Source organism: Alexandromys fortis, unplaced genomic scaffold (assembly GCF_014885135.2).
Source record: "Alexandromys fortis isolate MF-2015 unplaced genomic scaffold, M_Fortis_MF-2015_v1.1 scaffold_27, whole genome shotgun sequence".
Lineage (NCBI taxonomy): Eukaryota > Metazoa > Chordata > Mammalia > Rodentia > Cricetidae > Alexandromys > Alexandromys fortis.
Genome location: NW_026067952.1, coordinates 4031770 through 4315596, shown reverse-complemented (window position 1 = coordinate 4315596; position 283827 = coordinate 4031770). Strand labels below are relative to the sequence as shown.

General features: G+C 47.8%; 8 protein-coding genes and 3 long non-coding RNA genes across 27 annotated transcripts in view; 5 read left to right on the top strand and 6 right to left on the bottom strand.

Moving 5' to 3' along the window:
* The window catches only part of Fitm2 (fat storage inducing transmembrane protein 2), a 5997-nt gene extending 619 nt beyond the window's left edge, over window positions 1-5378 (bottom strand). The window contains exons 1-2 of the mRNA XM_050150957.1: window positions 5119-5378; window positions 1-3058 (exon numbers count right to left, since the gene is read on the bottom strand). The exon at window positions 1-3058 is cut by the window's left edge and continues 619 nt beyond it. Of these exons, the coding sequence (XP_050006914.1) occupies window positions 2443-3058; window positions 5119-5291 (789 nt within the window). The 5' untranslated portion in view covers window positions 5292-5378 and the 3' untranslated portion in view covers window positions 1-2442. The remainder of the gene's footprint in view (window positions 3059-5118) is intronic.
* A 4753-nt stretch (window positions 5379-10131) lies between these two features.
* LOC126506956 (uncharacterized) lies at window positions 10132-15113 on the bottom strand. The gene is made up of 5 exons (XM_050150974.1): window positions 15096-15113; window positions 12335-12469; window positions 12004-12252; window positions 11694-11803; window positions 10132-11082 (listed from the first exon to the last, which is right to left on the bottom strand). Exons 1-5 carry the CDS (start codon window positions 15111-15113, stop codon window positions 10512-10514), a joined length of 1083 nt encoding a protein of 360 aa, XP_050006931.1. The 3' UTR covers window positions 10132-10511.
* R3hdml (R3H domain containing like) lies at window positions 12735-37495 on the top strand. The gene is made up of 7 exons (XM_050150941.1): window positions 12735-12828; window positions 19976-20413; window positions 20997-21304; window positions 24536-24654; window positions 26860-26992; window positions 34039-34154; window positions 37190-37495. The coding sequence occupies exons 2-7, from the start codon at window positions 20014-20016 to the stop codon at window positions 37320-37322; spliced, it is 1209 nt and encodes a 402-aa protein (XP_050006898.1). The 5' UTR covers window positions 12735-12828; window positions 19976-20013; the 3' UTR covers window positions 37323-37495.
* On the bottom strand, window positions 25454-26945 carry LOC126506944 (uncharacterized). Its single transcript, XR_007593376.1, has 2 exons — window positions 26800-26945; window positions 25454-25877 (listed from the first exon to the last, which is right to left on the bottom strand). It is a non-coding gene; the product is annotated as an uncharacterized lncRNA (long non-coding RNA).
* Window positions 37496-41515: 4020 nt separating the features above from the next.
* On the top strand, window positions 41516-103289 carry Hnf4a (hepatocyte nuclear factor 4 alpha). 4 transcript variants are annotated; one of them, XM_050150935.1, is made up of 10 exons: window positions 41516-41671; window positions 82652-82826; window positions 83723-83817; window positions 89365-89471; window positions 90086-90241; window positions 93512-93599; window positions 94538-94693; window positions 96529-96765; window positions 99321-99503; window positions 100401-103289. In XM_050150935.1, exons 1-10 carry the CDS (start codon window positions 41623-41625, stop codon window positions 100541-100543), a joined length of 1389 nt encoding a protein of 462 aa, XP_050006892.1. In that variant the 5' UTR covers window positions 41516-41622; the 3' UTR covers window positions 100544-103289. The 4 variants fall into 4 exon arrangements, with proteins under 4 accessions (XP_050006892.1, XP_050006891.1, XP_050006888.1 ...); XM_050150934.1 differs by lacking the exon at window positions 41516-41671 and adding an exon at window positions 78512-78764 and having other exon boundaries at window positions 99321-99443; XM_050150931.1 differs by lacking the exon at window positions 41516-41671 and adding an exon at window positions 78512-78764.
* LOC126506945 (uncharacterized) lies at window positions 58238-73056 on the bottom strand. 4 transcript variants are annotated; one of them, XR_007593378.1, is made up of 4 exons: window positions 72865-73056; window positions 72552-72783; window positions 63688-63819; window positions 58238-61162 (listed from the first exon to the last, which is right to left on the bottom strand). It is a non-coding gene; the product is annotated as an uncharacterized lncRNA (long non-coding RNA). The 4 variants fall into 4 exon arrangements; XR_007593380.1 differs by having other exon boundaries at window positions 63688-63785; XR_007593379.1 differs by having other exon boundaries at window positions 63688-63782.
* On the top strand, window positions 63826-75833 carry LOC126506948 (uncharacterized). The gene is made up of 3 exons (XR_007593383.1): window positions 63826-72045; window positions 73797-73873; window positions 75710-75833. It is a non-coding gene; the product is annotated as an uncharacterized lncRNA (long non-coding RNA).
* Window positions 103290-132282: 28993 nt separating the features above from the next.
* Ttpal (alpha tocopherol transfer protein like) lies at window positions 132283-151330 on the top strand. 4 transcript variants are annotated; one of them, XR_007593375.1, is made up of 6 exons: window positions 132290-132385; window positions 136532-136997; window positions 141732-141925; window positions 144221-144331; window positions 147425-148408; window positions 150796-151330. XR_007593375.1 is itself a non-coding variant. In XM_050150951.1 (5 exons), exons 2-5 carry the CDS (start codon window positions 136550-136552, stop codon window positions 147701-147703), a joined length of 1032 nt encoding a protein of 343 aa, XP_050006908.1. In that variant the 5' UTR covers window positions 132283-132385; window positions 136535-136549; the 3' UTR covers window positions 147704-151330. The 4 variants fall into 4 exon arrangements, 3 of the variants coding, with proteins under 3 accessions (XP_050006908.1, XP_050006907.1, XP_050006909.1); XM_050150951.1 differs by having other exon boundaries at window positions 132283-132385; window positions 136535-136997; window positions 147425-151330; XM_050150950.1 differs by having other exon boundaries at window positions 147425-151330.
* A 5275-nt stretch (window positions 151331-156605) lies between these two features.
* On the bottom strand, window positions 156606-178091 carry Serinc3 (serine incorporator 3). Its single transcript, XM_050150936.1, has 10 exons — window positions 177925-178091; window positions 174443-174604; window positions 171970-172166; window positions 168888-168967; window positions 166589-166726; window positions 165681-165850; window positions 162743-162833; window positions 161967-162150; window positions 158234-158458; window positions 156606-157525 (listed from the first exon to the last, which is right to left on the bottom strand). Exons 1-10 carry the CDS (start codon window positions 177961-177963, stop codon window positions 157387-157389), a joined length of 1425 nt encoding a protein of 474 aa, XP_050006893.1. The 5' UTR covers window positions 177964-178091; the 3' UTR covers window positions 156606-157386.
* A 9799-nt stretch (window positions 178092-187890) lies between these two features.
* Pkig (cAMP-dependent protein kinase inhibitor gamma) lies at window positions 187891-250316 on the top strand. 7 transcript variants are annotated; one of them, XM_050150963.1, is made up of 5 exons: window positions 187903-188070; window positions 221719-221749; window positions 229450-229518; window positions 244788-244960; window positions 249618-250316. In XM_050150963.1, exons 4-5 carry the CDS (start codon window positions 244813-244815, stop codon window positions 249695-249697), a joined length of 228 nt encoding a protein of 75 aa, XP_050006920.1. In that variant the 5' UTR covers window positions 187903-188070; window positions 221719-221749; window positions 229450-229518; window positions 244788-244812; the 3' UTR covers window positions 249698-250316. The 7 variants fall into 7 exon arrangements, with proteins under 7 accessions (XP_050006922.1, XP_050006920.1, XP_050006919.1 ...); XM_050150962.1 differs by having other exon boundaries at window positions 221719-221803; XM_050150960.1 differs by having other exon boundaries at window positions 221631-221749.
* Window positions 250317-250956: 640 nt separating this feature from the next.
* Window positions 250957-273668, bottom strand: Ada (adenosine deaminase). Of its 2 annotated transcripts, none has more exons than XM_050150948.1 (12): window positions 273487-273668; window positions 263058-263119; window positions 259805-259927; window positions 257018-257161; window positions 256308-256423; window positions 255222-255349; window positions 254589-254660; window positions 254406-254507; window positions 254117-254181; window positions 252139-252268; window positions 251575-251674; window positions 250957-251196 (listed from the first exon to the last, which is right to left on the bottom strand). In XM_050150948.1, exons 1-12 carry the CDS (start codon window positions 273517-273519, stop codon window positions 251180-251182), a joined length of 1092 nt encoding a protein of 363 aa, XP_050006905.1. In that variant the 5' UTR covers window positions 273520-273668; the 3' UTR covers window positions 250957-251179. The 2 variants fall into 2 exon arrangements, with proteins under 2 accessions (XP_050006905.1, XP_050006906.1); XM_050150949.1 differs by having other exon boundaries at window positions 250957-251193.
* Window positions 273669-283827: the final 10159 nt, after the last annotated feature.

Sequence of the window (283827 nt, the reverse complement as noted above, 5' to 3'; positions counted from 1 at the left end):
CATGCACGAAACCCTGGGTTCCCAGCCCTGGCATTGAAAGAGGAGAGAGAGGAGTACCACGAATATGTACATGTAATATAATCCATTAATATGTAGAGAACGCGGTGCACCTAAGAGTTCCCACATATAGTCAGGTTAAGGTTAAACCTGGTCAGACGCTGTGAGAAAACTGTCTGGGGCCTTGACGTGACAATGAACTTCTGGGTGCACTATGGCTGTTCCCTTCTGTGGTCACATGACGCCTGAGGGACTTTGCCCGGACCAGCTCTACCATCTTCCCCAGGCCCATTCTCACCTGGGGGATGGGTGGAAACTCCCAGAAGGTGAAACACGTTTTCAGTCCTTACCAACTCACCACAGCCCCTCGCTGACACCTCACTGCCTGCCTTCCTTCCCCTTCGGTAACACCATCTTACATCATAAATCATCATTGGTCAAATTGATCTGTAGCTCAACAGGTTATGAAATACATATTACAAATATATCCTTATATTAAAAAAAATTACTTAGTAGCCAGGTATGGTGGCTTTAATATCAGTGTATTTTTAATCTCAGCACTAAGGAGGCAGAGGCAGGCAGATCTCTGTGAGTCGAAGAACAGCCTGGTCCACGTAGTGAGTTTCAGGAAAGTTGGGGCTGCATAATGAGACCCTGACTCAAAAAAACAAACAAAACAAAACAAAACAAAATTAAATTTTAAAAAATTAAATTAAAAGTAAGAAAGAAATTACTCTTAACTTAACTAAGCACCTAACAGCCTGAGCTCGAGTCAGGACAGGCAGGCCAAAGCTTATCAGGCAGTGCCGTTACCCAGCTCTGCTGGGTATGAGGCGTCAAAGCAGCTACAAGGGTGATCATCCAAAAGGCCAGGACTCAGTGTGACGGTCTTAAGAGATCACCTGGGAGAGGACAGGGATCCTCTTATCGGAGACTGGAAGCTTGCCGTGTGGGACATGCATGATGAGACTTCTAACCCTAGCAGTTTCAGAGAAGGCCATATAATGACATGGCTGAAAACCAGGAAGTGCTGCAGAGAAAATGTCACTCCTATTGAATGTTCTCCTTTTCGGGTGGTTCTGTTGATGGGACAAGGAAAAGGAGGCGGGGCCAAAGTCATGCCGCTATGTAACATGGATAACTTTGCATGGTGGCGGTATGTAATATGGGTGGCTCGTTTCTTGCATCAGAGGGAGACCTTTTATTTCACTTCTGAATTATCATAATCTTCTCCAAAGGTAAAACTTCCTTGCCTGTGGTACTTGTCCTATGACCCTATGACCCTATGACCTTATTCCATCTCGACCAACAGTAGGTGGGCAGGAAGGCTCAGTACCAACAAGGACTTCACAGAATTACTCTCTCGGCTCAAAATCCATTAAATAATGAAATGCCTGCTTTCCAGTTTGACTCTTGTTGTTTGTTTTTTATTTTATTTTATTTTATTTTTGAGACAGGATCTCGAACTCTACAGCCCTGGCTGGTCTAGAACTCACTATATAGACCAACCCGGCTGGCCTTAAACTCACAGAGATCCGCCTGCCTCTGCCTCCCTAGTGCAGCACCATGCCCCCTGGTTCCAGTTTTATTCTTAACAGAGGGAACAACCCTATGAGGTGGGATTTAATACAATATGCCGAGAGTTTTGTTTATAAAAAGTTAAATTAGTGTTCTAAAAAACAAAACAACAATAAAAAAAACCCTCAAAACAATTTTCACACACCAAAGTGCAGTACTGAAGCTTTGTCATCAAAGAACAAATGCCACGGTGATGATTAAACCATAAGCCCTCATGCAGGGGGGAAGAGGGGGAAATGCGGTTCTCGGTTTCTGCTCTAAAAACCAACACCTAACAATAGCGCAGACAGAAAGATCTTACCACTGTTCATACATAAATATCATCCAGGCACTGCAGGGCTGTGGCCCCCGCTGGGTACTGGTCAAAGCCAGGTACAAATGTCAGTACTCCAAAGAGGAGGTGGATTACGATAGCCGGAGAGTGTGCTTTAGGCATCGGGGTGTTTAATAAAGAACCTGCCAGAGATAAATGCTCATCTTAGGATCGGCCGTGGGGAAACACTGTTAAAAGGATCAGAGCCAGGGAGACCACAGCAGAGGGAGTCCTGCAGCTCTGGTTCCCCTTGACCCACATCATGAGGCTGTCTGTCTGCCGTCCCTCTGCTGAGCCTTAGCTCTCCCTCAGGGAACAGATCAAGGTCATGTCTTGCCAGAGAAGAGAAGTATCGGGCAGGAATGGTGGTGCGGCCAGCACGGATGGCATCACCAGCAGAGTCTGAGGCCCGAACGTTTCCCAGACTCCACCCTACCACAAAAGTGCCTAGTAAGCATGGTCTCTGAAGTGGGACCAATAGTTCAGCCAGTCACCGGACAAAGTAGGTGGAAAATCTATCAGCTATTGTCCTCCTGTCCTCACTTGTTTCTCTTTTACTTCTTGTAAGTTTCTCGCTTCAAAGTCAAACTAGAGCTCTGGGGAGGAAGCCCGGGAGAGAAGGACTTCAGGTACCAGTACCCATATGTCCCGTACCAGCCCAGCAAACCAAAAAAGGTGCCAAACACCTTCTGGATCAGGTCGTGGAAATAAACAGCTGTGCACAAAAACATCCATACCCAGATGAAGGTCAGAAAGCCTAGGGCGACAACCAGGGTGGTGATGGCAGTGTGGAGGCGGTGGCTGCGATCCGTCTTCACCTCGTCCAAAACGGCCATCTCCTCCACGATCATGAGTGCACAGAAGGTCAGTAGGAAGGAGTGGCCTGAGATGTCAAAGCCATGCCAGAAGCCCCCTTCCCGGTGGCACTGCTGCTTGCTCCGATGCTCCTGTCTGATGCCCTCCAGGGCTGGGGACTGGTAGCAGCTGCCTGTGTAGTGTTCAATGTTAGAGAAGAGGGCTGTGCAGACATACCAGATGGCCGTGCCCACGAGCAGCGTGCTCAACCGCCGCAGGACCAGGCCGGCCTTGCCCGTCAGGTGGTAGTTGGTGAGGGCAATGAAAGGCAGGAGGAGACAGACTGTCCAGGCCCAGGCCACTTTAACAAAATACCTGACAGAAGAGGAAAGAGCAGGTGAAGAGGAGACATGGCAGACAGGAAATGGTGTCATCATGCTTTGGGTATCTAAGCTCCCAAAGGAAGTTACATGAAACCAATCAAAGTTGTCCACCCAAATAGCTACTGTGTTTGAATTCCTACAACATGCTCACCCAAGCTTTATTTCCTAAGTAGTGAAATTAGTTCATCCATAACTGAGCCACACAGATGTGTCATAACAGAGAGGAGTTCGTAAGTAGTGGACTGGGGTTCAAATCCAGGGCCTGCAATTTTCCAGTTGTGCTACTTGCTCAGGAAAGCAAGACCTGAGCTTCTATCAAAAGTCAGATATGTTTACACAATTCACTTCCACAGAAAAATTCACAATCAGCTGAGGAGAAAGGGGTCATTTGTCTTTAAGTATAGCCCAGGCTGGCATCACACTGCCTATATAGCTGAGGATGGTCTTGAACATGGATGGATCCTCCTGCTTCCACCACCCTAGTAGCACCATTGCAGGTATATGCAACCATACCCAGTTTTACATGGTGCTGGGGATCAAACCTGGGGTACATGCTAGGGCAGCACTCTCTCCACCAAGGTGTACCCCTGGCCCTCATTTGTCCCATTTTACAGATTCTGGGGGCTCATAAAACCGAATACTTTGCCAGCGCCACATGTCAGCAAACACAGACTAAGCTACCCTTTGCCCAGCCCCAAAGCCCTTTTCTACCACACTAGTGGTAATAAGTAAGGCTAGCAAGTCTTAGAGAGAGAGAGTGTGTGTGTTTTCCTTCAAGCCACAGGACCAGGGTTCCAATCCTGACTCTGACTCTATTTGTGTATCTTCAGGCCTCAGCTGGTGAAGCGGAGAGCGCCAAGCAGTTCTCAAAACCTCTCCCAGGTTCAGATTCAGTGAGTCTGTCAGTTCCCTCCCATCAATCAGCACCACGTCTTGAAACAAAACATTAGACTCCATGGCTACCCCTAAGCAACAGACTAGCGTGCCAGCCTGCTGGGCTCCTGGTTCATCAGGCCAGATAAGACAAGAGCTGCCAGGTCTGCCTGCCGGGTGCTCATGAAAGGTGGCCGACCTGGGAGTGAGCTGCAGAAAACCTATGAAGCGATCTCAGGCAGCGATCACCATCACTCTCTATTCTTAGCCCGGCCACTCAGTGGGTAAGGATGAAGGGGGGCCAAGGACAGAATGCCTCGTCCCTAGGTTCCAGTGGTTTCTCAGATACCACCAAGGAGAAGGACACTAAAACCGTCACCAGCATTGATAAGGAAAGCCTTGCCAAAGCTAAGGGCTGCCAGAAACCCGACCCAGCTGCCAAAAAAAGAAAACAGTTTTAAGCAGATAACAAGAGTTAGGCAGACTCTCAGCTTGCTGGAAACTCTGGTCTTAAGTTCACAGAGAAGGCGCAATTTCAGCTTCCAGACTCCCTGTACTTGCTGCAACGGGGTTTTGTGCAAGAAACGTTCGATAAGGGTGTTTTTAAAAGACTAGGAAAGAAGTGGGAGGAGTTAGAGAGATGTCCCAAAGAAGTCCGCCGGGGTTGCTTTCCTGGGCAACTGCCATGCACTTTAAACGACTGCGAAAAGTCCAAGGAGATCCAGGAGAAAGGTCACCGGCGCGGGAGGCTTCACTCTTCTACCAATACACGGCCGGGAGGGAAAAACTTTGTAGGGTGGCGGGTGGGTCTAGAGGTGGTCTTTAAGACAACGGTGGGGATTTCTGTTACAGGGGTTAGGAGAGGGGTGCCTGACAAGCCGTTAGAAGGGAGGTGACATCTCCCCAAACAGGACAGGGGCCAGAGCCTAACTGGGAGGGAGGGGACGGTGAGCAGCAGCTTCAGAGCACCTCAGACACACTGCCATCTCCAACCCAGCCTGTCACCGGCCCGCCCGTCAACTCGGTCCTCCTATCGGAATCCTTAAACGTAAGGCGCGAGTGTCACTCGCTTTCCCAGGGTCCCCGCGTCGCCGCCAGCGCGCGGACGCGGCTGTCAAGGCAGGTATCCCTCCCGATGGCTCGCCCACCCAGGCAGCGCCCGGAACCTGGTGCACTCACACGTTGAGGACGTTGCGCTTGTTGCTGAGGTAGCACTCGGGCAGCGGGGACAGCTCCTTGAGGGTCGAGCCCGCCAGCATGGCGGCCACCAGCGCCCAGGGCAGGTAGCGCCGCACCGCCGCCCTCACCAGCGTCCCGCGGAGAAACCACGCGCAGCGCTCCAGGTGCTCCATGCCGGACCTTCTCGGCCACCGTCCGCCTCCCGGAACTCTCTCGGCCACCGTCTTGCCCTTCTCCCGGGCTGGTGCCACCGACAGCCTCCGGGCGCATGCGTGCTTCCCGCAAGCTCCGCCCCCCCAGGGGAGCGCTTACTCCCTCTAGTGGCCGTGAGTGGACTTTGCGGAGCGCAGGTCTGAAACTACCTTGGCCGCTCTTCCTTCTCTAACCTGAGCGCCTCCAGGCGACATGCTGCCAACACTGCAGGTTTCGTTTGCCTTGCGCAACTTTCTGCTCCTGTTTGTGCAGGTTTTCCTGGAGGCTGAGGAAGAATAATTGTAGCTCAGTAGGAATTAGATCAGGGGTCAGGCATCATTTGGTTCCTCGCAGAGACACCTCCGTGGGATACTTGCTTTTCTGATCTGCAAACAACAATAAGAGGGTCACTCTTCTTAAGAGCTAGTTTGTGGACTTAGGAGTTCCTTATGGCGGTTCAGATACAGGGTTTGGGGATTTTATTTTGATAAATTTTACCGGAAAGTAATTCCACAAAATAATTACTAAATTTTATTTACTTTTGTTTTGTTTTGTAGAGACAAGGATTCTCTGTGTAGCCTTGGCTGTCCTGGAACTCACTGCCGACCAGGGTGGCTTCCAACTCAGAGACCGTCAGACTTTGACTCCCGAGTGCTGGGATTAAATGCATGTGCCACCATGCCCAGCCTTACTTTGTTTTTTTTGAGGCAGGGTTTTACTCTGTCGTTTCGAAAATCCTCTTGCCTCAGCCTCTCAAATGAACTAAACTTAAAATTTAAATTGATAAATGTATTTTTATTTAAAATGTGGATGTCTTTGTTACTTTTCTATTGCTGTGGTAGAATACCATGACCAAGGCAGCTTATAGATGAAAGAGTTTATCTGGGGCTATGGTAGTCATTTTTCTATTGCTGCGAAGAGACAGCATGATCAAGGCAACTCATAAAAGAAAACATTTCATTGTGGGCTTGCTTTCGGGTTCAGAAGTTTAGTCCACTGTCATCACGGTGCCCGGCTTGGCAGCAGGCATGGTAGGCACTAAGCTGGAGAAGTAGTGGAGAGCTACATCCTGATCCACAGGCAAAAAGAGAGAGAGTCACTGGGCCTGGCGTGGGCTTTCGAAACCTCAAAACCTACTCTTAGTGACACACTTCCTTCCACAAGGCCACACCTCCTAATCCTTCCAATTCTATCACAGGTTACATTCTTTTGTGACTAAGCATTCAAATGTATGAGCGTATGGGGGTCATTACTACACAAATATCGCAGGGGCTTTACAGTTTCAGTGGGTGGGTCCATGACCATCACGGCTAGGAACATGGCAACAGGCATGGTACTGGAGTAGTACCTGAGAGCCCACATCTTGAGACACAACCTCTGGGGGAGAAGGAGGGAGAGAGCTAGCAAGAGAGAGGTAACTGGAAATGGGTGGGCTTTTGAAACATCATACCTCCTCCACCGAAGCCACACTTTCTAATCTTGACCAAATAATTATATCAGCTGGGGGCCAAGCATTCAAATATATGCACCTTTTGGAGGCCATGTTCATTCAAACCACCATAGTGATTCTGGAGAGGTGGCTCAGCATGTGTGGTAGTTTGAATGTAATTGACTCCATAAGCTCAAAGAGAGTGGCACTATTAGGAGGTGTGGCTTTGTTAGAGTAGGTATGATCTTGCTGGAGTAGGTATAGCTTTGATGGAGTGGTGGGGATGGCAGGATTTGAGGTTTCATATATGCTCAAGCCACGCCCAGTGTTTCAGACCACTTCCTGTTGCCTGCACAAGATGTAGAGCTCTCAGCTACCTCTCCAACACCATGTCTGCCTGCATACTGTCATGTCCCACAATGGTGACAATGGACACCTCTGAACTGTAAACCAACCAATTAAATGTTTTCCTTTATAAGAGCTACCGTGCTCATGGTGTCTCTTCACAGCAATTGAAACCCTAACTAAGAGAGCATGTAACAGCACTTGCTGCCAAGCCAAACAACCTGGGTTTAGTCCTTGGGGCCCACACTGTGGAAGGCAAGAACTAACTCCTATAATGTTCACACACACACAAATAAACAAATGTAATAATAAAGCGACTATTTTGTTGACTGAAAATCCTGGGGACTGGGAGTTAGTGGAGTTCACATGAGGTGTTGGTGACTCACTCACTTGGTTTTGTGCCATAGCTAAGCTCTTAGCCTGTGAAGCTGGGTGTCAACAGGGATTCCCAGCCACGAGTCCTTCCTTAGCTACCATGTTATAGAATCTAACACTTAAAATCAAGATAAAAACTCAAACCCATCACTTTCTAATTATTTTCCTATGTTTTATTATTATTTCTATTCTTGTTTGTCTATTTAGAGTCAGGATCTCATTATGTGGCCCTGGCTGGCCTGGAACTCACTATGTAGAAAGGGCTGGTTTTGAACCTGTGGCCACCTTCCTGTCTCTGCCTCCTTCTTGGGTGCGGGGATTATGGATATAGGTCATCACACCCAGCTTATCTGTGTTCTTGAACTACTTGCATCTGTTGTGCGTGCCTGCTATGCCTCTGTGCTCTCTTCCCAGCTCCGTGATATCACACAGAAAGCTTGAAAGCAGCCCCAAGTGTTACACTAAAGAAGTTGGCAAATGCTCCAAAGCAGGGCTTCATTTCATCATCGACTGTCTTCACTGGGACTTGACTTCATTGGCCAATATGTAGTTGAATTGAAATCATAGGTGGACAATGGAAACAAATGTCCGGCAAAATCAATAAAATTGCAAGCAGAGTTTTCATGTCCTGACTGCCCACTCCCAAATAACCACTCAGAGTCTTGATATTAACTGTAAACACTTGGCTGATAGTTCAGGTTTGTTATTAGCTAACTCTTACATTTAAATTAACCCATATTTCTTATTCTTTTTTTTTTTTTTTTTTTTTTTTTTTTTTTTTCGAGACAGGGTTTCTCCGTAGCTTTTGGTTGCTGTCCTGGAACTAGCTCTTCTAGACTAGGCCGGCCTCGAACTCCCAGAGATCCACCTGCCTCTGCTTCCCGAGTGCTGGGATTAAAGGCGTGCACCACCACCGCCCGGCCATATTTCTTATTCTTATCTATGCTTTGCCATGTGGCTTAGTACCTTTTCTCGGTATGGCATGCCCATCTTGCTTCTCTCTGCATCTACTGGCGACTCCTCTGACTCTGTCCTTCTTCATCCCAGCATCCTTAGTTTGGCTGTCCCACCTATACTTCCTGCTGGCTACTGGCCAATCAGCTTTTTATTAAATCAATCTGAGTAACAAATCTTCATAGTGTACAAATGGATTATTCTACAGCAAGTCATATTTACAATAAAGAATACATGCTGTATGAACTAGACATGCAGGACCTACAGAGAAATAACTGCTGAACTTGTCTAAAGGTGAGATGGCCCTTCAGGGTTCCTGCTTCATGAAAGAGTCTGCCAGACATTCTGCAGGACTTAGAAAATTGTGACTGACAAACTGCCAATATAGGCATAACTATCTTTGAAATTTCCTGCTTCATGAAAAAGTCTGCCGGATACTATGGGCCTGTGGGCTGAAGATTGGATGCTCCGATGGTACAAAGAACTTTGGGTGACTGTCCAAGCAGGGCAATGTCTCTGTCAGTTCTAGAGTTTTGGAAATTCCTTACAATGCACTTTCTGTTTACTTAGGTAATATTATATCCTTCTGGAGTCTTTGACAGAGTTGAAGACTAGATAGTTTAATTATACTTTTTCTTAGTTAAAGATAAAATAGATATAAGTATTGTGACTATAATTCTTGCTTGATACCTGTTTTGTTATATGTAAGTTTACTTTGTTAAAGTTAAAACCTCCCCCCCCCTTTTTTTTTTTGTTTAACCAGAAAAGGGAGGTGATGTGAGATTCCCCTCTGTATGCTGTGAATACCATTGGTTAATAAAGAAACTGACTTGGCCTGATAGGACAGAACTTAGCTAGGCAGGAAAAACAAAACTGAATGCTGGGAGAAAGAAGGTGGAGTCAGGAGAGAAGCCATGGAGCCACTACCAGAGACAGACATGCTGAAACCTTGCCGGTAGGCCACAAACCTCATAGTAAAATATAAAATAACGAAGATGGGTTAATTCTAGATGTAAGAGCTGGCTAGCAATATGCTTAAGTAATTGGCCAAGCAGTGATTTAAAAAATATAGTTTCTGTGTGATTATTTCAGGAGTGTGGGCAGCCGGGAAACCAACAAGCAGCCTTTTACAACAGAAGAATGACTTTGAAATCCAGATCCCCCTGCCTCTGCCTCCTGAGTACTGGCATTATAGGTTGGTCCTGCCATATTTGTCTCCCAAGCTATAATTTATTTATTCATGTGTTTATTTTCTGTCTTCCCCCAACTGAGATGCCAGTTCCAGAGAGCATGGGATGTGTGCTTTTTCCTTCTCTGATGGACAATGTCTATAGCGGAATGTGGCCTTTACAAAGCAGCCAAACAATTGTGTTGATGGATTAATCAGTGAATTATTACTGTTGGTGTGAGGTTTTGTTCATGTTAAGTAAACATGCTCCCCCAAGCTGTATCCAGAGTAAAGACTCATTTCTAGGGCTAGAAACACTTGCTTAGCAGTTTAGAGCACTGGCTGCTCTTTCAGGGAACACAGGATGTATTCCCCACACCTGCACAGCAGCTCATTATCCCCTGTAACTCCAGTGCTAGGGGATCCAACATCCTCTTATGGCCTCTATGGGCACCAGGCATGCACATGGTATACAGGCATACATGCAGACAAAATGCTCATATACGTACATTCATAGGTTAAATTTCTTAAAGAATCATTACTAAAGCAGTGAGCAAAAGGAAATTATTTATGTTCTTTAAATAGACTCTTTGTGAATAGAAAATATATAATGACAAATAACAGATATGAAATGATTATGTCTTTGATCTTGAGGAGTTCCCACCATTACAAATGGCTGTGAAAGCTGCCTTGTGGTCCCTAGAGTCTGGACAATGCTGAGATGAAACGATGAGTTTGGCAGAAGTCAGTTTAGGCCCTGGAGGAGAGGGAAGAAGAGTCAGGGACAGCTCCTGGAACAGCTGAATTCTCCCCACACCGAGGTCTGATGGCTTGGCCAGTGGTCAGCCAAAGGAATGGTGAGAAGAAGCTATTCCCAGAAGAGTGACCAGCTGTGCCCTTTTGTTGGTTGGTCCCTGTGAAATAATTCATTCAGATTGGGAGAGAGACTCTCCCAGTAGGAGGCTCTCTCATCTTCAGTTCCTGGCCAACAAGTTGGATGCTCACCCCAGCACCAAATCCTTCCTCCTGAACTCTTTCTGCAAAGTTTTGCTCATTCGTCACCTCTGGCTGCTGCTCTATCTGACCCCAGGGAGTAACCAGCCTCTCCTGGAGCAGCTGAGTAAGGCTGGTGTCTACCAAAGGCCAGATCTCGGGCCTTTCTAGCAGGAAAGGGTCGTACCCGCTATCTGTGCCTCCAACACACACAGACTTAGGTGAAGGGACAGCAGGGGTCGTGCTACTGGGAGCACCCGCCTTTACCCACCAGCAGCTGCGGAAAGAAGAGCAAGGCTCTTGCTTGGGACCCTCGCTAACCCCAAGCAACTTTGTGATCCACTCCTCCCCAACTCCCAGCTTCCTCCTCTGGATATGCCTCTTACAGACCTCAGCCTTTCTTATCTCGGGCAGTGGAGGGTCCAGGCTTTGGAAGAGGTAACTGTCATTGATGAAAGAGAAACCAGAAAGAGAGGCAAGGACAACCTCATGCCAGGATGATGGCTGTCTGCAGAGTAAAAGGGGGGGGGGGGGTAATAGGGGTCGAACAGTTAGACATTCTCTGTTTCTTCACCTGGGTTTTAAAAAAATACTCGTTAAATCTACACTGACTTCTCATGACTCTCAAATATATATTATATTTCACAACGCTCCATTAAAGCAAATACATAAGCAAGCAATGAAACCACAGCAAAATAAGAAATAGGTAGAGTATGCCAGGCACTGGGCTCTGAATTAAAATCCTCTCGACTGCTCTCTTTCCCACAAGGATGCCCCTCCCCCAGGTAGGTACTGTTATATTCCTTTCTACAAAAGCAAACACTGAGGCACAGACAGGCTAAGACACATAGTCAAAGTCACACAGCCGGCAGAGCTGGAACTCGAAGTAAGAGTTACGTACGCCCCACTGGACAAAGTGCTTCATTCCTGATCCTTACTCGACTCCTGGGCCTAGAGAATGCGGCTCTAACACACCCTGCTTTGGGATAATCCAGCACCCACAGCACTTTGCCAAGCTTACCAAGTGACAAGCTAACAGGGTATAAACATCATCTATTGCTTTTGTTAAAAACACAGATGTGAATTCAAGTCTAGCTGTGTGTTCATTACCCGCCCTACCTCTGACAAGTTCCTTGTTCATCTGTTTCCTTGCTGGAAAAGCCAGAAACCTTGTCAACTGCGTTGCCTGCGTAAGTATGTGAAGTCTTATTTTGTTCGGGGTCAAGAATCTAGTTAAGGGTACAATAAACGACACTTCTGAAATAAAGATGGTCTTTGGGAGACATTTAGAGCCATTGGCGAGACAGAGAAGGCAGTGTAACCACCCCCATTTAACAGATGGACAGTGGCCCAGAGGGTCCCACGGTCCCTTTCCACCCCGCCCTGTCGAATTCTTAGGGTCCAGCTGGGCGGTGGCTGTGGGCCTTGCAGGAATGCGCGGCTGGGTGCTCAGACAGGGGGTTCTGACGCCCGGGCTTTTCCGCTCCAGCTGCGCGGGCAGGCGACACAGCAAATTCCGCAGCCACACCTGGCGGGTGCAGCTGTCCTGGACCAGGAGGAGGATTTTCCTAGTCCTGCGGCCGCCAGCCCCACGGGCATGGCTTTGACCCGGGACTACAGGGCCTTGGCGCAGCAGCGGGACCACAGAGCACCCTCGGGGCTTGACGGCCAGCTCGCTCTACGCGACGACACCAGTCACCCTCGGGCATCCGTGACTAGCAGCTCAAGCACGCCATCTCTGCTCTCCTGCTCCTCTCTGCGCCACCTCGGGAGGGCGAGCGGCTCTCTGGCTTGGCTTCTGCAAACACCAGGCTGATGTCCGCTGTTGGCCTCTCAGCAGAGCTGTCCTTGATAAGGGGACATCTCCGGGCACTTCTCCGGAGGGTTCCAGGGGACTGTGGGAGATCAGGCCTTGGCTGTGGTGTAGGGTGAAGGGCTCAGAGCTGCTCTTACACATACTCCTTCCTCCGGTGCTATCTCCCATCCTCAGCCTTGTGCTTCCTGTAGACTGGCAAAGCGCCAAGGTCCCCTGCTGAACAGTTCTGCTGACCTCCTGGTGCCTCCCTGCTCTCCCATTCCCGGTTAGTCTCCGTACCCTCAAATGCTCCCCTAGGCGGGCCTTTTGGGCTTCCGTACTCTCGGCACCTGGCCAAGAGGCTGTTCTCCCTGCCTGAGTCCTCACTCTTTCCAGCCGACCCAGCTCCTCAAGATTAATGGAGGGTTTTGAAAATCCCTTGGCAGCGCGTCGGGGAAGGTATTCGTGTGTGGTTATGAATTGTATGTTAGGAGGATAAGATGTCTCCCCATCCCCGCATCGTCAGGGTTTCCCAGTTACTCTCTGCACCTGGCTAACAGGTAGCCAGCAACTATGTAGTCTAGGCTGGCATAGAACTCACAGGGATCCTCTTGCTTTGGATTCCTAGATGCTGGGATTAAAGGTCTGCACCACCATCTCTCTTTTAAAAAGATTGTGTGTGTGTGTGTGTGTGTGTGTGTGTGTGTGTGTGTGTGTGTGTGATCTCCTGGAGGTGGAGTTACAGGTGACTGGGAGCTGCCGACATGTGTGCTTGCAACCAAATTCCCGTCGTCTGTCTGCAAGAGCAGTAAACACTCCTAACTACTGAACCATTATCTTCCCAGCTCTAGCGTATGTTTCTCCTTAGGATTTTAAATTGCATTCTTATTGACAGAGTACTTTATTAGTTTTTTAACATTAATTTATTTGCTGAAGGAAAGGGCACATATCATGGCATGCATGTGGAGGTCAGAATGTGTGATGGAAACTGAGACCTCAGCCCCTATATTCAAGGAGTCTGGGATGTTTGGTTCAAAGCATCGCCTCAGCCCCTGGCGCCCACCCTTGGAGCGCCAATGGAGCAGGGATGGAGCAGGAAGCTCCATTACAAGCCCCCTCCCTGGAAGTTGCCTTGGTCCGGACTCAGCCTCCAGGAAAGTTGGCCAAACAGTGACCCCCTCCCCAGGAGGGTCAGGATCACTCCCACAGGCTATTTAGGCTGCTCCCCAGAAAAGGAACACGTGGGTCTCTGGGTTTTGCGTAGTCTCCCCTTTTCTCTCTCTCTCTTTCCCTCGCCATGTTTTCCTGGGCCACCCTGGAGCGCTGCAGTAAACATGGGCATCTTTTATTCGGTCTAATTTGGTCTGATTGAAATTATTTGCGTGGGCGGAGAGGCTCGTTCTTAAGAAATATTCCTAACACAGAGGGCAACCTTCAGGAGTTACTTCTCTTTCATGGGTTTTGAGGAGAGAACTCAGATGGACAGGCTTGTCGGCAAGTGCCTTTACCAACTGAGCCATCTTGTCAATGCAAGAGAAAATTCTTCTAAACAGATTTTTAAAAACCTTGCAGAATCCTTAAAATTGTACTGAGGTGTAACAATTTTAACCCAATCTTGTATACAAGTAGGTATATTTTTACATACAGTCACCAGCACAAATGTTACCCGGATCCTGACATAAACTACATACAGTCATTGTATGAAGAGCTAGAGAAGGATTGAGGATATGGGTCAGTAGTAGACAGAGCGTTCGCCTAGTATGTATCATGAAGTTCTGTGTCCAATCTCCAGCAAGCATGAGAACCTGAGCTGGGACTCCAAGTACCCATGGAGGAAGCTGGTCATGGCTATTCTTGCCTATGATCCTATCACTGAGGAGGCAGAGACAGGAGAATTTGGGGCTTCCTGGCTAGACAATCTAGCTGAATGATTAGCTCCAGGTTCAATGAGAGACACCTACCTCAAAGAAAAGTGGAGCCAGGCAGAGTAGCTTATGTCCTTAACTTCAGCATTGGGGAAACAGAGGCTGGTGATCTCTGTGAGTTCAAGGCCAGCCTTGTCTACAATGGTGAGTTTCAGGCCAAGCAAAGCTATACAGTGTTGTGGGAGCTCCATTCAATTAACCAATGGCATTTGGATAAAATAAAAGACACAACACAGTCTCAAAAACAAACACACAAAAGGGTGAGAGTAATCAAGAAAGAAGCCCACTCCCTGTCAACCTCTGGCCTCCACGCATACACTTGTACCCCCCCCCCCCACATACACACATACGCATACAGCAGGACAGCTCTCAAGGCAAGAATTAATAATCAAGGATATGGAGATGCTAATTACCATGATTTGATCACTGTATTTTACATAATTATATCAAATCATCACACCACATTTTTCCAAAATAAAAGATCACATCATCCAGATTTAGGCATCTGGTCAATTAAAATAGGTTTGTGGTTCCCCCTCCTGCTTCTCTGCACCAGCACTCCAATCAGCTGATCAGTCACCCTGGATCAAAGAACCTTTTTCTTTCCCAGCACTGAACGTAGGGCCTTTCACATACTAGACAAGTGCTCTACCGCCGAGCTACATCTCCACCCTATATTCATCGAATATATTTATATATACTAGCATATATCATTAAATATATAGTATATATGTATTACATTTACCTATTTAGTGTGTTATGGGAGGAGGTAGGGCAAAAGACAACTTAGTTCCCTCCTACTTTCGTGTAGATCTCCATTGGGCTCAAACTCAGGTTATTAGGCTGGCGGCAAGCCCCTGTACCCACTTAGCCATATTACAGACCCCTCTTTTCACTTTTGTGAGATAGGCTCCGTCTAAGTTCAAGGTTAACTTTGAACATACCACCTTCCAGCCTTGCTATCCGGAGTATCTAGGGTGATAAGACTTTCGCCACCATGCCCCAGCTCGGAAGCACCTATTTCTTATTCCCATTTTAGAGACAAGAAAGAGTTCCAGAGACGGCCTAGGCCTTGGTGTGGGTCATATGGAGTTCTAGACTCCGAAATGCTGGCCCTCACCCGCTACATCATCCTGCTTCCCTCTGAGTGATCCACAAAAGAGCCAGTGCAGAATGGGGCGCAGAGAGAACAAAGTACAAGGCCTTGGGGCCCAGAGGTATTTTATGTATACTTATTTGCAAAGCTACCAGATACTCTGAGCCATTGTGAGACTCTCCAGGCCCCCTCCCTAGGTCAGGGACAGTCACCCGCAGCCTCTCCATTCTGCTCTTCTGGGGACACAGGCCTGGCTACAGGTCAAATCTTGGTGTCCTGATGTACTCGCTGCTATGTGCTTCAGGCAGTGGCCTCCCTCTTTGAAGCTATGTTCTCAACTGTTAAAAGAAGATTAAAATTCCTGTACATAACTAAGGTGGGAACTGGGGCTGGGAACTGTGATTGTCAATGTTCAGCTTTCGGAATTATAAAACAACACAAACCCAAAACGTGAACTATGACCTGGGCATTCAGCTCACTGGCTCGTTGGTAGAGTGTTTGTTTACATAGCATGCACAAATGTCCGGGTCCCACCCTCAGCACTGACTAGATGCTGGGAATGATGGCCCATGACTAGAAGCAGAAGGATCAAAAGTTTAAAGTTGGGGCTGGCTCATTGGTGAAGTGCGCTGGCTGCTCTTCCAGAAGTCCTGAGTTCAATACCCGCATGGCAGCTCGCATATCTGTAACTCAAGTTCAGAGCTTCTGACACCCTCACACAGAGATACATGCAGGCAAAACATAATACACATTTTAAAAAAAAGTTCAAGGTCATCCTTGACTACATATTGAGTTCATAGGAAGCCTAAGCTACCTGAGACTGTCTCAAAATAAAACATAAAAGTCAACTGTGGGGCTAGCAGGTTGTGTCTGTGTACCAAGCACCTACGATTCATTACCCCTCATAGCCTGAGTTCAACTCCTTGGACCCACATGGTGAAAAGAAGAACCTCACAAGTTGTCTCCTGACTGGACACACACACGCAATAAATAAATATTAAAAAATTAAACCAAGCCGGGCGGTGGTGGCGCACGCCTTTAATCCCAGCACTTGGGAGGCAGAGGCAGGCGGATCTCTGTGAGTTCGAGACCAGCCTGGTCTACAAGAGCTAGTTCCAGGACAGGCTCCAAAACCACAGAGAAACCCTGTCTCGAAAAAAAAAAAAATTAAACCAATTGTGGAGCCTGTAGCCTAAGGTGTATTGTGGGGTGAGCCAGTCTATAAGCACGAATCCAGTCAAGCACTAGAAACCCCTTCAAATGTCCCACCCCAGTAATTTTAGACTCCTTTCTACTATTGACAGTATTTTTGGTGTGTTTTTCTTTGTAATTTTGTTGCTTTAGGTATATCTCTAGTCAGCAGTGTCTCTTTTTTGTTGTTGTTTCTTAAAACAGCGTCTCATGAAGTCAAGGCTGGCCCCAGAGTTTACTATGTGATTGATACTAACCTTGAATTCTTGATCCCTCTGCCTTCGCCTCCAGAATACTAAAGATTACAGGTATGCACCACCATGCCTGGGACGTAGCATATCATCTTATCCATGTAAAAACCCTATAGCATTATGACCCTAATTAAACCAGGCACACACATGGTGTGCTTGCACACATGCAGGCAAACTACTCATACACATAAACATTTTAAATATTTTTTAAAAAAATAAAATTAAAAATTTTTTTTAAAGACTGTGGAAAGGCTTAAGTAGGAGGATTGCAATTTCGAGGCCAGTTTGGGCTATAGAGCAGAACCTTATTTCAAAACAAAGAAAAAACAAGACAAAACAAAAATCCTGTAGCTTTTCTGTTCTTAATGACTGCCCTCCTCCTGCTTGGATTTGGAGTAACAGATCTGGGCTGCAGTCCTGAGCCTGCCAGCTGCTGTGTATTGTCCTTGGACAAGTTGTTTGACCTCTCTGAACCTCTTTTCTCAACTGACAAATGGCCCCAATGATCTCTAAGGGCCTGTCTGCTTCCCACTCCCCTCTGTCCAGCCGCAGTCTCCTGGTCCACACTCTTGGTTCAGCTACCGCCTGTGCGCAGGAATGAGAGAGACCTATCCTAGCATCCTGATTCCCCTGGGGCTGACTATCTGAACTTGGGCAAACTGCTTAGCCTATCTGAGCTTCCACCTTGTCAGCTGGAGATCAGGGGTGCTGGCATCATGATCATGGAATAAGGCTTAACAAGACTACATGTATGAAGCATTTAGAATGTATCATCTTCCACATGCTCCACAAATGTTGCCTGCTGATGTTATTATTAGCTATTATAAACACCCGCAGCTTGTGCTATGACAGGCATTTCATTTATTGCCTTAAGAGAAACCAATGGGGCAAGATGGCTCAGTGGGTAAAGGTGCTTGTGGCCAAGCCTGACGAACTGAGTTTGACCTTGGGACCCACATGGTAGAAAGAGAGAGGACTACAGATTGTGCCGTGATAAATGAGGGTTTTGTTTTGTTTTCAATAGAATGTCACCGTAGGCCCCAACTGGTCTGAAATTCACTAGGTAAACCAGGTTTGCCTTGAATTCACAGTCTGTGTCTGCCTCCTGGGTTTTGGAATTAAAGGTGTGTGCCATCATGCCTGGCCTTGGCCCCATATTTTTATTATTTTTAACTCCCTCCCCTAGTGTGTGTGTGTATGTGTGTGTGTGTACATGCGTGTGTGCATGCGCATGTGTGTGCGCATACGTGTTTCAAGAGTTGTAAGTCACCTAACATTCATGCTGAGACCCAAACTCAGGTCCTCAAGAAGAGTAGAGCACACCCTTCACCATTAAGCCCTCTCTCCAGCCCGGTGGCTCCACTTTATAGACAAAGGTACCAAAGCATAAAACGGTTGACTAGCTTGCTGGTGGCCACTCAGCCAATGATCCTTGGATCTGGTCCAGCAACCCAGGCTGTCTGGATCTAGCCTGTCCCGCAACACACCAATCTACACAGCCTCAATCCCACTCTTTGGGAGAATGCCCTTTCCTTGCCCATGCTCAGAGAAGGCAAGAAACAGGCAGTAACTGAACTGAGCAGGAGTAGACACTAACCCAGAGTTCCTAATTTGGGCCACTCCTAATTATTACCTGCCCTACCCTGGCTATTTTATCTGCTGAAAATCTGCTTCATGGAAAGGGGTCAGTCTTGTCCACAGGGGAGCAGAGTTTGTCTCCATCTGTACAATAGGTGTGTCTCTGCCTCAAAGATGCCCTGTGAACTGGGACCATTAATGCTAAACTCTGAAACAAGGTTTGGGCACCTCACATGGGAGTGGTCCAGGTCAGGCAGCCAGAGGGGTTTGGACTTGACAGTCCCCAGTCCCCAAGAACCAGTGTTATTTGTGTCTGCTTTTCTTACCCTATGGTGGGAAGGCCCTGCTGAGGTCAGGGATCTCAGCCTCCCACAGCCTCCTTTAGTTTCCAGTCGTTGTTTGGCCAAGCGAAGGATGCTGTGGCCAGGGACATTGCTGTAGCAGGAGTGTGTTTTGGCGGCCGTGTTGTCTGGGCTGTGGAGGAGCAGTCTGGGTGGCAGCCTGGAGCTAGGGTTTCAAGTGTCTGGGGAGGAAGACCTGGCCCGAGTGACCCAGCCTGTCTTCAGCCCTGCACCGCTAGCTGAGCAGGGACTCAGTCTTGCCGTGTATGCGTGTTTTGCCTGCATGTATGTCTGTGTACCACATGTGTGCCTCATGCCCTAGGAGGTGGCGAGCCTCCATGTGGATGCTGGGAATTAAACCCAGGTCCTTTGCATCAAGTGCTCTTAATCACTGAGCCAACTCTATAGCCCCAGCCTGGGGGTTTTCAACCTTGTTTCTTTTACACATTTCCTGTAAGTGTGACTCCCCTAGAATTAAAGGAATGTTTGTTATTTGTGCAAAACACAAGCAACCAAAGAGGAGAGACATGAATGCCAAACCCTCAGTTTCAGCATCTCAGAGACCAGCTGGGTTCCAATCACACCCATGCATGTATATGTAGACTCCTGTGTGCTCATGCACGCACCTGGATGTACACGACAGGACACAGAAACCCGCACGCCTATGTACATATAACTGCACTGGCGCGCACATAGCATCTAAGTGTAAACAGCCAAATGAGAGCACATGGGTGTGTGTGAACATGAGTGCACACACCCACAGAAAACACATTGTGTGGCAGCTGCTGTCGTAACTTCACAAACATTGACTCATGTGCTCTCACGAGTGTTTGTTGAGACAGGTACCTTCACTGCTCTCACTTGTACCAGTGAGGGTCAAACGGTTCACCCATCAACTGCTCATGGATGTTTTGCAGTGAATGGATTAAAGGGGTTTGAACCCCTTTGCTGAACACACACACCACGTTGTTTAGTGGCTCAAGCCTTCTCCAGGGTTCACCCCACACATCTGCATTTTGTTGGGGTACAGAGCAGAACATCAATTAATTTCTCTAACTAACAGGGCCCTGGGCACCAAGCAGACTTGGATTTGAACCCAGGCTCTCTTGACTGTGGCCTTCTTTTTCATTCACCTCTGTGGGAAAGTCTTCCTCTACGAAACAGGACAGGTAGCGGTCGTGGCACCAGCCTCTGAATGTTGGCTGTGTTTGCTCTCATCCCAAGGTGTGACACATGGAAGATGTTCATACCTGGATCCCATCATGTCTGCCCATTCAGAGACTGGAGGGCTTCCTAGGGAGAAGTCGGAACTCTCTCCTGCTGCCTTATTCTACAGGGGTCTGGCAAGTAGAGGCCTCCACTGGGTCTGGGATCTCCCTGGGTGCATGTCCTCCCAGGACTCCTACCCCTTTGCTACACCCCCGCTCAGCTGGCAGCTAACCACAGCCCCTGCACACTCCAGACGGCAAAGGGCTGGAGGGGAAAGCCCACAGAAGAGGCAGGCGGAGCCTCTCTCTGAATGTGCTGGCTGGATAAGGAGGGGGCTGCTAGATGGGACGTCAGATGCCGTCGCTCCTCATGGACTGTTAAAAGTGCTGCGCTACCAGGATATCTGCAGAAGTCCCTGCCTTCTCAGCCACCTCCTGGGGCTGCCTGTTCTGGGTATGTGCCCTAGTGAACTTGAAGCCCGGACTACGCTGACCTCTTCTGGCCTCCCTTCTCCTCTCCTCTCCTGCCCTCTCTTGTCTTCACTCCTCTCTTCTCTCCCATTCTATTTCCCTTCTCTGGTCTCTCTTGTCTTTTTCTCTGACCTCCAGAGACCTTCTGCCTCTGCCATCCTCTGCCATCTGTCCGTCCCATGTCACCCCCTCCATCCTGAGGCTGCCGCACCGAGAAAAGGGCCCGTTCTGCTTCTGTGGGCATCAAATGAGCCCAACATTATGGGATTGGTAAAGGGTGTTTGGCCAGAGGAGATGTCTGTCTCCCAGGCAAATGTGACAGAGCCCTGACTTTGAAGTGGTAACACTTTGCCACTCCAGGGTCCAGTCTGGATTAGCCACTGTCTGGGCATTTCTTCTCATCACCTAACCAACTGAGTCCACAGGGGAGGAAGGAGGAAGTATTGAGTATCTGGACCAGAGCTGGGCCAGAGGATCTCTGCCAAGTTCCCGGAGAATATTCTCTGGACTGGCAGTGTCCGAGGAGACCTCTCAGGGTTTGGCATTCTCACACCCACCTCTCCTAGGCAGCAGCTCTGCTCGGCATCAGACAGGTACACGATCCCAGACAGCTATGCCTCTTCTGGCCAGCATCGTGGGCCTGGCAGGCCTTCTCCTCTGGACAGGCCACACAGTGGGGGCCTTAAGGATGCCCAACACCACAGTGGTCCTGGGCCGACCCAAGAACATAGCTGTGTGGCCCCTGTCTGGCTTGGGGGTGCCCCGGTACCGCCGGAAACGCCATATCTCTGCCGGGGACATGAGCGCCTTGCTGGATTATCACAACCACATCCGGGCCAGCGTACACCCGCCTGCTGCCAACATGGAGTATATGGTGAGTCCAAAGCCTTCCCGGTGCACCTCTCAGCCAACACCAGTCTGCTCACTGTGGCTTGCAGTGGCTGGCTGACTTGGAAGTACTGGACCATCTGCCCGCCTAGCCCAAGCAAACGGAGACAATGAGCAATCCATTTGACAGATGCAGAAAGTAAGGTCATGGCATAAATCCTCAGCGAATGGGCGTGTGTGGGGGTGGGGAGAGAAGAATGCTATCTGTAGGACATCTTTGCGCCCTGCCAGGGCCTTCACATAAACCCTCTTTCTTTCAAGACAGTATTTTATCTGTTTTCCAAAATGAAGGGACTGAGAGTCAGAGGATAAGTTTGCCTAAGTTCCCCCAGCCTGGATTGCAAGCCTGGTCTGCCTGATGCTAAGCTGGGAGATTCAATTAACACAATATGAAGCCCAAGACTTTTACCTCCACACTGGGAACCTGCAGGGGGTGGGAGACCAGGGCGCTTTCCAGACCATTGTCTCTCAGCAGAGCCAGTTGCTTAACCCGCAGGGACCATTCATTCCCAGCCCCAGTGGAGGACAGGCAGGCACCAGGGTATCTTGGGTTGAGGAAGGCCAGGAGCCAAATCTCAGTGCAGGTTGGGGTGTCTTCTCCTGTCAGTCATAGTGTCTCTTAGCTTAGTCAGCCCCCAGGGTGGAGGAGAAAAATCCTCCTATCACAACCCCTCCCCAGGACCATTGTCCCCAAAGCCTGGAGAGATAGCCGTCAGCCCATACAGGCGTCTTTAGGAAGAGAGACAGCAGATAGGCCTCCTCCTGCCTAACAAGTGGAAAGGTGGCCCCCTTTCAGCGTTCTCTGAGACCTCCTTTGTGAAGCCAGGCACAGCGCTAAGCCTTTTCTGGATACCATGGAGGACCAGGCTTACTCCCTCAAGAAGACTTGGTTGGGATGGGGGGGGGGGGAAGGCGAGGGGTGGCAAGAAAAACTAAAAGTCACCAACAAGATATAGAGGCCAATATCACAAGTCAGGAGGAAATTGGGAAGGGTCCAGAACTGGATGGCAGGCAGCTGGGGGTGGGGTGGGCGGACTGTCAATTATCTGCTGACTCTTTCACTCATTCATTTATTAACGCCGAAACTGCCACGCAGAAGGCCTCTAGTTCCCAAATAAATGACACATTAATTGAGCACCAGCGGTATGGGTGGCACTAGCCTCAGCAGGTGTTTACTTACTGCCTATGGTATAGAGCACAGGAAGCAAGCCAGCCACTCCCTCCAGGGATGCTGGGAGAAGCAAGCCAGCTACTCCCTCCAGGGATGCTGGGAGAGGCAAGCCAGCCACTCCCTCCAGGGATGCTGGGAGAGGCAAGCCAGCCACTCCCTCCAGGGATGCTGGGAGAGGCAAGCCAGCTACTCCCTCCAGGGATGCTGGGGAGGGTCGCACGGCTTCTCCTTTGTTCCTTCTCTCCCTCTCTGCTTTCCCTAAAAAGCAGGAGGCAGCAATGAGGTGGGGTAGGGTGGGTTGGGGTGGGAGCTTCTTGCGTCCCCATTTCTCTTTTGCTTGGCGGTTTTGCCTGCAGATCAGAGTGAGACCAAACGACCCTCACTCCCGAAACCTTTCTTCCAAGCCCCAAGAAGGTCTGGGTCACGTCTGTCCCACTTTCCCACATGCCCTGGGGTTGCCGTGAGTCATGCTTGTTTGACAGGTCATTTCCTTGCTAGACTGAGGCCTTGGTGCCAAAGACTATTGTTCAATATTTGCTGAGTGAACAAATACTAACACAGAGAATTCCAGGGAGTCACAGTTGGGAGGAAACTGGGTTTGGGGGTGTTGCTTGTTACAATTTTATTTATTTATTTTATGTGTATGGGTGTTTGGCCTGCATGTAAGCCCGTGTACCATGTGTGTGCCTGGTACCCAAGAGGTCAGAGGAGGCTTTGGATCCCCTGGAACTGAAGTTACAAATGATTCTGAACCTTCATGTGGATACAGGGAACTGAACCCTGGTCCTCTGGAAGAGCTCTTAACGACTGAGCCATCTCTCTCCGGCCCTTAGTTTAGCTTTGAGACAAGGTCTTGTCATCAGTGGAAAATGTTATTAGCTGTGCTTGAGTCCTCAAAGCTCAGCTGGTGGGAGACTTTAACCAGGCTCCGGATCATGGGGTAGGGCTCTTCTCTCTTCTCACGTCCCCATAATTTTCCCTGTCTCATGTAGTCCAGGCTTCTCTTAAACAGAAGAGGGTGTCATTCTCTAGAACTGGAGTTACAGGCAATTGTGACCTGCCATGTGGGTGCTGGGAACCAAACCCAGGTCACCAGTAAGTGCTCTTGTTCTCTGAATCATCTCTCCAACCCTAGGAACTAGTATTTTTTCTTAAAGAGATAACCGTGCCCCCCAGCTATAAACTGTGAAGAATTTCCACACTGGATACTTATATAACTACGAAGAAGGTTAAGGAGGAGGTTTAATAGGCACTGCTGTGGAAGAATCCCCAGTCTTGTCAAATGAAGAATTAGCTATAGAACCGAGCATACACAGTCATTTGTGATCTATATGTCTGGGTTACAGGGAGTATTTATGGTTGTAGACTGTTGGGGAAAGGTACAGGCGTGATGAGAGATGTAGAATGTCCCACTTTGCCTTCTGTTGATGTCATATATATATATACATTATATATTATATATAACAGTATCTGTCTGTGATATAGCCTTGACTGACCTGGTACTCACTATGTAGACCAGACTGACCTCAAATTTATAGATATCCACCTGTTTCTGTCTGCTGAATGCCAGGATTAAAGGTGTGCACTTCCATGCCCTGCTTTCATTATTTTTTATCTTAGATTTTTTACATGTTTTTAAGCTTTTAAAAGAGGTCTTGAATTCAATTTTTAAATGAAAATACTGCAAACTTAGAATCAATGATTCTTCTTCATTCTGGGCTCAGTCAGTCACACATAGGAAGTGCTGATAACTATTAAACAAATGCCCCAGGATTCCAAGCAGAGCTGAGGACTTTATCTTTGAGGTCTAGAGAGGAAGAAAGCACGGGGCTCTGGGCCAGAGACCTGAGCATAGGGCTCAGCTATGGATTTGTGCTTGACCGCGGAGTCAAAGTCTTTGAGCCTCTGTTTTCTGATCTCTATGTGGGTGTGTTGATCTCGGGAGACAGAGGAAGCATGGTGCCAGGTAAGTGGGCCTGTTTGCACCCCGCTTCGGTCATGGTGGTTCTTTACCCTGGGGCAAGTTCCTGGTCGTTCTTTCATCAGGTTTGGGATGAGCAGCTGGCCAGGTCTGCTGAAGCCTGGGCCACTCAGTGCATCTGGGCCCATGGACCCTCACAGCTGATGAAATACGTGGGCCAGAACCTCTCGATCCATTCCGGCCGGTGAGTGAATCTCTGCCCTTTCTTCATTCGGTCGTTGGACACATGGACGCCGAGTACTTACTCTGGCCCCGGTGCCATGTGCAGTGGTGGTCACTGGGATGAGCCAGGCAGATGAGCTCTGCACATATAGAAACTAACTCATCCGTAGTTGCAATACGGGGCAGACAAACTGGAGCTCATGATACTTCAGAGAGCAAGAATGGATTGGAAGACTCACGTGCTTAGTAAAGTAGTGAGGGCTGCGGGGAGAAGAACAAGGACAGGGGGTAGGAGGTGAGGACATGGGGCCCAGGAACAGCAATGGAACTGAACTGCCAGCCTGGCTTTTGTCACCTCACCATGCCAGCTTCTGAGTCAGAAAGTGGGCGCCTGAGTTCCGAGGAAGTTTGGCCTATGTTCCAAAACTTGGGGTCTCCTTTGACCTAGATTAGCTATTTCTAGACTTGTGAGTTTCATAAGACAGTAACAAGGGCTGACGAGATGTTCCAGTAGTGAAGTGTTTGTCTGGCAAGCACAAGGGCCTGTGTGCAACCCCCAGAACCCACAAAAAGCCGAGCACAACAGCGCATGCCTGAAATCTTAGCCCTGGGGAAATAGAGGCAGGAAGATCCCTGGGGATCACTGACCAGGCAGATTTTTTGGGGGGGCCAGTGAGAGACCCTACCTCAAAAAACAAGGTAGAGGGCATCTAAGACATGATACCTGGGGTTGACTTCTGGCCTCCACATGTAGACGCATGCCCCACACAAACACATGTGTGTGCACATGTGCACACAGACACACACATAAACATTTAAGAGACGGTCATATGTCAGTTTTATTCAAACAATTGAGGACATTAGGAAAACACGGCGCTCCCCATCCTACCGGTTTGCCATGCCCTCAGACGGATCAGGGTTGGTCCTGACGACTGAGTTTCTGGCCCCTCTGGGCCCCTCTGCACCTTTGCATATCACCAACTGGTTGGAGCCAGTGCCGAGCTTGGGGATTGTGACTGGTGTCTCAGAGCCCTGCAGATCTCATCTCAGTGACCGGGTCATTCCTCAAGCTCACACGTGCTCTCTCCTACGATGAACTTCTTCACACTGCTGCACTCTCCGCGGCCTGATGGCCAGCCGTTCTGAAACTCACCGAGAAAGGGTGTGAAGAGCAGAGGCACAGTCGCACTTCGCCAGTGTGACTACTCCCAGGCCACCCCTGTCTGCTCTTTGGCTCACGCCTGCCTGTTCAACATAAAGATGAAGAGTAAGATAAAATACCAATGGGCAGTCCAGGAAGGAAAGCTGACGATAATATACACATACACAGACACACACACAAAATTTAAAATAAATCTTTTTTAAAAAAGCATTTTATATTTATGTGTATATGTGTTTGTCACACGCACTCTGGTGCCCTGAACTTGGATCTCTGGGAGAGCAACCAGTGCTCTTGACCTCTGTGCCACCTCTCCAGCTCCAACATTTAATCTTTTTTGTTAAAACTGAGACTAAGAGAGATAGGGAGAGCCAGCTGTAGTGGCAACACTTTTAATCCCAGCACTCTGGAGGCAAAGGCAGGCCAGTCTCTGTGAGTTCAAGGCCAGCCTGAGCTACAGAGACAGGCACTGTCTCAAGAAAGGGAGCCTCCGTGAGAGGGATGGTGAAGGGCAGAAGAGAGCCTCCTCAGGGAAGTCATCCGGGAAAAAGCCCAGAGCAAGTCCAAGAACTGAAGGAACATCAGACTTTTGTAAATTTGAGGGGACCAGCAGGAAGTTTCATGTGATTTAATTCAGCACAGCCTCAAGTTCCAGCACAAGACTGCTTCTAAACTCTGTCCCAGAGAGAATTGCTTGGGAGGCCTGATCTCCTCAGGCAGGTATGGAGAAAGTCCTCAGACCCCATCAGGTACTTCAGTCTGCAGAGAGCTTCCTGGGATAGCCTGATGGTCCAGCATGCCTCTCTTTCCCTAAAAACACTGTGTCTGAAGTGCCACCAGAACCTGGCTCTTCACACAGCTCTACTGAGCGCTATGTGCCAAACACAGGTGAGCGCTTTGTCGCCCTCCTCAACCGCTCCTCAGACCATAACCCCTGAGGTAAGTACGACCTGTCTACATCCTACCGTCTTACAGATGGGGAATGTGCCAGAGGATGAGGGCACTCACCAACAAGGTGGTGATTTTCCATCCTCCCTTCACTGCCTTCCATGTTCTCGGCCTCCCCAGGTACCGTTCTGTGGTAGATCTCGTGAAGTCTTGGTCTGAGGAAAAGCGGCATTACTCATTCCCAGCTCCGAAGGACTGTGCCCCACACTGCCCTCGGCTCTGCAGGGGTCCTGTTTGCTCCCACTATACCCAGGTAACCCTCTGCCATCCAAGAGTGCTACTCAACAGACCCTGGCACCTCAGAGAGTAATGGGGGGCGGCAGAATGAGAATGAAAACACAGGCCCATGGGCTTCCTTTTGCTTCTTTCTGTAGACAAGGCCATTGAATATCCCAAGCTGGTCTCTCACTCTGCATTTTCCTGTCTCAGCTTCCTGAGTGTTGGGACTATAGGCCAGCCCACCACTCCCAGTGTGTGCTTTCCTTTATGTAGACATTCCTGGAAAGCTGTGTAGACCACGCACTGAGATTAATTATACTGAAATACAGGCTCTCACAGGCTTGAACTCAGAGACATCCTCTGTGGATTGCGTTGGGTGGGCTACTCAGTCTAGGGGTTAGTAACCCACCCGCAATCCAGTTACTCCAGGGTCTCGGAGGGGCGCTACCTGGAAGGGAGTGAGCTAAGACAGAAGAATGAGACCAAGCAACTTTGTCAAGGCCTCTGTTTATTAGGGACGGGTTACAGTTTATATATGGTAAGGGATGAGGGGCAGGGTACGGGATCTCGCAGGCCGCGTGGTTCCGGTCACGTAGCTCGGTTACATTCAGACAGACAGGCCAGAAGTCACAAGTGGCCACACCTGGTTCCCTGGATAGCTGGAATGTGAGGCGGGTTCCGCTAAGATTAGCAGTTAATTGGGTGAGGGGCAGGTTTTGTCAATAGAACATAACTATGGGTGTGAGGTTCTCTGCAGACTCCCTAGAGTGATGGTTTCTGTAATGATTGTTAGGGGGGAAATGGCTCCTGACATATTCCCCCTCTCTTATATAAAGGCAAACAGTTATTAAGTGGAGGGCACCAAGTCAGAGTCAACCCTGGTGTCAGATTTAAAAGAGAAGGGACTGGGACAAGTAGAAACCCTCCTCTCGAATGGTGAAGCAATTTTACCTCTCATGGGAACAGAGGGGTGCCTTATGATTAGCATTAGTTCCTTGGAGCTTCTCAAATAAAAGGTATCTAGCAGGATTAAAGTAAGCAGACCACAGGGCATCCTGTCTTAGGCTGTGTGGAGAGCTTTCCTCGTACCTGGCACCATGCCATGTTGAGCCGGCCTTTACAGCCTCTGTATGGTGTGCTATTCAGGTGAGGATCCACACTAACTCCCGTCATTGGGTGCCTGAGTCTATCATTAATGAAAAACTGTGAGGAGCTCCTCAAACAAAAGATATAATGATATAATTTTGGGCACCAATAGCTCCATTTTTAGACAAGAAGGAAGGGCACCTTCCAAACCCAGTATTCACCTTTTAGTCTGGCCTAAGGTATCCTCCTTCCTAAATGCCTACTCCACATTAAAATTATGAGTGCTGTTTGCCAAAAATTAGTGCAGTGTAAAGGGATCTAAATCTAAAATTTTTAACATATGCACTAAACCCAAACACTTTACAGCATGTGTCAAACCTTTTTCAACATAAGCAGTTACAAATATCATTAGATCAATTGCAGTAAGAGTACAATGACATACATTGTTGTTACTTAATACCACCAGTTCCAGTCTCTGAGCAACAGTGACAGGAACCCCAATCTTCCCCCTTCTTAAGTGAAGAGGCGTTAATATTTTAATTTAAAATGAGTTTTGTGTCCCAAGAATTAAAACAGTTGTTTAGTCTGCATCTCAGCTTCAAAGCAAACCAGAGTTCAAACTGTAGAGGCAGTTCAGCATTTGTGCTTCAGGGCAGGTGGAATTCCTGGGTGAGGTGAGCTGGATTCAGCTATCTGAAGCACATCCTGGCACTTATCTCAGGCTGGACTCTGGAGACAGGATGACACCCCGCAGAGTGGCGTAGCAGGTTCTGTTATCAGGAACTCTTCTCCTTGGGGGCAGGGAAGGCCGGACCAAGGACCTCTCTGCAATCATCTCTGGAACTCCTCTGTGGGATGTCTGCAGCCACGACTCAGGTCCAGATTTTTTCTTTCTGTGAAAAAACATAAACACATCCTCGACCCCAAATATATATAGGTCGGGTTTTTTCATAATGCATTGCAAGGGCTTTTCCACCTTGCCTTAGCAAAGGTCAGCTTGGTGTTATCAGGCCAGATCCATTTGCATCTGGATCTGCTTGCAACTTCTATGAGTTGCTTTCAAGGAGCCTTGTTATGCTCCACAATTTTTTTTTTTTTATTATTACCATCAACCATATATGCAGTTCCTCCATTGGAAGAGCCATTTGTAAAATTCTAGCATAAAATCCTTTAAGAGATTTTTTTGCCATAACATTAGTAAAATACAGGTGTGTGAATTGTAGCAATGATCTGGGAAAAGATCATCGTTTTTGGCCTTGAATTGAGCAAAGGCAATTGTCCAGGAATCCATCTTAAAATTATCAATGAATCTATTGTTTAGGAAACATTGATTATAGTCAATATTCTATCTAACCATTTTTTTCTAGACGTTATCCTGTCCTTTTGTATCAGACAGGCTACTGTTCTAAATTAAGAGTTTAATATCTTAATTGGCAAAATTGAGAAGGTTTAGCCATAAACAGCATTTTTTATAAAACTGTTGTAGAATAAGTTTTACATTTAATATACATATTTGCCATAGCTGAATTATAATTAATATACTGTATTTGTTGATTATTGTATACTTTACCTGTTTGAGTACCTGCTAGGCAGCTTGTTTTAAGCTCTCTATTGGAAACTGTTTTTTGTAAGAATTTTACCTAGCAGCTCAATATCTCTCATAAGAACATTATAAGTAGGGCTTTAACCATTGGACATCCAAAAGTTTGTAAGCTATCCTCCTCTTAAGTTCCAAGTCTGCCTTGCAGATAGGAAAATGGAAAAATGAAGCATTTTTTAACTAGTAATGCTGGTCTCATTAGACACCAACATGTAGAAGAATGAAAATAGATCTATATCCATCTTCATGAACAAAATTTAAGCCCAAATGAGCCAAAGGCTTCAGCATATAAAAATTTTGTTGAAACTTATAGAGAAAAATTTTTTGAAGCACACCTTGCCACATCGTAAACACAGCCTCAGTGGCACAAACATTGTGAGAAACCATAAATTAGATCTCCTGAATTGAGAACCTTTTGTATAACAAGGCTATGGAGTGGGAAAAGATCTTTATTTATCATAAATCCATTCCAAAAATATGTGAAGAACTCAGGAAATTAGTTATTAAAAATTTAATCCAATAAAAATATTTGTTATAGACCTAAACTGAAAAACTCTTAACAAACGTACTTAAAAATGACTGAGAGACACCTAAAAAATGTTTGAATATAACATCCTTTAGCCGTCAGAGAAAGGCAAATCAAAACTCTGAGATTTACCTTATCCTTGTAAAAATGACCAAGATTAAAAATTATTGTTAACAATCTATGCTTAAGAAAACGTGGGTAGGGAAAAAACTCGCTGGAAGTGAGCTGCAGCCCGTGGCGGCAGCTGCGGCGCTGGGAGCAGTGTTGGAAGTACATACTGGCACAGCCATCCCTGAATCACACACAGCATTGAAAAACCTGGACAAATCCAAACTCTCCCAGCAGGAAGAGAAAAATCAAAAATCCAGGACTAGCCTTGTGAGGGCACCAGACCTCACTCCAGATGGTTGTGAGCCACCACGTGGCCGCCAGGAATTGAACTCAGGACCTTTGGAAGAGCAGGCAATGCTCTTAACCACTGAGCCATCTCTCCAGCCCCCCCAGCAGGAAGAGGAGAATCAAAAATCCAGGGTTAGCCTGTTCAGCAACCCTGCACCAGGAACTAACTCAATACAAAACCAGACTGCAATCCTGATAGCAATCCCCGGGAAACTGCAATCCTGATAGTAATCCCGAGAAACTGCAATCCTGAAAAACTAGTTTTCCCGCTGCAATGATCACAGTACTGTTTTAGGAACTAGCTGATTATGACACTGGGAGTGGTCCCAAGAGGCAGGGAGCCTCCGTAGGTTTTTGAAATTTTTATGACCTTTCTGGACCACCGGGCTGTGGTCTTCTTAAAAATTCTTTTTTCCGGTCACTGGGGGTCGAACTCCTCCCCCACCAACCAAGGCCACGTGTAAGCGACCTCAGCAAGGACGGTCTTTGGCAAGCCATGGGGGGGGGGCGCGCCCTCCCAAGACCTGAGTGAGAGTCTCCCCAGCAGTGAGGGACCTCCATTATGTAAAATTAGGCAGATATCTACCTCAAAACTTAGCAGTAGCCCTTTTGGGCCTAAATATAAGGTTGTTTAACCATACCACAAGGACACGTGCTCTGCCATGCCCAGAGCAGAACTTTATCATAGCCAGAATCTAAAAATAACCCAAAGGTATCTCTTTTACACCTAGGATAAATGAGACATCATCCTTTTAAATATCCATGAATACCACAAAATATCTAGGAGTGACTTTAAGCAAGCAGGACAAAAGTTTTTGGGTCCTGTCATCTCTGCCTGTGAAGGCCGAAATGTTTTTTACTTTTAACCATTATCACTTGCTAAGAGTATAACTCTGGCCCTTGATAAATTTAGTGAGAGGCCTGAAGCAACACCTGGCAGCAGGAAAGAACCTCAAGCTGAAACATTACGATTCCCACCCAAGAGCGGGCCGTACAAACGAAAATTGTCGGATAAGAATTTTAAATCTTGAAAGATCCCCTACTTTCTTGCGAAAGCAGAAGAAACACAGCAAAAATGACAATTTCACTGAAAGCAGTCTACGGATTCAGTGTAAATGTCCATTAAAAATTATAGCAACATTTCTCACAGAACTCACATACAGACTTTATGTAATGTTCATTAAAATTATAGCAAAACTTTTCACAGAACTCAAAAGAACAATACAGAACTCAAAAGAACAATCCCCAACCTTATAATAAAGAAATAAAAACTCAGATAGCCTAAACAATTCTAAAAATCCTCTGAATGCATCACAATCTTTGACCTTAAAACTTTTTCTACAGAAACACAGTACTGAACTTAATCTACCTTAGATATAAACTTTTACACCTACAAACTAAAGATTTTTGACCAAGAAGCAAGATTTTTGAAATGGAAAAGAAGCATATTTACTGTCCTAAATGCAGCTGCAGCTTTTTGAGTCTAGACTCCTTTATAGCAAACCTGCCTGTCAGCTTTCGCTCCATGTGGCAGGGAGTTAAAGACATATACATAAAGCAAACACATAAATCTCTGTTTTTGACTCTTACTCCTCTGTCCCTGAGTGAATGCTTAAATTCCTGCATGAATTTCTCTTCCTTTGAAAGTGATTGTCTCACCCCTTGTGGGACGACGTGAACCTGCGCCTACCTCCCGTTCTGCCATCTGTCCGAGTACTACAGCCGCAGAACCTTCATTTTTCTTCTTGTTGTTGTCCCGGGACTGCGCGTGTCGTCCGATAGCTGACCGTACTCCGAGTCACTGGTTCGGGCGCCACTGTGGATTGCGTTGGGTGGGGTACTCAGTCTAGGGGTTAGTAACCCACCCGCAATCAAGTTATTCCAGGGTCTCGGAGGGGCGCTACCTGGAAGGGAGTGAGCTAAGACAGAAGAACGAGGCCAAGCAACTTTGTCAAGGCCTCAGTTTATTAGGGACGGGTTACAGTTTATATATGGTAAGGGATGAGGGGCAGGGTACGGGATCTCGCAGGCCGCGTGGTTCCGGTCACGTAGCTCGGTTACATTCAGACAGACAGGCCAGAAGTCACAAGTGGCCACACCTGGTTCCCTGGATAGCTGGAATGTGAGGCGGGTTCCGCTAAGATTAGCAGTTAATTGGGTGAGGGGCAGGTTTTGTCAATAGAACATAACTATGGGTGTGAGGTTCTCTGCAGACTCCCTAGAGTGATGGTTTCTGTAATGATTGTTAGGGGGGAAATGGCTCCTGACAATCCTCCTGCTTCACCTTTTGAGATTACAGGCATCATACCCTGCCAATGTTTTGTTTTGAATGTTCTGAGTATTTTCTGTTTCTCCAAACTCCTACTGTCTGCTTTGTTCTACCACTGAGCTATACCCCAGCCCTTTCCAACTATCTTTAAAAAAAAAAAAAGCCATATGTGGTGGTGTGTGCCTCTAGGCTCAGCACTTGGAAGGCACTGTGACTTTAAGGTCAGCCTGGTCTACAGAGCGAGTTCTTCTAGGTCACGCAGAGGTACATAGTGAGGTTCAAAACATAGTGAGTGTCTCAAAACAGCAGCAGCAACAACAACAAACTCATGGGACATCATTACCTCCACCTTCCCAGCAGAGCACAGAGGCACAGAGAGGGTCAGAGACTCAGGGAAACACACACAGCAGGTGATGTTGAGATGCTGATCCAAGCGTGTGTGATTCCAAAGTTTAACCTCTAACACTACAATGGCTTTCAAAGGTTGTCACGAAAAGGAAAATCTTAAAAAGAAAAAAATAAATGAAAGGGTATAGAAAACAATAACGTATCACGCACGATATGGATAAATACTGCTTTATACCATTCTTTGGCATGCTGGGTATACCCAAGGGCTTAGAACCACGAGGCATGAGCTCTACTACTGCGCTGAACCCCTGCTTCTTTCAGCCGACTTCTGTACCTCCTGCACCTATTTCTCCATGTAGCAATATGAAACACATTCCTTACTGCTGATTTCAGTTAAACGTTATTTTTGAAAAACATTCTATTACAGAATAAATGTTTTGTTGTTGTTGTTTTTGGCTTTTTTTGTTTGTTTGGTTGGTTGGTTGGTTGGTTGGTTGGTTGGTTGGTTGGGTTGGTTTTTTGAGACAGGGTTTCTCTGTAGCTTTGGAGCCTGTCCTGGAACTAGCTCTTGTAGACCAGGTTGGCCTCAAACTCACAGAGATCTGCCTGTCTCTGCCTCCCGAGTGCTGGGATTAAAGGCGTGCGCCACCACCGCCCGGCTCATAATAAATGTTTTAAGCCATCCTCCAACCCCTTACGATAGGCAGACATGGTCTCTTCTCCCGTCCTCCAGCTCTGGGCCCCAAGACTTCACCCAGTCCGTACTCCACAGGAGTGGGGTCTAGTGAGCACGTTTCCCAGGGTTCTCGGGCTCCTCTAAGCCTCGGCTTACCTGTCTCTGTGCTTCCGCAGATGGTGTGGGCATCTTCCAGCCGGCTGGGCTGCGCCCTTCACACCTGCAGCAGCATCCATGTATGGGGCAGCACCTGGCAGCAGGCTGTGTACCTGGTCTGCAACTACGCCATTAAGTGAGTACCGCACCAGGGTTCCTCCTGCTCAGTGCTCTACTGGTTTGGGCAATTTAAGAGACTCAATTGACAAAGCCTTTTGTCTGTGTGTTTGTTTTGTGGCACCAGAACTGGGTCTTATACAAGCTAGGCAAGTAGGCTACCTTTTAGCCACAGCCTAAGCCAATAATCCTTCATCTGTGCCCAAGGCGTGGGCATAGGGGACAGACAGAGAAAGGGCTGAAAGGTGGGTGAGGGGGTGGGGATTGTGGCCTGAATTGGCCCAGCTGCCCACCAAGTGGCTAATACTTCACCATAAATCCAGCCTTTCACACCAATGCCAGGCATCGCTGAGCAAATGGGTGTAGTGCTAGCCCTCTGAGCTCACCCCAAGAATCAGACACCTAAGAGCACCTGCTCTTGGGAGGGCGGATTGGATAGAAGAGCAAAGACGAACAGAGAATGCGCAGCTCTCCCAGACTCACCTCGCAGCACATAGGTAGGCAGGAGACCAGGAGCCATTTTTATACAAATCTAATGGAAACACAGGGAAATGGCAAGATAAGTTCCCATCTGGTATCAAAAATGAGCATTACAGACTTTCAGCTCAAAATGAGAATAGAAAACTGGTTTTTGTTGTTGTTTGTTTGTTTGTTTTTTGAGATAGGTTTCACTCTGTTACCTAGACTGGCCTGGAACTCACTTCTTAGCAGAGAGTAGCCTCAAGCCTGCAGGGGATTAGACTCTGCCTCAGTTTCCCCAGAGCTGGGATTAGGACAGAACAACCCAGTTTAGCCATTATCTTTTTTTAAAAAAAGCAGAATTTACCCTCAAGTGGTTAAACAAACAAAAAAACAAAGAACTTCTTTGAGTCTATCATCCAGACCTCCCCACCCCAGCTGTCCTCATTCTAGAGGGTCTATTTAAAAAAAAAAAAGACAAGCTCTTTTGTAGCACAGGCTGTCTTCAGATTCCCAGTGACGATGATTGAGCTTCTGGGTCCTCAGCCTTGACCTTCTGATTATTGGGATTATAGGTATATTTCCCCCCACATGCCTGGCTCCCAAGAGGATCTTTAAAAAAAATACAATTTATTATATCTGGCACTAATCCTAATATCCACGGACATTCTGAAGAGCTCCATGGATGAAGCCTCTTATGAAATCAGAAGCACATCCTTTCCTAAGCACTTGCCACGCCTGGTGGCGCTTGGTGTGATCTCAACACAATGAAGTAGGAGGCAGGAGGGTCAGTAGTAAATGGTCACCTAGGCTGCATAGTGAGGTCCAGCCTGGGCTACAAAACAAAACAAGCAACACATAAAAGCCTTAGGAGTTCTAGATAACTGATAGCAGACAGCAGGGCCAGAGATAAGATGGGGGGGGGGGGGGAGCCTGCGGCAAGAGCAAGGAGGAAGAGAGAATGCCGTGAAGGGTCTCAGCCAGGTGAGGGGAAAGTGAGGTGTATACTAACCAAGCCTGCCGCTAAGGGCACTCTGGAATTGTTAAGATTTGTTTTATTTCATTGCTGCTTGTTGTTGTCATTTTGTTTTGTTTTTTGTTTGTTTGTTTGTTTGAGACAGGGTCTCTTTATATGGTCCAGGCTGGCCTGAAATTTGCCACGTAGCCCAAACTGGCCTTAAACTCATAAATCCCCAGCCTCAGCCTCCCAAGTACTAGGATTACAGATGCGTACCACCTGCCTCCTAGCTAGGGCACAGCTAGTGATGAGATTCTGTAAGGCAGGACTCTGAGAGCTATGGCCCATGGCCAAACCTAGCTTGTGGCCCATTTTAAATAAAGTTTTATTGAAACATGGGGTTACAATTCCTTTATCTCTTCTCTACAGCTGTTTTCATGTCACAGAGACACAATAAATCATACTTAAAGTTTTAGTAAAATATAACATAAAAGATACCATTGAGTCTTTTTTAAGTGAAGAATTCAGTGACAATTATTACTATAACATTGTGCAACCATTGCCATTTTATTTATCTCTATTACAGTCATTTATGTTTGTAGGGGTGGTATCCACACACCACAGTGCACATGTGGAGGCCAGAGGAAAACCTCTTCGAGTTGATTCTCTCCTTCTACCATGTGGGTCCTGGGGATTGAACTCAGGTCACTGGGCTTGGCGGCAACTGCCTTGACCTGCTGAGGCACCTTGCTGGCTCTGTTGTTTCTTTTGAGACACATGTAGCCCCAGTTGGCTTTTACCTCATTAATTAGCAAGTGTTGATCTTGTTCTAATCCCCTCACCTCCAAGTGCTGGAATTATGGACCTGTTACCTGTGGTACTGGAAACTGAACCTGGGGTTTTGTACATGCTAGGCAAGCTCTCTATCAACTATTTATCCATCCCTTCTAAACTTTCCCTTTTCCGTCAGCCCAGAGAAATCTCTATAACCAGTAGGCAATAGTTCCCTATTCTCTTCGGTAAAAGGTAGAGGTCTTTTGAGAGGGTAATTCTACAGCTGAGTACCTAGATTAAGGGTGAAGCCTTGAAGACACGGAGGGTCATGGCCTTAATGAGGCTCCGCGAGGGGCCACTCATGCCTCGTTATCCTCATCAGCTAATTACTCAAGCTCCCATTTGCACAATATACATATAGCAAAGGGTTTTTTTTTCCATGGACCATTTCACATCATTTTCATGGACACTGTTTCATTTATCTTATTCAGAGAATAATATCAGTTTCCAAGAAACGAAGTGGCTCAGTCTGTCACCAGGATGAGAACTCAGGACCAGAGCCCAAATCTGCCCCCTCCAGGGAGACTGGGAGAAGGCGAGAAAGCCAACCCTTATAGGATGTCAGTATTTTCCAAGGATAGTGATGCTGTGCTCATATGCACAGGTTGTATTTGTGCTGATCTCTGCATCCCTATGGAGGAGAGATCTGCTGGGTTTGCAGAGAAAGAAACCAGGGCTTACAGAAGTGCCATGTTCGAGGTCCCATGCGCAGTGGACCCCAGGGTGGAAATGTGGAAATCTGTGAAGGCTATTTCACCTAAACGTTCCCTAATGTTGTTTCCCCTGGGCCTGTTCTTTTGTAGGGGCAACTGGATTGGGGAGGCGCCCTACAAGACTGGGAAGCCATGTTCTGCCTGTCCCGCCAGTTACCAAGGCAACTGCAAAAGCAACATGTGCTTCTCTGGACTCAAATCCAACAGGCTCCCATGGATCTAAACTAACCCAATGTTTTGGTGTCCCTAGTTGGGCCTGTCCACCCCCCAAAGTTGAGAGGGAGACAGGGGTTGGGCAACCCTACAGTTCTTTATAAACTCCTTTTCTTAAATGTCCAGTACATGCCAAAGGTATCTCCTCTCCCTTCCTTAGTAAAGTCTTTCTTTTCTATAATATCTAGGGAAAAATGCTTTCTTTTTTCTTTTTGGTTTTGTTTTGTTTTTGTTTTTCAAGACAGGGTTTCTCTGTGTAGACCTGGCTGTTCTGAAACTCACTCTATAGACCAGGCTGGCCTTGAACTCAGAGATCTGTCTGCTTTTGCCTCTAAGAGTGCTGGGATTAGATTTATACCACTATGCCCAGCAAGACCTGCCTTTTTTATTTGCCTGATTCTCTGGAGCAAGGGCTACTGGGAACAAAATAGGAAGCTTCGTCTGTGACTCTGAAGCTTCTAACCCAAGACTGTCCACCTAGCGAAAGGCTTTTGTCAAACATTCTCAACCTGGGGCTGTAGCTCAATGATACTTGCTTGCCCAGCAAGCACGGGTCCTGGCACTGCACAACCCTGGCATGGTGGTGTGCACCTATGATCCCAGCATTCAGGAACTGGAGTCAAGAGGATTAGATGCTGAAGGCCACCCTCAGCTACACAGCAAGTTAAGGATAACAACCGAAAATGACAACAATGAAACAGCTTTAACCTAAGTCTTGCCTCCAGCCATCTAAATCCAGCCTTTCTGCCAGCCTTCCGGGACTGATGATTTCCTCCTAGGTTGGGCAAATTTCAGGTCCTAACCATTTTTGTTTGTTTGTTTGCGCATATCATATCCCCCCCCCCTTGGTACACTTTCTAGAATGACCATAGGGTCCAGCCTTGTCTCATACATAATTGAGTTTGAATTCATACTTTTTTGACCTTCCTGGAACCTCTCCAACGAAACGACACAACCCCAAGTTGGCCAAGGAACAATTTCTGCCTCTGAAATTTTCTCTGTAGCACTCTGTCTGCCCCGCTGTCTCCCTCTGCCCTGCTCTGTCTCCCTCTGCCCTGCTCTGTCTCCCTCTGCCCTGCTCTGTCTCCCTCTGCCCTGCTCTGTCTCCCTCTGCCCTGCTCTGTCTCCCTCTGCCCTGCTCTGTCTCCCTCTGCCCTGCTCTGTCTCCCTCTGCCCATCACTGCACGGTGTACTGTTCCTTCTTAGGCTCTACAGACCGGTTCTCTCCCTTGCAATGTCATTTTCATTCCAATAAACCATTTCCCCTCTCCCCACCCCATCTCACCCAGAGATCATAAAACACAAAAGTCCTTTTGTCTGTAGAGATAGTAAAATTTCCTCCTTCAGACCTTGCCCTCTTGCTGTGGGGCCCACTCCCTGTGAACTAGAGAGGGCTCCATTCAAAGAAAGAGCTCAGACTGAACAGAAAATCCACCCCTTCACTCAGAGCCTCTGTGGAATCCTGTAACAACTGAGTCTTCTCCCTGATCGTCTCCACCAGGCCTTGACTGGCACGTGTCATTCTTATCCCTTTCCAGGACCAATACAGCCCTATGGTCTCGGGCAGTGGCTCTTAGTGAATCCCCTTTCACTTCCAGGGGTGAGAAAACTAGTGAAGAAAATGGGGTTGGGAGAGAGTGGTTGAGGGTAGCGGGGCTCTGCCAGAAGCAGGGAGGGGGTGGGCACTCCGCAGCAGCACAGGTGTGGGTTTTATTACTCTGCTTGGCAGAAGAGAAAGTGTGACGGTTTCCAAATGCTGGAAGTGAGTAAAAGAAGGCCAAGGATACAGCTGCAAGTTTATTATTCCAGATAAAAGCCTTGTGCTGGGGAGATAGCTCAGCTAGGGGAGTGCTTCCCTGGAAAGCAGGAAGCCCAAGGATCCATCCCTCGTATCAGATAAATCCCCATCCTGTAATCCTAGCACACAGGAGAAGTAGGTGGGAGAATTAGCTCAGGGTCACCCTGGGCTACAGAGAAGTTTCAAGATTTCCTATATATCCCATTCACAGATGTGAATACATTCCCCCATTATCCATGACAACGGGAGTTTTCATTTTAATTAATTTATTTTTATCTGATGTATATGAGTGTTTTGACTGCACACATGTATATAGATATATGCATAACTGTGAGCCTGGTGCCTACAAGAGAGTGTCAGGTCCCCAGGAACTAGAGTTATCAGACAGCTGTGAGCTGCCATGTGCTGGAGCCAAACCTGGGTCCTCTGTGGCATGGGTGCCCTTAACCACGGATCCATCTCTCTGGCCTCTCTCTCCTTTTATGAAGGGATGGTTGTGCCCCAGAAACACGAGGGCTGTGAGCTAGAGGAGAGGGTGCCTGGCACTGACAAGGCTTGAAAGAACACCTCACACGCGTGAGCGTGTGTGCACGCGCATGTCTGTGTGATGGCCCATGTTAGGGAAGTAGGCAGGGGACAAACCATGAAAAGCAGTTTTAGGGCTCCATCAGGGAGTACTAAAGAGGAATATTAAATATTAAATTCCATCCCTGGAGACAGAAACAGGCCGAGCTCGGTAAGTTCAAGGCCAGCCTGGTCCTCACAGCAAATTCTAGGTCTGCGACTTTCTCGGGGGTTTTTGTTTTGTTCCAGCATGAGTGGTTGGCTCAGTGTAGACAGGAAGAAAGCAAGATACTCAAGTCCTTCCTGGCTTCAAGCTTCCTCGGGGAAGGGACTGGGAAGGAAGCAGAGCGGCTAAAGTAACAGTAATCTTAGAGATTTAACCCGGATGAGAACTGAAATGAAGGCAGGAAGGTGCCGGTCTAGGGGGGAGAACTCCGGAGGCTGAGAACAGAGATGAGCAGTGCCCGGCAGTGACAAGTAGGTAGTGGTTTCTTGGAAATGGCTGGAGAAGTGCCCTAGAAGAAGAGGCTGAGGAAGGATTAATCAGCTAGCTGGTTTGGGAGGTGTGGCAACCCACCATGGAGAAATTACCGTAAGGAAACAGAACTTAGCACAAAGAATCACCAAGAAAATGGTGGAGCTGGGATCGCTCATTCCTCTGAGTTTCAAATTTGTCATTTGATAAGTGTTTTAACATGAGATGATCTAGACCAGAGAATCCCAAGGCAGGCTGGGAGCTCCAACACTGAGCCAAATGATATGGGGTGTCAGCAAAAAAAAAAAAAAAAAAAAACCAGGTGGTGGGTTGTCATGTGCGAGAGGTCTCAGACCAGACTGCAGACTTCCACAGCGGGTTGCCTGTGGAATGGGGCCGGAGGCCAGCAGAAGGCTGTACACCAGCTGGTCCATCCCAGACAGCACCTACCTTTGACTATGATGTGATTAAGGTTCATCTCTTCCTTTACTCCACAAATTCCATATTGAGAAGGTGATGTCTGCTTGACCCATTTTTACATCACTGTTTAACACAGAACACCGCTCATGTAGGTACTCAGTTGACCTGTGAGGTGAGTGGCGGACCAGAGCTGTGACCCCAGATCTTCTCTGCACCCAGTGTGAGACTCCAGGCAAGCAACTTCTTGAGGCAAGCCTCACTGTCCTTTATTTATTTACTTTTAGGTTTAATTTATGTGTATGGGTGTTTTGCCTGCATGTATGTCTGTATACCACATGCGTGCCGGTGCCTGTAGAGACCAGAAAAGGGCATTGGGTTTCCTGAACTGTAGTTACAGATAACTGTGAGCTGCCATGAGGGTGCTGGGAATACATTCCGAGACCCTCAGGAAGAGCAGCCGGTGATCTGAACCACTGAGTTATCTCTCTAGCCCCCTCAAACTCCTTTATCTCAAGGTTTAATTAATCCTAGCAATGCCTATGTTCAACTCCCAGCATCCAGTCTGGTGTGCAATAAATGTAATTCTCCACCCTCCTCCCCCATCTACCCCTCCCTCCACTTCCCCTCGTTTTCATGCACTCGTCACCACCCATAGTCCAGAGCCATAAAACTCCACCCATCACAGACTCAACTCCCCAGGCCCCGCTCAACCCCTTCTCCCAAGTTGCAAGGCTGATGCTTCCAACATCTGGCTTCAGGTTCTTCTAACCCCAGAGTCCAGGACTGGGGCCTGAGTGGACCTCAGGTCTAGCCAGGTTGCCGTTGCCATGGCAAAAGCGACAATCCCCAGCCACAGGTTCCCTAAGTGACTGGTTACTCTTTAACGTATCCACCCACCTTGGGTGATTAGAAGAATCAATAAGATAACCGGGCGGTGGCAGCTGGCTGTGCTCACTGCCTTCCTGGTGGACCGGCTCCTGGTAGCCCCTCTGCTGCGGTGTGTGGGCTCCAGCTCCTCCATGCCCCGCAGTGTCCAGCTGGATACTCTTGGTCATGGTCAGTGTGAACGCGCCCCTCGGGGCTCCAGTGGCGAGTCCTTATGGTAAGTAAAGCCAACCTCTGGGGTTGGGGGATGAATGGACAGGGTAGGATCATGGTCAGGCTATGGAGGCTACGGGACAACCCCACATTTCTGATGGGCTCCAAGACCCTAGACCCTTCAGGGGTTCTTTTAGAATAACTAGAATCTCAGAAGAAGCTGGGCCTTGCTCACTAAGGTCTCTTGACAAGACCGTGGCCATGTGGGCTGACCTGGGAGGGGCTGCAGGAGCCTGCGGCCAGGGTTTGGTGCTTTTTGCAAAAGGCTTTTCTGAGAGCCAACACCCAGGGAAACTTTCCGTAATTCTGTAGAAAGCAGGGGTCCCCAGACAGATACTTCAGTGGTGGTTGAAATCCCTTGAAAGTGGTACTGAGCCTGACCATGCAGCCAGCTGGGGTGGGACCTGAAATTCTTTATCGGGGAACCAGCTATCACTTGGCAGATGAACCCCAGGGGACAATTGTTGGTTTCTCTGCCCTCCCTGGGGATAAGGTCGAAATCATAATTCTGCAGAGACCAAGAAAACTGAGTGTGATTTTGCATTGGGCACGGGAAGCTAGGGAAATGTAGTACCCACCGACCTCAGAGGCTTTGGGTGACCAGCAAATGGGGATGGTGTGAATTTATAATGGAATGCGGACCCATTATTGAAGAAAAGGAATGCAGATGTGTGTGCAGACAGAAAGTCTCGGTTGCGGCAAAAACCTGCGGATATTTCTGATAGCAAAACGGATGTGGTCCTATATATGTACACATGGGTTTGTATTTGCATAGAAAATTCCGTGGGAGGACACAAAGGGAGTGGTGACAGTTTTGTTTCTGAGGAGAGAGGGATCCAAGAGAATGTTTTCCTCTTGAGGCACATTCTAGATTAAATAATAATAATAAGTTGGTGTATTTTACGGAGCTAAATTACATGTGCACATATAGAGAGAGCTTGGCCACTGGAATGCTGTGCATCTTGGCTCTGTTACTAGTCGTTGGATGATTGTTTGAGTCATTGAATGTTTCTGTGCCCCCACTGTTTTCTTTGACATGGAGAAAAAGCTAGAGCCATGGATCCATAGGGTCACATGGAGGCAAGATGTAAAGCTCATGACATCGCACAGACTCAGTAAATATTATTTAATATCATTCTTTTAAAAACTATATGCATTTATTTATTTGCCTGCTTATTATTTGTGTGTATACATGCTTGCATCATACTGTGCCAATGGAGGTCAGCATACATCCGTTAGGAGTTGGTCTTCTCCTTCCATCATGTGGGTCCTAGGGATCAAACTCAGGTCATCAGCCTTGCCAGCAAGTACTTTACCCACTGAACTGTGCCATCAGGCTCTCGATGTCATGCTTAGCACAAGCTAGAAGACCAGTGACTTGTCAGGGACTGTCACTTCTGGCTTGTCTCGGATTCTTTGCTTTAACTCACTACTAAGCAGAATATGTCACCATGGAAGTAGCAGAAGCTTAAGAATCAATGGCCTGGGACCCATCCCACATACAATCAGTATGACCTTGGAGAAGTCACTTCCCTCTCTGAACCAGCTTCCTCTTTTGTAAATGGAGCTAATTTCACTAGACTGGAGATTACAGGGGCATAGTTGAAGAGCTAGAGTTACTTTAATTCATAGTTGTAAGATTTGGTTGAACCTATAGCCAGAGGAATTGATTCTGAAAGGGAGCAGTGTTGTAGGAGGACACTGTTGGTTCCCGGCTGCTCAGCCCCAAAATAATCACACAGAAACCATATTATTTAAATCACTGATTGGCTCATTAGCTCTAGCTTCTTATTGGCTAACTCTTACATCTTAATTTAACCCATCTTCATTAATCTGTGCATCACCATGAGGTTGTGGCCTACCAGCAAAGTTTCGGTGTGTCTGTCTCAGGCAGTGGCTCCATGGCTTCTCTCTGACTCCACCTCCTTTCTCCCAGCATTCAGTTTAGTTTTCCCACCTAGCTCTTTCTGCCCTGCTCTGCTATAGGTTCAAAGCAGTTTCTTTATTAACCAATTGTATTCACAGCATACATCAGGGCAACACTCGGCTTTACAAACTATATCTTGTCCATTAGCATTGGCTAAAGGTGAAGGAGAGGCCCCACAGAGTCCTCCTAAAGGATAATGTAGTAAGAGCATCACTCAACAGCATCTCTGTGTCTCCCAGGTCCATACTTCAGAAAATGTTTATATGTCCTTTCTCTTTAGATTCTTTGCAGTGTTCACCATGTGCTGGTATCCAATATAGAGTTGCCAGCATAGATAGATGGGTGGATGGATGTATAGATGGATGTTTGGATAAATGGATAGCTAAATGTATGTATAGATAAAAGGATGGATGGAGAAATGATGGATGGATGAATGGATGATGGATGGTTGCATGAATAGCTATATGTGGATGGTTAGATAGGTAAATAAATGGATATATGAATAAATGGATGTTGGATGGATGGATGGATGGATGGTTGAATGAATGGAAGTGTGGTTGAATTGATGTGTGAATGGCTATATGGACAGTTGGATGGAAGGACGGATGGATAGTTGAATTGATGGATAAGTAAATGGATGGTTGAATGGAGAGTTGGATAGATTCATAGTTGGGTGAATGGCTATATGGACAGTTCAGTGGTTAGGTAGTTAAATATATGGATGCCTGGATAAATGGATGATTGATGGACAGATGGTTGGGTGGATGGGTAGACAGATGGATGGTTGAATGGCTGAATGTATGGTTTGATGACTAGACAAGTGGGTAGTTGAATGGCTATATAGTCAGATACTTGGTTGTATGGTTAGATAGTTAAGTTTATGGATGTATGGATAAGTGAATGGTTGGATAGATGGATGATTGAATGGATGAATGATGGATGATGGATGTATGAGTGGATGAATTGTTGACTGAGTGTATGCATATGTCTGTATATATATATAATATGTATCGATCGATATTCTTTATTGTCTCATTTAATGATTGCAGCAGTTATGTGAAATAAATAATATTGCTGTCTCTGAGAAAAAAACAAAAAACTAAGATTCGAGATTTTTAAAAATAAATCTTATTTGAGATATGATATAATCAGCTGTTGTCAATCCTCTTGGCCAGGCCACAGATGTGATTTCTTAGGGAAAGGGGGCTCCAATGCCCAGAGTCACAGTATACATCACCCACCCCACAACAACAAAACAAACAATTAAAAAAAAAACACCGTTGTCCCAGGATGGTGAATCATTTGCAGTAGCATGTATGTGGGGGTGGGGGTAGCCTAAAACCCCATTTTATGATAAAAAATAATAAATCCAAGTTAGCATCCCAGATCTTCCTTTTTCTTCAAGCTGTGCGGTTAGCTCGCCTGAATTTTAGAGTGCTCATCTATAAAGTGAACTAGGGAAACCTGCTGGGAGACTCTGAGAAGAGTTCTCATTCTGGTAAAAGAAAAAAAAAACTACTTAGAGGAACAAAATATAACTGTCTCCAGGGGACGACCGTTATATTTAGGTTAGCTCGGCAGAGGCAGTGAAGAGCTGGGCCTTGCAGAGCAGCGCAGGACACATGAGTGCTTAGACCCAGGTTGTTTCCTGTTGTGAGCCTTAGCAGGACAGTCTCTTTGGTGGGGCGACAGCAGATGGACTTGGACTTGCGAATCCAGTCCATCCACAGCACATTTGATTTTCCCTCACACCGGTAAGAGACAGTCTCTCTCTGATCAGATAGTTGATGTGGACTGGAGCATCCGTCCCCTGACTAGACCATAAACTTGACGAGGTCAGGGACATCGGCGGTTTGTTTGGCTTTGTGTTGTAAAGTCTCACATGATGACTGGCACAGAGAAGCATTTGTTGGATAAATCCATCAGAAAGGTTTGAACAAAGAGATCCAGAATGGTGACCCTCGGTGTCAACCAGCTCTGGGCACTTCTTGTCCTTTCTGTCAATCTCCCTGTGTTGACTTTTGTATCTTGTATCTGTCCCAATATAGACCCAAAGTGGCTCTCCCAGCATCGGGTATCATGCTGATCTTTCTATGCCTGAGACTGGGGGAGACAGGAAGAGTTTCCCTCAGTACACTTGGGGTTCTCCCCACCCTCCACTATGCTGGGTTTTTTTTTTTCACTAATATTTTTCAATTTAAAAAAATCAAGTTTCAAAAAACAAAAGGCTGGGCATGGTGGCACACACCTTTAATCCCAGCACTTGCGAGGCAGAAGCAGGTAGATCTCTGTGAGTTTGAGGCCATCCTGGTCCACAGTCTTCAGAGCGAGTTCCAGGACAGGTTCCAAAGTTACAGAGAAACCCTGTCTCGGGGAAAAAAAAGTTTCCTTAGAAATCTTTCAGCAGACTTTCCTAGATTAAGAGATTAAGAAAAATTCAAAGTAGAAGTTCCAGGACAGGCTCCAAAGTTACAAAGTTCCAAAGCTATCTTGAAAAACAAACAAACAAACAATCAAACAAACAAAAAAGCTCAAAGTCAAGGTGGGTAGATGTGGGAAAGTCAAGGCTGGTTTATCCCAGCCCTGCTCCTCTGTTACAGCAGGTTTCTGGACCTCAGCACTACCAGGATGTTGGCTGGACAACTGTATAGAAAGCTCTCCTGCAGTTGTAGGATGCTGGGCACCATCCTTGAACTCTACTGTTCTCACCAGAGACCAATAATGTGTCTCCCCATCAGCTGTGGCCACTGAAAGACTCTAGATTCTCAGCATGTGTTCCCCCAGGACATACACTGCATCCATTACATGGGATCGGGGATAGCCACTGCGCAGTGTTGGCTACAGGGAGGATTGGTGTTGGCTGTAGGTGCCAGGGTCTAGCTCCTAACTGACTGTCCAGCTGTCCTGGGCAACTGTGAGGTTAAGAGGCAGTGCTGTGCACATGGTGTAGTAATCTGACCCCTGGCTTTGTTTATTTTCTATCTTTGTTTCCCTTGATTATTGCTTGGTCCCCTTAGTAATATATCATTCCTGTTACAGCTCTGACCTCTCCGAGAACCAGGTCTGAATTATCTGGTTCTTTTCTTCCCCCTGTATTTGCATGCTTTATACAACAGGTTTCTATAGGGCAGGGCTCTGTATAGTCTGAGAGACTAACTGAACAGATGAATCAGTGGGAAGATGGATGGATGGATGGATGGATGGATGGATGGATGGATGGATGGATGGATGGATGGGCTGAAGTGGCCAGAATAGCAACACCTGCAAGTGCTTAGGACAGGAAAGGAGATAGGAGTCATTTAGCCACTAACAACAGGTCTCCATTAAGGTAATAGACCTGTTTCTAAGTGTCAAATGAACCCCGAATTTTTCATGGGATAAAGGCCTCATCCTTTTGGCCAATTGCAGCAGCCTTGGGACAGAGGCCATTCTTAGAGGCACTCTGGGCAAGTGACTCTCTCACTTAAAGCTGTGCAAAGGTGGGCTCCTTCCTTCATCCCTCTGACTGACACTTCCAGAATCTAGTGGGGGATCTTGGCAGGTTCTCATGATGTAGCCCTACTTGGCCTGGACTCAATATGTAGACCAGGCTGGTCTCCAACTCACTGAGATCCACTTGCCTCCTCCTCTGGAGTGCTGAGGTCAAAGCTATGCACCACCACACACAGGTTAGGATTTTACTTTGTAGCCTAGGCTAGCCTAGAATTCACTCTATAAACCAGGCTGGCTTTAAGCATACAGCTGTCCTCCTGCTTCTGCCTTTTGGATCCGAGATAAGATAACAGAGTGTGCCACCAAGTCCAGCTTCAATGTCTTTATTCAGTAAGTAAAACTTGGATACTGTTTGTAAGGATTCCGTGAGCTAATGAAGGATGAAAGGTACAAACTAGAGCACATTTTGTTCCTTTGAGGATGATGGGCTGTAAGTTGAAAAGAACCCCATATGCTAGCCAACGATGGGGTCATGTCCAGTGTCTACGGACGCTCTAAGCCTTCTCTCCCAAAGCGTAGTCTTTTCCCACCACTCTTGCAAACCCCTCCACACATCTTTCCACCCTGCCTCTCAACATGGAAGCCTCTATGATTCAGGTTCGCAAGACTGCCTGGACATGAGAAGCTTCTCAGTTTTGTGTGTGTGTGTGTGTGTGTGCTGTGCAAGTGTATGCATCTGTGCAAATGTGCATGAGTGCGTGCACTTGTGTGTGCATGTATATATGTGTGTGTGCATGTATATGAATGTATACATGCACTCGTGTGTGTGAGTGTGTGTGTCTGTGTGAATATGTGTGTATCTGTGCAAGTGTGCATGAGTGCATGCTTGTGTGTCCCCCCATGTGTGTTTGAGTGTGTGTATGCTCTCATGTGCATTCGTGTGTGTGTGTGTGTTGGGGGGTCCTGGTGTAACACAGAGCACTGTAGGACTCTTTGGGGTCCGTCCTCTCCTTCCACCTTGTTTGAGACCCGGTCTCTTGGGGATTCACCACTTCACACCAGACTAGCTGACCCAGGGCTTCTTGGGAGATTCCTGTCTCTGTCTCCCATTTCCCCTGTGAGCATACTAGAATTACAGTTGCACACTGCTGCATATGGCTTTACATGGGTTCTAGGGATCCAAACCCCAACCCTCACAATTGAGCATCAAGGGCTTTATCCACTGAGCCATCTCCCCAACTCTACATCTGGAGAATGAGAATCTCCTGGAGTGAGTTCCAAGCATCTGTCATTTTTATTGAGGTTTAAATGTGATGTTTGACATCCCAGTCAGCTGGGATTTGGAAGCTATTACCTCCCTTCCTGTCATGTAGCAAAGGGGAATGCATCCCCAGAATGCGCCTTAAAGCCCACTAAACCCCTTACTTCACCATGTTCTTGTTCATTCATGTCTTCAACAACTGTCTACTGGGGCAGTGGGGGTACCAGACACTGTGTTAGGCACTGGGAACACATGGGAGACAAAATATGGTCTCAGAGCTTGGCTCTGTTTGCTGGGATGGTGAACAAGCCAACAGGGACCAAGGAGAGAGCAGCCTGACATGGGCAGCAAACTATGGGAACACAAGGACTCTTAGAGGAGAGGATGAGGGACCTCTTGTCTCTGGGAGGGCTGACTGATATCTTAGCTGGACCAGAAAGGTTTGGCAGAAGTCATCCAGGAGAGAGGAGAAGGGGAGAGTGCCAGCTGGGGTGACATCCTATGCAAAGGTCCAGAGCCTGCCTGCACAGGGCTGACTTTATCGGCACTCGGCAGCAATCAACTCTGTCCTTTAAGTAGAGCGCCCTGGTCCTTTGCTGGCTGTTTTCAGTGGCTGGCTTATCTAGTCTCTAAAAGCAACCTGGGATACTAAAGTGCAGAAGTTGGGCCTATGTTACACACATGATGCTGGACATATTTTGACCTCTTTGATCTTCCAAACAAGGTGTCAAGGTGGGGAGCCTTTTGTTCCTTTGTTTTTGAGACAGGTTTCACATTATAGCCCAGGCTGACCCCAAACTCTTGTCACTGCCCCAGCTTTAGTCTCTCAAGCCCTGGAACTATAGCCATGTGCCACCAAACCCAGTTTTTGCTTTTTTAGGATTCATTTGTATGTGTGTACGTGTGTATGCCATGTGTGTGCAGGTGTCCCAAGAGGCAAGAAGAGGGTGTCAGGTCCCGCAGAACTGGAGTTACAGGCAACTGTGAGCCATCCACTGTGGAGTGCTGGAAACCAAACTCAGTTCCCCTGAAGAACAGTACGCCTGCTAGAGCACTCAGCTAGTTGATTCAGATCCCAAAGCTAGAAGTTTGGAGATTTGAACTCACGTGCAATCCTTCTGCTCCTGAGTACTAAGCTCATAGGAGGAAGCCTCTGGTCTAAGGCTTGTTTATTTGTTAGATACATTTCAAAACAGGGTATAGTGTGTAACGCAGGCTAGCCTTGTACTGGGTAGGTAACTGAGAATAACATCTAACCTCAGATATTCTTGCCCCCCTCTCTCTCTCTCTAATTTAATTTTATTTTATTTTTTTATTTCGAGACAGAGTTTCTCTGTGTAACAGCGCTGACTGTCCTAGAACTTGCTTTGTAGGCCAGGCTGGCCTTGAACTCACAGAGATCTACCTGTCTCTGCCTCCTGAGTGCTGAGATTAAAGGCTTATGCTGCCACTGCCTGGCTTACCCTGCCTAGCTTTAAGATGGGTTCTTTATTCCCACCCTGTACACAGCAATAGACTTGGCATTTCTAAACAAGTTTCCCTGTGCTGCTTAGGGAAAGGTTAGACTGTAGCCTCAAGTCACATCAGGGCTCTAGCTGGGCTGTCAATCCTCACGTTAGCACCTAGAGGCTGTGCCGCATAGCTGCTGTGGCTCCTGTTCCTGCCTGGGTTCAGACGGAAGTCTAGCCGTGTGTCTCGAGGGCGTTCCTGAGTCGTCTGTGTGTCCTCTCCCCCTGATGCCTAGAAGCAGAAGCACAGCTGACATCTCTTTCATGGCCGTGATAAGGGTGGAATACAGTCCACCTATAGTGGATTTTTAAAATGAATTATTAATTTTGTGGTGGTGAAGATTAAATTGAAGGCTCTAGACAAGTGCTCTCTCTACCACTGAGTCACATCCCCAGACTGTATTGTCCCTGGAAGGGGCTATCTGTGTACCCCACATACAATGGTGTATCTCAACCATTGGCGGTATTCCCATAGCTGTAGAGGGTGTGCCTTTCACATGCAAGGAAGAGTGGGCCTACTGTGTACTAAGCATCTCTTTAGCTGTTACAAGAAGTGTAAGTGGAGCAAACAGAAGTGAAGGAGGGAGAGGGGACAGGTTTCAAGAGGCGACTGTCTGGAAGGGCATGTGTGCCTGTACTTGTGACCACAGCAATACTGGTCTAGTGGTATGTAATCCCAATACATGAATGTAACCCCAACACTCCGGAGGATCAGAGTTGAGTTCAAAGCCAGCCTCTGAGACATAGTGAGTTCAAGGCCAGCCTAGAATATTTGAGACTCTGTTTGAAAACACAAAATAAAGACCAATGAGGTCACTTTATATGCATTATTCCTAATTCTCAAAGTGACCCTATGAGGCAAGCAGTGTTATGGCTCATTTTACAGATGAGGAAATGGAGGCACAGATTCTTCAGGTCACTCAGCCAAAGTGACCAAAGGCACTTAGGGGTGACATGGTGCCAGCCCAGGCAGGTGGACCCGGGGCCTGTGCTTTTACTATGCATAGCATATACACAGTGTTGGGGACTGCGGACCACCAGACCCTGAATTTCCTGTAAACAACTTGTTTCCCTCTGCTCTGAGCAGCCTGCAGCTGCCCTGAGCCTGAGACCCTGATGGCAGGGGAGTGGTTTCTGATGAGTCTGCAGCTGAAAGATCCCGAGAGCTGGGGCATGTTCAAAGCCCTAAATAAGCTACCCCTGAGCACAAGAAAGGGGGCATTCTTGTGTCAAGGATGACCCGTGTCCCCTTGTCTCTGTCTGTGTGCGTACGTGTTTAACTATCCAGCCCCTTTCCTGGCTTGCGTGTCCCATAGTTCAGGCTCCACACTACAGGTGTAGTACGGTAATATACATAGTAGCTCAGATGGTGGTATAGTACAGTATACACAGTATGTATATACAACATATACAGTATGTACAGTATATATAGTGTGCATAGTATATACAGTATGCACAACATATACAGTATATGCAGTGTATGCACAGATATGCAGTATGCACAACATATACAGTATATTCAATATACACCATAAATAAGCATACACAGTATATCAGTGTGCACAACATATACAGTATATGCAGTATACACAGATTATACAGTATATGCAGTATGCACAGGTATGCAGGTATGCACAGCACATACAGTATATGCAGTATGCACAACATATACAGTATATGCAGTATGCACAACATATGCAGCATGCACAGCACATACAGTATATGCAGCATGCACAGCACATACAGTATATGCAGCATGCACAGATATGCAGTATGCACAGTATATGCAGCATGCACAGCACATACAGTATATGCAGCATGCACAGATATGCAGTATGCACAGTATATGCAGCATGCACAGCACATACAGTATATGCAGCATGCACAGTATATGCAGCATGCACAGTACATACAGTATATGCAGCATGCACAGCACATACAGTATATGCAGCATGCACAGATATGCAGTATGCACAGCACATACAGTATATGCAGCATGCACAGCAATACAGTATATGCAGCATGCACAGATATGCAGTATGCACAACATATACAGTATATATAGCACAATATGCTCTGAATCAAGGCTGGTGATCAAAAGGTTTAAAGCCACAGGACAGAATGTTCAAGGGTTCATGACCACACTTCCAAGCAGCACGACTTTCATCGTGTCCCACAGGGAACAAGGCTGGCCATATCAGGACATAGACAAACACTTCCAAACCTTTCTGAATTTGTTTTACATTGAATTAGGAAAATGTATAATGGCGTATTGAGGTGTTACTAGAAAAGCTCTAAAACAAACAAACAAAAAAAGGGCCATATTCTTTTTTTTAAAAAAGTTAATGTGTACTTTCAAAGAAAAAAAAAAGCAAGTAAGTGTTTTCATGTAAAGAAAGTACAGCCAGCCGGGCAGTGGTGGCGCACACCTTTAATCCCAGCACTTGGGAGGCAGAGGCAGGCAGACGTCTGTAAGTTCGTGGCCAACCTGGTCTACAGGGCGAGTCCTAGGACAGCCGCCAGGGCTACACAGAGAAACCCTGCTCGACAAACCAAAGAGAAAGTATGGCCAATAGGAATGAAGAGCTGTGGGGAGGACACTGGAAGCGGGAGGCTGCATCCCTGTCCCATCCATTCATTTCTAGCTGCTTCCCTATCTCACGCCTCCTGCAGAACTCCCTACTGTCCAAAGCACTTTGTAAAACTCGGCTCCTTCGCTTCTCCTCGCCGCCCAGTGAGGGAGGTGCTGCAATGATGTTATTTCTCAGGCAAGACAGCAAGGTTCAGAGAGGTTAAATAACCCACCCCAAATCACACAGCCCCTGAATGATGGAACTTGAACCCCACCCAATATGTATGAAAGAGAATGGATCTATCTGGTTTAACAAACAAGCCCGGAGAACATTCCTCCTTTGCACAGTTTTCCAGAGGACACCCCGCCCCTGTCCCATTTCTTAGTTCTTGGAAAATGCCTCTATTTTTTTTTTTAACCCATCACCTCTTTTTTTTTTTAAGCACCCTTTATCACTCCTGGTTCAGAGAATGGGGTGAACAATGCCGGTTCTGCTCCCCATTCTGGTAACCCTGCTGACAGAGGGAATGCTGGGGTTCCCCAGCTTCTTCTGTGACCTGCAGAAGTGTTCTGTGTGGAGAGTATCAGTTTTATATGTGTTGCTGGAGGGAGCACACAGAAGGCCTTGGCGGCCGTTGACAACAGCTATGGATAATAACAGCCCCAGCCATGAGCTCCTTCAGTTGAAGACAATGAGATTGCAGCCGCGCGTGGCAGCACATCTGTAATCCCAACTCCTGGGATGGTGAGGCAGGAAGATGATGAATGTGTGGTTAGCCTGGGTGACAGGGAAACCCCGATTCAAAGCAACGACAAAAACTCCACAAGGGAGGAGAGGTGGAGTCCCTTGCTCTGACGGCACCTGCAGTGCGGTGAAGATGAGGGACAAACAGCTCATATGAGAGCCAATCCAAATTACGAGAAGAAATCAGCTCTGGAAAGCTGAGGAAGGAGGTCCTTTGGCAGAGGAAGCAGCACACACGAAGAGCCTGAGGAAGGGATGAGTCTAGCGCTCAGGGCTAAGGTTGGGAAGGGTGAGGGTTGAGTGTTGATAAGAAGGCCAGTGTAGCAGGAAAGAGGTTAGCACCAGGGGCAAAGAAAGCAGACCCTCAGACAAGCTCAGATCTTGCGTGGTCTTTACGGCCACAGCGAAGAGCCAGGATTTATTATCCACGGAACACCAAGCTCCAGAGCAGTGGTTATTAACCTGTGGGTCTTGACCCCTTTTGGGTGGACGAACCCTTCCACAGGGGTCGCCTGAGACTATCTGAAAACACAGGTATTTATGTTATGATTTATAATGATATCAAAATCACAGTTTATAAGGCAGCACCAAAACAATGTTTCTGGTTGGTGGGTCACCACAACATAGCGACGGCACTGGGGTGGTTGAGACCCACTGCCCTGGAGTACCCAGCAGGAACCTGTTGGCACAGTGATGCCCTAAGCCTCTCTAATGCTGCCCTAACCCCCCACAGCCTTCTGACATCTGTTCCAACTCCCTTCCTCCTTTTCTTCACTCTTTAAATTTTTTCTTCTTAATTTATTTAGGAACAGCATCTCCAGTAGCCCAGGCTAGCCTTCAGTTTGCTATGATGGCTGCAGCTGGTTTTGAACTCTGATCCCCCAACTTCCTTCCACTTTCCAAGCATGGGATTCTAGACTCACACAACCAAGTCTAGCTCTTCTTATTTACCTCCAAGACAGCCTCGTAGAGCCCAGGGAGGCCTTGAAATTCACATCCTCCACTCTCAGCTAGAATTCCAGGCCTGCCCTGCCCTTCCGGCCTTGTGTTTGTGTCCAGATGTCGGTGAAATTTGCAACAGCGTGGACAGCACTCAGTAGGTGCTCCACAGATATTTTCAGACTGTGCAAACAGATGAGGACAGTATCGTCCGCGTATGGAGCAAATGGCTAGGTTTGTGGTGTGGGAAGGAAGCCACAGCCCCTGCCTGGGCCCTGCCCTAGGTAAACATACCTCCCTCTTCCCAGACGGCCGCTGTTTGACAAATGTCTGTTGTTGGATAGGCCAAGGCTGGCCACAGCACTGCCAAGGCCCCAGGATTCTCCAAGACAGGCAGCAGAGGCAGCCACACTTCAGGGAGGACCTGGGAGGACCCGGGAGGACCCCTCCTCCCCCAGAGTTCTTTGAACAGGCCTGAGAAAGGCCAGGAAGATAGAGAGACTCTGGGAGCAGACAGAGGGAGACAGAGCCCAAGGAACTGGGACTACGGGGTTTAGCTGCGGGCACAGGAGGAACCAGGAAACAGTCCTGGGCCTGGACCTCGGCGTCTGCCTTTGTCTGAGGTTCAGTTTTCTCATCTGTACAGTGAAGGGCCGTGTTTGGATTTGTCTATTTGACACAGAGTCTCACTCTGTAGCCCAGGCTGGTTTGGTGGCCTCTAACTCATGGCAATCCTCCTGTCTGAGCCTCCGAACTTCTGGGATATGGGTGTTCATGTAAGACAGGGTCTCGTGTAACCCAGGCTGCTTCTGAACATACTATGTAGACAAGAACGACCTTGTACTTTGTCCTTCTGTGCCTCTACCTCCCTAGAGCTTGGATCACAGGTTGGGGTTCAGTACACCTGACCTCAGCTTCCATTTTTTTTTTCTAAGAAGGTGGAAGGTCGGGCTGGGCAGATGGCTCAGTGGTTAAGACCACTTCTTGCTTTTCCAGAGGACCTGAGTTCAGTTCCCAGAATCCATGTTGGATGCCTCACTGTCGTCTTCAGTTCCAACTCTAGGGGGATCTGATGCCTCTGGTCTTCACCGACACACACACACACACTTAAAAATAAAAAAAATTAACGTTAACTAAGGGATAAGGAATAACATTAATGCTGTTTCCTCCCGCTCTCCCTCCCTTCCTCTCTCCTTCCCTTTCTTCCCTTCCTTCTTCCTATTAAGATTGCACTCCCAGATAGTTAGGGCATGCTAGCCTGGGGCCAGGTCACAAGTCAGTGTCAGAACCCAGTCTAGAATGATGAGCATTGAGGTCACCTCTCATCTGGCCTTTACCATGAGATGTCACAGGAATGACTCTGTTGTCAGGCATGTGAAAAATGTCCCATTGTAGAAGCACAGATTTCAGGATCAGAGAACTCAGAGCCCTTCACACAGAGCCAGGTGTTGGGCAAGCAGTGTGTAGAACCCCAAGTGAGTTTGTTCCCCTCCCACTGAGCTCCTATCAAGCCAGTACAGCTCTCTCTCCCCCTGGCTTTTCCTAGAAGTGCCTTCTCTTAGATGTATTTCCACACACCTGCAACCTGGTTTCTAGATACATCACTTTAGTTTTCTTGTTTGTTTCATTTCTTTGATGGTTTGTTTTTGTTTGAGACAGGGTCCCAAATAACCCAGGGTGGCCTTGAACTCACTGAGTAGCCAAGGATAACCTTTAACCTCTGGTCCCTCTGCCTCCACCTTCCATTGTTAGCACCTGTGCTAAATACAGGTGTATGCTACTGTTAGCAAAGGTCATGGTCTGGGCCTGCTCTTGCCAGGCTCTTGGTCTTTTATCCAAAGAACTGAAAATCAAGGACCACACAGACGTGCAGAAGCAGCAAGATAACTTCATCAGAAGCAAAGCAATACTGCAGGTTATCCAGGGAGACATTATCATGATTGACAGGGGGCTACACAAGTGAGAACACTCAAGAGCCCTGATTGTTGTCCCAGGCTTCCTTTATGGGGTTTAAGAGAGGGAGGAGTGACTTACTAGGTGGTACACTTGGGTGGTTCTCTATTAATTAGACTATATAATCATTCTCTGCTTTGCATGTCCCTTCCCATAATGCACCTGTTTCTAGTCATCTGCCCACCCAATTATGCAGAGACATGAGATGGTAGAGGATTCTCCGTAAGATATTACCAGAGGACAGTGTTTTGCCTTTCTGTCATGCACCCAAAGCCACTTTAGATCAGATCAGCCCTTCTGTCCTTCACACTCAGGTGTGCTGGAAACACACTTGTACAGACCTGTCTAAATCTGAATGTCACCAGGGGTGGGGAAACATATACAGAGTGAAGAGTACATGTAGCCCTATACGGGGGTGTTCAAAGGCTGCAAGATACATTGCTTACAGAAGAGCACATGCACATAGTGGGTACAGGTGAAGGAACCAGACCACCAAGTGTGTTATTGCAGGACAGGGTATGCACAACTCCAAACTTGGGGGGCCCAAGTCAAGCTATTTCCTTTGCTCGCCTGCCTAACCACCATCCCTGGGGGATGGAATGCTGAGAATGGAGCCCATGGCCTAGGCAAACGCTCCACCAACTGAGCTACACTCCCAGCCCAATTTTCTAGACATTCTAAACAGTAGGGCTTTAAAAATTAAGTTAAGAATGATTTCACACTCCTTTAACGCCAGCTGTTGGGAGACTGCGACAGGAGAACCAGGAATTCAAGGCCATCCTTGGGTGTAGAATGAGTCTGAGGCTAGCCTGGGCTATGTGCGACCCTGTCTCAATCAAGAAGACTATATTACTGAATTGTATGTTGCTGATACTCAGGAACACAGTAGGTGAACCATCCCCTAGGTCCCTAAGTCTCTCTCTTTTCTTAAGTAGAAAACATCTCAAATATATAAAAATACCTAGAAGGGTTTTTGTTTTTGTTTTTGTTTTGTGAACAAGGACAGATCCACCTTTCACTATTACCAGATCCTTCCATGTGGTCATATGTGCTTTGAGTTTAGTTGTCCTTGTTTTATTATTTTATTGACTTATTATTAGTAGTGGTATGGTGTGTGTGTGTGTGTGTGTGTGTGTGTGTGTGTGTGTGTGTGTAGGCATGCATGTGCCACAATGCGTACATGGATGTCTTGAAGTAACTGCTGGGTTATCTCACTGGGCATTAATTATCTATTAATGTCGGTTATAATCTAGTCCCATGGATCTGAGACTCTATCCTGACCTTTGTGGGCATCGCATGATGGATAGACATATATGTAGACAAAACATACATACGGAATAGTAAGCTTCCAGGGACTAGAGAGATGACTCAGCAGTTGAGAGCACTTGCTGCACTTCAGAGAATCGGGGCTCAGTTCTTAGGGCCTCTTCTGACCTCCCTGAACACCAAGCACACATGAGGTATACACACATGTGTACACAAAACACATAAAATAAAAACGTAAAAGCCTAAGTAAAGCACATTGATTGATTGATTGATTGATTTTTGTGTGCATAGAGAGAGACACATGCATGCCAAGGTGCATGGGCAGCTCAGTGGACACTTTGTGGGTATTGGTCCTCTCCTTCTCCCATATGGGTACCGGGGACTGAACTCAGGCGGTCAGGCCTGGCAGCAAGCACTTTTACCCCCGAGCTATCTTGCCACTTGCTGCTATCACTGATGTTTTGTTTTGTCTGTCTGTCTGTGTGAGACAAGTCTCCCTAGACAACCCAGGTGGGCTCGAACTTGCATTGCCTCCCAAGTGCTGGGATGTGAGCTACCGGGTCCATCTTGAGAGCTGATGTTCCTGTGGCCCACAGCTCTGAAGTGAGAAGTGTGTGGTGTGGGCACTTCCTGGGAACTTTCGTGGTGTCTAATCTTCATGATGTTATCAAATGCTAACTAACTCTCAGAGGCCCTTCCTCCAAAATATCATTAGCATAGGTATTTGGCGATTAGATTTCCGATATCTGGACGCCTGGGGACCCTTTCACGCCCTCTGCTGATGTCATTATACTTTTGTCATGTGGATGAACACTTGGTCCAACCTTAGATGTAGAACAGGTTATCCGTTATTGACGGGTTTTCAGGGCCATAATTTTTTTCTTTCATTTTCAATTATATGCAGAGCTGTCTGTCTTAGTTAGGTTTCTACTACTGTAAGAGAACACTGTGAGCAAAGCGACTGGGGAGGAAAGGGTTTATTTCATCTTATAATTCACAGATCACACCCCATCACCGAGGGAAGTCAGGGCAGGAACCAAAGGCAGGAACCTGGAGGCAGGAACCAAAGCAGAGGCCATGGAGGAGTGCTGCTTACTGGCTTACTCCTCATGGCTTGCTCAGACTGCTTCTTCTTATACCATTCAGGCAACTGCTCAGGGTTGGTACCACTCACAGTGAGCTGGACTTGCCCACATCAATCCTTAATCAAAGCACTACCCATAAATTTTTCTACAAGCCAATCTCACAGAGGCATTTTCTCAGTTAAGACTCCTTCTTCCCAGACATGTCTAGGTTTGTGCCCAGTGGACGAAAAACAACCAGCACACTATCCTAGGCTGGGTAACCATGTTTAAAACATTCTCGATGAGGGTGAATGAGATTGGACATGGAAGTACTTGTTTGCTGGTGGCAGGAGGACCTGGAGTGCATTCATTAATGAGTCAGGGTTCTCCAGCAGAGCAGAGCTGATAGGAGAAAATAAATGTGTAATTGATTAGATCAGTTGACACTGAAATAATACCGCCCGAGAGGCTGAGGCTCTGGGAGGTGCCTTGTCCTAGAAGTGGGGTGTGTCAGCAGTTGGGGTGCTTCCACAGTGGCTGTCTCACACTAAAGAGGTGCAGGATCCAGAAGTTGCTCAGTTCCTGAGGCTGGGAGCCTCAGCAGTCCCAGTTGAGTGCCAACCGCTGGAGGGTTCCTTCATCACGTGGATGTGCGGAAATGCTGATCCTAAGGTCTGTGGAGGGCTCAGCTTCAACAACAGGGAAAGTTAACTCGGCAAGAGGAAGGCTAAGAGAGCCAGGGGCCAAGTTAGCAAAGGCTCTTTCTTCTGCCATGCCCTTTTTTTCTAGGATGCTACCAGAAAGTGCCACCTACATATGGGATGGATCTTCCCACATCCCTTAAGGCTATAATACAATTCCTCAAGTGAGCAACTTTGAAACCTAATCACACAAAACTCAAAGTCATCCTCATCTATATAGGCAGTTTGATGATAGCCTGGGCTACAGGTGACCATTTAAAATAAAAATCAATCAATAACATACGAGTCTGAAGCCAGGTGGTAGTGGTGCACACCTCTAATCCCAGCACTTGGGAGACAGAGGCAGATGGATCTCTGAGTTTGAGGCCAGCCTGGTCTACAAAGTGAGTTCCTGAGTTCCAGGACAGCCTGGGATGTTACACAGAGAAATCCTGTTTCAAAAAACAAAAACAAACAAAATACACACACACACACACACACACACTCGTCTAGTTCAGCTAACATACATGAAGCCCTAGACTTGATCCCCCATACCATATAAGAATCCACTTATGCTGGGCAGTGTGGCACATTCAGCACTCAGGAAGCAGAGACAGGCAGATCTCTGTGAGTTCAAGGCCTGCCTGGTCTACAAGAGCTAGTTCCAGGATAGGCTTCAAACCTACAGAGAAACCCTGTCTCAAAAAAAAAAAATCTACTTGTAGGTGTAGGAGCTGGAGAGATGGATCACTGATTAAGAGTGCTGATGACCCTTCCAGAGGACCCAAGTTCAATTCCCAGCACCCACATGGCAGTCAACTACTGTCTGTAACTCCGAGACCCGACACCTCACACAAACACCAATGCACACAAAATAAATAATAATAACAGTAGAACCCACTTGTAAAGTCAGGAGATGGAAGCAGGGAAATGGGGAGCCCGAGGTTATCCTTGCCTACTCAGAGAGCTAGAGACCCCGTCTCGAAAGACAAACAAGAGGAAGAGTTCGGAGGTCTCACTTCCCTGTAAGGACATGTTTGAAGTCAAACTGGTTGATGGAGGACAGAGAGGCATTTTCTTCAGGATAGTGTACCCTGGTGAGGTGCTCACACTTCTGTAAACGGCCCTCATGACCTCTGGGGATCTCACACACACACACACACACACACACACACGGTATGAAAGCGGAAAGGGGGGCTAGTTAAGAAGACAGGAAGGGTGAGTAGGAAGAGGAGTGGGGGCAGGAAGTGTGTCGGAGGGGGAGTGATTACGACCAAACTCTAAGAGATGTTTGAATAACGCCACACTGCTTCCCACAGAGGCTACACTAGTTTATATTCTCAACAGTAGAGCACAGGGATTTCCATGTCTCTAACACCTCACAAGCCAGGTAGGCCGGAACTCACTATGTAGACTAAGCTGGCCTCAAACTCATAGAGATCCCTGGCCTCTGCCTCCTGATTGCTGGGATTAAAGGTGTGCGCCACCTATGCCTGGCTTGGGTCGGGTTTTGAGGCAGAGTATGGGTATGTAATCCAGGCTGGTAGTAACTTGAGATCCTCCTGCCTCTGCCTATGAGTTCTGGGATTGTAGGCTTGCACCAGTACACCTGACTTTCTTACTGTTGGTGGGAGTTTTTGGTTCATTTTTGTTTTTATTTTATTGTTTTTGGAGAAAGGATTTCTCTATAACTTTGGGGCCTGTCCTGGAACTCACTCTGTAGACCAGGCTGGCCTCAAACTCACAGAGCTCCACCTGTCTCTGCCTCCTGAGTGCTGGGATTAAAGGCTTATGTCACTATCGCGCGGCTACTTTTGGTGGCTTTTGTTTTGCTTTTCTCCAGTGCCCAGTGATGCTAGTCTTTCCATGGTTGCACTGGTCACTGGATCATTTCTCTGAAGTGTCTGTTCAAGTCCTCGGGTGAAGGTGTCTGTTTTCTGATGTCGGGCTGTTGTATTCTTACCAGCGGCTCAATGATTTATGGTGGGTTGCCTTTCCACTCTGTTGATAGTGTCCTTTTGATGTGGGTTCTTTGAGAGCAATGGAACTTTTCTTGGCTCTTAGTAAGCTTAACCCAGGGATCTAGAGTACTGGATGATCACAGTCATCAAAGCCGTCCTGAGCCAGTGGCTTCTGGGCTCATTGTCTCTGAAGAATAAGAAATGCAGACCAGGAGAGAGTAGAACGAACACACATCTATTAAGAAAAGTGGAAAGGACTCCCAGAGGGAAGAAGACCCCCCCCCCCCGTCGCCTCACTCTGTGGTCTTCCATGGGTCCTATGGTGGGAACTAAAGGCAGACTGAGGTCAGCTTTATTGGGACCGGTCACTTTCAGTATATCATGGCCTGAAACTGTGAGGAGTCCCCATATCCTACACAGCTCTCTGAACCCCACTAGGGAACTTCCCGTGCTCCAGAATGACCTTGAACCCCTGATCTTTCTGCTTCCACCTTTTGAGCGCTGGCACCACCCTGTCCAGCTTATCAACACCCTGTCCTGTTCTTTTACACGAGGGGACCCCACGTGTCTGCACTGTTTGGGTTCAGTCGTATTTCATTTGAGATATTTGACCACTGGAGAGGCAGCTCTGACCAGCTTCCAGGATCCACAATCCATCTTCCCTGACATCATGGTTCCTGGACTTGCATCTGAGAACCTCCCACCCTAGTGACAAGAAGCTAACATCTGGGTCCATCAGCATTGTCCCTGGTAGGACAGTCATACTGGCCCAAGTTTTTCTCCCGTCTGTTGATTCTGGTTTGCTCCCTGGGGTCGTAGGAACCAGAGAATTCTTATTTCCCAGGAAAGTCTTTGTTTTTTGCAGTGCCAGAATGAGACCCAGGAATTTTCACGTGCTGGGTAAGCAGTCTAGGGATCCATTTTGAACCCAAGCATAGCTGCACGCTGGGCACCTGCATGCCAGGTGTGTGAGGCTTATCACAGTCACCCCACAAAGCTCTCTATAAAGAGGCGCTATTGTTGAGTCCTATCTTGTAGGTGAAGCAAATAAGATCTGAAGAGCTTGTAACTTGCCCAGGATCAGACAGTTCAAAGGCCACAGCCACAGCCCTTAGCAGAACTGCCTCTCTCTGCCGCTCCCTAGCGTCCGGCCCACTCCTCTCCACACCTTCAGTCGTTCCCCAAAAGGCACACTATCCTGTCATAAGTGTCCCTCTGAAAATCCCGTGTCCATTTTTGGTCATTTCAGAGCAGTGTGCAGAGGGCATTGGCTCTTCCAACCTGAGCGCCGCATTCTCATGAGTGACACAGGACACTGTAGAGCTGGAGTCGCTGTCTCCAAATAAAACCAAGGGCTCTGTTACATCTGTCACCTGCCACTGAGTGAGCCATTCCCATCCACAGCATCCCTGGGATTTATTTTTAACCAACGAAGAGGAATTTCCCCCCATCCTCTATGGTGTTTACACTCGGGAGGCAGAGGCAGGCGGATCTCTGTGAGTTCGAGACCAGCCTGGTCTACAGAGCTAGTTCCAGGACAGGCTCCAAAACCACAGAGAAACCCTGTCTCGAAAAAAAAAAAAAAAAACAAAAAAACAAAAAAAAAAACATCAAAGACATTTGGGTCATTGTGTTTTGTTTCTTTAAGACAGAGCGTGTAGCCGGTGCTGGCCTCCCGCTGCAGCTCAGGCTGACTTTGAACTCCCGATTCTCTTGCCGCAGCCACCCTGGTGCTGGAGTCACCGAAGTGTGCCACTGGGGCCAGATGGAGCTCGGATCTTAAGCCTTCTTTGTTTCGCAGCTGACATCTTTGCGGCACTCGCAGTGTGCCAGGCACGGCTCCAGCCCTTTGCCCACATCAGTGCCAATGACCCCACGGTAGCCCAGGAGGCTGCAGGTTGCCAGAGATATTCACAAGCGAGGAAACAGACCCGAGGGTCCAGTGCAGTGGTAGAGTGCATACATTCAAGGCCAGGAAGTCAAGGGTCAGAATCTGTTTAACCAGCCCTGACATGGCTCTGGTGCCACACTTTCTAACCATCTCCACTGGGTGGTAGGGGACCCTTGCTTTTTTAACAGAGAGGGGACAGACCAGGGACACCGAGGCAAACTATTTCAAATCAGGAGTTAACAAAATGGTTTATTTCGTTATGATTGCTTCCCATTGCTTTCTAATTAGGGGATGATATTTCACTTGATGGAAATAAGATTTCTTTTGAAAATAAATCTAGGGCTGGAGATGTAGCCCAATCAGTGGGGTGTTTGCCGAGCAAGTGTGAGCACCCCATCTCCAGCGATGCATAAAAACTGGCTTAGAGTCACATTCCTGCAGTTCCAGCACTAGGAAAGTGGAACCAGCTCATTCTCAGCTACCTAGCAAGTTGAGGCCAGCTTGGGCTCCGTGAGACCCTGCCTCAAAAAGTTTAAAAAAAAAAAAGTTATACCATAAAACTCAGTAAAAAGACGTGATCTCGTGCAAGAAAATGTGTGTGTAGGTAGCATTTGAAATGGCTTTCAGATGACAGAAGCAATTCTGGTCTTGGGGAAATCTGTGATACCTTTAGGAAGTTTGTCCCAACTGATCAGGAACGGCTAGTCTGTGACCAAAAGGCCCATGCCTGGCTCCGCTTAGCTGGTTTCTAGCTCTCTTACAGTGCATTTCCCTCCAAGGTCAGAAGGGGGCGCTCCTGACCACGATTACTCAATACCCACCCTGTTGAAGCCGACTAGTCTCAAAGCTTCGGACTGGGGCCGGCACTACTTGTTTCTTCTGCTCACATCTCGCTGGCAAGTGTCACAGTCACGTCCTACTTCAGAGAACAGAAATATGAAGCTACCTCCTGCCTGGAAAGAGCGTAGACCAATGTGAACAGACCAGGGTAGACTAGTCCAGCCCCCTTCAATTAGCCTGTCCTTACTCACTGATGCCCTGCACCTGGCCTTTGAGCCCCTGTTCCTAGGGACCAGAGAAGGTGAGCTTGGCAACCCTTCTATAAACAGATACTTCGTGCCTATTGGTGAGGGTGCTGTCCCTTCACAAACTGGCCAGTCTTTATCTAGTTTCTGGAGCGAGCTGGGCTGCGGCTAGGCTCCGGCACTGTTCTGTTTTGAAAGGACAGAAGAGCAGGCAGCTGGAAAGGGGAGGGAGGCAAGGGGAGACCCACAGCTGAAAGCCTCTCATGGGGCGCAAGGCTTCAGTCCTTGGGAGACCCTGGAGGAGTATTTGAAGGGATTGAATTCAGGTCATCCAGCCAAGAGGCAAGCACCTTTACCCGAGGAGCTCATTGTAAGCATCCTCATCAATTCCTCCTCAGAGGCCTCCTCAGAGAACTCTGTCAAACAAATCTCTATTAGCTGCTTTTTCTTGGTCTCATTCGGAGCTGTTGAAGGTTTGGGGTGTACTATGAGGGAAGCAGTCAGAGGGCATCTCCACAGCAGGGGCTGGAGAAGGGGGAATAGATTGTCAACAAGTAACTGAACGCACGGGCCGTGTCAAGTTGACATGCTAGGAAGGCATAATAGAGAATAAAGGTTGAGGAAGGCGCAGAACTCATACAAAGCGTGGGAAAGGGACGAGTCCAGGGCTGAAGATCCACTCCCTCTCCAGGGCATGAAAGGAGATGCGCAAAGGCCCCGAGACACAAAGGAAAACAGACGGAGGAGTGACAGGAGGTTGGAGACATGGGACACGGTAGTAAAGCCCTTGGGATGGGAGCTCTGTGAGCTGCATGAATGGCACTGTGGAAGCTTAAAGAGTAGGTCGGGGGTAAGGTATGTTTGCGCATGCGCACCCTCAGGTTCGTGTAAAGAGTAGGTGGCACAGGAGCCAGAGTGGGCAAGGAAGAGCTGTATAAAGACTTCTGCTGGTTTCCAGAAAACAAGGCGATTGTGCCAAAGCTGGCTGTATTGGAGCGAAAAAAAAAAAAAAAAAAAAAAAACGAAAATTCTAGCTACCGTGGAGGTGGTGTGGACTGGGGTTTTTGATGACGACTCTGGAAGGACAGGACGGTGGGGGGTTAGGTACGACAGCTTGTTGTGAGGATGAGGATGCTAAGAACCTAGGGATGGAGCAGGCCATCCTGTTGCACAAAGCTTCCAGCGTGTTTAATATGATCCTCGTTAATAACTAGATGTGATTTTCACTCATATCTTCTGCTAACTTAATTTTAGAGTACACAGGTGTGGTGTATATGTATGTTTGTGTGAGTTTATTTGTACCGTGTGTGCAGGAGCAATGGAGGCCAAAAGGGTATCGGAGACCGTGGAAACGGAGGTACAGAAGGCTCTGAGCTGCCACATCGGTGCAAGGGTCCTCTCCAAAGACAGGAAGCACTCCTAAAAGCATTGCGCCATCTCTCCAGCCTCCATGTTAACTTTTGTGATGGGGGAGTGGCATTTAATGTTATGAATGCCATTATAAGTGAGGATGAATGCAAATGAAGGCCTGGGGACTTCCTCAAAGGAAGCACCAGGGGTAGGAAACCGAACGTGGGAAGTTGGAAATGCAGAACAAAAGGCCTTGGGGGTCAGGGTTTTTTTGTTTGTTTGTTTTTACCTTGCATTCTGATTGGTACAGAGTGGCTTGGATTGCACTGAGGCCTCTGAGGAATTTATGTGACATTTCCCATATTGGCCATTAGGAGGAGCTCTGGACGGCTAAATAGCGGTGCCGGGCACAGATTTGCAGACCTGGTTCCAGCTACCCAGTGCCCTGCTGCAATGGGGGAGAGGGATAGGCCAGAAGAGGGTGTCGGGACGCTGAGCTCTGTTAGGTGGCCACGCTTCTCTGCGCAGCTCCTTTGGCCCCTTTCCTCTGGCTCTCAGCCTCGCCAAGAACATTGGCTGACCCGGGAGTGGGGGTGGGAGGGTGGGACCGTGGGTTTGCGGAGGATTGCGAAAGCCGAGATCCAAGGTGCAGAACTGCAGGCTGGCGAGTGACTCAGCAGCCAGCAGCCAGCCCCCTGCCTATCTGTCCTTCCTGAGCAGTGGTTCTCAACCTTCCTAACGCTGCGACCCTTTAATACACTTCCTCGGGTTGTAGTGACCCCACACACACACACACACCATAAAACTATTTTCGTTGTTACTTAATTGTAAATTTTTGCTACTGTTATGAATTGTAATGTAAAATATCTGTCTTAGGCGGGTCTTTCAACTCCCAGAGGAGTCACGGCCCAAAGATTGAGAACCACTGCTCCTGGATCACGGCTTTAAGTTTTCCTAACTCCTCACTGGGATGTAAGATGTCTCCTCACAGGAGAGGGCTGCTAGCTCAGCTCCCCTCTCCAAGGCAAGGGTCACCTGACCACCAGGTGCTGTCCTGGCTCTCAGCTTCCTTGTTCTTGGCCATGGCTCACTATTTAAAATTCACTTCCTTTTTTAGCTACTTCCTTTACTACCTGTTCCCACCCCACCTTCCCACCAAGATACAAGTAGGCCAGGCGGAGCATGGAGTGGCTGGACACAGCCCTGGGTTCTCAGCTCCATTTGGACTTGAGATAAGCCACATCCTTCCTTAAACTTTAAACATATTTTTATGTTTATTTGTGGTGTATGTGAGAGTGAGCAGGTGGCCACAGGCCTCTGTTCCTGTGGAGGTCAGAGACAGCCTGTGATGTGGGATGTCCTTATAGTTTCTGTGTGATTATTCGGATCTGGGCAGCAGGGAAACCAAAGAACAATCTCCACTTACAAACCTGCAAGGATGTCTTCTTCCAGAGACAAGCCGGGAGTCCATACCTTTACCTGCTGAGCCATCTCCCGGGCCCCACCCCATATATATATATACTATGAGTATGTCTAATGTATTGTTTGGGATATACTTATGCTACAAAGTATATGTTGTTTTAATGAAGTTACAATTTCACTGGGTGTTTTTATTTTTACCGCTAACTGCAATCCTCTAAGGGAAGGCCCTTGCCCACCGTCTTCCTTGCTCAATCTCCAGCCTCCACAATAACGGTGCTGATAAAGCTGAATGCTTGGATAGGTGGATTCCTTCAATCCTTCCCTCGTTTCCTCGGCCAACCCATTTATTTTAAGCACCACTGGGTCCCTGAAAAACAGTGATGAGCAGGCAGTACAAAGGAGGAGGGAGTCGCCATCTGATTAGACTGTGGTAAATACTGTGCAAAACTCTGGGGTTGTGAAGGGACAGAGGAGGAGTCCCTAAGCCCACCCAGGTCATCAGGCCTTTTATGGAGAAAGATGACCAAGACAAGTGGGACCCCCAGCCCTGTCAGAGAGTAGGGCAAAGGCCTGGGGCTCTGCAGGTGGCTGAGGAGGGAGTGTCATCCAGCCACTGGGTGTCACTACCTACCAGCGGACTCCCGGGTGATGCCAGGGTGGCTTTACTGTACTCAGCTTACATATGGGGAAACTGAGGACAGGAAGGGATAGACTGGGAAGGGAAAGTGGAGCTTCGAGCTCACGTCTAAGAGACTCAGAAGGGAGCCTGCGCTCTTCTAGAAAAAGCTACTGTGCTGAGGACCAGAGCCCCAAAAGGAGGACAAGGATCCTGGCGCTCAGAGGGGTAAAGGACTCTTTCTACAAATGTGTTGGCTCCCAGTGTAGCAGGAGACGTGAAGAGACAGCAGGAGGTCTTAGTGGGTCCCCAAAGGCAGCTTCTGTGCTTCTCATTTCTATGTAGGTTGGGACTTGAGGTTACTCCCATGGGTTCTGGAAAGGTCTTTGGTCTCCATGGTGACCACTTCCCACCATCCCCGAAATCTCATTGTGACCAGTATTAAGGGATTAACTAGTCCGCAGCCCTCCCAGGGTCTTGGGTGCCAGAGAGGCAGCAGGAAGTGGTTCAAGGATGAGGAGGTTGCCCACCGTTTGTGACCCCATAGGACCAGGAAGAGGATGTCGGACGGGGGCCAGGGCTTTCCCCAGGACCCACCAGGTATGCTCCTGAGTTCACACCTGTCTAGAAGGAAGCTCAGGGTGGTGGGAGAGAGACGAGGAACTCGGGGAGAAGTCCAGAATTCAGGGTATGTGGGAAACTTTAGCCCCAGCTCAGGAAGGCCGAAAGCCCTAATAGGAGATGGACATTTGATCAAAATAGGGTTCAGAGCCCCTCAACAAGAGACTCTTAGGGGATACTCCAAGGCTAATCAACCATGTAATCTTCATTTTTTCAGTTGGGGAAACCGAGACAGAAAGAGAGGAAAGTGAGTTTCTCAAAGTCAGTAAAGTAAAACAGGTGAATAATTCAGAGGAGACCTCAAAGTAGCCTAAACAGAACACTGGTCAAAAAAGAAACTAACAAAGCCCCTGTCACATTGCTCCCTCTGTGCCCAGAAGCCTGAAGCAGCCTGTCTCACAGCCCCGCTTTCTTCCCTTCTTATTGCTTTCCTTTGCTGACTTCCCCAGTCATAAAACCACTCAATTGAAGGCTGGCAGAGAGTTCTAGACAGGCTCCACAGTGCTAGGGGACTTGACCACAAAGCCCTGACCATGCCACCGAAGGGACGGCTAGTCTCCGGGTCCCGATTTTGATGGCTTGTTCACCCTTTAGCCTCTCTGGGGATGTCCTGGCAATCCAGCAACCAGGAAGGAAATGTCAGGCCCAGGGACTCCCCAGGAACTTAGTTGGTGGTGTGCTTGTCTACTGGGAATGAAGCTCTGGGTTCCATCCCCAGCACTGTGTAAACCAGGCGGGATGGTGCACACCCGTAATCCCAGGTACAGGCAGGAGGATGGGAAGTTCAAGGTCATTCTCCACTAGATACCAAGTTTAAGGCCAGACTAAGCTACCTGTATGAAACTGTGAGAAAATAAAAACCAGAGATTCGGCGCCCCAGGAGACTAAGTGTCCTCGGCTGAGCTTCTCCTTGGCCAAGGCTTGCCCTAATGGTGTCAGGTGACCTACAGACCACCACAGAAAGCGAGAAGAGCCCAGTGCGGAGCAGTGCAGGAGGCTGAGTGACAGCGCGGGGTCTGTGCAAGCTCCAGGAAGACAAGGAAAAGTAAGAAACGGCCAGGATGGTGCAGAACCCAGGAGGTGACGAACAGAGCCCAGGGAAGCAAGGCTTCTCAGCAGGGGCCTACTTATATCTGGATTTAGAGCCATAGCAATGTAGCAAGGACTAAAGACTAAAAACTTTAACAAATGGGGTAAAATAGTAAATAATAATAACAACAACAACATGCACCTCCATGACAACGGGTGTGCAGCCAAGATTGCGGTGCACGTCCTAGGAATTAGCTCCTGTCATTTCATCCTTGACCTGGAAGCCAATATGGTGTTGCCAATAATAACAGCAAAAGCCATTGGTACCTGGAATCGGAGCTGTCTGCAAACTGGAGACAGAGCCAGGTGTGGTGTAAACACCACCCATGAGTCAGCGGTTCTGACTTTGTGAGCAGTTATCCCCTGACCCACCTCACAGGTAGAGAAACTGAGCCTCACCATAGGTTTGAGTCATACATCGTCAAACCTGGACCCACATTAAAGCATTTCAAGCTCCCAGTGGCCCCACAGAAGTTCTGAATTATGGCCGCCCACCAGACTTCTCTGGGGATTTCCAACACCTAGCACTGTGCATGTGACGCCAGATTTTTGTTTTGGGATAAGAGTGTGGCTACATAGCTCAGGCTAGCGCCTTCCACTCACCAGGATGTAGCTCAGGTTGGCCCGGAATTTCGGAGCCTCTTGCTGCGATTACAGGTATGTGCTGCCTTGCCTACCTGACTATCCAACCCCAAGATTTGTCTGTCGGTTTGTGATAGGACTTGGGAATCTTTGTTTCATCTTTCTTTTATTCTCCATGCAGTGCTGGGGATGGAACCCAGGGCCTGTCACAGGCTAGACCAGCATGCCACCCCTGAGCACAATCCCTTCAAAACCAGGGTGGGAAACCCTTCTATAGTCTCAGGTGAGCCCCGCAGTGGTGGCACATGCCTTTAAACCCAGCACTTGGGAGGCAGGCAGATCTCTGAGTTCGAGGCCAGCCGGGTCTACAGAGCGAGTTCCAGGACAGCCAGGGCTACACAGAGAAACCCTGTCTCGAAACCAGAACAATCTCAGGTGGTTCCATTTCATTATCTGGACTGAAATTCTGCTAGGTTTCCCAAAGTGAGAAACCAGGGCCAAGGAGAGCAATGGCCTTTTCCCTGAACCACGTACGACTAAAAACAAAGCCGGGACCAGGCAGTCAATGACTTTCATGGAACTTATGTTCAAAGAAGTGGAAACCCCTCCTGCTAAGTCAGGCCCTGGGGCTTTGGAACTAGGGCTTGGTTTCCACCCCTTACCCCATCCCCCACCTCAGCCCTCTTGCCTAGAACATTTGTGCAATGAACAGCCCGTACACAGTGATCCTGGCCTGTCTCAAAATTCCCAAATACTTACTTTACCCTGATAACCTGAGACAAATCCCCGGGACTCCCTCCGGACCAAAGTCAGGGGGATTAAGGGTGACTTCTGAATGGCAGAATCATTTCTCATGCCCCCCAAAACCACGACTTGGGCTATCAGAGGCTCCCCATCACCCCTTAGGCCCTACAAAGGTTAAGGTCACCTCACAGAACACAAACAGGACAGTGACACCCTCAGCCCACATGTCATAAGCCACCTGGCAGTAGGCAAACAGCCCACAGGAAACACCACCCACGGGACCCAATCCTGGCCTCTTTCCTGATCGTTGCTGACCATCCACTTCTCAGACCTCCTAAACCTACCCCATCCGCATCTCCCACAGTGCACTGCTTTCTGCTCACAGCTGCTTCCCCGTCCTTATCCTGCCCGCCTTCCCTGGGTACTTACTATATCCAGGAAAGTCTTCTAAGGATGGGGTGGTTTGGGGACCAGGAATACAGGTTCTGGAGTGAGTATGAATTTGAGTCCTACATTTTATTTCCTATCAACTGTGTGAGCTTGGGCGCATGACTCAACGTCTCTGGGCCAGCTGCTTTACAAACCGCTGATAAAAAAAAAAAACACCCCAGCCCCAGATCAGTGCGAGGATTCATGAACGAAGCCCCCTGATACAAATGTCTGCACATTGGCTCTGTGTGTCTTTGACACTATTTCATCCTCATGGGAGAAAATTAAAATGTAGGCATTTTCTCAATTCAGAAGGGAAGAAACAGAAGCTAAAGGGTCTAGACAGTCAGGGAAGTGTTCTGGGTTCCGTGTCTTTTCTCTAGGGATCTGATGCTTCCAGAGATGAGATACAGTCAAAGCTAGGAGCTGCCTCTACTTCACACACCTGCTGCAGGGACTACTCACAGGCCTGCAGGACACAGATGACATCCCCTGACTTAGCCGCTGGTAGCTCTCAGAGATCAGTCAGCAGAGGGGAAGCCCCTTGCCCTTGAAGTCCTTCAACACAACACTCAGGCCCTAGGAGACCCAGGCTATCAAAAACAGCCTGTTCTTAGAAAGATGCACCCCCTTTCTTTCTCTGTTTCCCTATCTGCTGGGTCTGGGCCAGGGTTTTCTTGGCTTGAAAATGAACTGTTACCATCTCTTCTGATGCCTGGTGGTGGTGGCACAGCCTTTAATCCCAGCCCTTGGGAGGCACAGGCAGATGGATCTCTGTGAGTTCAAGGCCAGTCCGGTCTACGGAGTGTGTTCCAGGACAGCCAGGGCTACACAGAGAAAACCTGTCTCAAAAAACCAAAACAAACCAAAGGATCTCATCTAAGAAGGCACCATCTGGTCCCCTCTGGGCTCCTGGGAACCCCAGGATCCAACTTGAAAGCCTCCTTTGCGTCCCACCGAAGATTCCCTGGCTGGGACATTAGAACCAAAATCTGCTGCTTCACATCCCCCTTCGGATGCTTCCCGCTGCCTTTATCTCCCTGCGGTAACAGAGCAAATATGCTCAGGCCCCAGAGCCGGGGCACATGCACGCTGTTGACTCTTGAGCAAAGCCACCCCTCCGGAGGGCGCAGCGGAGGCTGTTGGAGGTGTGTGGAGAGGCCAGTGGCCTCTTGCATAACCTAGGAGGCCTCCTGCCCACCCCGGGCCTTTTCAGGGTTAGGGATGAGGCAAACCGCAAACTCATGCCCAGTTAATTTTTTAAAGCAAGACCAACAGACTCAGCAATGATTAGCAGACGGGTAAGTTCATCTTAATCACACTGAGGACAGAAAGTGAGGAAGAGGCCACTGGAGGCCCGGGGATGGGGCCCAGTTATCAGTTAACCACATAAGTGTAGTTTCCTTCTAAAACCACGGCCTTCAGCTCCCTCATCGTCCTCTTTGATATATTGTGGTCCCTGAGTGAGCCGGGGGCCATCAGTCATTGTGTAGAAGCAACATGCAGTCATCCACAGTCTGAGTTGGGAAGGCAATGGAGTCCCCTTTATTAAGACAGAATTCATTAGTCACCTCTAATTAGCCTAAAGCAAGTCCCTTCTCCCCTCTGGGCCTGTGGAGGGGCCCCAAGTCTTTAGCCCAACTTCCAACCTGCGGCAAGGTCTTCAGGGTCTCCATCTGACCTCTGGGTGGCTTACAAGATGGTTTTTCCAGTCTGAAGTTCCAGGAAGTCTCAGTGAGACTGAGCCATGGTGGACAGAGCTCAGGAGCTCAAAAAGGAGCAGAAAGGCCCCCAAGAGGACACCTACCTGGTTTCAGTTGTTGACACCAACAAGAATCAGATTCCAGCTTCAGACAGAGGTGGTTCTCTCAGATAGGAACAGAGATTCCTTGGTAGTGAGCTGGGGGCTTCAGGATGGCCTAGTAGGTCCCAGCTGCCTAGGGCTCCTTCCCTTGGGTCTCGCCAAAGGAAAAGGCAAAGCCAGGCCAGTCTCAGGCCAGGTGGCTGCCTGGACTGGAGTTTGGTCAGCAGTTGGGGACCTATATTGTGAGATAGTTAGGACTTTGTCCACAAACTGGAATTTGAAATTTCAAAGGGGCGAAGCTGAAGGCCCTACCTACCCCAGAATAGAGATGGCTCTTGGCTTCTTGCCCCCACGACTTTTGTTCTTTGTCTTGATAAGTGCTAGCTTCCCCTGCCCTGCACCCCGGGTGGCAGGTGGGGGAGGAAGGAGAGGAGATAGAGGTGAGGTGAGCTCAGGAGAGGAGAAGCCAAGGCGCCAGGTGGCCCCAGGTGGCTGGGTGTCTGTAGTGTGCCTCTAGACCTGCATGTGGTCAGAGACAGAGCCCTGGCTACTCAGGTTCAAGACAACGCCCCTTCTGTACTGCGATAGGGAAACCAGCTGGAGCCAGACCCAATCTCCAGGACACTGTAGCTATTCCAGGGCCCCCAGGAGTTGGGGGGCAACACAGACGGGGAGGCCCTTGAGCCCCAGAGTCAGCCTTGATCCAAATGTCAGACTCCTCTGCTGTACGGGTCATGGTCCTTGGGCAAATGTATTTTTATCTTATTGAGTCTCATTTGATCTTATACCGTGAGGACATTCTGGGCCTCAGGAAATGTGAGAAGACTTGGGTTCTTATCTTGAGGCCGGACACATGCGTCCACGACATTTGTTGTCACCACAGTTTGCTCTAGGGGCTAAGGATGCTACTCAGTCAGGAGAGGGCTTAGCTAGCACGAGTGAAGAAGGGCTTCGGTCTGAAGCACTGTATGAACCAGCCACGGTAGCACACGCCTGCCACCCCAGCCCTCAGAAGAAAGAAGCAGGGGGATGGGAAATTAAAGCCATGCCGGGCTACCCAGACAGAGCGAGGGAGAAGGATATGATCCGTTATGGCAGGCCCTTAACCTCCACTCACATCAGAGATGTGATCTCCCAGCTCAGCTCCTGGCCAGCAGCCACCTCTCTGGACCATCCTCTTTCCTGCTCACCCGGCTACAAGGTGAAGAGGTTGGCCCTCCAGGCAAGCTTTGAATTCATCTCTTCCAGAGGCTGCCACTCCTTGAGCTGAGGCCTGGCCGCTCAACAAGAAAGGACAGAGGTGACGAACAAGTCCCACACTGAAGGTATCCAGGCTGAAAAACCTAGGAGTTCCCCAGAGTAGGGGTTCTGAGTCCCAGTGGAGTCAGGAGTCCCCAACCATTGATGACAATCACTACTGTTGTACATTGTATTCCTGGGCATCCATGAGGGAGGTTCCAGAATCCTCCTCAGATATCCAAATCCACACGCACTTGATAACAACACCTGATATCAATGACTGTTGTATTTGCATACAACCAGTACACAGCCCACCGGATTTTTAGCCATCTTCAGGCTGTGTGTGCCACCTTGGGAGTGCTACATAACTAGCTTTTAGTTGTTAAGTTAAATTACTTAAGGAGTAATGACAAGAAAAAAAATATCTGTACAATGGTCAGGCAAGTGGTGCTTGCCTGTGTTCCAACCCCCAGGAGGCAGAGGCAGGGGGATGGCTTGCACCGAGGAGCTCAAGGCCAGGTTGGGTAACACAGTAGACTCCATATCAAATAAATAAATATCTCCTGTTTGTACATGTTGACATAGGTATACGGAAATAGTAATAGCAATGGTAATAATAATTTTGGTATTATGTGTCTTCATGTTTGTGGTTTATTCAGTCACGTGCACATGTATGTGTGGGATGTATATGCATATGTGGTGTGTGTGTGTGTGTGTGTGTGTGTACGTGTGGAACTGACATCAGGTGTTTACTTCTGTCACTTCCCACTTTGTTTCTTGACAAGGTCTCTCATTGAGCCTGGAGCTCACTGATTGGTTAGGCTGGCTGGACAGTAAGCCTTGGGAGCCTCCTGTGTCTGCCTCCTATTACTGAGATCAGAAACACGCAACACCATGCCCGGTTCCCCATGTGGGTGCCGGGGATCTGAACTCAGGTCCTCGTGCTTGTACAACAGGCACATTACCCACTGAGCCATCTCCCCAGAAACCTTTGATTATTTTTAAATAAAAGATATTTAATTTGTGGGAAGAGAGAGATAGGTGAGGTAGGGGTAGAGGCAGAGATAGAGAGGCACAGTGGGGGTGGGCACGATCTCGTCAAGGTCAGACGACTTTGCTTTAGGAGATGGTCCTCTCCTTCTGTGGGCTCCAGGAATCGAACTCAGGCCAACAATTTCATGAGGCAAGCACCTCGTAAACCACCTCTCCAGTCCTTTTGTTACTGCTGTTGATGAGACAAAGCCTCACATATTCCAGGCCGGTCTTAACGCCTCATCTTCTTCGCCTCTACCTTCCAAGTGCTGGGATAGCACACGTGTCCATGATGCCCGGCTCTGACACCCTTTTGCCCCTAGGATTTCCCATCCAAAGTGTCAGTCCCTGAACCTGTGCATCAGGACTGACTTACACCCTGGTCACTTCTTGCCCACAGTGGCCCACCTGTGGCACGGATCCACTTCATTTTCCTGACGGAAGCACAGTCTGAGGCGAGGGTTTTGATCCACGTGGGTTAGACTCCATGACCTATAGAAACAAAGAGCAGGGACAGCCGGGTGACTGACAGATCTCACTTAATCATCCCCAGACAACAGCAACAACAAACTTCACAGGTTAGGCCCGTTTTACAGAGACACTAGATTCAAAATAGCTCATCCCTGACTCCAGGAGGGTATGGGTATGATCGCAGAGCTGGCCTACCTGGTGAAGGAAGGTGGCCGGGAGGGAATTACCCAGAATAAGCTGAAGGTAGAAGGAATTCTGAATGAGACAGTTGTGCAGTTTATGATTGCTGGGTGGGTAGGTTGCTGTGGGTGAGTAGTGACAGGGTGGGACATGGGTGTGGACTGTGTGACACGCCATGTGTGCCATGGTTTGTATACCTAGCAGCTCTTCTCATGCGAGCTCCCTTGTCCTTTCGATAGATCTCCGTCTCTACACGATGTGTCCCGGCCAACCCTAGTTGATCATAGACTGTGTTTAATGGACTCTACATTGTCATCTATAAAAAGACCCATTGTTGGTTTGTTAACCCAATAAAATTCTGACTTGCTAACGATCACATTCCACTTGTAGAAAACGGGAATTGTGTCTCTTCCGGGCGACGAGTCACATGTAGGACAGACATGTTAAATGCCGTGGAATAGCTGTGGGTGGCCCTGTCACAGGTCTTCCCTTCCCTCCCAGGCCAGCCCTGCTCCCAAGATCTCTGCGACCAGATGTTGCCAAGTGGAACTGGAAAGGACCTGAAAGTGTCCGAAGTCAGCATCAGACCTTTTTAGGATCTCAAGGTGTGGGCTGCAGGTTCCGATCTTTCCTCCCCCTTCAACCAAGAAGTGGAGGACAAGACAAGGACCTCCCCCGACTGTAACGAAAGGGAGAGTTGCCCAGAGAAGAGCGGTGAACTAAAAGGCTCCCTGAATAGTGACAGAAAATGTTTCTATTTGTTTCCGATCCTGTGAACATGTACTTGACAGGAACAGGGCGTACCAGGGATCAAATGCAGATCAGCAAGCATGCAAGGCAAGTGTTCTCCCTGCTGAGCTGTCTTACGGGCTGATAGGTATAGCTTCTAAACGTAGGGCACTTCCCCCTCCCCTCCATCCTAATCTCTCTTCCTCACAACTGCCTCCCACACTCTCTTCCACCATCTTGTCTCTAGGGACAAGATGAAAGGGGCATAATGAAGCCAAGCGGTACAGAAAGAAGGCTTCCAGCGGCTGCGCCAATGTGGTGCCAAGGCGCGTGTCCTAGCCCGCTCTCTAACTCACACACCCATTGCCTCGCTCACTTACTCATTGGTCTACCCTTTTGCACACTCATGGATCTCGCTCATTCAATCAACTCAGACATTAATTACCTCGTCTCCTAGTCACTCTCTTTTCTGGCTCACACACTCGCTCTCTGCCTCTCATTCCTGCTCTGTGTTAGTACTGTGCCGTCTGAATGCCTCTTTCAAGCAGGCCCTGAAGCTTTCCGAGCGGCTGTCTTCACTCTCAGCCCTTAGTGACTCTCTCTCCCCAGCTAGAGTGGGAGTCTGAAAAATGTCAGCAGAGGCGGTGGCAGCGGGGGGCCGCGCACGCCTTTGATCTCAGCATTGGGGAGGCAGAGGCAGGTGGATCTCTACGGGTTCAAAGCCAGCCTGATCCACAGAGCAAGTTCCAGGACAGTCAGAGTTATTACACAGAGAAACCCTATCTTGAAAAAAAAGGTCAGCAGAGAAGAACACACAGGGAGATTGCATAATTGTTCAAACCCAAAACAAAACAAGTACAAGGGAGCAGATGCACCAAGCTCATAGTCAAACCCCATAAAGAATGTGGTCAATGAGATGAAAATGTAAAGAAAAAAGGTTTTAAAGGCTTAAAAAAAAGGTGGGGTGGGGATGTAGGACTGAGAAACAGCTCAGCAGTTAAGAGCCTTGGCTGCTCTTCTAGAGGACTGGAGTTCAATTCCCAGCACCCACATGGTGGCTCGCGACTGTCTGTAACTCCAGTTCCTATGGGGTCCAAACAGCCTCTTCTGGCCTCCACGGGCACCAGGCATGCATGCAGTGCACAGACATACATGTTGGCAAAACGTTTATACAGATCATCATTTTTTTTTTCAGATCATCATTTTTAATCTAAAAACAGAAACTTAAAGCCTGGAATGAGTGTTGAGACGTGCAGAGACATTCTGAGCTATCTCCCTGTGACTGTACGGGGGTACATCCATGCAGCTCACCCCAAAGGGAAGAAGAGAGGGACAAGAGAAACAGGGAGGCAGAAAGGGGACACAAAATGAGAAGAGGAATTACTTGGGCATGGTGGCACATTCCTCTTAATTCTGGCTCTTGGGAGGTGAGGTAGGAGTGTCAAGAATTTGAGCACTGCCTTGGCTACATAGCAGAAAATGATGGGTTGGGGGTGAGGCACCGGCTTGTGTACCTTAACAGCTATTTTTAGGTCTCATGTAATGCCCAAACGATCCCTTCAGATTGACTGTGGATTTGATCAAGAGGGAAACCAAGGCTTGGAAGGAGAACCCTTTACCTAGAAGTCATAGTTAGCAGATGGTAGGTATTTGAGCGTAAGCCTAGGTCTGAGGGCCTGATTGTGCCTGGCTTGGGAAGGGTGGGGGCTGTGGAAGCATTCGGTGTGACAGGGGGCCATCCGGGAGCTGTCAGGGATCAGGCAAGGAACTCATATGTGGGTCCAGGTGGCTCCTGGGGCAGGTGAGAACCCAGAAGGGATCACAAAGAGTCTTCTTCAGCAAGGATCCAAAAGATCCAGGGTGGGTCTTGGGGTCCAGATTCCCAGTTCATTGTCCCTGGGACAGCTTTATCTCATTCACAGCACTGAGGATGGAAGTCAATGATTTGGGAAGTGGTTGGATGAGGGCTTTCTGGAGATAGACATGCCAGTGTCTAAGTGTGTCAGCTGGGATATCCAACTTGGAGGGATGTTGGCTTGGGGGCTGCTGAGGTAAGGGTTTGACAAATGTCAGTCCTGTCCAGTTCCTGCCTTGGAAGATTGGTAACTGAATATTAATGACCTGGGGCCCAACAGTTGTAATTAGCACCCCAGGTGTCAGTCAGAAACCAACAAACAGCCAAATCCCCGTGGCTCCACCCAGCCTACCCAGCAACGGGGGTGATTAACCATTAACCCCCACCCCTCCCCACAGAGCCTCCACCCTCTGCAGAGGCTAGGCCAGGACGCCAGGCTGAGTCTCCCAGAGGACAGTTTGAAACAGAGGAAGGCAGAGAAGGGACCTGGGAGGAGGCAGGGAGAGGGCGGGGACGGGGGCTGGGGCTCAGCCCAGGGGCTTGGGTGGCATCCTGGGCAGGGCAGGACAGGGGGCTGAGCCGTGGGTAGGGGAGAATGCGACTCTCTAAAACCCTCGTCGACATGGATATGGCCGACTACAGTGCCGCTCTGGACCCAGCCTACACCACCCTGGAGTTTGAAAATGTGCAGGTGTTGACCATGGCCAACGGTAGGTGGGGGCAGTTGTGCCCAGGTATAGAGTGAATCTTTGGCACTGGACTTTGGGATGGGAGGAGAAATACAGAAAATTGTAGGTTGGTCCTATAGGCTCGTACAGGTATTGCCAGGTGAAGCAAGTGGACCCACGTACTGTGGCCAGAGGCATTCTGGGTGAGGGAGGCCTGCAGAGGTGGATTTCCGACAGAAACATTTCCCAGATCTTCCCTAGTTAGGTCCTGGGATCTCAGGCTGCCTTCCTCACCATGTTACAACAACAGGCCGTGATGGTGAGCTTCCTCAGGAGTGACTGCAGAAATCTCACCCGACATGGTCCACCTTCGGGCCCCTGGGCCTATGAGCAAGCAAAAAAGCCCTGTCCTGTTCCTAGAGATGGGGACAGGAGGCATAGCTATATTTCAGGGAAAGGAGAGTTCAGGGGCGGCCGAGGGAGGGGAATTCTCAGGCTTCCTAGCTAGAAAAGCCGGCACAGCCGTGTGGTCTACATGCATGGCCCTAGGTGTCCATGTAAGTGTGTAGGTAGCGTGGCAAACACAAGAACACAGCAGCGAGTTTGTTCCCCCTTTAAGTTTGTGTCCTGGCTTCATCTGTCCGTGTTTGTTGAGTGGTCTGTGATTGTATCTCCAGGGGCATCCGTTTTTCTTTCTCGCGTACCTGTGTGTGTGTATAGTGTCTGTGAGTGTGTGTCACAGGCCTGTAACATGAATGTGGACTGGTGGGCATACTCTGCTTCCTGCCTGGTGGCCCTGGGTGGCACTTTGCATACGCTCATGTGCACACAGCCCCTGTGCTGCTGAGCAGCATTCTCTGATGTACACAATTGTGTCGCTCCGTTGCATGGGGGTTTGTTGTTTTATTTTATTTTGAGACAGAGTCTTTACGTAGCTCTGGTTGCTCTGAAACTCACTACATGGACCAGGCTGGCCTCAAAAATCATAGAGATCCCACCACCTCTGCCTCACCAGTTCTGGGATTAAACGGTGCGCCGCCATACCGGACTTGGTTTTCTTTTCGTTTTGCTTTGTTGATTTTATGTAGAGTATATGTTCCTGAGCTGGCCTGAAACTTAGAACATATTCCCAGACTGGCCTGGAACTTGGGATCCTATACTCTAGCCTCCCAAAATAGCATGGTTTTGTTGTGAGGGTCTTCATTATTGCTGTGTACCAGACACTGGGAGTCACATCAGCAGCCTGTGTGTTTGTCTCTGAGCCGATTCTGTTGTCAGTGTGTGTCGCTCCAGCTCAAACATCTGTTCCAATATCACTGAGAATATGTCTGGAGGGGGTGATGGTTTTCCTTTGCCAGGGAATGAGAAGGTAGACTTCCTGACTGGGAGTGGGGGCGGAAGGGGGCTGGTAAGCTCCTGGATAGGAGGGAACCAGCTTCTAGACTAGCCCTGGAGAGAAGGCACTTGGCTGGGGCTGGCCTGCTACCACCTTTCATCCATGACTCTGACGCTATAAGGCTCGGCCTGGAAAGCTGTGCTCTCAATCCTCCTGGAAAGAAGAGGCATCGTGTGGGCTCTGTCCATGGTCAGTCCCCCAACTGCCTCCCCTAGTACCTCTTGCCGTGTATGGTGTGACCTTGGGCATACCACCTCCTCCTTTGTCTCTTGTGCAGTATAAAAATGTGTTCCTTTACCCTAGCCTGTTGGCCAAAAGCTTTCAGAAGGATGGATGCTTCTGAGGAGGTGCTCAGGGAGAAACGTACTAAAGTAGTGAATAAGTTGCTTCTGCCCTGAGATAGTATCATGTGACCCTCTCAGGGACAGCACATACCGTCACACTCCTGACCACCACACAGGCCCTTCAGTCTGAACCTGCAGGCAAGCCCTTAAGTGTCTTGAGGACACATCAGTCACCCCCAGCTCTGGAAAAACTCTTCCTCCCCAGCCTCAGTTTCCTTATCTGTAAAATGGAGATGGGTAGCACATAGTATAAATTATACAAGAGCTTCTCTTAGTGTTTGGTCTTGGCCCCAACATGTTTGTCTTCTAGGACTCTGTATACAATGGAAGGGGTCTGTCTATATGCCCTGCCGAAGTTCACAGAGGTCTGGAAGTTGGGGTTATAAGAGGTTGTCTTCCAAAGTCAATGGGCTTCATGCTGAGGGTTAGAAGGTTCTAAGGATAATGGCTCCTACCTTCCATCCTCAATTCAGAAACAGCAGAAGGGTCCTCACAGATACCCAGGCATGGGCAGCATGGCCGAACACAGCACACCACCCCATAAACCCTGTCCCTCTGCCTGGCAGCATTGTAAAGGAAACTGGGCAAGTCCCTTTCCTCTCTGAGCCTCAGTCTTCTTAACTGGGCAATGGAAATAGCCTGCTGACCTCAGAGGAGATGACCCGGCTAATTATGCCCAACCCAGGCTGCCCAGCAAGAGGACACCTTGCCAGCCTCTGCCTGAGTTGCGGGCTCAGCTCTCCCCGGGGGTCGAGGGAGGAGAGGCTGTGGGAGAAAGGGCACCGATGAAGCTTAACAATTATCCCTGCCTTGGGAATAATTCACCAGCTGCAGGGGGCTCCACTCTGGACATTCAGGAGTCCTAGGAAGAGTTCAGCCAGGAGCCAGCAGAAATGAGAAAGGGATGCAAGACGCTTGCTGGGAGCGTTCTCTTCTGCAGAGAAGCACTTAGTTCTAGAACCTACTGAATGCCAAGCACTTCCGGCAGACTCACTGAACCTATAAACAGCTCGGGGAGATGACTATGCTCCATATGACAAGTGGGGGAGGCAACGACAAGAAATAACCCAGTGTGCTACAAGACCAAAAGGGATCCGATCCTATGCTGCAAGGCTGCGGGGTCTATGCTTTGGCACCCCACAGCCCTCTCCCATTTGCAATAGGCCATTCCCTTAGGAATCCGAGGTCATATGCAATCTTTATGGAAAGGCCCCCTCCTGTGTGTGTGTGTGTGTGTGTGTGTGTGTGTGTGTTGTGAACATGCCTGCACGTTTGTTTTGGGAGAATTATTATAGAATTTATCATCTCCTAAGGGTGATTTTTATTTTTTCGGGACAATGTCTCAAGTAGCCCAGACTAAACTTGAACTTACTATGTCGCCAAGGCTGGCCTTGAACTCTTGATCCTCCTGTTTTTACATCTCCAGTGAAGAGATTTCCTAAAGAATTGATCTGTGGTGGAAGATTTGCCTTTAGATAAAGAGAGACCCGTTGACTTTTTTTTTTCTCTTTAATCTAAAACCAACCAAACCAGTTAAACTGATTCCTTTTGTAGTTGGGGAAATTGAGGCTAGGAAAAGGAGCTGGTCTAAGACCAGAAGTTAGCTAGGGGTAGTACTGGTACAAATGCCCAGGATTCTTGGCACACAAACTGAAACCTCCTTTGCCAGAGGTCTTGAGTGCCGTCCTCACACTCTTACGGGGCAATAGCTTCTAATCTGTGGTAAAGATGGCTCCACATCCACCCAGACCCCTGTCAGCACCCAGTCAGAGGCAAAGGATGCTTTCCAGGTATACCTTTCCCCTCCTTGGAAGGGTTCACAGAGTCTGAGGCTAAACTCAGGTTCCCCTGTTCTGTTTCTCCTGATGAGGAAGAGGCTGGGGGAGTCGCTGTCCCTTCCGAAGCTCCCAGCCAGGTGTCTGTAAGTGGCTACATGGTGGTCCAGTTTCACTCCTTCCTGAGGAAGCTCTGTGGAGAGCGAGTCCTTGCAGGTGTCCAGGAGACCAGCAGTACAGGTGGTTCTGGTTTACAGACTGGAAACTGAGACCCCCAAAACCAACTGACTCTGAGAGCAGAAGGATGGAGCTGGAGTAACCCCCCAGCTCTGGAGAGCCCACTCTAAGTCTCAGGCGTTCCCCCCACTTCACTCTCTGTCCCCCCTGGTTCTCACTCACTCTCTCTTGGTGCAGACACATCCCCATCTGAAGGCGCCAACCTCAACTCATCCAACAGTTTGGGCGTCAGCGCCCTCTGTGCCATCTGTGGAGACCGGGCCACAGGCAAACACTACGGAGCCTCGAGCTGTGACGGCTGCAAGGGATTCTTCAGGAGAAGCGTGAGGAAGAACCACATGTACTCCTGCAGGTGAGCAGCCAGCTGAGGCCTCGACTTACTCAGCTGGGATACGGGTGTGTTGGGATTCATGCCCTCCAGGGTCCCTCTTGAGGCACCTGCCCTTCCAGCCCTTCCAGATGGTCTGTTTTCTTAGCATCTGTGGATCCGGGTGGAAGCAGCAACTTTAGCAATCGCCTATCAAACATAGAGAAGATAGGACTGGCCCTCCAACCTGCTGTTTTTTCTAGGTTCCAACAAGGCATTGGCCCTAAGCCTTTCCACTTATCCCTGGGGTTCCCCCAAGATTCTGAAAACTCCCTCTTTCAAAGGCATCTCTCATTTTGGATAGCAACCGTAAAATATTAGCAGTGGTTGCCTGAGCATCCGCTGTCCCATGCCAAGCCTGTAATATCTCATTGTCACCTGTCAATGCCCTTCTGAGGTGGTCACAATTATTATCCTCACTTTGTAGATGAGGAAGCTATGTCTTGGATAGCTAGAAGTTTAGCTGAGGTCATTCAACTTAAATGAGTGGTGGAGTCCATGTTGAAACTCATATCCTCCCCATAACCTTGCCTTTCCCTTTTGTGAGCCAACTGTTGACTCTAAGCCGTAGCCAGCAGCCTGCTATGGGCTATGCACTCTCATAGAATGTGGTGAAAATATCTAGCCTCTGGTATCCAAGAGATTAAAGTTTCCAACTCAGCTCTGCTGGACTTCAGTTTCCTACGTTGAGTGGGACAAACTGGACTTTCAGACAGTCACAGACCCCTCTGGCATCTGATGGGTTAACATTAGAACTCATGGGGTGCAGAGATGGAGCAAGGAGGGAGCTGGGTCGGGGTCAGAAGCAGCTGGGGTCCTCGTTCTGCCCTAAGAGGGGGAGCCTGCATCTTCTCCGTCCCACCATCCGACGCCCTCTCCAGGTTTAGTCGGCAGTGCGTAGTGGACAAAGACAAGAGGAACCAGTGCCGCTACTGCAGACTCAAGAAGTGCTTCCGGGCTGGCATGAAGAAGGAAGGTGAGCCTCCCTCCGCACTCCCTACACCCTGCCCCACCTGCACCCCGGCTCCGACCAACCCGGCATTTACAGCTCCAGCCGTCCTTTATGGCTCTGTGACAGGCCCTGGGATGACTGGCTAATGGCTGAGAGGAGGGAGGGCCTGGAGATCTGACCACAGGGAGTGGCTGGGCTTGGTCTTGAGAAAGATTCAGAGATAAAGCTCCCACTCACTCACTTCAGCTCCCAGCAACTGCCACTGAGTCCTTCCTGTGCCACCATGAGGCGGCTACGATGGGCGCGTTCTCTAATGGATACCACGAGCATTAGGAAAAGCATAGAACACCACATGGCAAACACCCAATCGCTGACTACCAAGACTTCATAAATACGACCAGAGGACCCTACTCTGGGCATCCTGTCCAAGGACAAGCACCCCAGTTCCCTTAGTTCTCATTCCTAGATGTTAGGCAATCTCTAGATTTTTCTCTTCCAAACAGTGGGATGAGGTCCCACACCAAGCCACCTCCTGCCGTCAGACAGGAGCTGGCTCTTCCTCCAATGACTCTTCCTCTTTCTTTCCTGTGACAGTTCTGGGAGGCTGGAATGAACACTGTCCCCCTTTCACAGCAGAGGTAACTGAGGACCACAGCTGTTAGCCACCTTGCTGAAGTCCCCACGGCAGTTACTGGAAGAGCAGAGGCCCCCAACCCCAGCCTCACGCTGTTCGGACACCTCAGTGCTTCCTACATGGTGCCCCACACTGTACCCTACACTGTGCCCCACGCTGTGCCCCACGCTGTGCTCCACGCTGTGCCCTACATTGTGACCCGCACTGTGCTCCACACTGTGACCCACACTGTGACCCACACTGTGCCCCACGCTGTGCCCCACACTGTGCTCCACACTGTGACCCGCACTGTGCTCCACACTGTGCTTCACACTGTGACCCGCACTGTGCCCTACACTGAGCTCCATGCTGTGCTCCACGCTGTGCCCTACACTGTGACCCGCACTGTGCTCCAAACTGTGCCCCACACTGTGCCCCATGCTGTGCCCCACGCTGTGCCACACACGGTGCTCCATGCTGTGCTCCACGCTGTGACCCGCACTGTGCCCCACACGGTGCTGGCCAGGCCTCATTTGCACATTGTTTTCAGTGGCCAGTGCTGTAGCATGGTAGTAGAGCCAATGCCTGGTAAACATGCAGGGCCCTGGGCCAGCCCCAACCTACAGAAGAGAGAGAGAGAGAGAGAGAAAAAGAGAAAGAGAGAGAGAGAGAGAGAGAGAGAGAGAGAGAGAGAGAGAGAGGAAATAGGAAAAAAGAACTATTTTCTTCTTAAGCTCACAAATAAAATCTTTTTTTTTCTAAATAACTTGAGTTCATTTTCAAATCCCTTCCTTCTCTCAACTCACTTTTCCCAGCTGACATTTACTTCCAACCCACACCATATTCTTCTGGCCAGACCCTCAGTCTAGCTCTATGGAAACACACACACACACACACACACACACACACACACACACACACACGCACACATCCCGGGATCCAGGCTAAGCATGACAGTCCCCCTTCCCAGCCTCTGCTCTCCCGTTCCGAGAGTCTTCTGAATGCCTGTCCCTCGAAGGGTCCTTGCAGGTCCTCAGCACAAATTCAGGAGTTTTGCTGGAAAATTAGAGCCCAAGATCCTACTATGCACACCGTACGCTGGCAGACCTCTGCTTCCCTGATATGGGAGTAGGGGCTTTTAGGGCCCATGGGCATGTTGCTCCCTGGCTCGCCTCATCTTCTCATTGAGGACTGCTTTGTAAATGGGCTGTGGCGCACATGTGAATGTTGGAGACCAGATGAACAACTAAGGACTGCATGTTCTTCAGTTCTGATAACTGGCGATTCCGTGTTCCTAAGCACAAGTGCCCAGAGGGAGTTGTGTCTGAGAACGCTTCTCTCCTATAGAATGGTCGGTGCATGGGAGAAAGGCAGGCAGTCCAATGGGGCAGGTGGCTAGCTAGTAAGTCTGCCTGCGGTCATGTGCCATGTGTCTTTTGTTAAACAGTTTCCGGGGGCGGGGGGAGACTGAGGGAGACTTCCAGCCCCTCTGGTCTCTACTTGTCCCAGACATCCACAGAGCCGAGTGATCCTAGATTCCAGCTCCTGGGAGAAGAGCAGTCCCACCCCATCCAGTCTTAGCTCACTCAGCCTTGAATTAAACTGTTTGCTTCTTGGGCTGGGAAATAACTAACCTTTCTTGTCAGGAGGACAGGAGAGCCGCTGAGTCACTGTCAGAGAGTGTTGCAGTCAGTAAATGCTCCTGTTGAGTGCCTGCATATGTGTGTGTGTGTGTGTGTGTGCGTGCGTGTGCGTGTGTGTGTGTGTACACACACCTGCATTATCGAGGGATTTTGAGGTACAAGTTAAACCAGGACAGCAAAACATTCTGGGCCACCCTGGGCAAGCTCTAGGAAGGCTAATGCTCATTCTGCCCAAGTCTTAGCGGTCCCAGAACCTTTCCTCGGCTTGATGGAAAGATCCCAAAGCCACTGACCGGGTGTCTAGAGACATCTTTTCACTTATTTTCCTGTCTACCTCTCCTACACATGGACTTAGGGACTGACACCCTAAAGTTCTCGAGGACCAGAAAGGGAGCTGGAAACAGGGCTTCCAGAGCAGCTAAGGATAGTAAAGGAAGATCTACCTGACTCTCAGGTGGAGAAACTGAGGCAAGAGAGGTGATACGGTGGGCCAGAGTGGGGCGAGGATTAGGACCAAAGACTGAGAATGAAGCCTTTGCATTCTCTGGGTTGAAAGAGCTTCAGATCCCACAGACCCAGGAGTCCTGACTGGGCAGAGGTTATGCCACAGAGCCCACAAGGGGCTTCCCTGGAGGGCAGAGACTACGGTGGGGGAGCCTGGGGGGTGTTCGTGAACAAGCAAACAGTGGGTGGAAAATTCATTCCTGTGACTAAAGTTAGGGAGAGGGACGCCTGCCCAACCTTGGCTCTTGGTCCCAGGACAAAAGGGCCCAGCCTCTGGCAGCAGAAAGCCTGGCCAGAGGCAGGACAAGAAGTACAGGAGAGCATGGCCCACCCTGTAGGATCTTCCTCACGAGCCCAGCTCAGCCCCCAGGGCCAACCCAGGGTTCTCTAGGAAGACAGGCTCAAGTCCTCTCCACCCTGTCCTGTCGGTTAATATTCAATGGAAGTTACATTAGGTCCCCGACCCCGCTAATACTGCGCAAACATTAGGAAAACATCATTCCGTGACTGAGCTCGCTCGGGTGCTGATAAGGCCAGGCCAACCTTGAGGAGCTCTCTGTACAGCTGCTGACAGCAGTCTTTCATTCCGCCCGCCTCCCCACAGCGCCCAGTGGGGGCAGGCGACAGGGCAGGCTGGGTTGCCAGGGAGGGTGTGGCAGGCTGGTACAATCAGTGTAGTGGGGGGACTTGTCCACCTCGGGGTCTCGGTCCTACGCCGCCTGACTTCTCTGTTTCTGGGTTTTTGCAGCAAAGTCTCGCTTTTTTTTCCTTTCCTTTTCTTTTTTTATATTCCTTACTATTATTATTATTATTGTGTGTATGTGGGTGTGGGTGTGTGCACTCGAGCATGTAAGTGCACTTGCACTCGAAGGCACACTCAGAAGGCAGAAGAGGGCGTTAAATCTTCTGATGCTGGACTTATAGGTGGTTGTGAGCTACATGGTGTGGGTGCTGGGAACCAAACTTTCATCTTCTGGAAGCGTGGTACATTCATCAACTAAGCCTTCTTTCCAGACCCCTACGTCGGTACTCCAAACTGGCATATCCTCCTGCCTCAGCTTCCCAAATGCTGGGATTACAGGCATGAACCACTATGCCCGATTCTAAATTTCAGCATTCTGAAATCCAGAAGAAGTTGAAGAGTGGAATGTGAGTGTCCCTTGAAGTCACATGCTGTCTGTGACACCACATCTTCACTCCACAAATATTTACCGCATTCCCACTGTGTCGGGGTGTGCTTTAGGGGCCAGGGTGACAGTGAGCAAGAGGGAGGAAAATCTAACTTTTGGAGCTTTGGAGCTAGATAATAAAGATAATAAAGAATTCAGCAAATCATGCTACAATAGATAGGGAAATTGAAACAGGAAAAGAGGGCAGAGTTTGGGGCACAACACTGTCAGAGGAGGCTGAAAAGGCACCTGAGGTGACTTTTGTTGTTGTTCTGTTTTTATTGTTTCTTGTTTCTTGTGGCCTGTCTGGATATCTAGACATAGTGAAGGGCAGGTGTCGGGGACAGATCAAGTGACGGGGGGGGGCGGGGGGGCATCCAAAGGAGCTGTGATAAGATGCTGAGACAGCCATTCTGAGCAAGAATGTGATACGAGACCTGGGTGTGTTCAGAGGGATCCCTGAGAGCAGCTCAACTCAAAAAGGGAGAGCCAGGTGCTTCGGTTCTCAGGACCTCTAGGAGGACCTGGTCCAGCCCAGGGGAGAGTGGTATGACAGCCGCCACATAGAAGGTCCCTGAGCGCCAGAGTGTATGGGGGTGTCTGCATACAGGGCAGACACTGCCTGCCAATTTCTAAGATGGAAGACAGGCAGGGAGCTGAGGGGAAGGAGCTTTGGAGAGATGGGGAAGCAGAGGCCCCGGGGAAGGTGTTTCCAACATCACAGAGAGAACGCTCTGTAGCCTCATTTTCACTCCTTCCACAACGAGGCCCCTCAGACTCCAGGGGATAGGTGGAGAGGATGTCTGACACCTTAGGCCTGTACTGAGTCGACTGGGGTGGATGGTGGGCTGGAGGACTAAGAGACAAGGCCTTTGGTCCTTGATTTCTGGAGAGTTCCTGATGTGGGGAGGAAAGAGATTGCTTTCTCCCTCATCCTCCCAGGTTAGTCTAGAGAACTGGATTCTTCCCAGCAGACAGTCCACTAGGGCAGCCAGGCCTCCAGGTCCCAACCCAGGACTTCTGTCTGGCACTCAGGAATCTCAAGGCCATCTCTGTGTCACAGAGGAGGAAAGGGTGGATCATTTGGAAGGGAAGGGCCCAATCAACTCGAAAGCAAGAGTCATGAATCTGGGATGGTGGCAGATTCTCTCCGCACTACTCAGACTGGTCTGTCCTCCTCGGAGTTTTCGCTAACCTGCCCCTCACAGTGATCTGTCATTCCTTCAGCCTTCAGTATACAGGGCAGGGGGAAGCTTTGGTGTCTGGGGAGCTTTGCAAACAGAGTTAGAAAATCCCACACGTGACAGGCAAAAATGACTCAGTGGGACGTCAGACACCAAGCCTGACAATAACCTGATTTGACCATTCCTGGGAACCACGTGGTAGAAGGAAAGAACCAACTCCTACAATTTGTCCTCTGACTTCCACAGATGGCACCATGGCACATGTATGCTCACACACACACACACACACACACACACACACACACACACACACACACTCGGTACACGTCCACCTGCAGCACACTGGCAGCCTCAGTCCAGGTTGAAGCCTCTCTTTCCATAACGCCCAACTCCTTACCGGTTGTGGGACATCCCCCTCCCTCAGGGCTCCTTCTTACCTCTCTCTGCCCTTCTCATAGCTGTCCAAAATGAGCGGGATCGAATCAGCACGCGGAGGTCAAGCTACGAGGACAGCAGCCTGCCTTCCATTAATGCGCTCCTGCAGGCAGAGGTCCTGTCTCAGCAGGTACCAAGGGACCCTCTCACCTCCCTGGGCTCCCTCTCAGGGGGAGCTCACTTCTTCCACCTCAGCCTCCTCCCACCAGACCCTGGAGCCTCACACAGAAAGGGCCACAGATACCGTGGAAGGAAACCCAAATCCAATGCCACACACAGCTTTTGTGACAGAGAGAACTCGAACCTAGGTCTGGCATGGGGGGGGGTCTGTCTAGTTCATCACAGTGGCCATGTTCACAGGCCACACAAACTGCTCTCCTTGAGGGTTCAAGGGCAGTCCTACCAAAAAGCAGTAGCAATTGCCACAAGGTGGCAAATGGGCTCAGTCACCCTCTGGCACGACCTCAGACAAGTCACAGCCCCTCTCTGGGCCAAGGTGACTTCATATATGAGATAAAGATGATGCCCTTTTACACCCAAGGGAGGAGCTAGATGAGACGGGAGCAGGGCAGGGGGCAGGTGGCCGTCCAAATGGAGTGCTCCCTGCTTCTGAGTCCTCCCTGTCCCTCTGCTCAGAGCTGCTTACTGACCCGGCAGTCCAGGCAGAGCTGCCACCAGACAGGGGACTTCCTAGGGAAGTTCAGGGAAACCCCACTTTCCCCAGCATTCCCTTGTGTCCCACAGATCACGTCTCCCATCTCTGGGATCAATGGTGACATTCGGGCAAAGAAGATCGCCAATATTACAGACGTGTGCGAGTCCATGAAAGAACAGCTGCTGGTTCTGGTCGAGTGGGCCAAGTACATCCCAGCCTTCTGTGAGCTCCTTCTGGATGACCAGGTAAGGGCACATGTTCTGGGAGCAGAGGTGGACACTGGCCATCAGGGCCCAGCTGACCTACCCAAGACATAGCCTTGGGCTGATTTGATTTTACTCAATGAAACGCATATCGCTCACGTGCTCCCAGAACTGTTTAAATCAATCTACAAATATTGACTCAGTCTCCCTAAGGACTATGAAGCAGGAATGTTTCCCATCTTCCAGGTGAGGAAACCAGGGCACAAAGAGGTTAAGTAAATCACTCAAGGTAACACAGCCAATAACCTGCATCACTGGGATTAGAACCAGCCAGAAATGCTCCAAAGTCCAGACTCTTAACCACCGCATCATTCAGCATTCTTGGAGGTGTTGACAGGAACCTAAAACCAGGAATCAGGAAATTTGACTTAAGCTCTGGTTTTAAGACCAGTTCCCTGAGTGATTTGGGGCAAATTACTTTACTCCAAGTCCCAGAGTTCTTATCTACCAAGTGGAAGTTATCTCTGAAGAGGGTTGTCAGAACTGGGGCCATTCTTGTTTGAAAAGTCCAGGCTGGTGCAACAGCACCTCAGCTGAACCTCCCCTGCCCACCCTAGTGTTATGTCTCTTGCTTTCCCCCAAGATGGTTTGTCAGCATTTGGTATACCAAGGCCCCTTCTCTGGACTCCCGAAATGGGGTCAGGGAGGGAAAGTGCCGGGGTAGCAGGGCTGTGTGCGTCTTTGGATGGGTGAGTTTCTGAAATGTCTCGTCCAATGGCTCCCAATACACACACTCCTTGGCCTCCACAGACATATTCCCTGCCTGGGCAAGAAGACAGAATCAGTCGCCTTCCAAGAACTGAAATCCCCAGTTCTTTGCCCACAAGTTTGACATTGCAGCATCTTGTGTCTTGTTATTTGGGGATTGTTTTCGGTTTGAGACAAGGTCTCGCCATGTAGCCCAGGCTGGCCTGGAACTCACTCTGTGCATCAAGCTGTCCTCAAACGCACAGAGAGCCGCCTGCCTCTGTCTCCCAAGTGTTGGGATTAAAGACGTGCACCGCCATGCCTGGCTGCATACAGTCTTAATGCCTCAGAGAAGTTACACAGACCCACAGCTGTTTCTCTCTGCAGAAGCCAGAAACTGCGCTGCCTCTTTAAACACCTATAAGAAAGGCATGGGGCAGCTAGGTGGTGGTGGCACATGCATGCGTTTAATCCCAGCACTTGGGAGGCAGAGGCAGGCGGATCTCTGTGAGTAGCCTGGTCTACAGAGTGAGTTCCAGGATAGATTCCAAAGCTACACAGAGAAACCCTGTCTCAGAAAAAAAAAAAAGAAAAGAAAGAAAAAGTAAAGAAAGAAGGAAGGAAGGAAGGAAGGAAGGAAGGAAGGAAGGAAGGAAGGAAGGAAGCCATAGGGCACTCTAGGTCAACAACACTGGCCTGGCTGCTCCTTAGCCTCCTGCTGGGTCTGGACCCTAGAGACATCCCTCCTTTGGAGAACTGACTGACAGTCAGGGATCATGTCCAAGCTGTCTGTCCCTGACTTCTCCCACTCCTCCTCGTGCTTCAGCCCCTGTCCCTCTGCTGGAGAGCCTGAATTAATGTTTAATCCCCTCTGTTCCTTCCCAGGAACTTAGCAGGACAACAAGATACCCCCAAGCTGAGCAATTGTTAACCTCTATTTCCCACCCAAACCTCCCTGGCTGGGGCTCAGAGCATTCTCTGAGGGCAGTGATGGGTGGCCAGTAACACGGGCCAATCATTAATGCCCCCTTGCCTGCCCACACCCCACCTCAGCTGCCATGTCTGAGGGTTGGACCTGGGAACCTATGCATGGTACATAAGGAGACCATATTGCCTACCGTGGCTGAGGCTACCTGTGAGATTTGGGGACACGGCTCGGGCATTCATTCCCCTCTCCACTTGTTTCACTTGTTTCAGAACAGATCTGCGTGTCTGCTGTGTTCTGCGGACTCTCTAGGCTGAAGAGGCTTACTGTGCGTTCCCATGGCCGCGGCCTCTCTTGTCTCGCTGCTCTGAGCTCCTTTCCTTCTCCCTCCCTCTCTCCTGCTCCCTCTTTTCTTCCCCTCCACTTGCCTATGGCAGCACCATCCTCTTCTATCCCCTGGCCTACGTTACCAATCCCTTTTCTCTCACTCTCTCAGCCTGACGGTTCTGTGAGCTCAGAGACCGTGGTGTCCCCACACTGTCTAAACGAGTGTCTAGGAGGGATGGTGAGATGGTTCAACAGGCGAAGGCTCTTGCTGTCAAGGCTGATTCCCAGGACCCACAGGGTAAAAGGAGAGAATCGCTGTTCTCTGCGCTACACACACACACACACACACACACACACACACACACGCCAATACATTTTTTAAAAGAATGACACATTGTGGGCATCTAATATTTGAAAGAGCACAGAGCAGCACCTCCCCTCGCAGCATGGCTTGCTACCTGCAGCCTCTCACTGAGCACACAGATCCCCAGGGACATCAGCCTGCTGTCGTTCTCTGGTCTTCACACAAGCACTAAGAACAACAGCTCTAAAGCACAGATGACAGCCTGTGAAACACTCAGACTTGACCTTGAACTTCAGTCTTCACAGACTGCCACGAAAAGACAGGGCTTGATGATGCCCTGTACTTGGTGGGAGCACATTCTCAGAACAGACATTCGTCTGGAAGCTCACATAGATTCTCTGAGAATCCCAGAATCTTACAGCATCCGCAGTACAGGCGCCATGGAGATCTATAGCACCAGTGACTTCCCAAACTCAGTGCAGCTTTGGAACCAACAGGGAAGCTCCTGCATACTTCAGGTCCAGTTCCTACACACAGACCCAGAATCACTAGTAGTTCAGCCCAAGACTATGACTTTCCCTAAGGTGCCTTAACAGTTCCCTACAGCTGGTAGGACCTCGGGACCCACAGTTTTAAAACATCTGGGACAAGTTGACACTCTTGAGAGTCTGATCTGAGGCATGCACACCAGGTATGGCCTATGCCCTGATGAGACCGGGGCATGGCTCCTTGCCCAGAGATGGAAACACACCAGTTCAAGAGCAGAGTGAACTGAAGGTGCCCTGGTTTGGAGAGCACAGGCTCCACCTTCCTGGTCTCTGTAGAATACTGTCTATACACCTCGCTCCGTCAGTCATGGGAGGAAGGCAGAGGTTTTGTGGGGTGTGTTTCAGAGCTCAGGTAAGTAAAGGCAGAGGGGACACAGAGCCACCTTGCCAAGACCTCTGCCCTGACTATGAGCAGCCTTCCTGGCGTGCAGCTGTTAGACTTCACCCCGTCTCTCTTTCAGGTGGCCCTGCTCAGAGCGCATGCGGGCGAACACCTGCTGCTCGGAGCCACCAAGAGATCCATGGTGTTCAAGGACGTGCTGCTCCTAGGTGAGGGGGCTGCTGGTCCCAGACAGAGCTGGAGGGGTGGAGCCCAGCTAGGTACACCCAGGAAGGAAGAGTATCTCCACATACACGGACCACGCAGGCCGGTCAAAAACATCCCAAACTGGATACACTGTTGCAAGCTGGTAATCCCAGCTACTTAGGAAGCTGAGGCAGGAAGTTTACAAGGTCAAGACATGCCTGGGTGGGTTATGTGGAGGGCTCAAGTCAGCCTGAGAAGCATAACATGACCCTATCTTCAACAAAAATAAAATATAATTTAAAAAAAATCTAGCAACTATCAGTTGAGATCATTAGAAACAGCACTAGCGAGACCTTAAACTGGCTTGGTTGGGAACAGCACCTGTTGCCAAGATTTGCAATCTGAGTTTAAGCCTAGGGATCCAAGTGGTGGAAAGAGAAAGTCGACTCCTGAGATTGTGCACTGACCTCTGTGCATGCCCCATAGTACACAGACTGCTCCCCCAGAATAAATAAATAATAAATAAACCCTTTCAGTACAACAACCCCAAGATAGTTGCTAGATATTCCCATTTTTTGGATGAAGAAAACGGAGGCACAAACAAGTCAAATATGTTAACTAACTATAACCAGCCGTAAATGACAGAACCATTCAGATGGTGTGACCCAATTCCGGAGTCTATCCCTTGACCTTGACGCTTTAGTGCCTCCCAAGTGGACCTTGGCTTTCCTTCATCTTGAGTCATGCAGATAAAAGGAGTTTGGGGGAACACAAAAGGCCTCTGAAAAAAAACTAAGACTTCAGGCATTCACCTTCCTCCATTGGCCTCGGGTTTCCGATTTGTAAAATGGGCATGGTGACCCCAGTAACTCCCCAAGAGCACCAGGCACACAAATCACAGTCAAGAGTGACAGACGTCAACCAACGTGACAGTCCCATCTTCCCCCCTTCACCCATCCAGGCAATGACTACATTGTCCCTCGGCACTGCCCAGAGCTAGCAGAGATGAGCCGTGTGTCCATTCGCATCCTCGATGAGCTGGTCCTGCCCTTCCAGGAGCTGCAGATCGATGACAATGAGTATGCCTGCCTCAAGGCCATCATCTTCTTCGACCCAGGTACCATCCGCACCTCCTAGCCTTCGCATCCCCAGACCTGTCGTCACGTTCCTGATGGACTCACTTGCCTTATGACACTAGAAGTCATTCATCAACCCCATGAGGCAGACCAGAGTTCCCAGGGAGGAAGGGCTTTGCAGGGCACAGATTGCAAAGGCCTGCGTTTTACTTTTCCCATCTTCCTTCTTGTCCATCATCCCGAGCATCCTTTCTCCCACCCTTCATTACTGCTGCCCTCCTGTCTCTGTGGATCAGCGCTGCAGCTTTCAGCAATACGCATTACTCCTGTCCTGTCAGCGACAGGCAGCCTCTTCTGCCCTTCACTTGCTGGAATGAGGATACCGAATCCCCTCCCCCACCTTCCTTCAGTCTCTCTCTGTCCTCTCCCTGGTGACTGTGCTGACTCTTATCCCTGAGTTTGCACAGCACGTCTGTAGTCAAATCTTTGCACAAAGCCTGCTTTTGTTTCTCATTATCTGAGACTTCCTGTCTTCCCTTACCTGCTGGAGCGCAGGACCTGACCGCTGGGCGCTCAGCGCTGTCCTTGGTGCTGGTCCCTGATTTCACAGAGATGTCCTCTAGCAATTAAAAGCAACCAAGAGGAAAATGACTGCCATTTATCGAGGCCGCCCAGGTGCGCAGTTTTAAACATTTCATGCAGAGTACATATAGCATGATTCCCGTGAGTTAGGAACCATCTTCACCCCAGATCCAAACAGGGAGAAAGTGTAGAGAAGCTGATTGATTTAGCAAGGTCACACAACTAGGAACCTGAAGAACACGAATTTGTACTTTGGGCTGTTAACTTAGACATGTCTCTCCAACTCACGGTCTTGCTTTCTGCTTGCAATTCCCATTTCCCAGAGGGCAAGGGTCTAGTTCCAGTCCTGTGGTGCAAAACTCCGGGCTGAGCGGGTGGTCATTCCTCAGTGACAGATGCGATATTCCTGGCCCCAAGGCAGAGTCAGCAGCTTGGTTGAGGGCAGGGAGACCTACTCCAGGCTGGGATAGAACAGGTATTCCATAAAAGATAATTGACTGAATAAAAGAAAGTGCAAAGTGTGGGCGGGGTCTCTTTCTGCTAGAGGAACTGAAGCCTCATCGGGGTCCCCAGGTGACAGACAGACAGCAGCAGGCAGGGGAGGGGAGGGGAAACTGTCTTGATGTGGCCAATGCAGGGTCTGGATGGTGGAATCTCATCTGTTGGCCAGAAACCCCAAGTTCACATCATGATTCTTCCGGCAAATAGTTGCATGAACTGGCCAAGTCTACCTTATTTCCCCTTGCCTGAGACAAAGAGAGACTAGGGCTCTCAATAGAAGAGCATTAGCCTAGTGTGTACAAGACTCTCAGTTTGATCCGTAGCACAGTGTAAGAAAACTATAAAGAGAAGTGAGGCTGTAACATGAAGGACCAGGCTTTGTATCTTTTTAAGCCTGGATCTTAAACCACTATTTGTTCTAGAGGAAGCTAGCTGTTGAGGACCCCAAATTCTTGTCCCAGCACTAACTTGTCCCAGATTAAGACTCCCTGGTTCATGGGGCTGGAAAGAAGGCTCAGCAATTAAGAGGACTGGCTGCTCTTCCAGAGGTTCAAATCCCAGCACCCATATGACAACTCACAACTGTCTGTAACTCCAGTTCCAGGGGATCTGACATCCTCACACAGATACACACATAGGCAAAACACCAATGCACATAAAATAAAACAGATAATTCATTAATAATAAATTAATTAATAAAAAAGACTCCCTGTGTTCCAGGGTCAGTAAGTCGCCCAGTTGGAGCCTACAGGTTAGGGGATTTGATGCTCCTTGACCACCTCTCCCATTGCAGATGCCAAGGGACTGAGTGACCCAGGCAAGATCAAGCGGCTGCGGTCGCAGGTGCAGGTGAGCCTGGAGGACTACATCAACGACCGTCAGTACGACTCTCGGGGCCGCTTCGGTGAGCTGCTGCTGCTGCTGCCAACCCTGCAGAGCATCACCTGGCAGATGATCGAACAGATCCAGTTCATCAAGCTCTTTGGCATGGCCAAGATCGACAACCTGCTGCAGGAGATGCTGCTCGGAGGTCCGGAGCACAGGGCAGGGCGGGGGTGTCCTCTCTTTGTTGATCTGTAGTGCTGGCTCTTGGGAGACAGGCTTCTCGTGGACCTGAGCTGGCCTCTAGACTCCAGTGCTTCCTCAGTGGGAGCCTTGTGTGTAGGACTCGGTTTGTCATCAGGAAAAATGTGGAGATAAGGACAGAGGTCCATTTGTTCAGACACTGAGGGTCGAGCATGAGTCAGTCAATCACTCTTGAAAGGAGGGGAGAATGTCATGGGCATTAGCCAAATGAATAGCAGAACAATTAAAAATTGGTTATGTGAAGACCTTTAGGTGAGTCGACCAAGAGCTGCCTCCCTGAAGTAGTATCTAAGACTGGTAGATAAAAATAAGTAGATTGTAATATCTTGAAAGGTATTGCAAGCAGAAGTCATTTGTTCCAAGCTCTGAGCTGAGATTTGTGTAAGAGATGGAGGAGATGAAGGTGGAAATTAATTAGAAATCAAGTCATAAACAGGGCTTGATGGGCCATGGCCAAAAATGTCACTTTTAGGCCAGGCAGTGGTGGTCCACATATTCCTTTAATTGCAGCTCTTGGAAGGCAGAGAGAGGCAGTTGGAGCTCTGAATTCTGAGCTGAAGGCCAGCCTGGTCTACAAAGTTCCAGGAGAGCCAGGGATGCATAGAGAAACCTTGTCTTGAAAAGAAAAATGAGCTTTATATAGGAGCAAACTGTGTAATTCCAGCAACAGAGAAGCTGAGGCAGGAGGACCGTGGATTTGTGAGGCAGCCTGGGAAATATAGTGAGACTTTGGAAGGAAAGAATGAGAGAAAAGAAGGAAGGAAGAAAAGGAAGGAAGGAGAAAAGAGGGAGGAAGGAAGGAAGGAAGAAGAAAGAAAGGGAGGGAGGGAAGATAGGAAGAAAAATGGGGAGGGGAATTGTGTTTTATTCTCTCTGCAACTCTTGTCAAGAGACTGAAAATTCAGCTAAATTTTAAACAAGCCAGTCTGATTTAGGGGTCAATAGTGAATTACAGGGGGCACTGGAAGCGCCCAGGAATGTAACTCTCTTCTGCCATCTGAGACAATGGTGACTTAAAATGTGGAGGTAGAGCAGGCAGAGGAGAGGCTCTCTGGATGCCACAGATGCTGAAGCAGGGAGTGACGGAAGAGAAAAAGTAAAGGGTCAAGTTCTGCTTTGAGTGGCGGAAACAATCGTGGAATAATTTACTGGCAATGAAGATGGGGGGACGACTTGAATCTGGGTCTTGGGTGATGAGCAGATGACCCAGAAGATCCATCTGGACTTGACACGGGAGGTGTATTGGATATTCAAACAGGACAAACCTCGACTGTGAGTCGATGGCTCAGGAATAGAGGAAAGGCAGCCTCGGGTCTTCTAGCATCAGAAGTCAGAAGATGTGTCACGGAAGGCTTTAGAGAAGACCCGTCAGGGGCAATGGGAGAAAGGCAGGAAAATTACAGAGTCCCAAAAAAGGTGCTTTCAGGACAGGGCTACAGTGGGGTTAAATGAGGGGGAGGAGAGGGGAAGCTTGCAGGGTCTCGGTCCTTTGCTGTGAGCAGCATCAGAGGGTTTGGGGGATGGAAACCAGGTGTGGAGAGCATCACAGAGTAGGCAACAGGTAAAGGGGAGAGTGATGAAGCAGAGACAGGGCAGACAAGCCTTGGATGGTGCTCCCCACGCAGCAGAGCTGAGCCAGAGCTGAGGTGACCACGATCGCCCCTTAGGGGAAAATGAGGCATCAGGTCTAGCCCCTCAACACATAGGTCTGCGGTGGGTGACAGAGTCAGCAGGAGAAGTAAAACCGGAGGCTGGAGAAATGATGCAGGGTGCAGCCACCTCCAGACGGAAGCCAAGGCTCTGTGCCCCCCGCACTGTTGCTATTTGGAGAGGCGTGGTTCTTCTGAGCGGAGATGTCCTGCATGTTGTTTAGCTGCACGTCTGGCCTCTGTCCATGAGATATGAGTAGAATCTCTCCAGGAATCACAATAAAAAATATCTCCAGAAACTGCCTTCCAGAAGAGGACAAAATCACCCCACCTGAGGACCACTGTCAGGCAGGAACTCACCGCATTCTCGGCGACCCTGTGAGCTGGCGGCTGTGGTGGCTCAGGTGCCACCGCCGCCAGCATCAGGAGTTGTGGTCTGTTCGCCAGACACATTTGGGTGAGATAATACCTCTGGATACTGTTATCCCATCTGTAGTATGGATGATAATGGTGTTCATTCGCTAGAATTAACGGGAGGATGAAATTGTGTAAAGAATTGAAAGTGCCATAAGCTCAGGACAAGATAGGTGCCCACTGACCATTTTACCATGAAACCAAAGAACTCACTCATTGTATTTAAACTCAGAAGTGCTGGTTTCTTTCAAGCCACGAAGCCCACAGACACGCCTGGTGATTTTCACATTACACTAACCCAGGAATAGCGCCCAAGAGGTACTGTTAGTCTTGATGAGTAGGCTGACCGCCACACTGGGGAAATGGTGCCACAAGGCTGTGGTCCTTTTCCAAGACTTCCGGTCCTGACTGATGATGCCCTTGTTTCTGTCTACAGGGTCTGCCAGTGATGCACCCCACGCCCACCACCCCCTGCACCCTCACCTGATGCAGGAACACATGGGCACCAACGTCATAGTTGCCAACACGATGCCCTCTCACCTCAGCAATGGACAGATGTGTGAGTGGCCCCGACCCAGGGGGCAGGCAGGTGGGCAGCCTGGGGTCTACCCTGCAAGGGGTAAGGAGGAGGAGGGGACCTAAGAAAGGAGGCAGGGGGGGAGATTGCGTCTAGAAGGTGGAACCAAGAACACAGTTCTCTGTGTTCCAGAGCAAGGAACGGGGTTGGGGATAAGGGTGTTGTTGGTTAAAGCTCTTTATTCAGGGAGGCTATGCATTCAGCAAAGTGACGGACAATGTCTACCGAACGAGGCAAGCCACTAGGTGAGGGGACCATTGAGCGTGTTTGTTGGCTGAGGTTTCCATTAGATGGAATTGTCCACCGGGTGAAAGTGTTCGTTGAAATAGGGCTGGCCTGATGAATGACGCCGTCCTCTGGGCAGCTGAAAGAGACTGGCAATTCAGTAGGACTGCCCACTAGGCTACGGCCATCATCTGAGGGGGAATCGTCAGTGACTAATCGTCAATGGGATGAGGTGGCCACTGGGATGAAAGGGATTTCATTGAGTTTGGTCTTGGGAAAGTTGTCTTCAAAATGAAAGTAGCCACGCAGGTGAAAGTCACTCACCCAAACTGCGATGGGAACGAAGCCTTTTCGTTTGTGTTACTCTTCTCCCAAAGACTGAAGACACGCCAGTTTCAAACCAGTTAGCCCAGGGCCTCCGTTTCTGCTCTTTCTTCTGAGAATATTTTTTATCACACTTCGTATTGCCTTTGGGAACAGTCACACCTGGGCCCTGGCCTGGAAAAAGCAGCCTGAGTCTCCATATCAAACGGTGGACAGATGGCTGGGAGGACTTCATAGAACGTAGAAGTTTGAGCTGTAACAACCTTAGGGATTGGATCCGTCATCTTATTTTATATAATGTCTCAGCAGGTGGGAGGGCTTTCCCAGGCTCTTTGGTTATTCCCACAAAGGCTGGAATCCTGAGCGACTTCAATTTCTTTCTCCCTTCAGCCACTCCTGAGACTCCGCAGCCCTCACCACCAAGTGGCTCAGGATCTGAACCCTACAAGCTTCTGCCTGGAGCCATTGCCACCATTGTCAAGCCTCCCTCTGCCATCCCCCAGCCAACTATCACCAAGCAAGAAGTCATCTAGCAAGCCGCTGGGGGTCAGGGGTTCTGCTGGCTCACACCCTCAGAGAGCACCTGGGTGTAACTTAGTCACAGCAAGGAAGATGTGACAAAAGGGGCCGCTCCCAGAGCAACCATGGAAAGGGTGCAGAGCCCAAAACCATGGGCTGAATTCCACATGCATTGCCACCCCTGACCCCACACCCCGGAGGGCAGGGCTTCGCCTTGAGGAGCCCCCAGCTGGGAAGTTTTCTGCTGCCTGGACCACTCTTCCCAAGTTGAAGCCACTGTCTTCATCTTCATCCATATCTTCCCTCAGCTTCTTCTCCCCGAAGGATGACTGTCTGCAGATGTTGCAGGACCTTGTTGAATGAAACACAGCTCCCTTTCCCTCCCGCTGCTGGGGCCTCTTCCTTCCTGGTGCTGGTCAGGGGTCTGGATGCAAAGCTCCTGAGGCTGAGTCAGTTGCAGTGTGGTACTCCTCTCTCTTCCGCTGTGCCAACCTCAGGCGACCCCCTTTCCCATCCTCCACTGTTACCTTCTTCTCCAAAGCCACCTCTCGGGAGGCTGAGGAAGATGTGGCCACCATTTCCCCATTCATTCTGAGAACCTTTTGTAAGCACTGACCCGGGTGAGGCAGAGGGTAGGAGTCACCACCTCTCTCCCCACCTCTGCCAACACCAGCACGATTCTTCCCTCCCGTACTAGGCTATACCTTTGGAGCCATGAGCCCTATGGCTTCCTATAGCAGAGAGTCATCCAAGGGGAGACAATTGCAACAGAATGTAGAGAGAGGTTGGGAGCCATGGGGAAAGCGTCTAGAGAGAGGCAAGCTCTGCCTCTGTCCTTTGGGAGGAAAGAGTGGGCTTCTGGCTAGCACAGCAGGTGACAGACCAGTTTCCAGGAGCCTGAAGGAAGGCTCAGAGGTAAGAAACATAGTGTGGGAGGGAGACAATGAAGAAATCCGTTTCCATAGCCTTGAGATGGGACACACACTGGGGACTACGGAACCTTGAATGCTAGGCTGAAGTCGGAAGTAGCTGCGGTGTGGTGCTGTCAGAAGCTGAACACATCCTGCAGAGGGAGGGCTACGGAGATGGAGCAAGGAGGCCAGACTAGAGCCTGGGGCTGGGAAAAAGCAATGGGTCAGGGCCGTCCCCAGGGCCTGTCAAGCTCTCTCATACTCCCAGATGGTGCCATAGGCATTGACGTCCGCTATCTCATAGAATCTTCAGAAGATGAAAGTGCAGGATCTTAACTGTCTCATAGGAAGCTCTTGTCTCCCCTGTGATGGAACTCGGAGATTTCACCATCCTTTACCGGTATCAACGCCAGAGGCTTGCTCTTTCCAGAACGTGTCAGCTAGAGGGTGTTCTAAAGTCCCACTGGAAGTCCAGAATCCTGTTTGCTGAGAAGTAGTCGAGCGGATTCATGACTCCTGTCCTTTACTCTCCCCAAGTGTGGGTGAGGAGCAGCAAGGGTATGGCTCCTGCAAGAGGGATGGGTCTAGTCTGGGAGTCCAGGGCTGAGATAGTCTGGGTGAGGGGCAGGAGAGGGATAAGAAAGCCTGGGCCAGGCTTGCTTGAGGAGCTGCATGCAAGCTGCATTCTGGAACTGCTAATCCCCAGCAGTCAGCACTTAGCCCCTGCCTGACTCTGGATGGCTGTGAGGAGCCCCTACAAAGTGCCACTGACCAATGTTTCCAAGGTTGGAGGTGTGATAGGCAGGAGGAAAGAGCCATGAGATTGACTACCACGTTCCATCAGGGCTGGCGCTTCTGAGCGGGTGGAGCTAGCACCCCAGTGTCCAGAAATCCCAGCTTCAATGATAGGGTCCTCCATAAAACGGAGGGGTACTGGGGCCACCTGCTTAAAGAAAAAAACACCACAGTCTGGGATGGTTAGGATGGGTTGTCCTTAATCCCTTAAGGCCACATCTTGGGTCTCAGGACAGACTTACCCATGCTCAGAGCCCTCAAAGCTCCCTTGGCCATCCTCACTCCAGTGTCCCCAGAGGCTCCAGGCAGATCGCTTAGACTGCTCTGATGGACAGCCGGCCTCCTCCTGGACATTGCCTCCCACTCTTTGCCTCTCCATCCCTAGTAATGTTCATGAGAGGGGTAGGAAATGTTGGCCTTCAGGGGTAGCAGTCTTCTGGTGTAGGGGTCAGCCGTTGCCCCCCCCCCCCCCGTCCATCCTTTCTGAAGGAGAAATCCATTCCACACTAATAGCTATTACAATATGGGAAACATGAAATAAAGAAAAGTTTACCCTTCTGATTATAAGCTGAGGACACTATGTTGGAGTTTTTTCTTCTGAGTTTTGGTCCTGCTATAATACAATGGACTAAGTACAAGCTAGTGGTAGAGAAGGGTGGGTGCTAAGCTCTTCCCCCAGACCACCCTCCTTTGTTCAGGGAACTCTCAGAAGCTTCCAGCATTCAGGAGGCTTTCCTGAAGTAGACACAACAGAAGGGAGGATTGGACACAGATGTCCTTGCTTTCTTGTGACAACCATGCCATTCGCCTTGGCCATTCTCTATGGCCTACCCTGGTAATAGGAATCGTGAACTTCATACCCAGCATTCATAAAATAGCCCCCCCATCAGACTAGTTTGCACATGCAAACATCACTGGGGTCCCATATTGATCCCCAAATCCCACCATTACTGCCCAAAGGGTCAAAAAACCCCAAAATCTCAAAATAGGTTCTTACTCTTGTGTTTTAGCATAAGTTTATCCAAAAATAATAAATGGCACATATGTTTTCTAAGCCCTTGTATTGGTGTCTTTTTCCCCTTGGTGTCAGAATAAGAGTCTGGGACATTCACACTGGATAAGATTGCCTCCTTTTCAGTCTTGCTACCTAGAGCTTAAACTTTATGGATAATCTCCCATCATATAGATGGCAAAACTGAGGCTCAGGGAGGTGATTTTCTTTGAAAAGCAGAAGGAGAAATCCCATCCCACCCCACCCCATCCGTGTGTGTGTGTGTGCGTGCTTGTGTGTGTGTGTATGTGAACATTCACGTGTGTGCTTTTGCATTTGCATATGGAAGACTGCACGTGTATATGTGTATATGTGCTGATGCCCAGGGGAGGGCAGAGAGTGATTTCCTGTGGTTTTTTGTGTGTTGTTTCAAGGGCATCATCCATCTTGTTTCTGGAGACAAGGTCTCTCACTGGCATGGAGTCCACTGATTAGGCCAGGCTGGTGGCCAGCAAACCCTGGCAAAGGATCTGCTTGTCTTCATCACTGGGATTGAAAGCTTTTGCCAGGGCCCAGGGAGATGGCTCATGCTTGAAGAGCACCAACTGCTCTCCCAGAGGACCAGGGTTCAATTCCTGGCACCCACACGATGGTTCACAACCGTCTATAGCTCCAGTTCCAGGAAATCCAACTCCCCCTTCTGGCCTCCAAAGGCACCAAACACAAATGTGGTACACAGGCACATATGCAGGGAAACACTCGTGCACATTAAATAATTTTAAAGTATGTGACTCCACACCTAAGCCTTGATACATGGGTTCTGGGGATTGAACTCAATTCCTCATGCTTACAAGACAAGCGCTTTACCAATGGATCTACTTTCCCAGCCCCAGCCCTGGCTCCTTGACTCAGGGTAGCAGGTGTATGAGGAGAGCAAAAGTGGGTCTTCCCTCCTAAACAAGGAAGGGATGAGAGAGAGGACGTGCAAAGATTTGGAAGAATAGTCAGAGGCTCCAACATGGAGCCCTTCTGGGGGCCACCTCAACCTTTGAGACACATGGCCACCAGGATGTCATAAGAGCAAGAATAACCAAGTGGTATGTATGTGTGTGACCATCTGCAGCCAGGCCGCTAGTCATCTTGGTCCTTTCCCCTTAGTTAGATGGCCTGATGTCCAGCCCCTACGATCACATCCCCGCATTCGTGAGGGCTGAGCTAGAGCCAGCATGTGGAAGCTGGGTATCCACTTCTCTTCCCAACTCTTTTCCTGATATTGTCAGTGATCTAAAACTGGCCACAGTGGGTCATCTCACCATCACAACTGACCAATGGGACAGCAGGGCTCTTCTCATGGAAAACCCATGTATCCAGCACCCCAGGGCATCCAGGGATGGGGGACCTTCCGATGCCCAGCTACAGTGGCGTTTGTATCCCTTTGCAGTCAGTGCCGTGCAGGGCAGATTGCAGGGCAGACCGCTCCACTTCCACAAACCCCAGCTGTAAACCAGGGGCACTGACTGCAGGGAGGTTACCCTCACACCGTTTCTCCTCACACCGTTTCTGGGGAGAGACTAGCCATTCACTTTCTATCTTCAGGGGCACCCACTAACTGCCCTTCTTGGGTCCTGGGGCCACTTCCAGCTTCCTGTCCCTCCCTTTAGCCCTGAACACCAGGAAATGTTTGGATGATGTTGCAATAAGCTCTGTTTCCACTCCTGCCAACATGGCTGTGGGGGTGGGGACCGGAGGAGAACATTTCGGCCCTAAACTGTGCTTAATAAATCCATATCAAAACCATAAACCTCAGACTGCCATAAATTCCCCGACCTTGGTTCCTCCACCTCACCTGCCCTTTGCCCTCCAGGCTCAGTGTAGGCAGCCAGAGCCTCGAATTTGGTTCCCATTTCTGTTGCTAAACAATATCCGGAAGGTGGCAAACAGTAGTACCCTCATTCTGAGACAGTAAAACCCAAACTGAGAAAAGTGAAGAAACTACGGGCTCACTGAGACCTGGGCCTTCTATGGGGCTCTTCCTGCCAGCCCTTCCTTAAAGGTTCTTTTCCAACACACGAACCAGAAGCTTCTTACCCTAGCATCCCCAGCAGGGCCTCAGTGCTCACAGTAGGGCCAGAAACACAAAGAGCACTGAGTGACAGGCAGCCTGAGGAGCCAAAGAAAGTCTCAGGTAGCACGAATGACCTATCATCCCAAATTGACGAGACTGCCACCTTCCTCCGTTGTCAAGCCCAGATCACCTTTGATTGACATTTCTCCTGTCTGTGTATCTGTCCAAGCTGAGGTCCAAGGGACCAAGGTCCCAGAATCCCTTACAGCTGTTTGATGGTGGAGTAGGGTCATGATGTCAAGTCAATGTTCCTGGAATGCTTCCTCTTTGCGCCTGCCTTGCCGGACATAATGAAATTCCACCACTCTCTGGGCAGCTACTGTTCTGTCATATAAGTGAAGGAGAAGAAAGGGACTTGCCAAAGGCTCTTAACTGGTGTGACAGCTGATCAGGTGGGTGCCCATTGTCTGACTCCAGAGGCCACCATGAGGACACTGGGGAGCCACTGATGACTCAGTCCTTGTGCAGTGGGCACAGTGGGAAGAACCCTGGAAAGTGACAAAGGCCAACGGGCAAAGACCCAGGATGAGGCGTTCTGGGATTACAGAGAAGTAGTGCCACGAGGCGCCTCCCTCCCAGAGCTCATCTTGCTCACGTGTAGAGGAAAAGCAACACGTAGCTCACTCACCGTTGAGGGCCAAGGAGGGGCAGCGAGCTGGGAAGGAGGGAGAGACTGCTGGTGCCGGGGAAAGGGAGTGGCATGTGTGTAGATGGAAAGCTTCTCAGAGGCTAACGCGGGGCAGACGAAAAGTCCACTTGAGGTGGAGTTGAAGCCCGAGAAGCCAATGACGGCCTACCAACAGGAGGAGGTCCGCATTCCCCATCTGCGTCTCAGCCGCAGCACAGGCCACGTGGACCTCTCCATCCTTGAACCTTTTCTTCAGTTCATAACATTCTCTTTAGACTCAAAATAGCCACTGACACAAACAGGAAGTGCCTCCAAAACTAAGGTGGACAGGAAGCTAACTTTACGCCGTAGACAGAAATAACTGGGCAAAGTTCTACTTTCATTTCTTTCCTTTCTGTGTGCTTGTTTGTTTTAATTTTTTTTAGTTTTTGAGACTCTGTCCCCTGAGTAAAGACTGAGAGTCTGAGCTGGTCTCATTCTTTATGGCAGGAGGATGACTTAAGTCTGTGAGTTTTCAGCAAGCCTGGGCACCATGGTAAGACCCGCTCTCAAAAATAAAGGGGGATGGGTGACTGGCAAGCGTCACAAAGATGTCAAAGGCATCTTCTCATTCAGTGGGAAGCTTTTCCTTGGAGTTTTCAGAAGGAAAGACCAGATGTCCGGTGGTGGCACGCGCCCTTAATCCCAGCTCTCAGAAGGCAGAGGCAGGGAGATCTCTGTGAGTTTGAGGCCACCCTGCTCTACAGAGTGAATTTCAGGATAGCCAGAACTACACAGAGAAACCCTATCTTGGAGAAAAAAAGAAAAGAAAAACAAACAAAGAAAGACCAGAAAAGGGGCAGACGTTGGGGACCATGTCACCTGATGCCATTCCCATGACTCTGTTAAATCTCCCAGCATCCCTCATCTTACATCTAGAAGCATACTTGTTTGTCTGCTCACAGGGGTGGGGACTCAGATGATGGACAGAGGAGTCCTGGAGGACAGTGGCCAGTGTATGTGTTTGGAAGGTCACTGTGGGGCTGGAGAGGTGGCTCAGTGGTTAAGAGCACTGCTTGTTCTTCCAGAGGACCCGGGTTCAATCCCTAGCACCCACATGGCAGCTCACAACTGTCTGTAACACCAGTTCCAGGGAACCCAACACCCATGGCAAAACCACCAAAGCATATAAAATAAGATACATTTTAAAAATACCGATTTCAAAAGCTAGATGATGCTGTAACATTTTAAGTGTGGCGTTAAAACTGACATGTAACGGTGAACTCGCTCCATTAACGGAAACTGTAAAGAAAAAGCATTACCTGCCTATACAATACTAGTCTTCTAAACCTTAACATTTGAGGGGAAAGCCACAATGGGCCGGGTGACGCGGAGAGTGTGCTAGCTACCGTGGTGGAAAGACTGGGGTACTCTGCCATGTGTCTGCACTGCAGTAACTTCAGAAGAGGGGCAAACAGCCTAAAGGTTCGTTGGACAGGTACTCAGAGGTTGCCCAGGATGTGCTGGGCGCTTTGTGGGCTCTTAGAGGTAGGGCCAGACCGGCTGGGCTTTCTGGAGCCTCGGAGACGTCTTTTTATAAATAAATGGAGTTTATTTTCAGTGAGAACTCCAGGTTCTTAGAAGTTTTAAATAAGCAGTGATTCAACCTGCTTCATCTTTTCTTGTCTTTATTTCCTTCGTCCTTCTTTCTGTTTTAATTTATTATTTTATTTTTGAAGGATCTCACTGTGTGTCCTAGAACTGGCTGTGTAGGCTAGGCTAGTCTTGAACTCACAGAGATCTGCCTGCACCTGCCATCTGAGTGCTTGGATTAAAGGTGCCACTACCACAAACAACTCTGTTCTTTTTTTTTTTTATTATCATTAAAGATTTCTGATTCTTCCCCGCCACTGCCTCCCATTTCCCTCCCCCTCCCCCAATCAAGTCCCCCTCCCTCGTTAGCCCAAAGAGCAATCAAGTTTCCCTGCCCTGTGGGAAGTCCAAGGACCACCTACCTCCATCCAGGCCTAGTAAGGTGAGCATCCAAACTGCCTAGGCTCCCACAAAGCCAGTTCGTGCAGTAGGAACAAAAACCCATTGCCATTGTTCTTGAGTTCTCAGTAGTCCTCATTGTCCGCTATGTTCAGCGAGACCGGTTTTATCCCAGGCTTTTTCAGACCCAGGCCAGCTGGCCTTGGTGAGTTCCTGATAGAACATCCCCATTGTCTCAGTGTGTGGGTGCCCCCCTCGCGGTCCTGAGTTCCTTGCTCATGCTCTCTCTCCTGCTCCTGATTTGGACCTTGAGATTTCAGTCCAGTGCTCCAATGTGGGTCTCTGTCTCTGTCTCCTTTCATCACCTGATGAAGGTTAATATTCCGGAGGATGCCTATATGTTTTTCTTTGGGTTCTCCTTATTTAGCTTCCCTAGGATCACTAATTATAGGCTCAATGTCCTTTGTTTATGGCTAGAAACACAACTCTGTTCTTAAAGTGACATTTATTTATGAGTGTATGTGTGCACGCATGCATGTGTGCACGTGTGTGTGTTTATGTAATTGTGCAGGTTTGTGGCATGGCAGGCATATGAATGCCAGAGGATAATTTGCTAGAGTCAGTTATTTCCTTCTACCATGTGGGCTGCAGGGGTTGAACTCAGGTCAAGTAGCAAGTACCTGCTGAGCCATCTTGTGGCCCCACCCCACCCCTTTATAGACTGGGCCTTGTATAGCCCAGATTGGCTTTGAATTTTCTATGTAGTCAAAGATGACTTTGAATTTTTGATACTCCTACCTCTATCCCCTGAGCGCTGGATTTATAGGCATTAGTCACCAAGCCCCCCCATTAGTGCACCATGGCATTTTAGTGTGTGTGTGTGTGCGCGCGTGTGCGTGTGTGTGTATGTGTGTGTGTGTGTGTTGGGGGGGGGCATCCCCGTGTGCACCATGTTTTATTCGGTGCTGGCAACTGAACCCAGGACCTCACGTATGCTAGGCAAATGCTCTACCAATTGAGCTGCATTCCCAGGCCCTGCTTCGTGTACTTAAAAGACCTCTTCTGATATGTTGAGAACAGTTTATATGACAGACAGACACAGCTTGAAGGCAGTGAGCTTGGGAGCAGTGCAGGTGAGGGACAGGTGCATGGATAGATTCTTCAGTCTATCGCTCATTTACCTGCTACAACATTTTTAAAGTACAATTTGCTTATTGTGTGTGTAGGAGGATGCCTGTGTGCCCCATGATATTTTAGTGTGTGTGCACGTGTGCATGTGCATGTGTGTGTATGTGTGTGTGTTGGGGGGGAATCCCCATGTGCACCATGGCATGGAAATGGAGCGTAGAGGACAACTTGCAGAAACTGGTACTTTTTTAGTTTGTTTGGTTTTTGTTTTGTGAAATAGGATTTCTCTGTGTAGCCCTGGCTCTCCTAGAACTGGTTCTATAGACCAGGCTGGCCTTGAACTCAGAGATCCGCCCATCTTTGCCTCCCAAGTGCTGGGATTAAAGACACGTGCCTCCACCACCCAGCTAAAGTTGGTTCTTTTCTCCTACCATGTGGATCCCTAGGGATGATCATCAGGCTTGGTAACAGGTGCTACCCACTGAGCCATCTCTTCTAGCCCTACAGTGAGGACTTCTACCAGCCTCACTAAGGCCCCAAACCCACCTCACCTCATCAGTTATCCCTGCAGGAGATAGGGCAATTTCTGGCATATTAAATAAGGAGTATGAGAGGGAAGATGAAGGGGACTCCGCAGCAAGAATGTAGGTGCCCCTCGCTGGCAAGCAGCAAGGAAACGGTGATCTCAGTACGTGCGGAGCTGAATTCAGCCAGCAACGTAAGTGAGCTGGTTCTTCTGGTTCTTTCCTTAGAGCCCTCAGTTAGGAAAAGGGACGGCTGACTTTAGGACACAGCCATGTCAGGCCCATGCTTCTGACCTGAGAACACTGCAGGGCAGGGGCATCCAGTGCACATTATTTGGTCACATTAGAGATCTTCAACAGAGACCAAATACTCTCGAGTGGTGGGAGAACATCACTCGAGAGAAGATCACGTGACTGGAGGTCACATGAGAGGAGAGCAATCCAGAACTTGTTGAGGATGAAGAAGAAAAGCAAAGCAAAGGTGGCACTGGCACCCTGAGAGGACACAAGGAAGAGTGGACCAGCCTCAGTTGTTTGAGTTGAGCTTTGAGTGCTGCTTGCGATGTCAATGAGATACCTCCTGAAGCACTAAATATCCAGATCCTGGGGGAAGTTGGGGTTAGAGATGGAAAGTTTACTTCGAGTTGGGAAGAGTGGTGTTAGCCTGTTGTCCAGGCACTCAGGAAGCCGAGGCAGGTGAGCCAAGGTTCTGGGGCTACATAGTGAAAGAAACCTTGTCAGAGAGAAAGAGGGATAGGGAAGGGGTAGGGCAGAGGGAGAGGAGAGAGAGAACAAATGACCAGTGCGTCCAACATAAACCTCAAATGCTCTGTGTTGCGGGAAAGAGGCAGGCAGACTCTGCAGAATCCCCATGATCCTCTGTAAGATGTTCAAGAAAGACAAAACCACAGGGACAGCTGCAGCTACCAGGGGTTGATGCTGCTAGGTGGGGGACAGAGGCGCTCAGGGAACCAGGTTTGGAAATGTTCTGACATCTTGACTGCATGGGAAGCAAGACTTCAAGCATTTTGATGATGGGGGATGGGGTGGGCGGGAACAGTGACGTGATCTCATTTAAATGGGTGTAGGTAGCAAGGAGGTGAAAGGTGAGGGCTTGTCTTGGGCCAGACCGCACAGAGGCTGGGAATAGGGTCCAGCGAAAGCAAACAGGACAAATGTCGATGGTAAAGAGAAAGGTTTCCGGCTCCTTTGCTGTGGGCCTACTGTGTGCTACACAGGCTCGCTGTGGGGAGGTTGAATGAAGTCTTGTTATGCAGAGGAAGGGAAGAAGCTTGTCTGGATCCACAGGTAGCACGGTGTGGCCTGGTAAGAAAACACAAGTTACTGTGTCCCACACGCCATTCCAAACGACTAAGGGAATGAATGAATGAATGAATGAATGAGTGCTAGAACGAGTGATTGTCAGTGTACTCCAGGTGGTGAGGCCTCAAAAGCACACTCAGGCCGAGACTATGAGAAACGTGGTATTTTTAGAGAAGTGGGGGCCATAAAACTTGTACCAGTCCCCAACGCCCAGCCCCTCCTCCCGAGCTCCGAGATTGTGCCCGGCCTTGGGAAGGGCTCCCCAGCCTTATCTTGGGACAAGTGAAACTATAAAACTCTTTATGACTTTGAGATCATGTCTGGCAGGAGCAGCGATTGTTGCCATAAACCCAAGCTGGCCCTGGAAGGAGGGCGATGCCCTGGGTTGCAAAGAGTCAAGGGATAGTTGAGCAATGCCAAGGGAGTGGCTGCTCCGAGCTGAGCGCTTTGGGGCCTGTGAATTAGAGCCCATCACAGACTTAGCCCACACTGCCCCTGAGTGGTACTCAAAAATTTAAAGTTCGCCGCGCCTCTTACCACATTATAATGCCATTGAAATTAGGAAGCGTTTTTAAATCACACACCCCACAGGGGCCGTCAGTTAGATCATGTGATGACTGTGGCCTGGGTGGTTCTGGTCAACTTGTCTTTTTTCTGTGCTCTTGTTGCTCTTTCTGTTTTATCACAAGTGACATTAGGGCCATTTAAGGAAGAGTCATGAACAACGGCAGTTTTTGGAAACCTTCCACTGTTAAGGAGATTGGAGCCTCTGCAGTAGCAGGGGGAGACCATCTGGAGATGCCCACGGAGCAGCCCCCCTAGAAGGGGTGCACAGTGGAGGTGTGGCCAGTGTGGACAGTGAGAAGTGTGGGGAACGGCGGTTCTCGGAGGCAAAGGGACCTGGAGCAGCTAGATGAGGACTGCAGGATTTGGAGAGTCCCTTAATAAATATGGTTTTTTTTTTACTTATATTTTCTTCTTTCTTTTCTGTTTTCCCCATACAGTCCAGGATAATCTCCTTCTCTCTGTGTAGCTGAGGCTGGTCGTTAATTTCTCGTCCTCTGTCCCCAAGAGCTGAACTTACAGATGTGCCCCCACCACATCTGATTCATGCAGTGCTGGGGATGGCACCTGGGTTTTATGCTAGGGGAGCATTCCACCAGTGAGCCACACACTCAGCCTAGTGGGTTTTTTTTTTTAATATTTATTTATTTATTATGTATACAATATTCTGTCTGTGTGTATGCCAGCAGGCCAGAAGAGGGCACCAGACCTCATTACAGATGGTTGTGAGCCACCATGTGGTTGCTGGGAATTGAACTCAGGACCTTTGGAAGAACAGGCAATGCTCTTAACCTCTGAGCCATCTCTCCAGCCCTCAGCCTAGTGTTTTTATTTTTCTGAACAAACAAGAGAGCTACACAGATCACTAAGAGTCCTGGTATGGCTGCTCAAGGCTATCATCTCAGCACTTGAAAGGCTGAGGCAGGAGGATATCCAGTTGGAGGCCATCCTGGGCTACATGATGAGTTTAAGCCAGCATAGGCTTGTTTGATAGTAAGACCTTATATATTAAAAAAAAAAACTAAAAACAGAAAAGAACAAAGACAGGAAGGAAGGAAGTATGGAAGGAAGAAAGAAAAAGACAGACAGACAGACATACACACCTATAAAATGGCTGGCAGTGTTGCCACATGTGTGCCCAGCATATGCACGGCTCTGGTTCAGTCTCCAGACCACACAGACAAAGGAAACAAGACAAACAACAACAGCAACCCAAAGATCTAAAACTCTCATCTTTAAGAGTATGGGGGGGGGGGCATGCGATGATGGAACATCATGACCAGAAGCAGCTTGGGGAGGAAAGGGTTTATTTAGCTTACATACCCCACTCAGACTCTGTTGAGGGAAGCCAAGGCAGGAACCCAAACTGGGCAGGAATCTGGAGGCAGGAGCTGATGCAGAAGCCACGGAAAGGGGCTGCTTACTGGCTTGCTCTCCATGGCTTGCTCTCTTTCTTAAAGAGCCCAGGACCACCTGTCCAGAAGTGACTCCGCCCACAATGGACTGGACTCTCCCACAGTCACTAAGAAAATGTGCTGAGGCCTACCTGTAGTCCGATTTATTATTATTATTATTATTATTATTATTATTATTTGGTTTTTTGAGACAGGATTTCCTGTGTAACAGTTCTGGCTGTTAGACCAGACTGGCCTTGAACTCACAGAGATCTGCCTGCCTCTACCTCCATGGGATTAAAGATGTGCACCACCACTGCCTGGCTCTGTATGTAGCCTGATCTTATGGAGGCATCTTCTCAACTGAGGCTCCCTCCTCTCTGACGACTAGCCAGCACACTGGCTGAACATGTTCGCTATCAGGGCCAGCAACATGTGCTCAACCCCTGAGAGGCCTGCATGGTCAGGGGGAGAACCAACTTTGGCAGGTTATCCTCCGACCTCCCTCCTCATAGCCCATGTAATGAAACAGAGAAGAGGTCTTTCAGGAGACAGTGAGGATAGAACAGGCTATGCAGCCCCACCCGGACTCGAACTGGAAATCCTCTCATCTCCCGCATCTTGAGCGCTTAGGTTATAGTTGTGCACAACCACACCTTGCTCCAAATGTTCTCTTAATAAACATAAAATAAAAACTCTAAGTGACAAGAAAGTACTATGTCGCCATTTGGTTGCCGGTGTTTCCTTTCCACGTGGTACACAAAATGCTGGTTGCTCTTACAACCAAGACCCTCAACTCAACCCCTTCCATCTCACCCAAGGCAAAGGACCGATGGATGACGGGGCCAAGCCAAGAGCTCAGCAAACCCGAAACCTGTGCTCTCTCAGCGCCCGGCCTGACTTGATGCACATTCGTCACTCAAAGTCTTGTTCTACCTGTGCCGTCTGAGGCACTCTGAGAAGGTGTGAGCTGCCTTGTTCAGGATTCCAGCCCAGGAGGGTTTGTAGGGTTTGTAGGATGGCCCGTGGACCAGCCACCTTGTCCCACCGCTCACGCCAGTCTGGCTAAGCCTGCTCCAAATGAAACTGCCCAGTGGCCTTCATGCCCTTCTCAGGACGCTGGCTTTGTGTGTGCCTGAGACACGTTCTTGGACTGGCGGATGCGACTGAACTACGCCCTTATTGTCCCGCTGAGGCAAAGGAGACTCAGGGAGGTTGTCAGACTTCACAGCGACAGGAAGAGTTCTAGAATCTACATCTCATTCCCTCAGATCTCTTGGGTCTAGATGAGTAAGGAGGGCAGGAAGGACAGGGGATTAGAAAACCAGTAGAAAGAATGGACGTGCTGGTCTCGGGTTTGCCGAGGCTTTTGTGTGTGTGTAAGCAAAGGTCTTGGTCTGGGGCTTGCCAAGAGCACACAGTTCTGGGAAAGCTGCGCTTAGGGGACAGGTGAGGAGGATTAAACCAGAGCAGGCACAGCTCTGCCCCACCATGCCCCACTTCTCTCTGCTGAAACCCCTCCACGGCCTCCTATCAGGCTTGGAACAAAACTCAAGCTCAGTTGGCATGGTTGTTCATACCACTACTTGAAAGCCGGAGGAGGCAGGAAGGTCATGAGTTGGGGACAGACAGCCTTGGCTACAGGGCAAGCCCAAGTCTCAAGACAAAGAAGCTAACAAACAAAAGAACCTCTCAGGAATTTTGGGGGCTGGCTCAGTGGGTGAGTAGGGTTTGCTACTGAGCCTGGCATCCTGAGATCCCCCCACACTGACAGGATGGAAGAAAAATGCTACAAGTAGTCTCTGACCTCCACAAATGTGCCATGGTGTGTTGCCTGCCCTCACATTAAAAAAAAAAAAAAAAAAAAAAAAAAAAAAAACCTCTGTGAGTTCAAGGCCAGCCTGGTCTACAGAGTGAGTTCCAGGACAGCCAGGGCTACACAGAAAACCCCCCTGTGTTTCAAAAAGACAAAAGAAAACAAAACAAAAAGCCCCTCAGACTCACTGGGGCCCTGAGCCCTCCCCTCCAGTAAGCAGATCCGGATCTTTCCCTGTATTCCCGCCTCACGTTTAGTCCCTCTGTGGTCTTCCCAGCCCAGACCTCTGGGCTACTTCCTGCGTGTCTACATGCCCAAGGGCTCCCCATTTCACAGCTCTTTCCTGAGGTCTCTTTTGCCTGGCACACACTTTCCCCTGCTCTTGATACAGCCACTTCCTCCTACCCATCTGGGTCTCCGCTCCAGTGTGGTCTCCTGGAGACGCCTTCTGTAAATATAGTTACATATAGGAGCTTCTGCACGCTCAACAATCTCCATTGTAATGGTCTAAGTCTACCCTTACTGCAGGCAAGGGCCCTAAGCTATCTGAAGGGAATGGGCATGGCTGAATGCCAAGCAAACTTCATCTGCAAAGCGGGCAGCGGGCTGGACTTGGCTTGAGATCTTAGCATCTCAGCCCTGTTCTAACTTGTCCTCTTGTTTGATTTTCTTCATTGCCCTGAAAACTTCCAAAAGCATCTATATATTTGCTTATTGGTTTATGGTCGTCCTCTCCCCTTCCCTCCTAGGGTGCTAGCTTCACAAGAGCGGGAACTTGGACAGTCTTATTCAGCGTTACTGTGTTAGCTAGTCCCAAGATGTCCCTTGAAGAGTCCCCGTTCTCTGGTATCCATACCACTGTGTAATCATCCCCCACAGACTGGGCTGCCCTGAACGACCGCTGCAGACCGTGGGAGCCGTAGAACGCGGCTTCTGAGGCACTGTGTCTTGGATCCCCTGCTCTGGGGTATGAGGGAGCCATGATGAAGACGCTCAGGGATTCATGGAGGTACACGGAGGCTTACTGCCAACAGGCAGACGCAGAAACGAGCTGCATTAAAGTGAATGGCCCCGCCCATTAAGCCTGCTTCGTGACCATGGGTCCAGTGACACTTTTCCCTGCACCGTCATGGAAGACCCTAATACAGAACCCACTCGCCTAAGCCCTTCCTGAAGTCCAGCATCCCCAAACCACGAGCTAACACGGGCTCGTTGCTTTAAACCACGGTAATTAATCTTGGGGCCTCCGTTGCAGAGCGTGACATTTATATTAATGTTGACCAAAATATTTGCTTAATTAATATTGGTTAATAAGTACATTAGGTGCTCAATAAATATAAAACACACTGAAAGAACAAATATTTAAAAGATAAGTTTCTATGTGAATGGTGGAGAAGGTGCAAGCTAGCTCAGTCAGTGGTAGAGCACTTGCCTAGCGTGCACAATATCTTGGGTTCAATCCCTCCCTGGTGCTGATAAAAAACAATAAATATTAAATCTATTTTTAGATTTTAAAGTTAAATTTATTTATGTACTTGTATGGGGAGGGTGAGCACGTGTGTGGGTGTGTGCATACTACAGCACACATGTGTATGTTGGAGAACAATTTGCACGTTCATTTTTCTCCCTCCACCATGTGGGTCCTGATCTGAGCTCAGCGTCTTTACCCTCTGAGCCCAAAAGAAATCAGTTGAAGGACACAGTGAGGACCTTTCTAAGTCACTAATGGTCCTTAGTCAAGAAGTCTGGACTAGAGTTTTTCCCACTCCCAGATCCTCAGCTTCAGAGATTCTCAGTTTAGCGCACTGCTGAGATTTTTTTCAGGTTCTGCTCACCAAGTCTGATTTCTGCAGTCTTGGAGGTCTGTCATTCCCACATCTTATGACTCATTTATCCACAAAAATCTTCCCTCAACAACTTTTTTTTAAAGATGTGTTTATTCTTAACATGCTGTGGGTGTTTTGCCTGCAGATACCTCCACCAAATGCTTGCGGTACCCACAGAAACCAGAATAGGGCGTTGGGTCCCCTGGCACCGTTGCTACAGATAGATGGTTGTGAGCTGCCATGGGGGTGCCAGGTCCTCCAGAAGAGCAGCCGCTGCTATGAACTGCCGAAACACCACTCTGGTCCCTCAGCTCTTTCTGTGTGGCAGAGTGCTGGCAATGGGACCAGGGGCTAGGAGAGAGATAACCCCCTTTCTCCTCTTGTGGTAGTGAAAGGATGGGGATCTTGACAGGATCGTGTACACACACAGGATGTGTGGCAAGTCCTGGAGCGCAGAGGCTGCCATCATTGGAGTGGGAGAATACAAGCAGAGAGGAGAGAGGGGCGTTCGGAAAGGAGCGGGTAGCGGGGATCAGAGGTGAGAGAGAGCGAGCCGCTCTTCATCTGATGCCCTTTTGCCCAGTTGCGTGTTTACTTTTCACCAAGTACACACGGCAGAGTCGATCAATGGAACAAACAATCATGATTAAATAAACAATTCAGTTAGCGGGTGCTTTTGTAACTCCGAGCATGCTGCCTGCTCTTCCCTGTGACGAAACCCTTATTTCCTGGTGTCTCGATCCGTTTACTGTCTCTGTGACAAAATAAAGAGGCATGGCCATCTATAAAGAAGAATGCTTAGCTCACAGTTCTGGACGCCGGGAAGCCCACGAACATGGTATGTGTTGTGAGCCATCGATCTGTATCATAACAGAGTGGAGGGCATCAAGGTGAGACAGATTCATGGTGCCACCCCACTTCTGCTATGACTTACTGCCCATAAAGCCATGAGCAGACCAACTCCAGTCAATTCCCCCAAAGTTCCTACCTATCAACTCTGCTGCGTTAGGGACCACACATCAAACACACAAGATCTGGGAGACGGTATTCAAACCACAGTGCTTTCACATCCTTCAAGACATGTTCAAGCCAGGCCATGGTGGCGTATGCCTTTAATCCCAGCACTCCGGAGGCAGAAGCAGGCAGACCTCTGTGAGATCGAGGCCAGCCTGGTCTACAGAGAGAGTTCCAGGACACCCAGGACTACACAGAGAAACCCTGTCTCAAAAAACAAAACACAAACAAACAAACAAACAAGCCATGTTGAAATGCCCATCTTCTGGGCCCTGCTGCTGATCTCCCCATGAGCACCGTCAGATCTCCTCCAGTCCCTTCCTCCCACCCCAGGAGGTGTCGACCTTCAGACCTCTGGTAGAATTTGGCCAAACAAAGAATCCACAGAGATCCAAAGCAGCGCGAGGGAGATGCTGGACGTCTACGTTTACTTCTGGCGGAGGCTGCGTCGTTCCTCAATGGCTTCAGCTTCTGTTTTGGTGTCACTTCCGCATCTCCGGCTGGCCTGGGCCAGGGCCACCATTGTGTGTGTGTGTGTGTTGTTTGCTTTTTTGTTTTGTGGCCTTCCCTAGAGTTGCCCTTTGCCTTCCTACCCCGTACAGTGCTGGGGGTGGAAGACTCCTGCATCCTGGGCCAGCGCACTGCCTCTGAGCTACATCCCCAGCCCTTGAGTCATTTTTCCGTTGCCAAGCTAATGAGGGGTGTGCCGGGTATCTAAATGGGTGGAGGCTAATGACAATGTTTGTGGGGTACCAAGGACCAAACCCAGGGCCTTGTGTGTGACAGACAAGCACTCCAACAACTGAGCCCTATCCCTGCCCCGGACTTAGAATTTTCTATCCATTTTATATGTCAGGCTTTCCTGGGTAAAGGGTTTTATGGCAAAGCAACAATGAGGTTCTGGAGATTCTGGATTTTGTCCATCAGAAAGAGACTGCATGAGGCAGGCTGTCTTAAGGTGATTCCTGGGTACTGATGGGTGCAGGAGATGTCTGTAGGAATTAGGAGTCTCCCAGCTGGTAGCAGGCCACTGTGGTCACTGCCTTACGGGTAAATGGGACCCTCTATTCAGATCTTCAGCATACAAATCCTCAGGGCCTACTCCACCAAATGACAGTGATAACCACTCAGACAATACTTCAGACCCAGGCAGTGTCAGCCGGGCATGTGGCTAGAAGGGCCTCTCTGCTCACAGCTCCACCAACCCAAACATCCACAACCACCTCTTCTCATCACCTTTCCTCTCCTGGCCCTGGTCCTCCCTACCAGAGCCCACACCTGCCCCCCTCCTGCCCTCCATACCCCAGATGAACCCAGCATCCACATCCCGCAGTGTTTATATAAAGCACAATTACCTTAGCCCCACCTCACCTAATCAGGCCACACGGAAGAGCATCCAGATTTTGAGCTCTGTGTGATGCTGCGCACTTGGAATCTTCGTACTCAGGAGGCAGACACAGCAGAATCTTTGCAAGTTTGAATCCAGCCTGGTCTACACAGCGAGTCCTGGGCCAACCTGTGCTACATAGTGAGGGCCTCTGTCAAACAAGAACAAAAACAAAAGGCCCCACTCTGCCATCTGACCGCCCTCTTTCCCTCAGACTTCAGCAACACTGGCCCACAGCCTCAGGACCCGTGAGCTCTTGTTCTGTCTGTTTGGGTGGCTCTTCTGCCACAGCTTCAAAATCACTGCTTGGACTGGAGAAATGGCTAGGAGGTTTAGAGCACTGGCGGCTCTCCCAGAGGACCACCATGTGTTACCCATCTGGTTGGGTCTGGCATGCTCAGTATTTCCCTTGCCGAAGAAACACCTGTAACCACTACACGTTACAGAGACCTGATTGATTCACTTCCTCCCAGGCCTGGGGAAGGGCGGTGAGCAGGCAGTGGCAGTGAGTGAAGGAGGAAGGGCAAACCTAGCACCCGGCAGACATTTACTGAGGCCACTCTGTGCGGGACACCAGTGACTCATGTCATGTCAGGGGGATCGAGAGAGGGAGCCAGGGCTGGACCCTAGCTCCCCATTTCCTGAAATGGGGTCTCCCCCTAAACAAGCCAGTCAGGAGCTTGTCCGTTAGGGCCTCTGAGAACTCACAGCTTCTTCTTAGATGCCAGGGGCCCCCTTCAGAGACCCCATATTGTGTTTATTAAAATGGAACCTATATATCGCAACAGTTCGATATGGAGAAACACAGAGGACAAAGTTCAAAATGATGACATTTTACTCTCCAGAGACAAGTCATCCTGAGAGAGTTAGCTAAGCCAAGCAGTTACCAGCCAGTTCCATGGGTCCAAGCATTAACTTCCCAACCTCCCCCGAGTCAACTTGTGCACTGGTTTCGTGAAGCTGTGCACTTAATAGTGTTAAGCAGTGTCGCATGTATGAATTGTGCCATAGGAACAGTTTAAAAATCAGAAAAGCAATGCACTCTATGTATAAAATCCTCGGTAACCAGGGCTAGCTGCGGGGAGGGGTGGCTGGGGAGATGGTTCACCGGTTAAGAGCTCCTGCTGTTCTTCCAGATGGTCAGAATTTGGTTCCCAGCACCCACAGTCAGCTGCAACTCCAGCTCCAAGGGATCCAACATTCTCTTCTGCCCCCCCCCCCCAGCACTGGTACACGCACAACATATATTACACACGCACACACACTTATATTTTAAAAGTAATTTTTTTAAATGGTGTCTAATGAACGGGGTGTTTGCAAAGTTAAAATGAGAAAAGGTCCAGGTGTGGGAGGGTATTGCTTTACCCAGCACTCAGAAGGCGAAGGCAGGCGACTTTCTGGGAGTTTGAGGCCAGTTTGGTCTACACAGGGAGTTCTAGGACAGCTGAGTTAGACAGTGAGACCCTGTTTCAAAAACAAACAAACAAACAAAACAAAAGCGAAGATTTTGTGAACTATTACCCTCTGAACACAGCTCAGGATTTGTCGGAAAGAACCCAGTCCCTGAAAATCATGTTGATAGTGACATTACTTTTAGTTTAGGGTTTTTATTTTCATTTATTTATTAGGGGTGGCGTGCCTGCCACAACTTGGGAGTGGGGGGTCAAAGGACAACTTTCAGGAGTTGATTCTTTCCTCGTACCACGTGGCTCCGGGGATTGAACCGACCTCCTCAGGCTTGAGTGGTAAATGCCTTTACCGACTAGCCAAATCTTGCTGGCCCCTTCAAGTTTCTTTTATTCTCAGCAGCGGTGTTGGTATCTCTCTACTGGCGATTGGCTGGAGTGCCCCCAAGTGTTCACATTCTGTCATAGCACCTCAGGGACTGCAAAGGCTACCCGAATCCAAGTGTTCTCTGAAAAAATGTGTAGTTTGTTAAATTAACAATTAGTTAATTTCACTACAATGTTTCATATATATATATATATGAAAACTTTGTCCAAGCCCCCACTGCCCTCCTTGTCCCTACTTCTCCGTCTCCTTCCTCCCCACCCTAATAATCCTCCTACCGTCAGGCCATATGTGTGTATGCACACACACTTATTGTAGTTCAGTCTAGACTCCCTTCATTTAAAAGGTGATATTTTCTTTCTTCTTACCTGTTTAATTAATAGTTAAGTAATTATTTTTATGTCTATGGGTGTTTAGCCTGTGCATGTGTCTGTGTACCACATGTACCTGGTGTCCACAGAGTCCAAAAAAAGGACTCAGATCCCCTAGAACTGGAGTGAGATGGTAGCAAGCTGCCATGTGGGTGCTGGGAGCCAGCGCTCTGAACCACTGCGCCATCTTTCCAGCCACTCCCATTGCCTTCTCTTATTCCGCTTCCTCCCACTTCTTTCTCATCCCAGACATATCAGAGAGCATGCTAATTATGCACTGTATATTTAAGTGTGTGTTCCACATTTTTTTTTAAAAAAGCATGTGGTGTTTGCCTTTTCGAGTCTGGCTTATCTCACTTACCATGATGGTCTCCAACTGCACCCATTTTTCTACAAATGATATTTCATTTGGGGAGGGGGTGTTTTTGTTTTGCCTTTTGGATTTTTTTATTTGTTTGAGACGAAGTTTCATGTAGCCCAGGCTGTCCTTGAACTGGGCTTGTAGCTGAGGATGGCCCGGGCCTTCTTGGCCTCCGATCTCCAACTTCCCTGGTATTGGGATCACAAACACGCACCGCTACACCGAGTTTATGCAGGGCTGGGGGAAGCCAGCACTGGGGATGTAGTCAGTTGGTGGAGTGCTTACCTAGCATGCGGGGAGCGCTGGTTATGATATCCAGTATCTAATAAGATAGGATGCCCCGTGCCTGTAATTCCAGCATTCAAGAGGCGAGAGGATCCACAGTTGAAGGTCATCTTTTCGTTATTCTTTACAGCTGAATATAATTCTATGCTGTATTTATGAACTTTGGACCGGTCCCGGAACTCGCTTTGTAGACCAGGCTGGCCTCTGCTTCCCCAGTGCTGGGATTAAAGGTGTGCGCCACCACCGCCCGGCTCTTTTTCTTCTTTTTGTAAATTTATTTTTATGTTCACTGGTGTTTTATCCGCATGTGTGTCTATGTGAGATGCCGAGCCCTGGAACTGGAGTTACAGACAGGTGTGAGCTGCCATGTGGGTACTGGGATTTGAACATGGGTCCTCTGCAAGAGCAACCAGTGCTCTTCCCCGCTGAACCATCTCTCCAGCTTGCCACATTTTCTTTATCCATAGCTGAGTGCCCAAGCTGTATCCATATCTTGGCTATGATACACTGGGCATCAATAAACCTGAATAGCTATGTGGAATGCTGACATAGCTTACTTGGGGTGGATATCCAGGAGCGGTGTAGCTGGATCATATGGTAGGTCTATTTTTAGTATTTTGAGGAACCTACATCTCATTTCCATAATGACTACAACAGTTTACAAGCTTGAAGTCCTGATTCCAAAGGGCAAGTCTTGGCTTTTCTTTTGTTTCAAGGCTACATTAAAAAAAAAAAAAAAAAAAAAAGACAAGTACCTAAACCTACACTAACCCAACGAGTCCCAAGTCCAGCCCCGGCCTGGCCATGATACTACCCTCCCTGAAAGGTGCCAGAGGGAACGCAGCTGGGAACAGTTCTACCTCCTCTGATTCAGGTGCCGAGGCAAACGTGCTGTGGCTTTTCAGGCACTGTCACCACAGTACCATCGGAAGCTACCTGGGCTTCAAAACACTTTCACCTTAAAAATCAGCACAGCGACTTACACCGGTAAACCCGGCATCTCCGGAGCTGAGGCGGGAGGCTTACCGGTTCAAGGTCAGCCTGGGTTACCCCGTGAGACCCTGTCTCCAAAAAAACCCAAAGCAACACAAACGGTAGTAATCACACCATGGAGACGTGCATGTCTGCTTTGCTGCGGTGTTTCGAACGCCCTGCAGAGGGTATATTGTTTTATTGTCTTCTCCTTTCCCCTCTACAGTGAACTTTGGGCATCTCTTACATCAGCTAATGACGGAAAGTGCCTGACTCAAAGGCTGAGAAACTTGAGCAGTCAGCAAGCACTGGCCAGGGGAAGGCTGATAACAGTTAAGATTTACTAAGAGCTTTATGGTGCCTGGCCTGGTGCTGCTGGTATAATGGGAGTGCGCTCTCATTTGATCCTCGAGGCAATCTGGAGTCTGTTATTAATCAGATGCAAACCTTCAAGGATAGCGCTCCTAGGTAGTATGCCTGGGGGACATGAGGGAAGGTCTTCTAAGTGGGGAAGAATCATGTGACAGGCCCCGAAGGTGGCCAGCTTCGGGTTGCACTGTGAGACCCTGATGAAAGAGGGAAGGGAAAGGAAAATTTCCACTCAGTGAAAGCAGCCCATGGCATAAACCTCACCTACAGCAAAATCAAAACAGATCTATAATTTTTTTTATCTACCATAAAACCCCCAGTTCTTTTTTTTATATTTATTCATTTATTATGTATACAATATTTTGTCTGTGTGTATGCCTGCAGGCCAGAAGAGGACACCAGACCTCATTACAGATGGTTGTGAGCCACCATGTGGTTGCTGGGAATTGAACTCAGAACCTTTGAAAGAGCAGGCAATGCTCTTAACCACTGAGCCATCTCTCCAGTCCCTACAACCCCCATTTCTATATTTTTGGTTGTGAGCCTAGCCTTTAATGGATGGGCCATCTCTCCAGCATGAACACCACGCACGGAGATTGGAGGAAAGCGTCAGGGGTCTTCCACCATCTTTCTCCACCTCAGAGTCGGAGACATGATCACTCACTAAACCTCGAGCTTGCTGGTTCAACTAGAGTGGCTGGTCACCAACCCTGGGGCCCCACCTGCCTGTCACCGCCTCCCCTGCCCGGGATCGCAGACCCACATCGTCTCACCCGACTGTTGCTTGTTTATTGTGTTGCTGTTTTGCTTGCATATATGTCTGTGCACCATGTGTGTTACCCCCATAAAGTCCCAGGAGAGGACATCAGATTCCTCGGAACTGGAGTTACAGACAGTCGTGAGCCTCCATGTGGGAGCTGGGAATGGAACCCGGATCCTCTGTAAGCCCCTCCCCTGTTTTTGTTGGTTCCTTTGGTTTTGTTTTTCGTTTGGTTGGTTAGGCTTTTGTGTAAATGCTGGGAATCCAAACTCAGGTCCCCATGAATGAATCCTCCTAGTGAATACTCTGCCAGTGAAGGTGTCTTCCCAGTCCACTTCCTAAATCTCTTTAAAAAATGTGTTCTGGGAGCTAGTGTGATGGCTTAGCGGTTAAGAGCGCCGGCTGTTCTTCCAGAGGACCCAGATTCAAGTCCCAGTACCCACATGGCAGCTCACAACTGTCTGTAACTCCAGTTCCAAGGGATCTGACACCTTCACACTAAAAGCACATAAAATAAAGTTAAATAAATTATTTTTTAAAAAAAAGTGTTCTGTAGAGAAACATCCTCCCGGTCTCTGGGAGGAGACTCACCCCCACTGCTCTTCTGCTCAGTAGACAACTTCATAATCTCACATTAGGACACTCAGCCAAGCTGCCAATACAGGCTCCCAATTCGATTTAGGTGCAAGCCTCCTCCACAGCCCGGCCAGGTTTGCTGGGGGACGAGGACTAGATGCTTGTCATCCCCTTCCTTTGTGTCAGAGGTGAAATGGATGCCTGTCATCCCCTTGCTCTGGGCCAGGGGGGTCGTAGGGATGAGGAGGGTAAACAGCCTGGCTGTCTTCCAGCTCTCTGGACCCCGCAGGCATCGGAAGCTTCCAATTTAACTGGGCACCACTGAGATAGCCAGGTGTACAGGCCTTTCTTGCCTTTGACCTTGGGGAACACACTTCTTTAGCAAGTGCACGGGAGATGGGGGGAGGGGTTCCCCTTAAGAATCCAATCCTGTGCCGTGTAGCCTCAGGAGGCAGTTGGTCATGGGGTGGGGATGGGGGACAAGCAGAGTCCTTCCTATAGGCAGTCTCTGCTCACCATGGCCCATGGGAGACCCTCGAGTACTCTCCCTGAAATGCCTGTGTGCAGGCTGACCTTGGCAGACGCAGACTAATGTTCAGTTGCTTGCGTCTCAGCCCTAGCTGTCCCTGCATCAAACTCCCAAACTTAAGTTTTCCAAATAAGACCTCTCTTCCTGTGTCTTCCCCCAGAAATGGCAGCTGCAGCGTCTGTCTGCTCCCTCTTCCCATCCCGGAGACCTGTGGATAAACATGGGGCTCAGAGGAAGGGGAGGGGCTTCCGTCCCTCCAGGCCAGATCTTCGCAGTGGGGAGTTTGGCTCTTGAAAAAATGATCGCTGGCTATCCCAGGAGCTCTTTCTCCAACTTTGTACAATTCCCTTCTACCTTCCTGAGCCTCGCTCTTCCCATTTCTTCAGAGGGTAGTGATATTTACCCACTGGGCTTGTGACGATGTCAGGAGTGACCCGTCAGATCTGACACCCTGGGACTCCCACACAGACCCGCGATTCCTTCCCTGGGACCAGTAAGTCATTTGACCTCTCTGTTTTCTCCCCTCCTTTTTTTCCTCCCTCCTCTCTTATTTCAACAGGGTTACACTGTGTAGCCCCAGCCGGGCCTTGAATTCACTATGTAGCCCAGGCTGGCCTCAAATTTGAGCTCCTCCTGCCTCAGGCTTCTGAATGCTGAGATTATGGACTTGCGTCTTGTTTGCTCAGTAGAGTGAACAACACAGGCAGAGCCTAGTACAGTGCCAGGCGTGTGGTCAGAACTAGGTCTAGGCTGTGCATTAGGGCAGTGGAAGGTGAGGTGAGCTCTTAGGCCGGCGTTGATGCAGCAAGGGATGGGTCTTCCCCATCTGCCCCTAATCATTTCAGGCCATGTTTTGGAAAATATTCAGTCTGGCTGGGATCCAAAGCCCCTGGGAACAGACAGGACATCCTGTCCTTGTCCCTCCAGGCAGCCATGCTGACTCAGGGAGATCGATGTGTGACCACAAAAACACAGCCGGGCTCTGACCTCTTCTGGGAATTCCACACGGCTAAGCCCTGGGTACTACCCTACTCCCATTCAGAGACCTGGATGGCTCCCTTCTAGGGCCTGATTCTGGGCTCTGTAGCAGAAGGTAGCACACAGAGAAACAGAAGTCCCTGGCACTTGAGGCAGACCAGGCCTGGGGGTCACAAGCTTCACATGACCCTCCGATTGAAGTCAGATATCTCGTACGCGCTTGCCAAGCCTCTGGCTCTTTCCTCCTCCCCCCAGCCCAGCCCAGGTCTGGACACTTTTCCAGCCAAGCCAGGCTCCAAAACCACTGGTTGGGCAACCCTTGACCTCAGACTGGGTCAGGCCCATCAGTGAAATTGTTGAAGAGCGTGGAATGTTTCTTTTTGAATCCCAAGACCCAGAGTGAGCCCTCCCCATCCCGAAACTCCGGCTCCCAACCTCTCGGAGTCATTTACTTGTTCTGTAACTTTGGGCAAGTTCCTCTATCTCTCTGAGTTCCAGCCTTGCTCCCTCTCCAAGAACTTTGTGACAGCCACAGGGGCAGGTGCCCAGTGACGGCAAGTTATTGTTGTAAATAACATCAGATACCAGGCATAAAGTAGCGTGGGCACAATCCATAGGCGTCTCTGGGCTCAGTCTCCAGACCTTCTCTCTTTCCCTGACTCATAATCAAACTAATGAACAAACAGCAAGGGGTATAAGCTATGGAGTGTGAGATGATCAGGGTTCAATGCCAGGGGCAAAGGAGCTACAAGTCCCCACCTCTCCTGAAGACCTTCAGGCAGTTAACGGGTGCTGGGAGAAGAGAACCGTTTACAACGTTGGCAACACAGCTTAACTGCTCAGCTGGTAGAGGAGCTTGCAGCCAAGCCTGGTGATCTGCGTTCAATCCTCGGGCCTAACATGGTAAAAGAAAAAGATGATTCCCACAAAAGTTGATCTCTGACCTCTACTCATGTGCCATGTGTCACACAAACACTCACATCGGGTGTACACATACCACACACAGATGCACTAAATAAATAAATATAAATTTAAAAACAAATAAAAAGATGTTTGATCAGTTCCTGTGTGGCCACCAGTAATTTCTTCGAACCTTGTAAAAATGGAGTTGTGAAGAGTCTGTTATCTTATATGCGCTGGGATCTGTGCCTGGCAGACAGCAAGCCCTGATAAGGACTAAGCATTTCTAAGCATGTTCATAATGTTCCTGGAATCATAAAGCTGTGTTTCTGATGATTCACACGGGACTCATAAGTAGGGAGGGCCTACTATGTGTCTGCTGCTATGATAAACCATACAACCTGAGCGTGCACAAGCGCACACACACGCATGTGCACATATATACTTAGGGAGGTAAGCAGTTTGATTTTCACTTTTTAAAACCTTGATTTTAAGGGGCTGGAGAGATGGTTCGGTGGTTAAGAGCATCGGCTGCTCTTCCAGAGGACCTGGGTTCAATTTGCAGCACCCACACGGCAGCTCACAACTGTCTGTAACTCTAAGATCTGACAGCCTCACACAGACATACATACAGGCAAAACACCAATGCACATAAAATAATAAATAAATAAACAATATAAAAGACAAATAATAAAACCTTGATTTTATAAAATCAAAGCAGAGGCAAAAGGTCAAATTAAATGTATAACTTTGCTGGTTGTGGTGGCGCTCGCCTTTAGTCCCAGCACTTGGGAGGCAGAGGCAGGTGGATCTCTGTGAGTCTGAGGCCAGTCTGGCCTACAGAGACTCTGTTACACAGAGAAACCCGTTCTCAAACAACAACAACAAACAAACAAAAGAGTTATTTCTCGGGTAGGGAGAGATGGCTCAGCAATTTAGAGCACTTTCTGCTCTTCCAGAAGACTGGGTTCTCCTAGCACCACATGGCAGCTGTCGATCGTCTGTAGCTCCAGCTCCAGGGAACCCAACGCCCTCTTCTGGCCTCTGAGGGTGGTGCACAGACACACATGCAGGCAAAGCACCCACAAACAGAAAATAAAAAACAAGCCATTTTTAAAAGGACTTATTTCAAGACAGGCATGGCACGCATAACTGTTGACCTGGGTTTGACCCTGGGACCTACATGGTGACTCCTATAACTCGTCCTCTGATCTCCACACATGCATGGTGATGTCACACACACACACACACACACACACACACACACACACACAAAAGGAACACGTGTAATTTTGAAAGAGTATAATTTGTGGCCAGGTGTGGTAGCTCCTCTCTGTACCCCCAGAATGTGGGAGGCAGAGGCAGAACCGGGGCAAGTTTGAAGCTACCCTGCTCTACACAGGGAGTGCCAAGCCAGCCCGGGTTATAGAGCAAAACCCTGTCTCAGAAACAGGGGTCGGCGTATCCACGAGCTGCATTTATATGCTTATACATTTCATTTTAAATGGTCTCTTTAATCATGCCAAAAATCCCACTGGAAGTATATACAGCTGAAAACGGCACAGGCATTCCTAGCCACAGCGGAACACTAGCATTGTCAGGATTTATTTCTTTGGAGGTGGGACAAAGCTCGGAGAGCAGGCTGTTTGCAGCCTTCCAGCCCAAGATGCAGGATAAGCTGCCGCCTTTGATGCCCTTTCTGCTCTGGAGTGGGGTGGTCACCGTTAACAGACATTCTGAGTCACAGTGTGCCAGATCTCTGCACACGCCACTCCTCTACACAAGGCTCACTGCCCTCCTTTACGCACGGGGATTTTCAATGTGATATGTCAGGCCTGCTACTTCTGAGTGTCCAAGACAGAAAAGAATGCAGAGGTTCAAGTCTCTACTCGACCTCTTAATTGCTCTGTAATCATGGACAGTGTATTGCCCTTCCTTGATCTGAGACTGCTCTCCAACCTCCGAAGCCACAGAGCCCAACTATGAATGGCCTCGACGACAAAGTAAAAGTTGGCACTGTGCTGTCATAGATTTGAGTTCAAATCCAGCTCATCTCAGATCGCTTTCTGAACTGCAATGTCCTGTTCTGTAATCGGCCATCTCCTCTGTTCCTGTCCACCGGAGTATTAGCAGGCATAAGTCAGATGGTCGGAGCCCAGTGCTTCAAGGTATCCAACTGCTCCTCAGGAAGAAACTCTGGCTCTTGCCTTATTTATCTGAGATCCTTTCTCCATTTCTTTTTTTTTTTCCCCTCTGGTGAAATGTTTATTCAACTCTCTTGCCCGTTTTCCAATTAGGTACTCCGCTCTATTGTCGAGTGGCAGGAGTTTTTAATATGTTCTGGGTACAAGTCCTCCATCAGACTATGACTTGCAAATACTTTCTCCTAATCTCCACCATTCGCTGGGAGCAAGGAAAGTTCCCCATACTCACCACGCTGATCGCCCCCTGCTGTCAGCATCTAGAACTGCAGCCTGTGCTCCCAGTGCCAGCAGTAGACCTGGACCTGGGTTAAAGATGGGTTTAATCTCAACACCTAGGACAGCATGGTCCAAAGCATTGCTAGAGATCAACCGTCTATTTGTTCAGCTTGAGGAAAGTTCATTATTTTTTGTCTTATGAGCCATTTAACTGGCTTTTTTTTTTCTCAGGAAGACTATGGTGGTTACTTTTCTGTTTTGGAGAATGAACTCTTCCTTTCTTAAGCCAGGGAACATTCCCAGGTAAAGTCTCCCCACTTCAATGAGCACAACTAAGGTAATGCTGTACAGGCACTTCGCCGGTGGTTCTAGAGTCTATCGGGACAGCAATTAGCACCCACAGATCTAGAACCTCTGGGAGTTTGAAAGGCTTGGCCAAGGTCATATTAGATCACCAGATTTTGGTGGCCGAATAATCAACCATGCCCTGCCCCTTGAGATGTCCTCATCACAGCCTCTGAAACACACAGCTATTCTGTGGGGGTAAAAGAGAGGTTGTAGATGTGATTAAGGTTCTCTCTCTCTCTCTCTCTTTTTTTCTTTTTCTTTTTTTGAGACAGGTTTTGGAGCCTGTCCTGGAACTAGCTCTTGTAGACCAGGCTGGTCTTGAACTCACAGAGATCCTCCTGCCTCTGCCTCCCAAGTGCTGGGATTAAAGGCATGGGCCACCACCACCCGGCTTCTCTCTCTCCTTTTTTTTTTAAGATTTATTTATTTATTATGAATACAGTGTTCTGCCTGCATGTATGCCTGCATGCCAGAAGCGGGCACCAGATCTCATTACAGATGGTTGTGAGCCACCATGTGGTTGCTGGGAATTAAACTCAGGTCTATCTGGAAGGAGCATTCAGTGCTCTTAATCTCTGAACCATCTCTCCAGCCCATGATTAAGATTCTTGAGATAGGGAGCTTATTCTGGGTTAACAGGTGGACCCAATGTAATTGCAAAAGTTCTAAGTAGGAGGCAGAAGGACAGGTGTGATGGTGAAATGCTCTCAACTGCTTGGGAGGTCAAGGCAGGAGGATGGGAGAGGTACTGAAATAGTCTCAGCTTCTCAGGAGCCTGAGGCAGAGGCTTTGGAAGTTCAAGTCCAACCTGAGTAACTGTCTCAAAAACAAAACAAAAATTTGAGACAAGGTTTTATTTCATGGCCCTGGCTGTCCTGGAACTCATTATGTAAACCAGGCTGGCCTCAAACTCACAGAGATCCTCCTGCCTCTGCTCCCGGAGTGCTGGGATTAAAGGCACTAGCACCACAATGCCCAGGTTTCTCAAATATTTGAATATGACTGAAAGAAGAGACATGCGCATTCACACTTATAATCCCCGCACATCCAAACCGGCACAGGAGGACTGAGAGTTTGAGGTCAGCCTGGACCACAGCAAGTTCCAGAGCAGGCTGGGCTATGAGACACTACCCTAAACAAACAAACAGCCCTTCTGCCAAATCTTAAAAGACTTATGTAGTTTAGCAGTAAAACATTTGGCTAGCATAAACAATGGTCTGAGTTCGAACCCCTGCACACACTCACACACACACACACACACACACACACTCATGAAGGAGCCACATTCATTTGTAGCTGTGAGAGCCGAAGCAAGATGGTGCAGCGATGTGGGGAAGGCCAGGGACGGAGTAATGCCACAAGCCTCCACAAGTACCCAGAGAGGATGTAGCATTGCCGACTCCCTGGTATCTTTAGTAGGGCAAGAAAACCCATTTGTGTTGTTTCCAATCACCCGGTAGTGATTTGCTGTAGGAGGAACTTGAAACTAATACTTAGGTCTGTGGTGAGGGGAGCGACAGGACACCTATTTAAATTGGGGTGTCTGAGAAACAAGTTTCCAAAGTCTGAGCGTGTCCCAAATGTTACATAAGGCACGTTGTCTTAAAAATAGACTTCTGTTTATCTGAAATTCAAATTTAACTGAGTGTTCTACATTTTATTTGGCAACCTAGAAGTTGGGGATTAGAGAGAACCTAGGATCACAAGTCTCACGACTTGCAACCTGGGGTGACTGGCACACATTTATATGCCCAGCACTCAGGAGATAAAGGCACCAGGATTGTGAGTTGGGGGCCAGCCTGGTCTACATGATGAAACCCCATACTAAAAACAACAAACAAACAGATAAACACAACTTAGGATTCCCAGACCACTTCACACTTCTCCCCCGCAGGCAATTTGGCATCTGGCAAAACCCGGTGTCCTTACATCCCTCCTGGACCCTTCCCACAGCCCTAAGACTCCTCTTACCCATAAGGAAGGGAAAGGAAGAGGTGACTTAAGGTCATTCCTTTGGATCTGACATTCTCTTGGACCACCAGAATTTTCCCAGAAATGGTTTGTTGTCCTTATCGTACCTGAAAGAGGAACCTCAGAGATTTGCCCCCAAATTGCAGTTGTACAAAACAAGGATATGTATGTAGTGAGGGTAGTTAATGGGCCGGGCACGGAGCTAGTGAACTCCCTTTCAAACTATGGCTGTCTGGAGACAACCTCGTGAGCCCCAAAGCAGGAAACAGGTAGTTACTGAGTCAGGGTCCAGGGTAAGAACCGTGTTATTCACGAAGAACTGACGCCAGGAGGCTAGGCGTCAAAATGGCTCAGCTGATGGTGTACTGACTCTGGACAGCCAGGTCACAAGTCAGCAGAGGGCCAAGGAGTTCTGGAATGCAGATTCTGAGGTCTGGGTCTGAAGCGGGTTACAGCACCTCTGCCTCTTTCCTGTCGTGAAGCAGAGGATTTGCAAAAACAGGACAATTTAAAGAGAAAATGATGCAAACACTAGGCATGCTGAGGCAGTATGTTCTAGGGAAGCAGCTGCTTTCCTCCTCCAGGCCTCGGTTTCCCCTGTCAACACACCCGGCTGCACAGCCGGGACCACCAGGTGGGGACAGACCCAAGCCAACGCCGCGGCGTTCACTCAAGCGCGCTCCCGGGTGGGCACCGCCTTCGCGCGCCCGAACGTCACTTCCGGCGCGAGGGCCGGGCGGGCCGGCTGCGGAGTGCGGGTCTGTACTGCGCGCGCTGACAGCCGAGGCTCCTGCCGCCGAGACCCGCGCTCCGCCTGCCGCCGGGCTGGTGAGTGCCCGCTAGCCTGTGCGTGCGCCCAGGGGCCAGAAAAAGGGAACCCCAGAGGGCGAAACTGCCGGAAGTGAGCCAGAGGGGCGGGAGACCCCAGGAAATGGGGACACCTGGGGAGGGGGCTACCGCCGGAAGTAGGGGCCTTGGACCGCTGTCAGCGGTTCGAAGGTCTCTGGGGCTCCGAGGGAGATGGTTTCCGGCCTCCGGTTGTTTGGGGAGAGAGGGAATGCTCCACGGGGAGATGGCTCCAGGTGGGGAGGATGCTAGGCTTTGTCTCTTGTCCCCAAGGCCACCCATCACGTCGTTCCCCAGACTGACAGCCACTGCTGAGCCCTTGGGTATACAACAGGAGGCTGCAGGTGGAGGAGAGAGAAGAAGAGGCCAGGGTGGGGCTTGACACTTCTCTCTGCCTCACTGGGCAGGGCTTGCCGTACTTCCCTTGAACACTGAGTGCTGTCATGAGCCGGCACTGGGGGCTGTGGTGAGCCTGGCAGGCAGGCAGGGTCTCTTGCTCTGTTGGGATCCCCACGGGAGGGGGTGAGTGCTGGCTCCGTATCCTGAAGATGAACTGTGGAGTTGACAGTGGAGTGGTGCCTAGCATGTGCAGGGCTGTGGATTCGATCCCCAGCAGCCCACAGGAGGAAATAAGACAATGGATATATACGATGCAGAGCTTGACTCAAAGCAAAACCCTGAAGCATGCATGACCTCTCTCCATCAGACCACTGTGATGTAAGCTGCACAAGGCAGGGATGAATGCCTTCCGTTGTGTCCCTAGCACAGTCGGCACAGTGCCTGACACCTACAGGAGGCAGTCTGTAGTTCTCTGATAAATGAACGGGTGGGAACTGACTCTGAAGGGTTTCACGTAAACACCTGTGACACCAAACAGACATTTCTAAAGCGCGATGGGAACCCAGGACTGTGGAAACCTGGAGGGACTCGTCCTGAGGAAATCGGGGAGGCTTTCCAGCAGCTGGGCCTTGACGATCATGAGTTGTGTGGTTGGTGCCGAACATGGAGAGGACATTTCACGCAGTGGGTATCGGATGTGTGAGCTACTCCAAGAATGGAGGGTCACTGGGTTGTCTCCCCTGGCAGAGGAGGGGTGGAGGAGGAAAGGAGAGGGCCTTTAAGGCTAGTTCTCTGACCTGTGACACTACAGTTCATCTCAGGCAGGCCGTGGGTTGGGATTCCAGGCACCTACCTGTTGGCGACTGCCATGGAAACAGCCCAGGGTGGAGCCTGTGAAGGCAGGAGTGTCCCGTTCCTTGCTCAGCACACTCTATGTAAAGTACAGTAAAGGATTAGGTCATGGAGCCTCTATGTCTTAAGACCCTGTTAGGTGCTACGAGGTGTTGCACAGCGATCACGGGATATCATACACTGGTTACGTGCACACGTGACAAGAACTGGAGATGGAATCCACAGAGCTCCTGCCCAGGCAGCTCAGGCAGCCTGGAGTGAGTGAAGGCTGGCTTCTTCATGTCACGGTCCCCTTTTGCCTAGGTTGTTGTTGAACCTTCTATGCCAGCACTTCATTACGGTCCACTCTTTAAATTAAAGCTACTTTTCATCATTTCTGTGATGTACGGATACACAAGGCCTCTAAATCCATCTGCTTTCCCCCACCTTGCTTCCTTAGTTCTAGCTACACTGGGCATCTTTTTTTGTTTGTTTGTTTTGTTTTGTTTTTGGAGACAGGGTTTCTCTGTGTAGGTTTGGAGCCTGTGCGGGCTCTAGCTCTGTAGACCAGACTCACCTTGAACTTACAGAGATCCGCCTGCCTCTGCCTCCCAAGTGCTGGAATTAAGTCATGAGTCACCACCGCCCAGTTTACACTAGGCCTCTTGCTTTTCAGAAAAGCCAGGCATTTTTCAGATACCCTCACACAACCATGTGATATGTTTGGCAAACCCTGCCATCTTTGCTCAAATGTTACCCTGTCAAGTCTTCCCTGGCTGCCCTCATTTAAAACCAATCTTGATCCCATCCCCACCCCCCCTTCTGTTCTTCATAATAGTAAGCTGTGTATTATGTATTATGGTTAGAAACTGTCTCCCATTTCCACTGGGCTCAACAAGACAGGATTTTTTTTTCTTTGCTTCTACTTACTGTGCCTGGGGGGCGGGGTGGAGACCCAGACATCGTTAAGTGTCTAATATTCATTGGATGCATGTGTGTCACCCAGTCAGGACTCAGGGTGAGTCTCTGTGGGTTGGGAGTAAGAACACTCCATTGAGAGGGACCAGAATATGCACGGAATGAGGACACCTCTTTGGAAGCAAGTGAAAGAACCTGGTGTGACTAGATGCTGGAATTCAAGTGATGGAGTGGGCGATCCTAAGATTTGGTGGGAGTGGCCTGCTTGGTCACTATCCGCAGTGGACCGGAGGGAGTTCAGCCAGGTGCACCCAGGACATTACAGGTATGTACAGGGAAGGACTCTTGAGATGGCCCCTGCTCTCCTTGTTGAGCATGGGGTGGAAGATCAGTGTCCACACATGGACAAAGGCTTAGGCTCTGCAGCCAGGGAGTCCTGCTGCCAGCCGATTCCAGGACAGCTCAGGCTGTCCTGTTTTCATCCAATAGTGTTTAGCACAGGTTTTCCAGGAGCAAGCCCTATGGATCAGCTGATGGACGGGCAGTGTGTGGAGTTTATTGGAGTGCCTCCACAGATTCAAGGAGATGAGGAGGAGCCTTGGGTCCGTGAGGCAGGTCTGGCCCCTGTGACAGAGGTGTAGGCAGGAGGAATCCAGCTTTATCAGTCTCTCTGGGTCAGTCACTGGCTGGGGGTAGGGACAGGGGCTGTTGTGGGTGTTTGTAGAAACCGTGGCTTTAATAGGATAGGGCCTCTGAAGGGACTGCAGCGGGGTCCTTCAGTTACATTTCCATGATCTCCTTAGTAAGTTACATTGTAAAACTTGGGCAAGCTAGACATGGTTGCACATACCTGCAATCCCAGCACTCCAGGGGCTGAGGCAGGAGACTAGCAAGTTCCAGACCATCTTGAGGAACCTAGTGAGACTCTGTTTCTCAAGAACAAACAAACTCTTAAATGTCCAGTTGTTCAGATCTGTTTCTTTGAGGCACTTTTGGTAAGTTTCTTATCTCCTACACAAAATTGTTCTGTACTCTCTTGTGGCTTTTTCCTCCTGCAAAGGTCAGTTCGTGAAGCTTTGCATCTGTGTGTGTGTGTGTGTGTGTGTGTGTGTGTGAGAGAGAGAGAGAGAGAGAGAGAGAGAGAGAGAGAGAGAGAGAGGTCTTCCTTGATCAATACCCACCTTATTTATTTTTTTTATTTATTTGGCGGGGGGGGGGACCTACTGTGGAGGCAGACTCTCATCCCTGGAGACTGGGCATCTAAACAGCACCTTGGGCAGTTTGCTGGCTGAACGCTCTCAACAGCCTAGTTTTGAATTTCAGCATTGACAAACTGCTCTCTGGGAAAGACTCAGTTTATATTCTCACCAGTATTTTAGAGGATGTGTTCCTTATTTTTGAACTGGGTCTGAATCTCAAGGGTGTTTGCATTCACATTTATGTAACAACAAGTCAAGCCCCTAGTTAGACCCTTCCAAGGAAGGCGCAGTGTTTGGCTGTTGGATTTGACTTAGGTATGTGACTCAGATCAAGACCACTCCTCCTTGGGATTCCCTGAGGTAACTTGACAAAAACTCCCTGTCACCCATTCCCGCTCTTGGGGTTCCAAGTAAGCAATGTTTCACCTTAAAAATTATAGACATGGGCTGGAAAGATGGCTCAGTGGCTCAGTTTCCAGCACCTACATAGCATCTGATACCTGTCTGTAACTCCAATTCCAGGGCTTCTGACACCCCCCACACAGACATACATGCAGGCAAAACACCAATGAACATAAAGTAAAAATAAATTTAAAAAGATTGACTCAAAAATAAAGGTAAATGAATAAATAGAATACTAATAGTAAACATAATTTTTGAAACATTACATGTACGCATACATGTTGAGTTTGTGAGCGTAGGGGCAATAGGCTCCTTTCACCTTTCTGTGGGTTCTTGGGATCATACTCCAGTCATTGGGTTGTGTGACAAAAATACCTGTTGAGCCATCACGAAGGCCCATGTTGCACTTTCTTACCCTCACGTGTGATCTGTGTGTCAGCAGGAACCCCCATAGCTAATGTCAGAAGAAAGCGACTCTCTGCGAACCAGCCCCTCTGTGGCCTCCCTCTCTGAAAATGAGCTGCCACTGCCTCCACCTGAGCCTCCCGGCTACGTGTGCTCGCTGACAGAAGACTTGGTCACCAAAGCCAGGGAGGAGCTTCAGGAGAAGCCCGAGTGGAGACTCCGGGATGTGCAGGCCCTTCGAGACATGGTGCGGAAGGAGTACCCCTACCTGAGCACGTCGCTCGATGATGCTTTCCTGTTGCGCTTCCTGCGGGCCCGAAAGTTTGATTATGACCGGGCCCTGCAACTGCTCGTCAACTACCATGGCTGCAGGCGGAACTGGCCAGAGGTCTTCAGCAACCTGAGACCTTCAGCCCTGAAAGATGTTCTTAACTCTGGGTTCCTCACAGTGCTGCCCCACACAGACCCCAGGGGCTGCCACGTCCTCTGCATCCGACCAGGTACTGGGGGAACGTGTGATCCCTCTGGGGCGGGTCTGTTCTTCACCCTGCTTTCTCTCAAAGTCCCCCCCTTGATTGTTTTAGTGAAGGTACTTTTCTAATTCAGGCTGGTCTTAGACTCAATATGCAGCCATGGATGATCTTAGACTCCTGACTCTCCTGCCTCTCCCTCCCAAGTGCTAAGATTTTAAGTGTGTACACCATGCCTGCCCCAAAGCTCTTTTGACTACAGATGACAAACCATCTTCGGACTAACTGAGGACCACAGAAAGATCTGACCCAAAGAGGCAGGAACAGCCCCCACATGCACCATACTGAAGCTGCTGCTAGAGCCCAGAGCACAGGTCCTCAGGTCTATCTGCTGGACACAGACAGCTTCTTCATATTCTTTACCCTGAAGGACAGCAACGCTCTCAGACTCACCTGGTCACTCAGTGAGCTTCTGTCAGTGCAAACTCAGATTTCCAAGGGAAGGAATCCAGTGGGCTGAGGAATCGTGGGATACAGGCATGATTGCCAAGCCCCTCCCAGTGCCTCCTCTGAGTGGGCTGAGGACAGATAGAAGCAAGACAGTGTGGGCCGGGCAGAAGCCTGGGAAGGTACCCACTCTCTGCTCCTTCCCCTCCTTCCTCTGTGGGGTTAAACCCTGACAAGGTCTATATATTGTTATTTATTTGTTTATACTTACTTAGTTAAGTTAGTTAGTTAGTTTTGCAGCACTGGACTGGGACCCCGGTGTGCACCTGCTGGCAGGAGCTGTACCACTGAGCTAAGATCAGAACCCCTTGATTTGTTTGCCAATACCAGCACTTCATAGTGGTACTTGGTGTAGCTTATTTAAAAAAAAGAATGCATCCTTTTTATCTTTCTTTTTATTTTTTATTTATTTATTTTTATTTTATTTTACTTTGTGTTTTGAGATAAAGTCTCTATGTAGCCCTGGCTGTCCTGGAACTTGCTATTTATAGCAGGTTGACCTCAAACTCACAGAGATCCACCTGACTCTGCCTCTGCCTCTCGAGTCCTGGGACTAAAGGCGTATGTATGCCCAGCTTTTTAAAAAAGTGTCTTTTCAGCATTACACAAAGAAGTATGGTAGACTCAAAAGTAAACGAACATTGCATCTCTCTATCCTGCTTTTCTGTGTATTAACTTTACTGTTCGCAGTGGAGAGGAGGGGGCAGCCTAGGTGTCAGGAAAGATCATGAAAAGCATGGTTATTTGCAGCAAGGGAAGCTCCCACAGAGCATTTAAAACCGTGGCCCTAGGAGCGGCTAAAGGGGGAAACTAGAAGCGTTAGCTAGTGAATGGAGGGCATGGGATGCCAGCCTTCTGATTCCTAATTCTGTCCGTCCTGGGCACCAGGTGCCGTGTAGGCGAGGATCTTCAGTCCACTCGCAGCCCCTGCAGTTCCCTGCCTGGCAGAGTCCAGGGGGAGTGAGAGATTACAGCACTCCTCCTAAGCAGGCCAGGAAGTGAGCCCATGCTGACGGCCCTGTGTCTGCAGCTGCACCTGCAGGGGTGCCGAGCGGTGGTGCGGCCACCTACCTCCATCTGTTTCCCTCCGCCTGCCGGCCTCACACCACATTTCCTTCTCGCCTTTGACAAGCCGTCTGTGCAGTCTAGAGCATTCTCTTCACCCTGCGCCGTGTGTCAGACATAGCTGGAGCCGCTTCGCCTGCTGTGCCAGGCACTTTCCAAAATTAGGTGTTTATTTTGAAATAAGCAGTGCAGGTTTCTGAGCACCGAGACCTAGAAAGGGACAGCGAGCTTTGTCTCCCTCTGTGAGCTCAGCGCAGGAGTGTTATCAGGTGGTCAGGTGTCACCATGCTGGCTCTGCCTCCTCCTGGCATGTGCTTGTGCCCTCCCTGCCGACCCAGCTTCTTAGGAGGAAGCGTATCTACAAAGATGTGCTCCTAACCGGGCTTTTTGCTTGTTTCTAAGCTCTTTTGAGATGTATGCGGTTGAAAAGATGATGTCCAGCTATACAGAGGCAGAGGCAGACGTAATTCACATGAGCATTAATCACCAGGTTTGGCAAAGATTTGTCTGAAAATTTTGTATAGGGCCAGTGAGATGGCTCAGCAGGTAAAAGCACTTGCCCCGCAAGCCTGTGTTCGGATCCCTAGAACCCAAGTCAAAGTGGAAAGTGACAACCTAGGATTGTCTTCTAACCTACATACATGCTCAATGGCACACACGTCCCCTCACACATGAGTACATGTGTCATACGCACATATTCAGATGTGCACATTCATTACATATCCTATTTTTAACAAAATGAAAGTTTGTTTTTAATGTATTCTTTCTTGATTTCATACATATATAATTACTTTGACCATAAGCCCCCATTATCCATTATCACCCTTCCCTCTAATTCCCAAGAAGTCCTCCAGTGTTCAAGTCCTGTGCTGCCCCACTCACCCCCTTGCAGGGAACGGGTGGGTGGGGAGTGGCCCACTACATTTAATTAGGGTCACTTGCTTGAGCACAGGTTGGGAGTTGCTTCCCTGAGCAAGAGGATCTTACCTGTTGAAATAAGAAGCGGCGGCGGGGCTGCGTCCCCAACACCCCGGCCGCTTGGCTAGCTTATGCCCGAAATAACAACACACAAACTGTATTCATTTAAGAACTGCTTGGCCCATGAACTCTAGCCCTTACAGGCTAATTCTCGCACCTGGACTAGCCCATTTCTAATAATGCGTGTAAGCACCCCAAGGTGCGCTTATCGGGAAGATTCTAGCCTCCGTCCATCCTGTGTGGATGCATGGTGGAGCATGGTTTCTCTGCTCCAGAGTGCAGAGTTGTTGTGTCTCTCCTGGAGCAGAGCAGAGTCTGACCTCACTTCCTCTTCCGCCCAGAATTCTATTCTGTTTACTCCTCCCATCTATGTTCTAAGCTATGAGGCCAAGCAGTTGGTTTATTATAATTAACCAATGACCTTCCTCCATCACTTACCAGTGGTCGCACCACTGAGAACCATGACTCTGCTTCCCCAGCATTTGGGGAGGGATTTTTGTTTTTGAGACAGGGTCTTGTGTAGCCTAGGCTGCCCTTGGACTCCCTTGGACTCCTGTTCTTACCACCAACTCCCAAGTGCTGGGATTGCAGGTGTGAGTATAGAACTTGAGTCAGCTTCGTCTTTATGTCTTATGGTACGTGAGTCTTGGTAAAGATTTTCTTGAGAATAGTAGTTTCCAGTTGGGCAGGGTGGCCTGTGCCTACTGTCCCAACACTCAAGAGAATCCCTGAAAGTTCAGGGCCAGCCTGGGATATAGAATAACTCTGTCTCAACCCTCTCACCCCTCCCAAAAAAAGAAATAGAGGAGAAAAAGAATAGTGATTAAGGCAGGCGGTGGCACACACCTTTAATCTCAGCACTTAGGAAGCAGAGGCAGGTGGATATCAGAGTTCGAGGCCAGCCTGGGCTACAGAGCAAGTCCCAGAACAACCAAGACTGTTATAGAGAAACCTTGTCTTGGGGGAAAAAAATAGTAGGGATTAACAGTCAAAAAGATTGTCATTTTTATCTTTTTCCCAAAGAGTGGAATCACTAAATATGCAAATATTAATCAAGCATCAGGAGGAGGATGCTTGTAAGGAGGAACTTGAGGACGAGCCTCATGGAAATAGCTGTGCTCAATCCTGTAACACCCTGGAGGTACTTATGAGTTAGAACTCCCTCTTTAGATGGCAAACCAAAAGCCAACTTCTGTCAATTGAAACAACTCATTTGCTCAGGTGATATCTGGGTTCAGTTAGATTTGGTTTGGGGCGGGGAGCTAGATGGATGATCTCATGGCAGCCTTGGCACAGGCTTCATTCTCAGACCTGCTCTGGTCTCATGAGCCCCTGGACCTCCGGCCGACAGCTTTACTGCTAGGCAAGGGAGGAGTGATCTTCCCTACCCCGAGGACCACACCCTAAATGGAGTCTGGCTCTGTGTGGCCTGACTAGGCCACATGCTGTGGCTAGGACATCAACCAGCCTGGCCAGCCAGTCTGCATCATCACCCTCCCGGAGTCACCAGTCAGGTTAGTTCTGTGCAGCCAGAGTGGAAAATCAGGTGTGATGGCAATGGCAGGAAGCAGAGGTGGCCACGGTAGGTGTTACCCTGTTTACTTAAGAGCCAGGCTCAGCTGAAAAGTGGTAGTGCATGCCTTTAGTCCCAGAACTCAGGAGGCAGACTCAGGAGGATCTCTGTGAGTTTAAGGCCAGCCTGGTCTACAGAGTGAGTTCCAGGACAGCCAGAGCTACAGAGGGTTAGCGTGCTAGAACATCTTGCCCAAGATCACACAGCCAATAAACGTCAGAGAGTAGCACGTCTGACTTCAGAGTTCACGCTTTTAACCTCAACACTCAATTGTCAATTGTGTTTTCTTTTTCTTTTTTGGTTTTGCTTTTTGAGACAGGGTTTTCTCTGTGTAGCTTTGAAGCCTGTCCTGGAACTCGCTTTGTAGCCCAGGCTAACCTCAAACTCAACAGAGATTCACCTGCCTCTGCCTCCTGGCCTAGGATTAAAGGTATGCATCACCACCACCTGGCCTAATTGTGTTTTTGTCTCCAGGTGTTCTGCTGGGTTCGGGAGGTTAGGAAACACCAGTTGCTAGGCAGGATCTTGGTGACAAGAATGTCGTTCTCTTCCATTGCAAAGCCAAGGTTTTAGAAGATGCATCTTTTTCTGAGCGCTTGTTTGTATTCATTCCGTAACACTGTCTATCCTTGTGATCTCAGACAGATGGATACCGAGCAACTACCCAATCACTGAGAACATCCGAGCCATATACTTGACATTAGAGAAACTCATTCAGTCTGAAGAGACCCAAGTGAACGGAATTGTAATTCTCGCAGACTACAAAGGTGTCAGCTTATCAAAAGCATCTCATTTTGGCCCTTTTATAGCCAAAAAGGTGATTGGCATCCTTCAGGTATGGCCCCTGTTCATCATGTACCCATTCTGTGGTTGCTTTGCTTTTCCCATGGCCTGTCCACTTGCTGCAGTCTTATGGGGACTATACAAACCCCACTCCCATTGCAGTGGCCTGCTCCACATGTCACAGCTGTAAAGACTGAGCTCTTATTTATTGACATGCCCCTTGCATGCTGCCTCATGTGAGCTGTGAGGTGCCTGGTGCATCTACCCGTCACTGAGGTCCACAGATGTCCAAGCCCTTGCTGTGAATTGACTTAAACAGACTACTTGACTGTTGGCCATCATCTTACTTTATTTTGTTTTTTGGTTTTTGTTTTTATATTTATTTATTTATTATGTATACAGTATTCTGTCTGCATGTATGTCTGCAAGCCTGAAGAGGGCACCAGATCTCATTACAGAAGGTTGTAAGCCACCATGTGGTTGTTGGGAATTGAACTCAGGACTTTTGGAAGAGCAGGCAATGCTCTTAACCACTAAGTCATCTCTCCAGCCCTATTTTGTTTTTTTGAAACAAAATCTCTTGTGCTCCAGGTAGGCCTCAAACTTGATATGTAGCCAAAGAATTACCCGGTCCCCCTGCCTCCACCACCATGCACACCTCCAGCATTGTAAACTGGAAAGTCTGGTTTTCCTTAGCTTCTACTGTTTTTTTCTTGTGCTGGGAATGCAACTCAGGACCTCATGTATGCTAGGCATACGCTCTACCACTGAGATACATCCTGGCTTAATGTTTTATTTTGTTTTTAATTATTTTATGTGTATGGGTATTTTGCCTACATCTGTATGTATCTGTGCACGTGTGGTTGGTGTCTGAGGAGGCCAGAAAGCATCAGATTCCCTAGGACTAGGGTTACAGACAGCTGAAAGTTGACATGTGGGTGCTGGGAATTGAACCCCGGTCCTCCAGAAGAGCAGCAGTGCTCTTGGCTGCTATCTCTCCAGCTCCTGGCTCTGGGTTTTGATGGCTCCTGTTGAATCACACACAAACACACACACACACACACACACACACACACACACACACACACACACAGTGTTGGGATTGGATCTGTATTTTCTACTAATGTAAGATCACCCAGAAGGACCAAAATTCCAAAGTTAAATAAATTTGGGAACTGTGATGTAATGTGTACCTTTCTGGTGAATTTCACTGTAAACATCAGGGTATTAAAGCTTGTGAACAGAACTGCACCTAAATATACACCCCCTCCTTATTTAAATGGACCTGGAGATTGAACCTAGAGCCTTGCATGTTAGGCAAGGGTTCTACCATTGAGCTAAAGTTCCAGCCCTTTTTAAAACACAGATTTTATAGCCAGGCGGTGATCACGCACACGGAGGCAGGGGCAGGCAGATCTCTGAGTCCAAGGCCAGCCTGGTCTGCAGAATGAGTTCCAGGATAGCCAAGGACATTACACAGAGAAACCCTGTCTTGAAAAAATAAACAAACAAACAAAAAGCCACTTTACATCTTGAGATAGGATTTCCTGAGTGGCCCTGGCTGTCCTTGAAAGTACTCTGTAGATTTGTCACTTTTCTGGTGCTGTGGTGAAACACCATGACCAAGGCGACTTCTAGAAAAAGAAGTTTGTGTATGGTTCCAGAGAGGGCAGTCTATCAAGAGTCAGGCATGGTGGCAGGACAGGAAGCTGAAAGCTCACATCTTCAATAGCAAGCACAAAACAGACAGCACTAAAAATAGCGTGGGGCCGTGTGCTCTTAAAGCCTGTCCCCAGTGACATACTTCGACCAGGAGGCCACTCCTCAACTTCCCAAACAGTGCTGCCCAGTGTGACCAAGTGTTCAGATGCCCAAACCTATAGGGGACATCTCATTCAAACCACCACACTCTAACTCAGACAGGCCTTGAACTCACAATCCTCCTACCTCAGCTTCCTGAATAGGCTGAGGAAACCTGTGTGACTATGTAGGCCAGTGTATTCCTCTGGCTCACACATCTGCTTTCACATCCTATCTGGTACACCATGGGAAGTACACTTGGGCTGCTCCTACCTGGGAGGTCTGATGTTTTCCAGCTCTTTCTCTGTGGTCTTGGACCACTGTTTGTTGCTAAAAGAGCCCTCCCACCTGCTATCTTTGCCCAGCTTTTCTGACCCAGACTTCTCAAAAACTTGTCTCCTGTGATTGACACCAGGGCTCTCTGCGGCAGCTGTGAGAATCAGAGCAGACTGGTGCTGGGCTTGTGGTTTAGATGAGGAGAGCAGCTGCAGAGGAGAGGGTACCAGATACTACCTATGTTCTAACATGGCATTCCTTCCACCCACAGGACGGCTTCCCCATTCGGATAAAAGCAGTCCACATAGTGAACGAACCTCGGATATTTAAAGGCATTTTTGCCATCATAAAACCATTTCTGAAGGAGAAAATTGCAAACAGGGTGAGCGATTTCCTTTGAACTTGATACTTTTTTAAAAATTCCCCTTGATTTTTTTTTCTCACTTGATTTATTGTGACACCTAGAGCATCATAATTTTGTCCAGAAACTAATTTGGAAGTATAAGGTACTTAGACTTAACATGACCCATCCTTTTCATGAGGGGAAGATGGAACTAGTAAGAATACATTGTTTGCCAATAACAAGGGTGCTGTGTTACTGCAGGGCCTCATGTAGCCCAGGCTGATTGGTGGGATTTTTATAAGCTGCCTCCCTGTTCTGTAATCTATTCAGACTTCTGGTCTCCTGTCTTAGACACTGTGAACCAACACTGCATCTTATGTGTAAGAGGATTTGGCTAAGGGAAATAATGGGTCACCAAGCAGATAGACTGACCGTAGCTAACTCGGAGCTTCATGCATACTGAGTAAGTGCTGTACTGCGAAGTTACGCGGCCAACCAACCCTGGAAGACACTTTCAAAAGAGGATCTTCCTTTCTGACACACAGAAGCCCCTCCTCTTCTCATCTTTCTCAGGGCCACTGATGCACATGTGGTAGTGACATTTTTATCCTCTTTCCTTGCACCCAGAGACATTGAGGTCACTCCAAGGGCTGGATTTCTTTCACACTTTTTCACACTTTGACACTTTTTCTTTTGTTTTAAAAATCTTTTAATTTTAAAGTATGTGTGTGTAGGCGGAGTTTCTCTGTGTTCTGGCAGCCACTCCCAAACAACCACTCAAAGATTTATTATTAATTATAAATGCTGAGCCAGTAGCTCAGGCTTGTTACTAGCTACCCTTACATTTTAAATTAATCCCCTATGCTCTGCCACACGATGGTACCTTCTTTCAACACGGCATGCTCATCCTGCTTCCCTGTTTCTGCTGGAAACTCCTTAGACTCCACCCTTCTTCTTCCCAGCATTCTCTCTGCCCTGAAAATATTGCTTAGCTATCAACCAATCAGCTTTTTATTAATAATGAGAGCAACACATTTTCACAGTGTGCAGAGAATTATTCAACAGCATACATGTGTGCAATACACAAGGAGGCCAGAAGAGAGCATTGAATCACCCTGAAATTGGAGTTACATGTGGTTGTGAGCCACCTGATGTGGGTGCTGTGAACTAAACTCAGGTCCTCTGGAAGAGCAGTAAATGCTCCTAACTTCTGAGTCGCCTCTCCAGCCCAGTTTCTTAAAAAAAAAAAAAAAGCATCTAAAAATAGAGAATCTCAAGGTTGTAAGAGCTAAAGCTTAAAATCTAACTCCAGATTCCCAGGACCTTTCCCTGAGAATATTAACAGAGAAGAGCCTGTGTGATTCTGGTCGATTAGCCTTGAAGGCTGCTGGCTGGGTGTGAGCCCCGTTGGTTCCTGGCCTCCCTTTCTTTTGCTGTAATAAAACACAAAACAAAAGTCACTTGGGACAAAGGTGGAAGGTGAAGTCCCTGGTTGAGTGGCACCCACGGTGAGAAGGCAGGGTAGCAGCTGGCTTGCTCTCTCCATTCGTGCACACCAGGATCTAGCCCTGCCTGGGGAATGGTCATACCCTCAGTTACCACAGCTCTCCTCACCTCAGTTAACATGATCAACACAAAATTGCCCACAGGCATGTCCAGAGGCCTGTCTGCCAAGTGATTCTGTCGCAATTAGCATTTTACCGTGCAGCCTTGGAAAGATCTTTCGCATCTTTGAAATCTTCTTATTCATGTTCCATTTGTTCCCTCTGCTCACACACTCACTCAAAAGTATAATCAATCAACTTTATATGGACAATGGAAAGAACAGGCCCAAATCTTTACCCCCAAGATCCTCACACTCTGGAAAGGCACACAGAATGGATTGTGTGATGAAGGGGTTATGTACTCACTGGGGTAGTTAAAGCCGGTACCAGTGAGAAGATCTGTGAACAGCAACTGGGAGACCAGCACGGGATAATGTTGAGGTGTGGGAGGGGTATCCAGCCTGGAAGAGCAGGTAAGAAGCCGGAGCTGAGGGATGGTGAGAATGATGAGTAAAGCCAGACCGCGGCAGGCTTTGTGGGCCTGTGAGATGACTGTAAATATAGTGACATTACCTGAGCCACACTGAAAGGAGGGGACTGTGGTGGTAGAAGGCCACTGGTAGGCTCCGAGAAATGGTGGTGGCCTGGGACTGGTAGGGTGGTAGTGAAGTAGTTAGTTATATCATGACTCACTGGAAGTTTCTTGGTGGGTTGTGCTAGAGAACTGAGGGACCCCAGGCTCCTGGGGCTAAGGAACTTTCTTCACTCAGCACCTACCACAGGGAGATTGTCACATTACTGATTCTCCCCAGCATGTGTGTTTGTGCTTTAAAAAAAAAAAAAAAGTTTTGCAATGTCTTAGGTTTCGATTGCTGTAATAAACCCATAACCTAAAATATCTTGGGGAAGAAAGAGTCTACTGACGGAAGAAGCCAAGGCAGGAACCTAGAGGCAAGAACTGAAACAGACTATAGAGGGATGCCTCTTACTGGCTTGTTCCTCGTGGCTTGCCGTTTGCTATTTTATATACCCCAGAACCACCTTCCCAGGGATGGCACTGCCTGCAGTGGCTTGGATCTTCCCACATCATCAATCAAGAAAATGTCCTGAAGGCCAATCGGATAGGGGCGTTTTCTCAATTGAGGTTCTTCTCTTTCAAATGATTCTAGCTTGTATTAAGTTGACCACAAAGAACTAACCAGCACAATTAGCATATATTAATATATAATAATCATTTCATTATGGCATTGTCACTCATTACCCTCTTGTCCTCCTCTCATGCCCATTGTTCCTCTTCAAGTAGTCCCCCTTCTACAGTCTTGTCTTTTTTGTCTGTTTTGGTGATCCGAGTTTATTTAGGATCACTTACAAGGTCATGAGTAAAGGGCCATTTACAGGAACATGGACATTTACTAGTGGCTATAACACTGAAGAAAATCCCCTTACCCCCAGCAACTATTAACTGCCCATAGATCCTTAAAGGAGTGGTGGTCCTGCCCCCAACGCCATGATGGAATGTTGAAGGACCCAGTCTTGTGCCTGTGATCACGGTTGCTGAGTCTGTGTTTTTTATACTGTTGTGTTTTAGTTCTTTCTCCATGGGTCTGACCTGAACTCTCTCCATACAAGCCTTCCAAGGAATATCCTCCCCAGGGAGTATGGGGGCACAGCTGGAGAGCTGGACATCGCCACCTGGAATGCGGTGCTGCTGGCATCAGAGGATGATTTTGTAAAAGAGTTCTGCCAGCCTGTGCCTGCCTGTGACAGTCTCCCAGGCCAGCCACTGCTGCCTGAAAGACTGATCTCAGATGCGCAGTGTGACGATTCCATGCGAGCCGTGAAGTCCCAGCTCTACTCCTGCTATTAGCTCTCTTCTGGGAGAGTCACCATGTATAATTCTTCATTCCTTAGAAAGGCACAAGGCTGAAGAAGCCAAGGCCTCAGTCTTGCTCCATCATTATGCAGCAACGGAGCTGCCTATAAAGATTAAAGGTGAGCCCGCCTCAGGCAGACCATTGGCTATCTGCATTATTCCAGGGAAGACACGGAAACTGCCCTGGTGATTCCCAAAATGTTTGCAACTGCTAGTCTGGATAAGCTGTCTGTATCTGTTTCTTACACATCTTGGAAGCAACCAGGGTCAAAGTCACTCTGAAGTAACTAGGAGACAAGTGGATTGATCACAACTCTGAAGCAGTTTGCCAATTCTGAAAGATGGCCACACGTGAAACTGTTGACTCTCTTTCCCCAATAACCCTAGGTGTTGACTTCTGTTGCTCATCAGCAAGATTCAAGATTCAGGCCCTAGCTGTCATCACTGGACCTAGAAAGCACTGTAAACTGAGCAGTACAAATACCAGGACCCAGGCAGTAGTTATAGATCAAATTTGGAAGCCAGGTGCTTCAGAGCATCCCTGGGCTTCCAGGGTTGAATCTTGCAATAGAAACTTTTCCCAAACCCATAAAGCCTTAGCTCTGGTTCTCCATGGGATCATACTGGTCAACATAAAATACTGGATTTCCAGACTTTGTGAGTAACGCATTTGGACTAGGAGTCATGTGGCTGGACAAGGTATGGACCTCAGCTTTGTCATTTCTAAAGTAAGCTATGTGGGATGGTTCTTTGAGGTGCTGAAATTGTTAGGTTTTCTGCTTGCAAAGATGACCATCTAGAGGTGGTTGGGTCTTGGTTTTTTGTGGTATGTACACAAGCCTTATGTAAAGGAGTATCACCATTTGGCTGTGCCTTTGGTGGTAACCAACTGCCTTTGTAGAATGATGGGTGACCTTGAAAGGGATGGCTTTTGCAAGGCTGACCAAATCTTGTACAAACCCTTCCACCCTGGAGACACTAGCAATATATCAGAAACAGTCACAGTAATGGCCAGCTTTGGGCTTCTTCTATTTTTGTCTCTGGAAACACACTGGGCCAGGTTGTTGCTGGTATACCTGGGGCCCAGCAGACTGTCTAGTGTGGATGAACCAGTTGGCCAAAATGTTAGTTTTGCATTTAGGCACTTTAGACACCTGTCAAAATTTTAGCCTTAACCCAAGCTTTGAGGGAATTATCTCCTGGTTTTTGACCTGTTACCTTTGGTATTCACCGGGTATTATGATGTTAAATAGTGTCAGCTGCTGTTGGTTGTGTATTTACTAGAGTAAGCAGGAATGTATGTGACTTTGAAACTCAAAGGTCGGTCAATTGTTACTAAATTTCCTAAAACATCTGCAGTTCTTAATTGAAACTTACCACAATAATGCCAATTCTGGGAAACATTCTTTTCACCTAGATGCTAATACTTGATCTTTTAGATCCTGGCTGAGTTTAAGTGCCAAAACACACCCGTCTTGACTGCCCAGAGACCATTTACTACTAAGTTTCTGCTATTTGGTTTAGCTCCTGGCAGGTTTTCTGCCTACAGGGATGATCACTCACACACCTGGAAAAACCCATGATGGCTCTGAACCCAGCAACCTGGGCAAGAGACTCTATTAACAGCTTTCTTAGTTCCTAAAGAGGAAGAGAGCACAAGAAAAAAGAATAGACAAAGGGAGCCGGGCGTTGGTGGCGCACACCTTTAATCCCAGTGCTTGGGAGGCAGAGACAGGCGGATCTTTGTGAGTTCGAGGCCAGCTCTGGTCTACAGAGCTAATTCCAGGACAGGCTCCAAAGCTACAGAGAAACCCTGTCTTGAAAAAAAACCAAAAAAAAAAAAAAAAGAAAGAAACAAACAAGACAAAGGGAAAGATGAATTCCTTCCCTGGTCTAAATCCTGTCACATGACTAGCTAGTTCTTTGTTTAACAAAGGGCAGCCAGGCTCACTGGGAAAAATCTCAGAGCATAAAGCACCCAGTTTGCTAGGCCTTTCTTGATTAGGGAGCCATTCCATCAAGCCTGAAAGCGTGGGTCTGCTGTTCCCACAGCCGCCTGCTGACTCTAAAGATCAGTCTTGGCACCTCTGGTTTGAAGCCTCTGTGAGGCCAGGACCTCCTGGTGTAAAATAAAGCAGCTCGTGTGCTGAGCAAGGAGCACAGCAAAGCTTCAGTTGAGAGGAACACTGGTAGAGGCATCAAGTGAGCAAGACTTTAGGGGTAAAGTATCTGACTTTAAAGTTCTAGACATTTTACAGATAGCTAAAAATGAGCTTTTCCTAAAATTCAAGGTTATATGGTGTTGGGAGGGAAAAGGGATAGTGAAATAGAAGTGGGTCCCAGCTTTATAGTTCTGCTTGGCACCTCTGATCACTAGACAAAGAGGCTTGTACACTGAACTCTCAATCCTGTTCCTAATTGGTTCTCTGGCCATAAGGGCACTCTTCTCTGCTTTTTAAAAACAAGGTCATTTAAGAATGTAGGTCAAGTGAACAGGTGCTGCAATATGCTAGTGTAGGGATATGGGAGTTTCCTTCTCTTGCTCACGTCCACTACAGACTTCCACTAAATTCTGATCCCTGAAACCTATTGTTCCTTCATGGAGGGATACAGATAAAATCTACAGCAACAGCGGGCTTCACACCTTGGCTTTATCTGGGCACAGGCCGGTTAAACCACTCTCATCTCATCCTAGGTTTGGAAGCACCTCAGGTTACAAGGTTTCTTCAGAAATGCAGGCATTCCCTCTGAATATGGGACAGCCTTACGATCCATCAGGCAGTTTGGTGGATGTCATTTCATCCTCATCATTCATGGACCTTGCTTTTTCATCTGGGCAGCAACAGCTACAGTGCTGTTGTGGCACTATAATACCTCATCTTGAAGTCATGAACTTCAGGTTTTCCTGTGGAATCTCCTTTAGGAAGGAAAACGTTAACTCGATGTACGTGTAGCTGTCCTATGGTCATGTCAGGCTGGAACACCAATGGTTGCTCAGGACAGCCAGCTATCTTGCTAAGGCGCTCAGTATTGCCATCTGTTCACTCTAAATCTCAAGCAAATTTCTTTCTGCTCTCCCAACTCAGAAATGCTCAGCTTCAAATGCAAGAAGCGCCACCAAATACTTCTCCATGGGAGCTAACTCCACAGGAAGGCTCGGTGTGACTTGCAGTTGGAGACGACTACATGTTTATAGGTTTTCTATTACCTGGGGTCCTGTGTGTGTGTTTTCAATCTCAATGGAGGCTTTTTCCACCAGGCAGTTAAGTGGTGGCTGCTTTGGAGTCTCCTGGATGTGCCTCGGCTTCTTGGCATAGCACACAGGAACCCAACAGGTAAATACTTGAAACTTCCCAGCGGCCAAGACCTCCAATACCCTTCTGACTGGTGGGAATGGGGCTGTTTTCCTGAGCAGTCTAGGCTACTATTTTAGCCCATGGCTACTTACTTCAAACTGAAATTCAGTTTGACTTTGAGTTTAGGCACATGTGGTGGATTCATCTACTTCAGTGTTTGTTTTGACCAAAAGTTTATTTTTCTAGTGCATTTTTCTAAGTGGTGAAAATATGTAATTTTAGTATGCATGACTGGACCTCCAACAATAAAAATCTCTGTAAGGTTGAGTGTGTACTGTGTTTTTGTTCTTAAAACAAAACCTGGATGTAGTCCTGGTGACCTGAATAAACACAGGTTTCCTAACCATGGGCCCAAGTACAGCTTCCTGCCCTCCAGGTGGACTTGGGAGGGGCATTGTGGCAGGCACTGGCTGCCACTAAAGATCATGAACACTTAGAACACACTAGTTATGTATAAAGAAAAATGACCTTAGTTCCACACAGTGGTAGAGGCATGCATTTTTCAGTTCCCAAGACTTGAGATCTTTCTCTGGACTGCCCTGAATCCTTCCAGTGACAGCTAATGATTCCTAAAGAGCTCCTGTGGCATGGGCAGATGTGCCAAGTACACAGAGTACATCATTTCATTTAAATCTTCAGATACTATCAAGTATATTGCTCCCATGAGAAAAACAGGGCCCAAAAATGTTAATTAGCTTGCCAAGGACACTCTAAGCCAGGATGAATCTTGTATCAGGAGGGCATGATGGGTGGAGTGAGAATCTTTCAGAGAAACAGCCACGTGAAGTGACAAATAGCTATTTGGTCCCTGGTATTCTAGAAGCTGAGGCTCAAGTTTGGGGTTAGCTTGGACATCACTAGACCCCCATTGTTCCACTTGATCGTAGTCAAAAGGCCAAGAAGTAGGGGTGGTACATGCCTCTCTGTGAGTTCAAGGCCAGTTCCAGGACACAGATAGTTTCAGAACAGCTAGGGTTGTTGCAGAGAACAAGTCCAGACTATAGGGGGCTGCTGGAGTAGGATTAGTGCCACACACACTAAGCTGCTGCCCGCTATTTGTTCATAGAGGACATGTCATGTCGCAGAGCAGGCAGCAGTCTGGCTGGCATAGTGGTTGAGTTAGTTGGGAAACTCTTAGCACAGGATGTAGGCTTACTGCTGGCTTCCGGTGAGGCAACAGGCAAATATATACGCTACAGTGGAGCACCCTCTCTAGGTGAGCCTTTCTGGGTAAGTCTTGATTCTTTACTGCCACTGTAAGGCAGTTGTGAGGATCAGTACCTCTCCATGGTCTAAGGCAGAACGTTTCCAGCCTCCCAAATGGCACATGGCAGTGGTTGAACACTGCCACAGTCAGTAAAAGTCCTATGTGACTGGATTTAAGGTTGGTAAAAGTATGGTTAGGGTTGTGGCTTAGAGATGATCAGCATGCAAAAGCCACGGATTTAAAAATGGACAGTGCTGGCACACACCTTTAATCCCAGCACTTGGGAGGCAGAGGTACGCGTATCTCTGTGAGTTCTAGGCCATCCTGTTCTACAGAGTGAGTACTAGGACAGGCTCCAAAGCTACAGAGAAACCCTGTCTCGAAAAACCAAAAGTCATGGTTTGATCCTCAGAGCCATTAAGGAAAAAAAAAATAAGCTAGTAATAATAGCTTTAAGCCATCACTCTCCTTAGAAGATTTTTTAAAAAAGAAATTAATGTTCATGTCATGCTGGGCGATGGTGGCACATTCCTTTAATCATTTAACACTAGGGAGGCAGAGGCACGGGGATCTCTGTGAGTTCTAGGACAACCATGTTACAGAGACCCTGTCTCAAAAAACAAACAAGTTCATGTCCTTACCTGGACCCCAGTCCATTACAGAGATGACCTGAAGATGCTCGTGAAAGCTAACACTCTAAACACAGCACTCAGAAGGCAGAGGCAGCCAGGGCACTCTGAGTTTGAGGCCAGCTCGGTCTATACAGCTAGTTCTAGTCCAGCCAGGGTTACATATCGAGGCTATCTCAAAGAAAAAGATACTAGTGCCTAATCAGGTGATGTGGAAGCGGTAAGCAGTCTCTCCCTGTGTGTCTTTCGTCTATTCTGTCTCCTATACCTTGATGGGCCCAGGAGCAATGAGGTTTATCTTTAAGCCTGAGGTTTCTCTCTGCGTTGCCATTTTCTCGGTAACCTTGGACAAACCACCTTCTTCTAAACCTCAGTTTAAAGAGAGAAAGGAAGGTAACCACCAACCACACAGCAGTAGATATTGTTAAATCACTACAAATGTAGCTATTCACATGACCTTTGGGAGCAGGAGGACTGCTAAAGGGTAAACCCAAGGCTTTGGGCATGCTAGGCAAATACTTTATCTGAGCTACATCTCCAGCTACACGGTATCTTATTCTTCGCTTGAAGATAGGCTTAAGTTACACAGCAAGAATCAGGACATCACTGCGCAGGCTACCTGGGTAACAGGATAGATGGACCAAGACAAGAGGAATAAAGAGATTAAGTACAATCCCTGTTAAGCAGCACAGGCCTGGCATTTGCTGTCAATGACCAGAGATCATCCATTAGCAGAACACTTAGCTTAGCTTCCTATGTAAGAAAAAGGAGTCAAGTAAGGATTTCTCATAGACAAAAAGCTGTCCTGCTTTAAATCAGATCTGAGTTATGGTCTAAGAAAGAGCTCAAAAATTCTACCAATAACCAGACCTGGTTTATGGGAGAAAATAAACTCACTGGGGACTATACTCAGCACATCATACATGCTAGGCAAATATTTCACCACTAAGCTACATGCCTGTATGTCTTTTATTATTTAAGATAAGGTCCCCTATGTTGCTCAGGCTAAAACATGACCTATAGCCAAAGCAGGGCTAGAGTTTGTGATCTTTCTGCCTCAGCATCCTTAGTACCAGGGATCATAGACGGGTGCTACCATCCCTGATTTCCAAGACTATTTTTGGCAGTGCCTTTGGTTAGCAAGATAAAATTTTAGGCTGAGCATGGTGGCTGCTGTCTATAATCTATCTCAGTGTTTAGTGAGTAGAAGGGGCAGAACTCCTCAAAGGACCCCTCTCTCTGTAGTCTAGCCTAAAGAGTGAGTATCAGGCCAGCACAACCTAGAGCAAGACCCTTTCTCCAAACACACTGACCTAGAGCAGTAGTTCTCAACCTTTCTGACAGTGCGACCCTTTAAAACAGTTCCTCATGTTGTAGTAATCCCCAACCATAAAATTGTTTCTACTTCATAACTAATTTTTTTTGCTGTTATGAATCATAATGTAAATATCTGTGTTTTCTAATGGTCTTAGGCAACTCCCATCAATACCCTTCCTATAGGGGTCATAACCTGTAGGTTGAGATCCCTGAACTGGAAAGTAAACTAATTCAACCTGGGCCAACCAGCTTCTCCCAGTGGCAAACTTCGCTGTTGCCTTTGATAAATACCTAGAATGTGCCACTGATTGCTGAGTCAGGGCCCTCAAACTGCAGATGAGCGTGTGATGAAGTATCAAGTGGACTCACCTAGATGGGATGATTTTGAACTTTGACTCTAGGATTACTCAAAATGCCAGCATTCTTCATACCTGTGTGTGTACAGTTCTGCACTTGATGTGTAATTCATTTGCATCTTGAAAGAATGTTTCATGTTTAAGAGCCAGACTTAACTCATTCTTAGAGTGTAGCCAAGCAAAGGTGGACTGCTCTATTTTTAAAGAGAACTTATAATTTCAAATTAATCTCAAATTATCATGGTGGGGAAAAATTCTTTATTGGGCTTTACTACATTATTTTGAATCATAAGGCAAAGAACAGGGAACTGTGTTTTGAGATTTAGGATCACCAGGCAGTGGTGGCACACACCTTTAATCCCGGCACTCAGGAGGCAGAGGCAGGCGGATCTCTGTGAGTTCAGGCCAGACTGGTCTAAAGAGCTAGTTCCAGGACAGGCACCAAAGCTACAGAGAAATCCTGTCTCAAAATAACAAATAAGGGCTGGAGAGATGGCTCAGAGGTTAAAAGCACTGACTGTTCTTCCAGAGGTCCTGAGTTCAATTCCCAGCAACCACATGGTGGCTCACAGCCATCTGTGATGATACCTGGTGCCCTCTTCTGGCCAGTAGCTATACAGACAGACAGAACACTATACATAATAAATAAATAAATCTTTTTTTTAAAAAAAAATAACAAATAAAATAAAATTAAATTAAAAAAAATGAAATTTAGGAACTTTAAAGGTCTGACTGTGACTCCCCTGCTGCTAAGAGCAGGGTATCTGCCTTACAGTTAAGATCACAGGCCAAGCCTATCTGCCCACAAATCCTTGTAACTTGATTTCCACACGTGAACCTACAGGACAGTGGTTCCAATAACTCCCGTCAAACCCAGCTTCCCTAGCCTCCAACTCTACTCAGCTGATAATCTGTATGATTCTCTAAAATCACCTCAAACCCAGTCTCTATCAGATTCTGAACATCTCTGACCTTTTAAATTTCATCTAGTCTTGTTTTAATCCATAGTGACATTGGCACTTACTTTCAAAAGTGCTCAAAACAGATTCACTGAGATTGGAGATAAAGACAACTTTATCTCCAATCTCAGGTATCTCAGGTATGAAGTAATGACCCTGAGTGTGCTCAAGGTCACAAGTACACTAGTACTCGGTAAGCATTTGAAGGCCAATTAATAGCTAGAAAAGAGCATAGCTCAGATAGAGAGACCTAGGAAGTCTGTCTCCCAAACCTTCATCATTTGAAAGGACAACTTTCATCCTTTTGATACAACCAGCATCCCAAATAGAACCTATCTACACAGATTAAACCAGAATCTCCCAGAAATCAATCTCTCCTATCCACTTGAAACACTAATGTGGAAAGGGTCTAAGCTATCATTTTCCCCCCAAACCCTCTTTACTTCTCTATTTCAAATCTCAGATAAATTGCCCTGGTATCTGGTATGAACCAAAGTTACAAATCCTAAGGGCATTCTCACTAGGAAGTCCACTGTACTAGCCTCTATCTAGGACCACCTCTCCTTATGAGTTGTCCCATGTTGGTCAGCTCATTTTCATTAACTTTAAGCCCAAGAAAGAAGAATGTGTATCTTTCATGTCTTCACCCTACAGGGTGTAGTACAGACACTTGGCCAGTTTCTGTTAAAAAGCCTACTTTATTATTTATTCCTACTGGGCTGCTTTTCAGTACTATCTTCTTTGACAGGGTCTTAACTACCTCTTACTTTGGTCTTTACCAGAGAAAATATTAGGGATAATTTCTAAATGAATGTAAGACTTCACTTACTAGTCAAATCTTAAGTGCCAGAAGAGAAGCAAAGCATCTGCCTGAAATGTCAGATTGACAGGCGACTCTCCAAACAAGCAAACAAATAATATTGACCAAAGGCAATTGAAGAAGGAGCCTTAAGAAACTAGGTATGGTATCTCAGAGCTACATTTCAGTACTTAGAAGCTAAGGCAGGATTTGAGTTCCAGACAAGTCTGGGATACAAAGAAAAGACCCTTTCTAAAAAAACAAACAAACAAACAAGAAACTAAATATCTATTTTAATCAAGTAATTTTATAATGCAAATGTAATAAACTAACATGCCTCTGACTTTTACACACTTATAACAAGATCAGTACATAACACTGCAGCGTTTTCCCAAGTGAACTTTCATTTAATCAAATCTACAAAGCATTTACTGGGATGACATATCTGACAAAGCCACAGACTTCTATCAAGCAGCAGTGTAGTATAAAAAGTAAAGGAACTCAATAGCCTTCTCTCAGCCTTATCAGCAGCCAGGTTTCTGGGGAAGGACCTACATCCATAATTCCTTTCCACAAACCAAGATGCTACCTCTGAAGAACCAATGGAAGAAACAGTGTGCCTGTGTCACTCACCAAAGACCTCTAGTGAGAAAACTGTGGATTAATGCATTACTTTTTTGGTTTTTAAGGAGACTGAAATAGAAATATATTAAAGATAGCCTCAAATATCCATCAATCTTCTAACTTACATTTTAGACCCAAGTAGGAATCTACAGGTCTTTATAAAGAACTCTCTTCACAGCACAGCTGTAGTTCACGCTAAAACACAAAATGTTCCCTTTGTGCTATAGCCTTACAAATAAACATATGTATATATATGAAAGTTCAGATTCTGCATCAAGCATTATTCATTTCTTGCCTTTTGATATAAACATTAATACAGCCAAATTTGTAAAGCGTTCACATAACAGTTTAGTGGATGAAACGAGAAGGGATATGTGTTTTCAGCAAAGGAGCTTTGTCAGCTTTAGCAGTATCCTTGGCACTCTGAAGCTCAGCTGAAGTCCCGACCTGTGAGGATGAGTGGAGCCACAAGAGTCCAGAGGTAAAGGAGGAGGCACACCCAGCTGGAGCCCATTTTGACCCACACAGCTAGCCAATTGCTGGATACTTTCTGGAACTTGGCATCAGGACTAAGAAAAACAAGAAGAGGGAGAGGAAGGAAACTTAATATTGCGAAGCTGAATCCTTCCCATACCACTCACTCACCCTGGCCAATGCCAAGAAACCCCTCAGGGAGACTTAGCTACTACTATTAACCTAGGATGGTTCTATTAGGGACTTGAGAAGCTATTTTAAGTTACTATGACCAACAGACTCTGCCTCTCAAACAGCATTTCCCTTCTTGCTAACATGAAAGATATAACTATTCTTTTAGCAAAGTACCTACCATCTGAATTATTCTAGTTACTAGCAAAATGGAAATAGTCTCCCTGAAATGGTTCCTGCTTAGGATATTATTACCTTGACCAGAAGACTTTAATATTGCCTTTCTAAAAGCACAGGAAAAAAATCTATCAGTATCAGGCCAAATGGTTTTATGCCATGATTTTCTTAAAGCAATCAATAATTTGAACCACAAAGAATTCCTACTGGGTTCTATTTCAAGCAGGGCATGTTAGCACATGCTCTTAATCTCAGGAGTTAGGTGGATGTAGCAGAACAAGAGCAAGTTTGAAGCTAGACCATCTGAAACAAACAAAAAGGACTCCAGAAAAGGACACTAAATACAGACAGCTTCATTCTCTGAGACAGAGAAGGACACCACAATAAGGACAGTTCACTTAGATATACAGGCATTCCCAAGGGCTGAGTATTCTATCTTTGTCTGTTCCTCCTACCTGTACCAGCTGGTTATGGTCATCATGATGTACAAAGAAGCACAGCAGAGCATCAAGTGAAAGAAGGAGTAGTTATACTGCACCCCCTCCTTCTCATTGTCCACAGCCCGACGAGGCTGTCCATCTTCTTCATCATTGGCTCCATTGGTGGTATCACCAAGGATAACACTGTCACTCCCAGAGAGGGTCAGCTTGTTAACTTGGCTATTGCTTGAAGTACGGATACTGGAAAGTAATCCCAAGAAAATCACATCAAAAGGGAGCCATTTCAGATGAAATGATGTCTTTGACCTATGTATGACTAAGTTATTTCTGGGCTGTTTCTACTTTGGACATTGAAAGCCCTGTCCAAAGATACAACCTGCTGCCTATTAATTACAGGATGGTGCTCTTCTTAGTAGTTGCTACTTCATGGCTCAATTCCAGAAGCATGCTACCCAGTGTCTCTTCTACTGCAACATAACTGCCTCTACTATGCTTGTAATATACCACCTACCTCTTCCTAGCCAACTTATGTAGAAAGAGACTGCTCATTCATTTCCTGGCTTCCCAGACTCAAATAATCACAAGAAACTGTATTAATTACAACACTGTTTGGCCTATTAGTTTAGGCTTCTTATTAATTAATTCTTACATCTTAAGGTATTGCCACAATGCTGTGGCTTACCAGGTAATTTCCAGGTGTCTACCTCCTTTGGCAGCTATATGGCGTCTCCTTGACTATGCCTATTCTCTCTATATATATCTCTGTTGAGATTTCCCAACTGGCTTTATTTACTCTAAGCCACTGGCCGAAACAGTTTTATTCATTAACCATGTGGGACATTCTTCTGTATATGTGTTGCTTTTATTGGCTAATGAATATAAAGAAGCTGCTTCAGCCTACAGCAGGGCAGAATATAGCCAGGTTGGAAGTGATATATAGAGAGATAGGCAGAGTCAGAGACATGCCATGTAGCTGCCTAAGGAGACAGATGCTGGATCCTTACCAGTAAGTCACAGCCTCATGCTGAAACGTAAGATTAATAGAAATGGGTTAATTTAAGATTTAAGAGCTAGCTAGAAACATGTTTGAGGCTTTGGCCAAACAGTGTTGTAATTAAAATAGTTTCTGTGTGATTATTTGGGTCTGAGCAGTCGGGAAACAAGTCAGCAGTCTCTGACTACACACTTATTCATCCTTCACTTCTGTCTCAGTGCCATGACCTCTTGAAATTCTTCCCTGGTATCATTCCTCCCTATGACAGGTGAGAGGCTTCTTCCTACTTCCCAGTGATCTCTAGGTGTCCTGTCCCAGCCTGCCTTGAGAGGTATTAAAAGAACTCCTTAACATCAGCTATAGGCATCTGGATTTCCAACACTGCAGACGCTCACTAGAAGAACAAATTAATGACCAAAGAAAAAAATATAAATGACATAAACTAACTACACGATCATTTCAACAGATAAAACATATGACAAAATTTAGTATTTTTCAAGATGAAAAATACTCAAAGTGAGGGGTAATGGCAGCCCACACATTTAATCCCAGCACTCAAGAGGCAGAAGCAGGTGGATACTTACTCTGTAGCCTGGTCTACAGAGTTAAGTTCCAGGACAGCCAAGGCTACACAGAAAAACCCTGTCTTAGAGAAGGAAAAAAAAAGAAAATACTCAAAGAAAGAATATAGACTTTTCAACTGATAGGAGCCCATCGTAAACACAAAACCAGCAAGTGTCATACTTAATAATGAAAGACAAAAACTGCTCCCTCTCAAGATCAACAACAAAGCAAAGATCCCACTGTTGAATTTACTATTTAACATTGCACTGTAAGTTCTAGCCATAGCAATTAAGACACGAAAAAGATAACCAGCAACTTATTTCAGCAAGCTGTTATATACAGAAGGTACCTATTTCTATAGTTCACGTTGTGCCATGGTGGACTTGTAATGCCAGCACTCAGAAGGCTGATACAGAACGATCAGGAATTAAGTGGTGCATATACATGTGACAAGCAGATAAATAAAACAAGCTCAGAGTGGTGGCACTCGCCTATAATCCTATCACTAAGAAGAATGCAGAATTCAAGGTCAGTATAGGCTACAAGACTTTGAAAAAAAAATGGGCGAGTAAAATAGGTTGGCATGGTGGTGCACCCATTTAATCCCAATACTTGGGAGGAAGAGGCAGGCAGACCAACCTGAATTCCAGACCACCCTTGTCTATAAAGCAAATTCCAGAAAAGCCAGGGCTAAACAGAGAAACCTTGTCTTGGACAAAAACAAAACAAAACAAAAAGCTCAGCAGGTGCAGGTAAACCCTGACAATCTAATTACAGCCTTGGACTGCAGAGTGGGAAGGAGACCCAGTTCCTGAAAGTTGTCCTATGACCTCTATGTCCTGGCACACACCTACCCACGTGGGAGGTGAAGGCTGGAGAACTAGTTCTAGCTCATCTTCAGCTAAACAGCAAATGTGAAGCTGGCCTGGACATGAGCTCCTCCCTCAACAACAAAAAGTCTAAAAGTAACCAACCAGTCTAACTGCAGTAGTTTGCTCATCCCTACTCTAGATAATCTTTTAAAGTTGGGGCCAATAAGATGGCTCAGTGAGTAAAGATGCCTGCTGCCAAGCCCGATAACCCAGAACTCACATGGTGAAAGGAGAGATCCATGTCCCACAAGTTGTCCATTAATATTTCAGATGTGCAATATGGTGCAACTGTTGCTCCCTCAATAACTATCCACAAAAAATAATGTTTAAAAAACTAAGTTAAATCTGAAATACCATGTACTAAATGTTTTCCCTGGTAAAAGTAGATTGAAAAGGAGATATTCATTTACTATTTTATATGTGGTCTCTCTTATTTTGCCAACTTGTAAAAATAAAATTTATCTTGACTGATTTTGAATATGTCTTACTTTTAAATTATTAGTCTAATAATATAGGGAAAATGAAATGAGTGGGAAGATGTGTACAAATAAAGTTATACCTGTGGTTCTGTGATAGGGACTATTAAACTTACAATTTTTTACATAATATAAATTAGGAAAAAAGACATAAAAGAATTTTGGCACAGTTATGGAAATCACACCCAGGGCTTCACACATACCAGACAAGTGCCATATACTCTGACCAACACCTTCTGCCCCAAATCATTGTATTTTTTTCTCTAAAAGTTCATTGTAAAGATCCCTATTTCCAGCCCTTGGATTTTTATCCTTCTACACAAAGGAGGCACTTCCATAAAACCAGAACGAAGTATGAGAAGCTTTTCTGAACGCCCCGGCCCCCACTCATTTTTAAAGACAGGGTTTTTCTCAGTGTAACAGCGCTGGCTTTCCTAGAACTCACTCATCAGGATGGCCTCAAACTCAACGAGATTCACCTGCCTCTGCCTCCTGAGTGCTAGGATTGAAGAAAGGCAAGTGCCACTACTGCCGGCTGGATTTTCTGAACTTTAAGACATATATACACACACAGATACATACACTTGCAAAGATATGCAAAGAACTTGTTATTGAAGGAAGCATGCTGGTAGGATTTGCCTAAGGAGGTGGAGGCAGGAGGATCATGAGTTCAAGGCCAGCCTGGTCTACTGAGCTAGTTCCAGGACAGGCTCTATAGCTACACAGAGAAACCCTGCCTTGAAATAAATAAATAAGTTGTTTTAATTCTTTACACTGCTTTTAAAACATATTTTTCACTTTCATGAGAATCTTGTATTAAGCACCTCTTATCTAGAACTTACCTAGAATATATAAGGCAGACAACAAAGATAAACAGCCCCCCAAAATCATCCAAACTATTCATAGAGTGTCCACTCCGTGACGGTGGAGTATAAGCAGGAGCAAGAGTAGTTGAATTTGCTGGAGACACAGTCGGTGAAGTTAAGTGTGTAATGATGCTCATAAGAGAGGGGTTGCAGGAACGGTCTGAAAATGGGAAAGTTTTGCTATCATTAGTTACAGCTCACTCGTGTTCCGTGTTCCAAGGAGAATCAGAGGGCTTGCCTACACACCATTTAGCTGTGTTGTGAAACACAGGAAAAGTATGTTTAGAAGAACCTGAAACTTAGCAATTAGTACTGTATTTACATCTTACCCGATGTAAAAGTAGTTATCTTTTTTTTGTTTTTTTTTGTTTTTGTTTTTCAAGACAGGGTTTCTCTGTAGCTTTGGTGCCTGTCCCGGAACTAGCTCTTGTAGACCAAGGCTGACCTCGAACTCCCAGAGATCCGCCTGCCTCTGCCTGGGATTAAAGGCCCGGCTAAAAGTAGTTACCTTAAGTTTTATAAATATCTATTGTGACTTCATTGGTTTTGTTATGTTTAACAGACCATTTTATCTTCCAAACAGGAGCACATCCCTACTTTTATTCCAGTTACTTAAAAGGTAACTAGCTGAAATCTACTGAGAACACTGACCATTTCCACGTAGTTTTCTATTTGTTTCACATTTGCTCTAGCTCCAGTTTGTATACCCAGCAAAGGAGCACGTCTATTGATGAGTTAGGACATTCCCTTACCAGGTTCGTTGGTCATGGCCGACCACGTGAGGTAAAGGGTGTACAGAGTGATAATGGAGGACTGCAGGAGGCCAGAACGAGGCTGATGTTCCTGTGGAATAAAACAAAAACAATGCCACATGATCTGTAAGGAATGAATGATCCCCTGGGATGCACTCAATTATTAGAACTTGAAAGCCTGCTTTCTGACAGTTAAAAGATGACAGGTAGCCCTTCAGTTTCAGTTAGTCTACAAAATAAGATGACACATCTACTGCTGGTTTGCAAAGCATTTCACAATCTTGAAAATCCTTTGTATCACACAAAGGCTTTCAGTTTCTAACCGTTATATTAAGAAAAATCCACTCAACTCTACCACAAAATAGCTAGGTAACCAATCACTTCTTGGAAATGTCCGTTTTGGTTTTTATTCTTTTTTTCTGGATACTGTTGCCCAAATTCAATCCTGCTTCAGCTTCCAGGATTGCTGGAACTAGAGATGTACCATGCCCACTTAGTAATTAAATGTGAGCTAACCAAAAAAAAAAAAAAAAAGTAAATGAAAAATATTTTTTTTTCTTGGAAAAAGATCACCTGTAGTTCAAGGCTGGTCTTAAACCCACTAGGTAGCCAAAGACCTTGAAACAACTGACCCTTATGCCTGGTACTGGGCTGAAACTCACCTTTGTGCAGGCTGTATGAGCCTCTAGCAAAAAATCAAGCAACACCCCAGTCCCTCATGCTTTTAAAAAAATTATTTATGTATTCTTTTTTTTAAAAATATTTATTTATTTATTATGTATACAATATTCTGTCTGTGTGTATGCCTGCAGGCCAGAAGAGGGCACCAGACCTCTTTACAGATGGTTGTGAGCCACCATGTGGTTGCTGGGAATTGAACTCAGGACCTTTGGAAGAGCAGGCAGTGCTCTTAACCACTGAGCCATCTCTCCAGCCCCTATTTATGTATTCTATGGTGGGCGCGGAACCTCAAATATGGTCAGGAGTTAGTTCTCCTACATGATGGGTTCCAGGGATGGCACAGGGGTCATCTAACAAGCACCCTTATAAGCTGAGCCATCTCAGACACTTCCCTCATGCTTTTTTGAGAAAGGATCACAACACTAAGGTTTTCTAGACTAGCTTCTAATTCCTTAAGGGATTATCACACTTCAGCCTTCTAAGCAGCTGGAACTACAGAGATGTACTACAAACCCAGGCATTTTTTTCGCTTTACGAAACAACAAGGTAACTGGGTGATGGTGGCACACGCCTTTAATCCTAGCGCTTGGGAGGCAGAGGCAGGCAGATCTCTTGAGTTTGAGCAAGTTCCAGGACAGGAGCCAAAGCTACACAGAGAAATCCTGTCTTGAAAAACAAAACAAAGGAAAGGAAAAAGAAAAAAGCAAGGCCATCTGGGATTACAGGCATATCCAACCATACTCATTTTAGTTTTCTCACATTTAAAATAATTCTCTTAAATTCTCTTTTCTCTCCTTCCTTTAGTTAAGAACTCCAGTGGCCCAGATTGGCCTTCACTTGCAGAAATCTTCCAACCTCAGCCTCCTAGGTTTAGACTGATTCTCACCATTTTTTTTCCTAATTTATTTTCAATCATGTGTTCATGTATCTGAGTGAGTGCATGCCACTAGTGTGGATGTTCTTGGAGGTGATGAGCCTCCTGATGTGGCGGCTGTGGACTGAATTGAGTCCTCTGAAAGATCAATACTTACTGCCAGTAGCTGACCGATTTCTCTAGTCTCCTTAATTTTATCAATTTGTAAAAAAGTGTTTATGTTGTGTATGTACGTGCATGTGTGTAACTAACAGGTGCATGCCTTGGTAAGTGTTTTGAGGTCAGAGGACAACACTGGTTATCAGTCCTTCCTTGTTTTCTGCATCTCCCACTACATCTCCGGCTAGCTGGTTCTCAAGTCTCCACTCCTCTCACAGTAGGAACACTGAGATTACAGATATGACTACCATGCCCAGCTTTTTACATGAGCTTCGGGGATCTGAACTCAGGTCTCTTCCTATGCTTGGTGTTTTATCCAATAAGTCACCTCCACATTTACTCTTAGAATAAAAACTGAGCTTGGTAGCTCATGTCTGCAATTCTAGCACTACTGAAGTGGAGGATGAATAATCAGGTATCCAAGGCCAGTCTGGGCTACAGAATGTAAAAAGCCAAACATATAAAAAACATTCTACTCACATTTAAGACTCTGTTAAGGTTTTATTTCTTTGGTTTCAGTTCTTTGAGCCAGAGTCTCACTACATAGCCATGGCGAGCCTGGAACTAACCATGTAGACCAGGATGATCTCAAACTTGCCAAAACTGCTGGACATTACCACACCAAGCTTCAAGTTACCTAGTTTTGGGAGCGGGACTACTTTCTTCTCTTTAAGTTCTGTTTAAATATATTTATTAAGTATGTGTAGGGACATGTGTGCCACAGTGTATGTGTGTATGAAGGTCACAGGACAACATGCAGTAGTCAGTTCTCACCATCTACCCTATGCGTCCTGGGACTGGAACTCCAGGTACCAAGCTCAGGAATAAGCACCTTACTGAGGCAACTCACCATCCCCAAGCTACTTAGTTTTCAATCATCAGGAAATGAATATCATCAAGATATAGGAACTCAACCGGGCATGGTGGCACATGCCATCAAAGAGGTCCCAAAGTTCAAGGTCTGGACTGTCTGGTGAGTTCTAGGCCAGTTAGGGCTATAATATGAGAATATCTCAAAATATAAAATTAAAAACTAAAAAGAAAGTAAAAAAAAATAGCCACTCAGTAGCACATACACGATCACTAAGCTGTAATTACAAATATTTAACAATAATATGGAGAAATATTTAAGTAGCTAAATACAGATAAAACATTGCCTGCAATTTTAGCTTAGCTAGCATTAATTCTAAGTCTTTCACAAGAGAAAACAGAAAACCATCATACCTGAATTTTGGGGAGAATGGATACAACAGAAACAGCAACACAAAAAATCAGGTTAAGGCTGATGAAGACCTTATTTTCTGTGCAGCCATCTGGTTTGGTGTAGAAGATGTAGAGCAACACAGCAAATATGATCGAAAGGATATAAAACAAGCTTGTACAAAACAGCAAAGCTGGAAAAGGGGAAAACAATATGAATATCCAGCAGGCTCTCTTTGAGATAAGTTCACTCTGTAGCCACTGGCTACTTAAACCTGGCTCCCATCACAAATAATGATATAACCTCCCTGGTCTGGGAAAATAGTTCCTTTTCATTCACATAGAGAGCCAGTCATATAACTCAATCCAAATCTAGAAATGTTTTCTTAGCATCTCAGTAGTATAGTTCCATTACTGACAGACTCCAATGATGAATGGACTATGCTCACCTTCCAGCAAGGCATACAATTCACAATAGGCTTAAATGACAAACTAGCTTTTTAAAAGACAGTTATAGGGGTTGGAGAGCATTTGTGGGCGCTCTTCTAGAGAACAGGGGTTTGAGTCCTAGGAGAATCTGATTCCCTCTTCTGGCCTCCATAGGTACTTCATAAATGTGGTGCACAGACATAAATGCAGATATAACACCTCCCCACACATAAACATACTGTTTTTAAAAAGTAAGCCCTAGCTGGGCGGTGGTGGCACAAGCCTTTAATCTCAGCAGAGGCAGGCAGATCTCTGACTTCAAGGCCAGCCTGGCCTACAGAACTAGTTCCAAGACAGCTAGGGCTATTAACAGAGAAACCCCGTCTCAAAAGAAAACAAAACAAAAGCCCTAAATTGAGTTTATATATTCAAAACTGGAGATTTTATTATACTCCCTACTTAAGGTAGCAGTATGACATTCTGCAGTGAGTTTAGGCACTTACCAGCATACCAGAGCCTTGGGTTTCCTTCTTCCATTCGATTTACCCACGATTCATTCCAAGAGTGAGCCATGTCTACCAAGAGCACCAGTTGGATGATGATGAAGAAAGTGGCCCCTAACATGCCAGCACTAAACCAGACTGTCAACAAAGACAACAGTTACTCTTCACCATAACAGTGACATTTCGGAATATAGCTGCTGAACTTTATGAGCAGACTTCAACTCTGGTAAAGGACAGGCAGTAGAGACATTCTGTCTACAACAGTGCAATTTGATTATCATTTCAAACTTACAGGTATTCCTTAAGGAATGTCAGGGGATTTCCTACCTTTACAAGCATTTTACATATGTGTGTGTTGTGGAGGCCTGAAAATGTTTCCACATTTGTGCTTCTACTTAAAAAAAAAAAAAAAAAAAAACCCACAGGGGGTGCCACTTAGGTGTAGTTGGAGTTCTACTCTCAAGGTTACTGTCAACAGGTGTGGCCAATTGCCAGACCTTGTGCTCCAGGAATAGGGAAGTAGATTGTTCTACCTGAAACACCTGAAACAAAAGTCTCAGGATCCAACTAAGTTCCAGTTCCCTTTATGGAGATAACTTTGGATTCCACCCAGGGAGTGGTTTGCCTACAGAATATTTTGGTCTAGGACGTGTGCCTGACTTGGTGACTTGTTTTGTTCTAGCAACAGAATGTTTAACTATAAATGTAGCAGGTGACTTTCAATTGGTAAGTTTATTTCCTTGTATCATGTTAATGCAGTCTTTTGTCTTACTCCTACCTTATGGGGTCAGGGGTATTTCAAGCAGTTGGAAATTAAAGTGGGCGAATTTTCAGTGCTCACTGGAATTCCCTCCTGATACCATCCTATGTTTCTCCATTTTATTGTTTTCATTCTCATCTTCATATTCTCTACTATATTTCAAATCCCTAAGCCTTTACCCTCGCGAGACACGTTTTTGTCAAGGCTGGTCCCCAAGAGTGAGTGAGTGAGTGAGTGAGTGTGCGCGTGTGTGTATACTGAGCATGAGTGCATCAAATAGACATCTGAGAAGAGTTTCTTTGAGTCAGTCCCCTCCTTCTATCATGTGAGATCCAGGGTTAAAGCTCAGGCTGGACATCAGGCTTTGTGGCAAGTGCCTTTTACCCTCGAGACCTTTTAAGACTTGCTTCAGTTTGTAGCACAGGGAGTCTGGTGAATTGATTCATGAAAGATAGTTATCAACAATGAGTTAAGAGTACTTCTTTAAAATTGGCCAGACCAAGAGTAGGCTAATGCTTCCAAAATGTCTTTTGGTATTCAAGCTCGTTTTTAAAGATAAAAACCACAATTACAGTGTCTGAGTAGAGTTGTAGTAACATCTGTCTTTCTGCAGAGTTTAGCAATATTTTCCAGATACCATATGACAATTTTATTTACACTTCCTCTATCTAGTTATCTAGTTTTGTTTTAGCTCGTACAAACAAAATTATTTTGGTTAGTTCATCTGGACCATGGTCAGGGTCACAGTCCAAAATGGACTGCCAAGGTAGATGTGACTATTGGGGAGTGGAAGGCTGAGGAGTGTCTAGGCAGACACAAAAGAGTTAGGACAAGATGGTGTTATTTATTTCATCAATTCACTAAGACCTCACATTCTAAATAACTTCCTAAGTCTTTTCCTAAACTGGGCAGTGGTGCCGCATAGCACTCAAGAGACAAAGGAATGTGGATCTCTTGAGTTCTAGGACAGCCTGATCTATAAAGTTGAGCTCCAGAATACACACTAACAAAAACAACAACAAAAAAGATGTTCCCTTTCCTTTTAGGGAGATGGGGGGGGGGGGGGAATAGGAAACTGTCAGATGTCACTTGATGCCATGTCACAGAAGCAAATTAGGACAGGGAAAAGTCAGTATGGGAGTATTAGAACCTCCTGTTGGCCAGGGAGTGGTGGTGCACACCTTTGATCCCAGCACTTGGGAGGCAGAGGCAGGTGGATCTCTGTGAGTTCGAGACCAGCCTGGTCTACAAGAGCTAGTTCTAGGACAGGCTCCAAAGCTACAGAGATAAACCAAAAAAAAAAAAAAAAAAAACCCTCATGTTGATAAGTTCTCTGATGACTTTTCCTCACGAAATGAGAAGATAAACTATTTAGTATAAAATTAACATATAGTTCCAGAAAAGCTGAGAGAAGTGGTCAAAATATCTCCTGGTTTTAATTCATCACTGTCTTAATGTGTGGTCACACAACTAGACACCATGTCTCTAAGGCCAGCTCTTAATCACAGTTACACACATCAACCCCTCAGCAGTCCATACCTGAAGTAAAATGGCCCCCAGGGATATAGAAAGATCCAATCATGATTCCAATAATGGCAGCAATTTTGAAGAACCAAAACCTATTAAAGAACAAAATCACACTTAAGAGAAATGCTAACTTTTATTCTTACACTGAGAAAAACGCATTTCTACTACCAAAAAAAGCCCAAATAGCACTTGAAACATATATGTCTAGGTTTGTTTCTTCATTTGACCCAAAGCTATTCCACTCAATATTTCATACAAAATATATTAAACAAGCCTTGTGACATATGCCCCTGATCCAGTTACTACAGAGGTTGAAGCAGAAAGATACCTGTCAGGAGCTATTTTCCATGAGCTATTGTGGGCCTGGACACAATTACATCTTATAACAATTGATAATTCAGATCTCAACCCACCGAAGAAATTATTCTCAGATGGAGGAACCCTGCCCAGCAAAGCCAGCAGGGCCACTGACTCTGAAAACTGTTGCTTTCATCTATAATTCGCTTGTGCAGTAACAGCTATGATGTCTCCCCATTACCATGCATTCTCATGTAATGTTTATATGTGATCTCATGATTACATTTCAATCTTATGGGCCCACATATCTGTGGATGCTCAAAAGCATGGCTGCTCTCTACACTATGTTATTCACATTATGGTGAGAAATTCAGAAGCCTGTTCTCTATCATTAGCCTTACTGACAGAGCAAGCTGGCCAGATGTGTCAAGGACAAAATTGCAGGTGTCTGACCTAGTAGGACTTAAGCCCCTCAGAGGATTTATGATGAATTAGGGAGGAATTGCAGGTGTCTCTCCTTGTTCTATCTTAGTACTTCAAGAAATCAATACTGCCTAACTGACTAGCCACGTCCAGGTATTATAATCACACTTTAGAAATTTAAAATCCTGCACATATTCTTTGCCTTTTGCTTAGATCTCTCAATGGTCTAGTTTTATCTCTTTGCATCCTGCAGTGGCTTCTTTAAGACAGTCTGGACCTCCTCACAGATGCAACTGCAGTTTGCTACAAACTAGCTGTTAAGTTTTGCTATATATCCTCAAACAAGGCCTGTGTCCTTAATAATTTTCCTTGTAGTTTTTTATTACTAACAAGTTGCTAAGTATAAACAGATGTATGCTTGGGAATTTCTTACAGCAGGAGATGGAAAAATAGATTGAGAATAAGATAGGAGAAATTATAAACCATTAGAAAAAAATAAAGAGCACATGAATAGAAAAACGTGTGGGAGAAGATTCTTTTCCTACAGCCATTAGACTTTAGGACCTACACTTATTGTGGCTTCTCTTTTTGAACCCTGAGTGAAAGTCTTCAAAGTTGGCCCTTGAAGATTTTCTTTCTTTCTTTCCTTGTTTCTTTCTTTGTTTTTTTAAGATTTATTTATTTATTTAATGTATGTTGGGGTTTTGTGAGACAGCGCAGCTATAGGGTCTGTAACCTAACAATTAGCATGCAAGATAAGTCATTTACATTCATGAGTAAATTTTGGAGGTTTCTTACTTTTAGCACATAAAGGTAATGCTTTTCTAGAATTATAAGTTCTAACAGTGTTAGCTACATGGAGAGCACATTTATGGAAGAATCGTTTATGGAAGAAATTATCCCCCAATCCTCCATTTACAAAATAGTACACAAGGGGCTATAGAGATGGTTCAGCAGTTAAGAGCCCTGACTGCTCTTCCAGAGGACCGAGGTTCAATTCCCAGCACACATGGCAGCTCACAACTGTCTATAACTCCAATTCCAGAGCACCTGATCAACATATATAAAAATATTTAGAAAAACATTAACAAAAAAAAAACAAAATAGGACACAAATACTTTGTCCATAATCACAGTGCTCATTAGCAAAAAAAGGCCAGAACCAAATCTGATTTTCAGTCTATAACCTTTACTACTGTCTTGAGCTAAGTATGGGGATACAAACCAGTAATCCTACTACAAAGGTGGAGGTAAGAGGATCAGGACTTCAAGGCCAACCTGGGCTAATGAGACCCCATCTCAAATAACCCAACCAAAGCAACCAACCAGCCAACATGGCTTGCATGCGAGAACATAAAGTATCAAGCTTTGAGAACTGAATATACATGAACTTCACCCCATCTTCCCAGCTAAAAGATCTTAGGTAAATATATAGCTTCTCTGAAATTCAGTTACTACACCTATAACAAACATAACCTTTACAAAGCTCCCATCAGCTTCCAACTGAGAAATTTATGTCAAAGAGGAACTGGTCAGAAGGAAGAAGCAAGAGAAGCAACCCATTTTTTTTTTTTTTTTTTTTTTTTTTTGCTGTTTAAATTCCTTGTATACTATGTGTGTGCTTCTGTTAAGAGTATGTGTCTCCGTGATTGATGTCATCATTTCCCTACCATCAAGAAAGCCTCTTGCGGTGTGTGCCCTCACCTGAGGCAGCAAAGTATATCTATCAAATGACAGCCTAATAGTTTCTAACACTGACTCGTCGCTATTGCCGTGAAAGAATCACTTTTGATTGACTACAAGTTGGTAGCATTCTAATTTTGTTTTCCTTTTTAGTGCTTTGGGGAGAGCTAATTGCCGCTCACAGAAGCAATTATTAGGGTCTGAATAGAAAATGTTTAAATTAAGAAATACCATGTTCATATTCAAGAATCATTGTAATTGGTCTATTAAACAGCAGCTTTGCAAAAAAAAAAAAAAGAGTATGTGTCTCAGGCACATGCTTATCTATAAATGAAAAACAAAGTGTCTAAGCATGGTGTCTCACCTATTTTACAAGGTACTCTAAGCAACTGAAAGAAAGCTATCAAAAAATTATAATAAATAACCTTTTATGTATACATCTAACCACTGATTAAATACTGCATTGCTTCCATTCAAATGGCATATCAACAGCTGAAGGTGAGGAACCGTGAATATTAAGACAATCTTGCGAGTGGTGGAATGCCTTTAATTCCAGCACTTGGGAGGCGGAGGCAGGCAATCTCTGTGAGTGCAAGGCCTACAGAGGAGTTCCAGGACAGGCTCCAATGCTACAGAGAAACCCTGTCTTGTAAGACAAAAAAAAAAAAAAAAAAAAAGACAATCTTACATACCCATTGTGTATTGCGGCTCTGGGATCTTTACTTGTTTTTACTTTTAACATGAGCAAAAAGAAGGCAAAGAAAAAGATGGCCACAGCAAAGTTGATCCGATATACAGCTTTAAAACCGACCAGCACATCACAATCTTTCTCTGCCTTTAGTATATCAGGCATCTTGATTTGAAATCCTTCTTCACAGAATCCAGGAATCTGAGGAGACAAGGAATTTCAATGCCATGAGTGTATCAACAGTACAGAAATGTTATCTCAATCCAGAAGCAGGACTTGTGAAGAAAAAAAAAGAAAGTCAGAGGTTAAGGCTGCTCTTCCAAAGGTTCTGAGTTCAAGTCGCAGCAACCACATGGTGGCTCACAACCATCTGTAATGAGATCTGGTGCCCTCTTCTCGCATGCAGGGATACATGCAGGCAGAACACTATATCCATAATAGATAGAATGAAAAAGACTGAGAACTGAAGTTTCTGCCTTCCAATTGACTACATTCTTATTACCTAAGAACATAAACAATTACATTTAAAAACAAAAGCTGGGATGGAGAGACAGCTTAGTCATGAAAAGCAGTTGTTGCTTTTACAGAGAATCAGGATTCAGTTCCCAGCATCCACATAGTTGCTCACAACTGTCCATCCATAACTCGAGCCATGGCCTTCTTCAGACTTCCAAAGACACCACCAGGCACGCACATAGTGCACATACATACATGCAGGCAAAACACTTGTACACATTGTATAGTGGTAGTTTGAATGTAATTGGACCCCATAATCTCATAGGGACTGGCACTATTAGGAGATACTGGAATAGGTATGGTTTTGTTGGAGGAAGTGTGCCACTGTAGGGATAGACTTTGAGGTTTCCTATGCTCATAATATTGTCCAGTGTCTCAGTCGACTTCCGGTTGCCTGCAAGAGGGAACCCTGATTGCTCTTTGGGCTGACGAGGGAGGGGGACTTGATTGGGGGAGGGGAGGGAAATGGGAGGCAGTGGCGGGGAAGAGACAGAAATCTTTAATAAATAAATAAATAAATAATCTATTACAAAAAAGATGTAAGACTCTCAGCTACCTCTTCAGTACCATGTCTGTCTGCATGCCTCCATTCTCCTTGTCATAATAATAAACTGAACCTTTGAAACTGTTTTCCTTTATAAGAGTTACTGTGATCATAGTGTCTCTTCACAGCAATACAAACACTAAGATACACATACACACACACACTTTTTTTAAGCTGACTAGTTATGACTATTAAGCCTGTAATCCCAGTTTGAAAGGCTGAAGTAAAATGACTACAAGTTCCAAGTCAACCTGCACTACACAGTGAGCTTAAGATTGATTAGCCTGGGTCATTTAGTAAGCCTTTCTCTGAAGACAGGATGTAGTTCAGTGATAGAACAAAGGATGAATCTATGGGCTTGGTCCGGTCCTCAATTAACCCACCTTCCTGAGGTTATTTCAATTTTCCTACAGAATTTTTCAGCTACAAACTCCTTCTAAAGGTAAAAGAATATTGTAGCTTAAAGCTTATGCAAACAAGGATAAAACGTTTCTAAATTGTTTCCTCTGGGTTGTTAGACTATGTATAGTAATAATTGTTAAAAAAAAAAAAAAAAAGCCAGGCAGGCCGGGCAGTGGTGGTGCACACCTTTAATCCCAGCACTCTGGAAGCAGAGGCAGGTGGATCTCTGTGAGTTCGAGGCCAGCCTGGTCTACAAGAGCTAGTTGTGGGACAGGCTCTAAAACTACAGAGAATCCTTGTCTCGAGAAAACAACAACAACAAAAATAATAATTGTAATATCAATAATGTTAAAAGCGCTAGCTGGGCGGTGGTGGTGCACACCTTTAATCCCTGCACTTGGGAGGCAGAGGCAGCTGAATCTCTGTGAGTTCAAAGCCAACCTGGTCTGTAAGAGCTAGTTCCAGGACAGGCTCTAAAGCTACCGAGAAATCCTGTCTCGAAGGAAAAAAAAAAAGCCCTAAATTACTGAGGCTTTAGAAATGGCTCAGGGATTCCTCTTGTGGAGGACTGGGGTTCAGATCCCAGCACTCAAATGGTGGCTCTCAACCATCTCTAACACCAGTTCCAGGGGACATGACATCCTCTTCTGACCTCTACAGATATGACAATATATATACATGTAGGCAGAACACTCATACACAGAAAATAAATCTTTTAAAAGCATCTTAAATGTGGCTGGAGAGATGGCTCAGAGGTTAAGAGCATTGCCTGCTCTTCCAAAGGTCCTGAGTTCAATTCCCAGCAACTACATGGTGGCTCACAACCATCTGTAATGAGGTCTGGTGCCCTCTTCTGGCCAGCAGACATACACACAGACAGAATATTGCATACATAATAAATATTTTTTTAAAAAGTATCTTAAATGATCTTGATTGAATATAACAGTAAAAGTATTGTAAAATATAAGAAGTAATAAAAAATAACTATGGTAAAAATGCTTTAACTTCTACTTACCTTCTTTAGCTGAGTTTGTATCCCTTCTGTCATCATGATGCAAGACACAACAGTGCCAAGGAAGAGAATGGAAGCATAGATGAGTCGAGTTACAGTGGAATTCTTGCTGATGGGACAGCAACTGCACAGCAGACATGATGCTCCACTGCAGAGGCATGGAACCTATAACAACACCACCATGAGCCATAAGAGCTCCTTTACTAGCTGGGCGGGTGGTGGCTTTAATCCCAGCACTCAAGAGGCAGAGGCAAGTGGATCTCTGTGAATTTAAGGCCAGCCTGATCTACAGAGCAAGTTCCAGCACAGGCTCCAAAGCTATGCAGAGAGAAACCCTGCCTCGAAAACCAAGAGAGAGATCCTTCATTGCTGTGAGGCAAACGGGTAGGTGGTTTTAACAGAACCCTATTTAATGTGAGCTATGTTCCAGGTCAGAGAAGCAGCTTGTTTCTAGAGAAACTATATCTTGAAAAAAAAAAAAATTCCACTCATTCTTTTTTTTATTTTTTTTTTTTGTGGTTTTTTTTTTTTTTTTTTTTTTTTTTTTTTTGAGACAGGGTTGGTTTCTTTATAGCCTGTCCTAGAACTAGCTCTAGACTAAGCTGGCCTTGAATTCACAGAGAGCCACCACCACCTGGGTCTCTTGTACGTCTTGAAACTTGCTTTGTAAATCAGGCTGGCCTCGACCTCAAAGATCTGCCCATCTCTGCCTCCAAAGTGCTGGGATTAAAAGCATGTGCCACTTTGTCCAATCTATTCCACTCTTTAGTGACTAGGCTTGGATTCTGCTTGAAGCTTGACCCCCTGTAAACCGTTTACCCTGCACAGATAGTTAATTCAAACAAACTACCCTGTAGCCGGGCGGTGGTGGCACATGCCTTTAATCCCAGCACTTGGGAGGCAGAGGCAGGCGGATCTCTGTGAGTTCGAGACCAGCCTGGTCTACAAGAGCTAGTTCCAGGACAGGCTCCAAAACCACAGAGAAACCCTGTCTCGAAAAACCAAAAAACAAACTACCCTGTAAATTTCAGGAAAATAATAAAAATTCTGCCTAACCATCAAGAAATGAACTTCATACAGCCACCCAGGGAACCACCACTACACTGAAACTGCCAGATTTGAGCCACCATCCCATGAAAGTAACCCCTTAGAATGAACAGCAGTTTCTATTGTCTTGCCTGCAGCAGCTATACTACAGTGTACTTAATAAGCTCTCTATACTGTCCTTTCCTGTCTTTGGTAGAATATTCACATCCTGGGTATTATTAGCCCCAAGCCCAAATCTACAAACCAAAGAAAGTAAAAACTACCAGCAACCAAAATGGCAGAAATATTCTCCCATCAACCTTAGAAGGCAACAACTCTGAAACATCGGCAGTTTCCACCCACTGCTAAGGCTCAAGATCTATCTGTGCTACTTTGCTATACAGTTCCAGCAAATCAATACCCATATTTACTTCTCCAAGTCATAAACACCTTGAGGGGCGGCCACTTCTAGCTTTGTACTTTACACCTTTGCATAGTAGGAAATGAGTAAATACTGTCAATCTGCCTGCCTACTATACGCCCTGTTTTTTCCGTTTCGAAAAAAGAACATTGCAACTCTTGCTCAAGCCAAAATCCTAGAGTCTGAAAGCCTCCCTCATTTGACTTATAAGAGCACTTGTAGACAATGTAGACATGCTCATTTAAAGGGAAGTTTTAAAGCTAGGGAAAACCACCTTCTCATGCCAATGTAGAACAAACATCACTTATCAATCCCACTTACGTTTTCAAAAGACACAACTCTGTGACCTCACAATAAGATCCCTTTGCCTCTTTCTCTAAGTCAACTGTCCAAGTAGCAAGATCCGACCACCTGAGTTACTCATCACCAAGACCTCTAGACTTACATATATGCTCTTTTCAGAAGAAGAAGAAGAAAAAAAGGAAAGTCAGGCAATGTAGCACACATCTGTAACCCCAGCACTGGGCTACAAAGTGAAATCCTTTCCCCAAATAATAATAATTTGAAGGGTTCTGTTAAAACATACAGGCCAGTTGTGGGAGCTCACACCTGTAATTCCAGCACTAGGTAGGCCGAGGTAGGATTGCTGCAAGTTCGAGGCCAACATGGGCTACAAAGTAAAAAAAGCAATGGCTAAAATCCTTTGCTGGAGTGGTAACACAGACCTGTAATCCCAGTATTCTGGAGGCTACATCAGGATGGTGTGAGGCCAGCGTGGGGACTGGGGGTGCAGCCTGGGAACTCTTTTTTAAGAGACACCTTTAGCATAAGCAAGGTCCTAGGTTCAATCTTAAATACAAAATAAAATAAAAAAGATGAAAAAAATACCTAAAAAATAAAACTATACAGTGGGTATCTTCATGACTTGGCTCCTTGATATCCTCCCCTCCCTATTTTGGGGGGGGGGGAATGGGAGATAGGCAGTTGGGTTAGATTAAACCCAGTCTCCGGACACCTGCGTAAACTGTACTTGCCACTTCCTGTTTTGAGACAGGGCCTTACAAGTGCTGAGATAACAAATGATCTGCCTTGCCTGGCTCTCCACAGCCTTTAATTTCCTATTATTCTCTTCCCTCATTCCACTCTTGTTATTAACCCCATACAGGAAAAAAAATTAATAAAACATAAAGCAGTTCTAGATATAAATACCTGGATTGCATCATTTCATATAAAACCAAAACTTGAAATGATGCTATCCACGGAAAAACGAACAAGATATTTACATTACCTCTGCCACGAAGCAGAGACTGAATCCTTGGTTCATTACATCCAGTTCGGGAAATGAGTAAACAATCAGGAACTGGTTCAAGGTAACATGCTTCTCTGAGGCTGATTTCTTAGCTTATTCAGTATATTCTCGGTTTCCCAGGCCCTAAAATTAACTTTTTAAAATGTTTTAACATTGACAAAGTGGTTTGACTGATTTCTGCACTTTCTTCTCACAACAGCTCTGGTGGATAGAAATGCCAGGTTGTTTCATCCCACAACGTTTAGGCCGCAGCGCTAATTAAATAAATGGCACAGCCAGTCCCGTCTGAACCCGAGCTGCCGCGGGGCTGACTTGAAATCCGCGTTCCCCAACCAGATCTGCAGAGCGCTGGCGTATGCCGAGCTAGGGGGAAAAACTGGCTCCGGGGACCCTAAATTTCACGACGCCACCTTCAACGCCCTCACGCACCCGCTCCCCCTCCCATCCCGCCGGAACCCAGGGTCCCGAAGGCTCGCGGGGGCGGAGCGTCGGAATTGTAAACAATGGCGGCCCGGCCTCCCGACACCCTCCACCCACACCGAGGGCCAGCCCAGCCGCCGCACCCCGACCTTGGGACGTCGCCTCCCGGGGCCTGGAGCCCACGCACAGCCCGCGCCTGCCCGCTCCTCTCCGCGGGCCTCGGAGAGGGTCGGGCCCGCCATGGGCGACCTGACAGCCATCGCCGCGCGCCTCGGGCGCCGGAGGCCCAAGGTCTCGCTCGGGACTCACCCAGCTGGCCAGGGAGAAGACGCCTAGCACGGCCCCCATGGTGACGCTGGGGCCGAGACCACCGCTCCGAGCGGCTTCCCTGCGCGGTGGCCAACTGCCGGCTCAGGCGTCGCCTCAGAAACGCGACGATTTCTCAAGCCGGAAACAGGGCCCGCCCTTCGCAGGACGCCCAGTATGTCATCGAGTGGCCACGCCCACTGCCCACTGACTCATTGGCTGAGGAGGAGGGGGAAGGCGGAGCTACGGCTGCTGGAGATGCAGGGGCCACAAAGGGTTCAGGATAAACAGCCCTGGTTCGCTTGGGGAGCTGGTGATCCTAGGGTGCACAATGGCGCAGAGAGACACAGCACAATCCCCCGCGAACTGTAGTTCTGTGAAGAAGCTGCATCCATACTAAACATCCGACAAGCTGTTTAATTGTGGCTGGCCAGTACATTGTGATTATGGAGAGATGGAATGTTTGTAAGGCTGGAGGCAAACAGGCTATGTTGGGTCATGCATGTAATAACCAGTTAGGACCTGTGGTCCCAGCACTAGAGAGGATCGGGGTCCAAGGCTATCCTAGGCTACATAAAGAATTCCAGGCAAACCTGGGCTACAATGTGACCCTTTATCTGAAGGAGGAGAGGGTTGTTCTTGCACCGAAAGTAGTGGTGCATGTCCGTATCAGAGAGAATGAGACAGGATAATAAAATTCCGAGGCTAGCCCGAGCTGTATAATGAGTTCGAGGCCAGGCTGCTGAGACAGAAGAAAGACTGAGTCGCTACCCTCTTCCACAGTGGAGCTCAATACACCATTCAGGGTTACATGAATGTTCTAGAGCCATGGCCATCTTGGGCTCAAAATGAGCTCTTATTCCCTTTAAAGAAAGACCATCATTTTACATCATCAACTCAGAATTTGTGACCCAGTTAAGAGGATACTGGCAGAACAAAAGCTACTGTTGTAAGGAGATGAGTGTCGGGTCCAAAAGACACTCAGAACAAATGGCCAACTGTGCCTACGAGCTCACCCAGAGCACAGCAGGCCTCCAGGCTCACCCAGTGCCTGAGGATCCTCTCAGCTCTTCTAACCGCATCCCCTACCCTGAACCTCTCCACCCCACAGACTTCGCTTCCCTTCCCCCCAGTTTCTCATGTCTATATATTCCTGCGCTCTCTTGGTTCTCTTTGCCCTCTTGGTTCTCAGCTCATGCTAGGTTCTCTCTCTCTCTCTCTCTCTCTCTCTCTCTCTCTCTTCTTTCTCTCTCCCTCCCTTCCTCTCCTCTCATGACAGATTCAGCCTGCTGGCTATAGGACCCAGCCATGACCAGCTCAATAGAGGACTGGGCCTCAGTAGTTTACCCTGAGGCAGTACCTGGTTCTTTAAAGACCACAAACTGAGATTACCCAGGCACCCAGGCACCACCCAGGAACAAATCATCCAAAGGAAATTCCTATTTTTCCAACCGTTGTAGATAGGATCACCTGCCAGCACTGACCCGTAGCTTTTCACAAGGACACCCCTAGACAACGTCAGTCAATCAAGGGTCCTAAATCTTTTTTTTTGTTTTTTTTTTTTTGTTTGTTTTGTTTTGTTTTGTTTTTTTCGAGACAGGGTTTCTCTATGGTTTTGGAGCCTGTCCTGGAACTAGCTCTTGTAGACCAGGCTGGTCTCGAACTCACAGAGATCCGCCTGCCTCTGCCTCCTGAGTGCTGGGATTAAAGGCGTGCGCCACCACCGCCCGGCAAGGATCCCAAATCTTAAAAATCCCTCACCCCTGCATTTGCTAACTCTAACTGAGCTCAGGGCTCTCTGATCACTCCAATACATTGGACACATAGAGAGACCGACCCAGTTTGCAAACTTGTGTAAGAATAAAGGCTCTTTGCTTTTACATACAGGACTCAGTCTCCTGGTTGGTTTTGAGGGGGACAGCGTGATCTGGACATAACACTGGCCAGGGCCAGTCCACTACTTTCTCTCCCTGATCTAGGCTCTTCCAGATGCCTCTGGCTGTTCTCTCCCTCACATCTAAAATAAAAGCCTTCTCCTCAGCCTATCTCAGAGTGTTCATCTCCTAATTTCATTCAATGGGAACTATGAAATGCTATAGGATATTCTTTCAGTAAAAGTATATTCAAGGACTGGGATTGTAGCTCAGTTAGTAGAGTGGTTGGCCCTGAGTTTGAACCCCACCACCACATAAATTAGGCATAGTGGCCAACACCTAGGATCCTATTGCTTGGACTATGGAGGCAGGACACTCAGTTCAAGGTCAGGATGGGGTGGTGGTGGGTCCCTTAGATCCCTACACTGGAGGGACGGGTCTGGAGAAGTGATTTCAAGGTCAATGTGGTCTACATTCAGAGCTCTAGAATCACCAGGGTTATGCAGAGAGACCCTGTTTTAAAAAAAAAAAAAGTCGTACAAGGGTATCTTCTACTACTATATATGGTATATATGGAGTTTGAGGCCAGTTTGAGCTACAGGAGACTTTACAAAAAAAAAAGTAAGATAAAGGGTCAGAAGGTCAAGGTCAGGTGAGGTGGGTGAGCAGTTAAGAACAAGCACTGGTTGCTCTTTCAGAAGACCCAAGTCCACTTCCCAGTACCCACAGGGCAGCCTACAACCTTCTATAACTCCAGTTCCCAGGGGCTCTAACATCCTGTTCTGACCTCTGTGGACACCAGGCACACACATGGTGAACAGACATACATGCAGGCAAAACACCCATACACATAAAATTATAGAGTTGTAAATGCAGGCACTCTCAAATACTCCGGTAGAAACGTGGGAGAATTCCATGGCCAGATTTGCTAATTAATCTTTATGGTTAATTGATGTAGGTGGTACTACCCCGAGGCAAGTGGGTCTGGACTCTATAAGAAAGTTGGCTGAACACAAATCAGAGCAAACAGGCTTGTAAGTAGCCTTTCTCCTGGATCGCTGATCATTTGATTCCTGCCTTGAGCTCCTTTGCTGAACTGTAACCTGTAAGCTGGAATAAACCCTGTCATCCTCAAGTTGCTTTTGGTCACCGTGTGTGTATCACAGCAACAAATCAGACTAAGGAAGACAGGTCACAGCAAAGCGCAAAATCTCTCCTCCAGATCTCATGCTGTCTGATGACAGCCTGCTCCTTTGGCTGGCGGGAGCTAAGAAGCCAAAGGCCTGTTAAGTTAATCACAGGATGTAAGGTCAGACAGAGGAATGACTGACTACTCGAGATAAGGCTAGCCCAAGGAAAACTAATTAGGCTCTGGACCTGCAACATTCCAGTCTCCACAGTAACTACAGTTCTAACCACTTAATCAGCCTTTCAAAAGTTCAATGTATGGTGTCATCCTCTGCAGGAACTTCCATTCACAGGTGCCCAGAGGACCAAGGATCACATTTAGTGCAGACAGACAGGAGCCAAATATTAATTTTCCTTCATTGTTCAGAAGGCTCATCCCTAGAATCTGATGGAGATGAGGCTGGGTAGCAGGCAGGAAAGTATCTTCAGGAGACAGGATGGTAAAGCCATGAGGGGAAAACTTCTGGACCATGGAATAGCATCAAAGTCTAGTCAAGACCTGGGCTTGATTTATATTTATTTTTTCTCTGTATTTGACTAGCAGAAATTTGACTAACATCATTAAGAATACTAGGCCTGTGGTTCTCAGCATGTGGGTTGTAATCCCTTTGGGTGCTAAACATCAGATATTTTCCTTACTATTCACAACAGTAGCAAAATTACAGTTATGAAGTAGCAGCGAAATAATTTTATGGTCAGGAGTCACCACAACATGGGAAACTGTATTAAGGGGTCAGAGCATTAAGAAGGTTGAGAGGCAGGCAGTGGTGTTGTAATGGATTATTAAAGATTGCTGCGGATACCCATTTTTTTTTCATTTATAAATAAGCACATGCCTGACACACATATACTCTTAACACAATAAATAAATAAATCTTTAAAATAAAAGTAGAAAAGAAATAATTCCAGCACTTGGGAGGCAGAGGCAGTCCTTTCTGAATCTACGCTCTCAAGGCCAGCCTAATCTATAAGTCTTTGAGTTCCAGGACAACTAGACAAAGAAACCCTATGGCGGGGGGAAGTATTCAAGTAGCTGGGTGTGGTTTTTGGGAGGCTGAGGAAGGAAGAACCTCAGGTTTAAGGCCAGCCTTGGCATCACAGTAAATTCTAAACCAGCATGGGATGAGACCCCTATCACCAAAACATAAAACTACAACAAAAATAGACAACAGTAGCAACAAGAGCCACTAAATAACCCTGTTTTACCTGGAGGGAAATGGGTCTCCGCAAAGCCCTGTACCTCCAGTTGATCTGTAGCTGTCACCTCACGTGGCATTTCACACTTTTTTATGGTTTAGAAGGGTTTATTATAGATATGAGGAAGGAAACAACCAACCAGAAACATCTGGTAGAGTCCAGACTGAACTAGACCTGAGAGGAGAGAGAGGTGGGGGAGAGGAAGAGAAGGGGGTGGAGAGCAGACCTAGAGGCCTAAAGGGAGCCAGGGGACCAAATGGTATTGCACATTTTATGGAGGGACAATTTTGATACTTCCCCCATTCTTTCCCTATCTCTCTTTTTTACTTACATAATATATCTGTCATCATGGACAGAAGTGGGGAGCCTAAATTGATTATGAGGGAGAGGACAATCTTCAGCCATCTTCAAGTCTACTGATTTCCTTTGTTCTTTTTCTCTTTCTTTAGACAGGGCTTCACTATGGAGCCCCAGCTGGCCTGGAACTCATCCACAGAGATCCTCTTGCCGCTTCCTACAAGTGCTGGTTAACAAAGGTGTGCTCCACCATGCCTTGATGTTTTCTTTTTTTTTTTTTTTTCTCTTTCAAAGATTCACTCATTTTTTCTTTATGTGTATGCACTATTTGCATGCCAGGGGTCTGAGGAGCCAGAAGAGGTTGGATCATGGAACTGGAGTTACAGAGATTGTGAGCCAACATGAGGATTCTGGGAAAAGAACTGAGGTCTGATAGGAAGTGTCACCCCAGCTCCAGGCACTCATCCTTGGGGCATCAATGGAGCACCAATGAAGCAGAAAGCTCCATCGCAAGCCCCCTCACCCTGGGAGTTGCCTTGGTCTGGACTCTACCTCTGGAAATGTCTGCCAAGCACTGACCCCTCCCCGGCCACCTGAAAGCGCTGCAGTAAACATGGGTATTGATTCGGTCTAATATGGTCAGATTGGAATTATTTGTGTTGGTGGAGAGGCTCGTCTTAAGAATATTCCTAACAAGGAAGGTCCCCCATGAGAGTAACAAGGGCAGCCTTTTTGTTTGTTTGTTTTCAAGACAGGGTTTCTCCAGGTAACAGTCTTAGCAGTTCTGAAACTAGCTCTTGTAGACTAGGCTGGCCTCAAACTCACGGAGATCCACGTGGCTCTGCCTCCAGAAGGCTAGGATTAAAGGTGTGCACCACCACCACTGCCTGGCTACTCTCCCACTTTTTACAACTGAATTTAAATTGCAACTCTCTGAGAAGGGCAAAACAGGTGTCTTTTCCAACAAAGAGCCGTTTATCTACAAGGCCCTTACATTCAGGGTTGAGGGAGAGAACAAACAGAGAGGACCTAAGCCAGCCCCACAGTATCTCAAGGACAACCCCAACAGCCCCTTCTGGGTCGCTTCCAAGCTTGTGCAGATGTGTCCAAAACTGATAAGACCGACCCTCAGTCAGTTAGAAATACACTAATGTAAAGGCTGCCTGCTTGACTAATTATGTAGCTGACCCTGGAACTTCCTTTAGCGGTGTAAAAGGAGCCTGCAGGTTCCTCTCGGGGTCATCGTCACTTTGCACGGGTGAATGAACCGACAGGTATGTTGGTATAATAAACGCTCTTTGCTGTTACGAGCTAGTCTGGGGTCATCCTTTAGCGTTTCCCCAGACCCTACATAAGCACTCTTATCCACTGAACTATATCCACTGAACTATCTCTCCACTGAGCAATCTCTCCAGTCCTCCTCTTACTGCTTTCTTTTTTCCAAGATAAGGTTTCTCTGTGTAACAGTCCTAACTGTCCTAGAACTCTCTTTGCAGACCATGCTGGCCTCAAACTCACTGTGCTTTTAACAGTCTCTAAATCCTTGTTATCCCAAGACTTTCTCCAAATGAGAGTTCACTTATAACAACTGCTTAGCTATGATTCCCACAAAAATGTGATGTTTTACAAGCCTGGACCAGGCTCAAAGGTAGGCACTTCTGAGGGAATGTGACAGCCAGCCCTAACCTGATGGCCCTGTGTTACTGCATACCCAGGGAAAAAAAAAACCTCATGCTATCCAGTCATCAATGAGCCTTCTTTCCGCTTTCCCTGGGTGGTCTGGTTTGTGTGACAATTTACACATCCCCTGTGATGTCTGAGGAACCTAACCCAGCACCAGGCACCCCTAATAGCTGTTGACCTTCTTCCTGAAATGCCTGTGGGATCCTAGTGGCCTGCAGGTGCTAGCCAGGTGAAATAAGAAGTAATTAAGCAGTTTGCTCTGGCTTTGGTACTCAGGCTCTGGGTCTGGGATGAAGGTCTCTTTATCACTGTACAAAGGGTGGGGGGGGATGACAAACAACTGAGGGGAGGGAAGCCTTTTTCTCCAGCTGTGGGATCCTGTCTCAGAACAAAAACAAGAAAATCCTCTAGCCAATTAACATTTATTGTGAAGGTAACGTTTATTGTCTACCTACATAGAGATGTTTCAAATAGCAATTTTAAAATAGTGACGGATCATGGTTAAGTTCTAAGGTCTATAACTTCTGAATGTAGCCTTTTTTCTTTCCCAGATGTAATCTGCAATTTTCTTTTTTTAAAGATTTATTTATTTATTATGTATACAGTGTTCTGTCTATATGTATGCTTGCTGGTCAGATGAGGGCACCAGATCGCATTACAGATGGTTGTGAGCCACCATGTGGTCACTGGGAATCGAACTCAGGACCTCTGGAAGAGCAGTCAGTGCTCTTAACCTCTGAGCCATCTCTTCAGCCCCGTAACCTGTAATTTTCTAGGGCTCTCACAAAAATCGTATCTACAGTAGAAGGCATGTCCTAACCCCCTTGTGCAATTCTTGTGACCCATAGTTTTACCTAATCAGATTACAAGGCTATCCAATGGTACCTTTGGAGCCACCATATCTCACTAATTAAAAAAAGAAAAAAAAAAAACATTCCTTAGCAGCCCTTGGAAGATGTTAACTTCAGAAGCCCCTAAAATGGTTTGTAGAGCTAGAGTTCAGTCATAAGGGTGAGGACTCTTGCTGGGGAGCCCGCACCCACACCTATCCTCTCCCCAGTGCCTTTTATTAACTCCCATGCTTAAGGGGACGTGGAAAAATCTCCTCTTACTAGATAGTGCTGGCACACGCCTTTAGTCTCAGCACTTAGGAGGTAGAGGCAGGTGGATCTCTGTGAGTTTGAGGCCAGCCTGGTCTACAGAGTGAGTTCCAGGGCAGCGAAGGCTACATAGAGAAACCCTGTGTCAAAAAACCACCAATCACACACACACACAAACAAAAAACCAAAACAAACAAAAAACTAACAACAACAGCTGCAAAACACTCTTCTTAATAAATTCCAACTATGCTTCATATTGGCTCCTGAAATTCTTTTCTGTGACCTCAAGAATCCTGGTGTCACCTAAGTAGAGGTCCCTGAGAAGCAGTCTTCAGACAGCCTTCAACTGCGTCACCAGCCTTTGCCTCTGTTGGCCCTGTACATGTGTATTTCTACATGTGTAGGCCTGTATACACACACATCTATGATCTATCACTCCTCTTTACATGGGGTAGCATTCCAGACACATGGTGTTGAACATTCAACTTGTACATGTGGAAAGTATTTACTTTTACCAAATACAGGGCACTGGTCCCAGGGATAAGACAGCAAGTGCCAGAGAACAATGTGCCTGCCCTTAAGGCAGTCCATGCTCTAGTGAAAAGAAACAAACAAAAAACAAATGCATAGAATGTCAGACACTGGACGAGAGCAGTGAAAGAGAGAAAAGACTACAGACAGACAGGGAATCTACTAAAGATGATCAGGCCAGGTCTTCTTGGTCATGGGCCATAGATACAAACCATAAGGATACCTGGAGGCACAGGTCTGCACACGGAGCAGTGAAAGTAAAGGCCAAGCGTTGGGGACAAACCAGCCATACAGTGTTTGCCTAGCGTGTGCAAAGTCCTGGGTTTGATCAACATGGCAAAAAAGAAACAAAGGCTGGAAATGAGGCTGGGTGTGCTGGCACAGGCCTTTATTTAATCCCACAACTCTGGAGGCAGAGGCAGGAGGATCTCTGTCAGGTTCAGGAGCGCCTAGTCTATATCTAGAGTTCCAGGACATTGAGGGTTGATTATATAAAGACCTTGTTCGCCCATTGCCCCACCCCAAAACGAGTAGAAGCAGGAACAGGACTAGTCAAGAGAGCAGGAGATTTTTATTACACTCATAGCTTAAAGACTGGCAGGTCTATACGTGAACTGTGTTGACAGCTGTAGCTACTCTGGATCCTATTATTTTAGGTGGGGTTTGGACTTTTGTGGTAAGATCTCATTCTAGCTCAGGCAGTGGTGGAATTCTCTAGATCCTAAGCTTGTCCAGCACTCTCAGTAACCCTCCTACCTCTGCCTCCCCAGTGCTGGGATTACAGGTGTGAGCCACCATACCTAGTTTGACTCTCTTAATTCTTTTTACGGATGTACCTATTTTATGGATGTTCCACCATGGAGTTTGTGACAGCCAGTCCTAATCTGATGCTACCGTGTTATTGCTTGCCAAGAAGAAACCACTCTATCCCAGTCATTAAGGAGCCTTCTTGACGGTTTAGAGAGTGGTCTGGTTTGTTGACAGTTTATACAGGGACTCCCCTGTGATGGCTAAGGAACCTAACCCAGCACCAGGCACCCCTAATAGCTGTTGACCTTTGTCCTGAAATGCCAGGGAGATCCGAGTGGCCTGCAGCTGTTACCCACGTGAGAGAAGAATTATGGGATTGCTGCTGTGTATAATGGGGGCCAGAAACAGCTGGGTGGAGTGAAGCACTTTGATGACCAACTGGGATAACTGCGATACCCACTATCACCATTACAAACCCTTCCTTCAGCCCCCTTCGGCTCAGCATTCTGTCTGCAGGGATGTCTGCACACCAGAAGAGGGCACCCGATCTCATTACAGATGGTTGTGAGCCACCATGTGGTTTCTGGGAATTGAACTCAGGAATTCCGAAGAGCAGTCAGTGCTCTTAACCTCTGAGCCCCCCCCCCCCCTCCAGCTTTTGACTTGACTCTCAGGCTGTTGGCCTCCTCCTGGCAGTAAGAACAAAATTTCATCTGAATTTGGAGTAAGTCTAATTTTGGTTTTCCCTGGTGGATTGGAATTCCACAACAGTTAGGAACATCTTTTGTGCTGAGAGTCTGTGTATCCGCAGGATCTTTCCGGGAAGTGTAATTGCTCATTACAAGTTATTTATTTCCCATGCTGAAGTGCTCACCCTCAAACCAATTCTATTCACTACTTCCACCACCAAAAAAGGCTGGGAGGTTGAGGCAGAGTTCAAGGTTTTTTTTTCAGGTACATACTGAGTTGAAGGTTAGCCTGTCTCAAAAAAGAAAAAAAGAAAAAGAAAAATAGGAACCCCAAACTAATAAACCAAAGGCAAACTCAAAAAAAACAAACAAAACAAAAGAAAAAGAAAACAACAAAAAAATCAAAACAACAACAAAAATTCAAAACCCATTTATTACCAACCTAGCAAACTTGGGCCAAAGGGCACCTCTACTGCACATACTGCCTTTCGAGTGCCAAAAATGAACGGAGACAAGAGCAGCTTCGGAGGTACAAGCCCTCCCCCTAGAGCCTCGCTGTTCCCCACGCCCAGCTTCCGTCGGGCCACCTCTCTAGGGAGCTAAGGCCCCAGGCTCAGGACAGCTTTCCTTCCTCCACCCACTCCTCGCTATGCCCGAGCGCCTCCTCCCCTTCCCCAGCTCGCTGCTGCGTCCCTTCCCGGCCGCCGTAGCGCGAGCGACGCGGGAGTTCGGCAGCCGCGTCGCCTAGGCAACGGCTCGGCGGCGGGCAGCGGGCGCCAGGCGGCCCCGGGGAGGCGCTCCCGCCGGCGGCCCGGGCTCCGCGAGGCGACGAGGCGGCAGGTAAGCGGCGGCCGAGCGAGCGGGCGGGCGCGGCTCGGAGAGGAGCGGTCCGCCAGGCGACCGGCGAGGGACGGGCCGCGAGGACGCGGGGCAAGGACGGAGGGCTGGACTTAGTCCCCTGGGCCCGGGAGCGGGCGCCTGCGACACTTTCCGACCCCGGCCCGCTTCGGGTGGGTCCGCTTTCGGCTTTTATTCTTACGCATCTCTTGAGGCTCATTGGAAAGTTTTCTTTTTAAATAACATTTTTTTAAAGCTTCTTTTCTTTGACGGTTTGTCGTCGAGTAACTAGGAACTGAAGAAAATGTATGCGTGTGTCTCCCTTGGGGGGCCGTCGAGATTGGACTTTTCCCTGCGTCAGTTTTCTCACCTCTACAATGGGGATAATGTCTTATAAGATGATCACAAAGTGTATTTATATTTAAGATGCGCGCTATGTGGGAGCTTGCCTTGTTGCTACTGCTACTAGAAACATCAATGAGGATTTATTGAGAACCAGGGCCCGGGCTGATGGCCAGCGGTTTAAGGAAAAAAAAAAAAAAAAAAAAAAGTGAATGAGACATCTTGTCCTTAGGAACTCCACTCCAGTCCGTAGACCTATGGACAGGAATTTGGAATCATTTGAGCTGTCGTTTTGCACGTACAGGAAACTGAGCGCAGAGAGAGCAGTTGTGGACCTGCAGAAGTGAGAGTGATGGTCCTAGAGAGATTACACAAGAAGGTTACTTCCAAAGGAGATAGGAAGCAGGCCGTTGTGTTGGCCAGGAGTCGAGGCTGGTGACATGCCTGGTGTTAGGAAGGCAGGACCCTGAGGAGACAGCCGGATTTGTAGAGAATCTCCCAAGAATTTTAGGCTGGAAGAGAATCTCAAAGGCAGAAATAGTTTTGATGTTTGAGAGATAGGACGTGGCTCTTCCTGACACATTTTTTTTTGGGGGGGATAAAGTTTTAGGAGGTTGGGATTATATTTTTGGGGTCTAAAGGGGGGATTGCTTGTTTATACAGGGTCTTATTTATGGCCTGTAGACTGGCTAGATGCTGTTAAGTCGCAGAGGCTAGCCTTGAACTCCTAGTCCTTGTGTCTGTCTCCATCTTCTGAGTTAGGATACAAGTGTGAGCTGGCAGGGGATTTTAGTCTGCCCGACAGTCTCATTGCTCTTATTTTTCACTTTACAGTAATTTATTTATGGTAATTCAGAAACCAGATATAGCCGGGCAGTGGTGGCGCACGCCTTTAATCCCAGCACTCGGGAGGCAGAGAGGCAGGTGGATCAGGAATTTAAAGCTAGCCTGGGCTGCATAGACAGGCCTTGTTTCAACACCCCCCACAAACAAAACAAACAATGATACTGAAAAGTAATGAGAGATTTACAAAGGACCCAGATCTGAGGGTTTGCACGCTCCTTGAAGAACCATTCACTTAAATGACACCCAGACGTGGCTCTGGGAGGGAGTGTGTGATAATGAAGGCCCAGGGCAGAGGTCAGCATTGTTAGATGCCACCAAGATGGCAAGTAGGAGAAGTTAAAGTAAGAAGGTGCCATCTGAATAAATAAGTTCCAGGGGTCACTAGGGACCCGACTGAGCAGATGTGTTGAAATGGTGGGGGCGGAATCTCTAATGTCCCAGCTTCCAAGAGTTCGGTCTAATGTATCAGTGGGACGAGGTAAGAGTGGGATGTGAGAAGACTGAGCGTGGGCAGCTCTGAGAAGGAGGGAGGGAGAAGGCTGAGAGCGATTGAGGAGTAAGGAAGGGTTTTTTTTTTTTTTTTCTTCAAGCACAGGAGAGAGTTTAAATGCAGTTGGCCTAGAGCTGAGAAGACAGGGGAGTGGAAGGGGAAACTCATAGCACAGCTTTCTCTGGAAGGCAGGAGTGGACGGCTTAGGGAGAGAGGTTGTTGCCGAAAGAAGTGCACCAGTGGAAGACAACAAACAGACAAAAGGCAGCAGTGTGGAGAGCAAGCCAAGCTCATTGTCGGCAGACAGCAGGCCTCTTTGTACTAGTATCATATGAAGCACTTCTTAGCACTAATCTCAGTACAATCAGCTCTTTTGGTGGAGTGGGTTGTTGGGGATTGAACTGAGGGCTTTGAGGGTTCTAGGTAAGCACTCTACGGTCCCTTAATAAAATTGTCTTCATAAATACCTTGTGACTCAGGCCCTGCCTGTTATGATCTCTAGTTTATGGATGAAAACTATGGTAAAATGCTTATGGAAAGCACATTATATTTGGGTCCTGTGTTTTAGTTTGCTGAGCTTGTGTGTGTGTGTGTGTGCCTGTGTGTGCAGGTGTGGGTTCTGCTCTTTGTCACTCCATCTTTCACTGAGCCTAGAGTTAGGCTGGTAATTAGCTGGCCTCAGGGATTCCCTTTCCTTTATCCACCATAGTTCCGGGGTTACAGGCATACAGTCACACTTGTGTATGTGTGTGTGTATGTGTGTGTGTGTGTAACCAGAGTGTTTGTGTACCACATGTGTATAGGAGCCCTTGGAATTGGTGTTGTGAGCCACCATGTGGGTGCTGTGAATCAAACCTGGGTCCTCAGTAATAGATAATTGTAGCAACTGCCCTTAACCTGGAGCCATCTCTCGGCCCCACCCCCATCTTTTTATGTGGGTGCTGGAGATTGAAACCCAGATCCTTATGCTTGTGTAGCAAGTACTCTTCCTGAGCATCTCCCTAGCCCAGAGCTTTCACTCTTGGTCACTACCCAGATGGTGGAATTTCTACCTTCCATAGTATGTGCTGAGAAAATTCAAGAGATTAACTTTGATATAGAATACAGTTAACTGTTCATCCAGTCTTGCAAAAGTCAAGGGTTACATTTAGTTTTTAAAAATTTCATATATATGCCCTGGGGGTGGTGATGGCGTATGCCTTTAATCCCAGCACTTGGGAGGCAGAGACAGGCAGATCTCTGAGTTTGAGACCAGCCTGTTCTACAGAGTGAGTTCCAGGACAGGCTCCAAAGCTACACAAAGAAATCTTATCTCAAAAAACAAAACAAAATAAAAAAATTTGTGTATATAACTGGGCAGTGGTGACACATGCCTTTAATCCTGGTACTTGGGGAGGCAGAGGTAGGAGGATCTCATTGAGTTTAAGACTAGCCTGGTCTGCATAGTGAATTCCAGGACAGCCAGAGCTGCACGGTGAGACCCTATGTCCAAAAACCAAAATAAAACAAAAGCATAAGTACAATAACAAGTCCATAAATTTTGTTTTTCTTTCCTTGAGACAGAGTTTTTCTGTGTAACAGTTACCTGTAGACCAGGCTGGCCTCTGTAGGAGGAGGCCGCTCCTTAGTTCCTGGCTGCTCAGCCCTGAATAACCACACAGAAACTGTGTTAATTAAATCAGTGCTTGACCCATTAACTCTAGCTTCTTATTGACTAACTCTTACATTAATTTAACCCATTTCTATTAATCTATATCGCCACGTGGCAGTGGCTTACCGGCAAATATTTGGCACATCTGTCTCTGTTGGCTCCATTTTGTCTCGCTCTCTTTGCTTTCTCCCTCCCAGTTTAGTTCCCCCCCCCAGCTCTGTTCCCCTACAGCTCTGCTATAGGCCAAAAGCAGTTCCTTTATTAACCAATGAAAGCAACACATAGACAGAAGGACCTCCTACACCAGGCCTCAAACTCAGACAGCCGCCTGCCTCTGCCTCCCAAGTGCTAGGATTAAAAGTGTGGGTCATTACCATAAATCTTTAAAAAATAATAAGAAAAGAAAAAAGAATTTTCCAGGTTCTGGATGCCCCCAACCCATCACCTCCTCTTCCAAAACCCTGAGATCTGCTTCAGAGCATTCTGGAGGGAGCCAGTTGCCATGCTGGCATGTGTAAATAACTCAACACTTGGACTTTCTGAAAGATGCAGGTTCATACTCTACTTTTGTCCTCAAAGCAGCTCTGTGAATATTGAGGTTAAGGCCTCTAAGCCTCTCAGGATTCAGAAGGATTGCTATAGCAGGCGAAAACCTGGCAAATAAAGTCTGAGGGTAAATGAAATAAATTAGTTCACATAAGTCTTTTTTATCATGTTCCATTTATTCTTTCTATGCTCTCTCTAATGCTCTCTTGATGTTCCCCTTTTAATGTTCCCTCTTTTTTCTTCCTTCCTTTCTTTTTTTTTAATTGATTTTTATCGAGCTCTACATTTTTCTCTGCTCCCCTCTCTGCCTCTCCCCTCTCCTTCAACCCTCTTCCAAGGTCCCCGTGCTTCCAGTTTACTCAGGAGATCTTGTCTTTTTCTCCTTCCCATGTAGATTAGATCCATGTATGTCTCTCTTAGGGTCCTTATTGTTGTCTAGGTTCTCTGGGTTTGTGATTTGTGGGCTGATTTTCTTTGCTTTATGTTTAAAAACCACTTATGAGTGATTACATGTGATAATTGTCTTTCTGGTCTGAGTTACCTCACTCAAAATGATGTTTTCTAGTTACATCCATTTGCCCGCAAAATTCAAGATGTTATTTTTTTCTGCTGTGTAGTACTTCATTGTGTAAATGTACCTCATTTTTCTTATCAATGTTCCCTCTTGATGTTTGTTTTTTGATGTTCCTCACTCTTCTTCCTATCCCACAGGGTTTCCAGTTTACATACCCATACAGACATAGTTAGCAATTCCATAGGTGATAACAATGGTACCAAGCACGCATTTCTTAGGGCTCAGAGGATGGATAAAAGACTGACAAGGTAGGTGCCTTATGTCTCAGAAGGGGCATGGCTGTGAAGCTCCCCAGAAGATACTAGGAGGATTAGGATGGAGCTTGCTCCCCGCCCCTACCCCTCTGGGCTAAATAAGCATCCTGGTGCTGTAACTGCTGGCACTCAGGTGAGAAGGAATTTCTTTCTCTGGAGCTGGTTTAGCAACCCAAGCTTTTGTCCTGTATATTTTAGGGGTAAAAATACAGTTAATTTCCTAGACTAAGACCTTGTGTCAAATGAAAGGTGAAGGTAAGTGCAGAATATTGATAGCTTGTTAGGGTAGAGCAAAGGCCGGTAGATTACACCTTCCTGAGTCTGCACTAGGGAATTCAGGGCTGCCTAGACCTGTTTATTAGTAAGAGCAGACATACCTTCTCTCCTGTTCAGTGCCTCCTACTCAGGGCTCCTTTCCTCTCCTTCCTTCCTTCCTTCCTTCCTTCCTTCCTTCCTTCCTTCCTTCCTTCCTTCCTTCCTTCCTTCCTTTCTTCTTCTTTTTTTAATCCTTTGCTTTTTTGAGACAAGGTTTCTCTGTGTAACTTTGGAACCTGTCCTGGAACTCACTCTGTAGACTAGGCTGGCCTGAACTCACAGAGATCCGTCTGCCTCTGCCTCTAGAGTGATGGGATTAAAGGTGTGCACCACCATGCCCGGCTCGGGGCTTCTTTCTTGCCAATAAGTCCGTCAATTAGGATAATTGTGGGAGGACTGGCTTTATGTAGATTTGACTACGAGAATAAAGGTTTGTCTGAGTGAATGCTTTCACACCAGGGTCCCACGCTGTGGAAAAGGTCATCCAGTTGCCCATACAAGAAGAAGTTATCTCAGTGAATGATTTCTACACTGCTGGGATATTTCAGGATGAATCCATTATGGAAGGGAGAAGAGCCATGGTTTTGCAAGATTTCTACAGAATTGACAGTGACTATCCAAAAGACAGGGTTTCTCATTGGATGGAATGCACTCCCATGAGCTTGTCTAGTGATCTGTTAGCTGTACTTTTACTGTGTGTTGGTTGTGGCTCACAGCATCTGTGTGGTGGGTGAAGAACATTCTGGTTTTCAGAGGGGAAGCTAAAGATGAGAGGATTCAGAAGACCCCTTCTGGAAGCTATGTCTTCTATGGACTGGGGCATAAAATCTGAGCTTTCCTATGTAGTTCCTATATTTTTTCTTTTTTTTAAATATTTATTTATTTATTATGTATACAATATTCTGACTGTGTGTGTGTCTGCAGGCCAGAAGAGGGCACCAGACCTCATTCCAGATGGTTGTGAGACACCATGTGGTTGCCGGGAATTGAACTCAGGACCTTTGGAAGCGCAGGCAATGCTCTTAACCACTGAGCCATCTCTCCAGCCCTAGTTCCTATATTTTTGCCCACTCTTTCTCCCTCCATCCCACCTTTCCTCTCAACTGGAGATTGAACCCAGGGTTAGGAAATGATAAGAATGCTGAGCATAAATACCCTCAGTCCTGGTCCCATGTTTCTTTTGAGACAATCTCTAGCCCAGACTGCAAGCAGGGGAAGATGACTTTGAGCTTCTGAACCTACAGATGTGTTCCACCATGCACAGGTTTCTGTCGTGTTGGGGATCACACTCAGGGCCTCAAGCATGCTGAGCCATGCCCAAGCCCCTGTTCTTTAAAGACTTTTTGGAGATGTGTTGCAAATACCTTTTAGAAAAAGGCACCTTGGGAGTTACAGTGACCTTATCTTGCTCCTTTCAATGGTTACAGCCTCTCCACCATGATTCCCAGCTTTTCTCTTACATTGATTCTTGGAGAAACTGCCCAAAGATGGCAGCATCTGTGATTCTGTGTTCTACATAGTAGTCAAGGGTGAGCTTAAAAACCTTTGATTTATACTTTGACAATTTCATAAATCTATACACTTTATCTTTCTCCTGTCCTCCTCAGCTACCCCTTTCCCACTCCCCTGGTGTCCCCCAACATGTCCCTTCCCACTTTCTTGTCTTTATTTATACTTTGACAGTTTCATAAGTGTGTGTGTGTGTGTGTGTGTGTGTGTGTGTGTGTGTGTGTGTGTGGAGTCCAATTAGTGCTACCTGATGGGATGTTGACTGATCTTGCTGCCTTGATCATGCAGGATGTGTGCATTTATCCACAACTGTAGTGCGTTCATGGCTATGTGTGTCCAGAAGAGAGCATTTCACAATGCTCTTCCTCATCTTCTGACTCATACACTCTTTCCCCCTCTCTTCTGCAGTGTTTCTCAAGTCTTGGGCATGGGGACTGTGACACAGATGTCTCATTTAGGGCTCAGTAATCACAGTCAGTTGTTCTCAGCATTTTGACGGTTATGGCTCTTCATTAACCACTGCCTACTACAGAAAGAAGCTCTGACTAAGGTTAGGAGCAACACAGATAGGTAGATAGAAATATTTTGAAGGTAGTTTGACAACATGAAAATTTAGCAAAAATAACAAGAGTAGGTTTCCCTCTAGAGCCTATAATGTTTCCACCTGTGGTCTTTTGACCAGGTTTATAGTACCAGAACTATAAACTCCCTCCTCAAATCCAAGCAGAGAGTGGTCGGTGACGTCCATAATAGTCATGCCACTATTGTGCTGGGTTGGTTGTAGTATGCAGGATCTGGTGCTGGGTGAAACCATTACTATCTTTTCTTCTCTATCAGTCTGAATAACACAGTCTGGCACTAGAAATCCAGAAAGACGAAGAATAGGAAGCACTCTACATCTCTAGACCCCCTAAAAATAAATCTTAAAAAAAAAAAATGTCAGCTGAGGAGATGGCTCAGTGGGTAGAGTGTCTGCCTGGTAGGATTGAGGACCTTAGTTCAGTCCTAACACCCTTGTAAAGTTAGGTATGGCCACTTATGTCTGTAATCTTAGCTCTAAGGAGATGGAGACAGGAGAATTCTTGGGCTTTCTGGCCAGCCAGTCAAGCTGAATTGGCATGTTCTGGGTTCAGTGAAAGATCCTGTCTTACACACACACACACACACACACACACACACACCATACTCCCTCTGACTTCTGCATGTGTGAGCACCTATATACATACACACACACATTTTCTCTAATCTCTCTTTTGACACAAAGTTACCACAGAAGAATCCTACCCTCCCAACCCCTCCTCAGGAGCCACCATAATACCATAAAAGAGAATGTGGCTTTCCAGACCTGATTTGCAATTTGCTTTTGCGGTTAACAACCTTTGTTCTGTGAGCCACTTACTAAATTTAAATAATGCTTAATATGTCAAAAACTTGGACTGTCCTGGAGAGTTCTGCATAATGGAAGTTCCTTCTTTTTCTGATTCTTGTGGCGCTTTGAACTTTCTTTTTATAGCATTTCTGTGACTAGTCCCTCCCATAATTACTTTTGCAGTGTGTGTGTCATTTATTAAATCCTTAGGCTGGTGAGGACAGGAGTCCCTCACTGGACCTTTACCCAGCCTTACACATAATTGGGGTTTGTCTGTGTTCTTGGAACTAGTGAATGAATCAATGCCTCTTTCTTTTACTGCGGAGCCCTCTTCAGTAATACTGTCTTAGGAATTCACTGTTAGTGGAGCTTGTCAGCTGGCCTCTTGAGTGGCTTGGATTACATGTTAGGAGAAAACCCATAAATGTTTAAAAGGTAATTTCAAACCTAAACAAAGGAAGAACAAATAGTATAAAGTAATCTCTATTACCCACCATAGTAATTACAGTATTTGGGGATGAGTTATGTTTTGAGATGAAGGTGAAGAGAACACAGGGGCTTTAGGGTGCCCATTTTGATTTTCTGGGGAGAGATAAAGGGCATATAAAATAGGCAGGGTAGATAAAGAGGAGCTGGTGGCCCACAGACAGACCAGCCTGCCTTTAGTGAACCGTTATTGTGAGCACTACCTGAGTTGACATACGGAAGTGCAAAGTGTTTGGGTGGAAGCTTCACTCCAGCCCCTGGCATCCATATATTCAGAGTCTAGAATGTTCAGGTGCAAACTCCACCCCAAGCCCTCTCCCCTGGAGTTGCCTTAGTCCAGACTCCACCCCTGAAAAAGTCCACAAAATGATGACCCCTCCCCAAAGACCACTCCCACAGGGTATTTAAACTGCCCCCAACCCCACCCCAGAGAACAAACATGTGGTTTTCCAGTCTTCCTTTCCCGGCACCTCTCTGGGGGGCTGGAAAGCCATCCTGGAGGGTTTGTATCCATTAAACCTGAACCTTTTCTTTCTTTTTTTTTTTTTTTTTAAAGATTTATTATTTATTTATTATGTATACAACATTCTGCCTCCATGTATGCCCGCACGCCAGAAGAGGGCGCCAGACCTCATTACAGATGGTTGTGAGCCACCATGTGGTTGCTGGGAATTGAACTCAGGACCTCTGGAAGAGCAGGCAGTGCTCTTAACCACTGAGCCATCTCTCCAGCCCCCAACCTGAACCTTTTCTAAATCGGTTTGATTTGGTCTGATTTGGATTATTGCGTTGGCGGAGAAACTTTTCACAAAGAACAATGCCCACTGCTGGGTGAGTGTGACTGAGGTGCCACTGCTGCTGTTGGCATCATGATGTCACTGCACAGCAGGAGAAAGGCAAGTGTGGCAGCCGAGGCGCTCAGCGAGTGACCGTGGGTGCCACCCTTTTCAGGCTATAGTGTTCCTCATATGAGAATGGGGCTCCTAAGAGTATCTAAGCCATCTAACCCGTTAAAGCATCACAAGTAATACAAGTAAATGTATTCTAAATTAACTTTAAGGATATTTTTTCTAGATATTCTAAGTAGAGGGACTCATATCCCTGGAATGTTTAGGGGTAATAAACTAGTGCCTTATATGGTTTCTCATTCTGAGATTTCATGAGCCTCTCCTTCCAGATCCACTTGTCAGCCAGCAAATAAATCTTAAAACACAGTATGTGTTTTTTCATTTGCAAAAAAGGCGTGTTTTATTGATTGCCTATTTGTGAGCTCTGTAGACCAGACTGGTCTCAGTGTGTGGAGTCTTCCTGCCTCAGCTTCTTGGATGCTGAAATTATAGACATGTACTACCATGCCAGGTTAAAACGTTTGTTTGTTTTCATTATTTTCTAATACAGAGGCTTATTGTGTAGCCCTGGTTAGCCTCCAACTTAGAGATCTACATATCACTGATGCCAAGATGAAAGGCATGCGCCACCCAAGCCCTGCTAAACTGTTATTTCTTTTTTTTTTAATATTTATTTATTACTTATTATGTATACAATAGTCTATCTGTGTGTATGCCGAAGGCCAGAAGAGGGCACCAGACCTTATTACAGATGGTTGTGAGCCACCATGTGGTTGCTGGGAATTGAACTCAGGACCTTTGGAAGAGCAGGCAATGCTCTTAACCACTGAGCCATCTCTCCAGCCCCTAAACTGTTATTTCTAAAGAATGAAAACAGCTTCGTTTCATAGTTCCATATATGCGCTGGATTTGAAACTCCTATCAACCAAGTTGATAAAGGAATAAAAATCATTTTCTAAGGAGCCCTTGGCTAAGGGGCAGTGGTGTCTGTCTGTGAAGGATAAACAGTGGCCTTGTTTGCTCAGCTTCCTCACAGCCATTTGTCAGCCCCTGATTAAAGATAGTTCCACAATCCACAGATCACTGTGCTACCTTCCCTAAAGCCAGGATTCCTGGAGAAAAATTACTTTTCTTTTTCTTTTTCTTTTTTTTTTTTTTTTTTTTTTTTGGTTTTTCGAGACAGGGTTTCTCTGTGGCTTTAGAGCTTGTCCTGAAAACTTTTATTTTTCTTTTAAGTGAAAATTGAGTTTTAAACTGACTGCCTTCTTCTCAGTGCTACAAAGAATTCTGATTATTCAGAACATTTTTTCCAAAACACACGCAGACTTTTCTGTCCAGATAAGAATTTGATTCTGTGGGAAGAGAAATGGACTATCCCTGGTGGTTCTATAAACGCCTGCAGTGTTTGTTTGGACGGACAGTCAGCTGTCACATCCCCTGGGCCACAGAAACCAAACCCAGGCCAGAAAGCCAGTGCACTAGACCCAAATTCTTAGGAACTCTTCAATCTTAAATATTTCCTTAAAAAAAACAAAAAACAAAAGCCCAACTAGTTGCCATTTAGGCTTGAATTTTTAAGTATTGGGTTGTTGGTTTGATAGCATAGGTTAGCCTTAGCATTTGTTTTTGATAGCATAGGTTAGCCTTTTTAGCAGTTGTAATTTACGCCATTTTGTAATTTACAAACTTCAAGGAGATTAAGCCCCAGTTTTATAATCTCCAAATAAACAAACATAAGTGCAATGCCCTAAAGCCACCATTAACCTCACTAGGGTGTTGAACTCATCATCCCCTCCCCCTACTCCATTCCACCCCACCCCCTGGACTTCTTTTTCCTGTTTTCAGTGTATTTGGTTGATACTTCTTTTCTTTTCTTTCTTTCTTTCTTTCTTTCTTTCTTTCTTTCTTTCTCTCTCTCTCTCTCTCTCTCTCTCTCTCTCTCTCTCTCTCTCTTTCTTTTTCTTTTTTTTTCGAGACAGGGTTTCTCTGTAGCTTTGGAGCCTGTCCCTGGAACTAGCTCTTGTAGCCCAGGCTGGTCTCAAAGTCACAGAGATCCGCCTGCCCTCTGCCTCCTGAATGCTGGGATTAAAGGCATGCACCACCACTGCCCGGCTGATACTTTTCAAGGGATCTGGCACAAATCCTGTCTGATCATCTTCTAGCCAGCATCTTACTAAAAGGTGCAACGCTTCTAGTTCAGTTTTCTTCCCAGTGGATTGGCTAGTTTGCTTTTGACCATTGGATCTTCCTACATAGCCTGCACTGGCCTTGACTGGCCTTCCCCTTCCCCTCTTGTATTGGCATTATAGATGTGTACCAGCATGCCTGGTGTGAGCATGCATGCATAGGTGTGTGTGTGTCTGTGTGCATGTGCGTGCAGCCATAAGTGTGTGGAAGTTGGAGGACAGTCTTGATCAAGGATGCTGGTCCTTGTCTTCTATCTTGTTTAAGCGGGGTCTCTGTCGTCTGTTGCTGTATATGCAGGTCTAGGTGGCCTATGAACCTTTGGGGATTCTCCTGTCTTTGCCTCCCATCTCTGTGTAGGGATATTGGGATTCTAAATGGATTCTGGGGATTCAAACTCAGGTCCCACACGTGTAGGCTAGCTCTTTACCTACTGAGCCATCTTTGGCCCCTGGCTTGATTTTCATTATTTTGAGAGCGCTAGTCTTTCTTCTGAATTATTGTCTCTTTCAATAGAATCTAAATGGATTCTTTGATCTTACTTGTTAATCCTTGAAAAGTGAAATTGTTACTAGGTTTTTTATTTTTTAAGGTTTGCTCTTAGGCAGCCCAGGATGACTTTGACCTCTCCTTGTATCCGAGGATGACACTGAATAGTGTCCGTAGTTTGGACAGGGCCCTGGTGGTAGGTGAGGCATAGAGCATTTCTTTCCCCAATAGTCAGCACGTGAAGCAAGATCCAGGGGGAATTGCCGGAATTGCTTTCCATCTTTGGAGATAGCCTCAGCTGCTGCTACCAGAGTCTGTATTTCTGCCTATCAGAAGAAGCCTTTGTTTTGTTTTGTTTTTCAACATAGTGTAGCTTTGGAGCCTATCCTGGAACTCACTCTGTAGACCAGACTGGCCTCAAACTCAGAGATCCATTTGCCTCTGCCTCCTGAGGATTAAAGGTGTGTGCCACTGGCCTGACAAGATTAGGGTTTTACATTTTATCCCTGTTAAATTTGAGCCTTAAAATTTTGAATAGAAGGTTTTTTAGTATTAAAATGAAACTATAAACCATATATCTAGCCCACAGAGGGACTGATAACCTTATTTTTCTGACCTTTTTACAGTATGCTTTTACAGAATATCACAAGTTTTTTTTTGATATGGCTCAGTTTATAGAAATAGCTGAAGCTTAGCAAAGTTAGCAAAGACAGAGGCTAGACATACATCTTCATGTCAGTTTTTCTTAGCTTGAATGGACTTGAGGAATTTATAAACCTTAATCATAAAATATCCATTGTTTAAGTGGTTAGACAGTATACTGTAGCACATTTATTTTTTTAATATTTATTTATTATGTACACAATAGTCTACATGTATGTCTGCTGTCCAGAAAAGGGCACCAGACCTCATTAAAGATGGTTGTGAGCCACCATGTGGTTGCTGGGAATTGAACTCAGGACCTTTGGAAGAGCAGGCAGTGCTCTTAACCACTGAGCCATCTCTCCAGCCCCACACATCTATTTTTTTAATCAAGAATCCAAGTTACATACAGTCATACTGTAGATTAACTATGTATAGATTGTTTTAAACTATCATTTTTTTTTTTACTAATTTTAAGGTAACTTTTAATAGATTTTACAGATTTTTAAAACCACACCTAATGAACTTACAAATGCTGAACTACAGAAAGTTTACACAACGGTCTCACAAATCTCACAAATGCTGAGGTAAAAGAAAGTTTATACTTTAGCAAAAGGTTTAGAGATGGAAGAGAGGGGAGTCTTTAGAGAGTCAGACAGAACCAAGAAGAGGTGTATGAGACAGCAGAAATCCTTTTGGGAACAGTGTGCGTTTTAGTTGTTTTAAAGCACATAGTGTCGTGGGGGTGGGGCGTCCTGGTTTGTTCTCTCCGTTACAGTCAGGTGGCCCACCTGACCAAGGACAGATTTTTGAGGAAACTTTTAAATAAGTTTGCTTAGATCTGGAGTGGGAGGGCATAACTGAACTCCACAGCCAGATTTTTTTTTTAATGAAATAGAACAGCGTGTAACAATTTTTAATACTGTCCATACCCAAGAGACATTTGAATCCTTGTAAGACTGAATTTAGTGATCAGAGGGAGCATTGAGTACGTAAAGAAAGCTCAGAGACGAGCAGGGAGTAGAGAGGACTTAGCAGAGGTTTTGAGGTCATTTTCTTCTGCAGTGTCAGTAGTTGTTATAATCTTTGAGAATTTAGAAATGAAGGGTGCCATTTCTGCCCGTTGAGCTGTACTGAGGCCACGTCTTTTCAGAAATACAGTGAGGCCTTAATAAAATTCCTGTGTCCGAAGAGGAGAGAGGTCAGAGAAGACAGGTGAGGAGCTGACGGAGCATTTCTGAATGAGCTCGCTCGTGGTTAGAGTAAGCAGGAACGAAGACATCCTTTAGAAGCAGAGCAAAGAGGAGGTAGAAGAGGCTTAGGGGAAAGGGTCACAAAGAAGAAGTCTACCAGGATTACAATACAGGGACGAGTAAGTGCCTCTAGCAGAGAGATGCCCCGAATCACAGTGGATAAGCGTGCGGCAGACTCTAGTGAGCCAACAAGACACATTGTCTTTCAAGTGATGGGTGCCCAGCAGAGCATAGCAGGCTCCAGGAGCCAGGTGAACCAAGAAGATGCTTAGAGAGTGGGCTAGGAGAGACGAGCGGCTAGAGGGGTGGGGAAGGAGTAGCTGAAGAGGAGGCCGACTCTAGAATGTGCAGTCAGATATGATATGGTGGGTGACAGAAACCAGCAGAAACAAATGATCTACACCCCAGGAGAGTCAAATCCCAGGTTTCAGCACCAGATGTATTCTAAGGGGCAGTAAAAAAAACTGCCGACATGACCGGTCCATGGTATAGTTTAGGGAAGGTTTTTATTGTAGATGAGAGAGAACAACTAGAGGCAGTCCAGAACAGAGGAAAAAAGAGACAGATTGGGCATAGCAAGGACTATCTGTGAGAGGAGATAGTGAGAATAGGGAGAGAGAGAGAGAGAGAGAGAGAGAGAGAGAGAGAGAGAGAGAGAGAGAGAGAGAGAGAGAGAGAGAGAGAGAGAGAGGGGGGGGGGGGGGGGGGGATTGTTGTTACAAAGAGAACAGATGGGAGGAGGGAAGCCTGGGGAGGCTGGTGTGGACTTTGAAATGTTTAACAAGTTCTTGTGAGTAGGAACTGAGGGAGCCTGGAGGGTGGCTTGGGCTTTGATATACAACCATAGGTATATGTGAATGGAGCCATATGTCCCTTCTGTCAGAGGTAAGGGGAATGACTTCTTTTGGTGGATGGGAAAGGCTGGCTTTTATCTGACCACAGAAATCCTCCGGTAGTCCAGTTGGAGCTCTGTTCAGACATAGCAGCAGCTTGAGGCCCTGAGACCAAGCACTTTTCATTTCCGCGGATCCAGCTCCTCTTTAGGGCCTCCAAAGCCCTGGGGATCCAGCTCCTGCCTTCCTCTCCTGCTGCAGCCCTTCCTTGGCTCCTTGGGTTCTAGAAGGCTGGAGCATCTTCCTCTTGAAACCATGCTGGCTCCCGTAAGAGCACTTTCCCTTCTCTCTGCCTGGGAATCTTTCCTGGCATCTAAGAAGATGCCAGGAAAATGCTGATCTCTCCGTTTTCCTTAGTCTAAAATGCTATTTCCTCTAGATGAGACCACACCTGACCACTCAGGACAGCTGGCTCTCCTGCTTCCTTTAGTCATTGGCCCATTTCTTTTGTAGAATTTGGTATTGTCTAAAATTGGCAGGTGTAAGCAAGCAAATGCCATGAGCAAAGTCACTGGGATGAATTCTTGTGTAGGCTGGGACCAAGTCGCAACCTGGAGCCTTCCATATGCATGCATTCCTTTTCTTTCTACACTGCTGAAGACTGAATTCAGCCTTGAGTGTGCTAGACAAATGCTCTACTGCTGGGCTGCACTGCTGCCGCTGTATGTGTTTCCTGTGGAGACCATTTCAGGAGAAGGACTCTGATCCTGTCAACTTCAAAATATCGCCTGCTAACAATGTTAGCTGATCTCCCTGTAAGGAACCAAGGCGGAATGAGGGCTTACTGAAAAGGGGTTTGAGGTGAGCCCTTTACATGGATGTCATCCCAGCACTTGGGAGGCTGTGGCAGGAGTGCCGTGAGGTGGCCCAGCAGTTAAGGGTGCTTGTCACGTAAACCTGACCACCTGAATTCAATACCCTACATTAAGATAGGAGATGAGAGCTGGGCCATAGTGGCGCACGCCTTTAGTCCCAGCACTCGGGAGGCAGAGACAGGCGGATCTCTGTGAGTTCGAGGCCAGCCTAGTCTACAGAGTGAGTGACAGGACAAGCTACAAAAGCTACACAGAGAAACCCTGTTTCAAAAAAAAAAAAAAAGGAAACTGCCTCCACAAAATTGCCGTCCAAAATGCACACTGTGTCACATGTCTCCCCCCAGTAATAATCAGTGAAAACAAACAAAATGAGGAGTCTATGGCAGTAGGGTTGCTCGAGTCCAGGAGTTCCAGGCTGTTGGGTTTCATGCTGAGGTCCTGTCTCATGGCTGAGGATATAGCTCAGTGGTAGAATGCTTGTCTAGCATCCAGGAGGACCTGGGCTCCATCCACAGCAGGAGGGAGCAAGTTCTTCAGAGAGCAGATGCAACAGCCTGGATCCCAGTACTGCGGCTGGGAGGAGGTAGGCTGTGGGGGCACAGAGCAGTGAGAGCACTGAGGGGCTCCGTTGCTCCAGTGGAAACATTTGCTTGCTCTTGCGACTTCTCTGAGAAGGATCAGTCTCAGGAAGGCCTGGCTGACTCTGATTAACTGAACTGTTCCCTTTTTAGAGCTGGTGACCGAGTCTCTGTTTTGGATGTACTTATATAATGTATACCACCTGTTATCTGTGTATTTTTAGCAGTGGGGTTCGGGTAATCCTAATCCTGTCTGGAAAAGAGCAACTGTTTACCAGAAGCGCGTTCTCTTGGCTCTGACTCCCGCTGACTCACCTCTCCTTCCCACTGCCTCATAGTCATCCTGCCTGGGAGGGAATTTTTAGGGAATTCAGTTAGCTTTTCTTTTTTTAATTTATTTAAGCTTTACAAAGTTGAAAGCCATCATTGACTTCATCTCAGGAAAGGCTAAAGCTTATGCCAGTGAGATTGATACCATGTACCCAAACATAGCACATAGCTTTTGCCTGGATAAACTCATGCCGTGGGCTGAGTGATTGGACAAGTGGCAGCAATGTACATGTGAAGAGGGGGACGTCTTGCTCTCTGAAAATTGTGTCACCTTAGTTTCTGTTGGACTTGGAAATTTTCCTTCTCTGAGATAGGAGCAAGAAGCCAAACTGGAGCCAGGGCTGTGATGCCCTCATGATGGGCTTAAGGCTGCAGGGCAGAATTCAGACAACCATCAGAGGAGCAAAATGGGAAGGCTTACAGAGCAGAATGACTCATACCCTATGTCTTCATTTATCATTCATTAAATGTGTTCTGTTGTTCATCTGAGACACTCTAAACACCAGGGCTGCAGCCATTATTAACAGAAACACTGCCTGCTATCAAGCCTGACAATTGAGTGTGCCTGCCTCTTTCTCTGCTCCCCACCCCTTCAATGTTCCCGTTTATTTTTACTGTAGCGGTGTTGGTGGGGATAGGACTCGGGACCTCTTGCATGCTAGAACTGCATTCTACCACCGAGCTACAACCCCGTCCACATGCTTTATAAATGCAAAGGAGCATAGTGTTGTCTTGGCCTGCACGTGTGCTTCTGCATGTGACTGACACGAGGAAGGCAGACTTCCTGGAAGAGAAGGCACAAAAGCGGAGACTGCTGAGTAGTAAGGGTTAAGTAGGAGAAAGGGTAAAGATGGGGTGGAATGGCCAAAGAAAGTTGGCGGCTAGAAAAAAGCTGTACTCTGGCAGCCTTGACGTGGTGGAGGGAAGAGCTCGCTTTGGGAAGACCTGAAAGGGACTGATGTGACGGAAGGACGGTGAGGGTTACACAGGACACATATATCTGCAGACATTAGCAAGGTCCAGTCACAAAGAACTGGAGACCAGTCATTAAGTGGGAAGTTTCATTAACCTGAGTAAAGTTTGCTTATGGGAGAAAGCTGTGGCAAATGCATGCTCTCATGGGACTAGCAGCTCAGACTTAACCTGATGCGAGATCAGTGGGGAGGTGGAACGATAGCTTATTGCTGATGCTAGCTGACAACGAGAGACAGACCAGGGCTGCACTGGGGGGCCCATGGCTGTAGGAGAACACACCAGCCAGTGACTAGCAGTCGGTATTTTGAGGACAAACCTCTCAATGCTCTATAGGAGCCTAAGTGTCTGTACAGAGTACAGCAGACAGTTCCTCAAGCGTGCCTTAAATCCTTTCCAGAGCCTGCATTCTGAATAAAGTCTTGTGAAAAAGGAAGCTGTTGCCAGGCATGGTGATACCAAGTTCTTAATCCCAGCACTTAGGAGGCAGAAGCAGGTGGATCTCTAAGTTTGAGGCCAGCCTGGTCTACAGAGCAAGTTCTAGAACAGCCAGGGCTACACAGAGAAACCCTGTCTTGAAAAACAAAACAAAAGAAAGAAAAGAAACCTGTGGTAGTGGTGGTGCACGCCTTTACTTCTAGTACTCGGAAGGCAGAGGCAGGCAGATCTCCGTGAGTTTGAGGCCAGCCTGGACTACATGAGCGAGTTCCAGGACAGCAAGGGCTGTTACTTAGAGAAACCCTGTCTCGAGAAAAAAAAAAAAAAAAAAAAAAAAAAAAAAAAAAAAAAAAAAAAAAAAAAAAAAAAAAAAAAAAAAAAAAAAAAAAGATAAAAGAGGAAGCTGCTGAGATGCTTGGTGGGTAAAAGAACTGGCTATATAAGCCTGATGACCTGAGTTCAACCCCCAGTGTCCACAGTAGGAGTAGGAAACTAAACTCAGCAAGTTTTCCTCTGACCTCCACAGTGTGCCATGACTCTCACACACACAGCACACACAAGGAAAAAGTCTCCTAAAAGCATGGACAGGGAGAGACAGTACTGACTAGGCTTCCCTCACCACTCCATGGAAGAAGCAGAGAGGAGTCCATTGGTATTTTGCCATGGATGTCAGGTCCCCTGGAGCTGGAATTACAGACTATTGTGAACTGCCATGTGGGTGCTGAGAATTGAACCTGGGTTCTCTATAAGAGCACAGCTCTTAACTGCTCTTAACTGCTGAGCCATCTCTCTAGCTACCCAATAGGTAATATTTTATCTATCTCTCTATGGTTTTTCTTTTTTTTAAATATTTTTTAATATTTATTTATTTACTTATTATGTATACAATATTCTGTCTGTGTGTATGCCCGCAGGCCAGAAGAGGGCACCAGACCCCATTACAGATGGTTGTGAGCCACCATGTGGTTGCTGGGAATTGAACTCAGGACCTTTGGAAGAGCAGGCAGTGCTCTTAACCTCTGAGCCATCTCTCCAGCCCCTCTCTATGGTTTTTCAAGACAGAGTTTCTCTGTGTAGCCATGGCTGTCCTAACACTTGCTTCGTACACTAGGCTGGCCTCAGACTCAGAGATCTGCCTGCCTCTGTCTCCTGAGTGCTGGGATTAAAGATGTGCACCACCATTGCCCGCCTCTAATATGTAATTTTTAATATTTCCTTGGGCAAGTGTCATAGCTCAGTAAGTAAAGGTGCTTGCTGCCAAAACTAATTCAATCCCTGGGACCCATGTGATGGAAGGAGAGAACTCTCAAAAGTTGTCCTGTGGCTTCAACATATATTCTTGTCTTTTGTCTCTGGCTTCCATACATACTCCTGTCTGCACACACATATATAAACACACACATAATAGGTGATAATACATTATTAAAACTTCAAGATGCTGGAGAGATGGCTTAGTGGTTAGGGTACCCTGCTCTTCCAGGGAACCCAGGTTCAGTCCCTAGCCTCCACATGACATGTGACAACCATTTGTAACCCGCTTCTGGCCTCCCTCAGCATCAGTCGCACACACGGTGCACAGACATACATGCAGGCAAAATACCAATATTTATAAAATAAAAATAAATCTCAAAAATATTTTCTTTTCGACAGCCTAACTTAATTTCTTTCCTTAAAAGATATGCAGTTTTAGGCAAGTTAAAATTCTGAGCTTTACTTGTTCTCTTGTAAAGAGAATGATGATAAAATGTGCATAAAGTGTCTATGAGGATTAAAGGAAATTCCTTTTTTCTCTTTTAAAAAGCTTTAGTTATTTTTATTTTTTGTGTGTATAAGTATTTTGCCTGCATGTATGTATTTATATGTTCCATGTGCATGCCTGGTGCCCATGAAAGCCAGAATGTATCAGATCCCTGGGAACTAGAGTTCTGGACAGTTGTGAGCCACCATGTGGGTGCTGAGAACTGAATCTCTCCATCCCCAAATTATTTTTTCTTGAAGTACTGTTTAAAAGAATATCTGAATCCAGGCATGTTTAATCCCAGCAGCAGGAGGCAGAAGCAAAAAGATCTCTATGAGTTCAAGGCCAGCCTGGGACTGCAGGCACTTCCTTGTACCCCTGGCTGCTCTTTGTTTTTATTTATTTTTTTATTTTTTATGGTTTATTTTAACTTTATTTTATGTGCATTGGTGTGAAGGTGTCAGATCCCCTGCAACTGAATCTTCAGATGTGGGTGCTGGGAATTGAACCCGGGTCCTCTGGAAGAGCAGTTAAGAACCACTGAGCCATCTCTCCAGCCCCCTGGCTGCTCTTTGAAGGGTGGTGCTGGAGATCTGAACTCAGGTCCTTTTGTTTGTGTGACAAGTGTGTCATGGACTGATCCAGCTTCCCAGCCCCAAGACCTATTGTTCTTGTTCTGAGATACTTTTCTGTAGCCGCAGAGTCCAGCGCTCCACAGGCAGAGCAGGCTGGGTATTTAACAATGGTGCCATAGTGTCTGGATTGCTTATTGCTTTCTTTTCTATTCAGTATTCTAGTCAATCATTTCCACCTGTTGTTTTCTAGCCAGTGAGTCTTGGAGCCAAAAAGGAAATTGAGGGGTGAGGTCAGTCTGATGAATGTGCTCTGATGCATCCTGCCATATTGTGAAGGTCTGTTTGCTCTCTACTTCATCCTGCCATATTGTGAAGGTCTGTTTGCTCTCTACTTCTCTCAGTCCATTGTTAACCCTGTAAAGGGTCTCATGACATGCATTTTACGTTTTTGGGGTCTGGACTTTCTGACCCCAACACACGCTTATAAAAGCTTGGGTGGAAGTTGGTAGTACTGTGGTACCTTCTGTATAAGCTTCAAGGGACTTGATGCCCATCACCAACAAGAAATGTTCACCAAAACTTGTAGTTTCTGGATGTGATCTGTGCATCTGTGACAAACCCAAAGATAATCATCAGATTCCATTGATTCTTTTAAAGGAAATTGTTTGAGAATAGACATTTTCCTTAGATTTTTAAAGGGATACGTAGTGTACAATGAGTAGTCACTGACAGTAGGAAAGCATCTCATTGCCGTGGAGGAGCCTCAGCTGTGTTTCTGTACACTGGCGTGGAGGAGCCTCAGCAGTGTGTTTCTGCACACTGGCGTGGAGGAGCCTCAGCGGTGTGTTTCTGCACACTGGCGTGGAGGAGCCTCAGCGGTGTGTTTCTGTACACTGGCGTGGAGGAGCCTCAGCGGTGTGTTTCTGTGATTGAATACCTGACATAAATAATTAGCCTTAAGGGAAGAAGGATTTCATAGTTTCAGGAGCTCAGTCCGTGGTCACTTGGCCCTTTGTGACAATGATGGGCGTGTGTAGCAGAGAGGAGCTATTCTCAGCACACAGGAAACAGAGTGGGGAATACAGGAAATGAAGAGAGCAAGATACAGCTGCAAGGGCGTGCTCCAGTGACCTGCCTCTAGCTGTCACCCCCTGCCTTTCACTAACTCCCAAATAATGCTACCATGTTAAAATCCATCAAAGGATTAAACCATTCATTTGGTCAGGGCCCTCTCTAAAAATGTAAAGAGAGAGAGAGAGAGAGAGAGAGAGAGAGAGAGAGAGAGAGAGAGAGCGAGCGAGCGCGCAGTGAGCCTCATTCATTACCCAGCTGTGTCTAATTCAGTCAAATTGAAAATCAGAATTAACCATCACGTGTTTATCTGTTTATCCCCTTACCTCTCAAACTCAAAATCTTGGATTTGATTCCCAGCCCTGCTTGAATGGGCCGTGACAGGCCACACCTATAATCCTAGCACTCTTGAAAGCAAGAGGATTAGAAGTACAAGGCCATCTTCAGGTGCGGTGCTTAACAAGTTTAAGGCCAGCCTAGGCTACGTGAGATTCTGTCTCAAAACTAAACAAATAACTAGAAAAAGTCTATGATCCAGGTATCGCAGCTATTTGAGATCCAGACTCCTGGTTTCATGCCTTGCAGAAGCCTACAGTCTCCAGGCGTCTGTTGATTTCTTGGTGAAAGTGTGGCATGTGCTTCTCTAAGTCACCTCTGTCCCTTCTCTTCTGTTTCTTTTCTCCTTTCTCCTTCCCTCTCTCCCTCCCCCTTTTCCCTCCTCTCCTCTCTCTTCCTTTCTCTTGTCAGTTTTGGGGGTTGAAGCTGCAGGCATAGTAAGCACTCCAACTGAGCTGTGCTCCCGAGTCACCTCTCTGTTTCCTAGTCTGTCAACTCCCAGTTGACACTATCTTTTAAACTCTTTTAGTTTTCATCAAGAACAAAGAAGACACTTATTAAAAATGTTGGAAGTATTGTTGCCTGGTGATTTTGAAGTCTTAAGGTAGGGACCCCAAGATTCTGCCATACTCTTTGCTCCTTGTTTGTCCTCTTGTTTATAACCCATAGATTGACATTGGAACCCCAGTTCTTCTTTCTGTGTCCTGCATCCTGCAGAACCACTTTGAAAGCTGCAGCTTCTATTTTATTTATTTATTTATTTATTTATTTATTTATTTTTTATTTTTTATTTTTCGAGACAGGGTTTCTCTGTAGCTTTTGGTTCCTGTCCTGGAACTAGCTCTTCTAGATCAGGCTGGCCTCGAACTCACAGAGATCTGCCAGTCACTGCCTCCCGAGTGCTGGAATTAAAGGCGTGCGCCACCACCGCCCGGCTAGCTTCTATTTCTATTACATTTTGCAGAGCTGAACCCAAAAGGTTCAAGAGCCTGTTTAGAAGGCAGATATTATAAAGAGCTGCTTTCTTGTATATATGTTGTAGTTTCATCTTGAATTTTGTGAGGTCATCCCAATAAATCCCCTAGGTGGTTTTGTTAGTTTTTAAATAATTAATTTAACTTTATTTTATGTGCATGAAGGTATCAGATCCCCTGGAACTGGAGTTACGGACAGCTGTGAGCTGCCATGTGGGTGCTGGGAATTGAACCCAGGTCCTCTGGAAGAACCGCCAGTGCTCTTAACCGCTAAGCCATCTTTCCAGTCCTGGTTTTTATGTTTTTTTAAGCAGTGCTCTTGTTACTGTGTCACTGTCACAGTGGGTAGAACCTCTGAATACTTTGGAGATACTGTTTTTATCTAGTGAAAAATAATTTTTTAACCCAGTTTTTCTTTTATTTTCTTTTTATTTGTGTGTGTGTGTGTGTGTGTGTGTGTGTGTGTGTGTGTGTCTGTGTGTCTGTGTGTAACAGAGGACAGCCTTGGGAATCCTAGGTATTGAATTTAGGCTGTCAGCCTGGTGGACTGGTTGTGCCTTTACTACCCACTGACTGTCTCTTGAGTCCCAGAAGAACTATGTTTGTTTGCTTTTTTAAGATACAGTCTCTCTGTGTAGCCCTGGTTGTCCTGAAACTCACTGTATAGTCCAGGCTGGTCTCAAACCCGGAGATTGCCTGCCTCTGTCTCTAGGATTAAAGGAGTGTGCCACCATTGACCAGCGAGGAACTGTGTTTTGAGATCTACTAAGCCAATTCCTATTACTGTCCCCAAACTGTTTTCTCCTCTGTTTAAGTTCCTTCAGTTTTAATCTCTCCGTCCTTTATTTTTCTTTGTGTGAGCCTAGGGATCAAACCCAGGGCCTTGTGGCTGCTGGGCAAGTGCTCTGCCCCAGTTCCACCTCCACCTGGCCCCTTTTCCTAGAGTAATGTCTTTATTTTTCATGGATGTGGCCTTAATCTGTACTTCTAAAAATTAAGGACTCATGGAAGAACGTAATTTAATGGATCCCTCTTGCTATGCACCATCCAGAGATGTCCTCATTTGGAATTTGGTATTTTGTATATCCTTTTACAGATGTAAATGGCTCCGGGAACAGCAACAAAACATAAACTGTGAACTGGGTACTTCAGATTGTCTCAGTTAATCCTGAGTCTCTGAGATGAGGCCTCTGTTCTACCAAACAGTACCCTTGAGGTTTGTGGGTAGCTGGTGACTTGTGTAAACATGTCACCAACACTTACTTTATAAACAGTTACTGATGGATGTATCTATGTAGGTCTTCTTGTCTAGTTATCTTCGTGTGATAAATATCCACATTGCAAACCTTGGGCCAAGAAGTGTGCATTGAAACCTGGGGCCATACTACACTGTGCTTTCTATCTCTAGATGGGACACGTTAAAGGAGCAAACTAAGGAGGGGGTGGAGGAAAAATAAAGAAAACTGGGGCCACAAAAGGTAGAGCATTTACCTAGGGTGCCTGAGGACCTGGGTCTCGTCCTCAACATTATAGTAATAGTACAGCTGGGCATGGGGGTGCACACCGTAATCTCAGCACCCTGGAGGCTGAGGCCACTGTGTTCTGTACAGTGTGCTTCAGATTAGCTAGAGCTATGTAGTAAGTAAGATTATGTTTAGAAACAAAGATAACAAATTTTCAATAACAAAAATTTAAGATTTGTTAGAACACTTCCATTTTGTGTTCTAGTGAGTGTCATTAGCAAGAGAAAAGGGTAAGAAGACAGGCCAGGTCTTTTGAAGACAAGCTGTGTTCCCCACAAATTACTTGTCCAGCGTCTCTCTTCACACTTGATGTCTTTTCTTCACTTGCCAGCTTTTTCTTTGTGGTGACTGCATTGTGTGATAGAGCTGCAAGCCTCCAACATTAGTAGTCACTCTGCATATGGACCTAACAGCACCCAGAGTTAGACAGTGTTGTGCCTGAGTCCTAGGACTCCCAAGAAGACGACCCACCACCACGGAGCCATACTTTTGAATGCAAAAGCAAGGTTTTGTTTATTAAGTACGGGCTAGTTTTCTGCAACAGTACCTAGTCCTAAAAACAAAGCAGCTTTTAGAGGTAGCTAGTTTTTCCAAACAGACTTGTTGGCCACAGTTTAAGTTAAAGCTGTGGAAGGTTCTGCATGTTTGTTGCTGTAACCCCACCTTTCCCCTGTATGTGTATGCAGTGAGCTGGAGGGGCCTTGGCAATCCTGCACTATCTGCTTCTGCTCTACAGTCGGTGGGGATGCGTATGCTGTTTGTTTGGCATGCATATGCGATTACATATTTGTGGATCACAGAAAACCTTTCTCCTCCTACACAAACTGTGTCATAAGAAATGTTCTCTGTATAGGTCTTGAGTTGGGCATGGCAGCCTTATAGCAACACAGACATACTGATTACAGTCATTTTGAAGTGTTTATTCTTTTTTGAACTCGGGAGTCAGATATCAGGGTAAGAATCTGAATGATCAGAGAAGCTGCAGAGAAGTGATCAGTGATGACCTCTTTCTCTCGTTCCTTGGTCCAAGAGGGCTGAAAATCTTTCTAAGCCCCACCCTACTTCCTGTGTCTGTCTATACGTCCTCCCAAACCTCTATGACTAATTTTGGACAGGTAGTAGTTAGCTCTGTCTTCTGATTCCCAAAGTAAACTTTATTGTCAGTCTCAGGAATGTCAGTGTGACCAAATATTCCACACCCCCCCTTTTTTTAAAATCTAAATAAAAAGGAAAGGCTTTAACACTAATACAGTAAAACTATATACAGTAAGAACAATTATTAGGCCAAAAAAAAAAATTCAAGCTGGGCAGTGATGGTGCATGCCTTTAATCCCAGCACTCGGAGGAAGAGGCAGGTGGATCTCTGTGAGTTCCAGACCAGCCTGGTCTACAGAGCTAGTTCCAGGACAGGCTCCAAAGCTACAGAAAAAAAAAAAATTAGGTAAAAATTACATTCACAATATCCAGTCCATTTGCATTTGGCAAATTTGAAGACATTACTCCATTATCTAGCCTATCTTGGTGAGTCCAAAATTTTGTATCTTTTTTTTGTTTTTGTTTTTGTTTCTTCGAGACAAGGTTTCTCTGTAGCTTTGGTGCCTGTACTAGGAAGCTGTGTTGGGTCTGTGTGTGTCTGGAATTTTTTTAGTACTTTTTCAGGTCCTGTGTGGAAATACGTGCCCTATGTTGGGCACCAGATGAAGCATTTATCGAATTATTCTTTATCAATAAAAACTCCGGAGTCAGATATTGAGGTAAGGACCTGAATAATCAGAGAAGCGATCAGTAACCTCCTCTCTCTCTTTCCTCAATCTAAAAGGGCTGAGAATGTTTCTAAGCCCCACCCTACTTCTTTTGTCTCTCTATATGTCCTTAGTCCTCCAAAATCTCTATGGCTAATTTTGGTTAGCTTGTAACTAGTGCTGCCCTCTGATTCAAAGTAAACTTTATTGTTAGTCATGAGAGTGTCAGAGTGTGATCAAAACTATCCCAATACATCATTCAGATATTGTTTGTCCATTTATGGGATCTTTGAACACTATTTTCTTTTCTTTTTTGGTTTTTTTTTTTTTTTTTGAGGCAGAGTTCCTCTGTGTATTTTTGACTGTCCTTAACTCACTCTGTAGACCAGGCTGGCCTCGAACTCACAGAGATCTACCTGTCTCTGCATCCTGAGTGCTGGGATTAAAGGTGTGCACCACCATCACTTGGCTGTTGGATCTTTGAACACTATTAAAGAATGTGCCCAGCACTCGAGAGGCAGAGGCAGGCGGATCTCTGTGAGTTCGAGACCAGCCTGGTCTACAGAGCTAGTTCCAGGACAGGCTCCAAAGCCACAGAGAAACCCTGTCTCGAAAAAAACCAAAAAACAACAACAACAACAACAACAACAACAACAACCCCCCCCAAAAAAGAATGTGTATGGATTGATAAATATGTATTTCAAACTCATAGATAAATGAATTAAAAGTCACATGCTCCTGAAATGTGATTTATTTTCATAATCTTTTGAAGCTCAGCAACTCAAGTTAGATATCCTGAGGGTAACACATGTTGAGGGAGGGCCCTGGGGGTGGCGTGGGGAGGGAATGTGTTTGTTGAAATTGTCCAGGAGCAAAGCTCAGCTCACTTGAAGCCCAGAGATTTGTCATCCAAATATGTGCAGATTGCTGGTGCTATAAATAGCTTGAACTCAAGTAAACAGCCTCTTCCCCTAGCTGCTGTTTGGCCATTATTCACATGCCAGAACAGGCTGGGAATGGCACCAGCACCAGCCTCACTCAATGCATGGCACCCATATCCTGGCCTTCTCTGCTTGGCGGAGCCGCCAGCTTCTTCACACTCTAAGTGACTGGAGTCAGGTGTTTGCCCACGTTAACTCTACACATTGGGCTTCCTCTGTGGCCCAGCCTATTGTGGAGCTTTGTCAACTTGCCACTGCTCTAGGCCAACCATAGCTAAGAATATCGGCAAGAATTAAAAGCCCGGAGCCACAGGTCTGGACTAAAACAGATTTAGGAGGCACAGGCGGTGTCTTTTCAGAGCAGAGGCGCACATGGCCGCTGTTTTGGAACCTAAAAAGAGTGGCACCGCTTGTCAGAAGTGCTCTGGGCTGTCTGTGCCAACAGCTTGTGTGTGTGCCAGGGTCTGGCTGCTGGCATTTCCAGAGCCCCTTAGAGACTCACGCATAATGCTGACAGAGCAACAGAGGACATTCCATGGTTGGTTGCTGTTTTCTTTGTAGGGTTGGGAGGGTGTCTCTCCCCATCCTTTGTCTCCCTCCTGCTTTTGCTCTCTATCTGCTGTATTCGTTTACAGTGGCTGCAGGTCAAATGTCCATGAAGGGTTTAGGGGCAGATGATAAGGTGTGGTAGAAAGAACACTGGATGGGGACCAGGGAGTCTGAAATCTTGGGCAAATCACTTACTTTTCTATTCTTCATTTTTCAAATGAAGATAGTCCTGCCCCCCTGTGTTTTCATGGGGTTGATGAGAAAATTTATGTGCTATTACTTTCTGGATGATAACAAACTGCAGGATGTGAAGGGGAGGTGTGGTGGCACCAGACCTGGGTCCTGGGGGGCGGGGATTGCTGTGAGAGTTAGAACTGAGAATGCACATATCAAGTGGCAATAACAGGAGTGGTCACATTAATGTCCCTTAGGTGACTGAGGATTTCTAACCCTGAGGGACATTGGGTTTCTAAACATGGGTTTATAGATGTTGACATTAGCAAAAGGGCCTGCTAAATGCTGATTACAATAACTGATAGCAAAAGATAAATATTTAAAATACAGGTAGGACTTAACTGTGAATGAATGAATGGTTTTGTTGTTGTTATTGCTTTTGAGACTGGATCTCATTAGGTAGCCCTGGCTAGCCTAGAATTTGCTATGTACCCAGGCTGGCCTTGAGCTCACAAAGATTCTCCTGTCTGTCTCCAAAGTGCTGGAGTTTAAGGGTGTGTGCCATCATGCCTGGCCATGATCAACTTAAAAAACAAAAAGAAATTCCGAATCCAAAAAGACACCATTCTTCTGTGTCCTCACTCGAAAGCAACTATTTCTTTTACTATCACCTGCCTTTTTATTTTATGCAGTCTCATATAGCATAGGCTGGACCCAAGCTCACTATGTAGGTAAAGATCTCAGATCTCTGATTCTCCTGCTCCACCTCTATACGCTTGGATGCAGGTGTGCCACCATGGCCTGCTTGTTTTGTGGTTCTTGGATCAAAGCCAGGGCCTTAGAGCATCTAGCCAAGCCCTCTCTCTACCACTGAGCTACCTCATACCAACCCCCCTCCCCCAAACAACAGCAACAAAAGCACCTTTTTTGTTGTTTTTTTCCTTTTTATTTTATTATTATTATTATTATTATTATTATTATTATTATTATTTGAGACAGGGTTTCTCTGTAGCTTTAGAACCTGTTCTGGATCTTGCTCTGTAGACCAGGCTGGCCTCGAACTCACAGAGATTCACCTGTCTCTGCCCCTGAGTGCTGGATTAAAGGCCTCCATCACCACCGCCCAGCCAAAAGCACTTTTTAGCATTTAGTATCACACATACAATAATTTAACAGCCCTTATTATTAACAAGGATCTCCAATTATCTTAACATATGTATCTTTCCAGTTAGAGCCAAACAAGACCATTTATTTCTATAGTACACTTTTTCAAAGAATATTTATTTATTTATTATGTATACAATATTCTGTCTGTATGTCTGCAGGCCAGAAGAGGGCATCAGACCCCGTTACAGATGGTTGTGAGCCACCATGTGGTTGCTGGGAATTGAACTCAGGACCGAGCAGGCATTGCTCTTAACCTCTGAGCCATCTTTCCAGCCCCCTCTATAGTACACTTTTAAAAAAGAGTTTGACTGTATTGTCCTGACTATATTTGTTAAGAAAAAATCCTCTCTGCTGGTGCACAGAAATCCAATCAGGCCAAATCAAACCAAATTAAAATGCCCATGTTTTAATAAATACAGCACTCTCGGGTGGCTGAGATCATGGCAGGGGAGACAGAAAACCGGGGATCACATGCTAAACCTGGGACCATGTATTCCTCCTCTGGGCATCCACTTAAATATCCTGTGGGAGTGGTCCTGACTCTCCCCTGGGAAGGGGTTAGGACCTGGCATGCTGGGATTTGGAGTTCAGACCACTGCAACTCCCAGGCCAGGGTGTCTGGGATGGATGTCAGGGACTGGGGTGACGCTCCCAACTTAACTTTTGTTAAGTGTTAGGATTTCAGAAATGAGCAGATTGTGTACTTTTGAAACAATGTCTTTTCTCTACAAAGTTCCTCTGTTTTGTTCTTTGAAGTGGGCAAGATTAAGTGGCTGTCAACCATGTTCTACTCATACACATCTGACTTTGGGCTTGAAGACTGTCCTGGAGACGTCTCAGAATTGGAGATATTTTCCTATCATATCATTTCTCCCTTTCTTTCCTGGAATTTCTACCTGGTGCCACGTTGAACTTCCAGGATTGTTCTAGAATCAAGCTCCTTTCTGCCTTGTATTCCCCTCTGCATTGTCAGCTGCTCTCCCCTCATTCCTGGTCCTCCCACTGAAGTGTTAGCTTCTACATCGGTACTGTCAGTTCTCAGGAGTTCAGGTTTGTTAGTTTTCTTTATGCTTTATGGAGACAGTGTGTTCAGAATTATAAAGCCCTTCTCACTTGTCTGATTTTCTTGTGTTTACTGGATCTATTTTCTCTAGAGTCCTTGCCATGCTGGTGGTGTTCTTGTGATAATGCTTTTGACTGTTCTTAATCAATAATGAAAGACTTTTAAAGGGATAGGTCTTAGCTTCCTTTGGAGTTGGCTGTCTGCCCCATAAGCCTCTTCTTCCTAAGAAATTGTTGGACACCTTCTGAGTGGAAGAAGTGGTTTACTTCAGGGCACACGATAGAACCAGCAGGTAGATTGAGGCTCCTCAGATGTCTTAATAAGGAGGCCAAGTTCCTGGGAGAAGTCTTAGACCACTCCTACTTATGGAAAGCCCCCCCCCCCTTCCCCGTTTGCCTGTAGTTCTGTAGAACTTCTGTGTGTTACCTGGGTAGGGGTAGGAGCTGGCTGGCCAGCAGTGTTAGATCCAAGTCCTCCATTACTGTCACCACCAGGCTGAGAGCCTCCTTGGGGTTTCATAAAGCAGGCTGTGTATCATATCTACAGGTGCACACCACTGTGTCTCACTTTGGCTCTGCTTTCTCTTAGAAACTACTTGAAGGGAAATCTCTTGCTCTCCGATGATCCTTTCCCATAGAGGGCCTAGCTTATAGTGTACAGGAGTGTGTGTGTGTGTCTGTGTGTCTGTGTGTGTCTGTCTGTGCCTGTGTGTGTCCACTCAGCACTGTTTAAGGCTCTTGGGATGGATCTATCAGAGATGTTTTAGCCTTTCTCTGGTAGGAGAACACACAGCAGGTACTTAAAATACCATGCTAAGAGGAATAAGAGATCATTTCAGCACAGAGCTAATGTGGCTCCAAACAAGGCCTCCCCAAGAAAGTGACATTTAGTGTGGGGTCTGATTAGCCAGACCCAGAGGGCAGGGCAGTTAGGGCAGCAGCAGCGTGTCAGGCTGCCCCCTGTTAAACGTGTAAGTGGTGCTGCCTCAGGCAAGGCCTTCTGGGAGGGCACTACAAGATGGCTCAGTAAAGTGCTTGCTTTCCAACTGTGAGGCCTTGAGTTCAGATCCCGGAAGTCATATAAAAAAACCAGGATGGTGGCCTCTATCCTACTAGCCATAGTAAGAAGGTTACCTAGAAGGAAGGTCAAGGGCTAGCCTGGCTTTTATGTGGCAAGGTTCAAGCAAATTTACTAAATGTATCTTTGTGATTCTTGTGGGATTGACTGCACTGCTTCCCACGTGACTCATGTTTCTGATTGCAAATTCTGTTTGGAGTTGGGCACTGAGAGGCTCTCTGGTGACGCCTGCATGCTGGGGAGATGGCATCTTTCATGCCTTTTTCCTGTTCTGTAGATGCCCCTTTTATACATAAACAATTATAATTGAAAAGATAATGGCAAGAAACTTTTTTTCCCTTTTTTGATTTTTCAAGACAATGTTTCTCTATGTAGCCCTAGCCATCCTGGAACTCGCTCTGTAGACGAGTCTGGCCTCGAACTCAGAGATCCACCTGCCTCTGCTCCATCACCCAGCTAAGAAACTCTACTTTCAGATGTAAATCTCAATATTATGTTTCTCAGTCGTCTAAACAAGCAGGGCCTTTGTAGCTCCGTGGCACAGAAAACAAGCTGTAAATGTGACGTCTGCTCTTACAGAGAACCTGGTTAATTCTCAGCACCCCGCTGGCTGACAACCATGCTTAACTCCAGCTCCAGGGGATCCTATGTCTTCATCTGACCTATCCACATAGGCACTAGGCACACACATGGTACACGTGTATGCATGTAGTCAAAATATACGCATAAAATAAAATAAATCTAATAAGAAATAAAGTGGAACATGGTTGAGAAAGACACCCAACATAGATCTCTGGCCTCCACATACATGTGTGCACATGCGCAGACACCTACACAAAGATGTAGTCACATACAACACACACAAGGAGCTTATTAGGGAAAGTGCTGTTGTGATCCCATCCTCCATTGGGCAGCCAAGGCACAAACCGATTGCCCGAGGTCATCTTCAGTGGGAGGAAGGCAGGGCTGGTAGGACCCCACATCTTTGTTGCTCCCACAGTGTTTTCAGGCTGGTGGTTTTTATTCTACCACAGTTCACCAACTTGTTCCAAAGCCTTCTGATTGGCCGACATCCTCCCAATGAAGAGCCTGTTTGCTTGAGTACTGATAAGCATCAGAGTTTTCTGAGAACTAATTAAAATTCCTATTTAGTTACAAAGGGCCACAGTCTTCCCCGCTGCCATAAAGAGCTGTGTCCAGCAGAGTTCCATAACTTCCTTTCCCCGTGGAAATAACACGCACATAGATTGGCTCTCCCGCTTTGGGTAGAAGCAGTTAAAACCACCCAGCATTTTGGTAACAAAGCCAATAAGCCCACCCCTTGACTTGATGGACTGGTTGGTGTGTTCCCTTTATCAGGCTGGTGGGATGTCTGTTCTAAGAATAGCATTGGCACATGTGTGCATTCATTCTGACTTAGTCAGGAGCTAAGAGCCATGGTTTCTAATTCTGGCCCTTTTGTTTTTGAGCTCTGTGACTTTGGGCCTATCACATAACTTCTCTGCTTCATCTTCTTATTGAGGGAAGAATATAATAATAATTCTTTTAGGGGTGTCGTGAGAATCAAAATAGATGATGTGCAACAGTCTGCCCAGTATTCAGTCTGTACTGTCTGCTGTCTTGGTCGTCTTGTAAGGATCACTTCTCAGGATCCTAAAATGAAGCCGCTAGCATCCCATTTTACAGTTAGGAAAACAGACACACATGCACAGAGAGAGACAGAGACAGAGACAGCGAGTGTTATGTAGGGCTCAGACCCTGCTGATCCTGATTCTGACTACTGACGCTGCTCACAGTCTCTGCCCAGGTCTCCTTGCTTCTCACAGGGAAAAGTAGAGAGGTTTCCCGATTTCCCTGCGATGCAACATTCTTGTTATCTAGCCTGACCATTGCTGGGTTTGTCCCTAAGGACAGTTACATTCTCATACTTGTTTATCTTATCTAGTAGTTTATGTTGTCTCTCTTTGTGTCCCCTGGGACGCCTTCAGTGAATTCTTTTGAATTTTCTCCCAGAGAAACGTCTTAGCTCTCTCTTCTGTGAGGGCTCAGGAGCCCACAAATCCAGGCAGGCATCTTGAATCTATGGAAGAAGGGGTTTCTTTTTGTTCAGGCGTGTGGCTGGTAGCCTGGAGTAAAATGATCCAAGATACATTTGGCAATAAGCTCTACACACACTGGCTTGCAATAGGATTTCAAGCAGGAAAGAAACCCATGTATCATTTCACTGGTGAAACGAAGGTCCAGTGACTTGCTTGAGGCAGGGTCAAGACCTGAAGCCAGTTCTCCAGCGCGTCCTAGCCTGTCCTGTGTGTGTGCATAGGACATAAGGACATACATATTGTGCCTAGCATGTTCCTAGAAAGCTGGAGAAATGAAAGACTTGGAGGACTGGGCAGAGAGGCAGAGATGGAGGAGGCATAGAGAGGTTTCCTGCCTAATTTAGCACATTACACACCGAAGAAATGGAGGGGAGCACACCAAGCGCAGGCAGCCACAGTCGTCCCCAGTGACTAAATGCCTGGAGGCCTGGGACTGACCAGCCACATAGGAAGCCTTTTGTCACTGAGGCCTCGGTGTTGAAAATTGAAGGAAGGATGTTTGACAAATGTGACGGGCCTGGGATGAAGTTACAGCCTCCTGGCTCATTGTCCAAAGGAAATAGATCTCTCCCGTGGACAGAGATGGAAACTGAGCAAGTGGTTGAGTGGTTGACATCATCAGGCCGAGAATTGGATTACAACAAATGGGGACTTACTTGGCCTGAGACGTGGGAAACACCCTCTAAAACCTCGAAGTGCTTTTCATTTAGGAGACAGAGAAAGGGCAGGAACGAGCTGCCTACTGCTCTCTGCGCGGCCCTCGTTGAACTCTGGCTTCTTACCTTCTGTTCTGACCAGGACCTCTGCCCGTGGAGGAGACTTGGCCCCTGTGAGTACCACTGCACTGCTTGTCTACCCCAGCCCAGCCTGCCGCCCACAAAAGGTCTGTTTCTGTGCAGTGATGCATGGATACTTGCTCCAGACATTACTGCTTTCTCTGTAGCTGTCCAGGGTTACAGAGTGGGGGCCTCATTCTCACAGGTAGGCTCCGTCCGCACTGGAGACTCTCTCACCATGTAGCTTCAGCAGTCTCCACAGCCTTCAGGGCACCTCTTTGCCCATATATAGGCTGAAAAGCCAAGTCTGACTCTAGAAATTACTATCTGTAAAATTTTAATAGTTTTATAATTACAATGGTTTTTTAAAATTCCAATTTAAAAAGTTTTACAAATTCTTAAAAGACATATCTCACACATATAAAATTGGTATATTAAAACTCCTAATCCTCCTGCTTCCACCTCTCAAGTGCTGGTTGTGTGTTAAATTTCGGATACCAACTTGTTTAGGTTCATAAAGGCATTCCTGTATGCTGTAGCAATTGTGTGGAGACCTCCAGGCTCAGGAGTGATCTTAGACTTTGACTCTGTGCTCTCTTCCTTGACCATATAAACCTTTACGCTTTCCTTCTCTTGGAGCCTGTTTTCAGGTTTTTAAACAAGGCAGCTCACTCTGCAGAGAGGAAGGAAGGGGCCCTTGTTACCACTAGGTCCCTCTTTGGGTCTCAAATGAGGTTCTCAGGTGACTAGAGATGGCTTATGGCAGCTGTGGCCCATCTTCCCAATTATCAGATTAAATAGATTTGATATTTGAAAATTACTATATTTTTTTGTGTATGAGTGTTTTGCCTGCATGTATACTCAGTATCTGCCTGTACCGCTTTCGTGCCTAGTGTCTGCAGAGGCCAGTAGTAGAGTTACAGACAGTTTTGAGCCTCACAGGTTAAATATATTTGAGAAGTTATAACTAAAATGGAAATATCTAGCGTTGGGAAGCAAAACCAGTGATAGAATAGGTGTAGCTCAGCGTGGAGCACTTGTTACCATGTACATGATCTCCAGGCTTCCATCCCCAGCACCACAAAAAAAGTCACCGTGTAGTAAAGAGCCATCCAAGGAAAGCATGTGATCTTCACAAGTGTTTGATGCACTTGGACCTGGTTTGTATCTAAATGAAGGGACAAAACCAGGTGATTGTATGTATGTTTCTTTTCTTCTGAGGCTGACTATTATAGCTTTTGAAGCAAAGTGCCCTAGGTTTTTGGTATTTCAAAATGGCTAAAAACTGGCTGAGTGGGAAAATCAAGAGGACACTGGGCAGGAGACGTGGCTCAGTGAGTAAAGAGTCCTTGCTTGTGTAAGCACAAGGACCTGAGTTCAGATCCCTAGCTTATATGAAAAAGTCAGGTTTAATGGCACTTACGTCAGAACCCTTGGAGGCAAGAGGGCATTGATAGGATCCTCTGGAACTGGAGTTAGAGGTGTTTGTGAGCTACTTGGGAACTGGGAACCAAGTCTGGGTCCTCTGGAAGAGGAGTAAGTGCTCTTAACTGCTTGAGACATCTTTCCAGCCTCACAATTCCATTCCAACGTAAAACCTGCCACCCTAGGTCTTCATTTGGCAAGAGAGATGAGAGATGGAGGGGAAATTCCCTGTTCTTGCCTCCCAGCCTTTTCTTTTCATCTGGCGTCTCTGCTGCTGCAGGGAAAGGGTGTCCACCGCTGGGACGCAGACAAAAGCAAAAGTCAGTTGTTGTTCCGGTCTTGTTAATTCTTTATCTTCAGGGCCATCAGAGACCCTAATCCTCAGGAGGATGTGTTGTTTAGAAATTGTTTGAAGTAAGGTCGGGGTTAAAGGGAGAGCTCTCCCAGCAGCTGGGCATATCTTAAAACTGCAGACTTCCCAGTGGCCGTGCCATACAAGCTGGACTCTACCCTGTAGCAAGGGCATTGGGAGGTTTTTCTTCAATGCCTCAGCCCTCAACGTGGGCCCTAGAGCTGGGGACTCTGGATAGGGATCATCCCTCTTTCTCAGGAGGTAATGAGGCCACGATGCTTTGAAAGGTTGGGACTGGGGGCACCCGGTCTCTGCCAGGAAGCAGATGGAAAGTGGTGAGTGGCATGTCTTCTTCATGTGCAAGGTGAGCATGGCTTTAGTGTCTTGTTTATGCTATCAGAGCGCCATTATAGGGCTTTTCCTGATATGCGCCACCCTGGTGGTGAGTTTAGGGCATCTCGGGAATAGGAAGAGAGTTCTGTGTTGCGCTCCTGTGTGGGTTCCTGTCTTCCTCGAGTGTGTGTTACATGCAAGGCTAGAGCATCTCAGCTGATTCCTTTTCATCCTCGCAGCACTGATGCAGGGATTTTTCCATCTTCCAGAAAGAGCTACAGAGATGGGGAGTGACTTGCTCAGATTCTCACCTCTTGCAGGTGATAGAGTGCTGAGTGAGAGTAGTCTGTCCCTGCCCCAGAGCTGCTGTCCCATCCATATCACCTCCCTGGGGCTCAGTTTCTCTGTCTGCTCGAGGAGGGGTATTGTACCAAAGTCAGAAGGCAGAGTGGTGTTTTATTCTAAACCCACGGCTTAGGCCATGGGCGTAGGTTTGTTACCTTTCCCCACTTAGTTGGCTATACATTGTAGTCTGCTGTCTGCTCCTGGCCCTTCTCCACTGTGGGCTTCTGTAATCCCTGGACTTGGTGTGTCTCATCTACTTGCTTTCAATCTCGAGTTTGGTGGGAAGGCAGGAGAGCATACTTCACTCCTTAGCGCAGATGCCCTGGGCAGACCTCATTCCTCCTGGAGAACCTGTCAGCCTTCAGGCAAAGCTGGGATCACACCCAAACCCACCCCACAGGGTGTCGTGAGGGTGGATGAAATACAGTAAATTAGCACCTGTAGATTGGTACCAAACTCTCCAGCTGGGCATGATAATTCACACCTGTAATCCCTGCACTTATAAAGCTAAAGCAAGAGCGCTGTGCTATAATTTTAGGCTATCCTTAGCCTCAAACCTATGTAGAGTTAGTTCCAAGCCAGCGCCACCACAGCCACCATCACCAAAATGACAAAAACCAACAAAAGAAAACGGAAGTGCATGCGCTAGACTGCTGCTTTACTACACGTAGGAGGATGTTAGTGGACTTGTAGGATAGTGTTTATGTCAGGCTCCCCAGTACTGCCTCTTGGCTCTACAAACCAGGCTTCGGGGCTGCTTTCTGTCACCTGGACACCAAATTCTGACCTTCAAGTCAGTTATCAGCACAGAGGCAGGAAGAAGTGGTGGGTGCTCCTGCCTGGGAGCAGAGAACCCTAGCCTGGCAGCTGTGCCTGTAAGAAGTTGAGCCTACCTACTCTCCTCAGCTGAGCTCAGGCGCCAGACATGATTGCTAAGCACAGTCAGAGGTGGAAACTCTTGCAAACAGTTATTACTCAAGGCTCACGGCTGTGCTTACCACCTCCTGGAAACCCTTCAGCAGTACTTAGGACAATGGCCTTGCTTCCTCTAAATGCACTGGCTTCCCTGGGAGTTGCACTGGCTGTGAGGCCAGTAGATTGTGAATGGCAGATTAGAACATAGTGCTCCATGGAGCCAGCAGTCCCAAATGTAAGAGAAGCTTCGTTGGTGTTCAAAGAAATTCCTGCTTCCATTTGGCTCTTTAGGACGGGATAATGGACCTTTGGAGCCCCCAGAGAAAGGACACACTTGTGAGAGCTCTAGGTCAGCTCTGGGCAGTGCCTTATAGAGTGGTCCCTCTAATAACTCTGTAAATGTGTGTTGAGGGGCTCAAAGAGTTTGAATCCGCTGGGAAAGACCAAAGACAAAGACTCAGTTCAGATTTAGACTAAATGAATTTATTCTTACTGCAGGCAGAAGGACAACAGCCTTAGAGCCAAATCAGGTGCTTGTGTGCCAAAAGGGCTAAGGAAGGGTTTTTAAAGGTGGACATCACAGTTTCCTCATGCTCTATGGAACCCACAGCTGGAGGAGGAGGAGGAGACTTCCTTCCCCTCAGTTGTTTGTCATCTTCCCCCTTCCCCCTTGTACAGTGATAAAGAGACCTTCATCCCAGACCCAGAGCCTGAGTACCAAAGCCAGAGCAAACTGCTTAGTTACTTCTTATCTCACCTGGCTAGCACCTGCAGGCCACTAGGATCCCACAGGCATTTCAGGTCGAAGGTCAACAGCTATTAGGGGTGCCTGGTGCTGGGTTAGGTTTCTTAGCCATCACAGGCAGTACTGTATAAGTCGGCAACAAACCAGACCACCCAGGGAAAAAAAGAAGTATCCTTAATGACTGGGATGGAGTTGTTCCCTCCCTACCCCCAGGCAGTTTAGGTTAGGGCTAGCTCTCACAGTCCTGCAATTCTGAGCACTGGGCTAGAGGGATCGGTGATTACAGACCCAGCTTTAGTTGTTTTCTCTTTCTTCTCACCCCTCTTCTTTTTGAGACAGAATCTTTTCAGCTGGCTCAAACTCACTGATAGCTGAAAGTGGCCATTACTAATCTTTCCTCTTCCTCTTCCTCTTTCCTCTACCTCTTCCTCCCTCGTGCTTGAAATTATAGTATGGTAGCTTATGCTACCAGACCCTGCTCAAAATCCACACGATTTCTGGGTTGTTGCTGTTGTTTGGTTTTGGTTGATTTTTTTTGTTTTTGTTTTTGTTTTTGTTTTTCAAGACAGGGTTTCTCTGTGGTTTTGGAGCCTGTCCTGGAACTAGCTCTAGTAGACCAGGCTGGTCTCGAAATGAAGCAGTGATATTTAAACCAAGTTCTTGTCAGGCAAGCTCTCCACCACAGGACTACTTCCTAGGCCCTGTGGTTAAGGGAAGACAGCAGGGGAGTGAGCAGTTGCTGTGGCCTGTGCCAAGTGGTCCAAGTGAAATACGTGGAGGGGTTGTGTGCGCTGGGCCATGGATCCCTGCAGAGGCTTGAGCTCCAGCTGCTTTGAGCCCACACCCTCTCCAGTTCCTGTGCTGACAGCTTTGCAGCTCTTGTGATGGGAACAGCTGGCAGCAGCTGCTGCAGCCAAGGCATGCGCTCCTTCACCTTCCTGTCCCCTGTGCTTCAGGAACTCTTCCACACAATACATGGATGGCCCAGGACTGGGAACCCCAACTGTAGGGATGGGTGACTTGGAATCTCAAGTCACCAGTGGATTTTCTGTTGGTTTGTTTTTATAGTGTTTATTGTGATGTTCTTCCTTCCCCAGTTAAAAACTTCGAACATACTCAAGGAAGGAAAACTAGATGGTGCAGAAAAATATTTAAATCACCACTCCGTGGTTCCACTCCGTGGTATCTAAGTTCCCCTTTACCCTCCTCTCCTCACACTGTCATGTTTCTCCCTGGGCCTAGTGTCCTGTGCACTTGTGTATCTTGGAGGCATGCATATTCTGGTATTGTTCACATACAGGCAGAACTACCATCTGAGTGGGTAGGGGCTGCCACCTCCATTTGTCCTGCCCTACTGGTTAAAATCTGGGTGGTAAGCCTCCTGAATGGTGCTGTGCTGAGAATAGGAAGGGGGTAAGACTTAAATTTTTAGTTATTTTAATTTGTTTTGAGACTGAGTCTCACTATGTAGCCCTGGCTGGCCTGGAATTTGATGTGTTGGTGCACACTCTTAATCCCAGCTCCTAGGGGAGGGGGGGTAGAGGCAGGTGGATCTCAGTGAGTTGAGGCCAACCTGGTCTACAGAGTGAGCTCCAGGATAGCCAGGACTGTTTCACAGAGAAACCCTGTCTCAACCCTGCCCCCCACCCAAGACCCTGTTTCCACACATACACACACAAAAACGTTGTTGTTATGTGTTCCAAGAGAGGCCCAAGAGTGATGGCAAGCCTGGGAAGGCAGGAGCTGCAGTGTTGAGGCCTCCCTTTCAGTTCATGTTGATAATACTTTCCTGTGGTCAGCCAGTATTCATTCATTGCCTGCACTGGGCGTGGTGAGAGAGGAATGGTGTAAGAGAAAACAGGAGTGGCCCTTCTCAAATTCATTCACCCAGAGCAAGAATAGGTGTGCGGACTGCTTGAACACGCTGAGATACAGGAGAGCGCGGGGCAGGGCTTCCTCAAAGAGGTGGTGTTTAAACGGCCTCAGAAGGCATTGCTGCCGAGAGCCGAGGTTAAGGCATGTCATGGAGCCTGAAGACTAACCCAGGCAGGGAGAGGAGCACTCGAGCAAGACGATTAGAGGCGGGAAGCCTGTAGAATGTTAGGGAAGCTGAACGAAGGCTGGTGTAGGCAAAGCATAGGGAGGGGAAGGAGACTGCTGAAATTTACAGCACAGCGGGGCCTGAACATGGGGCCTGCTCTATGGTGGCTGCTGCCATGGAGAAGCATGGAGGGCAGAGGTTGAGTGCAGTGAGGGGGATATGTGAAGATGGGAGGTGTCATTGCTATTTCATTGACATCTTTATTATCAATTAAGAAAAAGTTAGAAGCAAAACCCTGAAGCAGAGGGGAGAAGAGGCCCTCCCGGGAACTCTGGAAGGTTGATGCAGTTAGGCAGTTCCCTTGGCAACTATGGGGAGCACTTGCCATCTTTCACTCTTAATTTCTATCATTTCCTCTGCTTTATCCTCTGTCTAAATGATTCAAACAGGGCTGGAGAGATGGCTCAGTGGTTAAGAGCACAGTCTGATCTTCCAGAGGTCCTGAGTTCAATTCCCAGCAATGATATAGTGGCTCACCACCTGTAAAGAGATCTGATGCCCTCTTCTGGCATGCAAACAGACATGCAGACAGAACACTGTATACATAATAAATAAAATCTTTAAAAAAATGATTCAAACAGTATTCACATTTTTCACTCTTATCTGGGTTCCTGGTCTTGTGGGATATGGAAGCCAGAGCATCTGCTGGGAGCAGCCAGTGAGCAGATGCGATGGTCTGAAGCATCCTCTTCCCAGAGGCCAGCTACTCCCAGGGCTGGATGAAATGGGCTTCCCAGAAGGGAGGGAGTTTATTTTGTAGACTTTATCTATTGAGTAGACAGGCTCTCACTTTGTAGCCTTGCTGACCCTAAGTTCACAGAAATCTGCATGGCAACACAGAGAACTCCAGCTAGGCAGGAGCATGTCTCAAAAAACCAAAACACAACAGTGGAATGGAAGCCCTTTTCTATTTTGGTCCTTACCACCACCACTCCACACCTGGCCCAAAGAGTAAGAACAAATGCGTCTTACTGTTCCATGTAGGTGTGTAGTAGCCGTGTGCGTCACACACCTCTCACCTCACACTGAGGAGGAGATTGGAGGGCCAGTTGGAACTATATAGGAAGATTGTTCCCACAAAAGAGCAGCAGTAATATATGCAATTTCACAATTTTTTTCTTCCTGCTATCCTGGAAGTAGCTCTGTAAACCAGATTGGCCTCAAACTCACAGAGATCTGTGCCTCTGCCGTCTGAGTACTGGGATTAAAGGCGTGCGCCATCATTGCCAGGCTACAATATTCTTTTAAGCAATTAAACATAAACTTCTTTCCATGTCTGTATACTTTGCAATGGCTGTGTGGTGTTTCGGCACTGATACCCAGGAAAATAACTCCATCCCATACAGACAGTTAACTCCACACAGTAGCTTTTACTTGTTGGAATGTATCTCTGGACCTATTCCTGACCTCTGGGTTCACACAAAGGTGCTCATTCCATGTTAACAGATAGTGCAAGCTTGTCTTCCCAAAGGCTGCTCCAGTTTCTAGCCAGAGCGTGCCTGACTCTAATCTTGTTTTCTTTTCTTCTGGTTTCTAGACTTCCACACTGATTAATCAAGAGTGAAACACCTGAAGCGATGCAAGCAGGAAGAAGAAATTAAACTAGGTGGGTAGCTGTGCAGTTCACACTTCTGTGCCGTCACATCCCGAGTTTGCCTACACGTCTTCTCTCTTTTTCTTGCTTGAAAGAAAGTCCATAGGTTCTAAATGAAGTTTGAGGGGAATTTTGGTCACCTAAAAAAAAGGCAGGGTGGCTCTTAGCAGCAGTTATATAACGGCATGCTGCAGTGTCACAGGCCTGACTCCCGTCCAGTCGATTTCTTCACAGTATTGGAAAGACAGCTTCCTTCCGGTGCCTTCGCAGGTTTCTTCAGCCATATACCCAAACAGATGGAGTCATCCATAGCTGGGTAGCAGCTTTAGGTGTGACGCCAACTTTCCCTGCATGTATCTGTTAGAAAGAGATGTTCACAACACCCAGGGCTTGGTATGGGAATTGTCACTTTAAGACTTTGTTAGAATTACCAAAACAAGCAAAGCCCAGCCCAAAGAAATGGGCACAGCCAGCAGTCTTGTGAGGAGGGATGGGGCAGGCACCTTCCACTTGGAAACAAAGTGCATGTACAGTGTGAACATGTTGCTTGGAAGAGTGCTTCCTAGGTTCAGTGGTCATAGTTTTATGATAGCCAAGGATTCTGGCATAGAAGTACATGGTCTAAACCAGGTGGCATGACTGTTGGCTTCTCCTTCCTTCCTTCCTCTCTCTCTTTTGGTTTATTTGAGACGGGGTTTCTCTGTTGTAGCTTTGGAGTCTGTCCTGGAACTCGCTCTGTAGACCAAGCTGGACTCGAACTCACAGCGATTCACTTGCCTCTGCCATCGAGTGTTGGGACTAAAGGCGTGCACCACCACTGCTTGGCTCTTTCTTTCTTTTTAAAAAACATTTTATTTATTTTTTTAAAATTTATATTATTGTATGTGCATTGATGTTTTGCCTGCATGTATGTCTACATGAGGGTGTCAGATCTTGGAGTTTCAGACAGTTGTGAATGGGGCTGGGAACTGAAGCCAAGTCCTCTGGAAGAGTAGTCAGTGCTGTTAACTACTGAACCATCTCCCCAGCCCCAGCTGAGGTTTTCTTTATTTCTTCATCTTCCTGCTTCCTGCTCTCAAATGCTGGGACTCCTGCCTCCTCCCAAGTCCTGGGCCTAGTCATGTGGCACACACGTGGTTCTTAAATACCTGGCCTTTTAAGTTTTTTCTTTTTTGCTTTCTTGAGACAGGGTTTTATGTAGCCCAGGCTGGCCTTATAATCACACTCCTCTTGCCTCTCTACCTGTCGAGGGCCGGAACTACAAGTTTGTACTACTCTACCCCATCATCACTTTCCCTAGGTTGACATACAAATAGCTGAAAGATGCATGGGAAGATCCTTTCTAGTCATCAGGGAAGTGCACTTGAACTGCAGCGCACTGTTGTAAAAGGGCGGAGGTGCGTGTAAATCCGTGCAGTGCACTGTTGTAAAAGGGCAGAGATGCATGTAAATCCATGCAGCAGTTATGGAGAACAGCTGGTGAGGGTCTTAGAAACTTAAACATAGGCAGACTTGATGGTTCATAGTTAAAAAATAAATAATAATAAATCTAATATATAGTATTGACAACTAGACCCAATAATAATGTGTTAGTTGCTTGAAAGTTGCTAATAGGATAGCTCTGAAGTCTCATCACAAAAAAGTGAGGTGCTAGATATGTAATTAGCTAAATGTAGTAATCATTTAGATGATTTAGTATGTGTTGGGTCCAGGGGGGTCACACAAAGAAGAGGAAAGACCACCAAAGTCTAATAAACCAGAAGCAAACTTTATTTCAGAAACCCAATTCCAGGGAAAAATAAAAAATCTCTATGGGGCACAAAAAGCTTATCAGCTAGCTGAGAACACAGCCAGAGATGAATTTTGTAAGGTTGTGGTAAAGGCCGGTTTCTGAACCCACCTTTTTATAGTAAGGTATAGCAAGCAGTAGATCTGAACAAAGAAATTTTTACAATCTCCAGGGAAAACTCATAGATTGCCTAGCTTTACAATCTCCCTTAACAGAGTTTTTCAGTTAAACTAGTGTTTGTACTTAATCTGTTGTCTTCCTTGGTACTTGCAGGCGGTGTTGACTGAAGCCCTGCGCTCTCCCCTTTGATGCTGCCAGTCTCACAGAGCAGGGAAAATGTGAACCCAGAGGTCATAGATCTATCTCCTGAAAGTTAACTCAGCTCATATCTGTCTTTAATCAAGGATGGCCGGGGTGTTAGGCTCTCAGTTTGCAGAGATGCTTTAACCTTGTAAATAGAGCTATGGGTTGTAAAGCAGAGTAACCCACTGTTAATAAATAGTTAATCCTCAAGCTGCTGAGAAAGCTACCGACAGACTGTTCTCATTCTCTTAGGCTTACAACTTTATATTTCTTTATTTCTATATTCTTGTTTCTGGGATCTACATTTTTATATTCTTATTCTTGTACCCTTCAGAATGTACATATGAATCTATATGCACACAAAAACGTACATAACATCACACTGAACCTCTGAAACTGTAAGTGAGCTACTCCCTAAAAGAGTTGCCATTGTCATGGTGTCTCTTCACAGAAATAGAAACCCAAACTAAGACAACATTGTAAGTATCAAGCTATGCCCATGACTTAAGGTCCCCCCCCCCCGAAAAAAAAAGCCTAGCAGTGTCAAGGCGCACAGGGCTCTGGCTCTCAGTGTTCCAAAAGCAGCTGGAACAGAGGCTAGCCCTCCTAAACGGGATTTGGTAGGAAAAAAAAAATCCTGGGAACTGACAGCTGCAACCAAGCCACTGCAAACATATGCATCTAGGGGATTCCCAGAGGCCCTAAGTCAGGAGAGGGCACAAGCCTGGTGTCCTGGGAAGCAGCTGGCAGGCAGGGTGTACAGGATTTGCTGATAGCAGCTGGAGAGCTCTGTTCTCATGACAGCTTCCCACTAGAGACCTTGGCTCTACTAGTGGGGAAAATCTCAGCAGGGGGCTGGAGGCAGGGAAGGGCTGGAATCCCCAAAATCCTGGAACTACTAGAAAGTAGAAGAGGACCAAGTGGAAGTGGATTCTACCCTGGTTACTAGGAGAAGTGCTGAGAGGAGATGGGGGTGGGGGGTGCACTGTGGATGAGAAACTGAGTCACAAGCTCTTCCAACTACCACGTGATGCCAGGGGACCGAATCAGAGCTCATCTCTGAGCGTTGGGTTCTTCATCTGTGAAAACGGTGCCACTTTCTCCAGATCCTTTCCTTGCATTACTATGTTACATCCTGCATGAGAAACTGCATTCACAGGAGTGATCTGAAATCCTGAAGGAAGACGTAGGTCATAGCGCATTAATACACTAGTGTCTACTGGAGAAGGGTTTCTCTCCGTCATAATTAGGTAGAGTGTTTTCTTTCTCTAGCTTTATGAATTCACATGCCACATAGTTCACCCATTAAAGGGTCCTAGTCAGTGCCCTTCAGTGTTCTCATAGTTGGACATCCATCAGCACAATCAACTGGAGACATCTCCATCACCCACAAAGAAACCCTGCCTCCTTTGGGCACCACCCTCTTGTTCTCTCCCCAGCCCCAGGCAACTGCAGATCTACTTTATGTCTCCAGATGAGAGCTCTGACACTTAAGAGAGTAATAGTGCGAGAATCTTGTGTGCGTGGGATGTGTCCTTCCCAGAGAATAATTAGAGAAATGAAATTTGACTCTAAATGTATTTTATAAATGGCTTTATTAGCGAAGAAGCTCTGAGCATGTCTCTGATCTACATCACTTTGGGATTGATGTAGGCAAGGGGTGGGAGGGTTTTTTTTTTTTTAAGATTTATGTGTGTGTGTGCATGCGCATGCACACACCTGTGCTCATGCACAGAGACCCGAAGAAGATGCCAGGTGGGTATTCTTTATCATTCCATCTATTCTTTTTAGCTATAGCTCTCAGCTACCAAGGTTTGTGACATTTTAAAGTTTATATATGCTATCCTAAAGTATTCCTAAACTCTTCGCTCTTACCAGGTGTGTGGGCTTTTATGCTCTCTCATCAGTAAAATGTCAATAGGGCTATTGTAACAGTGCCCCACCCTGCCTGTCATTTCCAAACCCCCTGAGAGGAAGGGTTTGAAAGCACTAGCAGTTCTATCAAGTGCCTCAGAGCCTCAGCTGTGAAGAGTTAAGGAATTCGTAGTCGCCCTCACTAGACCATGAACTTCCTCAAGGCCATACGTGTGTCTGGCTGTCTTTGTGTCCACGCGTGCAGTCACAGACTTGGTACACAGTGAGTGGTCAGTCAAGTTTTTGGATGAATGGATGAATATTGTTATGATATTTTCTTGTTTCCTTTCATCCCACACAGTGTATTTTTGGGGTAACTTTGCCACGCTCTTAGAGGGGTTGGAGAGGAAACCTGGGCTGGAGGTGCCCAAGGTTTGCTCTAGTTCTCCACCGCTGCAGAATACCTCACCTCGATGCTCGGTAGTGGAGAGGGAAGTTACGAACTTACTTTCTCTCTTGATTTCTGTAGGTCGGGACTTGGGACAGCTTGCCTGCATAATTCTGGTCTTTGTCTCTCACACATAGCTAGTGGCTAGATTTGCATTAACAAGGGACCTGTAGTAGCATCTCCATCGTGCAGCTCAGGCCTCCTCGTGTGGTCACTTCCGGGAACTAGTTTGGGTTCCTCATTAGGGGTGGAGGCCTCTGATTTCCTGTATTGCTCAAATACAGAAGACAGGTATCCCAGGAGAGTCAGCTGGATGCTGTAGGAGGTGCACTAACTTCCTCCTAGAAATCAGACACCATCGTTGATCTTATGGTAGAAATTAGAGACTGGGTATAGCTCTAGTCTATGAAAGACCCTGAGTGGGATCCCCAGTACAGAAGGAAGAAAAATGGCTCCAGAAGTAACTCATAACTCATCCAAAGGATTTAAATTACCCTCCATTACCTGTTTATATTTTCTTGAATGGTGCTAAAACTTCAACCAAGGACTGTCTATGTACGAGGCTAGTGCCCCATCACTGAGTTACAGCCTTTTCGATGCCCATCCTGTTAGGCAGAGTGTCAGACAACTTGTAGACATGTTGCAGAACAACTGCAGAGGGCCGTTTCTCCCTTCGTTCGTACTTGAGCCCCATAAGATTAGGGAAACTATGCCCACCTGGCAGCAGCAGAGCTGGAGCTTAGCCCAGCCTGGGACTTGGGTGAGCCTGCCTGGAAGTGATTTCATTTTCCCTTCCTGCCCCTCCCTTCATAGTAGAGGGGGCTGCTTTTCTCTAGAAGTTTTGCTTTACAGCTGAGCCCTAGCTAAGCTTAGGTATGGCCCAAATGACAGGAGAGCTGGGGAGAAGCGTGCCTAGCCATCGAAAGATTCAGCAAGACTGTTTGCTACTTCATCCCAATGGCCTCCTTAGCATCACAGACTGACAGATTACATAAGTTACAGCACAGCCCTGCTGGGTAGGGCATAGCTGTTAAAAGGGTGAGGTTTTTTAAATTGGTATCCCACATTATTTTTTTCTATTGCCGTGGATTTAATAATTTTGAGGCAAATACGTACACTCAACGAGCCATCACTGAAAAGACTGAAGAATTTGATCTCTAGCACAAAATCCAATGCAGAGAACCAGGTACTGGCCTATCCTCCTTGAACTAGGGAGACTGATGCAGGAGAAGAAGGTGGAGGCCAGCTTAAGGGACATGATGAGACTCTGACTCAGAACTAGAAACCACAGTGGGAACCTTCAGCTTAAGTGTGGTTAAGTACAGCTGGTGTTTGTTTTGGCGCGCAAAAACATTTTCTTGAGCCTTCCCGGTTTCCTGTTCTACTTTTTGAAATTCTTTCTTTGAGGTTAGAGACTGGGATGACTGGGTGGGTAGGGGATAAAAAAAAAATGATAGAAAGAAAACAGACACTTAAAAAAAATCTTAATAGACACTAGACCTTATTCCAGGTTACTTCCGTGCTCTAGCCTGATTATAGACTGGACTGCTCCACATCTGCCATGTGACCGTGGGTAAGCTACGACCTCTCAGAGCTTCCCCTGTCTTTTGCAAAACAGCCATGATAATGCTTTCTTTGTCTTAGACGTGGTTTACAAGCCCGAGAGAGACCACTGGATCTCTGTTAAAAACCTGTTACCAGTGAGCTTTGAGAGACCCCACAGCCACACTCAAGGCATTAGCACCCATGTTTCAGAGTTGTCCCTTGGTCAGGCGAGCTGGCCAGTACCAAAAGGGTCACTCTGGGGACAGATACTAGACTTCAGACCCCTAGTTGTGTCCACTGCACTAGCCTCTAGGCACCAGGCCTTCTTGACTTACACAGTGAGAAAGAGAAACCTTGGTGTTTTGAGCCCTGGGAACCTCAGAGAAGGAACTTTTAAAAACTTGAGGCTAGCTGGGCTACCTTTAGTACTAGCACTCGAGAGGCAGGGACAGATGGATATCTGTGAGTTCGAGGCCAGCCTGGTCTACAGAGTGAGTTCCAGGAAGGCTCCAAAGCTACAGGGAAACCCTATCTTGAAAAATAAAAAACAAAACAAGCAGCAACAACAAAAAAGCAAACTTGAGGCTAGGGTGTCACCTGCCTACTTATAGCGCAGTGCACAGGAGGTGAGAGTGGCCAAGAATTCCCAGGCCTGGGAAGGTCTGGAATTATAGTAGGTTTGAGAATTGGAGGCTCCAGTATAGCAGAGCAAAGTTGGCCATGAGGGCTGGAGTGGTTAAGAGCATTGCCTGCTCTTCCAAACGTCCTGAGTTCAATTCCCAGCAACCACATGGTGGCTCACAACCATCTGAAATGAGATATAATGCCTTCTTCTGGCCTGCAGGCAGACACACAGACAGAATATTGTATACATAATAAAATAAATATTAAAAAAAAGTTGGCCATGAATGCAGAAATAATGAAAAGCTGCGCAGAAGGCAGGACTGGGTCAGAATGGACGTCAGGGCTTGACAAGAGAGCCTAGGGTTTGCTGATGTTGACTGGAGCAGAGGAATCACACAGCCCAGTTTCTGTTTGAGGAACAACTCTGGGGCTGCGTGGGAAATTGGCATGCAGCAGTTTGGGGTAAGAGGGCCTCTGCATGACACTCAGCTGGTAGACAGTGACAGTGAAACTGTTCTGCAAGCAGAGGTGATGGAACCCGGTGACAAGCTGTCTGTGGTTGCAGAGGAGCGGAGGATCAAGAATGGCTCCATACTCTCACTTCCAGCAGCCTGTGGAAAGGGGAAGGCTTGAAGGGGGCAGGCTGATGGCTTACCACATGAGGCTTGCTGGTGACAAGGAAGCCCAGTAACATAGAAAGTGGGCAGATTCACACATTCTGAGAGAGTTTGAAGCTCTTTAGGGATCATCAACATAAAATATTTAGGGATTGTCCCTTCCCCTAGGAGCACACAGATCACAGGACTGTGAATTTGGGGGAGAAACTCTAACGTATGGGTCCCAGGAGGAGCAGGAGACCCAGAGGGTGTAGTGACTGGGCACTCCACCAGAAAAGTCACTAGAGAATTAAGAGATGAACAGGAAGGTGTTCTTGCTCCCGAGCAGTCCAGAATCACTGATGGTCATGTCTGGTCCGGCACCCTACCGCTCCCTCCCATCATACCTCTGATCAAAGCCATGCCCACGGCTGCTCTCTGCTTGGTACTGAGCACTTGGGTCTTGCACTGTATGTGCCCTAGGGCACTTGGGAGCACTTTGATGTCAACCCTGGCGGCCTCTCTGTTCCCAGCTTCCTTAGCAGAGATGGTTTGGAGACTGCTGGTTTAGTAGATCCTGGCTTTCCCCTCAGGTACCTGCAGGTCTTTCTAGCTGTAGAGATGCTGGGAAGTTTTGCTGACTGAGAAACCTTCCATAAGACCATTTCACACTCCTGTACCCTGTGTCCTCTTTAAAAAAAAAAGAAAAATCTGCTTTCTTTTTCTGTAACTTCTGCAAAATACTTTATTGTGTTAAAAAGGAAAAGAAAAAGCAAGACATGACCTTTCAAATGTATTTGGAAAGCAGTTTAGAGTTGTAATGCAATGAGGACTAAGAGCTGCAGATTTAAGCAGACTGTAGCTCTTGGCACAGCCCAGGGCCCATTCAGTTTACAAATCTGAGGAGAGCAGCAGAGACCCCAGAGAGATGCTGTCCTGTGGGGACCAGAGTAAACACCTGTGGGAGCTTTGGCCTGTGACCTCGAGACCCCAGAATATAAGGGCTTCTTCCTTCTTGCCTGGGTGTTGAAAGTCAGCTGGGTTCCCCGTAAGCATCCAGATCCCACACCTGAGAGCTTCGGTTCTTAGTGCCTCGTGGACACAGATGGGCATTTGGCTCTGCCTGGAGTCCTCCTGGGTCACTTTCATTTCAGGTGGGTGGGGCTTTTGTTAGTTTGATTGGCAAGTTTCTGAGAGAGGGTCTCTCTGGGGGGACTCTGTGTATAGGCCTGGCTGGCCTTGAACTTCCGGGAGTCTTCCTGCCTCTCCTTCCCAGGTGCCGCGACTGTAGTCAGGTGTCACTGCACCTGGTGCTCCTTTTTCTTTTTCATGAAACTGCAGAGCCACTTCCCTGACCTTTAACTGAACCACGTGTGCAGCTGGAGAGCCCGCTCCTCTCCTTCCTTATCCCGCTCGATGCCTTTTCTGTGTCAGGTTGTAAATGTCTCGTCTCCAGCGTGTGCCCCATGCTCGGGAAGGTGCCTGGCACAGTGAAATGTCCAGGCTGGCAGAGACTCAGCAGTCACGCCCCATTATTGTTCAGGTGGGGGCAAAGGAAGCTAGAAGAGGAGTCTGGGAGTCTTCCCCATTATGAGGGCTGCAAGGGTGGAGTCAGACCTTTGCCGCTGTGGTGAGCAGGGCCCCGCCTTTGCTCCTTCCACCCTTGAGCTGAGAACACAATTCATCACATACTAAACTTGGCCTGACTCAAGTAGAACCGCACACATGCTGGCCAGGATGGCCTGCTGGTAGAACCCCTATTCCAGCCAGCAGTAAAAGCATGGGAGAAAGGGCTGTAGGGCTTTGGCTGGCTGTGGCACCATCAGGCAGAGCCGACAGAGGAGAGGGGTGAAATGTCAGAAGGAAAACGTTCCTGATACCTCAGCCACAGGAGACACTGCAATGTTTTATTAATTGGCACCTCTCACATCTCATGGAACTTTCCAGCCCCTTTAGGCCTGTATTCTCGGTGCGTCTTCACTTCAGCCCAGGAACTTCAGGGTGTTTTGGTTAGTCCCGAGCCATATGTCCCAAGTGGTAAAGTAGGCGCTCTACCACAGCATACTGACAGCCTCTGACATCACTGACGTCAGCAGGACTGTTAGCTGGCAGGGCAGCGAGCTCTACACTAGGCATTAGGAGCTGTAGATTATAGACCGTAGGTCTATCACTTTCCTATTGTTACTACTACTTATGGTCAGGTCTGTCACCCTGGCTGGTCTGGAATTCTCTATGTAGACCAGGCTAGCCTGAGACACAGAAATCCACCTGCCTCTGCCTCCTGGGACTAAGGGAATATGCCCCTATGATGTAGCATTCTCCTTTGAGCCTCAGCTTTTCCAAGTAGCAAGAGGCTTTTCTAAGTGGGGCCTGGAGTCCCCTCGGTTTGACTCTGCCGTAAGGTTTTTTTTTTTTTTTTTTGTTATTTGTTGAGCGTGTACTATGGACCAGGCCCTGTCGTGATCCTGGATGCATCAGAGCTGTCACTCTGCTGGAGAAAGCCCCACAGCCCCACAGGTTGGTGACCGTTTATTGAGAACATCCTTTCATGTCAGTGGACGTGAATGGATCAGTGTGTGTGCCTTTTTTTTTTAAGATAGGGTCTCATGTGGTCCAGATTGTCTTTGAGCTTACTGTATAGTCAGGAGTGACCTTAAACTTCTCATCCCCTGCCCTGCCTCCCGAGTGCTAGGACTGGAGACATGCACAGCCACACTCAGCTTTGCGTCACTCTTTGTAATCATTGAACCTTTCTGAGGCAGGTGTGATGTGACCTGAGCCAGACTATTTTTCTGAGTGTCCCTCATGCTAGCAGAGGATGCAGGACCTGAGGGTGTGCCAGAGGTAGAGGTGTAGGGATGATGTGGGAGTGTCATATCAATCTGTTGATTTCATTGGCTGAGCAATAAAGAAACTGCTGGCCCTGATAGGTTAAAAGATAGGTGGGCGGAATAAACAGGATAGGATGCTGGGCGGAAGAGGAAGTGAGGTCAGACTCTGCGCTGCTTCCAGAGGGACCGGACAGCCGCCATGCTCTGCTCTCCCAGGCAGCTGCAACCCACGATGGACTTAGGCTAGAATCTTCCCGGTAAGCGCACCTTGGGGTGCTTACACACATCATTAGAAATGGGCTAGTCCAGGTGTGAGAATTAGCCTATAAGGGCTAGAGTTCATGGGCCAAGCAGTTCTTAAATGAATACAGTTTGTGTGTTGTTATTTCGGGCATGAGCTAGCCAAGCGGCCGGGGTGTTGGGGACGCAGACCCGCCGCCGTTCTTATTTCAACATAGGGAGTGAATGCCAGAAAGACAGCCCTGCCTGCCATAAGCCAGTGTTGTAGACCAAGTGCAGATTAGGAGAGGAGGTGGGACGTGGGCCTGTGCATAGCTACTGGCACAGGTAACCCATGTTGCCCAGGAGAAAGAATAAACGAGAGGCCTGAGAAGGACCAGGCCGTTCCTTCTGGTATCACCCAGGTGTCTGCATCTCTCAGCATGAGAGAGTCAATGCCCAGCAAGTGGACGGCTGTGTCATGGGATGGAGAGATGCGCAGAGCGACAAGAGGAAGCAGAAGAGCGTGAACCACAGCATGGGAGCACCAGTCGTTCAGGTGCTGGTCTAGAAGAGAGAGAAAGTGCGCTCTGAGAAGTTGAAGGAAGGCATCCACTCCCCAGCATCAGTTTTTCTCAACTCTCAAGTGGAGTGTAGAGGCGTCCTCTGCACAGGTGCTGCTGTGACCCAGCCTGGCTGCTCAGGGGGAGGGCGCCGGCTGTTAACAGTTCATTATTTATTCAGTATGAAGTACCCAGTGCCTGCAGGTACGGGAAAGCCCTTCAGGGTACACTGGGAAACAAAAGAAAAGACTGTGCTTGCCCTTGTGGGAGGGAGGATCTAAAAGAATGACCTGTGGTCTTTAAAATCTTGTGTGTGCAGCCCATACTCATGAAATACGCGGCTGAGGGTGGTTCAGGCTCAGGTATTTTGTTTTAGCTGCACAAGATGGATTAAAATGGGAATAGAAATAAAACAGTCTGTGGAGGAGAAGTGGGCAGGACCTAGGACAGTAAAAAAGCACAGAGCCTTTGATGTGACTTTTCTGCTTTTAAGGAAACAGGCTCCAGGTCTTGGGGGTGGGGAGGAATGAAAACAGTTTGCAGCAGTGACCGCAGAGGATCGTGCAGCTGCTAACGGCAGCTGAGGGCTGGGAGGACTTTGGATATATTTTTAGTGTCTTGATATAATCGTTGTACAGGGTTTCAGGTAATTTGGACTTGTTTCTAAGACATATGCTTGAATGAAGAAAAGCAAGATGAAAGATAAAGTTTTGAGCAGTCATGATATTTCAAGCCTGTAATCCTCGCATCTGGGAGGCTGGGAGCTGGAGGCCCACCTGGGATTTTATAGTCAGTTCCTGCCCAGCCTGGTCCCAGAGCCTTCCTCCAAAAGAAAACAAAAGATGACCAGCAAATTGGCTTAGTGAGTAAAGGCTCTCGCCTCACGAGCCTGGCCACTGAACACCAGACACAGGGAAAGAGCTCCACAGATATGTCCCCTGATTTCCATATGGGCATTGTGGCTCCCACACACCTACACACTTCATGTCACGTGCACGCATTAAAGATATAAAAAATAAATGAAAATTTTGCGTACAAAAATTTTAAGGGAAAATGAAGGGAAGGCTTTTGTGTATGACCCAGACATTTCTGAAGGAACCAAGATATACTATGCAGGGTGGGATGCCAGTTCTTACATCTTTCCATTTGCACCTTGTGAGTTTTATTTCTCTTGCACAGATATCTTAAAGCTTGATAATTTGTGGGCTGGGTTGTAGTTCAGTGGTAGAACACTTGCGTAGTGTATAGAAGGCCTTGGGTCACATGTCCAGCGTTACTAATAATTAATAATAAAAACATAACTATTCCCCTAAAGAAGATTTAGAAAGGTGGCTGGAGAGATAGCTCAGAGGAATAGAGCACTGGCTGCTCTTCCAGAGGTCCTGAGTTCAATTCCCAGCACCCACATGGTGGCTCACAACCATCTGTAATAAGATCTGGTGTCCTCTTCTGTACTGCAGGATACATGAAGGAAGAAACCTTTATACATAATAAATAATTTTTTTTTTTTTAAAAAAGAAGATTTAGGAAGTAAGGCAGGTGTGGTGACTCCTGTAATCGCAGCAGCTGGGAAACAGACACAGGGAGACCAGGAGTTTAAGACCAGCTGTGGTTTCATGGGGAATTCAAGGCCAGCTTGGGCTATGTGAGTCTTTGTCTCAAAGAGGTAGAGAAAATATAGAATACTTTAAAAATCACTCATAATTTGGATATTTGTATATGTGGTTATATGGTCTTATTTCACTTAACAGTGTGAACATTTCCTCATGCTTGTCTGTCTGTTGAGACAGGATCTTGCTATGTAGCCCAGGCTAGCTGGACCTGAGATCATCCTCCCTCAACCCCTCTGGTAGCTATGATTCCAGGCCTTACCTATGCCACAGCAGGATGAAGAATATAGATGTGGAAGAAAAGTGAGCTTGGGTGTTTGTGTGTGAGCTGAAAACTCCTTGGAGCTGTGTTTGGAATCACTGTTCCCTGCGGGATGGGGACGGATTCTTTCCAGGATTGGGCTTGGGGCTTGGCAGTGATCGTTTTCTGTGCCACCAGCTCAGGTTTCTGCCTGTGCAGCTCATAGGGCCAGACAGAGTAAGAGCAAGGCCAGAGCCCCATGAGGTGTCCCAGAGAGAGGCTGGCACTTCAGATTAGCAGGTAACTTCATCTGCTGGTGTCAGATCCCGGAGATAGGGAAGAACAGCGCAGCCTCTGGCAGACAGCCTTTCCCTGCGGTCCCTGGAGCCATCCATTCTGTCATTCCATAGATATAGGTAGCAGCAGGAGAGGATGGGTGGGTGGGTGGATGAAAAGCAATGTGATCCAGGTTTATTTATAGAGCACTCCTCTGTAGCAGGTGCCGAGCGGAGCATCTTGGAAGGAAGCAGCAGAGCAGGTTGGCTCAGCTGCCAGGCTCAGGCCTTTGAGTCTGGTGCATTGAAAATCCAGACCCAAATCCCTCTTTTCATGGAAGAAATAGGCTGCAGCAGATGGTGTGGGCTGCCCAGGCTTTGACCCATCCCATGGGCTGCTGGTGCCACACGGGGACACATCTGAGCCTGGGAGCCACATGGATCTTCCTGAGACCTTCCCAAGTCAGGTTATAAGGGCTTATTTACTGGATGGGGCCTTTGAGAGAGATGGTCATAAAACAAGTGCCTGGTAACTGTCCTGTCACTCTTTCCACTGGTGGCTTTGTCACTTGTCCTTGTTACTACAGTGTTATCACTATTGCAGCAGGCCATTTACCTGTCCTGGGCTTTGAACAGTTTCCCTAAAGGAAGGGGAGGCAGAGTGGTTAGCAGAAGATACCACATCTACAATCCTTCAGCTGAGGCCCTCGCCACAGCTAAGAAGTCTGGGCGGGGTGCGCCATCTGCTGGATGCATCAGGGACTGCTTTACACAGAACTTGTGTGTCTCCTCCATCTCTCCATGCCTTCATTTTACAGGTGGGGAACCTGGCCCAGAGAGGGGTAGCGTCTTTGCTCCAAAGAATAGGCTGTGATGTACAATGTGTGCACGCACATCCCTAAATAATTTCTGTGTCGTATCCTTACAGTCATGGTTCTCTTTGCTCTAGAGTGTTGTCTTCCACAGGGCTGTACTGTTTTCGACTTCACACCTTTGCTTCCACTCCCTCCTCCTCCATGTACCTGTCCCTCCCTTCCCACTGGAGGGATCATGGGAAACTAAATTTGAAGCCATCCAGGAAATTAACTAGTAAATGGTTGCTTTCCACCTACCCGGTATCCCAAATGCTCCCCTGTGGGTCCCTTTTCAGTAGCCACACCTCTGTTCACCTCCTGACTCATGTCAGAAACCAAATTCCTCATCAGCCAGATTCTGTCCACACATTTCCTCAGGCTGTGCCTCGAATGCATCTCAGTACCTGCGTGTTCTCCATTGCCTTCTCACACCTGACCTCCTCAGAAGCTCTAAACTTACTCCCACCCAGGCCCTGCTCTACAGAGACATCAGAATTGTCTTATCTCATGGCCTTACCTACAAGCCTTCCAGGATGGGCAGGTGGCCTCTGCCCACCCTCAGCGTCCTCGATGTCACTGCCCCTCTTGCTCTCCCTCAGTGCCTTAGGACCTGCTGCTCCCTTCCTGAGGACACCCTTTGCCTCTCTCTTTTTACACTGTTGAATTTTACTTTGAGGCAGAGTCTCATTCCATCATCACAGAGCTCTCAATGTAACTGCATAGCGCTGGCTGGCCTCAAACTCACAGTAATCCTCCTGTTTCAGTCCCTTGAGTGCTGCAATTACAGCATGGTGTAAGTCAACATGCCCAGATTCTGTCCCCCACCATCCTTGCATCTTGACTGACACGGTACTTCCTGATTCCTAGTCTTGGTTGGTTCCTGGCCATCCCTGTGGTACCCTTGGAGCCCTGAACACATGGTCATGATCTAAGCAATGGTAGCTTGATGCCAAATACAGAGAACTCTAAGCTATGTCATCATGTGTGTGTGTCTGTTTGAGGTCCACGGTGAGGGTGTGAGGTCAGGGAACAATTTGCAGGAGTCATTTCTCACCCTGATGCATATTCTTTTTTTTTTTTTTTTTTCTTTAATAAAACAAGGTCTCTCTCCATAGCCCTGGCTATTCTGGAACTCACTGTGCAGATCAGGATGGTGCAGAGCTCACAGAGATCTTGCTTCTGCCTCCCAAGTGCTGGGATTACAGCCGTGCAGCACCACCTGCTCCGCGCTGTTCTTTAAGATGTGGCTAGTAGCCGGGCGGTGGTGGCGCAGGCCTTTAATCCCAGCACTCGGGAGGCAGAGGCAGGCGGATCTCTGTGAGTTCCAGGCCAGCCTGGTCTACAAGAGCTAGTTCCAGGACAGGAACCAAAAGCTACGGAGAAACCCTGTCTCGAAAATCAAAAAAAAAAAAATGTGACTAGTAGTCTACCTGGGGTTAGTGCTTTCTCTCAGTTCTCCGTGGAAAAGGTAGTTGTGTCAGAGGTCATCAGCGTCTCACCTCTCTGCCCTCCTGCTTCTGTCCCCACAGGCTGAGGAGCGATGCGACAGGCGTGATGGAGGTCGAGTCCTCCTACTCGGACTTCATCTCCTGTGACCGGACAGGCCGGCGGAATGCAGTCCCTGACATCCAGGGTGACTCGGAGGCCGTGAGCGTGCGGAAGCTAGCTGGAGACATGGGCGAGCTGGCACTTGAGGGGGCAGGTCAGAGCCTATGCCAACACCCTGGTGGGCAGGTGGGGAGGTGCCCTGCTAGCTCTCGCTAGTCTCCAGATCCCACACTTCCTCAGAGAAATGTTTCTAACTTGGAGCTGTCCGTGATAGTGGCAGAGCCCAGCCAATGTGTAGGCTAGAGAACGCCAGTGCCTTGGTCCTGAGGGCTCTGGCGAGCATCTGGGCCACTTCCCTTCTCCCATTTCAACACCACCAACAAGCCCTGTCAGGTCTCTGATGTATCCTAACTCCCTCTGCCTTGTGCTTCATCCTCTCTGCATCCCCATAGCTGCCCTGTCCCCTGCTGCTCACCAGGACTGGGCAAGCTTCTCAGGCAGCAGGCAGCAGGATTAGTTAGCCACCCAGTCCTGCCAGGCTTCTGCCCCAGACTCCCTGATGGTATCTCAGAGCCACGACACTCCACAGTGTCTTGGGCTCTACTCCTGCCTTTTTTTTTTTGTTTGTTTGTTTTTTTTTTGTTTTTCGAGACAGTGTTTCTCTGTGGTTTTGAAGCCTGTCCTGGAACTAGCTCTTGTAGACCAGGCTGGTCTCGAACTCACAGAGATCCGCCTGCCTCTGCCTCCCGAGTGCTGGGATTAAAGGCCTGCGCCACCACCACCCGGCTACTCCTGCCTTGTTACCCACACCTTCTCCCACGCACCCATGTTTTTCTAGTTCTCTATCAGGGTGCAGAGCTTCCTAGTCAGGGCCTTTACTCCACTGTTGCTCGTCTAGAACATCCCCCAGTGGAGTTAGGACCACTTGCTGCCCCTTCACTCTCAGGGCCAGCTTAGCAGAGGCCCTGAGCAGCCTCCTCTGAGAGCTGATGTGCTGTCCCAGCCACATTACTCTCAGAGGTCTCAGTTCTTTGACTTTGAGCTCTAGAAAAGAGGGGCCTCTGTTCTTCCTGCATGTGGCAAGCAGTTGGTGACCACAGGCTGAATGACCCAATGAAGAAACCAAGAGGAATCACTCAGTACTACCTGGGACACCTTGGTCCCCATTTCTCCCTCTGTTCTGCTCAGCTCAGGTCCCCAGATGGCTGTTGGCCCTTCCTGGGAAGCCTTCACTTCCAGCTCTTCCCTGCTGCAGGCACCGAGGCCATGCTTGCCAGAGACACCACTTCCCACTCTACACTGTGGCTTCCTCCCTGTCACTCCAGGAGCAGTCGGTCCTTAACATAACATCGTTTTGGTGGCCCCAGTCTTGAGTTCTTGCCTCATTGCCCAGAAGGGACTTAGGACAGAACAGAGACTGTGTTGGGGGCAGGAACCCAGCTTCTCATGACAGATCAACTGAGGCCAAGAAAAATTGGGAGTTTTCCTAGGTTCACCCAGCACATGACCATAGTTAGTATGACAGTCTTTCTGCCTTGAGAGAGCTCGCTGCCTCTTACCCCCAGAGCCTCACCCAGATGTGAACACCTCCACAGTGCCCGTGCCACGCCCCTCTGCAGCTTCAACTCTCTCTTCCAGCCTGCAGGCTCTAGAGCTGTGAGGGCTTCTTCACCTACTGCCTGGGCCACACATGCTGGTGGCCTCTCATGGTGGTGCGTTTTGTGCTGAGGCCTTCCCTGACCACAGCTCATCTCTAGCAGAGGAGCCTTTTCTCCTTTGTCTCCATGGCCCTGTAAACACAGCACCCCTGTGAACTGAATGCTGCAGCCCAGGCTGTCTGGCCCTCTGGGACGAGTAGGGTTTGGCACGTGACAGGCACTTATTCAGTGGCTGCTCACTGCCCAGCTGAATGAGCAGTGTGTCCAGCTGGCACACTGGGCACAGTGCCAAGGGTTTCTTCAAGGCCTCTCTGCTCTAATCAGCTTTGTTTGGTGCCTTCCACCCTCCTTAGCCACCATAGCTGCCAGTCCTCTCCTATAGGCCCTTCCAATGCCATTTGCCCTACTTGAGAGTCTTCATGATATGTGGGTCCTCCCAGTACATGATGCTTGCTAGTCACAGTGACTGATGTCCAGAAAGGAGACATGAAAACAGAGCAGTGCTTGGTAAAGCTGGGGCAAAGTGACCAGTTATGAGAAGCCTCTGTGAGGAGGCCTTGCAATAAAATGTTTCCAGGCATTTCTGAGCCAAGCAGACTCATAGAGGACAGGGACTTAAATGTTACCCCTGAGATTTTGACCCAGTAGGCCAAGGACCCCAGAATTTTCTCTGTCACAACTTCCAAGAGCTGGTGCATAAGCTGAGGACCAAAATCCTCAAAGGCTTAAGAGGTCCTAGCAACCTGGTCTCCTCAAGCCTGTGGCCTGCCTGATGTGTATACTCTGCAGTATGAGGTACAAGTGTCTGTCCCTGGTGTCTCAGACACAGAGCAGATGCTGCTTTACTTTGCCTAAGAGCAAGAGAAGCCACAGGCTAGCCATGGAGAACACAGTGCACTCACCTTGGGCATCACAGCTTTTTTCTTCCCTGGGATGGATAGGAGAGGACCTTCTCCCCAACTAAGGGGGAGCGGAGGCTGGCAGGAAGGAAGTATAATTGTTAGAGGACCTGGGGTCACATCCTGTGCTCCAATAAGCCACATTGGATGGCAGTCCTCAGTATGCCAATTACAAGGACCGAATTAGGAGCTGGAGTGAGGGCTCAATGGTTAAGACCCCTTGCTGCTTGTAGAAAGGACCCAAGTTGGATTCCCAGCACTCACAACCAAATGTAGCTCCAGTTCCAGGAGATCCAGTGCCCTCTTCCGACTTCCAAAGGTACCTTGCATGCATGTGGTACATATCCATGCAAGCAAAACTTATACACATACATGCAGCCAAAATAGTCATACAAATAAAGTAAAAATAAATTGAAATATTTTAAAGAGCCAAATAATATGAAGAGCAGGAAAAGGCAATTTATTCAACACAGCCACATTGGGAAGAGGGACGAAGAGATCCAGTGACCGACCCCTCCAGGTTCATCTTCAGGGCTGTGCCATGAGGGCAAGTTTAAGTAGCGGCCAGAGTTGTTCATACCTCAGCAGTCCCGCACAAGGTGGGATCCTCCTTTAATCCCAGCACTTGGGAGGCAGAGGCAGGCGGATCTCTGTGAGTTCGAGACCAGCCTGGTCTACAAGAGCTAGTTCCAGGACAGGCTCCAAAACCACAGAGAAACCCTGTCTCGAAAAACCAAAAATAAATAAATAAATAAATAAACAAGGTGGAATCCTGCCCCCCATGGACCCTTCACTGTTTAGAGCCCACTGTCCTCAGGGTCTGACTAGTTGCCGAGCTCTTTTCCAGGAGAAAAGTCCCTCTGGTTGGCTCGGGCTTTAGGCTTTTCTGCAGCAGGAGATCCTGGGGCATTGTTTCAGTAGTCTGACAACCAAGGTGAAGGACAGAGTCTGTTTAGAATGTCTCCACTCCTGCCAGGCTGGCTACTGCAGAGTGGCTTGCCTGCAGTCTCTAGCAGCAGAGTGACAGAGCAGAGACATGGGTTCAAAGGGTCACAGCTCATGGTGGGCTTCACAAAGTGCATGTTTCCTTAGATGCAGTCATGGGTGTTAGGCCTCCAGGGGCCCGGAAGTGGGTAGAGCCTTGGTTCAGTCACCATCCTCAGAGGAGGTAGCTTCATGCCAGGCAGGCTCAGATTGGCACACACTTGAGTCACAGTGCCAAGTTTTGCCCACACTATTTACTTTCATGAGCACTCAGGCCCAAGACTGTCATGTGGGGCACTGGGAGGCCAACCTGCCAGCAAGCCTCTATAAATTCCAGAGAATGCAGCTTAGTGGAGGACGCTGGGCTCCGCAGTAAGCAGACTCTCCACCCTTAGATTGTAGGGACATCAGTCAACTTGCTCCTCTGAGCCTGTTTTTGCATGGGTGTCATGACCCCAAACACACCTTCAGGTTGCCGTGTGAACTGTTGGCAGAGTGCCTGCAGTAGCCAGACCCAGGACTCAGTTCAGGCGTATAGACAGGCCCAATGGCAGGATGAGATAGATGGACCTTCAGTGGCATCACAGTGTCACGGGGGCTTGAGACTGGTGATTGAGCTTTGCCCATATAACCGGGCTCTGTGGAAGATGCTGACCCTGGGAGGGTTGAGGATGGAATACAAGCCGGGCACTGTTGTCAGGTGGGTGAGGCAGAAGCTGCTGGTTCCACCTCCCAGCGGGCCTTGAGAAAGCTGGGAGTGAGTGAGGAAACCCAGCTCACACAGGGACTCAAGAGCAGGCCTGGTTGCTCTCAGCCGACTGCTATCTTCAGCACAGCTCAGGTTTCTGCCGGCTGGAGTAGAGCAGGAGTGGATGCTAGCAGTGGAGTGCTGAGTCAGGCAGTCCAGATGTGCATCCTGTACCATCGTGGGCCCTCCTGAGCTGGGCTGGTGGAGTCTGCTATACTGTCTTCAACGATTTTCTCATTTACTACGCACATACTTGTTTCTGGGAACTTCACATTCGCAGTCCCCCCGGGGAGCACACACTCTTCTCACACTTTAGCACCAGTCCTGACCTTCTGGTTTTCACTGTACTAGGAGCCCTGCCAGCCTTTCCATGGGAGAGCAGGCAGATGCCTCTGGCCCAGTGCAGCTCTTAGCCTGCTCCAAAGGCTGGCCACAGTGATCAATTTGCCTGGTCTTTCCAGACCCCTGTGCTTTGTAGTGTGTGACTGTGTCCAAAACTTCCTCCTTCTCTCTCCCCTACAGAAGGACAGACGGAGGGAAGTACCCCAGAGAAGGATGCCAGCAGCCAGCCCCAGGGCAGTGATGCGAGCAGCTCGTCTTGAATCCAGCCTTGGTCCTGCAGGCTAACTGTCCCCTCCTGGACTGGAGCCCTGGCACAACCCAGAAGTCTCTTCTCTGAGCAGCCAGATCGACTGAGCCTCGTGGAGGCCTCTGTGGCGCCTACTCCAGCAAAGTCCTCTGCCCACGCCATGGGTCCACTTTCCCTTCCACCTCCCCACAGTGCCCAGGTACACCATCACCACAGGATGTTATTTATTCAGCCAGGTGGGGCCCGAGTCAGGCCCCGCCCCCCAGGTGGGCAGTCCCTACCTGGACAGGGACTGTCCCCACACCATTCATCCCTCCAGTCAGCCGCCTATGTCAGAAAGATCCTCCTATCCCTTTTTTAAAGCCTCTTTTACATTTTTTAAAAACATAACTTTTTTCATCAGAGAAGGGGGAGCTGACAATCACTTTTTTCTGTTTTGGTTTTGGTTTGTTTTGGAAGCCGTTTTAAGCTTAGTTCTGATGATCTATGCAGCTCTAAGTTCCCCTCATGGAGCCTCAGATCCAGTTGTAGGGAAAGGATTTGGACTCAAAACTAGCTGACCAGTTCTTTGCCCTTTGTACCAAGAGAGTGATACTTAGGTCCCAGGAAATAAACGCTGATGATTTGTGTGACTGGCTTAAGACTGTTTCTTTTAACCACCAAATGCCCAACTGGGCTTTGTATCCCCACATCTTCAGCCGGCACTGCTGCCCTCTGTCCTGTAGTGACCAGGGTAACTCCTCACGTGCCATCTGATGAGCCCTTCCCCACCCCATCCTCACACAGCCCATGGTGATAACCGGAAGGGGGCCTGTGAGATGGCTCAGTGTGTAAAGGTGCTTGCGGCCAACCCTCACAGCTCGAGTTCAGTCCCTGGGCTGAATGGTGGAAAGAGAGAAGCAGCACTCACAAGTTGTCCTCTAATGCACATGCACACACAGTAGCTCACAGCTGTCTGAACCCTAGTTCCAGGGGCTCTGATGCCCGGTCCTGACTTCCTCTGGCACCAGGCACACACACGATGCATATACTTACATGCAGGCAAAACACCCATATACATTAAAATGGATAATCCTTTAAAATAATAAAAATAGCCACAAAAGACTCTGGTTAAAGGAGCCAAGAGTTGAGGAGCACCTGCTCAAACTGCCCCTCTGGGAAAATGTTATTTCTGGAGGAAAGGTCCTGGCTCTTCCGGCCCAGTGTCCATGTGGGGCCTCTTGCCCACCCCAGCCAGCAGCCCCAAGACCACATCCACCATGTGCTGCAAGATGCCAGTCACCAGCTGCTTTATTAAACACCAGATTTTTAGCCTTAGAAGGAAGATTTCCGATCCATACCCACAATTGGCAAGGCCCTGGGGCCCTGGCCAGAACACCTGATCAGAGGACAGACCTGGCCCCGCTCCGAGGTCTGGAAGGAATGAAGGCAAGAGTGTCACAGTTGTGAAGGCTCCATCCACAGGCTGAGGCTCAGAGAAGTGGCCTTGCCATCTTCAGGGGACCTGCCCTGCTGGTCAAGTCAGAGAGGTAGAAAGATCAGACCACTTATAACACATAAGGCATAGGGGAAAGCACAGAGAATGCCTTCCTACCAAAGATAGCAAAACAGGGGCTACAGGCAAGGTAATGTGTGGCTTGCCAAGGCCATATGCAGAAATGAAGGGATTCATGGAAATAGGACTGGGCCTACTCCTTGTTAGGGTCACGCCTCAAGCTGCCATGATGGTTGGGAGTATCTGCAGGAAGCCTGTCCAGATGGTAGTAACTGCTCAGGAAACAGCCTCCCTGACGAGAGGCTGGCTGACAACTGCACCCAGAAGCCAGGCAGGCGCACTAGTTCTCAGTGCTGTTCCCCGCTCCCCAAAGGACCTCCCAGAGGTAGGTGTACCTTCAGCCTCTGGTGGCCATTGGTATTCTTGGTACAGTCGTTCCAGAAGCTCCTTCTTCTCTTCCTCGGGGAGGAAGCTTGACTTGGCTGCATTGATGTTCTAGAAGGGAAAACAGTTGAAGAGCCAGGAAGGGAGTGGTCTCGTGAACCAGGGCGAGGGGTTTGTATTAGGGTCACAGGGCAGCATGAGCCGTAGTAGAGACCACAGATCCCCATACTCAGTGTGGGTGTGAAGGAGGTTAGATGTGGGCAGAGGCCCTTGCAAAGGATTCACTCAGGACAGCAGAACCCAAGACCAAGGTCTCAGCCTAGGAGCAGCCTAAATGGCACAAAATTTTCCACAGCCAGGCACACCTTTCTGAGAGAGGAATCAACCCAAGCAAAGGCTAAGCCACCTGATCCCTCAGCTGGGATGCCAGTGTCAAGGCATCTCTGTGGGAGGCCTTTGGAGCTAGACTCGGCTTGGCTTGTCAGGGAAACCCACTGTGGGTCTCCAGAGGTTCCAGGCAGTCCTCACACAGACACCTGGACCAAGTGTCGGGGCCACAGCTCACACCCACTCACCAGTCGCTTGAAGTCTTCCTCAGTGAAGCCCATGTCCCGTTTGGTCATCTGGTAGTCAGTGTCCAGGGTGGACTTAAAGATGAGAGGGTCGTCTGTGTTGAGTGAATAGTTGGCCTGGTCTTTCTTGAAGCTGGCGGAGGGCCAGCAGGGAGAAAAGAGCCTCTTTACTCCAAGGACCATGGCTGCCCATCTCCCCGGTTCGATCTTCACCCAGCCTTAGACAACATGAACGGTTGCATTCTGGAGCTGAGGTGAGAGCCAGGGAGGAGGGCAGTTTGCAGAGCCAGGAAAGCAATAGCCCCTCAAGCATTCGTGCCCGCTAACCTTCCCCTTCTCAGCACTGGAACGTGGCTGGCACCCTGTCTGCCTCTCCTAGTCAGGCCTCAGTTCCTCACATATGGCTCCCCAACACATCACATAAACTTCCTGGCACAACCTTGTCCACCATCTTGTTGAGCTTGATTGGTTTCTGCTGGCTCCAACCTTGTTTGCTTGGATAGTAGTATTCAACACCTTTGTTGTTTTGGTTTTTGTTTTTTAAGATTTATTTATTATGTACACCGTGTTCTGCCTGCATGTATGCCTGCATGCCAGAAGAGGGCACCAGATCTCATTATAGATGGTTGTGAGCCTGGGAATTGAACTTAGGGCCACTGTTAAGAGCAGCCATTGCTCTCAACCTCTGAGCCACCTCTCCAGCCCAGTATTCCACACTTCTAAAATTTGTATTTATGCTGTGGATGTGCATGCCATGGTGTGTGTTTGGAGGTCAAAGGGCAATTTGTGACGGTCGGTTTCTGCTTCTGCCGTATAGGTTATTGGGTTGTCGTGCTTGGTGGCAAGCACCTTACACACTGAGCCATCTTAGCCCCAGAATTGGACACTTGACTCTTCTCAAAACACCGTTCTTAGATTTCTCTGACACCATACTTTTTAAAAAATTATTTTAATTTTTTTGTTTTAGTTTCCTGTGTGTGTGTGTGTGTGTGTGTATATACCCATGTTTGTGGATGTGCAGAGCTAGAGGAAGATGTTGGCCATCTTCCTCATTCTCTATCTTATTCCTCTAGGTCAGGGTCTCTCACTGAACCCGAAGCCCCAACAATCCTCCTGTCTCCACCCCCTCCCTAGTAGTTGGGTCACAGGTGTGCATGGCCATGCCTGGCTTTTTATGTGGTTGCTGGCATCTGAACCCTGGTCCTCATGCCTGCACAGCAAGCACCCGTAACCACTGACACCACGCTTTTGACTTCCCTTCTGTCTGTTTCTCCTGCCCCTTAATGTCACTGTTGTGGGTTCTCTCCTTAGTCCTTGCTCCACCATCACCAAGAGTCTTTGTTCTTCAGCCTTTGTATTTGCATAGATGAGTTAAACCTCCCTCTAGCCAGCGTGCTAATAGACCCGTGTGCCTCCAAGAGCTGCCATTTGGTGTACCAGAGGCACCAGTGCTGGCCTGTCCATTGTCAGCCCAGGTTCTGCCATCTGTATCCTGCCTTAGGAGAAGATGGCTTTGTCCTCACACGAGCCCTGCTAAGGACCTGGTCACAGGACAGGAAGACCTTGTTCTTGGTTGCTGATGGGAGCCCTGTAGTATGGGAGAGATGCTCCAGGGAAAGCTTCAGGCTGGCATTCAGGGGAGCACTCAACAGCACCAAGAGCAGCAAACACCCAGACTCATCTGCCCTCAGTCCAGAAGACAGAGTTGGTGACAATGCAGAAGCTTCCTTTGGGAGGGGGCATTCTGCTGTGGCTGATGCATTATGGGACCTCAGCTCTAGTAGTCAGTAGGTGGGGACCACAGTCGGGTCTGCATGTGAGCTTTGCAGTCCTCATTCGCTGGACAAGGACAGCAGTACCTGCTTCCCACCCAGCCAACGGGACTTCATTCCTAAGAACCAGGATGACCAGGTGTCCATTCCTATGTTCCCTCCCCTTCCTTTCCAGAAGAACCAAATGGATCCCAGGAACCAGATCTCACCGAACAACTGCGTGCTCCGTTTTGGGGTCCCAGGCGCCTGTGAGATAGCTGGACCAGGGGCAGACCTGCAAGGGACAGGTGTGTGGCTTGCATAGTGGGCCCCAGGCCACACCCCGATGGGCCGAGCCACCTGCTGTGGCACCATTCTTGCCAGCTTTGCCAGGACCTCCTTGCTTCAAGCCCTTGAAACCTCCACCACTGGCCACTCCCAGGCAGCTTGCCTGGCCTTTCCACCTCTGTCTAAAAGGCATGGGGTAGCCAGAGACAGCTCCCAGCCTCACACCCTCACCTCAAAGTGCATGTTTTCTTGCAGTAGCCTCTTGTAGAGGGCCTCGTCCTCCAGTGTGTGGTAGCCATGTCCCACCCTGTTGGTCTTGAGAGTGTCCACAGCCTATGGAGAAGCACAGAGGAGGTGAGTCCAGGAGCAGGACTGGAGCCAGGAAGAGGAGGCCCAGGGTTCCTGATTGCTTACCTCTCGCACAATCTCAGCAGAGCCAACCTCCCCAGCATGGACGGTGCGGTGAATGCCACTCTTCGCGGCCCCCTAGAAGGGGAAGAGACAGTTCGGGGGTGGCTCTGAGAGGTCCCTAGAAGGTCCCCAGAGGTCCCTGTCTTTGCCACACTTGGGTCTAAATTTTGGCAGGTGTGACTGTCCTCAGAGTCAGGCGAGGCTACTTCAATAAGTACACAGGAGGGTGTGGCCTGGTTTCCAAGTGTCGTAAATAAAGTGGTAGCTATCCTTTATTCTGCAGCTCCTGCACCGATACTGTCTGAAGGGTTTAAACACATTGTCTAACATTTTAAAGCAAACTAACGCGATTTTAGGGTGGAGTTCCGGAAAGTTCAAGTTAATATGACCAAGGCCTAACAAGAAGTGTAGAACTAAGAAATGGGGCCCAGAAAGAAGCAGTTCTGTCCAAGACCACACAGCAAATCACAGGCAGATGCAGACTCAGACACAGCTTTCCCATCACCATGCAGGGGCTTTGGTTTATACCCTGCTCAGAGTCCCTTACCCCAACCAACGCACACTTGGGGACTCTGGAGACCCCAGGCTCACCATCCAAGCTCCCCCAGGAACATCTCTCCCCCTTCTCAGGCCCACCTCATAGGCTTGCACGTGGCCTGGGAAGAGGCTACTTCCTTCGATGGTCTCATCACCAGCCAGGTCGATGGCCACCACAGTCTTCTGATGGTACTTCTTACACAGTTCCAACACCTCAAGGGACCAGTCTGAGAGAGAGGTTCAACGGAGCGTCATCAGACAGTATGGGAGCAGGGCTGCCCTGCCGCCCTCCTGGATGTTCTAAGCCCTCATCTGTTCAGAGAAGACATAAGATGCAGTGTCTTGTCTTCAGATCCTGACTGCTGTGTCTTCCCCCACCCAAGCCTCTTTCCCAGAGGAAGATACCGCCACTGCACAAGGCGAGGGTGTGCTGAGACAAAGGCGGGGCTCAGTAAGTGACAAACAGGTCATTCCCTCAGTGCTTGCCAACACCATGGCAGACTTTCCCTCACTCAGAAAGTGGGAATGTAGAGTCTAATATTTAGCCCATGCTATACCTCAGGAATGAGTTCATTGCTAATGAGTCGTGCAGTTTACATTAAGAGCCCCATAGAGTTATGATGTGGGCCTACAAGACGGCTCAGTGGGTAAAAGCCTTAAGCCCAACGACCTGACTTCGATCCCCAGGCGGCTTTGAGGGTTGAGAAGAGGCATGCAGGCCGTGCGCTATTGTAGTGAGCCCCCTAACCTCACATCAGCCCTTGGCTTTGTTCCCGCTAATCCTTAGGGTAGGAGCACAAAGTGAGTGTGACCATCCCCAAACGAGGTGTGAACACTCAAGAGGGGTGGTGTGATTTGCCCAAGGTCACAGAATGGGCACTGCAGGTTGAAGCTTGAGCCCCGGAGATTTGGCCAATGCTGGCAACAGGAGAGGAATCCCAGATACCTCAGAAGTCAGACCTATGCAAGAGGCTCTGGACCGGGCCAAACCAGAGTCTTGTGGTCATAGACGTTTCCCTATTGTTTAGTTTCCTTTGGCTATGAGCTTCCTGTTGGTCACGCGGCTGTCAAGACCTAGATTTCCTGTTCACGAGAATCACTAGAGCTGCCAAGAGTTCACTGGACACACAGGGTACGGGATTCTGGGATAGAGCCAGGAGGCCAGCAAGGTACAATGGTACTCACTGGGTTGGTGGCGCATACAGCACAGTATGGACCGGACTTTGACCCCGAATGCTTGTTCTCCCTCCTGCAGGCCCTGGTTCACAAGATCCACAACCTCATCAGGGGTGAGGTCCCCTCTGTGTGGGGAGAGCAGGAGGGAGGGACTTCAGGCCATGGTAGCCATGGTAGCCATGGAACTGGAGCAGGGTGGAGCAGCCTTGCCCCTGACCTATGTCTTTCAGGGAGACACGTGGACATGATTTCAAGCCCCTATGCAGTGGCCTACTTCCTCAGAGCTGTCTGGGCACTGCTGGATTCCAGTGTGGGGGTGTCAGACAGCCCTCCCTATTTCTAGATGGAGAGGGGGCTAAATTTGAACCTGTCGGGCTGCCACTGTCTACAGGCATCAGAATCATGGCTCAGAGGGAGGGGGCAAGGGGGCTTCAAGATATTTCCAGATGAAGAGGTCCAGACCAGAAGACAGGAATGGGCCAGGCTCATTCATTGAGCAGAGCCTCTCGATGTCACTGGCTAAGCCAGGCAGAGTCGTGGAAAGCTAGCCAAGCATTTTGCTTAGGGCAGAGATGTAACCACAGGCAGAGGGATAGGGATCATGCCTCTTCTGGTTGAGTTGAGTCCACAGGCCAGGGCAAGGCCAGGGCTCCCAGCACTCTGCCCTCTCTTCAGGGCTGAGCAATGAATGCAGCCCCCTCCGGCCCCCAGCCACTCACTCAGCCTGGTTCCAGGGGATCGGGTCCACTTTGGAGTTGGCCAGCAGGTGTGGGCTGTAGCGCACTTCCACGTACACCACGCCTTCCTTTGCCTTCATCTCCACAAACTCATAGGCGATCCTTTTGATGGCCTCCCTGCAGCCCCTGGGAAGGGAGAAACACAGGCTGGCAACAAGCTTCTTCAACTCCTTGGGAGCTCCGTAGCAAATGAGGTGCCCGTAGCCCTCTTCAGATCCTGCAGAGAAGACCCAAGCCACCTGGCAAGTCCTGGCATCTGTGCTTCTGAACTAAACTCATTCTGACCCTTTGCCCTTGTCTGACGGAACTGCTTCTAACGGACATGTCTTCACACGTTTGCCCTGACGCGATGCCATTCCATGTGGCAGCGGGAGTGATTAAAAATGGAAACCCAGAGGGCCAGTGAGATGGCTCAGCGGGGAAAAGGCGCTTGCTGTCAAGCCTGAAGACCGGGGTTTGACTGTCAGGATCCACAGGGTGGAAGGAGGACATAGGTTCCTGCAAATTGTCCTCTGATCCCTGCCCCAGTCTAAAAAGAAAAGTAAACAAGGGCTTAGGGGTGTGGCTCAATGGCAGGGCACATATCTAGCGGCCTCCTAACCCCATAATTTTTTTTATAAAGGAAACCAAAGCATGCTGTTCCTCTCTTCTGAGCCCCTATGGCTTCCACTTGTGTAGAAAGCTCTGCCTTGATGCCAGCCCAATGGCACGGTCACCAGCTTTGCTAGCATCTTGTGATTCACATTCTTCCTCTGGCCAAGGACCATCAAGCTTGTCCCTCCCACCTCAGGACTCTGCCTGCCTCCACCTAATGCCAGCTTAAGGCCCTGCCCAGACCACCTTCTCTCTGGGGATCCTTTCTCCATGTCCTGATCACTGACATTAGATATCACATGCTTTTTCTGAAGTGTTATTTCCCATGTCCCCTTGACTCCCATGAGGCAAGGATTCTCTATGTTGTCATAACTATGACACTTCATCCAAGGAAAGGGCCTAGGGCACAGTAGCCAAATTTTTGCTAAATGTGAGGCTGGCGGGGAGAGAAGGGGCACAGATGGTGAACCCAGGGACTCTGGTTTTTGGGTTTTTTTTTTGTTGTTGTTGTTGTTTGTTTTGTTTTGTTTGTTTTTGGCAGGGTTTCCCTGTGTAGCTTTGGTGCCTGTCCTGGCCCTTGCTTTGTAGACCAGGCTGGCCTCGAACTCACAGATCTGCCAATCTCTGCCTCCTAAGCACTAGGATTAAAGGTGTGCGCCACCACTGCCCAGCTCAGAGGGACTCTGGAGTGGGCAAACGATATTCAGGCATGGTACAGTCTGTGTGATCCTGGGCTAGTTAGCTATCCTCTCTGATACCTCTGTCAAAGGGTTATTGTGAGGCCAAATGACTAAAACATCAGAAACCTTACCTAGGCCAGGACTTTGGTTGGGGCGGACAAATGCTACAAAAAAGTGATCAGCTGGATGCTGGAAGTGTTTTAGTTGCTGCTGCTGAGTGTAAGCTACAGGAGCGAGGCACAAAGTGACCTGTGAGGGCCTCTGTGAGCACTGATCAAACGCTAATGGACTGTCCTAGGTAGGACTTCCTCCAGAGCAGGGACAATGAGCAAGGGAAGGCAAGCAAGTGCCCCCATGGCCTTTAGGTGAGAAGAAAGGGCCCAGCTCTGGGGAAATGGGGCACTCCCAAGAGGAGGTTCAGTGGATGCGGGAAGCTCTGGGTCTCAGCTTTGCCGTAGGGAGGGGCTTGCTCTCTGCCTTTCCCAGAGCTGTGGTTCCAGTCATTCTCCAGGTGGGTACTGAACCCTCCTCATACTGGACACAGACCCTCAGTACACAGTGAACAGGAACAGGAGCTCGGATCCCTGCCTTTTGGTCACCTTCTGACAGGAGAGCCAGGTAAAGGGAAAACACACATGGTCTGCCAAACAGGAACACTGTTGATAGAAATAAAGCCAGGAGGTGATGCAGTACGCCACAACATGGCCAGTGAGGCCTCACTGAGAAGGGACACCACAGATGTGCACAGAAGGCAAACCGTGGGCTTTTAGAGAACAACATTCCAGGCAGAGAGAACAGGGGGTGGGGGGCCCGGTGAGGACCTGAGGCTGGGGCATGTTAGTCCCCAAGGGTAGGGGAGGAGTCAGCATCTGTGGAAAGGAAGAGCTCAACCTTGTAGGACCCCTGCACCTGGCATGTGGGTTTCGGTGTCAGCTCTGAGCGACACAGAAAGAAGCCGGTAAATTCGGGTCAGAAGCCTGGCTTAGATTTTCAGAGTCTGAGTCCTTTCTCTGACACTCTCTAATGGCAGTTCCTGGGCCTTCTCAGAGACTAGTAGTGGTCCTTGTTCAACCAGTGATTCAAGACATCAAAGACAGACCCAACTGACCTCCAGCACCTGACCTGCCCACACCCTCCAAAGCTCTAGACTGGGGCATGGGGGACCTGATTCAGACCTACCCCCCATGTCTTTTCTTGACCTAGGCCGAGGGCTCTTCCTCTGAGTTCTGTGATGGCGGCATGGGTCTGGGGACAGCTGTCCAAGGGCAGTGAGTTCTGAACAAGACATCCCATAGCCTAACCAGCACAGGGCTTGAACAGAACCTCTTCTGCCTCTGGGTGAGTTAAGAGATTAGGATTCCAAAGGCATAGAAGAAATTGGCTCAGGGGCACACTATGGTCAGAAGCAAGGCTAGAGGTTCAGAGCGCCTTCTACAGCAGCTCAGTCTACAGGGACGGGTGCTGTCGTGGGACACAAGGATTGGGAGCAACTCACGCGATAGCAGGCATGTAGTAATCAAACTTGGCCAGGAAGCCAGGGAGCGAAATAGGCTTGTCCATGCCGATGATGTCGCGCAGCCCCTCCACTGTATCTGCCGGGAGGGTGATGCCTCTCTTCCTGAAAATAAAACTGAGGATGAGGGGCTGCAGCCAGGGCTCAGGGGGTGAGAGCACTGGCTGCTCTTGCAGAAGACCTGGTTTGATCCCGAGACCTACACGGAGGCTCACAACCATCTCTAACTCCAGTTCAAGCAGATCTGATGCGTTCCTCCTCCTTGTAGGCATCAGGCATGCATGCATTACACATACATACTTACAGGCAAAACACTTGGACACATAAAATGAATTTTTAAAACTACATTTAAAAAAAAAGCTGCACGGTGGTGGCACACGCTTTTAATCCCAGCACTCTGGAGGCAGAGGCAGGTGGATCTCTGTGAGTTCAAGGTCAGCCTGGTCTATAAGAGCTAGTTCCGGGACAGGCTCCAAAGCTATAGAGAAACCCTGTCTCCAAAAACCAACCAACCAAACAAACAAACAAATGAAAAAAAAAAAAAAAACCATGAGATGCCAAGGCAAGATCCAGCCAGGCCTCCCAGGGCAGCAAGGAACAGACTGGTAACTTCAGTAAGAAACAAGGGGGTCCTTCCATCTAGCTTCTCCCCTGGGACAGATAAGGAAACTGAGCTCCAAGGCCTAGAGAACAGCATAGAGGCCTTCCAAGACTTGTAACCAGAAGTCACGACAAATCACACTGCTCATCCAAGTACTCAGCAGCCCTGGCCCTGCCTGGCTTCTAAGATTAAATGCATTCAGGGTGGCAGACCCAGAGACAGTCAATATATCTCAAGGGACTAACAGGTTGGCTGTTGCCGGGGTGAGTATTATAGCAAGCCCATGACTTCCTCATCAGGTCCAGGGGTAGGCAGAGATGTTTGAGCACATGCCCAGACAGAAGCTTTTAGACTGTGCGGTATCATAATCCCAGGACAGGAGCTGGTATCAGGACCTCTCCCTCTGCCCTCCTGGCTGGCTTCTCATAGCAACCTGCCCCACCTAGCATAGGTCTGCTGTGCTGGCTACTCAGCTCAAGACTCTGTCTCATTCTTGCCTTCTTCCTACATCGGGAGCTTTGCCTCCCTGTAGACTGCAGGAAGTGGGTGTGAACTTGGTGTGCCTTCCTGCTTCTGCTGTTTCCACCCACTGTGACTCAGCTCCCGTTTGCAATATCCCTCCACCCACTGTGACTCAGCTCCCGTTTGCAATATCCCTCTAGGTCTTGGTTTCTCCTATTTTATACCACTATTGTTATTATTGGTGTGTGTACATGCGTGTTTGCATCATGTGTGTGTGTGTGTCTGTGTGTACACATGTGTTTAAAAAAGAGAATATTAAGGGGCTCAGACTTTAGCTTTACAGCATGCAGAAGCCCTACGTTTCATTCCCAGCACAGCTGTAAGATAAAACAAGTCCCCATAGTTTCCCAGTAGGTAACACCAAGGTCTCCCCGCTCTAGCCTGTGTGTCATGAATCCTCACCAGTCTCAGGTCTCCATAATTTACCTGGGGATATGGTCCCTGCTCCTGTTGTGCTCCTGGCCCATAGGCAGGTTCTCAGTACTCACTGGTCCCTCCAGATTAAGCTTCTTGCTGCTGGCCAGCCTAAGATACCTTCCTAAGGCCGTGTACAGCCATGGTGATCCTGGAGAGCCTTCAGAGGGACACACTGCTAACTATGTTCAAAGTCAGTGGTCAGACTACAGCCCTAAAGCCCAGAGGATGGTGAGGCCATGGTAGGCACCTGGAGACAGATTGCAGATGACAAGAGAAGGGACAGTGGTGGCTCAGATCCGTGCAATGATGGCACTAGAGGAGGGCTAGACCTTCATATGCTCCATAGAGAGCCCGCAGGGTGGTGAAGGGGCCTGGCTAGATCTTCATATGCTCCATAGAGAGCCCGCAGGGTGGTGAAGGGGCCTGGCTAGATCTTCATATGCTCCATAGAGAACCCACAGGGTGGTGAAGAGGCCTGGCTAGACCTTCATATGCTCCATAGAGAACCCACAGGGTAGTGAGAAGGACTGAGAAGGAGGTAAGAGGCACTATGAAGGGCACAATCCAGGAGCTGAAGGAAGAAGAGATGATTCACCCAGACACTCAGACAGAGAAGGGGTCACTGGAAGTGAGGCCTCTTCCCTGTTGCCTGAAGACTTCAGGGCATCCTTCTCCCGCCCCGAGCTCACTGAGGCCAGAAAAATCACACCAGGCCCCAATATCCACATCTTGCTCTTTCACTCAAGGATACTCGTGCCTTCTTGGCCTGGCTAATGAGCCTTTTGGACCATTTAATAATCCCTGATTAGAACCCATCTTAATGTCCCACCCAGACGACCTCAGCAGGGCCCTGTGGCAATCGCTACCAGCTCCAGATGATCAAAGGTCACACACAGATAAGGCCAGAGGCGTCCCCTTGACATTAGAGCCATAGATGCTGACACTGACATCTGGGAGTGACCTTTACTGTGGCATCCAGATAGACACTGTTTTTCAGGTCTTACTTTATAGAGCTCCCTGGTTGCATTGCTGATGGGAGAAAATACTCTACCAGACCTCTGGACTGAAACCGCCTTTGGCTTCCATGGCTTCATCCTCCCACCTGTAAGGCAGGGTGAGCTACACAACTGCCTTCCAAGCGGTGGGAGGGAGTCGCTAAGGCAGTCACTCAGTGTGGGGCAGCCGATGTTGTGTGCTTATGACGGCTGAACAGCAGCCACATCCCAGGGCAGGAAGAGGCTGCTGGAAGCACAACGTGGAGGAAAGCCTGCCCAGTAGAACCCTCCCAGGGAACTGGGAGCCATGCTCTGGAGTTGGGAGACAAATTTCCCAGTGGCACCAGGACACCTAGGGAGGCTGTCCCATGGGACAGTGGTAGAATTGAGGCTAGACACTGGAGACAGTGGAGGGAAGCTGACTCCTCCCAGGATGCACAGAGTGCCCCCGCAGCAAAGGAGTGAAGGATGCTAGGAGCGGGCTCGCTTTTCCCGACAGCTAGAAGGTAGGATGCTTGCCTACCACCTCTAACCAATGGAGGCTGGATTGGAAAGAACCCAGGACAACACCATCTTCCACCAAGGGCTGGCTTGACTCCCACAAGGGGTGAACAGAGTCCTGGGAATCTCCAGGGCCCCCCAAGAAGAGCTGTACATGTCGCTGGACGTTGGAGAGGACTGCGGTTGTCCATGGACTTACTTGGCATAGTATAAGATGGTTTCTAGCTTTATGGATCCATCCAGGTGGACGTGCAGCTCTACCTGCAAGGGGCAGAGAAGGAACATGAGAACCACAGAGACCGAGGACCACTTTGGAAGCCATCTTTTTCTGGACATTCAGTCAATACACCTCTTAAACTCTTTACATGAATGCTCTTGTCTAAGCTTACCTATTTGTGGGTTGTTTTTTTTTTGTGTGTGTGTGTGTGGGAGTCTTGTGCTTGTGCTATGCAGTTCACAGCTCAGGAAATTAATGTTAAATGCCTTGCCCAAAGTCACATAGCGAGCAAGCAGTGGAAGCAGGGACCCAACCCTTGCCTTAGCCACACTGGGGAGCAGCAGAGTCAATGTTCTAACCCCAATCCAATTCCCAAACTGTGATCTGAATGAGCCAGCCCCCACCACACCAGAGCTGCTGCCCTCAGCCACCTTTTTTTTTTAAATATTTATTTATTATGGATACAATTCTGTTTACATATATGCCTGCAGGCTAGAAGAGGACACCAGACCTCATTACAGATGGTTGTGAGCCATCATGTGGTTGCTGGAAATCGAACTCGGGTCCTTTGGAAGAGCACGCAATGCTCTTAACCACTGAGCCATCTCTCCAGCCCCCCTCAGCCACCTTTTAAGTTTACCAGGAATAGCCGACTGCAGACACCTCAAAAATCAGGCTCTGGGGCTCAGGAAGACAGCTCGGTTTATAAAGTACCACTGCACAAGCATAGGGCTTGAGTTCAGTCAGCACTCACACGAAAAGTGTGGTGCTGCAACTTGCAGCTCCAAAGCAGGGGAGATGGAGATGGGGGGAGGGGTCCCTGGGCTTCCCTAGCCAGTTTAGCCTAATCGGTAAACCCCAGGCTCCCGAAAAATAAGGAGGGTGGCACTTTAGGAATGACACCCGATACGGACTTCTGGCTTTCACATGTTGGCACATATGCATACACTCACCCATGCCTGTATGCACGAGTGCGTGTGCACGCGCGCACACACACTAAAGTATGACTCCACTGGAGGGTACAGCTCTGTGGGAAAGTGCACACTTGCAAGTGCAGGGCGAAGTAAATGCAAATATACAAACACCAGACTCCGTGCTACACACTGGTACCAGTCCAGCCTACCTTAGCAGGCAACATATCTGGTAACTAAGTCTTTCTGATCCTCTAGGTCTTGGTGATCATCCCTTGTTTGTCTAGTCCCATGTGTGACACCTTGCACATAAAGCCAAGGCTACCAGCAGAGGTTTTGGAAAGAGTCTATTTGTCTAGACTCCCAGTTCTCCCATTGGATGACTGATCTCAGATATTTGGTCTCTTTGGGCCTAAGCTTCAAATGAACAGTGTGGGATACTATAGTCTTCTACAACAACTATGGCAAAGACTTTAGACAGTGTCTGTGGAGAGGTGTGGCCCAAAGGAAGCAACCACTGCCCCCGGGAGATGCTGTTTTCCATGACTGCTAAGAGGTACAACAGGTGCCAGGAGCCAGTGACCTAAAGGACTTTGTCATCTGCCTTATCCAGGTCATGGAGTAAATTTCTTGGACCAGGGGAGACCCAGAAGTGGTATTTTCCAAGGTGTGGCCATATCTGGAAATTGGTGGCCTAGATAAGGATGTTGGCAAGCCTGCCATGGAAGAGGAACATCTGGGAACTGCTGGCCCAAGGGTCAGCCCCAGGAACTCTTACAGAGCCCGTTTCCAGCAGAAGAAGCCAGGCCCATGGCAGCAGCCAGCAGAGGGGACAAAGCCTGTAGTCAGTAGGTCCTTAGAGTGCCCAGCACTCCTAAGGCCACCCAGCTGGGAGAAGAGAGAGCAGCTCACACCCAGCTTGGGATCACACTGGCTGTTGGCTTTCCCAGTTTCTTTGAGGCCGAGAAAGGCCATCACAGACAAGAGTTTGAGGCTGGGGTCTAGAACCAGGCCCTAGCTTAAGCCAGCACTTAGTTCAGGGGAGGCAGAGCCTGGGGAATAGAGGCCAAAGATAGTAGAAGACACTGGAGGACATGGCATATAGAGACCAGCCCACCAGGCTAAAAATAAGGGGGAGCAGTGACCTCCCTGGGTGGGAACACTGGGTCAACCACGGACCCCCAGAGTTGCCTGTATCCCAAGCCCAAGAACCAGAAACTAGGACCTAAGATGGTAACATGTAATCATCTAAAATCTTAGGTGGTAACACATGAAATCACCCATAATCTTAGCCGGTAATATACGGAATCATCCACAGTCTTGGACGGTAACACACGGGATCATCCAGTCTTGGAGGGTAACACACGGAATCATCCACAGTCTTGGATGGTAACACACGGGATCATCCACAGTCTTGGGGAAGCTTATCCTGAACTCTCTGGACAGGTTCTGAATGTACTTTCCTGTCCTAGAGACAGAGGCAGAAGACCTCTAGGATAGTGTGACCACAGAGGCAGAGATTGGATCCATGAGGCTGTAAGTCTGGAATGCCTGACACTACCAGAGGCTGGAAAAGCAAAGGGCTGACCCCTGAGCTTTCAGTGTGAGCATCACCCTGCAGGCCTCCAGAACTGTACAGTGTGGGCTGGGGGAAGAAGGGGAATGTAACTGCCTTTATTTTGTCTTTTCAGTGCTGGGGATGGAGCCCAGGGTGTTTTGTGGCTTTAAAGCCACTTAGAATGTGGGCACTTGTTACAGCTGCCACAGGAATCTCATATAGCCAGGCCCTGTCAGAGGTCAAGGCAAGGAGGACACAATGATGCCCCTGAGTCTCAGCTCTGTTTTTTTTGTTTTTGTTTTGTTTTCTGAACCACAGTCAAGGCTGAGAAAAATGCCCTAGAGCCCTATGCTAGAGGCCTGAGCAAGGAGAGCAGAATCCAGATAGGGAAAGGCAAGAGTAAATGGAAGTGAGAAAGTAGAGAAAGTTTAGGTTGTTCTCCTATGAACCTTACTTCTGAATGGCTGACACATAGCCCAGGAGGGGCAGAGAGTAGCTGTGGATCACAGCAGCTCTTTTCTTTTGAGGCAGGAGTGAGTTGCCCCCATTTAGACACTGATGGATGATGGGAGTAAAGGAGGTCACTGAGAAAGGGGGAGGAGTGGTCGGAGGCAAAACAAAGCCTGGACTATGAGAAGGGGAATCCGACCGTGGATCAGGGCAGGGTGTCTGTGCTCTGTCTCCATCAGTGGGTGCCAGAGGTCTGCAAGGGCACTGGGGGAAAGCAGTTACACGTCAACAGAGACACCTCCACAGTGTCTCTACTGCAGTATAACAGTGACAATTGTCAGGATGTGACTGCCCCACCTGCCAGCCCCCAGGAGACCATCAGGAGCAGAAAGGCTCCAGGAAGCTCCAGGCAGATAGCCAACGAGGCAGCTCTAGAAGCATCCATGCCATCTTGGGCTGGTCTGTCCTGTCCCACTTACCAGAGCCTTTTCGAGGTTAGAGCCCCAGGCTATGATCACACACACACACACACACACACACACACACACACACACACACATCCTGCAGAGCCACAAGGTAAAGAAAATCAGACACCAAGGGATACAATAGAGTGTGTTCAGAGGGCCAACCTGAAGGAGGAGCCCTGCAGGGCAGAGAAGGCCAGAGAGAAAGAAGGATCAAGGAAGAGTTAGTGTGTGGCAGAATCGGGAAACCTGCCGGGAATCGCTCACGGAGATGGGTTTTCAAGAGAAATATTTTCAATAGGCGGGGGAGAGGGGGCAGCTCTTAAAAGTGTGGCTTTCCGGGTGGAGAGCAGGCTGGGAGTAAACCTCAGCAGAAGATTGCTAATGTATGTGTCCAGATGGAGCCAGCTAATGTGCAGGGCGTACCACACTGTACAGGCAGTAGGTCCTTGGCAAGCAGGAGTCCAACACACAACAGCCCCCTATGGTGGGTCTTAGAGAATTAGGCAGGGATGAGGGCCCCTCTGAGGCCAGCTGTCCACCCTGCTCCACAGAAGCTGCCACATGGAACAGGTTGGTAGGGGGCGGAAGCAGAGACCATCTCCACAGACAGCTCACAATGTAGACAGGCAACCCATTGAACATTCCAGAAAGCTGCCATTGAGAAGCCAATCTACCAGCCTAGATGACCATGGAGGTACAAGTTTAGAGACTGAGCTGGGACCATGTTCAGGAAAAGGGCAGTTAGGGTGTCTATTGAGTCTATGTGAGTGTCTATTGTATGTGCCACAACCTTGAAGGCAAGGACTGCACACCCATTTTACATGGGAGGAAACTGAGGCACAGAGAAGTATGTAAAGCAGTGGTTCTCAACTGGTGGATCACGACCCCTCTGGAAGTTGAACGACCCCTTCACAGGGGTTGCATATCAGATATTTACATTATGATCTGTAACAGTAGCAAAATTATGGTTACAAAGTAGCAATAGAAATGTTATGTTGGGGGTCACCACAGCATGAGGAACTGTAGTAAAGGGTGGCAGCGTCAGGAAGGTCGAGAAGGTGCTCTAAAGATTCAGGGATCAGTCAGTGAACCCAAGTCTGCCCTTGCGCTCCTAACTGCTGTCCTGCCAGCCTCGCGGCAGACAGGACCACCCCTGAGACAGTGCGGAGGCCCTCAGAGGTCCTGCCGTCCTTAGACCCTAGGCAAGGTCCGCATTTAGGCGAACCTAGCAGCTGTGCATAAAGAGGTTTGTGACGTGAAGCTCAGAGAAGTCAGAGCAGACCAACAGGAGAGCAAAGTCGGGGCCCAAGTCCTCCTGCCCTTAAGTCCAGGTCTTGTTCGAGGCCACAACACCATCCCGACCCTGGTGCCCAGTCTCTGTCCAGCCTCCTGACCTCTCTGGAGAGTTTTATATCTCTCTCTGTGGTCACTCAATAAGACTGGCTTGCAGTCTTTATCTGTGAGAATGGCAGGGAGACCTCCTAGGGCTGCTGGGGACAGGAAGCAGCTTAGTAACTAACAGATTATTATTGTGTGCCAGGAACTGAGGAAGCACCAAGAGATGTCGGCCTCATTGGTGAGGTCCAGAGAGGTGAGTTCAGGTCACAAGATATGCTGGAGATAGTGGATAGAATTTGGACAAGTATCTAAATCTTGGCCTTCTTGGTCAGATGTTTTCATATCTGCTTCAGGCCTGTAGAGGGTGGGCAGGGCTGGCCCCAGTAGGACAATGTGTCCCCAGGCCTCCACATGCTTGAACACACAACACTGTTCTCTCTCTCTCTCTCTCTCTCTCTCTCTCTCTCTCTCTCTCTCTCTCTCTCTCTCTCCTTTTTTCGTTTTGTTTTGAGACAGTCTCTCTCTACATAGCCCTGGCTATCCTTGGAACTTACTCTGTAGACCAGGCTGGCCTCAAACTCACAGAGATCCACCTGTTTCTGCCCTCTACGCTCTGGGATTAAAGGTGTGCTCCACCACACCTGCCCCCACTCTGTTCTCATTCCACTTTTGCTTCTCCAAGAACAGGTACCCGTCTGTGCCGCTCTAGTATGTCCTCGGTACCAACTACAGCACCTGGCACAGCAAAATGTGCTCTGGTCTATTGAGTCTTAATGTCAGCAATGGCAGATTCGGTAGAGAATCCAGGCGGGCAGAGCAGCCAGGCTCTTGTCTTGAGCACCACGGCCAGAACCCAGAGGAGCCACAGGTACCCACTGCCAGCCCGCACAAGTCCCTCCTTCCTGCCTCATCCTGGCAAGGGCTTGGGTGGAGCAGGGGTCAGCACCTCATGTCCCACCACCTCTTGACTGACTTTTAGGATGAAACCAACCAATAAAGTAGGCTTGGGCCAATGAACTGCCTCAGCCCTGCCTCCTTCAGGAAGCACCTCCAAATTCAGCTCAGCCCTTTCTGGGCTCCGGTAGCTCCAAGGTACAGACTGGAAGGAGCCAAGCAGCCCTTTGGTGTTTCCTGTAGCCCTGGGGCCTGATGGGGCTCCCCAGTGTTATTCATGAGTCACCCCAGAAGTTCTCAGCCTGCAAGGAGCATCCCCACTTGGCAGACATCTAATGACTCAAAAGTCTAGGAAACAGTCCAGTTCATTCCCACTTTAAAGGTGGTAAGACTGAGGCTCAGAAAAGAACTTGCCTTAGGTCACAACAGCATTACAAACGAATGAACACCACAGCCAGGAAGTTGCATGAGCCTGAAGCCAGAAGCTTTTATCCAAACAAGGCAAGGTGTTAGGCAGAGGAAGGGAAAATGTGACCAGGATGACCACCAGGTGACGCAGGTCCCTACAGACGGGAGCTATCAGTGTGGCATGCCCACACTAACCAGGTCACACTTGGTGTCTGTGAGACGGGTACAGGTATAATTCCCATTTCACAGGGAAACTAAAGCACAGGGAAGTTACTTAACCCCAGTAATTAAGGGGAGAACTGAACTCAGCGTGGGCCTGGCTCTGGCCCCCACACTGCTATCTAGCCCTGCAGCCACTCTGAGGCACGGCTCACCCATACCCCTAGCCCCATGATAAATATAGCATTCAACCTCGTTTTGGGGTCCCCTTGTTCAAGGTTATCCCACAGTGCTGCCTCCACCAACCCCAGGGGTATAGCTATAGGACTTTCTCAGGACACCTAGGCAGGTGGACGGTCCTCTCTCAGTCTGCAGGACAGACTCCCGGGATTTGGAATCAGGAGTCAGGCTGGTCTCCTGCCTCCCTGTGTGACCACAGACAGACCCCTTCCTCTTTCTGCTCTGTCAAACAAAGGCTTCCATGAAACCAAATCTCCCTCTGTCCCCGCCCCAACAACTGTCACATGAATCTAAACGGGTGAGACAGTCTCTTCCCATGGGTAGTTTCATTTTAACAGGTGGCTCTGGTAACGGAAAGACTCCAAGAACCCAAGTCAGTACACCTGCTCAAAACAAGAAATGAGGGTGACCCGGAATCCAGGAAGCACCCACTGCAACCTCCGGAAGGAAGCACACACTTTAGAACCAGGCACTTTAGCAGAAACCATGGCTGTGTAGATTTGCCCCAGCACCCCATAACAGCCGTTTCTCTGTCCCAGCTATTGAAGACAGCTGAGTTTCAGGGCCTGCTTACCTGAGGACTTGATGCTGCCAAGCTGAGAGGCAGGGGTTCTACCCTGGTCTGTCTGAAGGCCAAGGCCAAGACACTGCTGCTAAGTCCCTGCTCTTAACATCACTGCACTCCCCTTTTTTATCTCACAAAAGAAAAACTCCTAATCCCAGCACTCGGGAGGCAGAGGCAGGTGGATCTCTGTGAGTTCGAGACCAGCCTGGTCTACAAGAGCTAGTTCCAGGACAGGCTCCAAAACCACAGAGAAACCCTGTCTCAAAAAACCAAAAAAAAAAAAAAAAAAAAAAAGCAAAAACAAAACAAAACAAAAAAACTACTAATTAGCAAAGCCGTCAATAGCACCTACTTCGGTTAGGCCAGTCTGACTTGCAGCCCAGCTATGCTGCTTTTTGGTGGTGCTACTTTGGCAAGTTCCTTTGCCTCTCTGAGTCAGTTTCCTCCTATGTAAATGAAGATAACAGGACCTACCCCGGGAGGCTGCTGTGAACGAAACGTGACTTAATCCATACAAAGCAGCTAGAACCGCACTCAGTACAAACATCCAAGTGTCAGAGAGCAAAGGTGCCCTGGGATCATGCCACACATGGCTGGCTTTCAAACAGCCTTCCCAACCTGGGCCAGTTCCCTCGAAGTCTAGGACATGAGATGCACAGACAGTGCAGCTTTGAGCACACTTCTTCTCTTCTCTAGTACCCCAGACGACTCCACTTGCAAACGGGATGCTGACAGCTGCCTGTTCAGTCATTCAGGATTCTGTGAACGAAGCCGCTAAAGGTTCCCAGTACTCACGACCCCATCACAGCCAGAGGCACGAGGTCAGCGTGGAACTTTAACACATGGCAACAACTGGAGCCACAGAATTTTCTAGTCCTGCTTCAGTGATAAGGATCACTGGTGCACACACACACACACACACACACACACACACGCACACACACACATCCACCTTTTCAGTGACCAGCAATTTTAAGAAGCAAGCACTCAGTCAAAGCAGGTAGCAGGTGCCTAAGTTCTTGCTCCTCTGGGTAGGCTGGTGGACCAGCAGTGTTACATCATATCTTAACCCCATCTCAACCTCCTCAGTCTCAGCCTGCAGTTAAAGTCAGATTACTTGTAAATCTGGAAGGGAAAGCTGAGGATATGGCTCAGGAAGAACAGAGCTTGCACACAAGTGTGTGGCTCTGAGTTCAAATCCACAGAGCCCACACAAACGCCAGGCATGATAACTCACATCTACAATCCCATTACTCCTCTTAGGCAATGTGAGGCAGAGACAGAAGAATGCCCGGAAACTCCTGGGGCAGCTAGCCTGGTGTTCCAGAGAGGAACAAGCCGGAGGGTGAAAACTGACACCTAAGGTTATTTATTCTCTGACCTCCACGCACACTTACATATATACAAAACAAAAAATCTGGTAGGTATCACCACTCACCTTGAAGTTGCCCAAGCCCCTAGGTCCCTGCTGGTGGTAGGCATAAGAAACCAAAGACCCCAGCAGAGGCCCCTGGCTCTCAGGTGAGATGCCATCTCTTCCCCAAGGCATTTGCAGAGCTGAGCTCACCCAGGGGAGAAAGGCGCGTGGAATTTCTGGCTTTTATGCTGTTTTCTCATCCAAAACAAGGTCTTGCTATATAGTTCAGGCCTGGAACTAAAAAAATCCTTCTGCCTCAGCCTTCCAAATGCTAGGAATTACAGGTGTGTATCATGGTGCCTGGCGTAGGAGATGGGATTTTGAAGCCAGCCCTCAATGTGGGCTCTTCTCCCAGCTTGGCTACATCCTAGTGAGGCTCTCTGCACCCGTTTCTCCATCTGCACATGGGCCTGGTTCTGGCTACCTCGCAAGGTCATTGCCAGGATGTACTGGCTGTGTACAGTTACGTGTGAAGGCTGGGCCCTCAGTAAGCTTCAACTGGTAAAACTGAATCACACAGGCCGCCCTGACGCTGATCCCAGTGACCCCTTCCCACTTCTGTCGGCCACAGCTACGTTCCTCCCTCCTCCCCACAGCATGAGACGCAGCAGCCAAGATGCTACCTTTCCGCTCAAGCATTGCCTCCTACCACCCAGACGCCGGTGCGCGTAGACCTAGTAATGAGATCCTTTTCCCCAGGTGTGGAGTCTGAGGCCGAGGAGGAAATGACCTGCCACCATGAGCCAGGTGACAATACCAGGGATCATAGTATACTGGCACTCCCCACAGCACTGTTACAAAAGGGTAAGGTGCTATCAATCTGTCACCTGTCACTCATCTTCAGCTTCCATCGCTCCCATCAGGAGAGGTGGTTCCCTGACCAAGGGTGGAGAGAATTCAGACCATCAAAAGAAAAAAAAAAAAAAGCCTTCAATGGCAAGAGGCGCTAACCATGGTGAGGGGCACCAGACAAGATGTGCAGGAGGCATGGGTTGGACAAGAAGGCATGCCCTGCCCTTCTAGCCTTCTAGCTTCTGACAGCAGGGTCAGAGTGAGTTCCCTACAGGAGGAGCAGGCCCACCTACCCTTCCCCCTCCCCCTCTAGGCACACATATGTTACACAACGTACACACCGGATTCTTGCTAATGCCTTTGCGACATCTGCCATCGCCATCCAACATCTGTTTCTTGGAGGGGTAAATCTGAGCCTGGCTGTCTCTGATTCCTCCCCCCCTGGGTCCTCAGTCCTCACTCTGTTGACCTGTTTGCCTGGCTGACTATTGGGTCTAGGGCCTCCTTGGACAGAATCCCTGAGGGCTGCAAAGTTGGCCTTAGGGACCTGGACTCTACCTGACTTTCATTGTTTCCAAGAACCTACAACTGCAGGCAGAAAGACAAGGGGTACTCCATCAGGGGTCAAGGGCCATGACCTGACCCCAAACAAACCTATTGTGGCCAAAGGCCCAGGGTGTATAGGAATTCCTCCCCAGCGCTTTGTTGCCTCATTCCCCTTTCTGGCTTGGATCACAACTTTTTCCCACGGGCGCACCCACAAACTTACCCACAAACCTAAGTTATCTGGTGCCCACAAAGCAATCATAACACTGAAGAATAAGCCATTAACCGAACACTTAACAGCTAGAGACCCTGGGCCCCGTTCTACTAAGGTTCAGACATCAGGTCCCTGCCCAGGCTCGCACAGCTGCGCAGCCCCACCCACTAAGTGCCCATTTGACAGACAGCGAGGCTGAGACCCGGAATGGACAGGGCATGGACAGCAGCCGAACCCGAAGGCCAGCCAGAAGCACCTCCAGGTTCTGGACGCTCCCTGCCACATCGTCTTTCGTCCGACATTCCGGAAGCAAGCCACGGCCTGGGTCGAGGGGAGATGCCAGCGGGAGTCCTCCTATGCTTCTAAGGGTGAAGTTTCCCAGGGCTGGGCCCGGCTAAGCCCTGGGAGAGCCCGGGGGCACAACCCAGGGGACGGAGCCCCTCCGCGCTCACTTTAGGTTTGTTGAAAGCGGGCGTCTGGGCCATGGTGCCGAGTGTGCACCCCGGTGCCGAAGCTTTTCCCGCCGAAGCTCTCCGGGTCCGCGCTGGCTCGGTGGCAGGGTCACTTTCCGAGGGCTCTCAGAGAACACAGACCGCCACGCTCTTTTTTACCGGGCTGTCCCGGCCGGTCCCTCCCACTCCCCGCCCACACCGGAGACTCCGCCTTCCGGGGCTCGGGTCCCGCCCTTGGCCGGCCTGCATCTCTGGCGCCCATTTCCCGGAGTTCTGGACCCCAGACCTTCCCGGCGGCTACACCCTAGAAAAATCCCAGGTGAGCCCCCAGAAGGCGTGATCCCAGTGTCCCCGCCAAGCCCTGACCCCTTTCCAGCCCCTTCTTCACCGAGGCTTCCACTGTTGCCTGGGCGCCTACTATGTGCAGGCCGGAGCTGGAGGCACCGAGCCCCGGAGCCTCGTGGGGCAGGATTCTTGTAGACCCACTTGTTGCAGAATCCCAAAGCGAGAGTGTGTAATTAGGGAGATTTAGCGGAGTCAACGACGCCTGGAGCTCACCAGGCGAGGGCAGGTGGGCTGCAAAGGGACATTCGTGATGTGTGTGAGAGACTCCTGGGAGCTAAAACTGAAAGGACGCCAGGGTGGCTGAGACACAGAGTTCATCTCTCCCGGGGCAGCTACGCTGGAGAAACGTGCCCACGTATGGAGACAATTCAGAATGCTCACATCGACTTAGTGGGGAAACACAGCGGACTGTCTGCTCCACAGAGTATTACACAGCAGTAAAGTGAGTTTCGGCTGCAAAGCCCAGCAGATGTATACAGATGCTATACTGAATGGGGACAGAAAGAATAGGTGGAAGAAAACTTCATACACACTGGTCAACTTCTAGGACATATAAAAAACGACACCAAAAAACACGCATGCTCGCTATATGCATCAGTGCAGAGGAATGTTAAGCAGGGGAAACATACACTTAAGCCTAAGCACTGTCATTCAAGCGGTGGGACAGCATAAATCTGTCGGACGACTGGGGCACATGGAAACATCAGTTTAATGGCGGTTTCCCAGTACTAGACGAGATGCAATTTCCACTTTTCGTCTGTAAATAAACAAACCTATAAATAAGAGGGGGAAGAATAGGGGACTGAGGCCAGAAGGCAAGATGGAAGCTAAAGCATGCTATGTGCCGCAGTGAGGTTTGCCCTTCCCATGTTCCCATGAGCCTGTGGGGAGGTAAGTGGCGGTTTGTCAATGGTTTTCCTGTACAGCATCAAACCTTTATTGGGAAAGTCCTCCAGCTGCAAAGTCTAGAAACTTATCCAGGTTGACGTCGCAGGCGAGCTGGTTAGAAACATACTCATGGCTGAGGGCAGGGGCCGCTGTATTCTAGCAAGATGTTTAAACAACTTGAGGTGCCTAAACCTTGAAGTGGGGACACTGAGTACCCTGACAAGAGGGAACAGCATGAGAAGGACCCCGAGGAAGGATCCAGGTGACAGAGTGGGGACAGCTGATAGTCTGATCCATGCTGCATATAAACTGCAGAATCCAGATTTGGGGTTAGGTTTCATGTGGGTCTGAGGAGGGAGGGAGGGGGAGGATTGGAGATGGTAATGCATACCTGTAACCTTAGCATTCAGGAAGCAGTGGCAGGAGGATTTGGGGCTATTCTTGAGATTATTGAGATTCTGTTTCAAAAAGAAAAATTCTTAACACATTGTAGCGTTGTGGGCGGTTTGTTACCTCAGATACATGACACCACCACCCCGAGTGGGCACACCCTTGGTGGCCAGTGGCCACTTTACAAACATCATTCCATTCAATCTGTCCCACACGCTGTAATACAGGAACCGTTACCAGTCTACAGATGAAGTCACCGAGGCGGCAAGAGGGCACTGCCCAATGGGCTCCTGGAGGATCACTGTGTCGTAGAGTGCTGATACTTAGATTTCATTCTGACTCTGTATCTGGGTCTGGGTTGTGACAGTCAAGTCCTTCTCCAAAGTCAGTCAGCACACTAGAGGAATCTGGGGTCACGAGAATAACTTGCTGTCCCACCAAAGGTGACAGCTCTTTGCTGATGGAGTCTAGGTTTTGGCGTCTTGCCCTGGGAGGGCCTGAAGGGCTTGCTGGTAGAACACGGCAGAGGAAGCATCTAGACTTTCTTATCTGGAGGGATTTGGGGCTTTTTCAACTTCCACTGGGACCTCTTGGTCTTTCTCTCTGGGTACTTGAGCCACCAGAAGATACTGTCACTGGTGGAAAGTGTGTTCAGTAAGTCCAGTTGGTTGTTGAGCCAAGCCTCATCTTTCAGCCACCCCTAATCCCGCCATTTGAGGTACCGTGAAGCCGCCCTTCAGCCAACTGGCTGACTCCAGTCAGTGTCCAGTGGAGCCCAGCCACGTTCCTTACTTGCAAAGCTATGGCAGGTGTTCCTCATCAGCTGCCATGATTTGGGGCAGGTACTTCCATCTGCTACAGCCCTCTGGCTTCTGTAACCCAGTGTGTTCCATCCTAACCAGGCAGACTGTCAAAATTCTCCTCTCTAGGGCTGGAGAGTTGGCTCAGTGGTTAAGAGCATTGCCTGCTCTTCCAAAGGTCCTGAGTTCAATTCCCGGCAACCACATGGTGGCTCACAACCATCTGTAATGAGGTCTGGTGCCCTCTTCTGGCCTGCACGCATACACACAGACAGAATATTGTATACATAATAAATAAATAAATAAATATTTAAAAAAAATTCTCCTCTCTAGGCAGGCCCGAATGTCCAAGAAACAGCAGAGTGCTGGGTTACAAGTCTTTGATCGGCCTCACCGCTGGATACAGAAACCGCTCTTTTGCCAAAGAGCAAACCTCATGGTATACACAACACCAGGGATTCTTTCACCTCTGGCACAGGCAGAGGGGCAGAAGGTGACAGGATGGAGAAGCCAGATGCTTATTTCCTCCACTCTCCTAGGCATCAAAGAGAACTGTCTTTCTGGCAAGGCCCTAGCTCCTGGCAGGCTTCTTCTCTCTGTTCTCTCCTCTGCCCCCACAGCTCCCCTCTTGCCCCTGTCCCTAAGACAGTGACTCCATATGTGGCTGCTCTTCCTGAGTTATGCTCCTGTTGTTGGGGTTTTTCTAGACTCAGCTCCTGAGACAAAGTTTGGGGTTTACTTCGAGAGATCTAAGGAAGCCCCCTGTAAGGGGAATGCAGAAAAGAGACAGGGCAGCAAGAGAACTCTGTAGCAGGCAGGTGACCAACCTGAGCTCTGGACTCAACATCCGGAAGATGGTAGGGTATGCAGCTAATCCGATTGGGGGCTCAGAGAGTGAGGGGTTTAGTTAACCACACACTCTCCTCCATTATCAGTTGCGCTTATGTGTATATTTTGCAGTACCAAGGACCAAACCCCAGACTTCTTGAGTGGCAGGCAAGGACTGTATCTTCTCCAGTCTCCTCTGGTATTTTTTGAAGCCTCTTCCATGAACTTCTTGGTACTCTGAGTTCAGCACAACCGACTAAGCTTGCTCCAGGGCTGCTAGCACCTGCAGCAGAGAGGCAGACCTGGGGACATCCAGGTGTCATTGGGAAGAAGTTTTCACCGTGTGGAGGGGTGCCCTGCTTACTTGGGCAGCACACGGGCAGGGCCCACCCCTTTGTAGTCAGTGCCATTTGTTAAACTTCCCTCCATTACTCCCCTGAGTGCATCATCTGGACTCTGCCAGTTGATACAGGCTGGCCTCCAGCTTCTCCGAACAAAACATCATGTAGAGAGCTGGAGGAGGGATGGAGAGAGATGCCGTTCCCTAAAGGCGTTACATACGAACCCTGACTCTCTTAGCCTTCCTGCAAAACCAAACTCAGGTCTAACCCCAGCCAGGAGTTGTTCAGGGCTAATCCCAAGCAGGGTGGAGTGGCTCGTGTCTGTATTCCTAGTGCTTGGGAGGTGGAAGCTGGATTGCCACAGGATTAAGACCAATTTGGGTTACAGCGTGAGACTGTCTCAAATATATAGAAATCCAATTCCAGCTAATAAATTGCATTATGAGAACTGCTTAGGAGTAATCTCTCCAGCTAAGCCAAGAGAGGCTTCGGTAATAGCATTGCTGATGAAATTGCCAAACAGTAATGCAACAAAGTTTGTGTGGGGGGTAGGGTGGGGTGGGGTGGGGTGCTTCACTGCAGAAACAACTACAATCTGCTGGACCAGGCTTTTAATTCCAGCACTTGGCAGAGGCAGAAGCAGGCAAAATCTCTGTGAGTTCAAGGCCAGTCTGATATGTATAGTGAGTTCCCAAAAAGAGCTGCATAGACACCTGGTCTTAAACATGAAGACATTAAAAAAGAAAAAGAAAAAAGAAAGAAAAAAAAACCCTACAATGTTTCAGCAGTAGTTACTGTAGCAAAGAGGATGAAACAGATACCTGGTCTAGCTCTGAATCGGATTCCTGAGTTTGTGCTTCTTCTGGCTGGGTGGTCCACAGCCGTCCTGCTGAATCTACTGCTCTGGGATTCCAAGGTCGTGTTTGCTCCAGCCAGTTAGAAGAGGAAGTGTGAGGTAGCCAGGCTCGAATACATTGTAGTGGTGGGGGGTCATTATAGTAGGTTACAGGTGGATCACTGGGCCACAGAGTTGTAGGGGGATGGGGTGGGCCAGGAAATGTAGTTCAGTAATATCTAAAAGTCGGCCAGAGTAGGAAAGTATCTACCTGTGGAAGCCCTTTTGTTCCCCTTTCAGGAGACTTGCTGTCATCTTCCTGAGGTCAAAAAGCCCCAAGGGGATAAAGGGATGGCTCAGTAGTCAAGAGCACACACTGGTGTTGCAGAGGTTCTGAGTCTGGTTTCCAGCGCCATATAGGTTGGCTCACAAATGCCTGTAACTCCAATTCCAGGGGATCTATAACCATCTTCCGGCCTCCATAGGCACTGCACTCATGTGAACCCCCACATATATAAATAAAATAAAACATAAAAAAGTCATGTGAAGAATGAATGTGGTGGTATATGCCTGTAATTCCAGCTCTTGGGAAGTGGAAGCAGAAGAATTAGTTTGAGGCCAGCCTGGGCTATATGAGGCTTTTTCTAAAAACAAAGACAAAAAAAAAAAAAAAAAAAAAAAAAAAAAAAAAAAANAAAAAAAAAAAAAAAAAAAAAAAAAAAAAAAAAAAAAAAAAAAACAAGAAAATGTTTCACGAGAAGAATGAAATTATATCATTAGAAGGAAAACAGATGGGACCAAAGATCACCATGTTAAATTAAGTAAATCAAGTTGAAAGAGAAAAGTAAGTTGCATTTTCTCTCAAGTGCAGAATTTGGAGGACAGTTATCATGGAGGAGGTGAGGTTATTAGCAAGAAGAGGGCAGGAGAAGAAGAAATGGAGAACAACGGTGCACACGATCAAACATCCGTGTTCCTATCATTCTCTACAATCAGTGTTCATGGATTAAAGAAGGAAGTCCCATGACTTTGACTTGCCAGTGAGTGGGGTCATTTTTTCTCCAGATTCCTAGGCCGAGGCTAAGGTCTGACGAGAGTAAGCATGTCCGCTGTGGGGGGTGTGGGATGGAGTCAGGGGAAGCTCTGGTCATCCTGCTGCCCCTGGGATAGAGAGCTGCATCTGAGCAAGGCCTTGGTGCAGAGTCAGGCTGATGGCTGCAGGCGAGGATTTCCAGGTAATAATGTCAGCCCCCTGCACCTCCTAACTTCATAAAAGATGCGACCCAGTGATGCCCACTGTGTACTAAGTACTTGTTATGTATTATTTTATGTGTGATGTCGTCTGGTCCTCCCAGCAGCCCTGCAGTCCCAAGCGGCAAGGATCCCAATCAGACCCTCATTTGAGGAGGACCCTCATTTGGCTGCTGGTTAGAGATGCACCAGGGTTGAGTGCAAACATGCTAGGCAGTGTACTTGGGGGAAAGCAGGTGAGGCTGGCAGCAGCCATGTCTGGGGAAAAGCCTGGGCAAGAGGCTGGAACCCAGGGTTTGCATCCTGGCTCTGTTCCGATGCCAGATGACTGAGGAGTGTGGCTTCTTCGTTTGTTCAACATAGCTCCCCAGGCTGACTCTATGCCAGGCTTTGAGAATATAGGGAATATCTTACTTTGCCTATTCATAATTCTTCAGGTAAGCTGCCCCCTCCTAATGTGACACATCATGACATGATCATTAAGTTTATCTTTTTTCCCTGTGAGGCTGAGCACACATTCAGGAGCCTTGGGGTTACATGGTCAATGCTGACGGAGCAGTTAACAGAGTACAGTGGTCAAAACTCATGATGGTCTATGGGTTGCAGCCTTAGGCAAGCTCCGAGCCCCTATTTCCTCCTCTGTGTAGTGGAAATGACATCACAAATTAATTAACTCTGGAATAAACTAGAGCCATCCTAGTCCAGGGCCAATGTGTGGACATAGCTGGCTCATAGTCGGAGCCATAGGCAAATCCCATTCTTAGACCAAGGAGAGCATCCTTATTTGATAGGGAAACATCACAAGGAGGTAGCAGATGCTCATTGTGGTGGTGCATGCTTATAATCCCAGCGTTCTAAAGGTTGAGGCAGGATCACCAGAAGTTCAAGGTCATCCTTAGCTATATAGTGGATTTGAGGCTAGCCTGAGCTGCATGCAACCCTGCCATGAATAAACAAACAAATACCCCTGTTCTGAAATCAATATTTCAGCAGTCGGATCCTCCAGCCATCAAAGAGGATCCAGAATCCTGGACTTCAAAGTTTAGGATATATTCAAGGGCTGGGTACAGTACTCATACAGTGTGCATAGGGCCCTGGGTTCAGTCTCTAGCACTGGATAAGCCAGGTGTGGGGGCACATGCCTGTAACCCTACCCCTGGAACAACTGAGGCAGGAGGATCAGGAATTCAGGGTCATCATTGGTTACATAGTAAGCCTGAGACCAGCCTGGATACATGAGACACTGATTCAAATAAGCAAACTCACACACACACACACACACACACACACACACACACAAAAAAAAACAACAACAAAACTCACTAAGAATAATAAGAACAAAAACCATGTTCAAGATTTTTCTAATTCTTTAAACTTTGTAGGAGCCAAGGAAAACATTTGTGCTCCAGATTTGTCCCTGGATGTGTGAACTCTATACAACCCAGTCCCAGCTGCCTGGTCTCCCAGGATCTGAGTGGGAAGAGAGCCCAGAGAAGATGGACCTCACCTCATGTTACAAAATAGGATTAGCATCTTTTCACAGCAGAAAATCCCCAAATGACAGTGGTTACAACAAGACGCTTTCCTTTCTCTGCCGTATGAAATCCAGAGGCAGGGCATGGAGGTCAGATTCTGAATGGCTCAGCCTGTTTCTGTTCTGTTGCCGGTAGTATGTCCTGTTAGCCCCCAGGCCCGGGGTCTGCTGTAGCTGCTGAGGCACTGACCCATCTCGCCAGCAGCTCCATGATCAGAGAGGGAGAAGGAGCCACTAACGCCTTCTTTTTAAAGATTCGGTTTCCCAAATCTCTTTACGGTTTTTACTTATGAAGTCATGTGACCACACTGAACTGCAAAGGTGCCTGAAGAGTGTTTTGTAGTTGGAAAACAAGCCTCACAGGTAAAAAGTAGGTCCTGCTACTAAAGGAGTGGATAATGGGGACGCAGCTCAGTGGTAGAGTACTTGTTTAGCACAGGCATGGCCCTGGGTCCCATCCCCAGCAATCCAGAAAACTGAGCAGGAGGATGCTACACAGTGGAAGGCAACGGGTCTCTCCTGTCCCATCAAATGACCTGGAGCATTGGGAAAGGTCGGAAGAAAGTATGGCAGCAGAAAGCCAGATACTGGTGTCCATGTAGTTTCTCATTATATGTCTTTGAGACTCCCTATGACTAAGAAGAAAAATTAAGAGGGCAAGCCAGGAAAAGAGCATTGGTGTGAACTACTCCTCCAGGAAATGGGGAGGGGGCACACTCCTGAGCCCTTTAAGAGCACACAATGGCCTCTCCTGTCATGGTGGGGAGGTCCTTATCCTGTCTGTACCCACCGTGAAGAGAGCACAGGTTGATCAGTTGTTCCCAGAGCAACCAGCTCTTCAAATGGCAGTCTGCCTTCTGCCTCTGGGTGTTTAGAGGACCCTGGTTCCTTCAACCCCTGAGCCTTTGGGGGAGTTCAGCAAGTCTCAGTGACTCACTGGAACATTTGGGTCCCAAGCCCTGGGCTCCTCGTCACCTCCATCCATTATTGGTTCTATAGCAGCCACATTTTAGTTGATTCTTCCTGTCTGCTGTTATCACCTCACAGGGTGTCATTATCCCAGTCAGTGCTGTGCACCCGTATGTGTGTGTGTGTGTGTGTCCGTGTGTCTGTGTATCCGTGGCCTTGTCATTCTCTTGGGATCCTAGAGAATGGCGACACTGGGTACGTGATAGCAGTCAGCCACAGCTAGCCTGTAGCCTCCGGCTTATGCTCTTGTCCGGGGAAACCTCCAGGCTTGAGAACATTCTGTGGTGTTCCCAGCCTGGCTGCCCCTTCCTCATTCATCTCTAGATGCCCTGGGTGCCTCAGAATTGTCTTTCTCTCTGCACCTGGGCATAGCTGCATCTCAGCTCTGGCCTGCACCCCTGCTAAGGGGCAGAACCGAATTGCTCTTCTTTGAACCTGAAAGGGCTTGGGTAGGCCCTAAGCTGCTGGATATGAGTTCCTGGCCCAGCTCACTCCTTAGATGTCAGTTTAATCTTTGGTGAATTAAAACTCAAAGGTGGGGCCGAGAATGCTAATTCTGAACTGGAATGCTAGAGTTGATCTCCATCCACTGGAGCATGGACGAGATCCAGTGTCAGTCACCTGGGAAGCCTGCAAGAGCATCACCTGTCTTGTGAGTTCTTAAGGGCTGATGGTTATCACGGCACATGTGAGACTAAGGCAGGGGGATCATGAATTTGGGGGGAATCCTAAGCTGCATAGTGAAAGTCTGTCTTGACTTGCATGCTTGCAGACTGTGGTACAGATAGCATGTGTCTCCGGACCCCAAAATCCCCAGTGATTCTTACGGGAAAGAGGCCAAGAACTAGGTGGATAGCCTTTCCAGACTGGGGAGTTTCCTGAGGTGCAGGGTTTTCAGTGCTGAAACCAAAATGGTGGCATGGAAAACCAGAACTGTGGATGTCCACCAGAACACTCTTAGGCGGTATCGTGGGGGTGCCCACGTGACTTAAAAGCTTAGGGAGATGACTTAGTTGAGGAAGTGCCTTCTGTATAATCATGAAGACCTGAGTTCTGTTCCTAGAACCCACATAAAATTGTGCCTGCATTCTAGTACGGGGGGGGGGGGGGCGCAAAGGTAGGCGGATCCCTGGCAAATCCTTGTCCGCCAACTATCTGGTCTGGCCCAGTTGATGAACTTCAGGTTCCAAAACAGACTGTCTCAAAAACTAAGGTAGAGAGTGACTGGACAAGATGTGCAACGTATACCTTCCACGTGCACACACATACTCCCTTCCTTACACATGAGTACTCAAGCACACACTGAGACATACATAAGCACAGAAGCACAAATACATAGGCGTACACGGACGTACACATACACAAGCACACACTCAGACATACACACATACATAAGCACACACACACAAGCATACACACACCCCCACAGGCACACGTGCACGCGCGCACACACATAGTGCTTACTCTCTGCTGTCACATACATCTCCCCACCCCATGTCACCTAGCATTTTTTTTTTCAAGACAAGGTTTCTCTGTAGCTTTGGTGCCTGTCCTGGAACTAGCTCTGTAGACCAGGCTGGCCTCGAACTCAAAGAGATCCGCCTGCCTCTGCCTCCCGAGTGCTGGGATTAAAGGCGTGCGCCACCACCGCCCGGCGTCACCTCGCACATTTTTATGACAAATGCTGGAGACGTCCAGAGTGGGCTCTGGGACCAGGCTGCCAGCTCCAGCCTTCAGCTCTAATTGTCTGAGTCTCTTCAGCCACGTCTGCCCTACTTTCCTCATCTACGAAGTATGAATATGATCAAGTTCCACCTCAGCAGGTGGTGGAGGCTTAAGTGACTCGGTGGATGCAAGTCCCTTGGAATGCTGTCCATCATCCAGCCAGAGAGGCCACACCCTGTATCTATGGAAACGCAAAGAAAAGCGTCAGCATTTTCTATCAGGCCTGGGAGATTGGAGCTTGGGATGGTGGACTCAGCCTCCTGGATTCCAAAGTCTAATTATCTAATTAATCTGGACCTTGAGCCATTTCAACCTAATTCCCTGTAGACACATTGACGCCTTCGGAGTAAGCGTGGTTAGGAGAGTGTCTTCTTCTCACTTATCACTGTAACTGCTTGGAGTGTGTAAGTGAGCTATGGCTAATCTGTTCTTGTT

Coding starts and splice junctions, on each gene's coding strand:
- Hnf4a (XM_050150931.1), top strand. CDS start 78,650: ATGCGACTCTCTAAAACCCTCGTCGACATGGATATGGCCGACTACAGT. Junction 82,827..83,722: donor AACCACATGTACTCCTGCAG/GTGAGCAGCCAG, acceptor CGCCCTCTCCAG/GTTTAGTCGGCAGTGCGTAG. Junction 99,504..100,400: donor TGGGGTCTACCCTGCAAGGG/GTAAGGAGGAGG, acceptor TTCTCCCTTCAG/CCACTCCTGAGACTCCGCAG.
- R3hdml (XM_050150941.1), top strand. CDS start 20,014: ATGTCTGCCCATTCAGAGACTGGAGGGCTTCCTAGGGAGAAGTCGGAA. Junction 24,655..26,859: donor CTCTCGATCCATTCCGGCCG/GTGAGTGAATCT, acceptor CGGCCTCCCCAG/GTACCGTTCTGTGGTAGATC. Junction 26,993..34,038: donor TTTGCTCCCACTATACCCAG/GTAACCCTCTGC, acceptor GTGCTTCCGCAG/ATGGTGTGGGCATCTTCCAG.
- Ttpal (XM_050150951.1), top strand. CDS start 136,550: ATGTCAGAAGAAAGCGACTCTCTGCGAACCAGCCCCTCTGTGGCCTCC. Junction 136,998..141,731: donor CGTCCTCTGCATCCGACCAG/GTACTGGGGGAA, acceptor TTGTGATCTCAG/ACAGATGGATACCGAGCAAC. Junction 141,926..144,220: donor AGGTGATTGGCATCCTTCAG/GTATGGCCCCTG, acceptor TTCCACCCACAG/GACGGCTTCCCCATTCGGAT.
- Serinc3 (XM_050150936.1), bottom strand. CDS start 177,963: ATGGGGGCCGTGCTAGGCGTCTTCTCCCTGGCCAGCTGG. Junction 166,727..168,887: donor TGGGGGCCATTTTACTTCAG/GTATGGACTGCT, acceptor CTTTGTTGACAG/TCTGGTTTAGTGCTGGCATG. Junction 158,459..161,966: donor GTCTGCCTTATATATTCTAG/GTAAGTTCTAGA, acceptor ATTACTTTCCAG/TATCCGTACTTCAAGCAATA.
- LOC126506956 (XM_050150974.1), bottom strand. Junction 12,253..12,334: donor GCTCGCCCTCCCGAGGTGGC/GCAGAGAGGAGC, acceptor GTCGTCGCGTAG/AGCGAGCTGGCCGTCAAGCC. Junction 11,804..12,003: donor GCACCCAGCCGCGCATTCCT/GCAAGGCCCACA, acceptor ACCCTTAACTAG/ATTCTTGACCCCGAACAAAA.
- Pkig (XM_050150965.1), top strand. CDS start 244,813: ATGGAGGTCGAGTCCTCCTACTCGGACTTCATCTCCTGTGACCGGACA. Junction 244,961..249,617: donor GCTGGCACTTGAGGGGGCAG/GTCAGAGCCTAT, acceptor TCTCCCCTACAG/AAGGACAGACGGAGGGAAGT.
- Ada (XM_050150948.1), bottom strand. CDS start 273,519: ATGGCCCAGACGCCCGCTTTCAACAAACCTAAA. Junction 259,928..263,057: donor ACCATCTTATACTATGCCAA/GTAAGTCCATGG, acceptor TTTTATTTTCAG/GAAGAGAGGCATCACCCTCC. Junction 257,162..259,804: donor TACTACATGCCTGCTATCGC/GTGAGTTGCTCC, acceptor CTCCCTTCCCAG/GGGCTGCAGGGAGGCCATCA.